Source organism: Pleurodeles waltl, chromosome 2_2 (assembly GCF_031143425.1).
Source record: "Pleurodeles waltl isolate 20211129_DDA chromosome 2_2, aPleWal1.hap1.20221129, whole genome shotgun sequence".
Taxonomy (NCBI): domain Eukaryota; kingdom Metazoa; phylum Chordata; class Amphibia; order Caudata; family Salamandridae; genus Pleurodeles; species Pleurodeles waltl.
Genome location: NC_090439.1, coordinates 745,642,308 through 745,930,665, shown reverse-complemented (window position 1 = coordinate 745,930,665; position 288,358 = coordinate 745,642,308). Strand labels below are relative to the sequence as shown.

At 44.4% G+C, this 288,358-nt stretch overlaps 2 protein-coding genes across 4 annotated transcripts; one reads left to right on the top strand and one right to left on the bottom strand.

Annotated features, from left to right (window-relative positions):
- Positions 1-111,987: 111,987 nt before the first annotated feature.
- RDH10 (retinol dehydrogenase 10) lies at positions 111,988-195,753 on the bottom strand. Its single transcript, XM_069220360.1, has 6 exons — positions 195,255-195,753; positions 186,933-187,189; positions 136,309-136,407; positions 124,234-124,379; positions 121,755-121,886; positions 111,988-113,310 (listed from the first exon to the last, which is right to left on the bottom strand). The coding sequence occupies exons 1-6, from the start codon at positions 195,538-195,540 to the stop codon at positions 113,187-113,189; spliced, it is 1,044 nt and encodes a 347-aa protein (XP_069076461.1). The 5' UTR covers positions 195,541-195,753; the 3' UTR covers positions 111,988-113,186.
- Positions 195,754-195,858: 105 nt separating this feature from the next.
- Positions 195,859-220,959, top strand: LOC138282593 (uncharacterized). 3 transcript variants are annotated; one of them, XM_069220358.1, is made up of 2 exons: positions 195,859-196,049; positions 216,164-220,959. In XM_069220358.1, exon 2 carries the CDS (start codon positions 219,741-219,743, stop codon positions 220,824-220,826), a length of 1,086 nt encoding a protein of 361 aa, XP_069076459.1. In that variant the 5' UTR covers positions 195,859-196,049; positions 216,164-219,740; the 3' UTR covers positions 220,827-220,959. The 3 variants fall into 2 exon arrangements, 2 of the variants coding, with proteins under 2 accessions (XP_069076459.1, XP_069076460.1); XR_011200974.1 differs by lacking the exon at positions 216,164-220,959 and adding an exon at positions 207,716-214,579.
- Positions 220,960-288,358: the final 67,399 nt, after the last annotated feature.

Genomic DNA, 288,358 nt, shown 5'->3' with positions numbered 1-288,358 from the left:
ATCTCCACGTTTAAGCAAGCAAGGCCCAACACCGACCAGGCCTCTAGTTTGGCTAAGTTAAGAACACAAAGCATCATAACATAAGTTTATATCATTAAATATAACATATTAATACATAATATTGAAACTTTCATATTATTTAGTACGGTTAACACAGATGGTGACCACTCCCCGTGGGCGCATTTTGCACATTACACGTTATTTTCAATTAGTAGCTTAAATTGTCATTATTTCTCATTAGTATGTACACGCAAATCATTAGAATATTCTCATATTAGCATATCAGCTGCAACAACAGCTAACTGTGACTGTGCTATAAAGAAGATGAAGCAAAATAGCATCCTGGGAAAAATAGGACTAGCTCCACACAGGTTCACTTCGTTTGTGTTATAGAAACATCTTGACAAAATGATAATGGATATTGTCCATTTTGCATAAAATAACAAAGATTCAGGGAAAGTGATTAAGGAAAAAACTCATATATTTTCTCAACTCTGCTTGTAGTGTGTCTGATTCAGGCTGTCAGGCAGGGGTGGCTTTAGCGCTGGTGGCACCTGATGCAATAATCTTTTACGGTGCCTCCAATGAACTCCTTCTCCGCAGATTCCCTCCCTGCCACCCTACAACAGTGCCCCTCATCTCTTTATAGTCCCTCTCTCACATAAATTTCATTTTTTATACTGCTGCTCATAGTTCACTCACACTCAGTTCTGTGAAATACATGGTTCATGCTTTTTGCAGCAGGCACATTAACCCTCTGCACTACTTTTTAAAATGGCAAAACTGCCCCCAGACAAAAATTTGATCGCTCTCTCTAGCAGGAACATTAATCACCAGAGTTATCTTGACCTTTCATTGTTGTCTGAAACCTACTAGACATGAAAGGAACTTTAAATCATGTGCTTTAAAACCGAGTTATTTTAAACACAGTGCCACCTTCCCAAGTCAGTGCCAGGTGCGGCTGCACTGGTCGCACCACCCTAAAGCAGGCCCTACTGTCAGGAGTTCGGTTTTCTGAGCACTGCGCTTATGGTAGCCACTTACTTTCCCCAGCCAGGTCTCTCTTTAAGGGCCTAGACATCCTAATATCTAGCTTGACCTTAACAGAAAACTTCATTATAAGCCTGTGCTCATGTTAGAGAGTGGTGATGATATATCTGAAGTGAGAGGAATTTCCCCAGGCATCAAACTAGATCTGGACTTTTTCATAGTAATTCCCACATGCACCAGTGAGTGGCATTGTGTGGATCCAAACCGGATCCGCCCTGCCCCAAATGTAACATCAAAGCCACAATGTCTGCAGCACCTTCCTGTGCTGATATCAGTTCCTTTTTTACATGACAGACGATGCAAATCTGGAGCTTCTCCAATTCTGTCACTTCTGACAGAGATTTTTCCTTAAATGTACTTTAGTGTGAAGATAATGTCATCCCTAGGACTACAGGGTTTAAACCATGCTGTGACTGTGACCAACACATTTCAGTGACAGACACCCACAACATCTGTCTATGCTGCCTTAGCTCCAAGCACGACTGCGCATGTCTGTGCTGTGCTAATATGAACAAGAAGGCGGACTGCAACCAGCAAGCAATAGACACCTCTAGATCATAGTAGTTTCCCCTTCGTTGAACTATTCCCAATGCTAGCTCCTCTTCGGCTTCACCCATAATGGACAGGGTCACCACAACAGCTCCACCAGCAAATGGTGGCCAGTGACTAAATTATTGGTGTCTTATCTTATACCTCTGAAGCGCTTTTGGGCCCCAATGATCCAAGGGGTCCTCCAGTTGGTTTACCATTGGCAATCTGTCCTTGACACTAATTGTGCACCTTAACCTTGGACAGAACAGGCTTTGGTGCTGCTGCTTCCAGCCCCATCATCACTTGCGATCCTTCCCTCGGTACCATGCTCAATGCTACCGCCAGCACCATGACTGACTGCATCAGCTCAAGTGTCCACATTGGTAACAATGTAATCGGTGCCAGAAACAGATCAGATAATTTTATCAAACTGAGTGACCCATTTGCCACCATCCAAAGCTCCACAGTATGCCCATTCATAAATGGAGTCCTATGACAATGGCAATCTCTTTGATGACCTACAATATGTCAATGGTCTGGGCACATCCCCAGACATTTGCTTTTCCTCAGCAAATCTAACTATGACCACTGAGGAGTCTGCCTCCTTTTCTACTATCACTCACAGAGTGGTAGAGATTCTTGACCTCATTTTACCCACCTAAGATGTCAAGACTAATGCTCTCACTGATATCCTTAACCCAGCACAGTCCAACCAGGAACGTCTCCTCCAGTTTAATGAGGCCCTGACAGATATTCTGGTGGGCACCTGAGTAAGGTCAGTTATCCAGTTAAAAAGCAGGTGGGAAGATGGCACAAGGCTGCTCCTAGAGATCCACACATCTTGCTCCACCACCCTACTCTGCAGAGCTTAGTGGTCCAAAGATCCGCTAGTTGCTTGAACCCCAATGCATACTCTACCACTCTCCCTAACAGGATGGAGACATTTTCTTAACAAGCGTTCTCCTCAGCTAGTCTTCCCTAGGATCTATGAATACAACATGCTTCCTGGGCAGATATTCACATGCACTATGACATCTTGTCAGCTACCTCAGAAGACGTTCATCAAACCGTACAGTGACTGAGTTTGTATGAACAAAATATAGCAAACTATTCAATAAAATCCAGTCTGGACACTACTGATTATCTGGGCAGGGCAGTCGGCACAAACATGGTGCTTAGGCGCCAGACCTGGATTTGCTCCACAGACTTCTCATCAGCCGTTCAACATGTCCACAAGGACATACCTTTTGATGGATCCAGAATGTTCGGAGCTAAAGCAGAATCGACCCTCAAATGATTTAAAAGGAGTAAGGCTAGTTTACGCTCTCTGGGCTTAGCTCCACTTGTTCAGTAGTTCCAGCAACGCAACAATGATACCCCTTTTGAGGCTTCATAAGTGGTTTTCAGCAGAAGCAAAGACCATATGTGCCTGAGCAACTTCATTCCTCCCACAACATTCGGGGTAGAGGCCTGGTAGCATACCGACAGAGTCCAAGCCCCCAGGGAAATGAACTACTCAAACCACAACCCTCCCCAGCAGCTGCCACAAACATCTGTAACTCACCCTCGTCAGGTTACAATCCCACGGTGGGAAGTCACATCACCTTTTACCTCCCTGATGGAGGAGTATCACATCGACCAACATGTGCTCCAGACCGTGCAACAACGATACTCCCTACCTTTCCTCTCTTACCCCCGTGACATACTTCCCACATCACAACAGCTTCCAGAAGACTATTCGTCCATTCTCCATGGAGACGTTCAGGCTCTCTTAGCTAAAGAAACCATAGATAGGGTGCTGGCAGCAGAGATCGGGACTGATTGTTGTTTCCACAATTTCTGGTGCCAAAAAAAAAAGGGGCCTTTGCCTCATCCTTTAACTGCACCCTCAGAGCTTCTTCTGAAGTTCAGACTGCACCCTGGCCCAAGTTCTGTCTGCTCTGGATTCAGGAGTCTGGATGGTAACATTGAAGTTGCAGGATGCATAGTCCCATCCTTGAAGTTCCACAGATGTTACTCGCGGTTTCAGGTAGGCCAAGACCACTTTCAGTTTTCTCTTCTCCCTTTGGCCTTATCAGTGCATCCCTGGAGTTCCCAAAGGTTATGGTAGTGGTCGCAGCCCATAACACTCTTTCCATACATCAACAACTGGCTGCAAAAGGTATGCTCACCTCAGACAATTGTAAGCCATTGCCAGATGACGGCTGACCTGTCAGCATGACTAGGATTTTCTATCAATGGGCCAGAATTACACCTGACCCCTTCACAACGTCCCCCTGCATTGAAGCCATCCTGTACATGGTTCTCTTCTGAGCTCTGCCTGTAGTGGCAGCTGCTTCACCACAATTGGACAGGCAGCAGACCCTTCTCTACCTCACCCAGAGCTGACATTTGTGATGGATGCATTGTTGCAGGGTTGGGAAGGCCATCTGAGAGAGATGGAGATCTGAGGACTCTGGTCTCCGGCAGAGGCTTGCCTCCATATCAAGTTGTTGGAGCTGTGAGTGATCTGCTTGGCACTGAAGGCATTCCTCCCAACCATCAAGGGAAAACGGGTACATGTTCACACAGATAGCAGGACTGCCATATGATACTGTAATAAACAGGGTGGCGTGGGGTCATGGGCCCTGTGCCAGGAGAATCTACATCTTTAGTATTGACTCAACACTCACAGCATCCCCCCGATCACCCAACACTTGGGTGGATCTTTAAACACCAGGGCCAATGTTGTCCAGTGGATCACAAATCGTGGTTACACTAAAAAGTGGCACAGGGCATCTTCCAACAACTGAGAGAATCCTGGCTCAATCTAGATGCCATCGCAGAGAATGTGCAACGTCAACATTTTTGCATGTTGGGGTTCCCAAAAGCATTTCTACTTCAGGGACACCTTTTAGGACTCCTATACACTGTTCCGTTCCTCCTGCCCACATTGCTGAAAAAAATTCAAGAGAGACTGAGCCCACTTCAAACTAGTGGCTCCAAAGTGGGCAAGGATAGAATGGTAATCAGAACTTCTGGCCATCAGCATGTATCCTCCAATAAGCCTGCCCCTTCAGAAGTACCTCCTGTGATATCAGCAGGCTCGAATCTTTCACCTTGAACAACCTGCACCTCTATGTTTCGAGACTGAACAGCAGCATTTGATAGCTTTTTATCTCCTCCCGCAAGTAATCAGTGTCATCCTAGTAGCCTGGTGTCCATCTATTAAGCCGATTTATGCAGGATGCTGGGAGACGTTTGTTGTCTGGTGTTCCTCCAGAGACATCCAACCACTGAATGCACAGTTAATGGGTGTTTTTCTGTTTTGTTTGTCCTTAGACAAACTCCAGCCAAGCAAAAGCAAACACTCAGCTTTCAGCAAGCAGGAGCTTTGAAAGTGCTCACGCTTGCTGAAAGCTGAGTTTTCATCTCTTTTCCTGCAAGCTAACATGCAGGCAGAGAAAGAGATGAAAACATTTCTCCCGGATGCAGGGAGCTGCTATTTGCAGCAGTTCCATGCGTGTGGGAGCAATGCCAGCACCTGCAGGACATAGGGGCCATCTTGGACCGTAGGGGCCTGGAGGCTTACCCCACAGTCTGTATCATTTTTTTAGGGTGCCTAGGGCACCCTGGAAAATATGGCCAGGGCCCTGGGGATAGGGGCTGCGGGGCTGAAATTGGCTTAGGGAGGGGGGCCACATGGCTGCCCTCCCTGTTTAAAAAAAAAGTATTTGGCCCCGGGGAGGTGGTGGTTTGTGGTCCCCGAGGCCCGGGGGGGGGGGCCTTGCAGCCCCACATATAAATATTGTTGAAGTAGCCCCAAGGAGGTGGTTGCCCTCAGGGGCCAGGGCACCCCCACTCCTTCCCTATTTTTTTTACTATGTAGCCCTGAGAAGTGGTGGTCCCTGGAGCCTGGAGGGGCCTGTGCGGCACCCTAAATATGTATATTTAATGTTGCCCCTTTTTAAGCTCCAAACCTCTTTGGCCGTGTGTGGCGCATGTTTTGGAGGTTAAAGAAGGTTGACCGCAGTGCCTAGATGAAGAAACCTGCAGCCAACCCCCGCCACACACAGCCGGAGGTTGTGCATGGCGTGGGGTTGTGTGGTTGTGTGGTTATAGGTGGTTGGCCACAGGCCAGGTCCTGCAGCCAACCCCGCTCTGCACAGCCGAAGGCTGTGCATGGCACAGGGTTTAGTGATTATAAGGACTGTCTGCAGGGTTTGGCCACAGGCCAGGTCTTTTCGCCAACCCTAGCCATACACGGCTAAAGGCCACGCGCAGTGGTGTTTGGATTAACGTATAGTATTTTAAATTTCAGATTTTGTATAGGTGTATATATGTATGGTTTTAATGTCAAATTTTTTTTTTTTTCTTATAATGTTTTTTCTTTTTCTCTGTAATAAATTATTGTTATTTATATTTATATGCTTGTAGCCCTGAAGAAGTCCTTTGGATCGAAATGCGTTGGCTATTGCGATTCTCACTGTACATGAAGTCACATATGGATGATCATAATTGAATCAATAAAAACTAATTATGTTAAAGGAGGACGTGGTCAATGGATCAATGCTTTGATATGATGCTGCATAAGGACATGAAGACATCTAAGGGAATTTTCCCTCTTCTATAATTTGATGCATATTTGTGCTGAGTCTTATTTCGTAATTATAGCACCGTGTGTTTCAGTAATTGAGGATTAAGGGGTTGGTCTTTTAGACTCGTGCACTTTTTTTTGGACTATAGCTATTAACATATCATTTTTATATAATTGCAGGAAGAGGTGCGGCAATTTTGCCTCGCCCCTGAGTTTTTGTATAGTATTTAAAATTACTTTACGTTAAAAAATAACATAGAAATTAACTGAAAAATACAAAGGTTACAGAGACGTTACAGTTAGGAATTAGAATTTAAAAAAACATAGAAATTCACTTAAAAAACCCAATTGTTATAGGGTCATTATATTTAGGCTCACTTTTTAAATGTACATAGAAATTCAGTTGTTATAATTAGTGGTATCTCAAGTAACTATAACTTGCGCCCTAAGGTAATTATAACTTGCGCCTTTGCCATGCACTGCTAATTACCCCAGATATTACAGCACTCATGACATCTTTTATAACATCATTGATAATCTCAATGTAATATTTGTGGCAAAGCTATTGAGGAGAAAAATGGCGGGGGCACGAGTTATAGCTACCTTAGGGCACGAGATATAGTTACTTGACATTACTCTAAATATAACTGCTGAATTTCTATGGTTTTCTACGTTTAAAATGTGAGCCTAACTATAACGTCCATCTAACCTTTGGTTTTTTTAAGTGAACTTCTATGTTTTTTAAATTCTATTTCCTAACTATAATGTCCCTGTAACCTCAGAATTTTTAGTGAAAAAATATATGTATATGTGTATATATATATATATATATATATATATAGCAAGTATCGGCACTTGGCCCGATCAGTCTTGCAGAACTTCCTAGTCTGGGCCATTTCACAGACCCATCACGGGGGAGGTGAGCTGCTTTGGTATTTATTCTAAAGGTAAGGAATCTGTTGTTAGAACTTAGAAGTCTGTATAAGAACAAATGACTTACCTTTGGTAACGTCCTTTCTGTTAGACACTCTGACTGCAAATTTCTCACTGATCCACCTGCCTCCCTGTTCTGTGGAACTGAATCAGACTCCTTTAATAAGGCGCAGATATAATGGCCCCATTGTAACATCCAAGGCAGGTCAGACCCAACACAGAGCCTCACAAGGAACTGGTACAAAAGTTACCATATCCAGTCTGATTGGGGAAATTCACAAGGTAAGGAAGCTGTGGTTTAGTAGAGTGCTTCCAGAAAGGCATTAACAAAGGAAAAAAAATTGTTCTCAGGGTCCTGAGTTGATATGAATGGAAGAAACGTTTAGGGTACTCAAGGATGACAAGAGCTTAGGATCGCCTCAACAGCTTTATGATACAGTCAGTCTGTGGTCAAACAGTACGAAGATATAAGGAGGTATCTCAAATGTACAGCACTGCAGGTCACAGGTGAATCCTGAAACCATTAATTCATGAGATATTCTAAATACCTTTCTAACCTGAAATCATGGACTCCTTTCCATCACCATCTGCATCTTCCACAGGACAGCGTGGGTATAGCAAGACTTCAGTCATAATTAATAGGAACCTTTAGGCTGCAGGAAAAAGAGAATGTTCTGCAATTCAGTGGTACCTCAGATTATTTATTTTGGTAATTTCTACAGTGCACATCTACCTATTACGGCATCATGCTGCTAAGGATAGGTGGAGTAGAGGAGGAATGAGAGAGTTCCATAGCAAATAATCGAGCCTTGAGGGATTTGCTAAAGGCCAGGTAATGATCAGTTAAGCAAATGGAGATTGCAAAGGAATTTAGGGTGCGATAAAGAGTTTGGTGGATGGGTTACCTTGTCTCAAACACAACAGATAGCCTGTCTTCAGTATTACAAGTGCCATGCGATATAACGCACTTGTAATATACAGCCAACGGGATATCCATCACATTTGTCACGGAGTATCCCATTCGACAAACTCTAAATCAGGTTCTTAATTTATCATATAATAGCAGTAAGATTTGGAAAAGATTTGACGCGCTTTGCAAATTCTGCAAACCTTCGGAACCATAAGGAGACATGATACAGATAAAGCAAATTACTCCCAAAGGAAACGAATTTAAACACATTTCATACTTAAAACATAATTAATGCAAACCTGGGCAAGAAAATATAAAAAGCTTACTTTATTCTTATATATACAAATAATATCTATGTATAACACATGGAAATCAAGAAGCTAACACACAAAAAGCCTCACTAACTACAATATGTTTAATAGATAGAACAAGTGTGATAAAAAGTATGTTCGATAGATAGTAGTACCCTACCCCAGCTAGATATAAATGTTCCTGTCAACTATGTATTGTTCAACGGTTTTCAATGCAATCATATAGAGTGTGAAATTATCACAATACATGTTGAACATGAGCCCGTCTAATATCTCTGAGGGGTCAACATGGAGAATTTCGTTTGAGGAGGGGACATCCAAGGCCATTTCAGCAAGGGGCTAGTTCCTGTTCCACTGCTCTATAGTAAGAACAAATCAAGATTAGTGTCAATTACAAAGTCGAGGATTTCCACTGCATATTTAGGCATCTACCAAACGTTAAATAATGTGAACTGGAGAGTGTGCTTACTGTTAGCTTCACTAGAGGTAGGACACAGGAGCCATCTTACTTAATACACAATTGAAGCTGAGTGCAGTCAGAAGGAGGCTGACTTTACACAGGTGGGAAGTGCACAGATACGCCAAGATACCTTCAGACAGACAGACACCCCTTTCATGATCCACACACTATTACTAGCTGCCTTGCACAGTGCACCATTTGCAGTGGATGTCATATTCCCACAAGGATAAACTTAATGATGAAACATGCTGTAATACGTAGGAGAGGTTTAGCACACGATTAAGACTGAATATCATACAGACACACAGTACAAGCTTTCACCGAGGGGAGATAGAAGGTGAGATCCTGGTAAGGTGTGTAATGTAGAAGATTTGCATTTTCAGTAGGTGAAGCCAATTTGTGAGAGGGGCTGTTTCTCTGGTTTCAGATTTTCACCTAAGACTAAGTAAGCAAGGCTGGGGAAGATGGTAGCTGCAATGGGGTAGGAAAAGGCTCCACCTGTGTGTGGGAAATGGGGGCCACTGATGCTTTTGTAATCACATCAATGGAGGTGGAGTCAGGTGAGAACCTACTCCATCCGACTGGGGCAAGAGTCCGCCCACAGGAAAACAGGACTTAATTCCCTCATCTCTGGAGTAATTAGGGTGGCAAATTTAACCCTGGACCCACACCCATGAAGGGACCTGACATCTTGGTGCAATGGGCCTCCAGTATCAAGTTGAGAAGGAGGGATTGGCTGGAACTTTCAGTGCCCCAGCGGCTTGAGGTCTCTATGCCCAGACGAAGAGCTGTGTTTCGTTCAACGCTGCCACATAATTCTCACAGCAGGGGGTTTTGATGTCAAAGGATCCTCAGTTTCCAGGTTCTTCAGACCCTTGCCCTGGACTGTGACAAGGGCATCTGGCTGCAACAAGTTGTTGGATACCAGGGTCTAGATGGAGCTTTTATCTTCTCCAGGGTTTTGAGCAGCATTTACCTGGAAAAGTAAAGGTGAACACAACAAGAGAGCTGATGGATATTTGTGGGATACTGTAAACCTTCACAGGCAGTAAGGGTACTTAGTACTATGCCCTGTGGCCGAGACCTCTTACTTACCACTTGATTCTTCTTCTTCATAACAAAATCCAGCTTCTCTTTTTGGAGCAATGTACATTTGCTATGCATCCATTCAACACCGATCAACAGGAACCTCATACCGAAGGTAGCATGCAGAGCACAAGCATGCACTTGATGACTATTCCCCAGGAATGACATGCACATTTTTGGTGGGTCACCTGCAGAAAATGGCAATGGAAGGACATACCTAGCTTAAAGCCAGAGGGCCGTGGCATAAGCAATATGATCTGACGGAAGAAGAAGGAAGGAGCAAAGTGCAGAAAAATAGACGCTAAAAAGGATCAAGAACAAGTACAAGGTCCTGCCTTGTAATTCACAGAGCAGCATATAAGCAGGCTCCATCCATATTAATGGGAAGAAAAAAACAGAAATGGTGAGTGCATGCATAGGTGCATGGGTGGAGCCATGTCACGCTTTGATCTAACTGAAAAGCAACATGCAGTACTTTACAAATACTATACATTTTAAAAAGTAAAAAGAAACACTTCATATGAGTAAAGGTTATACTGGATATCAGTAGTGAGGTATCAAGTGCAATAGATGGAAGGCTGCACTCCTTGTGCAATACCCTGCCTCCACTTCTTTTGACAGGAGCTGATATAATATTGTGGATATACTCCATATAAACATCTTTTCTTTTGTTGATCATGGAAACCTAATTAGTATTCAATCACTTCTAATATGGCTATGATATTGGTCTGTTTATGGAATTCTGATTTAGGAGTACCAAGTGCCCTTATCACAAATCTTTAAATATCTCACACAGTTCTTATTTACACAAACCTTAGAATCCTTATGTTGCTTATACAACACTTAATTTCATATTGACTATTGTGTTTTGTCTATCCAATAGCTGTAACCTTAAATCTCACCTTCTAAGCTGGACAATTGGTTTTACTTCTCATAACCATTTTCAAAAGGTATTAACATATGGCAATTATAACTTAATTGATATCAGACACATTGGTTAATAAGCATAGTATTGTATCTGCAGTGTTTTCATTGGTAGGTGACTGGCATGAATCGGAGATGTCCATACTACTCACTATCAAAACAAACAGCCTATATTTTCATCAGTGGTAACGTTATTTATTTATTTGTTTATTTATGTATTTATTTATTTGAGATTGTTCTATATCTCAACTAAACACATTGGTATTTGCATGCTTTATATCTAACAATCTGCCAGAGCCATAATCCAACAAATACTTGGGAAAGAGCACTTTAAAAGGTGTAGTATTGCAGACAGAAGGGGGAGTCCAATCCATCAGCCCCAGCCTCAAATGTATAATGTTTTTCCCTGTGGGCCACGTGGCCCAATGTCTCAATAAATAAGTGGGACCGCACGTAGGCAACTCCACGCCAGACCGCAACAAGTGTGCAGACTGCTTGTTTCAGCATTGCCCATATCCCAAGCACAGCATCCCGGGCCGGATTTGACACGCCCCTGGAAAACAACAACCAGCAAATAGGATGGTATTCCTCTGCCCTCGTACTGACAACCTGATGTGCGGGTCCTGCTGGCCCTCAATCTGCTCTCATTCTAGTTCTCAGGGGCCATCCGACGCCAGCAGTGTATGGCGCTGCCCCACCCATTGCTCCTGGCTCCCGACATTCGACACGGATGCGGCCTCCTCAGTTGCATGGCCTGCTGCTCCTATCACAAAGTTATCAGTGTTGGCCGAGCACAATTTCTGGAACCTCTGCCCAGGGGTTGCATGTCGTGCTACCCACCGGGCATCCAGGACCTCAAGGAAGATGCCTCCTCCTTCAGCCACGTATGTCTACTGACACCTTGAGAGATGAGGCATACGTTGGGACACAGGCACCTGTCCTCGCTGCCTCCACTTCCTGATCGATCAGTGCCGCAAGCGCCCACCGTTTTGGCTGTCAACTCTGGTCACCACGAGTCATCCTCCACATGTCTTCCCTTGTCCTCCATGGTGACCACAGCATGCACGATGTAGCTGAAACGAAGACAAAACAGCTGAAACTGCAAAAAGTACAGGTAAAAGGGCCACTCCAGGTGTTTCCTCAGGTACGAACAAAATCATAGCAATCCATCCCACCAGAGTATTGTCCACGTGCACCATTGAACCTTTTGTTGTCTCTTGAGCCCCTTCCTCTCAAGCCACAATGTGAGCAACCTCAATAGATCATTTTTAAATGTACTTTCCCACTGTAAGACTGGAAGTGGACAGACATCGGCCCATGCTCCTTCATCTGGGTGGCCACGAAATACACAAAGTTTCCAAAACGGTAGACAAAGCTAGCCCACTTTACACCTCTGCTACACCCAAGGCTGCCCTGATCTCCCCTTTCAAGCCTCTGGCCACCCCGGAAAATGAACAGTTCCTGCTTCACCAGGCCCACCAAATGCCAGATTAATCTGTGGACAATTTCTATGCCAGGCTCCAGGAATCTGTGACACTTGCTCCCTTCCGAATGAGCAGGATGAAATCCGGGCTCAGCTAATTTGAGGGTGTTCCTTGGTCAAGCTATGAGTGCACATCCTGCAAGTGCCCTGCATGAAGATGGTGGACACCCTCACCTTGGGCTGGTTGAAGGAGTTGTCAATGTCATAAGTGTCCGAAATGGAAACTACCCTGCAATGCGCCATCAAGATCAAACCAGTGAATGAGGTGGTGCGCACGACATCGCCTTGCAGTAAACGATATCACCCTAAGACGTCACCGCCCAACAGAGTATGCGGATGGTAAAGCAGTGCCACCACACATGCCAGACACTGCCCAGCAAAAGGGAGGAAATACTCCATGTGTGCGAAAATGAACCACTATGGCAAGGTGTACCACTCAGCACCGAGAAGAATGCAACTTACCACGTAGACAAAGAGTCGGTGCTCGCAGACGATGATGATATTGATGATGCAGTGGGGAGTGAAGGAAGGGACATAGATCAGTATATGTTGAAGATCAGTATATATTTAAAAAATGCTGCTCCCAGTATAGGGCATCCTAGAAAGAGCCTGTAGTGAAGGCCAGACAAAATTTAAAGCACTGGGGTAATGCCTTCCGATGATGTCTTAAGAAGCTTTCTACTCTATTAACCCAATAAAATAACCTACTGATTGTTACTGAGTTTATGACAAGACCAAATACTAGAATTCAACATGCTTTACTGCCACAGATGTTAAACCATCACAAAGAATAATTATCTCAAATATATGGTATCAATGGAATGTAGACTTTATTCCATAGCTGTTGCCCCCAGAGAATTTTCAAGGCAGGTAAGTACCACAATGGTTTGTATATTTAATGAGTTTTTACCTTCACCACACACCCTTTACCACATGATATTTTACTCTGCAGGTAGGTATACATTTTAATGTTCTTTACAACAAAAAGGTGAAGGTTCAGGGAGAGGTAAATGGAGGATAACGGTGATTTTAGGGTTTAGATGTGGGAAGAGGTACAGAGGTAAGACTGATTTTAATGTTAAGAGGTCAATGAATGATTGTAGGGTTTAGTGGTGTGTAGAGGTGAGGTCGGTTATTTTTTAGAGGTTTTGTAATTAAAATACCCTCACATATGAAAGATACAGGAGATTTTTTTTAAAAGATCCTTGACATCCCCTGGGTAGATGGGTACAGGCTTATAACAATATATGTAATAACATTGTACTCTAGTATCCAAGATGAGGGTGGTCTAACAGTGGAGGCATGTTTTCTTGGGACTAGAACCTTGAGGCTTTGGAAGCATATTGAAATGCTTCTTACTAGGATCAGAAGATGCCTTGAAAACAATAATTGTCTGTTCAACAATGAACTGTTCCACCACATTAGCAGGACTACAATGGGTACCTGTTTTGCCCCAGCTATGTCAATTTGCATATAGGCTGGTGGGAAGAGCAGGTGCTGCAGAATGAGTTACAATTACAAGGGTCACGATCTTTGTTTTTTGCTGTCAGTTAATTGACGACATATTTGGTAATCTGGTGAGGGACTACTGAGAGTGCAGGAAATTGCAGAGAGACCGTGCTTGTAAAATGTAGGTGCAGTCAAGTACAGTCAGTGAAACTGAAGTTAATTTTCAGGACCTACATTTTACAAGTACACTCAGTGAAACAGAAGTTAATTTTCTGGACCTAAAGGTATATGTTAAAAATGGAAAGTCAAGGTCCACATTTTTTAGGAAGCTGACATCTGTCAATATTCTGTTTCACACCACTAGTTTACATACACAGAACCTTGTGAAGAGCCTCCTGTGTGGAGAGAGTTTGAGGGCCAGAAGAAACTGCTGTGAAAAACAAGAGGAGGACAAACCTTTAGTAGAAATGACTCAGAGATTTCAGAAAGGGGGTACTCTCATACCAATATCGAAGAAGCTATACGGAGAGCAAAGACAAAAGACAGAAAACGATTGGTGAACAAGAGGAAGAGAAAGAACCTAAGACATCTATGAATTTTAGATTTATCACTACTTTTAACAAACAGGAAGGAGCTATACGTAAGATAGTTCAAAAGTATGAGCACCTAATACAAAATTATCCAGTAATTGGCAAGGAACACCTAGAAGGCCAGGTTTTACATTCAGGAGGGCTACGTCTATGAGTGACTGTTTTACAACAAGCAGTCCTGCTGATAGGCCTACACAACAGAAACTATGGATGAGTAAAATGGGGCAAGGAAGGCAAGCTAACAGGGCGCATAGCCATAATGAAGGGGTGAGAAAGGTGTGTGTATCAGCCCCAATCCTGTTCACCCTATTTGACTGCAGAGGGGACTGCCCGAGGTTGACGAATGAGCAAATTCCAGCTCGCCCATTCGCCAACCACACCATTTTAATCACTGAAACACCTCTGGTGTTGCAGAGTACTCTAGCTCAATTTTCAGATGCATGCTTCAGGTTTGGTCTGGAAATTAAAGTTTGCAAAACCAAGTTCATGGTTTTTGGCCGCACAAGACCTTTAGGGGGAAAGAAAGGCCAGGATCCACCAACCTGGAACAGGATAAGGAATTTGATTATCTAGGCATGAGACTGTCAAGGAATGTTTCCTGCCCGCCCCCCCCAAAAATACTGAACGATCAATTGTCCTTACAGCATGTTGAGTTTGCAACTAGGAGAAAACTTAACAAGTCTTATTTCCGTCCTCTATCCCCAGTTCTTGGAATCTATTGTGCCAAGGGATTGGGTGTGGCCCTGTATGGGGCTGAATTATGGGGTCATGATAAAACCAGGGACTTAGACCTAACATAGGAAAAATGTAAAAGAGCAGCATATCATCCCTGTGCCCTGCATGTTTGTCCTATATTGAAACTGTGGAACCTTTCTTGTTTTTCGTACCCATTTTGCAAAGCCTAGCAGCAAGTGGATAGCCCTGGTGTGTCGGTGTCTATCTCTGGTGCATTACACAGAGGTGATGCTCATATTACAATCTGAAGGCAGAGTTTGTGTTTTTTCAGTATCCAAGTATTTATTGCAGGCCTGGCGTATAAGGGGCAAATTCATAACTAATGTATAAATGGCTCCCGCATGCTACACGCAGATGCCATATGTGTATAAAATTGCTTACAGAGTAACTGAATTTTTTTAAAATCTATATTTCATAGTATGTGGTTTTGTTATGCACCGGTACTTTATGAAGGAGAGGTAAGGCACCTGAATGTAGTTACTGAATTTTTATGTATTTGTTTTGCATTTTTTCTTTTTAAGGTCGTGATTTGCCCTGTTATATTGTGATACAATATTTATTTTATATGATGCTTTTAAATGTGATGTTTTATGGTAAAACAAATTGGCTGAATAAACATATTTACAAGGCAGCATGCTGTAACGTAACTCAAAGTGAAATCAGCCAATGGCTGAAGTGTGCTAACCCACTTCCCCATGCTGCATGCTTCAGTGGCTGGACACAACTGTGAATGACAAGACAAGAGACTGATAAGTAAGTCTGGCCCAAACCCCCTATATGTAACAATGTAATATACACAGCTTTGGAAAGACCAAAAGGTCTTGGTTTGCACCAAACCTAAAAAAAAACAATTGGTTTGCTTCTTGCTGCCAGGCTCTTGCCTTTGCTAATGCTTTTTTGTAATATTTTTGTAAACAGAATTCTAGTAAACAGACAGAGATGCTTGCCAGACAAGAGTCAGAGATGCCTCCACAGACAGGGAGGTTTGCACAGGCAGGCAGGCAGTGTTGCACAGACAGACATCCTTGCACAGACATAGAGCCTTGCACAGCCAGAGAGACAGAAAGGCTTGAACAGACAGACAAAGAGGTTTGCACAGACAGACAGACTTGGACAGACAGACAAACAGGCTTGCACAGACAGAAAAAGCTTACACAGACAGACAGGCTTGCACAGACAAAGAGGCTTGTACAGACAGACAGACAGGTTTACATAGACAGACAGAGAGACAGACATTTAAAAAAAAAAAAATTGTGAGCAGATGCACATTTTAAAAATAATACAAAAAAATACAGCATATTCTTACATTACATCATCCCAAACTTCTATGATACTTAAGTCACTACAGACGATGCTTAAACTACTACTTTTCATAACACATCATATCCTAAATACATCCTCTTCCTCGAAAGTTGGTCCCCAAATATCCCTAAACTTGAGACCTGCACCTATTCTTGTGCATAAAGGTTTTCCCTTGCACGTACCACCTTCATTTTTGCCTTCCAAGCTCCAAATGTAGGGGGGACTGCTGATTTCCACGCTTGTAAAATCAGTGATTTTGCAATCAATGAGGCTACAAAGAACAGCTGCTTTCCTCGCAACCTTAGATCCGGATGTTCCGAAATACCAAAAAGAGCCCCCAAAGGGTCTGGGACAAGTACACACCGTAACGTTCTACTAATCCACTGAAAAACTTTATCCCAAAAATCCATAAGCTTGGGACAGGTAAAACACATATGCAGCCAGTCCCCTGATTTGTCCTTACAGCGCGGACAGTAACTTGAAACAGTCGGGAATATTTTTTTATATGGGCTGGAGTGAGATAACTCATCCTTTTTAAGTAAAAGGCCATTCTTTTAAAGATAGCCCCCCTAACTGCCTTGTGCGATATGTTATTAAAATATCTCCACATTTTCGACTCAATCTTACATCCAGTGGATTTTTCCATCTTCGTAAAACAACAGGAAAGTACTTGCGTTATTCCCTGGGAGTTAAGGATCCGATACCAGTTGCCTAGCCCCCTCTGGTTCCCATAGAATGAATGCCTGCGAGATAAGAGAGGGGGGTTGATCGACTAAGGAAGTATAAGGAAGCAAAAGATGGCAAATCTGGAGAATATTTTAACAAGTTAGGGATAGGTGCTTCGGCTTGACATTGATCCCAAGTTTTGATTTGATTTCCTATCAGGAAATCGGAAAAGCTGGTAAATCCGGAATTTAACCATTGGTTTAAATGTGCAGGGATCAGATTTAGGCCCGATATCCCTGCCTGGGTCAAAGACATTTTGTGAAAAAACCCAGGAATTTGATACTTTTCTCGAAAATGAGAAAGCCTGACGTAAATTATGGTAGGGAGTTTTCATCTAGTACATTTGGGTTGCCGCAGGAATTTGAGAAAGGGAGCTAACTGGCAACCATTCTCATTAGCATGATATTGAAATAGAAGCTAGAGTTAGGGAATATTGTTGCTTTAGAAACCCAATCCATAAATGCAGAGTCATAATATTTTCTAAAGTTGGGAAGGGCCAGTCCTCCATCTTCAACTGCAAGAGAAAGAGTCTCCAGCTGAGCCCTTGGTTTTTTATTGGCCCATACAAACTGGCGTAATAGTACATCAAGGGCCAGATGTAAGAAACAGTTTGCACGTCGACGTGCAAACTGCACTTTGCAATGCACAAAACCCATTTTGCGATTCGGTAACCTGGTTACCGAATCGCAAAACGGGTTTGCAAGTTGCAATTAGGAAGGGGAGTCCCCTTCCTAATTGCGAGTCGCAGTGCAATGCTAGATTGCTTTGTGACCGCGAACGCGGTCGCAAAGCAATCGCAGTTTGCACCCATTTGAAATGGGTGTCAACCCATTCGCAAAAGGGAATGGGTCCCCATGGGACCCCTTCCCCTTTGTGAATGGAACTGCAAACATTTTTTCAGAGCAGGCAGTGGTCCTATGGACCACTGCCTGCTCTGAAAAAATGAAATAAAAACGTTTCATTTTTCGTTTTTGTAATGCATCTCGTTTTCCTTTAGGGAAAACGGACTGCATTACAAAAAAAAAAAAACTGCTTTATTAAAAAGCAGTCACAGACATGGTGGTCTGCTGTCCTGTGAATGCCGCCACTCACAAGGGGGTCGCAAATTGCAACCCACCTCATTAATATTAATGAGGTGGGCCTTTGAGACCCCCTTGCGAGTCGCAGAGGGTGTCAGGGACACCATCCTACATTCCAATTTACAACTGGCAAATTGCAAGTCGCTCTGACTCCCAATTTGCAAGTCGCAATTGGAATCTACCTACATCTGGCCCCAAGTTCTTTAAATAATTTTTTATCGCTTTTGATGATCACGCTAGAAAAAACAAACAAAGGAAGAGATAATTTTTACCAGAGCTACACGTTAAATAATTGATAATGGAGAGGCTTGCCATTTTTGAAGTAAATGTTGCACTTTTTTAAACGGAGGGAGATAATTAAGACCAAAAAGTTCTGAAACATCGTGAGAGACATAGATACCCAGATATCTTATGGGACGATACCGGGCCCGCATCTCTAATGGAAGAACATTCTCAGTGGTGTTAAACAATAGGGCTTCTGACTTGGAGTGGTTAATTCTATACCCCCCCAGTTCTGTAAAGGCCATTATTTTGGCAAAAGCCCTAGCGATATTTGAGGATTCAGCTGCCAACTAGAGAATCATGTCATCGGCGAATAGTTTCAGTTTCAAGCCTGGGTCCTAGGAGAAAGAATAGAGGCGTCTTGACGTATAGCCGCAGCTAAGGGTTCGATGAACAGCACAAAAACCACTGGAGAAAGGGGGCATCCTTGGCGCGTACCCCGCTGGTAAAAGTAATCGCTTAACGCAGCCTGTGCCCTTCTCAGTCTTAACCACACCTCTGGGTTTCGGGAAGACAGAAGGGCGCTTTGCGCTTGATTGAGCTCTAGCTGGAGCTTGTTAATGTTTTGCTTATTAGATTTACCCAAGAAGCCTTGTAAGATATTGTTTCACCTCTTATATGTGCTATAAGTGCTTCCCAAAGAGAGAATGGAGATGCTGAATCTTTGTTAATCTAGAGAAAGTTAGTAATAGAAATTTTAAGAATCTGGACCCATCCTTCGTCTACCAACAATGATTTATCAAAGCTCCAACGTGGACTAACTCCCTGCCTGCCAGAAAGATTTAGATTGACCTGAGGTGTTGAATGGTCCGAAAATGGATTGGCATTTATATAAGAATTGCTTCGGGGAAGAAGAAATTAGGTTAGAATGAAGTCTATTCTAGAAGCCGTATTATATTTTTGTGAAAAATACGTATAGTTATGGTCCTGTGGATGGTCAGCCCTCCACGCATCAACCAATGCCAGGTCTGAGACAATTTTACCGGGCCACTGAAAGACCTTAGGTTTATTCTGCTTCTTGTTTTTGTGAAGAATTGATACGTAGATCTGGAATAACATTAAAGTCTCCTCCAAAAATAAAATGGCCTGGAAGTACCCTTAAGACCTTGTAAAGACTCTGGAAAGCAGTAGGATCGTCCTCTATTGGGCCATAACAGCTAACCAGATGAATGTGGTTATCTGAAATGAGAGTACTAATCACAACCCAATGATCCTGCGGGTCACGATAGACCTGATATACCTTCCTCGAAAACTCTTTAGACACTAAAATGGCTACCCCTCGAACGGCGGCGTTAGCCGAAGCATAGTAGGCTTGAGCAATGAAATTAGAGAGCTTTGGAAGCTTATTCTGGCATTTGAGATGCGTTTCCTACAACAACAAAATCTGTGATTGTGAAGTCCTAAGCCAGCTGAGTAATGCACCAAACTTGACTTGGTTATTAGCGCCATTAATATTGCAAGAGATGACTCTTAATTCATCTCCTGGCCCCCTTTTACCAAAAGTAGTCATCCTGTCTCACTATCTTAAAAATTTCCCCTGTGGGTTGTTTTATAGGGATAGTATTGTCGTCTACTTTGCCCTCTGCTCTTTTTCCTCACCCTAGTGCAGATCCCCCCTACCAGAGGGGGGATCTCCCCTCCCCCTCCCTGGCGGGTCCAACCTGTGATGACCCCACCAACCAGTGCATCACCCCCCACCCTCAATTCCTCACCAGCATACCCGACACTAGAATGCATTGACGTGGCACCCCTAGAGCCCTGATCTTCAAGAGAGCAGCAAGGTGGCCAAACCGAGATTGCAGCAAACGGGCAGAATCCAAGTGCAGTACCGATATCAACCAACCCCTATCAGCGAGCTACCCTAAACGGCATTATCACTTCCTCCTCCCATCACCTTCCCTCAGCTCCCCCGTGCATGTCACTTCCCCAGTACCTCTTGCCCAGGCTTATTATCCTTTAAGCCCTAAAGTTTCAAGCAGACAGGATATAAGAACCTGCAGGACAATAAAAACATAAATACACAAACATGCAATGTCAGCGCATCAATACATCGATAAATAATATTCAAAAAATGGAATAGTCCCTAAGAAGCAATCTGCTGTGCTGGACACATAGATTTCTCCTCATCTTGTTGGTCCTGCTTTTTTATTTTTTATTTTATTTCTTATTTTTTGTCCTCCTCGTTTTTCTCGTTCTCGTTCTTCACAAGCCACCTATTTGCTTTTTTAACAGCTCCAAAAAGTTCCTTGCTTCCTGAACGTTCTGGAAGATTTTTGCTTGCCCCTTATACAGTACTTTGGCTAGTTGTACGATACCAGCCGGAGCCCCCTATCTTTTGAAATCATCTATTAATCTGACAAACTCACAACGTCGGTGGGCTGCTGCCACTGACATGTCTGAAAACACACGGAAGCTAAAGTTATCGTCCAACTTAAATTCACTTACTTTCCTTGCTTGAGAGAGGATTTGCTCCTTAATTCTATAGTCACCAACATTAACCAAGATGGTACGAGTATCCTTTGGGTTGGCACGACAAATAAATGGTACCCTATGAGACCTCATGATTGATAAATCCCCTCCCGTTTCTGCCATATCGGAAGGATGGTTTTGCAGATGAGTTCAGAGACCACCTTAGTCATAGATGAGGCTGTTTCAGTCTCCTCAGGGACCCCTACAAATCTAAGATTTGAGCGCCCTGATCTGTTTTCCATCTCATCAAGTTTGATTTGAAGATCCTCTAGTTCAGATTGGATCGGAGATGTTGAAGTTTCTACTTGGTTTTCAAGATCCTCTAAGTCGGACAACCTCTGCTCCACCTGTGACACCCGAGTCGAGAGAAGGGTTAGATGAGTTTAATTGATTAAGCTGGTCCTTTGTCTCCCTGCGAGTCTCCTCCTGAGATACTTTTATAGCTCGAAGCTCTACTAAGATCTGTCCCATCAGCTCCTCTATTGTTGCTGAGCCATTTGTTGCACCCATTGTGCTGACCGGAATGAGGGGGTTATGCAAAGAGCTGGGGGTCGAAGGCATAGTATTAGTTTCCGAGCTAGCTGAGGTTGGGTCGAATATCCTTGAGCAAGACCCGACACCAAAACAGAGGCTGCAACTGGAGGCACTCCGATATTTGTTGCAGTTTCTTTGCCTGCAGGGGTTGTTTTCTCGAGCCCTCCCTCTTTTGATACATCCCCTTTGATCACTTCGAGTGATCCTTTAACATGAATACCTACATTTGAAAACAGCGGGTATGCAGGTTTTGCCATAAGTTTCCCCTTGTGTTGAGGGGATGTCGTAGAGCAGACAGGAGGGGGTTTCCTAGTACCTCTAGAGTGGGTGATAGAGAGGGAGACACAATTGGCGAACAGATTTGAAGACGTGGGTCAGCAGGCCACAGTGCTGGTTGCGCAGGGATTTCCACACTGCTAGGATCCAGCATGGCTGAGAGATCCAACAAAGCAGGTGAAGAATCCTGGATCCCAGCAGAATCTCTTAAAGAACCTGCTATGTCTTGTTGGTGAGAACTATGTCTATAACTGCCTGTAGCAGGGGTGGGGGTTTTAGATTTTGGTCCTTTCATGTTTTTGCCCACTGTTTCATTGTAAGCTGAAGTAAAGATTGGAACCCTGAGACAGAGATGAAAACCAAAAAAGAGGCAGAGAGGAGGCCAAGGAGACTGGAGGGGTGGCAGCCAGAACAATTAATGTGGATCTCCTAAATTCAGGGGACGGAGACCAAACACAAGGCAGGGGTACCAGAGGGCACCTACGGGCAACAAGCCACATCCACGTGAGTGTGCGAACCGCTTCTGTTGCACCCCTGGCCCATGCAGGGGAACTTAAAGGAGTGTTTAGCTGGATGCCAAATCCCAATAAATGGCCAAAGTTTTAGAGGCAGCAAAAAGTCTTGTGCACGGTACTTGCTTCTTCAGAGCAGGCTATGTGCACAGCAAAATTTTACCGCTTCACAGCTTTATCGGAGCAGTCCTGAGATCGAGAAACATTTAATAGCTAACTGTATATTGCCCCTCCCCTGCCATAGTTAGCACACATTGTCCCCCTCTCGCCTGCTGTCGTCCGCTTGCTTCTGCTTCATTCAGTTTTTAAGTCCTTAGATCAGTGCAGGGCAAAAGTTACCCCCCCCACCAAAACATCCCCCAGAGTAGTCCCCTTGCACTGGTCTCCAAAAAAAATCCCCAAACAGGGGGAAGTTCCTGCACTGCCACCCCCAGCCTCCCAGCACACGTTATCACATTCTCCAAATACTGTGCCTTTACTTATCTGTATGTGTCTGAAGTCCGTGCTTGTACGCGGCCGCTCTATGTCTCCCCTTCTCTCTTTTCCTCCTTCTCTCCTTGAATGCCCTCAAAGATAGTTAAACAAATGATGGAGGGGGGGCTGTCTTCCAGAAGAAAAATAGTCTATGTATGGAAGCACTCCAGTGTGCCCCGATGAACGCTGTGCTATGCTCCTCCTGCAGCTTTTGATACGTTGCGCCAAATGCATTCATGTGGGAGGACACCGACGTTTAAAATGCGTACATTTTGGGGATTTGAAGAAGAAATTACATTGGAGGTAATTCCCGACCTCCTGACAGCTCCTAGAACGGGGGGAGGAGGAATACTGCCATTGCAGCCGCTAGAGATCAATGCAGCGCGATCCCCAGCATGCCTTGTCTGTGGCCATTGCACTGCTTCGTGCGAGCTCTCATTCCCGGAGCATGACGGGAGCTCCCACAGGACCCCAGAGAGACAGACATGAATAGAGACTTAGGGGGTGATTCTAACCCTGACGGGCGGCGGAGGCCGCCCGCCAGAGTTCCCCCCTCCAGAACACCGCTCCGCGGTCATAAGACCGCTGCGGTGATTCTGGCTTTTGCACTGGGCTGGCGGGCGGCCGCCAAAAGGCCGCCCGCCAGCCCAGTGCAAAAGAGCCTTCCCACGAGGACGCCGGCTCAGAATTGAGCCGGCGGAGTGGGAAGGTGCGACGGGTGCAGTGGCACCCGTCGCGTATTTCAGTGTCTGCAATGCAGACACTGAAATACAATGTGGGGCCCTCTTACGGGGGCCCCTGCAGTGCCCATGCCATTGGCATGGGCACTGCAGGGGCCCCCAGGGGCCCCACAACAACCCATACCGCCATCCTGTTCCTGGCGGGAGAACCGCCAGGAACAGGATGGCGGTATGGGCTGTCAGAATCCCCCATGGCGGCGCAGCTTGGATTCCCAGGGCAGCGGAAAACCGACGGGAGACCGCCGGTTTTCCACTTCTGACCGCGGCAAAACCGCCGCAGTCAGAATGCCCTGCGGGGCACCGCCAGCCTGTTGGCGGTGCTCCCGCCGAACCTGGCCCCGGCGGTAAGGAACCGCCGGGGTCAGAATCAGGCCCTTAGTAGATTGACAGAGGCTTCCACAAAGAGACAGACAGACAGAGAGGCTTGCATAGGCAGGCAGACAGGCTTCCACAGACACACAGGCCTGCACAGACAGATATACAAACAGAGAAGCTTGAACAGACAGGCAGACAGACGGAGAGGCTTGAACAAACAGCCAGGCTTGCACAGACTGGCAAAGAGGCATTCGCAGATAGGCTTGACTAGACAGACAGGGGGCTGTAGACAGAAAGATTTGGAAAGACAGATAGACCAGTAGACAGACAGAGGCTTGCACAGACAAAGAGAAGCTTGCACAGCTAAACAGAGGCTTGAACAAACGGACAGAGAGGCTTGCGCAGATAGAGTGGCTTTCGCAAACAGACAAAGGCTTGCACAGACAGTCAGACAGAATTGCAAAGATAGAGTTGCAAAGATAGATAGACAGATAGAGTTGCAAATGTAGAAGAAACAAGAATCTGGAATATGTGGCAGAGTTAAAATTAGTAATATAATAGTTAAATGTCAATATAAGTAGGACATGCACAAGCACTGAAAGCACACTAGAAAGCCATAGAAGCAGGACATATATGAGACTAAATTAGTTGACAAATATACTGACCTACAACAGCTGTTAGAACTGTCAGCCTTAGGGTGGTCTTCCCCCAAACGTTGTGCCTGTTTCCCTCAATTTTTCTGCAGAACTTCCTCGTTGTTGGCCTTAGCACTCTGTGCACTTTACCAATGCATACCAGTGCTAAAGTGTTTGTGCTCACTCCCCTAAACATGGTTAAATTGGTTTACATGTGCTGTTTGTGTGCTGCATAAATACTTTACAAATTGCCTCTAACTTCTGTTATTGCTTTTTATGGCAAGCTATGCAGTGTTAAGCATAGGTTGATTTTGTGACTTGTTCATCTTGACAGGGATTGTGGCTGTTGCTTGAATAGGGGTCACACCCCCATTCAGCCAACAACCTAACTTCTCACAAGAGCCCTGAAAGCAAACTAGAAAGCCATATAAACACGATACACACACTAAATTGGTTTACAAATATACATGTAGCCCTCAAATAATATATATACCAGAATAACATACAAGAGTCTAGTTAAAAATACACATCATTTTGTGGATACTAAAAAAATAACTTCATGAGAACAGTTTCAAATAGAATTTGGTATGCTAAGAAAAAGAAACAGTCATAAAACAAAAAAACAAAGACCACTCCAAAACTAAAAGGGATTTACAATTCTATTAGCAGGCGATATGAACTAATAAAGCTGGAATGTGCCCAGTGCTCCACATGCAAGACCTGGTAGAAAGTGTCCTGCGATCATGTCAGACTCTAAACACAAAGAGAACACTAGAACAATAAAGTAAAAACACAAACACTGGCACTGAAGAGAACTATCTGGTTTGCGGATGTGTACCTTGTGAAAGAGAGAAATTCAGTCATTCAAAGTGAAGTTACCCACTGGCTGAGAAGTGGGTTGACAACCTGTTCCATGCTGTTTGTTGCAGTGGAAGGAAGCACAATGTGAATGACACAACAACAGATTAATAGATACAGACAGCTGGCTGAAAGCCCTTTTATATATGTATATTATAAGTATAATTTGTAAACAATAAAATCAATATGGCTTGGCTAATGCCAGCCCTACAAATGCTCTTCACTAAGACTAATTATAGCCATAACTGTATCTGAATCTAGTAACTGAGTGGTAATGTCTGTTTATGGCAAAAAACTCCAAGGCTTTTCACTTCGAAGAGGTTTGCTGCAGCTAGGCAGGAGCCCTGGGTGAACAGATGAATACCAAGGTGATGGTCTTGCAGGAGCAAAGAGGAACCTCAAATAAAGAACTATTGATTTACAACATATGTCTTCCCAATCTATTCAGAAAGATGAAGTCCCTGCTCTTACTTGGCCCAAGAGGATAGACCTTGGATGCGAGTAGAGAATTAATCAGAAGTTGCAACTCAACAATTTGTTATTATTATTTCAATTTCATTTTCATGGGAGTCAATGATGAGATTTTGGTGTGAGTTTCAAAACTTTATTAAATCTTTTAGTAATTATTTCTTTATTGAAAGTCAGCAATATTAGTCAATGAAAATATCAATACAACACAATACAGAACAAAGCATAATGCTTGTTCAATAAAATTTAGACCTATTCTAGGCTAAGAAGAATGGGAGAAATGTATCAGACAGAACCCATTAAGAACTCTAATTTGAAAAGGTGAAAGCTTAAAGGTCTTTGATCATAAGCAGAACTTCCCATGAGGAGAAGTTAAAGAAACTCAGTAGAGTTTTGGTGCAGCATGAATTTGGACAGGAGAAAATAAAAGGATCTCTAAGAATGAACTGAAGAGACTCTGGGAAGTCAGAGTTCAAGCAGATGGAATCTCTCTCTCCTAGGAACACACAATTTCATAATGTTTTGCAAAGTGCAATGAATTGTAGCAGAAGTTCAATGCCTAGTCCAATCAGACTGCGGTCCAGGACAGCTTCTGTCATCCAAGCAAACTAAAACAAAGACCTTCTCAAAGTAAGATTCAAATTGCCACAAATTATAAGCGACTATCAAGTCAGTTTATTTTCCCAGCGCTTCTTGCTATAAGACAAAAACAGCTCATGGTGAGAGCATTATTTTAAAAACGAAGTCATTCTTTTTCCCATACGCTTTTATCGATAAAACTTTACTCATAAAGAAACATTTTTTGGAAATTAAACTAAACACTTTAATACATTATTATATTTCACAAAAGCTATGTGGGTAAGAAAGTTGAAAAATAGAGGCGCTAACCCAGCGCCATATTTAGACTGTGCCGCTAGAGTAGTCTAGCGACAAATCTTCAAACTCAGCATAATTTTTTAGGCATTCCTCCTCACCTTGCGTTGTTTAACAACAATGATATGCCAGGTAGGTGTTCCCTCCTAAAGAATTACGCTAGCCCACTAGCGCCAAATCTACAAGCCAACGGAAAAATGACCCACACCTCGGATCGCGCTGAAAAAATGATGATAATTACGATGAACATCAAAATATTAATGCCTCGTCAGGCCAAGCGTTAAAATGAGGACCAGCCACAACTACATAAGGAAAACACACAGAAGGAACCCAGGTAAGCAATTGGTCCACATGGACCTGTTACTGCTACAGCTTGGCACCCGGAGAAGACGACACCGATGACGCCAAGTGCCACCAGCACCACCGCAGCAACCTCAACCACCACTACTGCAGCCACAAAGGCAGCAGAGAAAAAGGGAGAGAATATTCCACACACATGCATCCATCCTTGGATTCAGGGATGCAGAGGTCACCAGACTGCACTATCGCAAGCAAGAGCCCATAGTACAGCTGCTCCGCCACATTGCTCCTTACATCATAGCAAGAGTGGAAAGTCACACAACCATACCACCCGTGACCAGACTCCTGACCGTCCTCCACATGCTGGTCTCTGGATCATCTCAGACAAACTACAGCACAAGTAGGTGACATCTCACAACCATCCCTTTCTGCCTTCCTTCCTATGGTCCTAGACGCCTTTATCTACTCACACCCACCACATCCAGCTCCCCAACACCCAGCAACTGCAGCAGGAGACTAAACAAAGTTTCTATCAAATTGCTGAGTACCCACACATGCTGGGTGCAGTGAACTGCACACATGTCCAACTTGTCCCTCCTGCTGCAATGGAACACATCTTCTGGAACAGGAAACACACACACTCCATTAATGTGCCGGCCATTGTGGACCATTGTAGATTATTTAACAACATCCTTGCTAAATATCCAGGCAGTGTCCATGATGCCTACATCTTCAGACACTCTACAATTAATCAACGCTTTCAGGATGGACAATTTGGCAATGGCCTACTCTGAGGTAAGGCAGCATACACTTCATTACACAGACAACACAGTAAGCATGTAGGACAAACAATACATACACCTCACTAAAGACACATGGACAGGAAAACACAGATGTTTGAACAGCAACACATATGCCACATGCTTCACTACACCACATTCAATGGACATCCTCACATACGCCCATATGTACACGTTCTTAGCACCACCTGACTGACACTGTACATGATGGACTGCTGGAGCCATGTCCCCTTTGCATTCAGCTGGGGTCAAACCACTACATGTGTCCACATGTTCATCACAAAATACAGATCCTTCACACATAACACTTAGCATGGAATAGCTCAGCTATGTGTATTGCATTGACCATGTCACTGTCAAACAACTGACATATTGGCAGTGCCCCACATTTACCGTGCTGAAGGAACCTGAGGCAGCACCAACAATTTATGCCACCCTAGTGGTGGCATCACCATTTACATATATTCAAAATATACCTGATATACTCATTGTGTTAATCTTTTCCTCGTGTGGTGCATAGTGAGCACAGATTGAAATAGAACATTGCCATCATTGATAGATCATATGTAGGAATGGACACAGCACAGCACACCAACAATCATACATGTAAATCCCAGATCTCTCTACCAGGATACAAGGGTGGCAACAGTGTACTGTGACAGCTGAACTACTGCCAGTGCACTGGTAGAGCCCAGAAACCCTTATTATTAAGGAGACATGGGACTTTGCTGCACTGGACTGGTGATGCAGGGCAGTGCAGAAAAGCACCTCATGCCCTGTCCTGTCCCACAGGTGTCTGCAAACACGTTGCATACATCGCAAGCCATCCCATACAACTGTGCCACACTGTGCAGGAGAACCACATGCACATGCTAGCCAGCAATTGGCAATAACAACACTTTATGGAATGGAGGTAATACAAGGCCGAGGGGGTGGGATTCACATGAAACACACAGGGCGCAACATCTGTCTCATGGCACACAACACACATAATAGGTACTAAATTAGCAAAGATCACTCTTCTGCAGGTCTAAAGTTATGGGACTAAGGGACAAATATACACATCACACATCAACAATAGCCAGGTTCCTGAGGCACAACCCATGACTGGAAAGTGTATCACCAAACAGCAATACAACCATGCACTCAATCGGGAACATACACAACACATGATGCAAGTCTGAATCATCACTCTACTGAAAGCAAATATGTGCCATGGCACTTAGCAATTAACAAACATGCATGTCTGACTCATTTTCTCACATTCCATTTCAGCAGATCAAGGGTACGGCATCCACCCATGGGTCATGACCCCAAATGAAAATTCACTAAGTGTTGCTGAGCGGGCTTACAATGAAGCACACAAAAGGACCAGGAATGTGGTGGAGAGGACACCTGGCAATCTGAAATCCAGGGTTGGGTGCCTAGGCTTAACTGGAGGAAGCCTTTTATATGCACCACCCCTTGTGTGCAAAATAATATTTGTCTTTGCAGTTCTGCACATCTGTGTACGTAGCAGTGTCCCCTGGGACGAACAGGTAGATGTCCCCAGTGAGGAGGATGAGGATAATTATGCACAACAGGAGGATGGGAAACAGCCAAACACTGCTGCTGGAGCACGCAGAAGAGACCAAATTGTGTACAACTTTTTCACGTAGAGACAAAACACCAAGCAACTATATATAAACATTTGTAAGTAAATCACTTTCAATCTGATTTCTCATGGTGCACGTCTTTTCCCCATCACATATCTATTTAACTCACTCACATCTCAGAGAGCATGATTACACCACAAAGATGTTAATATGTTAGGAACATAATCAGGAACTAAAAACAATGCACTACCACATAAATGTGTTGGAGAAATGTTGGCATAGTCTCTAGCACCAACAAGTTACATTGTCACACACATATCACACAAGGGTGCAGCAATCCTTGAAATACATGTGCTGACCGCTGTAGCAATGTCTGGCCTAGTTAGGAAAAGAATAGCAATCACCTACAATAGCAAGTTTGTGTCTGCTATGTAACCAAGCTATGTCTGAATGTCACTATCAAAGGTGATAACTTATAACATACTCCACACTGGCACTCATTTGTTTGACCAAGAGAGAGTGACATACAGGGACCAAAACACCTACATTTCAAGTTCTGTCACACTCAATCCAGTTTGGAATGTGCATGTAAGTTATACAATATCTAAACAAGTCACAAACCCTTGCCAAATTGTACATGTGACGAAGGACACAGATAAATTGAATGTTGCATTTTCTCTACTCATACCTGTTATGAGTAATCACACACTCTAAATACACTCATAGTGAATGTGACAAAGGTTGTAGAATGCAGATGTGAGTGCCCATGTCAATACGTGGAAGGACAGCTGGAAGACTCCCTTACTTCACTTTGAGATCCAATATGTGGAGGTCACTCAGACACCTCACAAGTGCTGTGGCTGGTGCACTATAATGTGTGGGGGTCAGTCATGTGATCTTGCAAAGCCTGGAAATGTGAAGGCAAATATTGCTTAGTCTGTAGAAGAAGCTATGTCCATTTACAAAGTTAACAAGTGTGACTTAGTATGTTGCATATGACTGAAGGGACAATGCTGATGACGAAGATGGGGCTTAAGGATAATCTGTACAAATTATGCTTGCAATTTTGAACTAGAAACATACCTGACAAAATATGCCATCAATGTGTCTGAAGGAACACACATAGACTAATACTACTGCACTATCAATCAATCAATCAGAAATTTGTAGCACACAGCTAATCACCCACAGGGTCTCAAGGTGCTGTTTGTGGGCGTGCTGCTCAGTCGAAGAGCCAGGTCTTGAGGTCCTTCCTGAACTGCTTCAGTGATGTGGTCTGCCTGAGCTTGAGAGGTAGCGTGTTCCATGTCCGGGCTGTTAGGTAAGAGAAGGATCTTCCTCCTGCTGTACTTTTCTGGATCTTGGGGACGGCTGCAAGGGCTAGCTAGGAAGAAAGGAGATGCCTGTTGGGTTCGTAGAAGGCGAAGCAGTGGTTAAGGTATGCTGGACCTATGTTGTACAGTGCTTTGTAGGTGTGGATCAGTAGTTTGTATGTGATGCTACACTACACAACAATGTTTCCATGTAACACCAGACACATATTCACAGAGATTGTGTAGGTCTGTATATATTCCAGTCACATTGGCAACAACTACAAATATGTGCTTGGCCAGCACAAACAAGTGTGACAGAAGCAAGTGACAAATGACATAATCTGTACCCTGGGTCTGAAGATATGGCCCAGTTCCACAATCTATCAATGACTTAATCAAGCATCATAGGAATAATCACACCTATGTATGCAAAGTCATGTTCAAACATAGCAAATGATGAGACATGTCCAACACAAACAAGCTGTAAGTCCTTAGTAAACAATAGTGCAAGCCTGACATAAACAACCTAAAAGTCAACAAAACATAGTTGGCCATGGGACCACAAATGTGCAGGTGTATGTCTGCAGGTGACTGTGCATTCATTGCAGTGCTGATGATTGATCTTGAGGATGGCAAACCATCCTTACACCGCGCAACCCCCTCTCAGTCCCCAGAGGAGGCTACATTGACTGTTGACACAGTCAGGGGCCTGTTGCCTGTGCACAGGGAACTCTGCTGAGGTGACCAAAAGCAACCTATATCAATACATGCAACAATGTGCCTGTGTGGGCATACAAAGTCCCACTGGAGCACTGATGAAAAGGCTCCCATTACTGCCTGAGAACAGCCCTGCCAATCAGAAGGAATGCTAAAAGAGAAATATGGCTATAAAAACAAGGGGGAGTCACAGTACATTCCAAGTATATGTGCTTATCATATGATTCCTAATGTATTGCTCACATGTCCCACCTAGATGGACCAGGCTTGGTGCTGTCTATTTGCATATGGACAAAAGTGAACAATTTACATATGAACATTTGTATGTGTCAAATTTAAACTTACAAACTAATATTTGAACCCTCGGGTAGGTCGCTTCCCCGCCGCTGCAGCTCCACCTGCCCAGGCCCCTGCCACTTGTTTGAAGGTCCTAGGTTACCTTTGCGCTTTGCTTCTGAATTTCCTTTTCCTTCCTGTTGTACTTTGCTTCTGAATTTCCTGTCTCTCCTGTTGCGCTTTGCTTCTGAATTTCCTTTCTCTCCTGTTGTGCTTTGCTTCTGAATTTCCTTTTCCCTCCTGTTGTGCTTTGCTTCTGAATTTCCTTTTCCCTCCTGTTGTACTTTGCTTTTGAATTTCCTTTCTCTTCTGTTGTGCTTTGCTTCTGAATTTCCTGTCTCTCCTGTTGCGCTTTGCTTCTGAATTTCCTTTCTCTCCTGTTGTACTTTGCTTCTGTATTTCCTTTCTCTCCTGTTGTACTTTGCTTCTGAATTTCCTTTCTCTCCTGCGCTTTCCCGCTTCCCGCTCTCCTGCTCTCACGCCTCCCGCTCTCCTGCTCTCCCGCCTCCCGCTTTCCCGCCGCTGCCTCCCGTGCGGCCCGCCCCACCTGCTCCCATTCGTTGTCCTCCCTCCCGCCTCCTGCCTCCCAGCTGACCCCTCCTCCCCCCCTTCCCTCTTATGGCGGCCAAAGGCAAGCCCGCCTGCGCCCGTCCGTGCCTGGACCGCGCCAGGCGCCAGAACCCCTGGCCCCCACCGCACTCAAAACACCCGTCTAAGATACGACGCCGCCGCCCTCAACCCCGGAGAAACAGCCACCTGCTACCAAGCCAGCCCTAAACGCACTCACGGACCCTTCACCTGTCAAGCCTGCAAGTACACATTCCACCGAGCCTGCAGCCCTCCTACTGGCACTCGCACCAACAACCACCTCAAGTGCATCCTTCTCAACAGACGCTCCGTCCACAAGCACGCCATCGAACTATGGGACCTCCTGGACACAACAGCACCAGATGTCGCCTTCATCACAGAAACCTGGATGAACGCCTCCTCGGCCCCTGACATCGCCATTGCAATCCCCGACGGCTACAAGATCGCCCGGAAGGACCGCATCAACCAGACCGGTGGAGGAATCGCCATCATCTACAGGAACTCCATTAACATCACGACCACGACCGAAGACACCCCCCTCGCCGCTGAACACGTACACTTCCAGATCCACACCGACCCCAGAACCACCCTCAGAGGAACTCTCGTCTACAGGCCCCCGGGCCCACGCGCCCAATTCAGCGAAACCATCACAGATTTAATCAGCCCGCACGCCCTAGCCTCACCGGACTACATCCTCCTCGGGGACCTGAACTTCCACCTGGAGAAAAACAACGACAACAACACCGCCACCCTGCTCGACAACCTCGCCAACCTCGGACTCAGGCAACTGGTGAACACCCCCACCGACACCGCTGGCCACCCGCTCGACCCCATCTTCTCCGCCATTAACCACATATCCTTCAGCCACTCCTCTGAACTACACTGGACCGACCACAGATGCGTCCACTTCACCTTCAAACGGGAGACCCACCACCTTCGCACACAACAAGTCCCCCGCAGACAATGGAGCAAAATCTCCACAGAGCAGCTCCTCTCAACACTGAACCAAAACCCACCTGCCATCACCACTGATGCCAACAACGCAGCCCACAGCCTCACACAGTGGATCACCAACTGTGCCGAAAACCTTGTTCCACTTAAGAGCCACCCAAGCGGGATCAGCATCAGGAAACCACTGTGGTTCACGGACGCCCTCAAAGAATCCAAGAAATCCTGCCGTACCCTCGAAAAAACCTGGCACAGAAAACGCACCACAGAAAACATGTCAGCCCTCAAGATCGCCACCCGTGAACACCACCAGCTGATCCGCTCCACCAAAAAGACATCATTCAAAGAGCGACTAGACAACAACACCCACAACAGCAAAAAACTCTTCAACATCGTCAGAGAGCTCTCCAACCCCAGCGCCAGCTCCAACGTCATCACGCCCTCACAAGAACTCTGCAACTCCCTTGCTACGTTCTTCCACCGGAAGATCGCAGACCTACACGACAGCTTCGGACCACAGACCCCGCCGCCCACCACCGAACCAACAGCCCCCACCACTACACTCAACACCTGGACCCCCATCAGCTCTGAGGAGACCAGAATCACCATGAACACCATCTACTCCGGCTTCCCCTCGGACCCGTGCCCCCATCACATCTTCAACAAAGCCGACTCCACCATCGCCCCCTATTTCCGGAGCATCATCAACAGCTCGTTCTCATCTGCCACCTTCCCCGAGAGCTGGAAACACGCGGAAGTCAACGCCCTCCTGAAAAAACCCACGGCTGACCCCAACGACCTGAAGAACTTCCACCCCATCTCTCTTCTCCCCTTCCCGGCCAAGGTCATCGAGAAGACCGTCAACAAGCAGCTGGCCAACTTTCTTGAAGCTAACAACTTGCTCGACCCCTCCCAATCAGGATTTCGGGCCAACCACAGCACGGAAACCGCCCTCATCGCAGTCACCGATGACATCAGAACTCTGATGGACAACGGAGAAACAACCGCCCTCATCCTCCTGGACCTCTCGGCTGCCTTCGACACCGTGTGCCATCGCACCCTAATAACCCGCCTCCGCTCCACTGGAATCCTGGGACAGGCCCTTGACTGGATCATCTCGTTCCTCTCCGACAGAACCCAAAGAGTCTACCTCCCGCCCTTCGGCTCAGAACCCACCGGGATCATCTGGGGCGTACCCCAAGGCTCCTCGCTCAGCCCAACCCTCTTCAATATCTACATGAGCCCCCTCGCGGACATCGCTCACAAACACAACATCAACATCATCTCCTACGCCAACGACACCCAGCTGATACTCTCCCTCACCAAAGACCCAACCACCGCCAAAATCAACCTACAGGAAGGAATGAAAGACGTCGCGGAATGGATGAAGCTCAGCCGCCTAAAGCTGAACTCAGACAAAACGGAGGTCCTCATCCTCGGACAATCCCCCTCCGCCTGGGACGACTCCTGGTGGCCCTCGGCGCTAGGCACCGCACCAACCCCCTCAGACCACGCACGCAACCTCGGATTCATTCTGGACCCCCTCCTCACTATGACCAAGCAAGTCAACGCCGTCTCATCATCATGCTTCAACACCCTTCGCATGCTCCAAAAAATCTTCCGATGGATCCCCGCCGAAACCAGAAAGACAGTGACCCATGCCCTCATCACAAGCCGTCTGGACTACGGAAACACCCTATACGCAGGGACCACCGCAAAACTACAGAAACGTCTCCAGCGCATACAGAACGCCTCCGCACGCCTCATCCTCGACATCCCACGCCACAGCCACATATCCGCCCACCTAAAACACCTGCACTGGCTTCCCGTCAACAAGAGGATCACCTTCAGGCTCCTCACTCACGCACACAAAGCTCTCCACAACAGGGGCCCCGAATACCTCAACAGCCGCCTCTCGTTCTACATACCCACCCGTCAGCTTCGCTCTGCCAGCCTCGCCCTCGCCACCGTCCCACGCATCTGCAGAACCACCGCAGGAGGAAAATCCTTCACCTACCTGGCAGCCAAAACATGGAACTCCCTCCCCACTCACCTAAGAACTACCCAGGACCATCTCGCCTTCAGGAAACGCCTCAAAACTTGGCTTTTCGAGCAGCAGTAACCCAGCCCCCTCCCCTCCCCAGCACCTTGAGACCCTCTCGGGTGAGTAGCGCGCTCTATAAATGCATTGATTGATTGATTGATTGAATATGACCAGTACATATGTTTCTACATTGGGAAACATAGTAAACACAGGTATGAGTACAAAACTGTGATACAATGGTCTACACATATCCATGCTGGAATAGAGTATTGGTAGTTGTCATATCCCGAAACACATCACTGTAATATGCATTATTTACCATACATGAAAATATCTTTTCACACACAAACATGTCACATACATAACAACCATTAAATATGTTAGCACACCACCTTCAAGAAACCGCATGCATAGGTAACTTTACGTTACACTTGTTGCATTGCATCATGATGTCTGGCTCTTAGAACACACCAGAGTGTGACACACACTTGCACTTACATTGTCATGGGTTACTGGAACATAACTCAGCCTTATTCAACAGCATCCTTAGCTACACATTTGTCAAGGCTATCATATGCATGAACATGTCTTACACATGGCTCAGCTATTTTATGCTGTGTTGTGAAACAAACAGTGGGGATTCTGACATAACAATGTGTTAGACCTACAATATGAGTTCCGTCACATATGTACACTTCCAGTACACACATTGTACACACGTGGAAACATGTATGTGGAATAAGTCTTTATGCACTCATATTTGCATACAGTATCAGTCTGCCCATGCATCACACACACCTACAAACATATGGAAACACATTCCAATGCTACTGGTACACAGTGAAATACTTATGCATACATCTGTTGCCCTACCATACATACAATAAAGATAAGAAGCACATTTAACTAGGAATGTTAATCTGGGTGCCCTGTCAGCCTTCCCTCTAAAATCCATGCAAGGCTGTCATGCGTCCAAACATTAACGCATTTGGTAGTACTCCATCCATTGCAAATACCAAATATGACGCCTTGCACCTGTGCGTCTAAGCTAAATCGTCATGGCTTGTCAGCTTTCTTACAGAAATTCACCGATGGCCGTCATGCATCACCCAGGAAGTGATGTAACAGGACTTACTTGCTGTACACATGAATTTGTTTTCATTTTTACTTTACAGTCTTGTAGTCTGTGCCTGGGAGAGGGTGTGTGGCGTTTGTGCTGGTGTGAGGAGTGGTGAATTTGGAGTCTTTTGTGCTGTGTGCTGTCTTTGTCTTGTTCGACCAGTAATTTGTGTCATTGCATTTTAATATTTTCGTACTGTTCATGTGTCAGTATTGTCACGTGTTTGTCTTAGAGGTAGATAAGTTTGTTGGGGTAGTTTGGGTTAGTTGGGGAATAGTATTATTATTATTTTTTTCCAGGTATTTAGGTGGCAGTGGAGGGATACTGCAACATGTCAGGGAAGGGAAGGGTGCAGTGAATGACTGGGGATGTACTGGGAGGTTTCATCTGGTTGGTGTTCCACTACCTTCCCAACATGGTGGCCATGGGTGGCTGAGTGGTAATGGGCTACCGGAGAGAGGAACGGAAGCTGCGCTGGGGCAAGGTGCTGTACCAGCTCACACGAGTCTTCTCGGTCCAGCCCATTGACAACCAATTGAAGCACTGGTGGACAGACCTCATCGGCTGTGAAAGAGATCTACTGGATCACCTGGTTATTCCAGTTGGTTGAACTGTTGGTAAGTACCCCTTAAATGTAGCAACATCCTTTTTAGCATTTGCATGAAAGTAGGACATAAGGATTACTTCAGCATGTCATGACAAAGGTGAGGACACCAAGGCCCTCATAACGAGTCTGGCGGTCCTAGGACCGACAGACTCTTGGTGGCGGTTGGACTTAATCCACCAGGACACCGCTACAGCAGCGCTGCCCTGGGGATTACAACTCCTGTGTCCACCAGCTTTTGCATGGCGGCTGTACCGCCATGCAAAAACTGGTGGAGACGGGGTCCCGGGGGCCCCACTGCATGGACTCCATGACATTTTGGATATCCCCCAGCCTGTTGTCAATCATGCTGCTGAAACTTTTGAAAGGCAATGTCTGGGTCCTCAGAGTCCAGGTTTGAGGCTGTACTGGTCGGTGCTGTGTGTTGGTTGTGGGTGGTTCGTGTGGAGACCCTGCAATGCTGTGTGTCTTCCCTGTGACTGGAGATGGTGTCTAGAAGGAACCCAGGACATCCTGGAGAGTGCCAGTATTGATGATCGGCAGCTGGTCATCCAGATCATTAGAGAAATCCAGGACTGGCAGCTCCGCAGAAGGCAAGGCTTCATCCTCTGCACTGGGATAGTGAAATGTCATTCTTGGACTGTAGTGGTTGTTGTTATGTGTCATCATTTACTTGATACTGGTGGCTTAGTGACATGACACCGACCGACACATCAAGGTACACATTTATGGACCCCTAGTGGCACACTGTGCCACTTGAGCATCATTTCAATGGAATCACCATAGGCACAATCTGCCAGTCCACATTTCTCAGTGTGTTCCACCCACCTTGAATAATATATCATGTTCTTCTGCATATGTACCCCTTTCATTGATTTGACTGTGTTACATATGCACGCCATAGGCGTTGTTAGGGATTTGTGCACACACCACAAATGGTGATGTACAGAATAATTTGCATTTGGTTGTAAATATATTTGAGTATGTAACTGTCTCCTCTGCCACCCTATGTGTTGTTAGAGTGATGGAAGGGTGTGAGCTGTTCATATGCACCCTCCTACCCATTTTGAGCCATGTGTCCAGCATCCTGCGCCACCCATTGTGAGATTCAACCACCTCCTGTGTATGTGTGCAAACAGGAGTTTATCCCTTTCTGCAGTACAACACTTGTCCGTGCATCACAGGTTTGCTTGTTGCATAGCTGCAAGGATGCCTGCATTTCTGGACTGTGTGTTTTTTGCTGGAAGTAAGACCTTACTGTGTGCACACATACTCACGAGATGGTTCATCGTTACGATGTGTGGTGCAGGATGCTGAACACATGACTCAAAGTGGCTAGGAGGATGCATGCGGAAAGCCCACCCACTTCCATCACTCTGACAACACACATGGGGTGGCATGAGGACCTGGCACATTTTATGGCTTGTTGATGTGTGGATGCATCATTTTGGAACAGCACATCAGGGGTGGCACTGTATTCGTGGTAATAAGGAGTGACATTGTAGTTCTATTGTGGACTACTTTCAATGTGTGTTGCAATCATCATCAATCATTGTAAGTGACAGACAGCATTCTTGTTAGTTGAATTTGCAGGATCTTTACCTTCCTACACATGTGCATTTGGCCTGGCAAGAAGGGCACCCCTACACCATGCAGGTTGTGTGGCAAAGTTGAAATTGTCCATCATTTCTTTTGCCATAACCATGGTTAATAAAGTGATGCATGAACTATCTGTGACAACTATACATCCCTGCACATTTGAAATGGTGCTGCACAGCAAGCTGAGCTGTTGCACTGCATATTTCTTCATACATGGGCGAATATGTGCCACAATGCCCAGACACAAACATCATAGTGCTCTACCAATGCAGATTGTTTTCACTTTACACTCTAGTGGTGGATAGTAATAGCTTTTGATTACCATACCAAGGTTAGGCACCTTTCATACATTATCCTGGCCTAATTCTCATGTGCCCTTCTCACACCTGACACTGCACGTAGTTGGCATTCCATGTGTATATTTGGGATCTTTCCATGCAACACATGTGTGACCCACCCAGCTTCTGATGCCTTAAGAAATATGCACATCTGGATTTGGGTCAGTGTAGTCCAAGAACTCAAGGGTGGTGTGGGAGTGACAAGTGGGTGTGTGACAAGTTTGTACTTCCAAAGATTTTTGTTGTTCTTTGTGTGTTGCATTGTGCATCACACATAGGGCAAACTTTCTGTGTATTTGGTATATTGATCCCAAACTACCATTTTCCTCACATCCCCTTTGCCCCAGCCAATGACACCATGGAAGCACCTTATTTACATTACTGGTCACCATAGTGGACATTTCCACTGTAGCCTCATGAGTTTTGGCACTGTTGTGCTGCTTTACTGCATTGGCACCATAAATTATGGCACTAGTGCAGCAAAGCACAGGATAGTCCATTGTTTGCAATGCTTGCGTCACTTTCACATCTGCCTTTGGAAGGCCTCACAAATAAGGTTGACAGATAGCAAAGTGCAATCTTAATGGATTGTGTGCCCCATTTGTTCTTCCCTCCCTACGTAAGAAATATGTCCTTGCATACATCATATCTGGCACAGGCATGTTGTGGTGAAAGGATGTACAAAGTGAATCTATGCATGTATTGACTTTGTTAATGTGGCACCCGGGGAATGAGTAGCTTCAATTCACATTGGCATCAAGGATAGATATGATGCTAGTGTTGCAGCAAGGGCTTGTGAATATGAGCCCCTGGTGAGACAGTGAGACCACTTGTGGTTGATGTTATGCATGACTGTGTCCCTTTGTGCAACACACCAACCATTCTCACTACACAGGCAAACTTGCTACATGGTGACATGGAAGCTACTTGTACAGCAGCACAGATGATAATCACAGACATGGCCCATATGTTGTGTCTGATTACTTTTGTGCCCATTCCCAATGGTGCATGGAGGTGTCTCACAGTTCTTGTTGGCCCATCCTGTGCAACAAGCATAGTACATGCTGTCCAATGAGTGTTACACATGGGCAGGTGATTCAGCTTCAACAGTGAAGGGATCGTTGTGAGGAATGAGTAATGAATGGCCTGTGCCAATACGGAGGAAGGTGTTACCGCATTAGAAGGGTTTGGTCGTTATTGGGTCCCCATGCAACCCTTTTGCATGCATTCAGTATGTCCAATGTACCTCCCCTTCTGCCATTTGTTAGTTTCAAGATTGCTCCCTACTACAACTTACCCTGCATTTGTGGTAAGTCTTGGAAGTCTGCACTGCCCTGTCCTAGGACAACAGTGACCAGCTCCTCCAGGATGACCGCTGCCACCATCTCCTCCAGCTCATCCAGGTCCTCCTTGGGTGCCAGACTTCCACCTCCAGTCTGCAGTGTTGTCTTTCGGTTCCTGGCCAATTTTTCTTTAGTTCTGTGTTTGCAATCATGCCATTGCTTCTTACAATCGGTGACAGTCCTCTTTACCTCTGCCACACTGTTGACTTTGTTGGCAATTGACTGCCATATGTCCTCCTTCTCAACTATTGGCAATATAGAAGTGACAAAGAGCTGGTGTTGGTGGTCTGTCACCTCTGTGACCAAGATGGTATTCTTCTCCTCACTGAAGCAACACTTCCTCTTCCTTTTCCCCTTCTCCTGTGATGTTTCTCCATCCTGGCTTGTACTGGGCTGATTGGGATCTCTCTGGGGTCTCTCCTGCATTCTCCATCTTGGGTTCTTGAGGTTTTTTTGCTTTCTCGTGGGCTTTTTTTTAAACACTTTTGAGACAAAAGTGGTGCTAGCATGATTAGTGTCAAAAACATGTCACTGATCATGCTAACACCACTTTTGCAGCATTAGCACAATTTTTCTTTACGACGTGATGCAACGGTTAGAGACATTTTTTTTACACTAACCTTTCCTTAACTTCATGGTGCACCGTTTTATTCATAAATCAAATGGATGGTGCTAAGAAATGACGTTCAGCCACCTTAAAAATTTGACGCACAACTCCGCTAGCACAGTTGTGTGTCATTTTTTAGGGTCAAGCATGCAAGCACTCTGGCACCTGATGTAATCTCTGTGTTGGATTTTGACCATGCCCATGTCACACTCATCACTTTCGTTGGTTCGTGGGCTTACCTTTTAAAATTTGCTTGACTTCATTAGTGAAAGGCATGCATACGTCATTCCTTTTCCGGTGTTGAGTCCTCCTCAAGCGCACCGCCCAACTACTGAAAATATACGAGGCTCCATGTTTTCCGTGTGGTTTCTGGACTACTTTTTATTTTTATTTCGTACGAAGCGGGATCTTGCTGGGCAGTAATCGAGCACTTTTCATGACTACCATTTAAATTTTATTGTTTATCCTAGCGCTCCTTTGCAAATCCAAGGTTTTACACAGCGCGATATCGCTCATTTTAAAAAATATATATTTTTGTACTTCAGTGCATTCTTTTGTGGCCTTTTTGACCCTGTCTGTTATATTATTTTTATCTTGTGCTTGGTTTGTTAGGGTTTGCTGTACTGTTCTTTAACTAGTAGGTTATGATCCTGCCCTTCGCCAACCTTCACCTAACTCTCTCATCATGGGCATAGTACCGGTTGTATGATGCAGAAGTATAATTTCGTTCCTCTGCTGTTTGCTTCTTTTGGTTGTGGGACTGAGTTACCACCACCCTATACTCCTACAATCAGCACCCTCTTAACTACCCGTCACCTGAAGTTTACTTATGCTTGGCTCCAATCGCAGGCACTTGCTCTACTTGTCATCAACAGCAGGTACAAACCAGTCCTGGGAGACAGGCTGTCTTCTTTGTAGGTGACAGAATGCAAATGAGGAGTTTGCGAGACACAGTGTGTAAAATGTACGGCTCTCACCTTTATTTTTTCCTCAATACATCATTTCTGTGCTGTATTTCAAAAATAATTTTGTGGTATACTTTGGCTACGATATAACCTTTGAAAGATGCTCTGACGTCAGTTAGACATGAATATAATGGGATTTTAAAAATACAGAAACAAAACGGTGGCTCATATATAATTTAAATGGTAAAAGTATGTTGTAACTGCCCCAAGTCAGACATCTATTATTATTATTTTTTTTTTTTTATTGTTAATTGCGCACACTAGGGTACAAAGCAGATAAAGACAGCACATCAATTTCCATATTGTTAAAAAATATACTGCCGTCAGGAGGCTAAAGAAATGATCGCAATCCGAATTCCACATAAAACACCGTTCATAAGTGAGCCATCTATGTTTTACTTAGCCATTGAGTCAGTGGAGCCCACAATTTCATGCCCCTCTTCCTACGTTCATGACCCTTTAATGCATACAAGCCCAACTCAAGGTATTACATGGAAAGATTACGAGCCAGTCATTGGTTAAACGTTCGGGATTTAACCAGTCTGAAGCAATACAGCACCGTGTAACCACCATGGCGAAAAACAGAAAGGCTTGAGATTGTCCTGCACACACCTCTTCATCAATCCCCAATAGAACAAGTTGTGATGTTAGACCGTCCACCTGTTGATCTGTCTTCACCAAAAACTGACTGTCAGAAAAAAAGATTTGGGGGCATATTTATACTCTGTTTGCACCGAATTAGTGTCATTTTTTTTTACTCTAATTCGGTGCAAAACTAACTCCATATTTATACTTTGGTGCTAGACCCCTCTAGCACCAAATTTATGGAGTTAAAGTCATTTTTTGAAAGTGGAGTCCTACTTTGCCTTAATGAGATGCAAGGTAGGCGTTCCCGTGCAAAAAATTACTCTATGGCCTTAACGCCATATTTAGGGACATATTTATACTCTGCGGCATATTTATACTCTGTTTGCACCGAATTAGTGTCATTTTTTTTTTACTCTAATTCGGTGCAAAACTAACTCCATATTTATACTTTGGTGCTAGACCCATCTAGCACCAAGGCCCTGATTTAAACTTTTTTTGCACCGCATTAACGTCATTTTATGACGCAAAAGTGGCGCAAACTTACAAACTATTGGCCCTTATTTATACTTTTTGCTGCAAAACTGCACTAACTCAGTTTTGCACCAAAAAGTTTAGCACCGGCTTGCACCATTTCTGTGCACCAGCCGGGCACCATATTTATGGAATGGTGCAAGCCGGTGCAAAGGGTAGGCTACAGTTTAAAAAAATTACTTTAGTCGGGTGGGGCTGGCAATATAGGAGAAGGCTTTAGGCAGGTTAGAGTGAACAAAATGACTCTAACCAGATTAGCGTAATTTTATGGTGCTAAACCTACCATGCCACATGACTCCTGCCTTAGAAAAGGCAGGAGTCATGCCCACCACCCCAGTGGCCAGCACAGAGGACAGGGGTCCCCTGGGCATTGCCATTGCACCCGGTGCCATGTATGGGGGCCCATTTCAGGGCCCCCTATGGCACTTTCAAAAATAAAATGCACTTACCTGTACTTACCTGGGATGGGGTCCCCCATCCTCGCAGTCCCTCTAGTGTGGGTGGGGGTGCCCCAAGTCCTAGGAGGGCACCTCTGGGCTTATTCCATGGTGTTCCACATGGAAATAGGGCCACAGGTCCCCTAACACCTGCCCTGACCCAGGTCTTAAAAAATGGGGCAAAGCAAGGTTTGCCCCATTTTTTGACCCCTCCTCCCTCCCTTGCACCATTTTTACATGGGAGTATAAATATGGTGTTAAGGCCATAGAGTCATTTTTTTGCACGGGAACGCCTACCTTGCATCTCATTAAGGCAAGGTAGGTTTTCACTTCCAAAAAATGACTTTAACTCCATAAATTTGGTGCTAGATGGGTCTAACACCAAAGTATAAATATGGAGGTAGTTTTGCACTGAATTAGAGTTTTTAAAAAATGACGCTAATTCAGTGCAAACAGTGTATTAATATGCCCCTTAGCGTCAAAAAATTATGCTAATCTGGTCAGAATCATTTATTTTGACTCAAAACTGCCTAACGTCATTTTTTTTTAAGTTAGCCTACCCTTTGCACCGGCTTGCACCATTCCATAAATATGGTGCCCAGCTGGTGCTAAAAAATGGTGCAAGCCGGTGCAAAACTTTTTGGGGCAAAACTGCCTTAGTGCAGTTTTGCCCCAAAAAGTATAAATAAGGCCCTTGGAGCTTATTGCAACTAAAAAAAGCATATGAACTAACTCCCCTCCCGTGCTGTTGCACCAGGGACAGCAAATCACATTGGACTTCCCCATTTGGAGATTCTGGCAGGGGTATAATAATACATTAAATAGAGTTTTATAGTGTTGGGCTTGGGGTCCAGCCGAAAGTAATATCTGTTGAGCCAGTTCCAAAGAGGCTAAAAAAGAGATCTCATAAGCCCCTATCCACTGCCTCCATCTCTCTATATGTTTACCCAAATCATCTTGACTAAGATTTAATAAAAGCGGGTAAAGTTTCCATATACCACAGTATGCTATATTCCCAAGAGCCCGCCTCCAAATTTGCAAGCTTCTCCCTCAACAATCCTTCACTAGATGAAGACATCAAAAATATTTCTTAATTGCAAAAACTTAAAAAAGTCTCTACTCTCAAGAGCAAATACTTCCTTTACCTCACTAAAAGGTTTAATTTGCCTACCATTATAAAAGTTACCTATTTTTCGACCTGCGCCCATTTATTACACCATTTATCCCCAAATATCCCAGGAAGGATAGGGGTGTTCCAAACAGGAGTGTAGTAGCAGAGCCGCTCAATTCACATTCTATGCTTGATTTGAGACCATACCTTAAACGCAGACTGTATTGTTTTAAATTTAACTTTTTTAAAGTAGCTTGGCTCCACAATCTCAAAAAAGTGGCATTGGCTGTACTGCCCCAGATCATACTATATATAGTTGGGCAGGGCCATCCTGATGACTGACTAAGGTCATCAAGTATAACCAGGGGTTGATTATATTGCAGGACTGCAGCCCAATAATATATGCAACAGTTGGGAACTGCCCATCCACCTCGTGCTCTGGGGAGTATTAAATACTTAAACGCTCGACTAGGTCTTGAAAAGGACCATATAAAGCTGTTTGCTGATGCCTCCACATGGTTAAACCAGCCCTTATCAAATTCCAGTGGAATGGTCCTGAAAAAATATAGGACCTGAGGTAGAAAAAGCACATTGATAACATTACATCATCCTACTATTGAAAGATACAAGTTGTTTATACCTTGCAATTCCTTTTTAGTCTTGGCAAACATAGGGGCAAGATTATTATCAACAATATTATCCAACTTGGCTGTTAGTCTAACCCCTAAATAGTTACTTGCGCTGCTTTCCGCTCATCCTCTAGAGTTGCCCATTCATTAACCATTATCTGACATTTGGCCTTATTTCAAAGATAACCAGATACCTCTCCAAATTTTGACGTTTCCTTCTCTATTTCTATTAACAATGTCTCTGGGTCTGGTGATACTATAGCAATATCATTTGCATATGCTAATGTTTTAACATTCCCCTCAGTCATTTCCATTGGAACAATTAGCTTATTGTCTAGCAGCTTTCTTATGAGAGGGTATAATAAAGAGCAAAAAGCAGTGATGAGCAGTGGCACCCCTGCCTTCTGTCCCTTGTAATACATAAAGTTTCAGATCCTAGCCCGGACATTTGTACCCTTGCATTTGGGTTCTGAGACAACCCCTGAATGGCCCTAATAAAGGCAGGGTCAATGTTGTATTTAGAAAGAGTCACCCATAAATAAACCCAATTCACCCGATGAAAATACTTTTCTGTGTCTAACAAAATTAGCGACATCGGTGTCCTCATGGCTTGAGCATAGTCTAGCTTTGCTATGATCCACCTCACTTGATCACATGATCAGTGGTACCTCTGCCCGGAATAAAGCCATGCTGCCAAGAGGAAACCAGTTTATCAATCACTTGAGATAGCCTGGTGGCAAGGACCTTCACGTATAGTTTAGCATCCCCGTTAATTAAAGAAATAGGGCGATAAAAGCTCAGTAATAATGGGTTTTTCTCTTATAAAATTATTATTGAAATATTTGCTGAAACCCACGATGCCAGGGCGGGTGTTCCATCTTGGACCACCTTAAATAATATAAGAAGATCAGTGCTCAATTCCTGATAAAAACACTTAAATAATTCCAAGGGAATCATATCTGGGCCTGCCGCCTTTCCATTGGCCAATGACTTCAATGCAGCTGCTATCTCATTGGATGTAATAGATGTAGCAAGCTGACCCTTATCCTCATCGTACAATCGTCCCAGGGGGGTTTCATCAAGATATAGCTTAACCTTGCATTCTAGCGTATGGGGATCCTGGGCCTCCTGTTGATATAGTGTATGGTAAAACTCTCTAAACACAGACACTATCTGTCCGTCTATATCTCTGATTGCATTGATAACACTGCACTGATTTTTTTGTCTAGTTTTAAACGCTAAAAGCTTGCCAACCTTTTCACTAGACTCATAACATTCCTGTCGACGTGTGTGCGTCTTGGCAATTGGCAATGTCACACTCTAAATAAAACTGCATAATTCTAGCCCTCACTGCTGCAATTTGATTTAGAATCCCCTGCATGGGTATGTTGTTTTTTGTCACCTCTGCGATCTGGGCTTCTAATGTTACCAGTGCAAACTGGGCAGTATTTATACATTTTGAGCGTAGCTTTCCCTTTCTTAAACTATAACGTAAGGTCTCCCCTCAGATTCCTGCGTTTAAGGTGTCTCAAACCACCCCGCTAGGAGCAGAGCCTCGATTGGGTTCCAGGAAATCAGGTATCCACTTTTTCATATGTATAATTTGTGCTTGATCCAGCAGCAATCCCCTGTCAAATGACCATGTCTTAGGGTGTTGTGTCTTATTTAAAGCTGACAATTCTATTTCCAGAGGATTGTGATCAGACATTATTCCTGGGTGCTTATCAACCAATTACCCCTCAGATAATGAAGTGTATAATAAAAAATAATCTAGCCTAACAGATTTCTTATGGGGATAAGAAATAAAAGTAAAACCAGGGTCAGGAGCCTTACATTGCTGCCATGCATCAAACAACCCATGGCTCACAACCAACGTTTGCAAAGCCTGATATACTTTCGGTTTCCTCTCTATATATCGCCCCTGGTGCTGCATAGGCAGATTACTGTCGATATGAATATTCAGATCCCCACAAACAATAAGTGGTAAAGCCCATGCTGTTAGTTCGATATTAATTAAATCAATTATTTCCAGTTCATCAAGATTAGAATCAAAAATTTAGCAGAGGGAAAATCTAGACCTGCCTATTGAACATTCTAAAATCACCCATCGGCCAAGCTTGTCCGACGATCTCTTAACCACTTCTATCAACTTACTACATGACAACACTGCCACTCCCTTTGTTGTTGAGCCCTGAGCAGTATATGCCAATAATTGTTATCCTGTGAATTCCAGCAGGTGTTTTTTGGAGGCAGTAAGATGGTCTCCTGCATGCAGATAATATCTGCCTTCAATGTTTTTAAACCTTCAGCTACAAAGCGCCGTTTTCTATCGTCACTTAACCTACCAACATTTAGCGTAGCAATACGCAGATGATTGTAATGTCTCATTTAAATCTATGTTTGCGTGTCCCTGTGCTCCTACAGCGCCGACTACGAATACCCCAACTTCAAACCGTTCAGACCATTGACCTTTTGTACCTTTTGTGTGCCCCTCTCAAACCTACCCCCCAAACCCCTCCACCCTCCCTGCCACCCCTTGCCCCAAGCCCAACCCTTAAGCACCCTCCAAGCTACCCACCCCCAAGCCTACCAAACTGAAACTACCAGACTGTGGTCTGTAAGATGGATAGTTTGCCCGCTCCCGCCTTGATGGGATCACTAAATCTCGAGCTCTTAATGTCAAGTAGGCCCTTTCTTTTCTTCTCCTTTCCCCATTTTTTCTTTTTTTTTCTGTTTTTCCCCTTTTCCCTTTCCTTCCTTTTCCTTCTTCTTTTCCTTCTTTTTCCTACATTCCTACATTCCCTTTTCCTTTTTAAATTACCTTGCCCTTATTTTGTGTTTTTTCTCTTTCCTCCCCTTTTACCCTTCCCCCCAAAAAACAACATAGGGCCCGGGGCGGAAACCACAATAATCCGCCTAATAGTATGACTGTAACCAAAAATTTGTCTTATGCCATCCACAGTCTAAAATTTAAGACAGGATTTCCAGATCTTCTTTAGCCTTGATTCCTGAAGAGAATACCAGTTTAGTACCCTTGTGGAGAGTTTTTAAACAAGCAGGATTCAGTAGATATGCTTCTCCCCCTTTCTCCTGGAAGGGACTTATCATTTGTCTCAATCGTCAATGTCGTTCAACAGTAACATGACAGTAGTCAGGGCGAGAAAAACAGAGGCCCTTGCAATCAATTTTAAAGTCATGGCGGGCTTTCTCAAAAACTGCCTGTCACAGCAAGTAGTTACCAAAATACACAATTACAGACTAGGGTTGTGATAGATGATCCGTGGATTCTTCCTTTCATTTTTTCAAGTTTAACGGATACCGGTGAGCCCTCTGTATCTCCCGTTCCCAGTCCCAGCTTTCTAGTTCAGGGAAGGCGCCTCTAAATAATTTGGTGATATAAACCCTGGTGTCTTGGTCTTCCACCCCTTCTTTATTTCCAAGAATTTGTGAATTATTGCGTTGTTGTCGATTTTCAAAGTCTTCTATTTTCCATTGGAGATCCGTAAGCTGTGACTTGTGCCTTGCAGATTGTTGTATGACAGTACCAACATCAGATTCTAGCATACTGATACGAGTCTCCATTACAGTGATGTGTTTGTGAATCTCAGAGCAGGATTTTGCGATCTTTCTTACCGCCACTTGGAGCTGCTTATTCGCGATCCTGGCTTTCTTGCCGTCATTCTGTATCTGTTTATGGTATGACATCATTGTTTGATTAATAAGGTGCAGTGCAAAGAGGGAGGTTCAAGGGGCTCTATCAGGCCAGGGTGAGGGTCAGGGTCAAGATCTGTGGGTTAATTAGAGGGGCCAGCTAATGAAGTTGCTGAGTCGCTGAATAATCCCAAGACATTGCCCTTGCCCTTGACCTCCTTGTGGATATTTTCTTTTGCTTTCCAACAATGTTTATTCCTCTTACCCCAAAATCTGCTTTTTTGGAACCTTTTTCGGCTGCTGTCTCCCTTGACCCCGCATTAGAAGCGACGGAGTTACTGCTAGACTCCAATTCGGTGGATGAGCTATAGTCCTCCTCCTCCCAGATTGATCTGATAGTGAAAAAAAGTTTTCCGCAGCCTTACCCTGTTCAAGATCAAAACCCTTGGGTGGTCGGATGTCTGTGATGGCTGCACGACTGTCCCTACTTAGCCTTGGGTTTTCACCATCATGGTGATGGGCAGGAGTGACCTCACCAATGTTCCTCACATCCATTGCGTGCTGAGGCGACGGTATGCTTTCACAATAATTTTGCACCCCTTCAAAAGCCCCACACTCTCTGACTGATACTGATGCCCCCAAGTTAGATCTACCAGCTGCATTGTTTATGCCAATCACTGCGGAATCTTTGAATGTTACAATTAAATTGTCACTGACCTTGGGGGGATTAGCATTGAGGTCAAACTGCGCCACTGTAACATGAATGTCATTTGTTTTTAATCGCGCCTGTGATTGATCCCGCTGCGCTGAAGTTGTAGAACCAGAGGCCCCTTTCCCAGTTGGGGTTATTAACCTTCTTATTTGTTGTAGGGCTTTGAAAATATCCGAGATCACTGTGCCATCACCAATCTGTACATCAGGCCTGAATCCACTTTCTGCACTGGAGTCCTTGAGCTGTTTGGGCTTTTCCTGGAATGAGTCCTCTGGGACTTAGAAATCAGCCTCGGTCTGTCGTTGGAGGCACACCCCCGTGGAGAGAGGCTGCCTCCGGTCAACTGTACCTGCACCCGTCTCCCCAGAGTGCTGCAAAGGTTTTTTGGTGCCATACTTTGCAGGTGCAGGCATGGCTGCCGATGTCTAACTTCCAGGTGGCCACGCCCTCAAGCATGTTCACTCCTCCATGGGCTTTCTTTACCGCTGACGGCTCCCGATGCCTGCACACCAACCCCCTTGTTCCGCGCCCGCAGCAAGATCGGCACCACAGGACCACCACAGCAAGCAGCACCACCACTCTGGGACCTCGCCCGAGCATTCCCCGGAGAAGATAAGTAAAAAAAATATATATATTTAAAAAAGAGCCGCTCACACCATTGGGGAACAAGGAGGAGGCTCCCTGCCGCCCCTCAAACACATGTGGCCGCCATCTTCCAGACAATTATATTTATTAACGCTAATAACTTTCATTGGAATAGGGAATCAGGACAGATCTTTAGAGTTTCTTGTTGGCTAGTACATGTTTTTTTTTTTAACCACAGGAATATTTAGCCCTCAATATCTTAAAGTGAGTTCAGTACTCAGTATGATTTACTTTTAAACATTTAAGATTTACATGTTGTAAGATACTTGCCTCTTGGCTTTAACATGTTTGTCTTTTTAACTTATTTTCTCACTTATGAAAATTGCAGACGTCCTTAAAGGATTGTGCTGGGAATACAACAGTTTAATTGCCACCTGTTGGATTATGGTTGGCTACAGTAGTTTTCTAATAATATATTGCTGTTCGTTGCAATTACTCAGTAGGAAATATTTTTTTATATATACTTAAATTAAAATCTGCTCGTTCTAAGCCCAGTTGACTGAGCTGTCATTGCATCTTTTAGCCATCAATTGGCTACTTTGAGTCTGGAAGATACATCTAGGTGTTTTAGCTATCAATTGGCTACTTTGAGTCTGGAAGATGCATCTAAGTGTTTTAGCCATCAATTGGCTACTTTGTGTCTGGAAGATGCATCTAGATGCAGATGTCAGCTAATAACCTTAGCAAATCTATTTACCGTATATCGTGAATCAGGAGATTTCATTTAGTCTAAAACTCTCCGTTGCAAGTTTTGTTTGTAGAATAACGCTTTCACTCTTTGATAGCATAAGGCAAGTTATTACTTGGCCACTACTCAACCATGTACTCAACCATGTACGGAATCACGTAGTCTTACTGACAAACACACTGGTACAAACAGTAATATGAAACCATATTTTGGTTTAAATAGGTCAGTTGATTGCAGTTTTTTGTAGGAGTACATATTTTCTCTACAGACCACCATTGAAGTGCCCAGTTTTGAGGGACATGTTAGCTAAAAGATCAGAAGTATGTTGAATTTTCAATCAGGTTTTTGGTGTTACTAATCTCATATTTAGCGTTCTGATAATGTGCTGCCGTGTTGCTTTCTGGGAACAACATATTATGTTGACTGAAAATTTTAAACAAGGGCGGTTTTGTTATTAATCTGTTTTATGTAATAATTTTGCTTTGAATTCCATTTGAAGGAAAGATTTAGTTTTGAGGATTTTACTCCATTTCACTGTAGGCAACATCGCAACCATTAATGTGGATAACATTTGAGGGTAAATCATTTATTTTCATTTTTATTTGTTTGAGCTCCTACAACCAACGAAGAAAAACAATCATCAAAGACAAACACATTCACATCATTGCAGGCTACTGATTTTAAAAGCATGCTATGGAGCAGAACCACAGCGTATATAACCATTTCTAACATACCAGATGTATACCCCCAAAAATCATTCAGTACATACAATTTAATTAAATTTAAGCCCCTTAAGGTAATGTAATGATGCAGGACAGTTTTAGCCCATTCATACATCTGGCATGGTAGAACAGTTCTTACTTAATCAATCTAAGCAGCCAGATAAAACACAAATTTCGTATTTTGGAAAAAAAGCACTGACAAAATTGGGGAGATATGATGCAGAAGAAACAGCTGAAGGGGCCATTCTATGAAGTGCCTGTGACAGGTAAGTACACATGGATACGTAAGTACCCAAATTATGTTTACGGTTTTCTCTTTTTATTTGTCTTTTCCAATAAATGTCTCTTGTTTTATTTTTATTTTTTTCTATTTCTACTTGTATGTATGTCTGTAGGCTGTATTCTTCCTTTTGTTCTTCCCTGTTCCTTATTTTCTTTTTTTCTGTTTCAGGTTGGCGCCTCAGAGATCCAGAAGATCGTCCACCGTGAGAGGGAGAGAAAAATAAGAAGCCTTTTTTTAAAAGTACTTATGTCTTTAAGGTAAGTATTGCTCTTTCCTCTCTGGCTTTTCTTTCTCCCTTTCGGTCTTCTTTCTTGCGCTTTTCTGTGCCCCTTTTCTTTCCGTGATATATTTATAGTTTCTAGGTGAACCTCAACTATTTTCTTTGTCTGAGGCCCTATCACGCTAGCTGTCTGACTTCCTAAATGCCTTCTTTATAGTATCCTATCTTTCTCTTAAGTTAGTAGCCCACTTTCTTTTCACCCAGTGCCTTTTCTTATTTTGTCCTTTCGGTGGTCCATAAAGAGGGTAAAAGACCGCCCTAAGAGGTAGTATCAAAGTGATTTGATTGCCCATTTCATCACAAGGCATTCTTTCTCCTCTGTGGGATAATGTTTTTGTCTAGGTAGAAGCTTTCTACTGATATATACAACTGGATGTTATTGGCCGTCTTCCCCTTCCTGGGATAGCACTGCTCCTAATCCCTGGTCGGAAACATTGGTTTGTAATTGAAACGGTTTGTAAAAATCTGGGAAATGTAAGTTCGGCTCGGTGGTTAGTAAGGATTTTAGATGGAGGAACCGTTACTTTTCTAGTTCGGTCAAATGGGATATTTGATGTGGCCATCTCTTCTCCAATAGAGCCGTAAGAGGAGGGGCTATGTCAGAAAAGTGAGGAATGAATTGCCTTTAATAACCAACCATACCCAGGAAGGCCCTTATATATTTCTTGTTCTTTGGGACTGGTGTTTGTGTGATGGCTTCCATTTTCTGTTACGACTCGGTCGTCCCATTTCCAGGGGGCGCTGTAAGGGGACTGTCAGAAGCCTGGGAATCACCTTGAACACCTATCTAGAGTCCCTTGCTGACTCCTGTTTGTTTCTCTTTTCTCCATGGTACACTTGTGTAGGACTACATTTGCTTCTTGGGACTGCAAATCCCATAATGCACAGCTTGGTTGTCAGGAAAACCCGGATTCTGTTTCCCATTGTTTTCAATGGGAGAAGTCCAGTTGCTCCTTTTCACTGGATCCTCTCCTCCAGGACTTGCAAGTGTCCGAAATTACACACACCTGTGACCACTCCTGTGCAGCCCAGCTGGGAACTGCTTATAAGCAGCCATTTCCTCAAGCTCCCCGTCGTGCATCGGACTTCAATTCCTTTGTGTTACAGACCCCTTGTCGAATGGTGTTCCAGTTTTGTTCCTGTTCTGTTCCAGCCTGATCCTGTTTCCTGTTTCTCTGCCCTGCTCCTGATTGTTCCAGCCAGAGTCTGCTCCCTGCTTCTTAGCCTTGTACCTGTTTGTTTCTTCCAAAGCCTGCTCCCTGTTTCTCTGCCCTGCTCCTGCCTTGTTTCAGCCTGAACCTTCTCTCTGTTTCCCAGTCCTGTTTACTGCTCATTTCCTACTCCCTGTATTCCAGTCCTGTCCTTGCCTGTTCCAGCCAGAGCCTGTTCTCAGTTTCCCAGTCCTGTCTCTGTCTGTCCCAGCCAGAAGTTTGCGCCCTGTTTTCAAGTCCTAGACCCGCCTTTGCTTCAGCCTGAGCCTGTTCCTAGTTCTTGCCTCTGCCTCTTTGTTTGTTCCCTTCTGTTTCTGTTTCTTCTTGGTTCTTTGTGTCTGGTAAGTGTTCTATCAGTCTTCACCAGTGTATACGTGTCCTCCTGTGTACTGGGGTTGGCTCCTGGTTTCCAGGAGGCAATTCCAGCCCCCATCCTTGTCCAGTGTTATACGTTGTATTTCGTGCCTAACAGTGACAGTGTGCTATTGCTGTTTTCTCAGGAATCGCCACTGTGTTTCGAGCTGGACCCACAAGAGCGTGTCCTGTGTATGTAAGTACTATCCTTGTTTGTGCTCTAGGGTCCAGAGACAGAATCACTTCTGCTGCCTCCTTTCTATGGGGCTGGCAGGGTGACTATCTGTAAGAGCAAACTGCACAGAGGCATTGAGATTCCCTGTCACTGTGGGAGGTTCTGCGCCTTACTCTGTGTACAACCCCAGCGTGTTTGTCCACTGGTAATCTGTTTCCTGTTTGTTCGCACAAGGGTTGCTCTGCTTTTACTTTCCTGTTTCCTGTGCCTATCCATAGCTGTCCTTTCCGTGTATGCCTTTAGCTGCTCCTCTGCCCCAGTGTACTACCTCTTTAGGATATTCGGTGACCTCAAGGGGTGTCCCAACCAAAGTCCTGATCAGACCCGCCCGAAACCGTGACAGAATGCACGAACCAAAAATGTCAAGCTCCCCAGGCAGTAAAGGCACACACAAACCTAAAGGGCTTTCCTATCATGTTAAAACACCCCTTTCTAAACCTATACATTCTCTGAAATCCTCTAAAAAAGACCTTAGTTTAAAGGATAGACTTGTTAAAGAAAACCATAACTTGCAAGTTCAGTACTATACTGAGTGGCTTGCTAATCTTTCAATGATAGACTATTATGTTATTTGTGGCTATGACCCCCAGTCCCTGTCTGTAGAAGAATTACAAGGACGTAATGAGTTTTTGCAGTATCTATTAGCTGAAGCCAGTAAGAATGTTCATAACCGTGGAAGTGCTTTTGCTACCTCTGCACAAGACATTTACTCTCAAGAAAAGATGGTTAATTCCTCGCCTCATGCTAGTGCATCCCAAATTCACTTCCAGGACTCCGTCAAAACAAAGAACCCTGACACTGTTCAAGAAGCCACACTAGGGATTCCCTTGTTTTCTGTTGAGTGCTTCAGCCCATCTAGGCCAGTTTCTCAGAATTCAAAGTGCAGTGCTGACTCTTATAAAGACCTATCAGTCCCTCAGTGCTTTCAAGTCAGCAGGATAGAACCTGTATCAAATGGATCAGTAAAGACTGTGGGATTCCTTAGTTCCACTCATAAGGCTTGTGCTCTTCCCAAACTAGATGATAATACACCAGTCTCAATCCCTAAAAGCTCTGCTAAACCCTTTTCTATTCTGAGTGGGTTTGATAACAATATGGACATACACACACTAAAAGAGCAGTTTTGGCAGATTAAAAGGCAGATATCAGACTTCTATGATGAATATGTTGTAACATACACAAGAAATCTTGCACATGGGCTCTTTTCATCAATGCATATTTCACTGTTGGCAGAACCAGACATTCTGTTTATCTGTAAGGTAGAAGAAGTAACAGAGCAGCTGATGGAAACTACTGCAAGGCAATTTGAAAACCTGAAAAAAGAAAATGATCACCAGCTTTCGCTTAAAGCAGAGTATGCTACCTCATGTGCCTCTCCAAAGACTGCTATAAAGCAGATTTTCCCTGCTATGAATGAATGTCAAGAGACTGCTCCAGTTATAAATATATCAGCCTCTTCTTCAGACTCTCTCTCAGCCTGTAGTTTTCCAGAGAATATCCCTGTGCAGTTGACTGAATCTCTGACATCTCTGAGAGATTTGACACCTCTTGATTCAAAGGATAGATCAGAGTCTTCAGAAGGAAGTGTCTCAGCCCCTCTATCAGAACAAATAAAGCCAAAGGAAGAAGGGAGTTCTGATGCAGACTCCAATAGCTGCACCTTAAGAAACCAAGATATGACTTTACTGGAGATTTATGGCAAGTTGTGCAACAGTGTTGAAGAATCTGAATCTAGTGATGACAGTGGTTCCTGCCTTGCCGTGAACAAACCTGCAGATAGTGCTGTTCAAATGGCGCACACACCAGAATTTTCAGATTGTGGGGATACTCCTGCCCTTTCAAACAATATCATAGAATTTTCAGATAATGAAGAGACAGTTCCTATTTCAAGTGAACTAATGGATTTTTCTGACCTTGAAGAAATACCCACAATTACTAAGAATGTAATGGACTTCTCAGAAAGTTTAAAAATCTCTTCTGTGTCAAAGCAAACCGTGGAGTTTTCAGACAAGGAAGAAAGACAGCAATCTGAAACTAAACAGCCTGTCATAAGAAATGAGAGCCTTCTCCTAGAACTGGACACAGTTGCAGCCTCAACAACTGATCCTGACCTGCTGATCCCTGCCAATGTGTATCCTGTTTCCAGCTCCATGATTAGTGAAGAACAGATCTCTGATCTACCGGTATCTGATCTTGATGTAAAATCAGCCACACCAATGTCACCTGCTGTGTCCCTGAAACTAAAGACTCCTGAAAACCAGCAATCTGAAACTGAAGCTCAAGTACTGAAAGATGTAATACTTCCCACTAAAACTAAAGACTTGAATTTGAATCTTGTATTCGAAGATCTGATGATAAGTACTGTTCTTAGTGTTTTATTGCAAGAAACCATCATCAATTCAAAGGCTAAAGCTGAAGCTTTAGATAACAATGTAGAGGCGATTTCTGAAGAGACTCCAGTTCTATTTCAATTCAAAGAACAACCTTTCAGTGTTAACAGAGCTGAAGATCAACTACCTGTAGTAGAAACGCCTTGCAAAGAAACCATTTCTGATACCACGAATACACCACAGAGCACTTGCAATGAAGAAATCTCAGTCTTGTCAGAAGATCACCCTAAAGAATTAGTTTGTGGAACTTCTACATTTTCATATGTTAATCCAGTCTCTAAAGACATGAAAACCCCTGTTGCTCCTGAATTTGATACTCCAATGTCATCCAAGATGAAAGACAATTCTGACTTTTTCATGTTTACCTTGAGAACACCAGTTACCCATGTCTCCCAAGTCTCTATGCTTTGCAAGCCTCAGACCACAATCAATGTAAATACAGCTGCAGAAACAGACAAATCCTGCTTGTCAGAAGGTGTTACAGACCTGACAGTTACTAATACACCAATCAGCTCTTCCAAAGAGGAAAGTATTGAACAGGAAACTAATGTCATAAAGAATACTGTCCGTAATGCCATTCCAGATCTCCTTGCTCCTGAATCCACTTCACCAGAAACCAACTCCATGCACTCCTCCCGTATCACTCGAACAATAAAGAGGAAAGACATCGGAGCCCATATGGGTATTAATACATGCTTTGCTCATTGGAAGTTTCACCTATGGCAGGACTGTAAACTTATCCACCAAGGTTGGTGTTGGATTTTCTTGCTGTGGCTGTTCCTCTTCAACTTTTTTCAGCCAAAGGATCGCCTTCTCTTCTTGAGCAGACTGGTGGGAGGGGGTATACTGTTACGACTCGGTCGTCCCATTTCCAGGGGGCGCTGTAAGGGGACTGTCAGAAGCCTGGGAATCACCTTGAACACCTATCTAGAGTCCCTTGCTGACTCCTGATTGTTTCTCTTTTCTCCATGGTACACTTGTGTAGGACTACATTTGCTTCTTGGGACTGCAAATCCCATCATGCACAGCTTGGTTGTCAGGAAAACCCGGATTCTGTTTCCCATTGTTTTCAATGGGAGAAGTCCAGTTGCTCCTTTTCACTGGATCCTCTCCTCCAGGACTTGCAAGTGTCCGAAATTACACACACCTGTGACCACTCCTGTGCAGCCCAGCTGGGAACTGCTTATAAGCAGCCATTTCCTCAAGCTCCCCGTCGTGCATCGGACTTCAATTCCTTTGTGTTACAGACCCCTTGTCGAATGGTGTTCCAGTTTTGTTCCTGTTCTGTTCCAGCCTGATCCTGTTTCCTGTTTCTCTGCCCTGCTCCTGATTGTTCCAGCCAGAGTCTGCTCCCTGCTTCTTAGCCTTGTACCTGTTTGTTTCTTCCAAAGCCTGCTCCCTGTTTCTCTGCCCTGCTCCTGCCTTGTTTCAGCCTGAACCTTCTCTCTGTTTCCCAGTCCTGTTTACTGCTCATTTCCTACTCCCTGTATTCCAGTCCTGTCCTTGCCTGTTCCAGCCAGAGCCTGTTCTCAGTTTCCCAGTCCTGTCTCTGTCTGTCCCAGCCAGAAGTTTGCGCCCTGTTTTCAAGTCCTAGACTCGCCTTTGCTTCAGCCTGAGCCTGTTCCTAGTTCTTGCCTCTGCCTCTTTGTTTGTTCCCTTCTGTTTCTGTTTCTTCTTGGTTCTTTGTGTCTGGTAAGTGTTCTATCAGTCTTCACCAGTGTATACGTGTCCTCCTGTGTACTGGGGTTGGCTCCTGGTTTCCAGGAGGCAATTCCAGCCCCCATCCTTGTCCAGTGTTATACGTTGTATTTCGTGCCTAACAGTGACAGTGTGCTATTGCTGTTTTCTCAGGAATCGCCACTGTGTTTCGAGCTGGACCCACAAGAGCGTGTCCTGTGTATGTAAGTACTATCCTTGTTTGTGCTCTAGGGTCCAGAGACAGAATCACTTCTGCTGCCTCCTTTCTATGGGGCTGGCAGGGTGACTATCTGTAAGAGCAAACTGCACAGAGGCTTTGAGATTCCCTGTCACTGTGGGAGGTTCTGCGCCTTACTCTGTGTACAACCCCAGCGTGTTTGTCCACTGGTAATCTGTTTCCTGTTTGTTCGCACAAGGGTTGCTCTGCTTTTACTTTCCTGTTTCCTGTGCCTATCCATAGCTGTCCTTTCCGTGTATGCCTTTAGCTGCTCCTCTGCCCCAGTGTACTACCTCTTTAGGATATTCGGTGACCTCAAGGGGTGTCCCAACCAAAGTCCTGATCAGACCCGCCCGAAACCGTGACATTTTCTCTATCTGTGGTTTGATTGTTCCATTTTCTATAACATAACCCAAATAGTTGATTGTATTCTGAGCTATTTTGCATTTTTCCGGGTTAGCAGTTAATCCAGCCTGTTGGAGGGCTTTTAGTATGTCTGACAAGTGATTTAAATGTTACTCCCAGGTTTTACTATATATTACAATATCATCTAGATATGCTGCCACATAGTCTTGATAAGGCCGCAGCACAATATCGATGAATCTCTGAAAGGTTGCCGGTGCCCCAAACAACCAAAAAGGCAATACTGTGAACTGATGTAACCCAGGGGGGGTTGCATAGGCTGTTTTTTCCTTATCTGATGCTTATAGGGGAATCTGCCATTAGCCTTTCGTTAAATCCAACGTAGTAAGGTATTTTGTGTGTCCTAATCTTTCTATAAGATCATCTATGCGTGTCATGGGATAGGTGTCGAAGTGTGATAGGGGATTAAGTTGCCGGAAGTCTAGGCAGAACCGAATAGAACCATCAGGTTTGGGAACTAACACTACAGGGGAACACCACGGGATGGAAGATGGTTCAATAACACCTGTTTTTATCATTTCCATGACTTCTTTTTCTACAACTTGCTTTCTAGCTTCCGGTATGCGGTAGGGTCTTTGTCCAGAGACTCTTCCATCTATGGTACGTTTGCGGTGCTTTATGAGGTGGGTTCTACCAGGTTTGGTTGAAAATACCCTATTGTGGTTATAGACTATCTCTTCTAGTTGATGGCGTTGGGATGGTGTGAGGTTAGTACCAAAATGTGGCTTGGTTTCTTGTTCGGATTCAGGAGGGGTAGGGAATAATGGTATCTCTGACTCTGGACAGGTAGTAATATACAGATCTACATTATGGTCTTCCTTCTCATACCATGTCTTCAACAAGTTAATGTGATAAATTTGACTTTTATCTGATCCTACCGGTATTTTGACCCTAACTGTTACCGGTGTTACTTTTTGAAGGACGTATACGGTCCCTGCCAAGGAGGCAACAATTTATTTTCATTCGTAGGTAGGAGTATTAATACTTTTTGTCCTATAGTTAGGTCCCGGGCCTTACTTCTATTGTCATACTGAGCCTACTGTGTCGTCTGGGTCTCTTTTAGTGGGGTGTGTATGTCCTCCCAAACTGTATGTAAGCTTTCTTTGAACTCGCTAGTATAGGTGAGAATGTCTTTTATCTCCTCCTCCTCTGTTTCCTCCCACTGCTCAGCCATCACCTCTAATATCGTCCGAGATTGCCTTCCGAACAGAAGTTCAAACGGACTATATCCAGTGGAAGACTGCACATGTGTACATATGGCATACAATACCAAGGGTAGTTTTCCATAGGAGATTCTTGATGGTTTTATTATAACGTTCCAAAAGGCCATCTGTTTGCAGATGGTAAACCGAGGTCCGTATTTGTTGGACGCCCAGAGTCTGACATATTTCAGACATTAACCAGGACATGAAAAGTGTTCCCTGGTCGGATAGGAGTTCCTTAGGGAATCCGACTCGGGAAAATAATTCTATCATGGCTTGAGTCATGCTTTTCGTCGTCATACTTGACAAAGGTATGGCCTCAGGATATTTAGTTGCGTAGTCCACAAGAACCAAGATATATTGGTGACCTTTGGATGACGGTATCAATGGGCCCACCGAGTCCATACCCGCCCGTGTGAATCGGGTCTGTATAACAGGTAACAGAAGGAGGGGAACCTTGGGATCCATGGAGGGATTAATTAATTGATATTTGGGATATTGTTGGCAATGTCTTCTTATATCGCCATATACCCCCGGCCAATAAAACCTCCTTTTTATGTACTCTTCAGACTTCTCTCTCCCTATATGTCCTTCTCCCGTGTCCCCATGTGCTAAGTGAAGTACCTGGTCTCGGTAGTCTTTTGGAACTAGCAATTGGGGTTTCCTGTTCCCTTGTGGAGTGATAACTCGATACAGTAAATCATTTCTAATGTGGAAATAAGGACCTACGGTGGGATTGTTTTTTGTGAGAGCAGCATGCCAGGCTTGCTTTAGAGTAGGATCGTCTCGTTGAGACTGTCGAAACTGTCCTATGACCGAAAATATAGGCTTCCTTTAATTAGGTTTAGGTTAATTAATATCATTATCCTCCCTGTAGTAGATTTCCTTTTGCTTTCGTTTTTGTGTCTTAGTTTTTCCCTCAGTATAATTTTGTCTATTTCTGTTGTGGAAAAAGGGGCTTCAGCCCACCAGGACTCTGTCTGATTAGAATGTTTTAGGCTATCCAGGAGTTCGGGAAATCCTATATAATCAGTTCCTATAATGAGTTCTTCCACCAGGTCTGGGATGGCTCCTACAACAACGAGTTCTTCTTTTTCCCACCATTTCACCTGTATGATAGCGACTGGGTATGTTTTGCTATCCCCGTGGACACAAGTGATCAGTACCTGTTCTCCCTTTACCCACTGTTCTGGGCATACGTATTTGTGATTGATGACACTTTGACTACAACCGGAGTCTACTAGTGTTTTCCTTATTTCTTGATTCACAAGAAGGGAAGTGGAATATAGAGTAGTGGTATTACCTAACCACTATACTCTTCTTCTGGCCATCCCCATCTCCATTGGTTCCCCCTGAGTCCGTTTTTGAGGACAATATCAGGCAATATAGCTCCATTCCGCACAGTTATAACATTGTGGGTTCATCATGGGTTCTTTTAAGAGAGCTCAATAAGGGTAGGGCTTTTCCAGATTTGACCCGGTTAGTGACTTTATAGGGGAAGATTGGGGAGAGGGTTCAGGGAGCGGAGAATTTGTTCTGGTACTTGCCCCCCGAAAGTCTGGAGCCCTATGATAAGTGCAAGCTAGTTCAACCGCAGAGGAGTTGTCCAAGCGGGATGTTGTCGGATCCAATTCCTCGTGGACGTAGGTAGAGCGTCTAAGTATTGTTCTAATACTATGGCTAGAAACATTTCTTCTTTGGTAGTCTCTGTAGGGGACAACCATTTGCTAGCTTCAAGGTGAACTCTAGAATAAAGAGTACGTGAATTCTCGAGACTTATCCATTTAGTACTTCGGAAACATATTCAATATCTTTCTTGGTCTAACCCCACACGACCCAGGATAGCCTTTTTGATGTCTATATATGGGGTTATGCCACGCAGGTTCACTGCTTGATAGGCAGCCTGTAGTGGCCCGTCAGTAAAGGAGCAATATATTGACCCCAGTGCTCTGGAGGCTAGTTAGCCGAACTTGCTACTCTTTCAAAGTTTGTGAAAAATGCATTGGGTCATCATTTTCCTGATATTTCTGTAATACGATGCTAGGGATGTTCGGGTGTACTCTGGGTGTAGCTATTGTCTCGGTGAGCTTCCCTATTGCAGTTTTGTGTACTAGTTGATTACTGGCAATAATCGTAGCTTGGCTTTTCAAAGCGGTTTGTAAGGCCTCACGATCTTCCTTAGCCTCTTTAATCAGTTCCTCCCACACGGCTTGTAAATGTCTTTGGCCTTCTGCTAATTGTGCTATCATGTCTGCCAAGGTGGGCTTCTCCTCCATTTTACTTATCCTGTCTGTAGGAAGGTTTTATCCCACTTCTGACACCACTTGTGACAGGTAAGTACAAATGGATACGTAAGTACGCAAATTATGTTTACTGTTTTCTCTTTTTATTTGTCTTTTCCAATAAATGTCTCTTTTTTTTTTTTCTATTTCTACTTGTCTGTATGTCTGTGGGCTGTATTCTTTCTTTTGTTCTTCCCTGTTCCCGTTTTAAAAGGTATGTTTGTCTTTATGGTAGGTATTGCTCTTTCCTTTTCTTTCTCTTTTTCTGTCTTCTTTCTTGTGCTTTTCTATGCCCCTTTTCTTTCTGTGATTTTTTTTTTTAGTTTCTAGGTGAACCTCTACTATTTTCTTTGTCTGAGACCCTATCACTCTAGTTGTCTGACTTCTTAAATGCCTTCTTTATAGTATGCTATCTTTCTCTTAAGTAAGTAGCCCGCTTTCTTTTCACCCAGTGCCTTTTCTTATTTTGTCCTTTCAGTGTTTATAATAGATCTTTTAAATAAAAAGGAAAAATAGTGAACTTAAACAAATAGTACTCCTCACTTTTGTGACTTTTTGTTGTCTTTTCCCTTCCCCCCCCCCCAGCTCGTGGCACGTACATGGTGGGGCCGGCTCCTTCACGTGGTCTCCCTCTCATTCTTCTGGATGCGAGGTCCACATTGGTGTTTCCTGCTGTCCGTCCCCGATTTCCATCTTTTCCTCCGTTGTCATCTCGCTTCTGCTGTCTTCGTCCTCCTTGTTGGTTTCTCTGACTTACTTGTTCGTTCCTCCGACCTCCTTGTTCATTTCTCCGACCTCCTTGTTTGTTTCTCTGACCTTCTTGTTGTTTCTCCGCCGACGTTCTTTTTCTTCCTCTTGGCGTCTTCCTGGCTGTTGAGGCCCCGCCCCCTGCACAGTCGATCCGGCGAGACATAGAGGTTTGACCTCTACTCCGGCACCCTGAGCAGTGGCCCTGGGGTACGTCCAGTCCGGCGCTGATCCTTGCGCCCCTTTGCAGTGCCTATAGTATATCTTGATATCTTTCAAAGAGCATGAGCTTATAAACAGTTACATTAATGTGCACCAGACTTACGTGCACTAAAATACTAAGAAATACAGCTGGCATATGTTATCCTACCAATAGTGCAAAAGAAAAAAGTGCCATGTGCCTAACTGTGTGATAAAATACGAATTTCGTAATTTAGAAAAAAACAATTGAGGACAAAAAACAAAACTGGGGAGATATGAAGCGGTAAAAGCAGCTTGGGGAGCCCTGCTATAAAGTGCCAATTATATATCTCAATACCTTTCAAGTAACATCAGGTTGCCCTAAATTATAGTAAAGTTCAACAACCTTGAACTCACTAAAGTGCTAAAGGAAAATAGAGGTGGCATCCTCAATCTTAATTAAAGTGCAATAGAACAAAGAGCAATGTGCAGCTGGATCCCCCCTGTTGCATGGAAACATACTAGCCAACTTCCTAATGGGGCTAACCCACAGCCACACTAATACTAGGAAATATTCTAGTGAACTATACAGGATGAGAAGTAGAGCCAGGAACTTTTACATAAAAAAATACATAGGAGGAATTCACAGTGGGCCAACCAGCCCTGCAATACATTGCACAGGCTTGAAATGGTACCAGATAGCGGCAAACCTATTATATCCCCCCAAACGCTTTGCATAACCTCCTTCAAATTGTTTTGGCCTTGACATTTTCTCCCACCATTTCTGCAACGTAAGGACCTGATTAGTCTGCCAATTTTGAAGGATCAGGGACCGGGCTGCAGTTAATGGAATTTAAATAAAAAACTGTTGTGCCTTACTAATTCTTGAGCTCTCCTTTGACCCCCCAAAAAGTACTAGACTAGCACCTGGAACTATAATGGTTTTTGCCCCTTATTACGGAGAATAGCCCCTCCCAAAAATAGCGTAGTTTTGGGCATATATAGAATATATAGAGCCAATTCCGCAGGCAGTGAAAACATTGATGAGGGAGATCCGGAAATATTCTATGGAAGAAATTAGGAGTGTAATATGCCAAACATCGCCAGAGAAAGGACGTTCTCCTAAAATTTGCCGGTCTCAGTTGACATATCCCCAAACTCCGAAACAACCTGCCAATCATCCTCAGTAGGTCAACATTGAGTTTTTTTTATAAATTCTTAAAAGAAATCCAGGTATAACATGCTGGCTAGAATACTATGGAGCAGCCTATACCAGTTGCCTGGACCCATAAGCCTGCTCTTAACCAATGCACACAAGACCTGATGTGCTTCCTGGCTGAGATCATATGAATTAGAAACTAAATGGGTTAGCTGTAGAAAGCTCCACCTAAAGGGGTTACCTTGGCCCCAACACCTCCCGATTACCCTGTCCCAGGTTATTCATTTTCCCCTTATCACAAAAACCATGCACCTCTTAAAACCATGAGATGGCCAAAAAGACAGATCAGCCCTTGATAATCACGGGCCAAAATAGTTATTGACTTGACCAACTCAGATTTTGAAATAAATATATCAGTCTCCTTCACTACAAACTCGGCAAAGAACATAAAACATCAGTCTTACACGTCTTGGTAGCCAGGGGTGACCTTTTGGATCCCTCTCACTCTTCCTTCTTGGGCCTTTATGCGGATTTCACTGGGGTGAACGGAGGTGAGGCACTTTGAAGTCGTAGAATTGGCTGTGGTTGTGGTTTAGCCCATGTGACGGCACATTGTGGGTTCAGCTGATGGTGCTGCAAATATGGCCTCATCCAAAACACGTAAGAAGCCTCTTTGAAAGAAATGCTCACCAGCCGATCCTCAACCTCAGGAGGCGACTTGAGGAGCAGTAAAGGAAACCTGGAACCTGAACACCTTGTAAGGGGTTCCAGTATGGAGGACTCTCCATGTCCTAGCTTTCTATATGCAGAGATCTCCGTATACTTACGTGTGCAAAGAAATGGGGCAAGTAATTCACATTTCAATAGCACAGAAAATTAATTAGCCTATGGAATGCTACCTCTTCCAACTAAGGGCACCCATATGCAAACAATGATGAAGGGAATAAAGGCTTTCCTAAGCGGTGCAAGCCGAACTCTCAAAGGAATATTCAACCCACCCTCCAAACACCAATCTGCCAAGGGATGTAATGGGGCGGCCAGGAGCGGGAGCCCCATTTTGGGGGGGTGCTTTTCCCTACTCCACTTACACTGCTGGTGCGTAGAACAATCAGTTGTTCAGCTTATAGCTATTTAATTAATATGGCCCCCCTCGGCAACATCGCACGAACACACCACATCAACATAGTCTCCTACGCCGACGACACTCAGCTCATCATCTCCCTCACTAAAGATCCCACCACTGCAAAGGACAACCTCCACAACGGACTCCACGCCATAGCCAGCTGGATGGAATCAAGCCACCTCAGGCTAAACACAGACAAGACAGAATGACTTATCTTCGGCACCAACCCCTCACCCTGGAACGACTCCTGGTGGCCCACCTCCCTAGGATCCGCACCCTCACCCACCACCCACGCACGGAACTTGGGCTTCATCTTGGATTCCACACTCAGCATGACTCAGCAGGTCAATGCCATCTCCTCTTCCTGCTACAACACCCTCCGCCTGCTCTGCAGAATCTTGAAATGGATTCCCATCGAAACCAGGAAAACAGTCACCCACACCTTGGTCAGTAGCCGATTGGATTACGGAAACGCCCTATATGCCGGAATAACAAACAAACTCCAAACAAAACTGCAAAGAATCCAGAACGCATCCGCCCGCCTCATTCTGGACATCCCACGCTGCGACCACATCTCACCCCATCTCAGAGACCTACACTGGCTTCCAGTATCAAAGAGGATCACCTTCAAAATCCTCATCCACGCACACAAGGCCCGCTACAACACAGGTCCCACCTACCTCAACGATAGACTCACCTTTCACACCCCCACCCGCAACCTTCGCTCCGCCAACCACGCCCTCGCCTACGTTCCTCGCATCCGCCGCACGACCGCAGGAGGAAGATCATTCTGCCACCTTGTCGCAAAGACCTGGAACTCCCTACCACTCCACCTCCGCCTGACCGATGACCTTCTATCTTTCAAGAAACACCTCAAGACTTGGCTTTTTGACCAGTAGCTCCCCCCCAATCCATCTCCCCCGCTCCCCCCCCCCCCCCAGCGCCTTGAGACTTACCGGGTGAGTAGTGCGCTCTACAAATCCCTGATTGATTGATTGATGAAAGAACCAATGGAGATTTCAAGTTATGCTGAAAATAATAGCTGCTTTTATTGAAAACAAACAATTTCAAAGGAATGCCAGTAATACCATTAATTAAGGTTCAGATTGTGGTTTTGTGCTTACAAGGCCCTGATAGCGTCGGCTTTGCTAGCCCTCTTGGCAACTGTTGCCCACAGAGTATTCGTCCCTCCTCTCACTGAGCAATACACATCGTGTTCACACATCACATAGTCGCGCGTTTACTCATAAGTAACAAATCCCGAGGAGTAAACGAATAACACATTTGTAGCAGGTAACGGAATTTCCTCTCCCGCTACGTAACCTCTTCCAGAAAGCTATTATCACTTGTGCAAACAATCGCATTTTCTGTATTTTGCAACATGCGCTTGCGTTTATTATAGAGAGGACCAGAGACACCCCACCCTCCTGACGTACCCCTTTCAAATATTATTCATTTTTTTTCATGTTTTGCATGGTGCGACCGGCTTCTCTCACGTTAAATCATTAGCGGCCGTCAGTATCATATTTCGAAAGGTTTACAGTGTTCTTTCGTATTGGGTGGGGACCACAGACCACTTAATGAAGTTTGCATTAAAAGATTCCATAAATTGCGAAGGAGCACATTCCAAGGGCGTGACAGATCTCCCAAGAGGCGCCGGGACAAAGAACATCTGCCTGTCTGCAACGCCATGTTTATATGGCAGTGATGTACAGTGGAGGGGCCAGAGTAACAAGGGCGAGGGGAGGAGCTGGAGGTGAGGAATACGAGGAATGCGTGGGAGAGGGAAGCCAGCATAAGTGCCGCGCAGCTGTGGATATGCAGTTTTTTTTTAATCTAGATATAGGAAAAGGGACATATTGGAATGCCATTCACTCGAGTCAGTAAAGAAAAACTGTTTCCATGGGGCGGTTGAATGCCATTAACTGATCAATAAAGCTACTAATAGCCCATAAAGGGCGGTCATTAACAGGTGCACATTAGATGCTGTGAAAGGCACTGTGAGTCACTACCCACCAATGAGTCTAAAATATCAACGCACTGCAAGGTGTCGTCGAAGCCATTATTGTAGAACAATAATCTCAGAGAAACCAGAAACTAGAAAAAATATATCTGCTGCTAAAAGAAGGCGACCTGTATTCACGTAGAAGCTAGCTTGGTAAAGGAGACATTGGGCCCGATTACGAACACTAGGTGATGTGATCAATTGTAAAATGTCCCTCTAAAACGGGGTGCATTTCGCTTTGGGCTGCACCATTCTCTAGGAAGATAATGTGGATTTTATCATATTTGTAATAATTTCTTTTGTCAATTGATAAATCTGGAGTAAAGCATTTTAAGACTGACCACAAGCCTAGGAAAACACCTAATCAAGTTAGGGAATAACAAAAGGTTCTCAAATTAGTATAACAATTGTCAGGGTGGAATGCTCACAGTTACACCACTGTGGTTGGTTTATCATTTACTTTAGGAGTGACCATGCAGTGCTTAATTTGAGCCAGTGGTTGCCGGTGGGGTACACCGGCACTTATTTTTGGGGGTCAACACGTAGGCCCTCATTACAACCCTGACGGTCGGTGATAAAGCGGCGGTAATACCGCCAACAGGCCGGCGGTAAAAAAAAATGGGATCACGACCACGGCATTCTATGTGGAAATATGACCTTCTGCTCACCGTTCTCCTCCATAGGCTACAACCGCTGAGGCAGATGATGAGACGGCGGCATCCTCCGGTGTACAGACACCTGGTGGACCTGTCGACAATGAAGGACAGACACATTATCATCACATACAGACTTGATGGTGCCACAATTCAAGAACTGTGTGCCCAATTGGAGCCAGACCTGATGTCAGCTATCAGCCAGCCCACAGGAATACCCCCTCTAGTGCAGGTTCTGTCAGTGCTGCATTTCCTGGCAAGTGGTTCATTTCAAACTACAGTGGCCATGGCATCAGGAATGTCTCAGCCAATGTTCTCCAATGTGTTGTCCAGAGTGTTGTCTGCGTACGAACCATAAGCAAGATCACCTTTTATTCTACAATGTTGTTTAGCGATGTCATGATGCCTCACCAGCTTGAAATAGACTAGGCATCCAGCAGCATATTCTATAGGCATGTTTTGTGTTAAATATATATATATATATATACATACATACACATACACACACACACACACACTTAAAGAACCAAAGGTTACAGGGACATTATAGTTATGTCACATTTTCAATGTACAAAACTATAGAAATTCAGCTATTATAGTTTGAGTTATTTCAAGTAACTATAACTCATGCCCGAAGGTAACTATAACTCAGGCCCCCACCATGCACAGTTATCTCATCAGTAATTTTACTGCAAAGGTAACAGTAACATTATCAATGATCTTCTAAAAGATGTTGTGAGTGCTGCAATATCTGGGGCAATTAGCAGTGCACGGAGAGGGTGCGATTTATAGTTACCTTAGGGCACGAGTTATGGTTACTTGAAATAACTCAAAATATATTAGCTGAATTGCAAACAATGATGAAGGGAATAAAGGCTTTCCTAAGCGGTGCAAGCAGAACTCTCAAAGGAATATTCAACCCACCCTCCAAACACCAATCTGCCAAGGGATGTAATGGGGTGGCCAGGAGCGGGAGCCCCATTTTGGGGGGGTGCTTTTCCCTACTCCTCTTACACTGCTGGTGCGTAGAACAATCAGTTGTTCAGCTTATAGCTATTTAATGAATATGGCCCCCCTCGGCAACATCGCACAAACACACCACATCAACATAGTCTCCTACGCCGATGACACTCAGCTCATCATCTCCCTCACTAAAGATCCCACCACTGCAAAGGACAACCTCCACAACGGACTCCACGCCATAGCCAGCTGGATGGAATCAAGCCACCTCAGGTTAAACACAGACAAGACAGAATGACTTATCTTCGGCACCAACCTCTCACCCTGGAACGACTCCTGGTGGCCCACCTCCCTAGGATCCGCACCCTCACCCACCACCCACGCACGCAACTTGGGCTTCATCTTGGATTCCACACTCAGCATGACTCAGCAGGTCAATGCCATCTCCTCTTCCTGCTACAACACCCTCCGCCTGCTCCGCAGAATCTTGAAATGGATTCCCATCGAAACCAGGAAAACAGTCACCCACACCTTGGTCAGTAGCCGATTGGATTACGGAAACACCCTATATGCAGGAATAACAAACAAACTCCAAACAAAACTGCAAAGAATCCAGAACGCATCCGCCCGCCTCATTCCGGACATCCCACGCTGTGACCACATCTCACCCCATCTCAGAGACCTACACTTGAGGTACTGGGTTTTTCAGAACCGGTACTGATCCGGTAACCCAGTGGTGCCAGGGTACACCCAAAGACCTCGGGTACTTTCCTGATTCAGACCACAGAAACTCAGAGTCTTCTAGGTGAAGTCAAAGATCGAATTTATTGGCTGCAACCAAGTAACAAGCGTCCTAGAAGTACAACAGCATGGTTTGTATGTTCTCAGGAGACTGTGTGTCAATGCAAAGTCAGGTTTCCTTATATACAGTTTTTTAAGCTTCAGGCAAACATTCTTGACATTTTGGTTGGTCATTCACATGTTTTCACTACAAAGGAAAAAACAGTGTCATGATGAAACCTCATATTTCATGTCATCCAACCCATAATAAATTACCCGGCAAGGCCTAGTATTTTACATCAGATAAGTGTGGACCCCTAAAAAACGGGCACCTCCCCCTCGTAAAGTAAGAAGAAGAAAAGAGCAGGTGCAGGTGTGAGCAAGATTAGGCAGGGTGTGTGAGCGATAATAAGGGTTTTATGGCATGGTGTGCCTTGATGCTATCTGATTCGGCCACTGGGAGAGGGACTGACCAAACAGGTTTGGCCTGAGGCAATGGTTCCAGCTTGCCCAGGTCAGAGAAAAGTCAATCAAGGTGTACGTGTCCTTGGAATCAAATCTGACTGTATTATAAGCCTATGTGAGGGCAACTTTTAAAAATGGCTGCCGTGTATAAAATGGGAGCCACGAGTGCAGGACAAAAATGGCGATTTCGAGGTGAAAACGCTGCTGGAATTGAGTGAAAATGCTCATGCTTAGTGTACTAGTCATTATCGGTCTTTTGATACTTAAATCGTACTGCTGTGGCAAAGTAAATTACATGGGTCCAGAATTTTTAGAACCACAAACCCTCCTTTTGCCCTTACATAGGCAATAAACCTATTCTCATGCTAATCTGAGTCCAGGTCTATGTTTCTAAAGTCGTTGAGATGTTGCTGTAACATCATCCTAGTATTTAGCTCGTCTCTTGGTGCAGGTTTCCTTATGCATGATGTAACACAGAGGCCACATATCGCAGGAGCACACTGCACGCATAGACAGAACAGGAAAAGAATGGCCAAGATCATCCCAATGACCATCAGTATCTTCCATCCCCATGCTGATATCAGTTCCCAGAACCATCCCATTAATGACCAATCTCCTCTATCTAAATGAATAGATTCGGAAATTCTATGCAGTTTGGAGATGGCCTGGTAATACTGTTGGAGCGTTATCTGGGACAAAAACACAGCAACTCGATTGGATCAATGTACATACTCCACCCCGGTCTGCAAGTATGACATCTAATGCGACCCTGTTCTGAAGGGTCATAAGACGATCCGACTGGAGCTCAGCAGTCAAGTTACCAAGGGCACCAGCGGTTTCAGCCACGGTGGATTCAACCACTCTTATCAATTGCCTTATGCTCCTGCTGTTACCTATTTGTCCCCAGAACGGCAGAAAACCCTTTACGAAGTCCCCAAATTCTTGTCCTGCAGTGTCTTCTTCACTGAAGACGCCTCTAACTATCCTTGTCTTGTGGTAATCTGCCGCTGCTGTGCAGGTAGGGGGCAACAGGAACGAAACGAAGCATGTGCCCGAAAAGTCAGGGGGCAACCATGTAAAGGCTCTATCATGGCAGATGAAATAGGTACCCTTAGCTGCCAAGAGGGGAGGTCTGAGATGCGAAGACATATGTCTCAGTGCAGACGCTTTCCCCTAGCTGAGCTTTGGGATTCTTGCCAGTACCTTGCAGACACAGGTGACCCTGATGGGGTACAACCCAAATCAGGGAAGATATCTTAGCTTGCTGTTTCTCACTCATTGTGGCTTCATATCCGGTCATGTTCCATCCTATATATGCTATTGTCTCATCTCTGGGGATAGTCTCGTAGAAGATATTGTCCTTCATCATGTCTATGATACCTCTAACTAAAGCATTTTTCTTAGGGTTGTCTTCCGCAAAACGTAGGGGGTAGTGTGCATAGATGAATATCGTTCTGAATGCCCACACGGGACCATTGTGGCTGAAAGGCAGGATCAGATAAGGGATACCTTTATCTGCTGTGTGAGGCATAAGGCCACATACCCAACAGTTAGTTGTATTTATCACTAGTTGGTGTTGGTGAAAAAGCTGGATGAAGGAGTTATTAATGAACTCTAGTCTCCTAGCAGATTCATGTTTAGGGAGGAGTTGAAAAGAATGTGGGGAAACAGTGGAAGGAGGAGGTGTAGACGAGGTAGTGGGTGCCAATATCACGTTAAAACAGAATAAAACATATCCTATAAAACACATAAGTATACTAAATAACATAAAAATGCACAGCAGCAAAAACCGTTTCCTGGTTATCGTTTCACATATTCTCTTCTTGAAACTCAGTCTTTCAACATGTTCTCCATTTTGGAAAGATTCCATCCTCTAACCGTTGCCGTTCGTGGCGGTTGGTTTACTTCACTTAGCAGTGTTCTGAATGTTCCAGGCCGCCCTAGAACAAACCAGACCTGTAGACCTTGTGTCCACAGGCTACCCCCCTAAGTCTTTTCAGCCACAATCCTACAGCTGAACCCGGATGGAGGTTCGAAAAACACAAAAAAAACAAAAAGTAATTCAAAAATAATTTTCCATATTGGAGAACTTTGCTAAAGGGAAGAAAAGTAAACTGTTTTATTTGTCCTTTATTCTTGGTCGTAGATTATAACGGTTAGTCCCAGGTATCGTGTGGTCCTGAAAAAGGAGTTCAGGTTCTGTAGTGTCCAATCGAACTGACGGTGATACTGCTGATTGTAAAATGTCATCACTTTCTTTCTCAGTGAGTGTTCCTTTTATTCGTGCATCGTTGAAAGGCAGAAAACGTGGCACGGTTTCAGTCTCTGAGTCGGCGACACCTTCCTGGACCCACCGGTCATATGGCAGAGGTAGGGGTACCCTTTTGCAATGGGTCCCATGGATCCAGTGTTTCTTCCCTTCTACTCGAACAGCTGATCTTGTGGAGAGAAGAACGAGGTGCGGTCCGGTCCACCTGGGCTGCTCGTTTTTGGTTCGCTGAAAGTTCTTTATTAAAACCCAGGATCCAGGCTCAATGGGATGACCTGGAGATTCAGAGACCGGAGGCAGGGTGTCGTGGACCTGTTGATGTAAAACACGCAATTTAGCTGTCAATTCATACAGATAGTCAAGCAAAACAGGATGCTCTATCTCGCTAAACTTCTTGGGCCTGGGCACTCCCCATATATTGGCCGGGCGGCCAAAGACTGTTTCATAAGGACTAAGTTTCACTCGTGAATGCACAGTCATTCTGGTTGATAGGAGTGCTAAGGGTAGAGCGTCAGGCCATTTAAGACCAGAGCTCGCTTGTATCTTGGCCAATTTTAGCTTTAGAGTACCATTATAGCACTCCACTAATCCAGCTGATTGGGGGTGATTTGCAGCGTGAATCTTTTGGTTTATGCCTAGCCCTTCGCATACTTTCTTCATCACTTGACCCACAAATTCACTTCCATTGTCACTCCAGATCATTCTCGGCATTCCAAATCTAGGGAAGAACTCTTTCACAAGGGCTTTGGCTGTGGATAGCGCAGTATTGTCTTTTAGGGGATAGGCTTCCACCCATCTTGAAAAGGCACAAACAACAATGAGTACGTATTTTAAGTTGTTGCACCTCTCCATGTGGATGAAATCTAGCTGCAAAACCTCAAATGGATACGTAGGAGGTGCAAAATGACCAGCTGGAGTTGGGGTTCCTCTACCAGGGTTGTGTTTCAGGCATACCATGCAATTTTTAACCACATTTTCTGCGCACTTGGGAATTCCTGCATTTTGCCATACTGGGGCCAACAACTTACAAATCCCTTTCACACTGTTGTGAGCCATTCCATGAGCCATTGTAACTACTGCAAGCACATATGCATCGGGTAGCAACCATCTTTGATGTTCTGACAACTCGACCCAACAACCATTCGCATCCAATTTACCCGTACTTTCTCTCCACACACTCAATTCTCTCTCTGTGGCTTCAGCTTGAATCAATTTCACGCTTTCTATTGTGTCTTCACACATTCCAACATCACCAATCCATCTTGCAGGGCCCGCGACATACATTCGGCTCATCACATTCCTTGCCGTTTCTTTTGCGACCTCGTCAGCAAATGCATTCCCACGACCAACATCATCAGTCACCTTTTTATGTGCGCTACACTTCACAATCGCAACTTGCAACGGTAAAGTAAGTGAATCAAGGAGCTCATTTACCAACTGACCATGCTGTATTTTAGTTCCATGCGAGGTCAGGAACACACGTTCCTTCCACAAACGCCCAAAACTATGGGCCACACCAAACGCATATTGGCTATCGGTATAGATAGTCACTTTCATTCCTTTTGATACTGTACATGCTCTTGTTAGGGCTATTAACTCAGCTGCTTGGGCTGAATTGTGTGGGATATGTGCAGCTTCAACAATCGTACACAAAGTTGTCACAGCATACGCCGCAGTCGTGTCACCATTCGTGAGCTTAAAGCATGAACCATCCACCCACAAAGTACCATCACTCTTTGCAAGGGGAGTGTCCAGAAGGTCTATTCTCCCTTTCGTTTCTTCTTCTGTTCTATGGAGACAATCATGTTGTTCAGAAGTATCTAACTCCGTCACAATTGGCAATAACGTAGCTGGGTTAAGTGTAGTGCATCTTTTTATATGTACATGGCTTGCTAACAATGTCAACTCGTAACCTGACAATCGAGCACTAGTTAAATGCTGTGTCTTGGTTCTGTTTAACAACGTGTCCACTGCATGTGGAACCATTACGATTAATGTGTTATTCATCACTAAACCAGCAGACTGTCGGATAGAAACAGCAGTTGCCGCTGCCGCTCTTAAGCAGCTTGGTAGTGCCTTAGCTACTGGGTCTAAGGTTGAAGAGAAATAGGCGCATGGACGCTCCCTGTCTCCAAACTGTTGTGTCAAAACTGCTAACGCACAACCTTCTTTCTCATGGACATACAATGTAAAAGGCTTGCTGTAGTTGGGGGTACCCAACACAGGAGCTGAACATAATGCATCACGTAATTCGACAAAACTTTTCTGACAATCTTCAGACCATGGGACGGGATTTGGTGTATCTTTACAAGTTAATGCCACCAAGGGTTTGGCTATTAACCAAAAATTAGGTATCCATTGTCTGCAATATGATGTAATACCCAAGAAAGCACGCACTTCTCTCTGTGTTCTTGGCACACTCATTGCTGCAACAGCCCTGATTCTCTCTGGGGTCAGTTACCTTCCCTCCTTCGAAAAGAGATGACCTAAATAGGTCACTTCTTTTTGACAATACTGTAACTTTGAAAGGGACACTTTGTGGTGTAAATCAGACAAATGACGCAATAATGACAATGTTGCTTCTTTGCAGATCTCCTTAGTATCTGCAGCAACTAGCAAATCATCGACATATTGAATGAGAGTGGCGCCATCAGGTAACATAAGAGTGTCAAGTTGTGCTTTCAAAGCCTGACTATAGATAGATGGACTTTCACAATAGCCTTGAGGAGCTCTCTGAAATCTGAAGCTTCGTCCTCCCAAATTGAAGCCAAAAATGTCCCTGCTCTCTTCTGCAATAGGGATGCTGAAGAAAGCATTTTTCAGGTCTATCACTGAAAACCAAGTGGCTGAAGCTGGAATCATTGTCAACAATGCAGTGATATCGGGGACGACTGGAAACTGTGGCACAACTATTTTGTTCACCTCTCTAAGATCAATTACAAACCTATAAACATGTGGCTGAGTAGGGTCAGTATGCTTCAAGACAGGCAAAACAGGACTATTGCAAACGTTGCCTTTTGTCTCTTCAATTACATCCTTCTCAATCAGATCACAAATAATTGCTAACAACGCTTTTTCCCCTTCACTAGAGATCTTGTATTGGGGAATACGTGGCATTTTAACATTGGCTTTTAATGTTATCACATATGGCTGAATTTCCAAAAGACCTACATCATTAGGTCCAGTAGCCCAAAGAGTATTAGGAAGAGACGAAAATTCTGGTGGAAATCTGTCCTTTGACAAATACATTGGTGAAACCACTTTCTTACCCAATGTGAGTTGCACTCCAGAAGGAGAACAATACAATGTCGCATACAATCTCTTTAACAGATCTAATGCTAACAAGTTCTCGCCACAACCTGTCGTCAAAATAAGGGGTGTTTCAAATTTACAAGGTCCAACAGAAAGAGATATAGGTTTAGAAATCGGATTTCTAACTGGGGCGCCGGAAAACCCTACTGATACATTTGTTTCGCCAGACAAAGGTGCGCCAGGGAGTTTTGAGTGCATAATAGAACTCTTGGTAGCACCAGTATCCAACAGAAAAGGTTCTGACACACCTGATGTAATCACCTTAACATAAGGCCCACTCTGATCTACTGGAACTGAAACAACTCCCTCTCTTTGTCTATGGCTGTCCTAGCAATCATTACTGTCCAAATGTTCATCCTCTGTATAGTAATCATCAGTATAGTACTGAGCCGTCCTACCAGATGCATTAACCTGTTGATCAAATCTGTTCATTGAGTTTTGAGGGAGGAATGGGCGCGTGCTCTGGGGAACATATCCACGTCCTCTTCCTCTAGGTGCTTGTGGAACACCTCGACCTCTTAAACCAGAAGTACCATTTGCGCGCTGTAGCAAAGCAGGGCAACTATACTTGAAATGACCCTCTTCCTTGCAATATGAACACTGATTGGGACCTACTGGGATACGTGGTTGAGCATACTCAGCTCTTTGCGAGTTTCTCTGAAACGGTTGGGGCTGATAGTTATTCTGATAGTTACTCTGTGCACCACTATTTTGACCACCACGTGGCGGGTACGCTTGTTGTAACAGAACCTTCGTTTTCAATTCTTTAGTTTTCTTCTCTACTCTATCTCTCTCATCTTTATCTCTATTTTTGTAGTACTGTGCAGTAGCCAATATCTGCGCTGAAGAGGAAACTGCCCAAGAACTTTCTGAATCTTTTAACTTTTTACACAACTCAGGAAGCAGATTATGCACAAATTTATCGACGAACAAACGTTGACCACCTTCCGTGCTCATATCTTGACCACTGTGGTCCACAAACGTTTCTTCAAACCTGGTGAAGAAATCTGATACCGTTTCTTCTTTCTTTTGCTTACATGCAGACAATTTATCCCAGTTTACACGCATCGCAGGCATTGTAGTTTTCATGTAATCAATAATCCTAACAGGAAGCTCTGTCACTAAAGGCTCAGGTTTAGCACCACCAATTTGTCAGGCATCTGTAGCAGCAATATTAGCCCATGTGTCACCTAACTCTTGAGCATGGTCTGTATGGCGAATCTTTCCCCATAAAGGCTGTGGAACAACATTCCCAAACAACATGTCTATGTCAGCTAAATTCATAATGCAAGACCCCGCAGTCTGTAACAATTCCTTGTAATACCCTAGAGGATTCTTACGGGGATCAGGCAATGTCTGCTTAAGGGCTAAAACTTCAGCTCGCTTCCATGGAACATGTACCCATACACGCTGGAAATGAGGCACGACAGGTGGATTAGCATTTGGGTCCCCTTCCCTCCATTGTGGGGGAACTTCTCTCATGGGGTACTGTTTCCCTTTCTTTTTAGCAGAAGAATCATATTTAAACAATAACCTGGAAACACCTTCAGTCCTAAACGACAATAACATCGCAACTGCTTTCTCGACATCTGAACCCACAATCAAACCTGTCGCAAAATCGAACCGTACACGACACAACTTAGGCGGATTGGGCTCCAAACCATTTTCCTCTAAATCCTCAGAAAGAAAAGTACACATTTTCTCAAAAACGTATCTCTGTTTCGGTTCTTCCCACTGATGGAAGACATCCATAACAGACTCTAGTTCATATCTCGCTGGTTCAGTAACCCATTTATGCGCCAAATAATTCAGTTTCTCTTTCTCCCTACCATCAGGCAATTGGCTACGCAATTGTTTACGCTCTGAAACTTGGGTCGTAGCTAATGACCCAAAGAGAGGGGATAAAAGACTAGTCACAGTGTTTGTCATTCTCTGACGGATGGAGGGAGAGGTTGACAAATGAACAGGAGGAAAAACAGAATGAGACAAGGCAGAGACAGAAGCAGTGTCAGAAACAATACCAGGAGTGGTAGTCGCTATAGTAGTCAAAGTTGTAGGAAGTAAAGGCAGAGCAGATGTCAAAGCCGGTGGCCCTTGAGGAGGCTGCACCGGAGGAATAGGAACCAACTGAAGAATAGCTGGTGGGTGCTGTGGAGGAGCAGGAGGCAATGCAACCACTGGTTGTGCAACTAGAGGTTGCGGAGGTGCCGTGGCATTCTGCGCATAGGGTGGTGGCGAACTTAGCAAATGCGACATTAGGGGATCTTTTTCAGGGTCTTTTGCTGCATCTTGCTGAAGAGGCGGCAAAACTGGATAGCATTTATCTACTGTCATTTTATGTCGCCTATGCAACTGCTCATTCAACTGTTCTACTTCGTTATCTTTAAACTGTATAGCAGCTTGCATAATCGAAATACCTTTTTCTCTCTTATTTTTCTTAGCTAATTTAATTTCCTTTTGCTTGGCTTCCTTACGCCATAAGCGGAAAGAATCAAACATTGCCGGCCGGGCTTTCTTCTTAAAAAGTCTAACTTCGAGGTTATCTAAGATATCTGTGTCAAAGCTACCATTTTGGGGCCATTTTAAAACACCATCTTTTCTGGTGTAACGGATCCATACTTCATTATATGTGATGGGGCCTACTCCGTGCTTCACATATAGTTCATAGGTTGGAGTTCCAATCGGAGGAACCGGACATGAGTCCTCCAACCGGGAGTCCCTTTTACAACCAAGACAAAACAAATTTCCAAGTCTGCTAAGACCAGGCATCTTCGCTCACTAGTCTAGCTTCAAACTTCAAAGGATTATCGTTTACGATAGTCTCGTGAATACACGAGTCCTTCGGCTTTGGTACTTGCAAGTTCCAAATCAAAGTGATCCCGAAGGGATACCAAACCAAATGTCCAACTAAGGACCAAGCCAAGTGTCCAACTAAGGACTGGGAGACGCTCCACTTATACTTAACTGAAAATATCGATGACGTCACCAGAAGACTCGTCTTATCGTTTCGCTCTACCAAACATCAAGGGTCCAAATCAGGGCGATAGCCAGGGCAGCAGTCCTTCGTAGCCGTCGGGAAGCGGGGAACCTCGCAGCAAAGACTTTCGGACCACGTCGACATGCAGGGGTCTATGAAGTGGCGGCCTTCCTCCAGAATTTTCACAAGAAGCTCCTCACGGACCTCAGGCTTGGACCGGTACCGCTGGTATCGCCCCATGTTGGGCGCCAACTGAGGTACTGGGTTTTTCAGAACCGGTACTGATCCGGTAACCCAGTGGTGCCAGGGTACACCCAAAGACCTCCGGTACTTTCCTGATTCAGACCACAGAAACTCAGAGTCTTCTAGGTGAAGTCAAAGATCGAATTTATTGGCTGCAACCAAGTAACAAGCGTCCTAGAAGTACAACAGCACGGTTTGTATGTTCTCAGGAGTCTGTGTGTCAATGCAAAGTCAGGTTTCCTTATATACAGTTTTTTAAGCTTCAGGCAAACATTCTTGACATTTTGGTTGGTCATTCACATGTTTTCACTACAAAGGAAAAAACAGTGTCATGATGAAACCTCATATTTCATGTCATCCAACCCATAATAAATTACCCGGCAAGGCCTAGTATTTTACATCAGATAAGTGTGGACCCCCAAAAAACGGGCACCTCCCCCTCGTAAAGTAAGAAGAAGACAAGAGCAGGTGCAGGTGTGAGCAAGATTAGGCAGGGTGTGTGAGCGATAATAAGGGTTTTATGGCATGGTGTGCCTTGATGCTATCTGATTCGGCCACTGGGAGAGGGACTGACCAAACAGGTTTGGCCTGAGGCAATGGTTCCAGCTTGCCCAGGTCAGAGAAAAGTCAATCAAGGTGTACGTGTCCTTGGAATCAAATCTGACTGTATTATAAGCCTATGTGAGGGCAACTTTTAAAAATGGCTGCCGTGTATAAAATGGGAGCCACGAGTGCAGGACGAAAATGGCGATTTCGAGGTGAAAACGCTGCTGGAATTGAGTGAAAATGCTCATGCTTAGTGTACTAGTCATTATCGGTCTTTTGATACTAAAATCGTACTGCTGTGGCAACGTAAATTACATGGGTCCAGAATTTTTAGAACCACTCACTGGCTTCCAGTATCAAAGAGGATCACCTTCAAAATCCTCATCCACGCACACAAGGCCCGCCACAACACAGGTCCCACCTACCTCAACGACAGACTCACCTTTCACACCCCCACCCGCAACCTTCGCTCCGCCAACCACGCCCTCGCCTACGTTCCTCGCATCCGCCGCACGACCGCAGGAGGAAGATCATTCTCCCACCTTGCCGCAAAGACCTGGAACTCCCTACCACTCCACCTCCGCCTGACCGATGACCTTCTATCTTTCAAGAAACACCTCAAGACTTGGCTTTTCGACCAGTAGCTCCCCCCAATCCATCTCCCCCCCCCCCAGCGCCTTGAGACTTACCGGGTGAGTAGTGCGCTCTACAAATCCCTGATTGATTGATTGATGAAAGAACCAATGGAGATTTCAAGCCATTATTGTAGAACAATAATCTCAGAGAAACCAGAAACTAGAAAAAATATATCTGCTGCTAAAAGAAGGCGACCTGTATTCACGTAGAAGCTAGCTTGGTAAAGGAGACATTGGGCCCGATTACGAACACTAGGTGATGTGATCAATTGTAAAATGTCCCTCTAAAACGGGGTGCATTTCGCTTTGGGCTGCACCATTCTCTAGGAAGATAATGTGGATTTTATCATATTTGTAATAATTTCTTTTGTCAATTGATAAATCTGGAGTAAAGCATTTTAAGACTGACCACAAGCCTAGGAAAACACCTAATCAAGTTAGGGAATAACAAAAGGTTCTCAAATTAGTATAACAATTGTCAGGGTGGAATGCTCACAGTTACACCACTGTGGTTGGTTTATCATTTACTCTAGGAGTGGCCATGCAGTGCTTAATTTGAGCCAGTGGTTGCCGGTGGGGTACACCGGCACTTGTTTTTGGGGGTCAACACATAGGCCCTCATTACAACCCTGGCGGTCGGTGATAAAGCGGCAGTAATACCGGCAACAGGCCGGCGGTAAAAAAAAAAGGGATCACGACCACGGCATTCTATGTGGAAATATGACCTTCTGCTCACCGTTCTCCTCCATAGGCTACAACCGCTGAGGCAGATGATGAGACGGCGGCATCCTCCGGTGTACAGACACCTGGTGGACCTGTCGACAATGGAGGACAGACACATTATCATCACATACAGACTTGATGGTGCCACAATTCAAGAACTGTGTGCCCAATTGGAGCCAGACCTGATGTCAGCTATCAGCCAGCCCACAGGAATACCCCCTCTAGTGCAGGTTCTGTCAGTGCTGCATTTCCTGGCAAGTGGTTCCTTTCAAACTACAGTGGCCATGGCATCAGGAATGTCTCAGCCAATGTTCTCCAATGTGTTGTCCAGAGTGTTGTCTGCCCTGCTGAAACACATGCGCAGCTACATTGTGTTCCCCCAGGTGGATGATTTGGCCACAGTGAAAGCGGACTTCTATGCCCTGGGACATAACCCCAACATCATTGGTGCCATTGATGGTACACATGTAGCATTTCTTCCCCCCCGGAGAAATGAACAGGTTTACAGGAATAGAAAAAGCTATCACTCGATGAATGGGCAGATGGTGTGTTTGGCGGACCAGTACATCTCCCATGTGAATGCCAAATACCCTGGCTCTGTGCATGACGCCTATATCTTGAGGAATAGCAGCATCCCTTATGTGATGGGTCAACTCCAGAGGCACGGGGTGTGGCTAATAGGTGAGCCCAAGGTCCCCACCCAGTATAAGTAGGTGCCTGGGTATGGGGTTGTCCCTAAGGGTTAGTGTGTGTCTAACAGTTGTCCCTTGATATTTACAGGTGACTCTGGTTACCCCCACCTCTCATCGCTACTGACCCCAGTGAGGAATGCCAGGACAAGGGCAGAGGAACGTTACAATGAGGCACATGGGCGTACAAGGAGGATTATTGAAAGGACCTTCGGCCTCCTGAAGGCCAGGTTCCAGTGCCTCCATCTGACAGGTGGATCCCTGTACTACTCACCCAAGAAGGTCTGCCAGATCATCGTGACATGCTGTATGTTGCACAACCTGGCCTTGAGACGTCAGGTGCCTTTTCTGCAGGAGAATGAGCCTGGAGATGGTCTTGTGGCAACGGTGGAGCCTGTGGACAGTGAGGAAGGGGAGGCAGATGAAGAAGATGTGGACAACAGAACAAACATTATACAGCAGTACTTACAGTGACACACAGGTAAGAGACTGTAACTCAACTTTTATTTTCAGTAATCTTTTGGACATTGTACAAGGCAGCCTCTTACCCTCTGTCTATGGACACTGACTGTAGCCTTTGGATTCCCTATTTTTCAGATCTGTGTGCCCCATTCTGGCTCCTGCTATATGTACTGCTGCCCACCAAAGGTCATCTTGTAGTATATTTCACTGAACATATACGTTGCAATGCTTTGATAATGTTGTACTAATACATTTTTTGAATCATTACACTGACTCCAGTATGGTATTTGTTTCAAAGGTGTTTATTTTTGTGCCAATAAGTATGGGGGTATGTTCAAGGGACTGGGGTGATGGTGGAGGATTGTCCAGTTAGAGTCCAGTCTCTTGGTATCACAGGTGCATTGCCCAATGGGGCATAGGAAGGGGAGTAATGGCAGTTCAAGGTGGACAGGGTGCCAGAGTGGGACAGAAAGGTGACAATCAGGAGAGTCTTATTTCCTGGCGGGGGTCTTGGCAATGTTCTCTGTCTTCTGCCTTGATCGCAAGGACCGTTTGCAGGGTGGTTCTCCTTCTGCAGGGGGTAGGGTGCTGCTGGCCTGTGGGTGTTGTTGCGGGGCCTCATGTCCACTAGTGCTGGCGGAGGTGGAAGGCTGTTCCTCTGTGTGGCTAGTGTCAGAGGCCGGGTGGTGCACCACTGCCTCCCTCATGGTCTTGCCCATGTCAGCCATCACCCCTTCAATGGTGACCAGGATGGTGTAAATTTTTGTTAGGTCCTCCCTGATCCCCAGGTACTGTCCCTCCTGCAGCCGCTGGGTCTCCTGCAACTTGGCCAGTACCTGGCCCATGGTCTTCTGGGAATGATGGTATGCTCCCAGAGTGCCTAGTGGAGTGTCTGTTTCCTTGGCCTGTCCTCTCCCTATTGCACAGCAGTCCTCCCAGCTTCCCTGTTGTCCTGTGCCTCTGTCCTCTGAACCGTGTGCCCACTGCCACTGACCCTGATCATCCTGTGTTTGTGGGGTTGCCTGGGGTCCCTGTAGTGGTGGACACACTGCTGATTGACGTGTCCTGGGGACAGTGGTATGGGTGCTGTGCTGGTGTTTCCTGAGGGGGGAGGCTCTGTGGTGGTTTGGGACTGTGGCAGGGGAACCGACTGTCCAGAGGTCCCTGATGGGCCAGGTTGGTCATCCAGATTCAGGCGTGCAGAGCTGCTGCCATCACTGTGGGCCTCTTCGGGGGGGAGCTGGATGTAGCTGGCACCTCCTCTCCGGTGATGTTGGGTAGGGGTCCTGTTGGGATGCAAGTGCATTGTTAATGTATCTGCGTGTGCCATCTTGTGCATGGGTGTTTTTCCCTCTATGATTGTGCTTTCCCTGTCGGCTTGGCCTTGTGTGAGTGGTGATTGTGTGGGCTGGGTGATTCTCTCTATTGGGCATGCTGGAGTGATGGGTGCCCATTCAGGTCTGTGATGGGTGTTGATGCATTGTTGTTGCATGCTGGGCTTGGTATTGGGATGGGTGGGTTGTGACAGTGGGGTATATCTGAGGTAGTTGAGTGATGGGGGTGAAGGTTGGGGTAGGAGTTTGTGATGGCATGCAGGTAGGGTGGGGTATATAATAGTAAAGATTTGACTTACCTGAGTCCAGTCCTCCTGCTACTCCTGCGAGGCCCTCAGGATGCATGATCGCCAAGACTTGCTTCTCCCATGTTGTTAGTTGTGGGGGAGGAGGTGGGAGGTCCGAAGCCAGTCCTCTGAACAGCAATCTGGTGTCTTGAAACCACGGAACGCACCTTCCCCCATAGGTCGTTCCACCTCTTCCTGATGTCATCCATGGTCCTTGGGTGCTGTCCCACGGCGTTGACCCTGTCCACAATTCTCCGCCATAGATCCATCTTCCTTGCAATGGAGGTCTGCTGCACCTGTGATCTGAATAGCTGTGGCTCTACCCGGATGATTTCCTATACCATGACCCTTCCTTCGCTCCTCCTCAGAAAACCTGGGTTGTCTTTGGGGTGCCATGGATGTGGTGTGAGTGATATGTGGGAGGATGTGTAGGGTGATGTGTGGGGTGATGTGGTGTATGCTGTGATGTGCGTGAATCTTGTATGGGTGATGGTGTTCTGTGCCTCTGATTCAGTGGGTGCTCCTGGCTTGTCTCTCTCTCTCAGTTGTCTATCTTTTTTCCATTGTAAGGGGTTGTGGGTAATGTGGGTGTGTGTTTTATAGTGGTGTGAGTATGTTGGTGTGGTGTGTGTATGTGTGTCAGGTGTGTGTGTGTGTGTGTGTGTGTATTTTGAATTGTCCAATGTGGTGTAGTTTTGTTTGAGTGTGTGTATTTTGAGCGCAGCGGTGTGTACCGCCAATGGTTTACCGCAGTTGAAAGACCGCTGAGTTGATTCTTGGGTCGTGATACTGTGGGCATATTCCTGTTGGCGTAACGGTGTGGGTTTTGCTATCGCCAGTTTATCACTGACCTTTGGTCTGGTGGGCTTGTGTGGGTGTCTGTATTGTGGTGGTATTCTGTGTGTGGGTCATAATACCCGTGGTGGATTACCACCGCGCTCATGGTATGTTTGGCGGCCGTCAGCACAGTAGTAGGCTGCATTTACCGCCAGGGTTGTAATGAGGGACTTTTTCTTTTGCAACAGGGATTTACTGCGAGCGAAAAACACTAATGAAAAATATGGACAAAGAGAAAGGCGGAAAAGCGTCACAAAGGGAGAAAGCATAGAGAGAGCTGACGAGGCAGGGAGTGAATGTAAATTGATTAAGGAGGCCCAAGATTGCTTTCTGCAGCGGCGGCTGCCGTATAACTCGAGAGGAGGGGCAGGAAGGGGGTGGGGGGCGGAACAGAGATGAGGTAATAATAAAAATAAATTAAAATAAGTACTTACATTGCCTCCGTCCTTGCCGCCTCCTGCCGCCTCTTGCTCCTTTTCTTCTGGTGTCCCAGCATTCATTGCTGGGACACCAGCACAGGCTCCCCAGCAATCCTGGCACTGCTTTCATGCCAAACTTAGCATGAAAGCAGCACCAGGATTTGTCTGAGTGGCAGTGACTGCCGATCAGACTCAGCCCCGGGATCTGTGCAGTTTTCCAGCCCGGTTTTTAAGCACAGCCGGGCTGGAGAAACCTAAGTGTGCATGTGTGTTTGGCCGGCCTCAGACGGCAGACCAAGCACACATGTGCACTTAGGTGCACTCTCTCCTCCTCCCCCACTTCCACCTCTTGTGGTCCCACCCCTCCCTACACTGCTGGCTGTGCCAGAAGCAGAAAAATAAAACAATAGTAAACTATTGTTTTTTTTTTCTGCTTCTGGCTCAGACAGTGGGGTGATGCTCCTTCACCATAGTGAAGAAGCCGCTCCTGACGTACGGCCCTCAAAACCATCTGCCCCTGCTTTCAACAACTACACAGAGGAGTAATAGGGGAGCAATATACCTCATTGTCACTCTTCTGTGTCCAAAATGTAAAACAAAATAAGAAAACAAATCTGGTCTCCTGCTATTCACCTCCAGGACCTGTGGTCCCTGGTTTCCAGATTTGCTCGGACATAGTCTTAGAGAAAGCTGCCAGAGCAGCCTGGAATTTCTTTATGAGTACGAATCATAAGCAAGATCACCTTTTATTCTACAATGTTGTTTAGCGATGTCATGATGCCTCACCAGCTTGAAATAGACTAGGCATCCAGCAGCATATTCTATAGGCATGTTTTGTGTTATATATATATATATATATATATATACATACATACACATACACACACACACACACACTTAAAGAACCAAAGGTTACAGGGACATTATAGTTATGTCACATTTTAAATGTACAAAACTATAGAAATTCAGCTATTATAGTTTGTGTTATTTCAAGTAACTATAACTCATATCCGAAGGTAACTATAACTCAGGCCCCCACCATGCACAGTTATCTCATCAGTAATTTTACTGCAAAGGTAACAGTAACATTATCAATGATCTTCTAAAAGATGTTGTGAGTGCTGCAATATCTGGGGCAATTAGCAGTGCACGGAGAGGGTGCGATTTATAGTTACCTTAGGGCACGAGTTATGGTTACTTGAAATAACTCAAAATATATTAGCTGAATTGCTATCATTTTGTAAGTTTAAAATGCGAGCCTGACTAGAACGTCTCTGTAACCTTTGGCATTTTAAGTGAATTTCAATGGTTAACACAAAGTAATTTTAATTACTAAATGTTAATCCAACCACATCCCATACCCATCCTAAACCTAAAACACCTTAACACCCAAAAACCCATACCCATCCTAAAACCTAAAAGCACCTTAAAACCCAAAACCCCATATCCATGCGAAACCCTAAAAATCCCCTTGCCACCCAAAAACCCATACCCATCCTAAACCCTAAAAATATCCTTTCCACCCAAAAACCCATACCAAACCTAAACCTAAAAATTCCCTTGCCATTCACAAACTCCTACCCAACCCCAAACCCTAAAATTGCCCTTGCTTCCTAAAAACCTATACCCACCCTAACCCCTAAAAATCCCCTTGCCCACTAAAAACCCATACCCACCTTTCACCCTAAAATCACCCTGAGTGCCGTAATTTGTGGGGTAATTAGCAGTGCATGGTGAGAGCGCAAGTTATAGTTACCTTAGAGCATGAGTTATAGTTACTTGAGATAACTATCACAGGTGAATTTCTATGGTTTCGTACCTTTCACATGTGAGCACCTAACTATAACGCACCTGTGACCTTTGTTTTGTAAGTGAATTTCTATGGGTTTTTAAATTCTATTTCCTAACTACAACAGTTTTTTTCAGTTAATTTCTATGGATTCTTTAACATAAAGTAATTTTCATTACTATCACTTAATCCAACCACCGCCACCCACACCCTTTAGCAGTGTGCAGCGGGGGCAGGCTGCAGGGCCTGTAGACAATCCCTCTAGCCCCCCAACCCTAAGAGAGAGACAGAGAAAGTGAGAGATTAAGAGAGAGCGATTTAGGTTTTGCTGAATGATGCTCGTAGAATTAGATATTTCCGGACAAATTAAAAGGAAAAATGTTTTTGACAATTAAAAAGAGTGAGATCTTCTTTCAGTATGTAATACAAATATTTATAGTTGAAAAGAAACTAAAGCAGGAAATGACCACAGACTCACCTAGATTGGAACCCTTAATCTTCGATGTGCATGTCTGTGCCCTAAACCACTACGCCAGAGGTGACTCCTTACTGTGCAGTGTCCAGACTTAGCTATGACATTCAACCCACAGATTTTGAGGGGAAAAATACTTCAATGTTCCATCACTAGGAATGTTTAACAGTCACAACACTAGAAAATAAACAGACACACTGGCATGAGATACTACAATTTGAACCTTCAACCTACTGACAGTGCAAGAGTTTTACCATTAGGCCAGAAATGACCCTTGTCTGCTGTCCATCAAAACGTATGTATCACATTTGACGCTTTGAAGTCATTGCATGGAGTGACCATTGCAATAACAATTTCTCTTTGTCTTCCATCCCATTATGGCATGGAAGAGAGAGAGAGAGAGAGAGGGACAGGACCACAGAGCCTTAAGGCCCCGATGTCCTAGCCGGCTCCCCTCATCCTGTGGGAGCCGGCATTGCTCCCACAAGCAGGGAGCTGCTTTAAAGCAGCTCTCTGCTTGCTAAATCAATGTTTTCATCTGTTTTCCAACACGCATATTTGTGTGCAGGGAAACAGCTGAAAACGCTGCTTTCTGCAAGTGAGAGCTGTTTGACAGATCTCACTTGGCGAAAGTGAAGTGTTTGCTCTGACATGGTGGGAGCTCCCACCATGACAGAGCAAACAGCTATGTCCTGGGTGTGGGCACCCGGGAAATGGCAGGAGCTGGCCCTGGGGAAGTGGCGGCCCCCAGAGCCATCTATGACTCCTTGAGGGGGACTGCGCAGCCCCCCCTTTAATGTAAGATAGCCCCAGGGAGGTGGTGGTCTCCTGGGCTGAAGGGTCTGAAATGAACTCCCTTTATTATTCTAGTTCAGCCCTAATGAGATGGTGGACCATGGGAGAGCTGCATGGCTATCCGCACTGTATTTGATTAAAGCCCCGGGGAGGTGGAGGTCCCCAGGGCTGCAAAATGGCCACACCGCCCCTCTGTATTCATTTTAAATAAAGCCCCGGGTAGGTGGCAGTCCCCAGGCATCAAAATGTCCTAGGAGGGGTACCCTTTATTTCAAAATGCCCCGGGACCTGGCCTACTCAGTGCTTCATTAAAACATGCACGAAAGCCAGCGCGTTTTTTTTCAATTTTTGCTGTGAATTCGTGACACCAAGAATTGTTTTGTTTAAAAGTGCTTTTTTGCCCTGCTGGGGTCCCTCTGGGACCCCAGCACCAGAGCTAAGGAGTCAGGGTGTCCCTACCCTGACCCCTTTTGTTTTCTTTTCCACTTCGCTGAAGCCGAGTCCCAAGATGGCTACAAACACTTCCTGGTTGGAAGTGTTGGCAGCCAATCAGAGGACTGCCGCTCCGTGCACAAGCTCTTATTATTTGCGAAGTAGTTGGGGAGAATCCGCAGCCCTAGATATACATATTTATTTTCCCTTTAATATCTCAAAAACTACCGGATGTATTTACACCAAATAACCAAAAGGACAATCTAGTTTTCTAACACAAAAGGAGGGACTGGGAGTGTTGCTGGTCCAGTGTACAATCTCCCTATAATAGTAACTGTATACAGGTTATATTATATATTATATGGTCGACATGTTTCGCGTCTATTGGTCTATACAGATCCACTGACGCTTCATCAGGACCTACGTAACTAAGAAAACAGACCTCTTTGGAAATACATGGAAAACCGGTCACTTAAGTTGACTAGTAGTACAGGTACCCTGAAAAACAAAGAAAAACGCCATTATGAGCATAATCCTCAACCTAACTTTCATTTGTTTTTAACCTTGGTCTTCATCCTTGTTACATTTGACTAATTAAATGATGAAGTTTGTGGATGAATAACCAATTTTAAATTTCTTTCTTGCCTCTTTTTTTCTTTGACGGTGACTTATAGCACCCTTGTTTTGCACTATTGAATTTTTTAGTCACCATCTCAGAATTCGGCTGAGAGCCCCCATTCCGGGGTGCCCACTAGGTATTGCAGCGCCGGCCTAGTGAGGAGCGATTCCCGATGAAGATACTAGTCATCCAGAGTGATGCTTGAGGGCTCTTGCTCCTGAGATTATAGGTCTTCCCTGTTTTCAATTTGTTCTTTTTCTATTTTTGGAACAGTGTACCTGTATATAGTTACAATCTAGGTTTCTGCCTAATTTGGTGTAATTCCATCCAACAGTTCGGCCTGTAGTCATGTTCAAAACTCCTATGGGAATTGACATTGGAAATGCACATTTTTTCACTCCACCTTTTTCTCGGCCCCCGCTTGACGATCACAATGAAACTGTTAGAGCATTAAAGTTAAGAATGCTTTTAGTGACCTGATGTCAGGATTTGGTGATATTTATATTCATATTTTAAAATGCCTAATGTAGAAAAAAGCTGAACTGACACGTATTCTAGAAGTGGTCATGTTTTATTTTGTGGTGGGCACTATTGTGCCTACCAGAATGGACAATGTGCTAACAAGATTAAAATTATGTAAAAGTATATTTTATACATTTTAATAACTGTTAGTAGTGAAACAAATTAGATTTATGTTTATTGTGATTTATTAGTATAATGTTACATGCTCAGAAAGATAAATGCACTTCTCTCATATCTAATGTGATGCTTTAATAGATTACAATCATTAGTGAAATGTTTTTACATTTTCTGCTAATATATTGTTATTGCTGAATTTATAGGTTTGCATATTATTTGTGTTTTATTAATAAAGATGAATTTATTATGTTTCTTGTAATAGCACAACTAGGCCTGAAGACCTCATATATGCAGTCATGTAAAAGTGATGAATCATTCTTCTTTCCCTAAAATAAATAGGTTGTTTCTTATGAAGAGTAAGGGATCCTATTGTTTAAATCTCAGTTGTTTCTAGGTGACCTTGATTCTTTAACATTTAGGCCAGTGGACTAAACGTGACATAAAATTGTTTCTTTAAACATGAACATTCACATGGGAGAAGATGGATCCATTGTGTACCCTGGGAAGAATTTCTCTTGTTGCAAAGTGCTAGAAAAATGTCATAGACTATTGGATTCACACGGAAGGAGGAGATGACTTAAGACCAAATCTGAGAAAGCTTAGCCATGTTGCAAATTTGATTTGTGCCAAGACAATGATTAGATATTGCCCCTTTTGTGTGATGTGGAACCACTGAACTGTTGAATCAGAGACATTTGTGAACTTTACTATAGGGCTAGAATTTGTAAGTTTCAGTTAGTTGCACTCCAGTTTCAGTTAGTTCTTGCCCTGTTGTTGTCTTTGATTGTTTCCCGGTGCACCTTGTGTTCTGCACTTATCCTGATGGTGCTTCTAACTGGCGAAACTGAATAGGATACTGACCCTAAGAGAGGTATATTCTATTGCAATTTTATTTTCCCCTGTCCTGTGTTTCTTTCATAGAAGTAAACATACAGACATCTGTCTATTTTCTTTCTCTATCTAGTCATACTTAGCCCGAGCTAGATGATAAAAAAATTTAAAAAATCTCACTCTCTTTGATTTTTGCCCACGTGTTAACCCATTCGCACACATGCTTGCCCTAATTTGGTTAGCAGTAAGGATAACATATGTCCAAATCCTGATTTCTAGATTTTGTAATTTGTTTTGACTAAAGTCTTTACAGTTTGATTTAAAGTTTGTTTCTGTTTCACACTTATTTCATTATTAATATGTATTAATCTTATTGAATATTTAATGGTATTGATGTTGGGGTGATTCAACTTGTTTCATCAATTTGGCAACCCCTGGTGTTCAATTATCTTTATAATCTGATTCTGCACACAATTTATGTGACTTTGGCTTTGTGGTTGTAAAATAAAGCTTTGAAACATTTACTGATTGGAGTTTTCCTTCAGTCGCCACATTCGTCATGGTATTTAAATTTATTGTTGGGTTTGAAATGATTGTGTACCATTAACCACATTCCTCACCGGGTCAAAAGTTCCCTTGAACTCAGTGAAATATTTTCAAATCCTGTGAAGATGAGAAAAACGTGTTACCAAATCTTCCCATGCACAACAAGAATCACCGGCACACTTTTGTTTGGAAGATTTAACAAATTGTGGCAAAGATATAAGCAAGTCAAAAAATGCTTTTTCTATGGAAACGTGGTCCTAACTATAACATCTAAAGGCGACCAACACTAGGTTATTTATATTTATATATAAAAATATGTATTATACTCTTGCCTCCAAAATCCATAGAAAGGAAAACGGCACTCCGAGAATACTGTATGGTAGTTTATTGACGCACAACGGGACGCATTTCAGCGTTTACCGCCTTTGTCAACCAATATTCTAGAGCATCCAGATAATATTAATATTTTTAACATGTATCACGCAATTACCAATATTTATCAATTTTTAACAATTTGTTTGTGCGCAGATGAGCACTCCCACAAATATTATATGAAATACTCCACAAACCAACATAACAATTACAATCGGTTAGGCAATAAAATTAAAGGGAACCAAATAAAAATAGCAAATAAAAATAGCATAACATGGTCGCGTTCATTTTTCTTACAATCAGTAATCATGTCCTAAATCTGTAGAGGAACAATATAACCACTTAAATAAGTGTAAGCAAAAATAAAATAAACAAATGATAAAATAACCTAATATCGCTATGATGGCACTTGTGACTCCTGCGCTCACTAACGCCTGCAAGATTCATACTGTTTGGACTTGTAACAGTTGTACAAACATTTCAACTGCGATGGCAAAGGCATTGCAGTCACTAAATCTAAAGTAGATTGATCGATGATTTTATACCATTATTAGTACCTATATGGGCAAATGAATTTGATCTCCTGAAATGTCCTTTTAAGTCCAATCAAATAACCATGTGATCATTTTAGTGGTGCAGAGATTACTGTTCTGGTTAATGCTAAGACTGGTGTGCCTCGTACAGGTGGCAATGATGGCCAACAGAAGCCAATCTGTATATGACAGACGCAAACATTGAGCCAAATCAATTTTTTCAAAACCTATGCAAACTATAAACAGCCAACATGAGCATCCAGAATCAAATAAGGATCAAGACATTCACCAAATATTTAAAGAACTTGAGAAATTAATAAAGCACAAACTAAATAAATGGTGGGAGTGGAAGTCTCACAAGATATTTGGATGCTGAAAGGGTTCCTAGAGGACTAAGAATAATGATTTTTCCAACATATGATAATCCTGATCCGGAGTCATTGCAAGAATGGGCATCCCAGAACGTTAAAAGTTCAATGGAAATGATGAACATTTTATTGAAGTATGCCCAAAAAGATAGGGATACAGCATTACAACAAAGTGAGTTATTAAGTCACAAAATTGATACATTACCAGATAAAAGAATGGTGGAAACCCTAAACCAATCTATGGCGGAAAGATTACGCACTATGGAAGAAGACATTATTCGTAAGAAATCACGAAAATTCATGAGAGATAAGATTGTCTATGAAACAGGACACATTTACACATTTGCCAAGGAATTTGAATATTGGAGAAGACAAAGATCTAGTACAATGCAAACATATACTAAAGTAGCAGAGAGTAATATTATAATGAGTGAAAGCTCTGGAACAGATGTGGATGAAACAATTAGAGCGAAATTGCATATTACTTTGCAAGAAGAATTTGATTTTTTAAGGCGCGATTGCAGAACCAATCACAGACCATGGAGAGGCAGAGGCAGGGCAAAAATAAGAGACAGAGGAAAAAGAGATGAGGAGGTAAAAGAAGGACCTACCGAAGGACAAGAGAAAATGTCACGGAGCAATAAACATTATTAACAGACAGCAAAACAGTAATTAATCTGTCAACAGTGAAATTAGACACAGAGGATGAAAAAAACTTGTCATTAGGTCTATCATTTTGTGATGCTAGTGAATTTGATTATGTGCAAGCTAGAATTGACTTGTTTCTTTTTATAAGGAAATTGAAATTGATGAAATTACACAAATTAAGAGGTGACAAATCTAACTCTACATTTTCATCCAATGAATTGGATAAACAATCAAACTTGTTGATAGAGGATATTGCTTTAATGAAGGAACTTTGGGAATTAGAAGAAAATGCCCTGGTCTCTATTGATGAAACTTGAATGATACATAGATTAGAGTGTGAGGGGGTGAGGGTTGATCAAGAAGGTGGTTCACGTTTAAAACCCAAATCCAAGACTAATCCGGCATACACTGGAGATCTCATAGACCAATTTGCAGAAACTATGTTTCAAGAATTTAAGTGTTTAAAAAATAAAACAATTGATAAATTTAAACACACTACATCGAGTTATACTCAGACTCTGCAAAAATTGAAAAATAATCCAAATATTGCAGCCAGACGTTCGGATAACGGCGGTAATGTTGTACTTTGGGCAACTGAGGATTATATGGATGAGGCATACAAACAACTGAACGATACAGTTGTTTACAAACAAGTCGATATTAACTGCTTCTATGCCTTGGACGAGGTGATCTCGTCCAAGGAACCGGAGAACCGCTGCCTTGGACGAGATCACCTCGTTCTGCACCCAACCCGCAGGGGGAGCGCTAGCACTCCCCCCGTGGGCCCTCCACCCACACCCCCCGGTCGTGGATGGAAGGGGAATCCCTTCCCCTTCCACCCCCGACCCCTCCCTCGGCAATCTGATGACGTCAGCGCGCCGACGTCATCAAGTATTGCCGAGGACGCGCTGGAAGCCATTTGCTTCCAGCGCGTCGAGGGAAGAGGACTCAGAACAGGTGAATCCTTCCCTTTTTGGGGGTCTGGGGGGAAAACAGACATGGGGGGAAAGGAAAGGGTTTTTCCTTTCCCCCTGTGCCTGTTTTCAGTGGATTCTTGCTCCACGATCGCTGGCGGGGTCCGCGATCGTGGAGCAGGAATCCCCACTAGGCACCAGGGATTTGTTTTTATGTTTAGTTTTGGGAGCGACCCCCTTGGGCAAGGGTCGCTCCCATTGGGGGCTATTTTTTTCCTATTTCGGCCCCCGCTGGGAGCAGATCGGCCGATTTCTCGGCCGATCTGACCCCAGGGGGGGGCTGAAAACCACTAGACACCAGGGAAATTATTTTGGTCATGTTTTTTGGGAGCGACTCCTTGGGCAAGGGTCGCTCCCATTGGGGGCTATTTATTTTTCCTATTTCGGCTCCGATTTTTCGGCAGATCTGCCCCCAGGGGGGGTCCGAAAACCACTAGACACCAGGGAATTTATTTTCTTTTTTTTTGGGCAGCGACCCCTTAGGCAAGGGTCACTGCCCCGGGGGCAATAATTTTTTATATGTTTCGCCCCCCTGGGGCTAGATCGGTCATGTTTTGGGCCGATCTGGACCCCGGGGGGTCGAAACCCAGTAGGCGCCAGGGATTGTGTGGTGTGTGTGTGTTTGGGGGCACCCCTTGGGCAAGGGTCGCACCCCAAAGGGGGGAAATTTTGTATTGGCCATCTGTGCCCCCCTTGGGGGCAGATGGGCCTATTTTTGTAGGCCTATCTTTTTTGTTCCCCTTTTTTTGTTTAGTGCTGGGGGTGCCCCCTTTTGCCCCCTTTGGCAAGGGTCGCCCCCTAAAGGGGGCACAGAGCTGTTGGCCATTTCTGGCCCCCTTGGGGGCAGATCAGCCAATTTTTTTTATGCCCATCTGCCCCCAAAGGGGGCAGAATCCACTTAGGCACCAGGGATCCTGTGTGTATGTGGGTGTTTTGTGTGAGGGGGACAGCACCTTTGGCAAGGGTCGCCCCCCCCAAGGGGGCACGTTAGTGATGGCTATTTATGCCCACCTTGGAGGCAGATCAGCCTATTTTTTTTAGGCCCATCTGCCCCCAAGGGGGGGCAGAAAGCACCAAGATGTCATAGATTTTTTTTTTTTGGTTCCCTTAGTTTTTTTTGTGCTGGGGGCACCCCCATTCGCCCCCTTTGGCAAGGGCCACCCTCCCCCCCCAAACAGGGTACAGAGCTGCTGGCCATTTCTGCCCCACTTGGGGGCAGATCAGCCTATTTTTTTTAGGCCCATCTGCCTCCTAGTGGGGCAGAAGCCACTTAGGACCCAGGGACAAGTTCTTGGTGGCGGGGTGTTTGTCAACTGGCGAAGTATTTGTGATTATAACAGTTTATTTCTTCTTTTTGTTCTAGTTCAAAGCTTTTGCTTCCTTTGCTGTGGATCCTTGCGGTTTTGGCAGTAGTTGTCCTGCGGTTTGCATAGTTGCATGTTTTAGGTAAGTGAAAGCAATTTACTCCAAAGGAGTATTGTTGACATGCATGAATGACATGTTTGTAGGTGGTGTACTAAATGCAGTATTGTGTGTTAAATTGTCCTTAGATTTGAGCACAATGATATTTGTGTTGTCATATGTCTAATTTTCATTTTCTTTTTTCTTTTTAGTGAGATATCATTGGTGATTGCTGTGTCTGTACAGAGTAGTTGCTGGTGAGTAGCTTTTTCAGGCAAGTGAGTGGTATCGTTTTTTAGTACATAACTCTTTGTGATCAAGCTACACTTTGTTTATTACTTATTTTAGTGCTAGTTGTTGTTGGCAATCCATTTGTTGTTAGTGAGGATCATGGCTAGCCGCAGAGTGACCGCTCAGCAGGTTGTTGGCATGCTCTTTGAGTCGTCGTCAAAGCATGATTACGAGACTGACTCTGCATCTGAGTCAGAGGAGGAAGTGAGAGATTCTGGCAGTGAGTTTTCTGTCCGAGAGTATTCTTCTGATGAGGAAGCTACTCTCAGTGCAGATGTAGGGCCTGTTTTAGAGGAGGACATTGATGTGCCAAGAGTGCAGCAGCCTGGGGCTGAAGGGTTTCCCATTAGAAGACCTGACACCTGGATTGCCCCAAACATGGAGCAGCCACAGTTCCCTGCATTTACTGGTCTCCCATGGTGTAGAGTCAATACGGAAAACCTTTTGCCTGTCCATTTCTTTCACTTGTTTATGGACGATGTATTTTTGGAAGAGATTGTGGAGCAGACTAATTTGTATGCAGAGCAATATTTGAGGGACAACGCTGCCAGACTTAGGCCTCAGTCTAGAGCTACTCAGTGGGTTCCCACATATCTAGAAGAGATGAAAAAGTTTTTAGGTTTGACTTTTTTGATGGGGTTGATCAGGAAGCCGTCACTGGCTTCTTATTGGTCTACTAGTCCCTTGATGGTAACGGCTATATTTCCTGCAACTATGACATGTAATCGCTATTTGCTTCTTCTTCATATGCTGCATTTTGTAGACAATGCTTTAGCCTTGCCACGAGATCACCCTGATTATGACCGTCTTATTAAGATTAGGCCTGTCTTTGATCATTTTGTAGATCCGTTTTCAGAGGTCTATGTTCCAGGCAAAGAGATAAGTGTGGACGAGTCTTTGGTCCTTTTCAAGGGGTGTTTAGTTTTTAAGCAGTACATTCCTAGTAAGAGGGCACGGTATGGGATTAAATTGTATATGCTGTCAGAAAGCAGTACAGGATATGTGTATAATTTCCGGGTCTACACTGGTAGGGATTCCAGTATTGACCCTCCTGGTTGTCCGGCCACTTTTGGAGTTGGCGAAAAAATGGTGTGGGAACTTGGTAGACGACTGTTTAACAAAGGTCACCATTTGTACGTAGATAATGTCTACACTGGAGTGCAGTTGTTCAAGGAGTTGTTTAGAGTGGACACTGTTGCTTGTGGCACAATCCGTTCTATCCGGAAAGGCTATCCAAGGGAGCTTGTCTGTAAAAAGCTTGAAAGGGGACAGTGCAGTGCCTTGCGGAGTAATGAGCTGCTAGCTCAGAAATTTTCAGACAGGAGGGATGTGTACATGCTATCTACCATCCATGATGAGAGTACTTCCCCTGTGACTGTTTGGGGTCAAGTTGCGGAAGTGCGCAAACCTGCGTGCATTTTGGACTACAATAGGCACATGGGGGGTGTTGATAGAGTAGATCAGAGGTTGGAACCTTACACTGCTCTTCATAAGTCTTACGTGTGGTATAAAAAGTTGGCCCTACATTTATTTCATTTGGCAACTTTTAATGCTTTTATTGTGTTCAAGGATTGTTCACCTGAGTCAAGGATGACATTTGTTAAATTTCAGGAGTTAGTGATAGAAAGCCTTATTGTGGTGGAACAGGCAAGAGTTCCTAGAGTAGAAGTGGTGGAGGATGTGGCTAGATTGAAAGATCAGCACTTTCCAGATCACATTCCTCCCACTCCCAAAAAAGACTCACCCACAAAGAAATGTAGAGTATGTGCCCGGAGAGCAATCTGGAGGGCGAGCCGGCTGTACTGCCCTGATTGCCCTTCAAAGCCTGGGCTGTGTGTGCCCGGCTGTTCTAGAAGTTACCACACCAGGAAAAACTTTTGGGAAATACTGTCAGCGTAAACTGCCTATTTTATATTTTCATATGTTCAGTTTCACGGTTGACATTACTGTCATGTATTTAGTTAGAGCTTTTGTGTTTTGTACTTATTTTATAATTAGTTAGTGGTTTCTTTGTTGTTTATAAACAAAAAAAAAGTGATGGCGGTGTGCGTGGGGTGGCGCTTGGTGGCGGTGTGCGTGGGGTGGCGCTTGGCTGGCGGTGTGCTTGGGGTGGCGCTTGGCTGGCAGTGTGCATGGGGTGGTGCTTGGCTGGCGGTGTGTGTGGGGTGGCGCTTGGCTGGCGGAATGGGTGGGGTGGCGCTTGGCTAGCAGTGCCAGCCAAACGCCAGTCCACACACTCATCAGCTGGTGTGATTGCTGTATCAGGCATGTAGGCATATGAAAGTGATGGGCCCTTGACTGGCGCTGTCTGTCGATGCAAGTGTTGTAATGTGCTGGGCCAGTGGCTGGCAGCGTGAATGGTCTTGTGCATGTCATGTATGAAAGGTGTGTGAATGGACTGTAAAGCGGTTGGTACCTTGCCGTGGTTTTACAGCTCACGAGCTGTGAGTCATTGGTTCTGTTTTTTGGCCTTTCAGTTATTAACAGTGCATTTCACTTTTGTGAAATCTCTTGTTAATAAAATTTGACCTACTGAACCATCACTCACCCTCGTGCCAAATCCAACCATTATGTGTGGTAAAAATAAAAAAAACAGCTCTGCTGTAATCAGGCGTCGCAGCACACTTGTGACATGCTAGGTGTCTCAGGTGGGACCCCGATGATGAAGCATGCCACCAACTTGGTTGGTGGGTGGGTGAGGGGTCTTTTTCACATTACCTAAGTGCGTTTCTTTTCACAATTTTAGTGTTTGGCACATCACAGACGTATGTGGACACATCAAAATAATATATTACAAAACTACCTGTGTTTGGGGGGGGGAGGGGGCACCTATGTTTTTGGTCCTGGGTGCGGCCTTCATCTAGGGAAACCTACCAACCCCAGACATTTTTTTTAAACTAGACACCCCAAGGAGTCCAGGGAGGTGTGGCTTGCGTGGATCCCCCAACATTTTCTTACCCAGACTCCTCTGCAAACCTCAAAATTTGTTTAAAAAAGCATATTTTCCTGACTTTTTTTGTACGATCACCGCTCCAGCACAAAATTCCTACCCCCCAGCGTTCCCCTCAGTCTCCCAAGTAAAATGAAACCTCACTTGTGTAGGTCCCCAAAGCAGAGTCAGCCTAAAGATGTAAAAAAGAAGAATATGTGCTTATCAACTCGCTGTGCTATCCCCATAATCTCTACAAGTTTGTGGCCTTTTTCTGTTGCAGGCACCTGGCCCACCCACACAAGTCATTTTTATCGGGAGTCTTGGGGGAACGCTGGGTGGAAGGAAATTTGTGGCTCCTCTCAGATTCCGGAACTTTCTGTCACCGAAATGTGAGGAAAACGTGTTTTTTTAGCCACATTTTGAGGTTTGCAAAGGATTCTGGGTAACCTGGTGAGAACCCCACAAGTCACCCCATCTTGGATTTCCCTAGGTCTCTAGTTTTCAAAAATGCACAGGTTTGGTAGTTTTCCCTAGGTGCCGGCTGAGCTAGAGGCCAAAATCTACAGGTAGGCACTTTGCAAAAAAACACCTCTGTTTTCTGTAGAAAAATGTGATGTGTCCACGTTGTGTTTTGGAGCATTTCCTGTCGCTGGCGCTTGGCCTACCCACACAAGTCAGGTATCATTGTTATCGGGAGACTTGGGGGAACGCTGGGTGGAAGGAAATTTGTGGCTCCTCTCCGATTCCAGAACTTTCTGTCACCGAAATGTGAGGAAAACGTGTTTTTTTAGCCAAATGTTGAGGTATGCAAAGGATTCTGGGTAACAGAACCTGGTGAGAGCCCAACAAGTCACCCCATCTTGGATTCCCCTAGGTCTCCAGTTTTCAAAAATGCACAGGTTTGGTAGGTTTCCCTAGGTGCCGGCTGAGCTAGAGGCCAAAATCTACAAGTAGGCACTTTGCAAAAAACACCTCTGTTTTCTGTAGAAAAATGTGATGTGTCCACGTTGTGTTTTGGGGCATTTCCTGTCACTGGCGCTAGGCCTACCCACACAAGTGAGGTATCATTTTTATCGGGAGACTTGGGGGAATACTGGGTGGAAGGAAATTTGTGGCTCCTTTCAGATTCCAGAACTTTCTGTCACCGAAATGTGAGGAAAACATGTTTTTTAGACAAATTTTGAGGTTTGCAAAGGATTCTGGGTAACAGAACCTGGTGAGAGCCCCACAAGTCACCCTATCTTGGATTTCCCTAGGTCTCTAGTTTTAAAAAATGCACAGGTTTGGTAGGTTTCCCTAGGTGCCGGCTGAGCTAGAGGCAGTGGCGGCCGGCAGCCTTAAGAGGGAGTGAGGGGGGCGGGCGGGGCACACACACACACACCCACACTCATTCTTTCACACAAAGACATGCACGCACACACATCCATTAACGACACTCAGACCATTCAAACATGCACGCACGCACCAAACATTCATTTTAAAACATCACACACACTCATTCTTTCACACACACATGCACGCACGCACATCCATTAACAACATTCATACCATTCAAACATGCACGCACGCACCAAATATTCAATTTGAAACATCACACACATACACACACACTTACCTTCGGCCTCCAGGTCCCAGGAGGGTTGGGACTGCTGCCTTCCCTCATTGGCTGACCTTAGGTAAGCCAATGAGGGAAGGCAGCAGTCCCAGCCTCTTCACAGAGTGGGATGGGATCAGTGAGACTGCTGACCGCACCCCACTCTGTGACGAAGTGTCACTGATTGACACTCACCCTGGGCACTTCAGGGCTTAAACTGAAGCGCCCAGGGAGAGTGTCAATTGGTGACGCTTTCCTCGTCACCCAGGGGAGGGCCTCGAGGCACCTTTGCTGGGCTGAGGAGGTCACGCCCATAGGAGCGGTGATCTTCTCAGCCCAGCAAAGTTCAGCTCAGGCAGCCAGGAGTCTGCGCTAATCGCGCATGTCTGCTCCTGGTTGCCTGACCTGAACATGAAGAGTGTTTGTCAGGCTGACCTTTGTTCAGCCTGACAGACTCTCTTCATGGGAGGCAAAAGGTGGGGGGGATGTACCCTCCGCCCTATAGGACGGGCCGCCACTGGCTAGAGGCCAAAATCTACAGGTAGGCACTTTGCAAAAAACACCTCTGTTTTCTGTAGAAAAATTTGATGTGTCCACGTTGTGTTTTGGGGCATATCCTGTCACAGGCACGAGGCCTACCCACACAAGTAAGGTACCATTTTCATCGGGAAACTAGGGGGAACATAGAATAGCAAAACAAGTGAAATTGCCCCTTGTCTTTCTCTACATTTTTTCCTTTCAAATATAAGAGAGTGTGTAAAAAAGACGTCTATTTGAGAAATGCCCTGTAATTCACATGCTAGTATGCACACCCCGGAATTCAGAGATGTGCAAATAACCACTGCTCCTCAACACCTTATCTTGTGCCCATTTTGGAAATACAAAGGTTTTCTTGATAGCTATTTTTCACTCTTTATATTTCAGCAAATGAATTGCTGTATACCCGGTATAGACTGAAAACCCACTGCAGGGTGCAGCTCATTTATTGGCTCTGGCTACCTAAGGTTCTTGATGAACCTACAAGCCCCATATATCCCCGCAACCAGAAGAGTCCAGCAGACATAACGGTATATTGCTTCAAAAAATCTGACATTGCAGGAAAAAGTTACAGAGTAAAAGGTAGAGAACAATTTCTGTTTTTTTTCACCTCAATTTCAATATTTTTTTTATTTCAGTTGTTATTTTCTGTAGGAAACCCTTGTAGGATCTACACAAATTACCCCTTGCTGAATTCAGAATTTTGTCTACTTTTCAGAAATGTTTAGGTTTCTGGGATCAAGCATTGGTTTCACGCCCATTTCGGTCACTGACTGGAAGGAGGCTAAAAGCACAAAAAATCATAAAAATGGGGTATGTCCCAGTAAAATGCCAAAATTGTGTTGAAAAATGGGGTTTTCTGAATCAAGTCTGCCTTTTCCTAAAAGCTGGGTAGCTGGTGATTTTCGCACGCAAACCGTTTGTTGATGCCATTTTCAGGGAAAAAACCACAAGCCTTCTTCTGCAGCCCCTTTTTCCAATTTTTTTGAAAAAAAAAAATAATAATTCACTGTATTTTGGCTAATTTCTTGGCCTCCTTCAGGGGAACGCACAAAGTCTGGGTACCTCTAGAATCCCTAGGATGTTGGAAAAAAAGGACGCAAATTTGGCGTGGGTAGTTTATGTGGACAAAAAGTTATGAGGGCCTAAGCGAGAACTGTTCCAAATAGGCAAAAAAAGGCCTGGCACAGGACGGGGGAAAAAGGCCTGGCAGCGAAAGGGTTAATTATGTCAATAATGTTAAAGAAGATTTTGATACAAAATTGTGGAAATGGAAGGAACAGAGATTAATTAATATTGAGGAATATAATTTCTAAAAGGTGGACTATACCAGACTCCCTGTTTTCTATTTAATTCCTAAGATTCATACAAATGATCAAAAGCCGCCTGGTAGACCTATTGTAGCTATACAAGGGGGTCTTTTTGAGTTTGTATCTCAATATATTGAAGTGTTTTTTCAACCTTTGGTGGTAAGTTTGCCTTCATTCTTAAAAGACACTACAGAATTTTTACAAAGGGTATTTGATATGAGATGGGAACCGAACATGCTCCTTATGGCACTAGATGTCACTGCCCTCTACACCAGCATTCCACATTGTGAGGGGATCCGAGCAGTGGAACATTTTTTAAGAGCAAGACCGGTCAAGTTTTATAAACATAGTAAAATGTTGATCGAAGTGATTAATTGGTGTTTGAAAGATAATATATTTTGCTTTAATAATGAGATTTTTTAACAACAATGTGGGATGGCGATGGGAAGTTGCTTCGCTCCCAGCTATGCGAATCTCTATATGGGATGGTGGGAGGAACACGTACTAAATAATCCTCCCTTAGATCTATGGAATGAACACATTGTTATGTGGTTGAGATATATAGACGATATTTTTGTGATATGGCAAGGCAATGAGGAAAGTGCAAGATCTTTTATTCAACAGATTAATCTGAATGTCTTGAATTTAAAATTTGTTGGTAATGTACATACACGAGAAATTGAATTTCTAGATGTCAAGATTATTATCAAGGAAGATAAGCTACAAACCACAATGTCTAGAAAACCAACTGCAGGTAATAGCATATTACATGCAACAAGTTCACATCCCCTTCCTTTAAAGGAAAGTATTCCATTTGGAGAACTTTTGAGAGCAAAAAGAATCTGTAGTACTCAAGAGAATTCTGAGAAAGTACAAAGTGAAATAAGTGCAAGATTAAAAATGAGAGGGTATACAGATAAAACCCTTCAAGGGGCTAAAAGGAAAGTTAATGTTTGTACAAGAAATTCGCTTCTCTTCAGTTCTAAAGACAATATGACAAAAAAGAAAGATACAGGATCAAGTACTGTCAGATTCATCACCACATATAATACTGTGTATTTAAAAATTATAAATATATTGTGTAGACATTGGAATATAGTAAAGTGTGATCCGGTTATAGGAAAGGTAATATCCAATAAGCCTCTAATAACTTACAGGAGGAGTAAGTCTATGCGAAACATATTGGTAAAAAGTGACATCAGGATTGATGATACGAAAGAGAGATGGTTGATACAACAAGATGGTTTTTTCAAGTGTTCAAAATGTAAAGCATGTCAAAATTGTGAAAACATCAAATCTCTAACGTTGGGACAGAGAATTTTACATCGAGTTCAGGGCCATTACACTTGCAAAAGCCTTTAATAAAAAACTTTAAATTATCTTTAAATATTTGAGACTCTTCCTCCTCGGACATAATGGCTAACAATAATTAATTTAATTTACACTGAGAACTACAGTAAAAACCTAAGTTATCAAGTTAAAATTAGTCCATTTATAAATGAAACTAAAGCTAGCAAGTAAAGGGTTACTTTCTCTTAAGAAAATGAGGGACAGTGGTTAAATGGAGGAGGGCGTGGAATTGGAGTTGATACTCAGACCGCTTATGAGGAACAAGGGCGGGGAGAAAGGGAAAACCATGCCGGGGCAGGGTCAAAGGAAAGGACTCTTCATCGGAGACCCCGACCGGAGCAGGGAAGCTTCAAAAGCAAAAGGCAGCTAAGGCAGTCTGGGTGAGAGTGAAAAGGAAGTGCACAGGAAGAACAGCTGTTTCGGGTGTCTTGTAATGGCAGAATGATGACCATTAAGAGGCGCAAAGTGAAAAAAGAAAACAGTGGAATGCTCAACACACAGTGCTCGAAGGTAGCAAACAATACCTTATCTATAAAAACATTTAACGCAATTATAGAATAGCCATAAATATGTACTTAGTATAAAATGTGTGGAAGAGAAATGAAAAATACTTATGTTGACAGCAAGCAGCAAGAAAAGAGGACTTGCTGTTCAAAGTCATCATAATTATTGTGATATTCGATTCCCTATTGGCTGTTTCCATTGTGATATCATCTTATAGTTCTGATGTTTGTTTTTTCTGGGCAACGTAGTTCTTGCCTAGGTGCTGTAAAAATAAAGCAAGAAAAGACTGCAATAATAGGAGCCTCCGATCTTATAATAAAATTTAAACCCAGATGCATGGCTTTTTTTGAGTGCAGAATGCTTCAGTCACACGCTTATAAATCTACCCTTGAATGTAAACAAAACAGTTTTCTGTATTATTTTAACTGACCCTTACACCTGGTCTAATGACAAACAGAAAATGAATTTTAGATCATTCTGATATTTTTCTCTTGGATCATTCTCTTGGCTGAAGAAAAGGGAATAGTGTGCCTGCAGCATCACATGACCTTGGTCCTTACTCCTTCACAAGACAAACTTATCTCAACTGGCATTCACCAGGCTTGAAAGGGCTTGGAGGAGACCAACGCTAGACGGTTACCATCAAAGGGCCTATTCACAACAGCATTTTTGAGCAGGTAAAGTAAATTCTCCTGTAGTACTCATTTCTGTAATCTCACATGCCTTTATGAATTAGCATATAAACTGGGAACACTTAGGGAATATTCATATACACTTAATACAAATAGAAATTACTGTGCTCTCGTTGCACACTTACTAAGAAGAAGTTGGATGAATTGGGGTGAGAGCCACAAAGGCATATAGGAATATGTAAATGAGTACTTTTGTAGTACTTCCCGTACAAATAAATTGTGAACCGGCCCCAATGAGTACATGGTGAACGTACACATTAAATAGCTTTCTGAAATTCATGTAAAATGTAGAAATGTGTATCCTAGGTTGCAAATATTGCACCACGACTGCAGCTATAAATCTGGAAGTGAAGTGAAAAACAATGGGGTTTCCAAATGGAGAGTGGTGGAAATGGCCCTTTTTGCAGGATTACCTATGAACTTTTTGCCATCTTCCTCCTAATTTTTCTGACCTGTTTTTGCTGGCTTTAGGACTCTGGGCTGACCAGTGCTAAAGTGCAAGTGCTCTCGGTCTAAATTGTATTGGTGATTGGTTTATCCATGATTGGCAGGTTTTATTTACTAGTAAGTCCTTAGTAAAGTGCACTACAGGTGCCCAGGGCCTGTAAATCAAATGCTACTAGTGGACCTGCAGCACTGATTGTGCCACCCATAGGAATAGCCCTGTAAAGATCTCAGACATGCCACTGCAGTGTCTGTGTGTGCATTTATAAACTGCTAATTCGACCTGGCAAGTGCACCCACTTACCAGGCCCAATCCTTCCCTTTTGCTACTTGTAAGTCACCCCTAAAGTAGGCCCAAGACAGCCCCATGGGCATGGTGCAGTGTATTTAAAAGGTGGGGCATGTACTGGTGTGCTTCACAAGTCCTGTTAGTGAATAACTGCTAATTTTGATTTTCACTATTGCAAGGCCGAAATGGAGTTTGGTGGTCTCACCACAATTTAAAAATACATCATTTGGTAAAGTTGGTTTTTAAATTGTTGTTTGAAAATGCCACTTTCAGAAAGTGGGCATTTTCTTGCTTAACCATTCTGTGCTTCTGCCTGTCTGTGGAATACACATATGGGTCAGGATGACAGTTGGGCTGTTTGTAAATTGACTCTAGACGGTCACACAAACACAGTTGGTGTGCCCTGGATATCCTGATTGGTCTTCTTGAGCTACAGTGGAAGGGATAGCTGACACTTGCAGCTGAGTAGGCCTGTGCCTGCCTTTACACAAAGCAGTCTCCAACTCCCTTGGGTGTGACTGGGGTCAAGGCGGAGAAAGGCAAGGTCTTGTGCACTACAAATACTTCTCTTTATAGTTTGCATACTTCAAAGACAGAAATGAGTAGAAGTACCTCTGAGACCACAAAGTTAGAACACTTCTGGAATGAGGACATTCTACCAGGAAGAAGAGTTGGATGCTGTAGGAGGGACTGACACTCTGCCTTTTGCTTTGTTGTGCTGGCCTGCTGCTTGCTGCTTGCTGCTTCTGTCCTGGGAGTAGATGGACTGGGCTTTGCTTTCTACATTCTGCTATCCAGAGTTCTCCAAGGGCTAGGATCGAACTTGTCTCCTGTTAAGAAGTCTCAGGGACATCAAAGCCTTCATCTGCCAGCACCTGGGCTTCTCTGCTGAGAGCGCTGCCCTGCCAAGTGGTGCCAAATCCAGCCTGGGCCCTTCCAGAAGGTTTTTGTGCTATAAAGAGAAAATCCACGCATCGACTCACTTGATCATTTCGAACTGGCGCATCGCTGGAAGGATTTGACACATCACTGCTACCTGCAATGGTTTGTGGTCCCTGCTAGACTCAACAACACTGGTTTTCAAAGCAGGCCTCAGCTTTCCATCACAGCGTGTCAGAAGAATCACCGCTGCGTGAGTTCAAGCACTGCATCACTGAAGTCTGTGATGCACCACCCAGACTCTAACGCAGTGCCTGCTTCATCACTGTGAGATCGATGCATCGTGGGTTGACCCATCACCAAGACATCATCCCTGGGCTCCATTCTCTTCAACTTTGCACTGAAGTAAGAAACCAAAGCTTCGTGCCACGAACAACGCATCGCCTCCCCTGTGGCAGTAAAGAACCAACATGACCTCACCTGCCAAGCAGTAAGTAACCAACGCATCACCTCCCCTGAAACAGTAAAGAACCGATGCATCTCTGGTTCTTTCAATGCATCACCTTCCCTGCGACTGCATTGTCTTTGTTTCTGATGCATCTCAATACTTTGCCACAGTCAAGCGCTTCATTGATTTCAAGGAACTACAATTGCATTTATTCTTTTAAAAGTGATATCTTTGCTTCTGTATGTTGGATTTGTTGTCGTTATGGTCTTGTTTTACTCAAAAAAGTATTGGCTATTTTTCTAAACTGGTGTGGAGTACGTTTGTGGTGTTTTCACTGTGTTGCTGGGTGTGTGTACCAATACTTCACACATTGCCAATGAGATAAGCCTGACTGCTAGTGCCAAGCTAACAAGGGAGTGAGAAGGGTTTTTCTTAGCTGTGTGTCTCCCTTACCCTGATTAGAGTGAGGGTCCCTACTTGAGCAGGGGGCAAACAACTGCCAACTAGAGACCTCATTTCTAACAGTGAGTCACCAATAGGGAGAATGATCACATAAAAAGAGGAGTCAAAGAAGTGGTAAGGTGAAATTATTGTAAGCAGAGGAACACATCAACAAAATGAGCAAAAGGATGGTGGTAACAGCAAGCACAGATCACATATGAGTTCAATTTGCACTCCGCTCCTAATCCACACTTGTTTAAATAATGACCACAAATACAGTTTCTGCTCATATTTGTAGTGGTGCCACAGTCAAAATTAACCTCGTGTTCTTATGACTAGATGTGCTATAGATCTGTTCTCAGTTCAAGAAAACACGCCGATACTCCACAGACCATGGCATATGCCGGCTTCTTGCCACTCTGGTCTAGATGACGTGGAGTCCTATCTAACAAAGCACAATTGTCATTGAGATTTAAACTGGTAGTAGCTACGCTAGGTACTACTACTCTAATGCATACATTTCCTTTACTGGCCCGCTTTGGTAAATAGTTCAGTCATCATCCCATTCAGCTGTTTAGTAAGCTTTGGCTTCCAACATTTCCCCTACTAAACTTGTAATATTTTCCCTTCCATTAAAGGCAGATATTGCAGAAATTCTCTGAATCCTCTCCAACTCTAGTTTTAATTCCAGTGACCCTATTCCAAAGTCTCCTAGCTGAAGCATCATCAGCGTTTAATTGATTCTGATCTGTGCATCACCACTTGAAGCCTAGATCTCCAATTTCTGCACATTTTGAGTGACTTCGGATAAGCCCCAGAGAAATATAGGCAATCATGAATTAGGAATCTCCATCTGAGTAATAAACCAGCCTGATTAGTGTAAGGATGTGGTGTGCATCTTGTACTTTTGGGCTGCTTGATGACGCAGCCAGATCACCATCAGCTTTGCCTTTCACTAACCACTCACACAATATTTTCCGAAGACAACCCGAAGCCTACCTGCATCTCCCTTTACCACAAACAGATGATGGCAGTGTTAGGGCCATCTGCTGCTGCCTTCTCCCTTGGAACAGGTGGAAGTGTGAAAAGTTCATGTTGTGGATGTTAGAGACGAGGAGGTGCCTGAGCTTAAGCAGCAATGCTTATGCTCTTAGGGCACAAAAACTGTATGAGAGACATAAGGAGGACAATTCTTTTTGTGTACATAATTCCCTTTTGTCCCTCACATTATTAAATCTGATTTTAATCCTACCTATTATACAGTCTCTCACTCCTGAAAGGACTTTGTCTTGAGTCATTAATCCATTCTTTATCAGTGTACTCCTACTGTGCAATCTTTCACAACCTATATGTATTCTATAATGAATTTGTATTATCCCATTCTAGTCACCCCAATATACTCAATTTTACACTATACTCATTTGTATTAGTCCCTTTCTCACTCCATCTTGTGAGTGTGTGTTACGAGTCAATGGCTGGGTACATCATTGATCTGAAATGGTGGATGCATGTTTATGGTTCAACATGAAACATCCCAAACTGCGTACACCTGCATGCTTCAGCACACAGTAACATGACTTGAAACCAATTCCCTAGGTGCAAGAAGTTTTTTTTATTCAAACAGTGACTGGTACGGACCTTGACTGCTGGTGCGACTACTAGGAGCCAAGTGGAAATGAGGTATAGAAGTGTGTGTAGAGTGTGGAGACGTTTGAAGTAGCAAGGCGGTGTCATCAGTGATATGTGCTCATTTAATGGGTGGTTGCCTGCCACACCACATTGTACAATGTCATGAGGCCATACCACACGAGTGGGATGGAGAGAAACATCCTTGTGCCCAAATAACTACAAGGTTGGGGGCTATAATTGGGCCAATTACAGGTGTAGGAGACTCAGTGAATGGGGTGGTATGTCCTCTTATGCTATTCTGCTGTACAGCTCTAGCACCACCATGGTGTCACAGCTCAGCTTCTGAACGTCTGCTGGCCTGCTGAAAGTGGTCCTTGCAAGCAGAGTGAAAATTAAGTGTTACTTGTGAGCTTGTTGACATTGCCCCTTAGCGTAGGGTGTAGGTAAAGATCAAAAGCTACATTATAAAAAGAGGCACATCTAGAAGGTCTTTGTGGGCACCAGAAACACCATGCCCTAAGGTGCATCTTGAGACATTACCACAACACAGCGTGCCTTGTGGATATGGCAAAGCAATACCATGAACCTGCTTTGAGGACATAGTGCATCACAAACTGAATCCCCAACACCAAAGAGAACCACTTCAATAAGTCACATAGAGTGAGCAACCTAAAATATTTTACCAAGAACACATCGCCTTCTCCAAAGAGGGAGAATTTAGCAATCATATTGTTGTGTAGGAGACCAAAGCTAAACAAATATAAAAAGGTTAAGTGGGAGAAGTCTTGAGTGTCCAGACTGAGAATGTCTTACATATAACCCAAATTACTCACTGTGTTTTCATTTAAGAACTGAACACTTTAAAGTTGTCATTTTTCCAGTGGTGTGCAAAGTGTGTGTAATTTTCTTGCGCAATTAAGTGACATTTACAGAAAATTAAGTGAAATTACACATTCTGTTCGATCACTTTGTATCTGTACTCCCGCAGTAGGATTTTCCCTGAAAGGACAGAAAATGATGCAACTAGATGTAATGGCATAATTTTGTGCATTTTGAATAACTAGCACAAAGCAAAATGCCAGATGTTACACAATATTATTCCGGTGTAACAAAAATTTATCCCAGGCATACATTATCTCTCTCTTCTCATTGCCCTTTTACTCACACTTGCAGGACTGGGTAAAAACACAGCACCCGATCACGACAGGTTGGGTAACCACATTGACAAGTAGTCTGCGTGCCAGCAAAACCAAACCTTTACGAATAGTTACGGATCTAGGACACATGACCTCATCTCTATAAATGGCTTTCAGTGCTTCATGGGCAAAGAACCTGCATTTATAAAGTCATATGACAGATCCCTCAGACACTTGAGCCCGTCCAGCTTGGCAATACTCCTTGCCAGAGAACCTAAGAGTGAGATGTATTTTTCCATGCCAGTTCTGGGACGAAGTCGTACACAATGGTCAATTTCTCAGTAGCAACAAGAACCTATAGCTCCTAATTCCTAGCTGGCTATTGCTTTAGCTTTGTAGAAGTAATGTATGTGCGGCTCCTGAAAGTTGAATGTGTTTTTGACGCAATGCGTCTATATTTCACTTGTAGACCTGGAGCCATCCTGTCCTCTTTGAGGGGTGATGTAGCTGCCTACTCCGTCCCACCAGATAACCAAGAAAACCCCAAAGTTTAGAATCCAACGCTGTTTAAAGGTGAATTGCAATGCTTTTCACGTAGACTGATAGTCACAAAGTGTGTGGGCAGTAAGCTAATGGACTTAAAGCGGGGGATACAACGAGGTGATCAGGTTTGATTTGCTACATGTCCCACAGTTTCATGTTGGATCTGGGGATGCCTTGGCCTACTGCATAATCTAACTATCAACTCAAAAACTAAGATGATATGGCTAGAATCTCCCTTTGACACAGAGTCTTGATGTGGCTTCCATGTCAATCCAGTAGAGGCAAAGAAAAAGGAAGAAGTATCACTACTTCAGCCATAGAACTGAAGCTTCCACTCACCCCAAAAACAGAATACAGGAAAATTAATAAAGAAACTTTGATCATGCAAGTGATAGCATTCTTCTGCGCATGATCACATATATCTAATTGAACAGTAATCTCCATAAGAAATTGAGGCTACCCATAGTTAAATAAAGTGTAAATTAATAAGACGTCTGCAGGACAATGATGTTGTTCATTCATGCAACAGTAGAAACAAGTCGGTACAACATTGTTGCACTTGGTCTATTTTTGAACCGGAACTGTTGTAACAACAGTAAGGGAATGAATTAACCTCTTAAGATAGCAGTATGATTCGTAAGTACAACAGCAATAATGAGATACCACCAAGTTACATATCTTGAGCTGGAAGACTGATGGCAATGTGTTGGATTGCTGATATTATTGGATTCTTCTGCAGCCTTCAACACTACTGATCACTGATCAGGCTACTGGGGAGCTTTCAGGCATCTGCAATTTGTGGGAAAACTTTGGACTGAGTTTGGTATATAAGTGATTGAATAGAAGTAGTCATTCAGTCAAGCTTTCCCCTGTCGAGTTAGGTGGTCTTGTCTGTCTCCTTTTTTCAAATGCTTATCTCCATAGTGTTTTAAGGTGAATGCAGTTGTTTTAAATTCATAGTGTCAACTATATGGATGACACACAATTACTTAACAAACGATCCTCTACTGCTGCTCAGAAAGCCATCTTGTCTGAATGTCTGTCATCAATTGCAAACTGGGATGACAGTCATTAACTACAAATTAATCATTTCGGTGCAGCGACCCTTAAGGAATCATTGAGACAGAGAACCCGACATGTTTCTTTCTGGACTGAAGTAATGGGTGTTTTCTGAGCCAGAAATTAAGCATGTAAGTACCCTAGATGTAATTATGGACATTGATATCTCAAGTGAATTCACTGCGAGAACAACAGCATTTCATTTTCCTTACCAGTAACATGAATACAGTGCATTTTCCATAGGTTGATGGGTTTTTACTTTAAAAAATGGCTCTACACCATGTGGGATTAAACCGCTTGCAATTTCCAGGAAATCATGCATGTTTTAGTAAGAAAAAAATGGCTTCAGTGGCCTGGTCCTAGTGTATTGTGAACCAACGTATTACAGGTCAGGACAATCCCAGAATATTTGATGGTCATCTGTCGTCCAAACACACCATCCACAGTGACTTTACACTTATACCCCTAGTAAGAAGTAGTTATTTTCTGTAAGAAATTAACAAACCTGTGTTAATGCAAACCTATGTTTTTCAATTCAGTTACTAAACAAAGTTCAGTATATTAACTCTAGGCATTGGCCAGTATTTAGTAAAACACGTTTGAAAAGGTAATCACATAATAGTTTATATTAATGTACAAGGGGATGGTATACATTAAGGTAGGAGGTAGAAAATTTACTTTTACGTTTTCTAATTATAAAGTTACCAAATTCAAGGCACAAAATAGTTGTCTTTACAAAAGCAAAATACTGTAAAAATGTTATTTACTGTTCTACAACTCTGAATATATCTTAAAAGAATGTTTACACCATTACATTTTTCACTGTATCAAAGGGGGTAAGCATCTCCTAATGAATAATCGGTTTCTGAACTTAGCTGAGACAAAATGGTATATTTGTAAGAAAAAAAAGTAGCGGTTGACCAAGAAGGAATGGAGGTAACATCTTTTTATCCGGAGACTTTATATGACAAAAAATGCACTTCATTTAGAGTCTTTATGGAGGGATGGGAAATTCTGGAAAATAAAACACGCGATCCGCGCCACATATTTAGGATGTAGTGAAGTAAACAGTCAGCGAAGGTGTGGGGTGGGGGGGGAGGGGGGGGTGGGGTCTGACAGGACATGGGGAAAGAGAGCGCATAACAAAATGTCGCTCCTGCACACTGGGTGAACTGAAACGTTCCAAAAGCCCGGCTTCGTTCTTGGTCCGATGGAGGTCTGCACATTCCTTGCAAGCACTGATTACCGGGAACACGAAGCCTCTGTATCGTACAATTACAGCAGTTCAGACATCTGTCCTTTGCAGTCAGCGGCTACACAAACACCATTCATAATTAGTCCTTCAATTATGCTAAGAGGGTCACCGATACAAGTCCAGTCCAAAAAAGATTTTTTTAAAGCCTGGAAGTGAAAGGACAAAAATATCTTTTGGAACACGGCCATCTACTGAATGTAGAAAGCTTTCTGTGACGATCACAAGATGAATACCACAGTATATATCCCTAGAAAACGAAGCCTATACACCTAGCGTGGAGAGAGTGGCTAACTGGTGGTACCCTTGTGTCCCCCATCTGCTCCTGGCCCATTCCTCTCCCCTTTCATGACACTGCTCGGTCCTCACACCGCTCTCAGGCGCTCGATGGCCAGACCCAGGACAATGCCGCAGTGGTGAAGACCAACACATGCACCTAACAGATGCTCAAGTGCACTTCATAATTCAGTCATGAAAATGTTTTTGATCACATCCAGCTACAAAAACACCAGTCTACGGAAAACAAAAAAACGAGGGGAGCTGGGTTAAATTCCATTCTTGGCTTCATTGTTGTTTGTAGCCTGTTTCCGCTGTGCGATGAAAGGGTACATGCACTTGTCGGCCCCCAGGAAACGGTACATGCACACCACCGCTTCGAAAGGCAGAATGCTAGAAGGGGAAGGAAAAGAAGAACGTCAGTGCCTTCAGGTCAACAGCTAAATATCTGTACAGATAAAGAAGGCAAACAGATAGCTTCGAAAACAGTGTTACTACTGTTACATGAACGTATGTCGGTGAATTTCACAGAACTAACCTAGCTACAGAGGAATACAATAGTGCACAGAACAGGAGTGTAAAACTGGGACGCAGGCAGGGTGAGGTGTTTGCTTGAAGGGATGAGTTCCCCACTCTGTTTAGAAGAGGAGAAGGGACGGGACCGCAGATATGAACTAGAACAAGGTTAAGATGAGCACGGCAGGAGAAGGCTTGGTGACTCACCTTCTCCATCATGCACAGATCCGATACATCCTGGTTAATATTCTGATCGCTGGGAGTTTACATTTTATGGAATATGGAAGAAATATACTATTAATTTGTTGGTTGTTATTAGAAGTAGGATTGGCTGGAAGTAGCGAGGAAGTGATAAATACTGCTCAAATATGCTCATAGTCTGTAGCTTTGATCAAGTGAGACTACATTTATTACTTTATTTTACAATTATTTTATTTTGAATCATGTCATTAACAACCAGAACATTACAGATTGGTCTTATTCAGCTGGTCATGCAATTACAACATCAAACACTGAGCGGCCCTGGTTGACTTTGGACAGTGAACAGTACTTCAGATATCTACCGTATTAGAGAGGCTAACGTGGTAAAGGCACAATGCATCATGCTGGATTTCAATGGCTTTTCTTCGGACTTTTGTTCTATGTCACCAGCAGAAGCACCCCCCTCAGCAATAAGTAGTTTCTCAGGGGATTCCAAATGTTCCTGTAGCAAGACTGATGCGGGGGAAGTATGCTGTTGGTCTCCAACTCGGTATTAAACCACACCACATTGTTCACCAGGTCCTCACCCAATAGTGGTCTGCCTCTACCCCAGCACAAAGACACAATTCTTTTAGCCGTCAGCAACATCAGCACCGCAAACCTACTATGTGTCCTAGAAACATCTTGAACATAGCCTAACAGCCCCAGTAGTGGCACTGACTCTGATTGGATACCAGTCATGTCTGCAAGCATTTCAAAAACAGCAAACCAATAACTCACTCCCAGACAATCCCATGTGATAAAAACCCGCCTCGATGGCAGCACAATGCTGACAGCACGCCTAAGACAGTGTTTATACATGCTCCGAAAAGGGGTGTGGTAGGAGCCTAGACCTACTGTTTGAGGAGACCTGCAGTATTTGTGTACAGCAATATTTCATCTCTTATGCCCTGGCCTACTTCCAATGCTCAGCTGGCTCTCACCTTGCTTTGGATCTCTGTTCTTGGCATGTCCTGTAGGGTCGTGGAGTATATAGTCAAAATCAGTCTAGAGGGCACGACTTTCAAAGTCTTGGTTTATCTGGATAAGTCAGGGACCATTCCCTAACCATGCGTATCAGTGGATAATATAAGAAGTTGTCTGGTGCACTATAAAGGCACAGTTCCTTATATTCCTATGGTCTTATTTCTGACAGCACTATACATATCGCCCAGAGATTGAAGTTGTCTATCATATTGCCTTTTTCTAGCTGTGGGTTCAAAAGTCACTTCCAGTCTTAGGTTATTCAAAAATGACATTAATGGGGAATACATCAGATCCATCCCAAGAATAGTGGCCAAACTTCACCATGTCTATACAGTACAATCAATAGTATTTATTTCTCTTTTGGGTCCGTTAGGGGTTGTCATGAGAACTATGCTTAAAAGGGTCCGTCTGGCCCCATACCAGATCGTAAGGTGGGAATTGTCTAATTTTATGGAACCAGTGGTGTGCATACTGCGCTTGTGCTACAAATAGTAAATTTCCAAATTTGGGGCCGCAAACTCCCACAGCTCATACAGCAGTTACATAGTTTTCAAGTTTAATCTAGCACAGTTTTTCTTAACCTTGTGACTGCTGTGAACCCCCACTTTATCTTTACTGGAACCTGGGGAACCCCAATGAATCATTATTGGAATCTGGGGTCTCCCACTGAGTCATTACTGGAAGCCATGGAACCCGGCCTAAACACTGTTGATGATTTGAACTACAAAACATTACACACAAAAATACAGAAACAAGTATTCATCAAACACATACAGAAATGATATCACATTTTATTTAATTTGCAAACATATATAAAACAAATATTAAAACTTTAAATTTTAATAGGAAGCTGGAGCTTTTCTAAATTCAATTGAAACCACACATCATCCATACTATATACTTTTTGATGCACCTGCACTGCTTTCAGGAATAAATATGAGGATACTAATTTAACTTTCAGCCTCCAATTTCAAATTCCTTGACATTTACAGTAAGTTTTAAAATTCTCAATTGTACATTTAGCCACTTTATTTATGTATACTTTACTGTTTAATTTTCCAAGCAGTGGCAGACCTCTTGAGGAGTCTTTACGAACCCCCAGGAGTCCTCAGACCACAGAGTGAGAAACACTATTCTAGCGGTTCTAACCGCCCAAGGGAGGTTCACTATTAACAAACTGAGCTGTGCAAAGACGCTATAGTTTAGCGGGAGTGGGAGACTCTAATAGATAAAGTAGATGATGGGGGACTATAATTTTCAGGACACCAATTCGCCCAGCCAATTATATTAGCAGTCAATTCAATTGGTCAATATTAACAGATATTTTGTCCATGCACATCCCATGGTTTTAACAATACAAAGTATCTATATCCCAGTAGTACTGTACCCCCAAGTATCCAACCAGGGCCACACTCAACTGTAAGGAGTATTCCAATGGAATTGGCACTAGTTCCCACAGTCAAAGGAAACATAATTGATTTAATCCAGTTTAAAATAAGAGAAGACCCTTCACCATATGCTATTTATCTAATGATGAAACTGAGTGTGACGAAAAGCATAATGTCATCTGCGTAAAGGGATTAGAGAATTCTACTTCTACTAAACTGGATACCCATCTCACTGTGGAATTCCCAAAGCTAGCTGGCCAAGGGCTCCATTACCAATGCAAACAATATCTGCAACAGTGGGCAACCTTGCTGTAGGCTCCATTAAATGGTTATTATTTCAGACAACATCTCCTTTACTCTCACCCGTGCAAAAGATTATGATGATGATGAGGATGATCAATTAGACTTATATTGCACACAGCTACTTAACAGAGTGTCCTGTGCCTAGCCTAATGTCAGAAGTTAAATAACCATTGTTCAATCCTAATTAAAAAGCCAAGTTTTCTGCTGTTTTTTTCCAAAGGCTGTGGGATTGGAGATAGCGCGCGATTCCAACAGCAGCTTATTCCATACAGTGGCACCCAAAAGAGCCAAAGACCTACCCCCGGTTCTGGTCTTCCGCGTTCTAGGTATTAATGACAATCATTTATTGGCAGACCTCAGATTTCATGCTGGAGCATAGAAGCTAATCCTAGCTTTAAGGTGCATCACCCCGGATTGATGTAAGGCCCAAGGTGTTATCACCAGAGCCTTGAACAAAATTATTTTCCTGATCAGAATCCAGTGCAAAGCTCACAAATGAGGGGATATGTGCACTCTCAAAGGCAGTTTCAAGAGGAGGCGGAGTGCTGCATCCTGGATCACCTTCAATCTATCCAGGAGGTAAACCCAGGTTAAACGCATTGCCATAATCTAGCCTTGATGTAACGCGAGCCTGAATGGCTGTTTTATTTGCTGTGAAAGACAGTAAGTGTAAAAACGTTTTCAGGGAACTCAGAACCCCGAAACATGTATCCACCACGAATTTAATTTGTGGCTTATATGACAGATGATCATCAAATTTAACCCTCAAGTTCCTTACAATGTCGTCCTGAGGACCTGTAGGAGAGGCATTTTCGGGCCTGAATGTCTGCCAGCTGTTTAGTGAGATGTTTGCCACAAAAGAGAATCTCTTTCTTCTCCGTATTACATTTAAGATGGTGTACTGCCATTCAGGGAAAAACTGCAGTTAGGTTTTAATCAGGTTCCCAGGGAGCTCTTCAGCCTTGCCACAGGAGAACAGTAACTCTGTGTCATCAGCATAGGATATATCATTGGCACCCAGGGATTCCGCTCACTGTAACTGAGCAAGGGGGTGAGATATAGATCAATTAATGTAGGGCTCAGAGCAGAACCCGGGGGCACTCGGAATACCAGCTCCTGAGGCTCAGATGGAAATGGAGGAATCCAGACTTGCTGACTACGCCCCTCCAAAATCAGGAGAGACAGTTCAGGGCCTGACTCACTATTCCATTAGATTAGAGAATTCTATGTCTACCAAACTAGATACCTATCTCACTATGGAATTCCTGCAGCAAGCTTGCCAGGGACTCCACCATCAAAGCAAATAATATCTGCGACAGTGGGCAGCCCTGATGTATGCTCCAGTAAATGGTTATTTGTTCTGTCAACATCTCATTCACCCTCACCTGAGCAACAGATTATGTAGTATATGAACCCATTTTACCCGGTCACAATCCAGTCACAATTATCCTCAAACACAGCGAAGAGGAATGGTCATGTAATAAAATAAAAAGCCTTGGCAACATCTAAAAATATTCCACAGCTTTAATGTCCGGATCTATTTGGTGTGTAGTGGCAAATAGCATCCATAAGTTATCAGCAGTGTATGTACCAGCAATAAACCCAGATTAGTCCAAAAGCACAAGAATGTGCAGTAGGGGGGATCAGTCAGGCTGCGATTGGCAAGAATATTATAATCTATATTAGTAAGTGAAAGGGGTCGGTATGACCCACAACTACTAGGGGGTTTATCAGGTTTCAGGAGCGTGATCTCGACTGCCCTTTGCATCAACAGCAACAAATAACCCTTATCCAGTGGGTCTTCATAAGTCTTTGGCAACACAGGTGCACGTTCCTCAATATATTCCTCGTAGAATTCACTTATGAAGCAACTCTGCCACGTGTTTGTGTGCTTTATTGGTTTTCAAGTCCTTTACAGTCCTCAAAACCTTTGCTAGTGTAATTGAGAAGCATAGTATTTTCCAAATACTGCTTTATATCTGCAGTGCTATGGGCAGCTGTAGTTCCTAGTATTTGTAACACTGTTTTTATTTTATCCTGCATTTGTCACTCCCTGATGTACTGTGTAGGAGGTAATGTCTCCCCAATACAGTTTCTAGGTATTTAGTCAGTGACCACTCATTCATTACATATTGAACCTGGACTATACCCCAACTCCAACACAGAACCTCAACTCTTCAGTGGATTGTCCATTAGCACAACAAACAAATCTCAGGTTACAAAATTTTACCTGGAAAATCTTCATGACTATGCATAACAAACAGCCTAGGCATGTGGAAGGCAGACAGAAAAAAATCATGTATCATTAAAGCCCAGCTACGAGTTGTAACAAAGTAGAAGTTCACCCCCCACCCCACATTTAAAGTGCCTGTGTGCGTGCCTATCAGCAGATGTGCATATTTTGCACCCTATATTTTCTATGTGAGGACTGCACTCAACAAACACTAGCATCCAGATATTTTAGGTGCTTCACTACAACTGATCAATTCAATGACGTCCAGGCCACAGCTTTACCACCTCCAATTCATTTGTGTCAGCTCAGCGCCACCTTCATATAGTTTGCATCTCTTAGGCCACCAAAAGCACCCTGGTCACTGCCTTTGCATCATATCAGTTTACTCTTGAAAATTGTTGTCTTTGGCATTCCAATATATCATTCCTCACTGAGTTTATTGTATGGGAGTTTCAGAGGCCCAGAGTTTGTTCCCTTTTTTTCCTGGACTGACATATCCAGGAATTCCGCCACTGCCAGAGGGTCCATGAACATGTAGACTTTCCTCGCACATGTGAATCGCAGCTGTGCAGGATAGATCATTGGAGTACTGGATATCCTGTTTTTTAAGCCTCTTCTTAACCTGCAGTAACATGTGATGTGCTTCCCCCACCACTAACGCAAAGTCAAGGAAAATCGAAAATGTAAAGCCAGCGTGAGTTAGTTCTTTCCGTTCTTTAACTAATTGATGTATCTTATTCCAGTTGCGATAAAACAGCAGTTTGGCGATAACAAGGCATGGCAGATCGCCTGGTATTGGTCGCCACGTAAGGGAACTATGTGCCCCATCAACCATACGCATGTAGTATGGGTTCTCAAGTCCAAAGAGTGTAGCTAGCATATTTTCAATATACTCCTCCATTTTTCTCACATTAGTCGTCTCTGGAAGGCCAAGTATGCAAAGTTTAGTTCTACGTGATCGAGACTCCAAAATGTTATTGGGCAGGTTTAGGCATTCTATGACACTCGACATCTCTTTTTGCGTCTTAGCCACTTTAAAGATATCATCCTCCATGTTAGATATGAGTTGTTCTGCGGTATCAGTATGGGCAGTGTGCTTATCTAGCCATTCCTTCATTGCATCCAGCAGGTGAGTGAAGGCATCGACTTTGTGATTGAATGACATCAGACCATTGCGCATCTTCAACAGAAGAGACCGCATATCTTGGTCAACATTTTCCCCAGTTGACAGAATTCTAGTGCAGCTGCTTTCTCAAAAACAGCATACTTGATGCTGACTCGCTGACTCCAACCACCTTACATTTAATCATTGCTCCTCACCGTTGCAGATCCAAGATTTAAAAAGTCAAGTCTGACGTGTGCACCTAAAAACAAAGATATGATAAACACTCCCTCATCACATGGTATTTCCCTGTGCCACCTTGCCTTGGTTTGTCTCTAATTCCTTTAACTATGCATACTCTGTCTCCTGGATTAATAATCCTCATGTCCGAGTGCTCTCAGTCCTTTGTTTGTGATTCCCTCTATTCTCTATCTAACTCTATCTCTATAAGTGCTGCTCCACAGTCTTCTTTTAGCAACGCCTTTGGACTATTGTGTCATGTCCACTCACATGAGCCTTAAATTCCTTTTTCCAAGTTCATTCAGTTTCAAGACACTCTGGCATAATTGCTATCCACTGTCCAGTCTTGAATACCTTTACATGTACCACCACTGGATAAAAACCCGAGGTTGTCTTTAATTCTTCCCTATTTTACTCTAGTCACATTTTCTGTGTCTAAGGTTTGCTGATAACGAACATCAGTAAAATCCACACATTGCTCGCTTTTCCAGCCAGAAAATCCCCAACATTAAATCTTTTAATCTGATGTGTTAATAATTCCTTCTTCTCGGTTGCCCAGTAGACCAATGTTTAATATTGCAGTCGGTCTTCTCTTTAAATTGTTTAATCTACTCAGTCTCGGACCCTCTGTAAACTAATGCACATTTCATGCCCATCTCTAATTTTCTCTTGTGCACTGCTTTCAGCTGCACTTATGGTCTTGTGCAAAAACATGGATGGTCTTGCACAAACTGGCCTCCACTAGCCCAGTATTTTATTCCTGCACAAGATCTATGATCCCCTTCACAATTCTGTGTGGTCCTGCCATTAGACCATAGTGCTCAATCTCGCTTTTGGTCTTTCAATCCAGCATGTGCTGGAAATGGCCACCTATGTCTGTCCATATTACCGCCACTCCATGCTCTTTCTATGCTCTACTAAAGAACTGTATCCCTTCTGTTGGAATGCCTTATTCTCGCTTCAACATGACCATTTCTCAAAAGTGTGTAACCTGCTTTCATTTGTAATGTTTTTATTTATTAACTTTTTTTTTAGTAAGATAAAGACCTTTGGTGCACGATATGCATAAAAGGATAACAAAGATACATTTCCTGGTGAGTCCTTTCCAGGTTTTTTGGCTACAAGGTAGAAGAAATATCATGCTCTTCAGAGTGCTGTCTAAACTTGGAAGACCACAGGGAGAGGGAGAAGGAAAGAGAGAAGGTGCTGTACACATTGTGTCACTTCAGATAGTTCTAAACATCCTTCTCAAGTAGAATTTTGTGGAGTACTCCTGAAAATCACACATCTGTATGCCCATTACCTTACACACATTCCAGAAAGCAGGTTTCGCATGTATGAGGTTAAAGAACCATTGAATAACAAGCATTGGTAAAGCAAATACATTTAAAGCTGATAAGTTTGAAGCAGTCCAGCAATAAAATGCAATTAGAAACATGCGGCTTGCAGTGCAAAATAAATTTTTAAAAATGATTGCTTTGTGTATACAAAAAAAAATCCATGAGATAAAGAATTAAGTATGTGGTGAAAGAGTGTACTATTTAGATATAAAATTGTCTAAATAGCCAACAGAAATAAGGCAAAACTAAAATACTCTTGTGGCTAATCTAAAATGTGATCGACAATGTCTTAAATCAATGGTTGAAGGCTCTTGAGCCAAAGAAGCTAATAGCTGAAGACGACTAAACAAAAGCCCATTACAAGTTATATAAAATTCAGTATCGCTGCACTGAATCATGCAAGCACCCTTGCACATCAATTCTAAACACGAAAGTGGCAGATTTGCACCTAAAGAAACTAGTGTAGTGTGGAAAAGAATAAATGATACCTTTTCATGCAGGTCACCATGTACATCAGCCGAGGAGTGCATATCATGGGCTGGTCAGTAAGAATTGCTCTTATGGCCTGCTTCACACAGTAATCTGGTTTCAACGGTGGGAGGAAGGGCTCAATTTCTTTCCTGAAAGAAAATATTTTAATTATAAAATGCAGCCTGATCAGTGAACGGATGCAAACCGCTTTAATGTTCATCAATGCCAGCGTAATGCTCTACACATGTAAGGAAACTTGGCCTGCCAAGTGCTTGCTTTTCTTTGAAGACTTTCTCTAAAACCAATTTTTTCCAGGGTAAAATGAAACTGTGAACCTAACCATTGCTTCACTAAAAATAAATATTGGCGCACTAGGGAAATAAACATGAGGATACTGGGGTTGTTCTGCAGAAGTGTTCTCATGCTTTGTTGCTTTTTAGGAGCAGAAGATGCATATTTCTTGTGAGAGGTCACACACTGACACACCACTTCCCTGTAGCTCTTCTTTTTTATTTTTTTCACACTAAAATGAAGTTACACCATCAAGGACTCTACAATTGTTACAGATATTTGATTTATCAGTTAGTTATTCATAAGGAAATTCAGAGTTAGAAGGAATTCACAATGGAACTTAAAGGGTGAAGGTAACTTTCACAAGGTTCTCTTACAACAGACCAGTTCGCAGGCTGGCATGGGTAACTACAGAGAATATTATTTCAGTCTCGCACATTTCGGGGGGAAATTGCAAACTTTCAAACTAAGTGAATCATAAACCACAACTAGCTAGCACAGTTAATTTACAAATAAGAGAAAACACAAGTTGTGCATCCATTTTTACAAAGATGAAATAATGTGATGAGATTAAGTGTTGGAATGTTAATGCAAATACAAGATCATACTTTCTTTGGTTTAAAGACTCAGGCCTCAATTTACGTGTGTTCTTAATTTGTGTGCTAAGAGCTTACACTCTAATACCTGCTGGTACAATATACTCAAAGTGGAAAACACATAAGAAAGGAATCCACTTTCTTTGCTTCCTTTCAACAACATGAGTAAACAAGCATTGTCAACGCCAATAGGTCTGATGTTAGATGCATCCTTTTGGCTTTGTCTATGCACGTTTTGTAACGGGTTTTTTGAAACTCTAAAGCTGAGGGAGGTGCTGGATGCTCCCCAAAGAAAAAAGGAAAAATATATTTGCTAAACGCAAAACATTTTTGGTCTTAGGCTCACACATTACTATGGTATTCCCTGGTATTGAAGGAAACGACTTTGTGTATAGCTGTGTTTCTTGTGAAAAAGCAGAATACAGTTACTCGCAGTGAAGTTATATAATGGCTGAAGTGGGCTAACCCATTGCACCGTGCTGTCTTGAGGTTGGAAGAAAAATGTGATTGACACCGCAGACTAACAGATGAAGAGCCTGGCTGAAAGCCTCCATAAATCAGTAATATACATATCCATGGAGTAAAAATCAAAACTCCATTGTTGTGAAATGGTGAGAGAGGATAATTATGTACTATCCTTTAACATCAGCAACACCGTGAGCACTCACATACAGTGTGAGTGTTGAGGCAAGGAAATTCTAAGATCACACAAAGTTCCAGGGTTTAAGGAATGTTGTGGCTTTCTGAGAGTAACTTTTGACCTGTTTTTGGTGGAAAAAGGGACTCACGATTTAATTCTGGTGATAACTACGCCCACAAGGCTTCAGGTAACCCTAATAAAAATGAAATAGTGGGATTTTTTAACCACCAAATAATAACGATACTCTCACACTTCAGTTGAAAAGAAACCCAAATAAAATAATTTGTCCTCTGCAAATGGGGCCCGAAGCCTCAACAGCCACATTCTGGCAGATTAGGATTAATGTTGTGATTTGTGTTCATGCAACAAGTCAATTCAGTTTAAAAAAAATCAACTGCCAATGATGGTGGTGTCAGAGCACAGTGGGTTTTCAACTCGTTCGGACCATAAGCACCAACTGTATTACTCCCTTCTACAAAGCATTTTATTATATGAATATCTGATTTCAATAATGTCCAGCTATGGGTCAGAAATACCATAAGTCACAGCTCAATAGACACACTCAAAGAGCTCATAATTTTGACATCCTGCTACTGCAAGCTTTAGTTAAGCTGTGTGGCTGATCCTGTGGTTGACCCAGTAAGGATGGTTACTTGACGGTGTACATTTTTCCATTCCAATTTTTCTCACTGCATTTTAACCTGCATTCAACTTGCAATATGGTTACCTCGAGGTCAATCATTTCGAGGGGCACCTGACAGGCAGTGCAAGCGTTGACTACATATCACAAAACTAACTGAACAGTTGTCAAGCAAAGGGTGGGTGGGGATAATACATTTCTTTTGAGAGGTTCGAGACAGGTATAACTTGGTACCCACAACTTGACTGTGTTGATGCAGCTAGGTGGGTATGATGGAGGGGAGAGGAGGGTTGGGAAAGGAGGGGTGGGAGGGGGGAGTAAAAACACACCTTATCCTGCATCCACGGAACATATCTGTGTCCACCAAGTAAGGGCACACAAGAGTAGTTTTAACACCATCTTTGTCAGCAGCCTTTATTTCATGGCTCAGTGATTCGTGAAAGCCCACAGCACCAAATTTACTGGCACAATAATCCTGCAGAGGAGACAAAAGATGCATTGTAATTAGCCAATGAAAACAAAATATGCATTGAACATAGCCAATGAAAGGCGGCTCTGAGTGGACAAGCTGCATTCAGAGTGTTGCTTCAAGCCCGGGATTACCTGCAACTAGTAAACTCACAGAAAGGAGAAAACAAAAAGCTATTCACAGTAAGACTGGTAACTCTGTCCTTGCCTTAGGCCGAGTAAAGCACTCTGCTACCTTTTGGCTAAATTTACACTTTACAAATAACACACTCAAGTATACATGCAAGACTATTGGATGTGGTTCAGTGCTGAAGCAATCTATAAAGTAAAAGTCAAGAGATGCATGCTGAAGATTAAAAAGATTTAAAAAATGCTGCATTGCTATTTTGAACTGCTAGAGATAAGGCAAACTAAGTATATATTGTGACCACCATGACCACACCTCGAAATATACAATGAAGAACAAGAAAAATCTCTTCATCAGTTGAGATTCACGATTGCACGGAAACGTCTATAATTTCCATATACTTCACTATTCATAACATTTGGCCCATTTTTCACAGTTGAACACCTTCAAAAGCAGATATAAACAGTATCAAAACTTCAACCAAATTAGAATTTTCGTTACTGCCAAGAACAATCAAGAAACTGTACAAACCTGGTAAACTAAAACCACCCACTTTGATGGCTTCCAATCCCAACTTTCAATGAATGACAAGTACCTTTGGTACCCTAAATACCAACCTCACCCTCAAGGAACACATTGAAAAGAAAAAAAAAAAACAGACTGACTCCTACAGCTTTACCTTCGGGAGACAATGAAACTGTTTTTTTCAAGAAAGAAACCTCAGAAATATTCTTTAAGCTCTCATACTCTCACATCTGGATGGTGGTTATGCCCTGCCCCACGGCCTCCCAGACTCCACATTGACACCCCTTATGGGCATCCTACAACCTGCAGCTCGTCTAACCCAGGGCCTGAAGAAATTTTATCAAATCACCCCACCACCCAATCTGGAGAGAACTCCACTGGCTCTCCACTTGCCAGCCCTGCAATATCAGTTACAAAGCCATCATGACTAGCACCCCACGGATACTGAAGACAAGCTCACCACCTCTGGAGGTTCTCTGCAGACTATGAAGTGTAAAAAAGAAAAAAGGCACAGGTATTTTCCATATATGCACACAGGATCCGGAATAACCTGTCCATATTCATCAAGCCCGCCGCAACGCTGCTTTAATGTAGAAAAGAGTTGAAGAAGAACCACTTTAAAGAGCACTACATCATGATGCATTAACCATGCACAAACCAGCCTCCTGTTCTATCAGTCCTTGACTTTAAGCTTTCCTTTGTTCCTTTACAGCGCTCCACTGCCTTTGGCTAAGTTAGCTACACAACTACCACATAAATACACAGCAGGACTCTCTCACTAAGCATGAGAGCGTCAGAAATCACAACAAGGGATGTGTGAAATTTCTCTCGCAAGCAATACAATTACTTCCCACAGTTCATAAACTTTTGGCAAGTTGGTTTCCACATTAAAATTGTGACTTTCTCCAATTAAGTACCTCAAGCAACAAGGAAAAACCTCAAATGATTTAATTTAAAAAGAATACATAACACAATTAGCTCGTTAAACTAAAAAAACCCTCTAAAGTTAAAGATGCATGTTTAAAAGATTTCTTGACAAAGAACTTCTTCCAGGAGGCAGGGTTCACTATTACTGTTACTTTTGAAGTGTTTTGCCTACTGAATTCTAAATCCGCTATTTCTTAGTTTAAACCCTGACGTAGTCAAGCAATAACCTTGCTCTAAGTTCATGTGGCGACTTTCAAGCAATGGTTACAGCGCATTCCAGCAATCATTTTGCAGTGATCACCATTTTTTATCCACAAAAAGATGCCCCAATTCACAAATGTTTTGCTGTGACTTACTCTTCTAGAACTAGTAAATTTCAGGAGATCAAGACATGCTCACTCACAGCAAAACCTTTGTGAACCAGACGTGCAGTGTTTTACTCTTTTGGGGATTTGGGAGAGGTTCAGTTCTAGTACTATAATTAGAGCGAGAAAGAGGATTATTTCCACTATTGCACATCCTCATTAACATTCATCAATCACATACACAATGCAATAATGTGTCAGATAAACCAGATATAGAGGGAAAAAACAGGGGCCTTCGCAAAACACCATTATATAGTGCTGAAAGCCTTACCCATACTTTTGTGGTATGCCTCATCATAGCATCACTCGTCCCAACCCGGAGTAGGCTGTACTATAGCCTTAGAACCCGCCGTAGCGGGCTCTACCGGCTATTAAAGGCCCGCTCCCCGCGTTAAATGCCGAAGGCGAGGGCATTTAACAAGGGAGAGGGACTTTAATAGCCGGTAGAGCCCGCTACGGCGGGTTCTAAGGCTATTAGAACATTCTGCCACCAAAATGTTCACGGAGCCCGAGGGGATTAAAATCCCCTCGGGCTCCGTGAGGCTTTGTTCACAGCTGCTGCTGTGAACAAAGCGAACATTGGAATGTTGGCGCTGCGGGCTTTTACCGGCAAGTAAAAGCCCGCAGCACTCCATTGTTTTCAATGGAGCCCCCAGCATTCCAATGTTCTAATATTAGTTTATCCTCAGCATGAGGGAGGTCAAAGTAAATGTTATTGGAAAAATTAGGGATCCAGAATAGTGTTCAATTTTCCTCCCTGTATACGCAAAGGAATTCCCTTAATTAAAGGGTAACGGAGCAAGATAAAAAAAAATAGAAAAGGGAGGAATAAAATAAGAGTTTGCCTCAATCATCCCATCAAATGCCAACATGTTTCAACCCATGCAACACCCCATAACCAGTGTCAGGCTCTCATCTGAGTAGATGAGAGTTCCATGTGTACTCTTCATGTGCATATGTAGAGAGGCTACAATAAGGCTTACATTGCAAATCAATTTTTTATGTTTCATCACCTGCACAGATAATAATTATATGATTTCACCAGTGAATCTACTTTATTACGGTTTCCACTGAAGAATATAATATAGGCATAATACAGTCACCTAATGTTTCTTAACAAATTTGTAAAACTTGTGATTAGACAGCAACACATCGCAAATGTAAAGACCACATGGATACACTTACAGTGTGTAACTATTTACCCTATCTGAGGGTTGATATGACCACCTGCCCTCTACGGAGGAGGACATCTTCTGTAGTCACACACTTGGAGAAACAAAGGTTAACATGGGTGATCCAAAAATCCTAATATCTTAACTTAGGTGCAATGAGTGGATAGTGAGCTAAAAGTTAGAGAATACTCAGGGGTGCAAAGGGGGTGTCTTCTTAAGATGCATCCTAAAAACACACTTTGTCAATACTTTTTGTTGCTGCATCATCATATGTGAAATGGTTATCCACTTTTTTCAAGAGTATATGAAGACATTTAAAATTCACATGTTCTGAGATTGTCATTTATGCTCGTAGAAGTCCACTTGAAGCTATCAGTGCATCGGAGGAGGTGGCATCCTCTTCACGCATAACCTGAATATTCATTCGGGCACTATCACACTTACTTATCTGGGAATATGTGAATAAATACATGTTATTGAATCACATGCCAATGGGGGGGTAATAATTATTCTGTGTTCACATATATCCACACATGCTGTTAAAAAAACACATTCCAAAAAGCACTGATTAAATGGGTAACACCAAAAATACATAATAACGGAAGCCCGAGTGTCCCTTCATCTTTTTGTTGGCACCACCTAAGTGGGAGACCTGTGGGAGTCTGCAGCGTGTATAGGAAGTTTGCACTGTGTTTGAACAAGCCTGTGTGGGGCTGTGTGGGTAAGAGAAAAGCACACTGCTGCTGCCCGTTCTATTCACCTTCATTCTGTGAGAGATGCTTGCACTGACAAAGCCTTTGTAGTGGCCATATTGTGTGAAGAAAGCATGCATTCCTGGCTGGTGTATGTGCTTTAAGTGCATGTGTGCGCACGTACATTTGTGCGAGGGAAGCTGTAGGAGGGTTATCCTGGTTTCTACAAAAAATAATTCTCCAAAGGAACAGCTCTTCACATACTGGTGATGGATCAAGCTGGTTCTTAATTTCTCAGATCCACGACAGCCATCATTGTCTGTTCAGGTCAAGAGTGAGCTTCCAACTCAGTGGCCTCACACACTCTAGAACCTGACAGGCACTGATGTAATACAATTCTAAACACTTTTCAAAGGTAAATAAAGAAGTAAAGAAAGACATAAAAGCACAACACAAAAATGTATTACAGAGTAAAGATGAATACATGAGGATACACAATATAATATATAACTATATATTACACCACATTTTACATCAGCTTCATTATTGTAGCCTGTGCGGTGCCTTTTACTGTGTAAGAAAAGCTTGCACCGCTGTTAACCCTGTGTTGCCTGTACTGGTTCACAGAAACGTGCACGGATACTTGTTTACTGCAGAAAAAAGCCAACGCCACTCTATTTAACACAATCTGCACGGGATCTTAGACAGTTAGACTACTGCAGTCAGAGTTCATTTCTAGACTTAAAACGTTTCTGAACATCTTAATCAGCAAAATGTAATTTCTGTGAGATCATGAACGATTGCATGCCGCTTCAGCCCTCCGTCCATTAGTTCGTCCCTCCACTTGCATAAGCGTCGAAAGATAATGCTTTCCATGTCAATCATTAATACGGGTGGACGAAATTTGTGTAATCTGCTGTAGCGCAATTAAGCGAAATTAAGCGAAATTGAGCAAAATTAGGCACAGGGAGCACAACCCACCATTTAGCGCTATATTCTTAGCGCAAAAGAACCAGTTTTCCATATTGGGACCCAGGATGCATTTTGTGCTAAGAAGATTGCGCTGAATGTAAAAGAACACAAACAATAGCAACTACTGATGCTCGCTAGGTTTGTTGTTCCTCTGGTTCTGCAGCAGAATGTTTGGGCCAAATTACTCATAATTATGCAAACGGGTATAACCGTGCTATTTTTGGTAATTTTGAGTCAAAAGAGTAACGCAAAATTAAGGAAATTTGTCACTTTACTCCAGTGTAATTCAAATTTCGCCCCGGTCGAATCATTGTCGTGCTGTAGGTCTGTAGCACAGCAGTACCAGGGCAGAGAACTCGAGCTCTGTGCCAAACACTGCTGTTGGGGCCCCCTCATGGCACAAAGTTCTTCTTCAGAGGCTATTATACAGGTTTATTATTACAAACGTATGCAAAGTTTTCACACAAGCAGAAGCCACTGCCCTCCTTACAGAGCTAAAAACATAAATCTAAACCTGCAGAGGAGCTCGATCGGAACTGGGTTACCCTTTCGGCTGCTGCAGGGGGCTCCGAACCAGCGGAGGACAGGTTGGCGTGCTCCCCCGATGAGGTTTTAGAGTAGCTGTCTTCAGAGGCAAGAGATTAAACGGATACTGGCAAGAAACACACTGGCGCGAGCCAAGGAAAGAAGAGGAGTCAAGGGTCGTTTGGCAATTCGCCTCTGCCACGGTTTCTGCAGATAAAGAAACGTTTTAATGGAATTTTTAAATGCGCGTGAGATTTATCACAACTCACGAAGACTTAAATGGGTAGGCAATAATGTGGACGATAAGGAGCCAATAAGCGTGCGACTGGATCGCTCCATTTCTTATCACCCCGCAGACAGCTTCCTTGAGATGGGCTTAATGTACCCTTTCAGGGGGTGACAAAGTGGATACCAAGTCCCCGAAGGTCTGCTGTACTTGCCTCTGCGTGGCAGAAATACGGATATTGGTGCCGGGGCCTACATCGCAGGAATGGCTACTTTCAGGGCTCCCTTTCGTGTACATATGGAGAGTACTGTATAGAAATTATTATTTATAGGCCTGAACTATGCAATGCTTGCAGGCAGTGACGTATGCCCATCTCCCGTGGCTGACTGGTGCTGTAGGCGAGACAAGATTAGGTTGACTGTTACATTTAACAAGTTCAGGGGCATGAGGTAGGCCGCCAGACCCTTGCGTTGTACTGTATGAGAGTGTTGCATGTGTATAGTGCTTTCATACCCACTGCAATACAACAAACCACTTTCCAAGTCATTAAATAGCTTGCTACAACTTTGTCCATACATGGTAGGAAAGCGGATGGTTGAGGTGTCATTTAAGAGTAATAGCTTAATGAAGTATTCGGATTGTTTATACATGGAAGACAAAAAATTAATATGATACTGATGTGCCCAGCGCTCCTACACAACCTTTCAAGTGGGCAGTCTCTCCAACTATACAAGCGTTAGTTCTAACATGCTTTAGATCCACAGTTCCAGGAGACATCCCCTCTCACTCACAGCTGCATAGCTGGGTCGATCGGATGATATCACAAGTAGGCTAGGAAGTGTTGCGGGCGAATCAAGGGGGTATTGTGCTTGAGACTGGGTGGTGCTGAGCACGAGGCTAGGAAGTGTGCTTGTAGATGAGTTTTAAAAGTGAGGGGGGATGCAAAGAACATGAAGGATTTATTCAGAAAATGCATATACAAACCCCTATTGCAATATAGCCCCCCCCCCCCTTTGAGAGCATGCTCAGCCCACTGCATTTGAACATCTGCGAGGCATTCAGATCAAGTGAAATGTTTTTAGGCCCCTCGCCAAATGTACTGGGATGAGCTATTATTTTGTGTTATATCACAAAGTGAGTCTGCTTATTACTAGTGGTCTCATGAACTGGACCACAGTTTACGAAACTGTTTGGTGCACGATCATGCTTGCCGATTATGAAGCAGTTAATATATCTGTACATTACCATAATATCCAAGTACACAGATCAATTATTCTACTGCGTTCTCCCAGACACCTGACCCTGCTGTGTCTGAAGTGGTGCAGGAGGAAGGAGGGATGCTCCCAATACCACCAGGAGCACACACATAAGGTTGCTTTCCAATAAGATGCTCTCTTTATGACACAGCGGGATCACCACTGTACACCTTGTAGTCCGGACTTGAACTGAACATAGCATCATTGGAGGGTAACACAAGCACAGCACAGAACATAAACACTATGACATCTCTACTGCCAAGTGTCCACAACCATGCAAACAGGTTCTATGTGAAACAATACAATAAATCAACACAGAATACCGCACTTTTTAATGAAAAGGTCTGAAATTGTTAGATTATGCTCTCAAAAAACTTTTGGGAAAGTCTATTCTGGTCAGACACCTAACAGAAAGAATTGTGTTACAATAATTTCCGTCATTTGAGAACCAAAGGACACTTCAGCGTCTCACCAGCTTTACTGAGAGGGTCCAAAGCCCCATTTTGAAGACCAAAAGGTGGGCCCCAGGGTTTGCATTAGCCACTGACAATAATGCCCTTATTTCGGTCAGTGTTCATCTGCTGCCAATTGCAACCTATTAGGTCAATGGAAATGTGTCAACGTGAATGCCTTTAAAACAAATACTCCAGAACTAAAACATATACATAATTCAATCGTGTGCATGTGCAGCTGCATGGGGATGCCACAGCACTGCAGGATGTTAGCCGTAAAGACCAAGGCCCATGACTTTGACCCATTCTGGGAACTAAAAGTAGCTGTTGAGACCAATCTTTAGAGTTTGTAAACAGAGTTATAAGGATTTCTGTTTTAAGTCTGCATTAGTCATAATCTTAGATGGAGGAGGGGTACTGCCAAACTATACATTGACTCGGCAGAGAGGGGAAAGGGTGCCAAGTACAATGAAAGGGATGCAACAGAAAGGGATAAAATCAGGAAGCAGGGGACACAGTCTCACTGGCAGGAGTGTACAGGATACAGGCAAGAGGGCAGGGAAAGTGGATTAAACAAACAACCACTGGCCTACATAAACATTTGTTGCCCATGTAACAGTTGGAAAAGTATAGGAAGATGAAGAACAAGTACTGCAAAGCCAATATGTCGGGCGTTTTAAGTGAAAGTAATTTTTCTTCAATTGACAATTTTGCTATGCCTGGTTGTGTGGAATTGCAAGTGTAGGAATTTGAGAATGAGTGAAACGGTGGATGAATGGAGTGACTGATTGTATGCATGGATGAAAAAGTGTAGTAAATACATTCATGGACATGGTGAATGCATAGTTGGATGAATGGGTGAGTAATTACAAGAACATTCCTGGATGAACGCATGGATGTGTGTTCATGGATGGAGAAAGTGTAATGTATGAGTGAGAGCATGGACAGCTAAGGCCATAATGCTGGAAGTTGTGTTGGTTCCACAATCACTGCCAACTTTTCAGTTTCCCTATGTGTAACATTTTAATGTCTTATGAGTGAAACTCTGAGACACTTTATGGCAAGAAGAACAATAGGACTTATGTCCATGTAATTATAAAAATTATAAGAAATTATCCTCTTTTGTGCAATGTAATGTTCTAGTAATGGCTTTAAGATAACCCAGCGCAAAAAATGATTCTCGCAAAAAAAAAAATCAGGGCTGGCCAAAGGTGCCAGTCACACAAAATATGTGGCTACTTGGCAGCTGTGCATTGAAGGTTGCAATGATGGACGCATTACTGTATCAAGAGTGTCTAGGTTTGTCATTGAGGCCAGAGGCTGAGAGAACCCGAATGATTTGGTGGTTCTGCTCTCGGTCAGACTTATTTTCCAATTTATGTAATTGGAAACTTTGACACCCTTTGTACGCCCTTCAATCCTGGCTGTTGCTTCTAAATTCCACATTTGATTGGACTCCAAGGTAGTTCAAGTAGAGCGCTCTATGCGAAATGGAAGGCTTTGCGGAAGATGGCGCTATAAAGCAGGGCCAGCAGAACCCTACTTTTCTGGATTGCCCAGATTTCTTGAATGACGCTATACTGCAGCTGAGCAGCATGCAGTTTCTCCCACCTCTTCATAATTCACAACACATTCTGCTGTTAAAATGTGGGAGCATCAGACACAGAAATGATTGTTTTTAAGACAATACATTAATAGTCACAATATTTTTCGGAGCCTCGTCATAATGGTGCTGCAGTCTCCGAGAGAATCACCCCACCAAAGGCTGGGATCGACCTACTCAAGGGAAAAACTCTCATAACACCTTTGGTGTGTCGCTAATGAAAACCCTCTTCCACCATGACAGCAGGTGTGCCACGTTTGCTAAAAGTGACACAGCTCCGGGAGGGTAAGTGCACTCTGTTTCAATTTACCAGTGAATGTGTCTGCAGGAATAGACCAAGTCTAAAATCGTTAACGGATTAGCACACAATGCTGAAATCATATGCTTACTAGCATATTTTAATATCAAAAAAACATAAGTAGATGCATAAAAAAGGAACTCAATGTTTTCTTTAAACTGCTGTGTTTTCTTAGAGTAATACTTTTTACTTGACGGGAATGGAGGAAAAAAGTCGCATGTAAAGTCTCAGCACAGACCTCTGTGTAAACATGCATAGTGCAGTCCAAGAACACAGGGAGTAATTCATAACATGTCTTTTTTAACTTGCCTTTAGGCTTTTGTTACGAAATCTTGTCTCTCTTATTAGCAATTCTGTTTCGAAAGAAAACCGGAGCTGTGCTTTAAGTTATTGGCACGCACTCCTGATTAGTGCTTCAGAATATTCGTGTGTGCAAAGCTGCAGTCTTGAGCGTAGAAGACACAGATATTATCTAACATGCAGTGGAAAGGAATTCTGCAAACATAAGATTTAGCTGATTTTGTAACCTGTAAAATTATTCAAGACATAAACGAGCAATACTGCTCTTGGGAGATGGAGTATTGTGGATGTATGTGGACCAAGCAGGTGTCCTTGTGGAGGGAATGGTTTGCCTCTCAGCAGTCATCCCACTTATGTGGGCAACGTAAGAGGCAACATTCTATCAGTCATGATAACTGGCACTGGACAAGAATGCATGGCCAGACCCCAGACAGTCCCCTAAAGAGGGCATGACAGGCAGAATGGGCGAATAAGGGTTGCACTGTTGGCAAGTGCATGCTGAACAGAGTGATGGCCGCAACTGCGCCTTATTGTTGCTGGCGATGGCCGGCAGGATGTCTTATTTTTGATGACGTGTGGAGAGGGGCCAGGGTGGAGGCGCACTCGTACTGCAGCCTGAGCCAGCTATGGCTTGTAATATAGAGCCTCACAACCTCATGGCTCTCCGCTCACTATGGCACTTCGAATATCAAACAGCTGTCCTCTGGGCTCATCCAGATGTGATTGGCACTTCCAAGAAAGCAATGGCTATAGAGGCTGACGAACTGCCCAACTCTGTGTATGCTCTTCTGTGGGCTGATCCTAAAAGTGAATGACTTCTAGCACTAAGGTGCCTGTGAGTGAACATGGACTGTAGAAATAAACAAGCAAATATTTTAGATTGATATAAGGGCACAAATATTTGTTATAAGTCTTGTAATCTTATAGTATAGCCCTTGATAGGAAAACACTTTTTATGCCATAGGTCAATGATTGTACTTTAGATACATAGGATGAAAAATTATGTTAAAAAAATAAAAATAAAAAAATCAACCACCATTTTTTCGGCTCTCAAATGAGCTAAGGTTACCACAAACCATTGCATTATACTAAGAACTTAACGAAAAAACATTTTGTAATTAACAAAAGATCAAAAGAGTTGCATCAAACTGGCTGAATTCTGCAAAAACATTCCAATGTCCAACAAGCCGCTGATGCACATAAATGACCAACTCAAGACAGTCGAAATCCAGCATAAATTGAAGGGCAGGCATTATAAATCTAAACCCACTGACAGCCCATCTCTTTCCATGGCGGTTTCAAATACCAAATCTCTTTATTCACAGCCCATCCCCAACCATCACAAAAAGCTTTCTAGGCTGAACACAATCTGGGTTGCCATCATAAACGTATCCCTTCAGCAGGGAACAGTACTAAACTCCTTAAAAACCAGACATATTACAATGCTCCTGAAGAAAAAGGGTAGTGACCTGCAGATCCCATCAATTACTGAGCAATCACCAATCGTCCGTTCCTAGCCAAACTACTGCAAAACTGCATGGTCAACAAAATGAAAAACTAGGTTTCAGATACTAACCTGATTGGCGGTCACCTATCAGGTTTGAGGCCAGGCCATGGTACAGAAACTGTGACACTTCAGAGACTGATGATGCCCCAACCTTTGAAGACTGTGGCAAGTCCTGTCTCATTGGTCCTCTTTTTGGCTTTGGACATCATTGACTATAGCACTCTACTTGACACCCTGAAAAGAAGACTAGGTCTTGAGGGCTTGGCGTTAGCATGATTAATGTAGTTTCTCTCAAAAGACAAACATGAAAATCTATATGGATAATCACTATTACTGCCCCTATTGCACACAAAACAGCATTCCACAGGGGCCCATTATTACTCATTGATGTTCAGTGAATATATGGAACCACTGGAAGACCTCGGGTTTCAACAGGGTGCATTACAGATATGTACTTGTAATTGGCCACTCCAGGTCAAGAATGGTTCCACTTAAAGTGGTCTTCCATGCTACTGTACGTTTGGTGACTAGAACCCGCAATGAGGCCATATCATCCCAGCATTAAATAACCTCCAGTAACAAACATGGGAATCAAAATGGCAACAATCTTAAAAGCATACCGTATAAATAAGTCCTTTTAAACATGCCTAGATACTTAGCATGGAAAAACCTGATCTCTAGAGGTACCCATACCTCAGGTAGCAAGGGAGGACACAGCCTTAAAAACCCAAATATATCAAAAACAGAGGACCCTTACGCAAGCTGCCTCAAAACAAAAGCGCAAAAAGGCGCAAACAAAAAATCCTCAAGACCGTTTAAAGATGAATAATCAAGTTTGTCTTCTTTATACTACCAAAAAGCACCAGCAGAGTAAACGAAAAATATTTTAGAGCATTATTTCATTTGTAAACATTAAAAAAATGACAGTTTTTTTAACAGACTTATGATTGCAGGTAGCATTATCTGATTAAAAACAGGATGAAACAAACCTCTACTCCAGCTGTGCTGAAAAGTCCCAGGGAACTTGCGACTGTCACAATGTGTCCGTGGTTCATATCCAGCATCTTTGGGAGGAAGGCTTTTGTGGTCTACAATAGGAAGAGAAACAACTTTGCATTAATACAGCTAAACTAGGAAACACACTTTGCATGAAATGACACCTAGGCTCAGTGAACAAATGACATTGCTTTTTCACCCCCCTGATAGCTGTGAGACTGACAGGAAATGTGTATGATATTAAGGTCAATTTTATATTAGAAAATACATGCATTTATACCAGTAAGCGGGGGGGTGGGGAAGAGCTGGACAACTTACTTTTCGTTATCTAAAAACCGTCCCTCTCCCACTCTCATCAGCATTAAAACTCGTAAAATTATATTTTTACACATCATTTCCTATCCCACCACCCACGGTTCCAGACTCCACGATTTCTCCTCACCTCTCTCTCGAAATATCACACAATCCATACTCCCCCCCTTCAAACCCCAAACCCCAAGCCCTCACCCATCACCCCAACTCCTTCTTTTCCTCTCCTGGACTTCCACAGAGTAACACACTCACATAGTTGACTCGGCTAGTGGTGCCACGTGCCCCATCAGGCCTCCCCAAACCCCAGTCCCTGAAACCATTCCTGGCCCTCCCTGGTGTGTGGCATCTAGCCTTCTTGCTCCAGACTCAAAGTAGTTATTCCCAAACAAAGAGCTCCAAGCACACACCTCCAGTTTTAATTGACACACCAGTTACATCCTCGCCTCCAATATATCCAGATCACAAGGAAAAAGGTTAAATCATCCCACTAAGCCCCCCACCCTCCTAAACTAGTCCTAACGACTGGAAGTTCATTAACACTAATCATTAAAGCCATATCTCCTCGATCTTCCTCCAGCTCAACCATACAGTAACTTTGGTCGAGCTGGAGCTTTTTATTCAGCAACCATGGACCACAACATCTTCCTGCCCTCAATAAATTACAGAGTCTCAGACTCCTCTTGTTCTCTCCCTGCATTTACAACATCCTGATTGGAATGGTTCGAGCTGATGTGATTTCTTATCATTAGGGCTCCCTGTGCGGCCTTAGTGTTTTTGTCATTTCTGTCTATATTTATCCACATTTAGTTTCAGACGATTTTTTCCATATTTGTCTAGGGTTCTGTGTATTAAAAATGAACAATAAACTAGTATAGTTCCACATTTTTTACAGATAAATGTATAATTATGCCTTGATGCCCGATTGGTTTCAATGATATAAATATCCGTAGATGATACATCAGTATACTCTTAAGAAATGCGTGTGTCAGTATCAAACCTGTGCATGTCTATGGCTGTTTAATCCTCATTAAGAAACTGTCTCTTTAAGTCCCTTGCCCTCTCAATCTGTACAGCTTTGACCTGGCAGTCATGATTGCCTGCATTTAGAGTCACTTACAAAACAGAACTCGATTTCTAATTTAGCCATTTTTAAAAAATATACACACAGGAAAATCTGAGCTTTTCTGTATTTATCTGTGAACAAAATAGCAAAAATAATGAAAAACTGTTAACCTTATTTACAGTGTGCTCTGTAGCCAAAGGCCTCCTGATGCTAAGAATCAAAACTCAGAGTATAAAAGAAAGAAGATTACGAAGAAAGGAAGTTTTGATTACTTTCTTGAAAGTGAGATTTTTAGGAATGTGTCTTAACGCTAAATGTAACCCGTGGTACAACATTGCTCCCAAAAAACCGGAGAAGCAGCGTGCCAGAAGAGATCTTTGTATTGCTGGGATCTGTAGAAGTAGACCCCCGGAGCGAAATCCGAAGGGTTGAATAAGACTAGTCAGACAAGAGCTGTCTGGGTGGCAATATGCACCTTAAAAAAAGTTAAGTTCTTGTGAAATTAATAAAATGAATTCTTTGCTACGCAGGTAACCAATCAGCAACTGTATGAGGTTCAGATACATTATATTTGATATTTACAGATCGAACAGACTGCTGCACCTTGGGCTATTTGAGGTTTAAATAAGCCTGCTTCAAGCCAAGATAAAGGCACATACAGCACTCCAGTTTTGATTAAAAGTAGGACAAAGTAGTTCAGTGCATCTGGTCTGGAAGATGGAGAAGCATTTGGTTTAACATCTAGAATGTGGAAGCTAGCACAGCACAATGTATTAAAATAAGGTTGAATTGGGGGATTGGCATCCACAGCGATGCTCAAGGACTTCACATTTGCTTCAGGGGATGGCAATGTCCTCTTACTAATAGGTCAGAAGAAATTCACTAAGTGTTCTTTACTCTTTCCTAGCAAGATGGGCTCTGTTTTGTTTGCAGTCAACTTCAGAAACCTGAAAGCTATCCACAAATCTGCTTCTTTCAAACATCAGAGGTGCTGTCATGTATGGTATTGCTGCTCAAGATGAATAAGGATCTATTTATCTTCTGCGCATTGATGGGGTGTTGCATCCTTGAGACTGAATTAGATTGATCAGATAACTAATGTATCCAGTGAGGGGCAAAGGGAATAAAGGAGATCTCTAGGGTACACCTGCCGTTATCAGAATGCCTTTCGAGTGGTAATGATCCGCTTCCACCTTTTGTGTCCTCCAATTGAAAAAATGAACAAAACATTTTGAGGACTAGCTATTTTAATATTCTGATCAGAGTATCATAATCCAATGTCAAAGGCAGTGGAGAGATCCTAGAGGATAATTGCTGCTGAGTGGCCCCAGTCAAGAGTATCTTTTAATTGCTCAAGAGTTATGAGCAGGTTTGACTCTTGGCTTCTATATGGTCAAAAACCAAACTGCCAGCAGTCTTGGCGGTGCCCCAAAATCTATTAACCTGCTTGCCGCCACTTGTCATTCCAAGGCTTCTTTCTATTTCATCCAACTTATTATATCTTAACACGAACAGATGCATTGTGTCATTCAAGTGACAGCCAACTCTTCATCTCATCCCCTTACCTCCAGGGGGCTTCGCCATTAGATACTAGAAGACACTTTGCTGCCAGATGCCTAAGCCAGCCAAAGCAGGACTTTTCATATTCATACATCCACAGCACTAAAACAGCTCTAATTGTACAGATAAATCACATATACTGTTTGGTCTGCACCCTATTCTGAAAACAAGATGGGGGGATCTCTTTTAACTCAGATGACCACTGCAGCTCACTTACTCTTCATTTGCAAGATCTATCCCTTAATTCAAACCATCTGGTTGAAAACCCTGATTTTTTCTGCCATCCCATGGTCTACCAACTTTCCATGGTCCACTCCTACACCTAGCTATCAACACCTTCCATATTGGGTCTCAATCCAAAACAGAAGCCTCTTCAAATGCATCTGCTTCTTCTTCAAATCCCTCCATGGGTTTTTACCAGCATCCACTTTACCCAGGCAGTTCCTCGCAGCACGATCATCAACCAACATGAGCACCCTCAAGTTAATTTGATCTCCTGGCACCACTTTACTGGAATTATATAACCCTTGGCCCAAAAATCACCAAATTCATTTCAACTTCAAAGCTGTCCCCAACTACTACTGTCTCCAAAAGGGAGCCAATGCAGCTACCCCCACTTTTCCTGCAGTACGGGTCTCAAACAGACTTAGCAGTTATCCCACAATTTCTGGATTTGTTATAATACACTACTGTATTTGTGTTAGTGTGCCACTCGTCACACTTCTACTGTGCCTGTTGTTATTTTATTCAGGATCGACCCCAATATGAGTTGCTTGTAATCTTCGATGAGCATGGATACAGATTTTAAAGAAAATTAAGCAGTGTGTGGCCTGCAGGTGAGTATGATGTCAACTCATATTTAAGCTCCATTCAGTTCCTAATGCATTGCCCTCGATGATAGTAAGGGACAGGTAACTCACTGGTACGCTGGCTTCCCCAAGGCATCCCCATGAAACACGGAATAGACTAATACATTTGATAGAGCGCCTCCCCAAATGGGGGAGGTGGAGTGGTGCTTAGGACCCAGGGCCACTGTGGCCCGAGCCCTGTGCGCTGGTCCTACGTTTTCAGGCCTGGCGCTTTCGCCCTCTCGCCTCGTGAGGCGAGAGTGCAGAAGAGCAAAAATTGGGGGCGTGTCACTTCCGGCCACCTCCTGCCCCACCGCATCCATTGGGGAATATTTAAGTGGCCCCCAGATCAGCCCCAGTCTTTTCGTGAATGCGGTGTGGGCGGCGCAGACCGGTGACCAACGTTACCCACCCTCCCATCCCTTAGACATGAGATTGAGGATATTGTGTGAGATGGAATACTAGGCGTGAGATGAGATAATAGATTCACCCTAAGCAACAGAGGGATACCCAAGGCAGGGTCCCCTAGATAACACCGTAAGGAAGGATCCTGCAGTCCTGAGTAAACCGGCGGATGTACACACCAGCTTGGGGGTTAGGGTGCCCAGATCGCAGGGGTGGGCACACGGCTCCCGCTCCTGGCCACCCTGTTGCACCCCCAAAGCAGCTTGGTGTTGGGGTGCAGAACCCAGAGCACAAGGACAAACGACGGTGAGGTGTTATGAACTGTTCCCCCAAGGATACAGTTACGGTTCACCTGTGTGGTCCAACTGTGTTCAGGAGGCGGGAGGATCCCGGGTTGTGTCAATATCATGATTTATGACAAGACTTAATTTTGACTTACATGATATGTTTTTTATGAATTACGAGTTTAATTAATTGACATTTGTAAATAAAATTCTTCCAATGCCAAAGACATTCAGACTTTGTCGGTTTACATTTGGCGGGTGTTGGGGCGGGAGCCTAGTGGAGGCATCCAGGTTTTATGTAACTGAGAAACAACAGGCTTACTGGGGATGAATAGGCGAGAGAGCATCATTACCTGGCAGGACTCCTAATGAGCTGACCTATACCTGGAATGAACTTCACTTTCTTTATAGGGGTAATACAGTGACTGAGCTCTACAATTGCTCCCGCTGATTGGTATGAATATCCTGGGGGTAATGCAGAAGACCGGCTCAGTTATGCTAATAAGACTACAAGCCCCATGGGAGTGACAAGCGAAGTACTGAGCAAACAATGCACTGTGATCTGAAAACTAGAGAAACCAGTTCACTGAGTGAGGGAAGGGCACGGACTATATGGAATGTGTACAACGTGCCCAAATGCACAGACAAGTGAAGTTGAGGTAGACGAAATGTCTGATTTTACAAGGGCAATGAAAGCCCCTCCTGCTAATCCTACCCTTGAGGGTCACTGGTAGGAGTGTTTCAAGAAGAAGTAGGGCAGGTTCATGCATGCTCAAATGCAGAGCCAATCAAGAACCAGTAGCATACAGAGGTTGTAATTCTTCCAGAGGATGGAGGAGCCAAGGAGGTGAGGACAGAGAAGTGGGTGGAAGGTCTGTAACAGTTGTGAAAGAAATATGCAGAGCTAGGATGGCCAACCTGGAGCTGGTACTATATGCAAAGGAAATTGGCATTTAAAACGGAAAGGAAACACACAGATAATCTTAGCCAAGATGCACTCTGCTGTAGGTGCTGAACCTATACCGAGGGGCACAGGAGTTTCACAAGGAAAAAACACCTGTAACTGGAAGAGACAACAGCAACATAAGGGGCAAGAAAAACTTGCCAGGACTGTTCAACTCCCAAGTGAGATACTTGACCAAGATCCATAACAACTTGAATCATCTGTCTAAATTCAAAGAGAGTCTATCACAGGCACAAATATCTCCAGCTGTGCTGTTCTAAATGAAGGGCATTCTGGATGAACAAATTGGGGATGGAGAGAGCTTTAGCGATGGTGACGCCCAGTGCCACAATCTTTGTTGGCGCTTCCTACCCTTAAATTTTTTTAACACTACTCATCCCAGAGTAGGGTTTCAGAACACTTTACATCACACACACATTATACAGATCCAGTAACTCATAAGTGGGCAAATCAGTCCATAGAAAAACGTACATAAGAAAATGAGAATTATAAGGTGTAGAAGTCACGTGGTAAAGGCTCCCCCAACTCAGGGGACCCACGCATATGGCAGTGAGAAAGGGCTGGAGCTGGGAGTTGTGGCGTGATGCGTCGCGGCCTTTCAGGAATGTTGGCTGCGATTGGCTGAGCCATGTGCGCAGCCCTTGAGGCACTTGTGTGGCCGGGGGTTCAGCCCCAGAGGCACTCTCCCTCGGGGCACAGCAAAAAATGGGGCAACAAGGCTGCAAGCGGATCTCTGTTTCCTACTCGCCACCTCAGATCTACACGGACACCGCTCCCCTGGGCCCCGCACAGTTGTCCTTCAAGCCGTGTTTTGTTTTTGTTTCTTTCTCCTTTGTTTTCTGCAGGTCATTGGAGCAGTCTCCTTCCATCTGCACACTCCGCTCGTCAGGTGACTCTGCATTTAACAGCACAGCCATCTCCTGCTGGGGGCCACATGGGCTAGAGAGCTTGTTCTCATCTGAACTTGGTGCTTTGGTACTCTGTGGCGGCTCCTGTGGGGTCCGTTGATGCTGTAGGTGAGAGAGGTACAAAAAGGGCATTTACTGTTGAGACAAGCCTTTTGAGCCATGGCTTAAAATTTGGGCTTGTGGCATTTTGCTGATCAGTAGGTTTTATTGCCTCGGATCTACACGGGCTCGGGCGATCTGGGATTGATTTTTCAACAGGGAGAGGCAAGGGGGAAGTGTGCAATTTTGAATCACAGGTGCAGTGCGGTTGGCACAATTGTGTATTGTGTCAATGGGTTTAAAGTTGGCAGGCACAGTGGGGTTGGTACAACTGCGTTTTGTTCCTGTCTTAAGGACACAGTGTTTTCAGCCAAAGGATTGGTGTGTTTTTAGTATTTTTGCTAGACTTTAAAGTGCATATAACTATTGGCCTGGTATTTGCCTGCCAATGGGTGCGAGTGCTTTTCGGAACTCCAAAATGTTGCCATCTTTCTTGAGGCACTACGTGGACTCAAGATCCTTTCACCCCCGCTTGGTTGGTTGTGAAGCAGCAGGGTGCTACGCCCTATTTTTATTGGTTCTAGGAACCCCCTGTTTCTGTCATAGGCCTGGTAGTGTAAGGAGAGGGTCCCACGGACTGAGGTAGATTTTGAGACATTAATGCATAGAATGGAAGCAATGGATGAGAATTTAACATTGTTGTGGCCGCAGGCGACTGTGGGGCAACACAGTGAACCTGTAGCATTGAAAGAGAGGCCTAGGAGACCAGGGGTGTCTCCTAGGATGGTATTTCCCCCGCTTCAGAAGCAGGGCAAGGGACTGGGAATCCAGAAGGGGTTGTCAGCAGTTCCTGGAGGTGACCTGCAGACACTATTTGCAGGTAATGCAGGGCAAGTGGTGTCTCAGGGTAGTGTCTCAGCTGTATTGGTGCCTGCTGTGAGTGGTAGTATTGTCCAGAGCTGTAACAGTTGCATGGCATTGCCAGTCAGACTTGGTGGCTAATTTACCCAGTGTGTTGCCTGGGCTTTCGAAGGTGGAAATGTTGTCCACTCGCCTTTTGGGGTGTGTGCTTGCCGGTGTGTCTGACAGTGATAATGAGGCGAGGACCAGGAGGTTAATGGCCCACCTTGATGGTATGGTTAGTCATGATACTTAAGGGGGTAGTGCACCAGTACAGAAGGTCAGTGGGGTGCCTCCACTTAACTCAGTGGTGCAAGGGGCTGCAGCTCCTTCAGGGAGTCAAGATGGACAGGTGGTGGGGGGGGTAGGGTCGCTCCTGGGGTAAGAGTTAATGGCTTCCCAAAGCCAGTGGTGCAGGGAACTTCAGCCCCAATCACTCTGCTGGCCGGCAGCTCACCAGCAGCAGGCACAGAGGCGGCGGCTTCCCAGCCCAGAAATCGGCAATAACAGGTACGGGGACATAATTGCTGGGCGACGTGCAGTCTGAGCATGATCAGTTGGACAGGCATGTCGCATTGGAAGAAAAGTAGAAAATTTGGAAGGGGAATTATGTAGACTTGTTTGAGTTGATTGTGGATAGGCCCGAAAAGGATGAGGCTAAGCGGTGCAAAGAATGCTCTCATTTGAGGTACTGTGGCCATTGGTCCTACGAAATGAAGGTGAAGGACATGCTGGTGAGCTGGGTGAAAGGTTTCCCAACTTTTCAGGCTATTAGTGCTGACCGCTTTACTAATTTATGTTCTTGCGTTTTATCAGAATAGAATTGTGTGCATGCATGATGAGTATGGGGGCACAGCTTGGAAGGATTATGACGGGGAATTCAGGAGGATTAAGGCTATTAGGCCCACACTAACTTGGGATCAGATTGATGTAATCACTTGGCTGCATTTTATGAAGCCTCAACGCCTTGATGCTACCCCCAGTCAGACCATTTGTGCTGGCTCAGGGTTGAATGGCAGCCCAGGAGAGGAGAGGTAGGTAGAAAGAAAGGTTCCTATTGGGACTGTAACAAGGGTTCCTGTACCCGGCCCCCAGGGACTTGTAAATTCAAGCATTGTTGCTCATTCTGTAGTTAGTCATTCCACACAGAGTCCAAGTACTTCAGAAAGTCCAAGAACAAAGGTGGCTAGAAACAGGACTGATCACCCCCTAGTTGGCAAGGCCTGCTGCCGGGGTAATTGGTTGGCAATGTTCTAATAGCTCAATGTGTACAATAATCCCAAGATAGCTCAGGCACTGGATAAAGGCTTAAAGGAAGGTGCCAGAATCCCAGTGGAGAGGTGTGTGGGCGTCCCCTTGTCAACACCAGGACAGTGTGCGCTCTACGGGCATCTAGAATGCAAAAACCCAACACTCGCAAGATAATGTAATTTATGCATTGTGATGATATGTTATTGTTTAACCTTTTGCATTGCAGAATTCCATCCAAAAGATTCATTTTAAGGTGCTTATAAATACTGTACATTTGCAATGTATTGCTGCAGACATTCAGAGTGTGTTAGTGTGTGGTCCCTTTCCAGGGCCTTCTAGAGACTTTCCCTGCAACATGCCTGGGCGTGGTTCTAGGCTGGGCCAAGACTCTATAAAAGAGAGTCAGCCCAACTTCCAGTGCTCACTATTCAGAGGTCCCGGTGCAGAGCAGCAGCTTCTTCCTGAGCTCCTGTCCCGGCGGCCTATTTGGATTTTCCAGTCTTCTGCACTCATCTCTCATTGGTGATCACTGTTTCCAGGCGGTAAGACGGTGTTTGGACATTTTCCCAACACCGTAATTGAGAATTTTCATATTCTTGAATTTAATTCTTAAATGAATAACAGATCACTTGTGCGCTGCCATTTTTTGACATTTGTATGGTGGTTTGCAAATAGGGAGGACGCGCAATTTATTCCATAAAGATTTGACTTCGTTATAACATTGTTGTTCATTGCGCGCTGATATTTCTTGACATTTACATGATGTTTTACGAGTTGGCAAGACGTGCAACTCGTTTCATGAGCATTTAATTTTGTTGTTCATTGCGCGCTACCGTTTCTTGACATTTACATGGCGGCATTCAAATTGGCGAAACACGCGATTCCCTTCTAGTGTGTAATTCATGCTGTTCATTGTGCGCTACCATTTTCTGGCATTTACATGGTGGCATTCGAATCGGCAACACGCGCGATTCTTTCCTTGAGTGTTTTTTCATGTTATTCATTGTGCGCTACCATTTCTTGGCATTTGCATGGTGGCATTTGAATCGACAAGACGCACAATTTTTTCCCTGAGTGCTTTTCATGTTGTTCATTGTGCGCTACCATTTCTTGGCATTTGTATGGTGGCATTTGAATCGGCAAGACGCGCAATTCTTTCCTCGTGTATAAATAATGTAAATTACTGTGCGCTACCATTCTAAGACATTTTCTTGGTAGCATTTCAAGTTGACACGTCGCGTGATTTATTCCTTGAATCTACGTTGTGTGATTTCATGGTGCACAATCCTTTATGGTGTTTAACACTCATATACAAATCTGCAATGTGCGCAATTCACTTTCCAATGTTTTTTCTGAGATGAACACAACAATACCAGAGTTCTAGATGTAATGCTGTGTGTTCCTTATATGTATTCTTAAAAGGAGATTTATATGGTTGTTTCGAAATTGCTCAGAGTGTTTCCTGATTCTCATGCTAAAGAAAGTACTTGAATCTGAAAGTCCTATTTAACTTTTCCTGTTTCCTCCTCAGGTATTTGGTCATCTAAAGCCTAGTCAGTTTTAGGACTATTCTAGGGTTGTTCATGTTTTGTTTTCGAAAAAGACGAAGCTTAGAGTTGTAGCATGTTACTGATTTCATGAGATGTAATTTTGATGTTGTGTTTTAACCTTTCCTTCCTACAGGTCTCCTTCCCAGCTGTTCCCGTCCTAATCCCCTTTTCCCCACTTGGACTCTCTTAGACTCTGTGATAAATCTAATCAGAGTATTGGAGCTGTCTTGTGGTGGAAGTGTTGGGAACGTGCACAGACCCCGATGATCTGGTGACTCTGACACCCCTATTGCAGGAATCAGCAGACACTCCGGTCCAATCACTGAATGGTTAGGGCTAAGATCCTTAGGGAGGTGAGTCTGGGGAGGGTGGCAGGTCCCTTTGATTCAGTCCCTCTCAAGGGCTTTGTCTGCTCCTCCCTGGGGTAGTTCCCAAAAAACAGCCTAAGGAGTACAGATTAATGCACAACATATCAGCACCCAGGGGTCAGTCAGTGAATGAAGCCATTGATGGGGCCTCGTGCTAGGTCAAATACGCTTCCCTGGACCAATCGATTCAGATACTGCAGGAACTCTTAGCAAAGTCGGCCATTAGGGTCAGCTTTCCTCTTGCTCCTTGTACATCCGCAGGATAACCATATGCTGGATTTTCAATTTGAGGGATCATTTTATTTTGATAAATGCATGCTGATGGGCCTCTCAGTCTCATGCTCCTATTCTGAGAAGTTCAGCACTTTTCTTGAATGGTCTTTTGGCCAAGGTCGGGCATCAGTGGATGTTGCACTACCTGGATGACTCTCTTTCTGGGTCCCTCTGGAACAGAGGAATGTGCTGAGGCCTTGCAGTCTTTCCAGGAAATTATGGGAATTTTTGGGGTACCATTGGTTCAGAGTAACACTGTTGGGCCTGCGACTTCCATTGAATTCCTGGGGACAGAGATGGACTCTGCTGCTGGAGTCTCGCAGCTCCACTTGGAAAAAGTTAACACCTTTTCTTACACCTTGTGAGCATGTCTGGGAGCTAGGAAGGTCACCTTGCATCAGTTCCAAGTGGTGGTGAGACAGCTGAATTTCACCTTGAGCATCATCCTCTTGGATCACCCCTTTTCATGATCAATTGTCCACACCATGTATGGCCTGAAGGAGAAACACCATCATAACTGGTTGTCAAGTGAGGTCCAACAGGATATGAAGATCTGGGAAGTATTCTTGTGGGATTTTAATTAGATGGTGGTGTGGTCCAGCACAACCAGGACCAACTTAAAGATAGGCCTGTTCACTGATGCAGCGGGTAGTGAAGGTTTTGGTGCTATTCTAGGTCCACCATGGTGTGCTCAGCGGTGGCCCAGGGATTGTGTATACAGCAGTGGCCCAGGGATTAGGTGTAGTCTGGTTGTGTGGCAAACATTGGGTTTCTGGAGCTTTTTCCCCATTCTGGTTTGGGTGTTCCATCAGGCCAGAGCAGTTCTGCAAAAAGTCAGTGGTATTCCAGTCCGATACCATGCAGTGGTAGACTGCATCTATCAGCAGGCAGCGAAATGCAAAATGATCCTTAGGCTGTTGAAAGAGATTGTGTTGCTATGTCTGAAGTTTAATGTACTGTTTAAAGCCAAACATGTCCCGGGTGTACTGAACAATGCAGCTGATGCTTTATCTCATTTCAAGATGCAGGCTTTCAGGTACCATCATCCAGGAGCAGCAGAGTTCCCTGTACCTTTACTGGACCAACAGTGGAGGTTTGGTGCCCAAGCTTACCAGACCTTGTGGCAGCCAGGTTAGTGCCCAGGACAAGGCTTGCCTATCAGGGGGCATTTAGCACATATTGCAAATTCGAAGGTCTCTAAGGGATGAGGGGCAGTCAGTTGCTTGCGCCAGACACCACAAGGCTGTGATATCCTTTTTTGTAATGATGCTAGGGCACGCAGATGGGACAAAAACGTTCTTAGTACAGAGAAGGTTGAGGGGTTGGCGGCGTTTTGAGTGGCCAAGCCTGACACAGCACCCCATCGACATGGGTAAACTGGACAATCATGTCTACGCTTGGGAGCATTTGCGTGTCACTGGATGAGGTCCGCCTCTTTAGGGCGGCATTTGCCCTTGCTTTCTATGGGCCTGTCCCCTAATTAACCTCGCAACTTTTCTAGCACATCGATCCCAAACTAACTTGAAGAAGTGTAGCTTCAATCAAAAGCCATCTGAGTATGTCATGGTGAGATGTGTTCCAATCACTTGTTCCAGACAATACTCGAGCTGCAGCACTTATAGCTGAACAGCGCACATTTTTAAAGGGTTCGAGGGGTTGGAAACTAGTGATCAAATTAAAAAGTAGATAATATCTTTTTCTGGGAGAACTAGATTACCAAATCAGTCGTTTAAAAATAAAGTATTTGTTTACATTAATACACTTCCGTTGGCTAGTCGTATAGCCGATAAATTCAAAATCAGCATCTATAGTCGGGTGTTCCAGCTAATCCCCAAAAAAGACTTCAGGCTACGGAGCAACTTCGTGAAATTAGGCGTCCAGGTACATTAGTTATCTCTATGCTCTAATAAGTACATAATTCTTTAGGTGCCTAATGTAACCCATTCATTCAGGAATCTAGATTAAGGGTTTAACGGTAAGAATGTCATTATTGGTTAAGGGCTTCAAAAGTCACATGCGTACGCCTGAATGCTCTATAGATGGGATCCTAAACAAAGATTGCTTTTTGGGGGCAGCACCGGAAGACCTCCCATAAAGAGGGCTAAAATTTAAGGTGTTGGTGCAACTGGTGAAAAAAAGCAAGAGAAGTTTTTCTGCAGGCATTTTAAAATGTTGTGAAATAAAACACTTAGAAATCAGCACATTCTACCAAGAATGCACAAAGCGGACACACAAATGAAAATAAACAGTCTGTTTGAATCTTAAACTGGGCACTCGCTCCTTTGATGCCCATGTTCTAGACTAATGGGATTACGTCTCGTCCTGTCGCCCAGCGGCGTTACTCACCTCCACGGGTAACAACTGTTCAGAAGAGAGAATTATCGTAATCCAATCAGTAATCTACTGAGAACTGGTTGTATAACTTGTTTTGCTCCAAGGGAGGCGCCCGATCAGCCTCTCAAACAGCACAAACGCTTGCATGATTAATTAAAAGTGCGTCATTAGCACATCACAGCGCTCACTGAGCGGCATCTGGACCCATCAGACCCCGGCGCAGGTTGTTTTTTTACACTCGGCACCTAGGCCGTAGGAGAGACCTGCACCATAGAATTTGCAGCTGGACGTTTTAATCCAGACCTCAGTCAAACGGCATTGGCGGGAAGCGCGTACCAGGTATATGTGGAAAAAATTCGGGTGAATTTAGTTCACCCATTACGTTTTTTTTGGGTGGTGTAATTTTAATTGGGAGCAGGACAAAATAACACGTTTTTACCTTTTTAAATATGAGAGTCTTCAACCTAAATCGAGTATTCAAATGTATTGTTGTTTTATGTTAGCACGTTGTGTGGCCTGCTTCTTGTCCATAGTAATTTGAGCAGGCCAAAAACACATAAACACTCTTAGTTTCTATTAATCATCAAACAGGGTTCCCACCCTTCCCAAAGAAAAACAGTGGCCATCTGTTCGCAAAGGCATGAATCCGGTTCTTAAATAAAACTTTATGTGAAATTGTCTGCATTCGTATTTAACATGCTCTATCTGTCTCTGTTTACTTTTATCGACCGGATCCATTAGTGTAGCTGCAGAACACATTCTAAAATGTTTTCTTCTTGCATTTACTGTTTATGGTATGTACTGAGAAGTGGATTTAAGTATTTTTTCTATTTTTTTACCGGAGGTTATCGGTCATTCCGGTGTAAAAAAAAAAAAAAAAAAAGAGCCAGGTGACAACCCTATCAACAGAGTGTGCTTGAGTTACATTCAATATATCAATTAATTTGGCCTGACTGTTCACATCACCAAATACTGCCAGACTCATGTCCACTTGCAACATCCCGGTTATGCAACTGTCACGCAGCATGCAGGTATATCCTCTGTTTGGGATACTAACCTCCCACACAACAAACCCATTAAGAACACCAATACATGTAACTGGATATAAACGCTTGGACAAGATACAAGAAAATACAGATTATTTTAACGAGAACACTTAGGGGGTTATTCTAACTTTGGAGGAGTGTTAATCCGTCCCAAAAGTGACGGTAAAGTGACGGATATACCACCAGCCGTATTACGAGTTCCATAGGATATAATGGAGTCGTAATACGGCTGGTGGTAAATCCGTCACTTTTCCGTCACTTTTGGGACGGATTAACACCTCCTCCAAAGTTAGAATAACCCCCTTAACACCTAGCAGCACTTGGATGGAAGCACGGAACAAATATTAGGTTAGGAGATGGGTGGGTGATGGGCAGTGGGTGCTTGTGGCATCCTTCTAAGGTATTGCTGGTTACCAGTGGGGCAATATAGGTTAGGTCTTTGGACCACTGCGCTTCAATGGGCACATCAACGAGAAACTGTTAGTCCAATGGATTGCACGAGTGGAAAAACAAGGTAGGATTCCAACAAACTGAAAACCTGGAGTAGCAGGTGGCAACTTTAATGACAAAGTGTAGAATTTTATTTCTGGCACAATCAGAAGAGTAATAAAACATATGGCAGGAGTTTATAGGGTAACTCAAGATGAGGGTAACTGTGGTTACTTTAGACGTCCTAGAAAAAGATAAACAAAGTGTCTAGGCCCTGAGCAGAGCCAGAGCAATGCTGGGGTTCGAGTAGAGCATACAAACAGGAGTATGGTATTTACACAACTACAGTCAAATCACTTCTCTAGCTTTATGACTATTTATACATTTTTGTTTTTTTTATAGAGCAGATTGCATACTGCATTCCCTGAAACAAAGAGGAACTTGAGATGGGGTTGACACCTGGTAAAAAGGATCTTCTAGGTTATATACACACCAAGCAGCACTGACAGTAGGTGTATGATCCTCAATTTAGCTATTATCCAGCAGTGAGGAGCCTTGATGACATCGCCCAGGAGCGCAGTTATTATTAGTGCAATGGTGGAATAAAACAGGAGCACCAGGTGTTTGTAAAAGACTGCTATAAATGGGATGCAGTGTGTCCTAACTACCCTACCTCGAAGCAGCGGAGCCCATTTTCTTTGCTTGCAGTGAGCTCATAGATTATGCATGAAAAAAATCTTGGTGCAGGCTTAGTTGCAGGAGCCCGATATGGTATGGGTGGGGAACAACACTGGGTTTTGAGGGCCTCCCTGAAGCGCATCAGAGAAGAGGGCATTGCAGAATGGTAGGGGGACCTTGTTCAACAGCATGGTGACAGTTAAGCACCTGTCCCCTTGCCATTTTCATTTACTTTGAGGGAGGTTGGCGAGAACGGTATGTGGGATTTGGCTGTAGTGATTATTAAAATGCTGGATGTACTTGGATGCTGTGCTGGATGTACTTGGATGCTGTGCTTTTTAGACATGTGTGTGTCAGGCATTGGACTTTAAATTGTATTTTGGAGTTGACCAGAAACCAGTGGAGTGAGGTGCGTGGAAACAGGCTGTCTTTTTCATTAAAGGCAAAAAATGAACCTGAAAGACGTATTTTGTAACTTTTGTAGCCTAAGCATTTAGGCGGTCATTATGAACATGGTGGTAAAGACCGCCGACTGCCGTGGCGGCAGTGAACAGAATCCCGCCGGCGGCGGCGAATGGAAACCCGCCATATAATGAACAAAAAACCCAACACCGCCAAACATTCCCATACCACCACTCCCTGCCAGGACCCTGTCGGCGGGAATCACGGCCCACCCCACCCCGCCACCGCCAAGCACACCCACATCCCGCCCTCCAAATAAAGATGCACAAATCACCTCGGCGGACAGTGGAGGCCGGACGACCACTGGTGCCTGCAACCGCCACTGGCGGCAAGTAGGCCCAACAGCAACCACTGGACACATTGGCTAGGCTTAGCACCCATACACCTGACACACATCCAGAACACCATAAAACACCCCAAGACACACCCCACAATCCCTTGCAACAAAACCAGGACCAGAAGACGGAGAGCACCAGAGCCAGACAGAGAACGCCAACAGACAGGATATGCACATCAACCCACACAGGAGCACCCAAACACCGTCCCCAGTCCCAGCGCTATCCACCACCCTCACCATGTCCCCCCCAAAAAATCCACTCTTCACCGAAAGGGAGCGAAGGACCATGATGGACAAGATCCTAACAGTGGAGCCACAAATATTCGGCTCCGAGGTGCAGCAATCACCCATCGCCCGGAAAATGGAGCTGTGGCAGACCATTGTCAACAGGGTGAATGCAGTGGGACACCATCCACGCACCAGGGACGACATCCGCAAGAGATGGAACGACCTGCGGGGGAAGGTCCGGGCCATGGCATCCAGGCACCACATCGCAGTGCAGAAGACTGGGGGAGGACCGCCACCAACACCACCGACTGGGAGGAGAAGTTACTCGCCATCCTGCACCCAGAGGAACTCACTGGGCTCACTAGAGGAACGGACTCGGGTAAGTCGTCTACATTTACCCCATATACACCATACCTGTAATGCATGCACCACCCCACTCCACCCACACCCACCTAGACCCTCACCCCTCCCAGCCATACCCATCACATCCTCCACCCTGCATCACCCACAACTCACTACCAGGCCCACATCACTCCCGCTGTGCACAGCCACCCACCCCTGCACATTCCCACAATGGAATAACACCCCCCACCACAATGTAACTCCACCACTGCCACTAGATGTTATGTCCACCTCACAAAGGCACCCCTGAAGGCCACTGAAAGGCACACCAGCACTAAATTGTGCAGTACTGCCCACCTCAGACCCTCCTGCATATGTAACAAACAATTCTATGTCCCCCAACAGGCACCACCACCCATGCAACCCTAATGGAGGGGACAAGGAGTGCCACAGTATTCCAGGGAGACAGAGGCACATCACAGGACACTGGTGAAGGATCATTGGACACTGATGAGCAGGCAGGCCCTTCACACAGCCCTGGATGCTCACCATGCAGCAGCCCCACCCAGGAAAACACTGTCACCCCTAACACCCAGTCAAGACCAGCAGGCCAGGGGAGGCGTGCCCACACCAGTGGACCCAGGGCACAAACAGGTGGAACACAGCAACAGAGGCCACAGTCTCCCACCCCCAACATGCAGGAAGACGAGGGCCGCAGTACTAGTGGCACATCCAGACCTGCGCAGGGGATACAGGCACAGGGGGCCAGGGCAAGGTCAAGTGCCCCAGTGGGTCAGGGGGTAGGGCACCGGATAGATGCAGCAGCCCAGGACGTCAATGCAGAGGTATTGGGGGCATACCAACATACCCAAGACAGGTTATGACAGATTGTAACCACCCTGGAGCAAAGTCAGAGGATGTAGCTGGAACACCACCAGCAGGCCATGGAGCAGTGGAAAGAACACAATGCCACAATGGCCACTATTGCTGGAGCACTGCTGCAGTTGGTCAACAAACCCTCAGACACCCACACCGGACAAGAGGCCCCCACAACAGCCCTGGACAACCAGCAACAGTTGTCCCAAGCAGCTGAAATTGCAAAGGAAAAACCCTCCCAGGAATCACAAGGGCCGACCAGGTCACCCCAAGTAGCTCCACAGCAGGCGCCCAAACGTAGCCTCAGGCCAAGATATGGCACTAGAAACCCAGCCAAGAACAAGCCCCCTACCAACAATTGACACTGCTGTAACTGCCATGCAACCAACACACCCATTCAAAAACTGCACTTAGCTGAGGGCTAAATGATGAACAGAACTACAAATAGGACCCACCTATGAAATCAAACAGGCCTGCCACCAAGTCGGTTTTGAGGACAACCAAACATAACGACTTCCATCACTGTACATAGCACATTTCACTGGATTCCAACAATAAACAACATATCTCACCTGTAACACTGTCCCCTGTCTTCAATGTTGAACAAAGTGGAGGAATGATGCAACAGGCAGGGATAAACTTTATTGTCAAATTGTGCATGCTGCTGGTACAGTGTGTTTCTAAAAAGTCAAGAAGGGAATGCTTATGTTGTCTGTCTGTACCACGCTGAAGAGGTCGATGACTCGCATATCATGACCAATTCCCCCTAGTTGACATGGCACACTTACAGTATCAGTCACTAACCACATATACAAGCTGAAGTCCCAGACAGTTATTGGAAGTAGAGTTGTATCAGTTGGTTTCTGGAATTCACATCTTCCCTTTCCTCATCCTCACCATCACCATCACTCTCCTCACTTCTCTGAGGTAACAGATCAGGACCTATAGCACCCTCCACCTCCAAAAGGGGGATTGGATGTCTCACTGCCACGTTGTGCAGCATGCAGCAGGCCACCACTATCCTACACACCTTATCAGGCCCACAGGCCATGGAACCCCCAGAGATATGTAGTCACCGAAATCTAGCCTTCAGGAGACCTAAATTACGCTCTATCACCCTCCTAGTACGTCAATGGGCCTCATTGTATTTCCTCTCTGCATCTGTCCTGGGATTCCTCACTGGTGTCAGGAGCCAACGCAAGTTTGGATAGCCAGAATCACCTACAGAAATGGTCAATACAGAGTCGTCATTGGAATGTCCTTAGTCTGACAGGCTGTTTTTCATCAATGTGACAGTTAGTGACAGGCACACTTACCTATGATCCACCCTCTGTCCTCTTGGAGTTGTTCCATCTTTTGTGGCACACTGCTGTTCCTCAAAACAAATGAATCATGAACTGAACCAGGAAACATGGCATGAACATGGGATATGTACTGGTCTGCTGTACATACCAATTGGATGTTCATGGAGTGAAAGTTCTTCCTGTACACCTGTTCACTCACTCTTGGGGGGATGATGGGTATGTGGGTTCCATCGATGGAACCAATAACATGAGCAATGTTTGCAAAGGCATAGAAGTCTGACTTGATGGCAGAGAGCTCAGCACTTTGGGGGAATCGCACATAGGATTGCAGATGTTGTACAAATGCATTTAGAAATCTTGTAAGTACCTGGCTGAACATTGGCTGTGAGAAACCAGCACCCTTGCCCACTGTCACTTGAAAGGACCCTGTGCCCAGGAAATGGAGTGCGGAGAGCACCTGCACCTCAGTTGGAATGGCATGTTGATTACGATTTCCAGGAGTCAGTGCAGGATCCAGTAATGCACATAGGTCCTGAATAGTTGCACGTGTGAGTCTGTAAGTGATAATGATCTGACGCTCCACCATGGTCCCCATATCCACAAGTGGTCTGTACACAGAAGGTGCCCTTCCTCGCCACAAGGGTCTGTACCTGTGAGGGGTAAGAACAAGGAGTCATGTGCACACATACACAGGGATATTTGCTAAACACATTCACTGCATTCTTCATAGTAGTGTCTGTACAATAACTGCAAACTGACAGATGTACATTGTCACCACTGAGAGGGAACGGAGTAAATCATGTGTGATAATATACTCTATGGATAGAGACATATGTGAATCATATGGCTAGTAGGCCCAGCATTGTGACTAAATTGAATTTCAAGATGCGTAGGTAATGGCAAAATGTCTGCCCACTGTAGTTCTGCCCCTTCGTTGTGGAAGTGACCTAAGACCGCTATTGGTTGACGTCACAGCGTTCGGTGGTGTTTACCGCTGTTCGCACCCTCAATGGATAACATGGATGCCAATGGGGAATCTTGGCGTATCATGATCGCCGGCGGCGGTGACGGTGACAGTGCATTCCGCCACGGAACGTACGCGCGTTCGTCATCATGTGCTCACTTGACTCCCTGATCCTGTGCGGAGAAGTACTCCACTGTACTGCTGTGGCCTGCCTCTGGCTATGGATGTTCCACATGGTGCAGGGGAAAGGGCCCCGGCCTTCACCCAGGAAGAAACTGGAGAAACTGGTGAAAGGGGCCCTGCCCCTGTACGGCAAACTCTACGGCCGGCCAAAGGTACAGGTGAGTCTGGGTTTGGGGGGCACTGTGTGTGTAATGTATGGAGTGGATTGCTCTGATGTGCGTTCCTGTGAGCCAGGATGGGGCTTGGTGCATGGAATGCTGCGTGCCACTGTCCTGCATGTCTGGGAGTACTGTCTGTCCTATGTCTAACAATCAGCCAGCTATTGCCATTGTGCAGGTGCCTGACCTCTGTGTTTCTTCTGTGTCTCCCCACTAGGTCAGCGCCTACCGGAAGAGGGCACATTGGCATGCCATCGCCAAGGAGGTATGGACCCTGGGGGTCTACAACCGGCGAAGCACCCACTGTCAGAAGAGGTGGGAGGACCTGCGGCGCTGGGCGTGGAAGAACAGTGAGGCCCAGCTGGGGAAGTCCTCCCAACTTGGTAGGGGTGCCCGTCGGGCACTGAACCCCCTAATGCGAAGGATCCTGGTGGTGGCATACCCAGACTTGGATGGGAGCTTGAAGGCTGCACAGCAGTCACAAGGGAGTGAGTACTCACAGCCCATACTTCAGCCTGGAAGGATGAGTGTGTGTGATAGGGTCATGGGGCTTAGAGCAGAGTTTTGACTGGTGTCCAGCTACTGTCTGCTCCCCAAAGGGTGTAGGGGTGTCCCTGTCAAGTTTCACCTACCTCAGCTTCAATGCAATGACAGGATATGGGTGTAGGTCACTATACTGCTCAGTAGTCAGGGCCATGGTCATGGGCCTAGTGCACGGTGCAGCCTGTTGGGTGTGTCTGCTGGGTAGGTGTATGTATGGCCATTGTGTGTCAGCATTCAGCTACTTACAAGTGTCTCTCCTGTTTTGTCTCCCCATCCCTGTTCTCTTTTGTGTGTCTAGTACAGCATCAACATCAGGTGAGGGAGCTGAGGCACCGGCTAGTGGGGAGACAGCGGCCCACGGTTCCTCGGAGGCAGAGACAACGGACGCCCAGGGGACCAGTGGGTGGGAAGGCGAGCTGACCACCATGGGGGAGGCTACTACCACTGGTGGTAGTGACTCTGAAACCTCCTTCGATGGGGGTCCTCCGGCAGTGGCGGACACTAGTGGACAAATCACGACCGTGACATCTTCTGCCACCACCCATACCATCAGTGCCCTCCCTTCCGCTCCCCACCAAGTTGGCCGTTCCCGCACACCCAGAAAGGTTGCCGTCTCCTTCACCCCAGGCACCACCTCCCCTGCCCCAGTCAGCCCTGCTGCCCTCACAGAGGAGGCTATTGACCTCCTGAGAACCATCTCTGTAGGGCAGACAACCATCGTCAATGCCATCCAGGGGCTAGCATCAGAGGTGCAGCAGACTAATGCCTATCTGGATGGGATTCACGGTGCCGTGTCTGCCCTACAGAGATCTTTTCAGGCTCTGGCCTCCTCTTGGACGGCAGCCAGTTTCCCTGGCCATTCCGTTCCCCCCTCCAACCTCCTCTACCCCTTCCAGCACCCCACTCCCTTCACCAGTCCAAGGCACACATTCAGACACGCAGTCAAGCACTTCAACACACAAAAAAACGCACTTCCAAACACAAGCACCACACCTCCCACCACAAGCATTCACACAGCCAACATACACCTGCACACACAACGTCCACTTCCCCCAGTGTGCCCGCCTCTTCCGCCTCCCTATCTGTCCCCTCTACATGCACACCCTCATGCACTGCACTGTCACTCACTGTTACTGCTCCTCTTCCTGCACTCCCCACAATAGCAGACAGTCATACATGCACCCCATACACTACACCTGCACTCACCACCTCCACTGTAGTTGACACATGCAGCACACTCACCCGACTTGCAGACACACACCCAACATACATCCACACTAGCTGTCTGTCTTCCTTCTCCCACTGTGTCCACCTCCCAAAGCGCTCAAACACAGCTAGACACCCACCCATCAGACATCCACCACACCAAAGCATACTGAGCAGTCACTGGCACCCACTACAGGCACACCTACACCCCATACATCAACTCCCTCTGCCTCCACTCCCACGCCCTTATCCACGCCCACCTCACTTGCTCCCAAGAAACTTTTCCTCTCCCGTGTAGACCTGTTCGAACCCACTGGCCCACCCCATCTTGTCCCAAAACGTGCCCACCTCCTTGCCCTTTCCGCACCTTCCACATCGCAGCCCACCCCGGTCCAGCCTTCCCATTCCCGTGCCCCTTCTCCAATGAAGAAGGCCCGCTCAGGTCCTAAGGCATCCAGCTCCACCGAGCCAAAAAGTCTCCACCCCCTTCAAAGGAGAAGCCCACCCCCTCCAACCTCCTCCCGCAAGTCTAAGTCCCACCCTGTCGTAAATCACCACCCGCACCCCGCCACCCCCATTCCGTGAGGTGCCTGGGTCCCCCTATGGTGCCCCGTTTTGTGGAGTACCCAGCACTTGTGGGAGTCAGGTGTGGCCAGTTGTGGCCAGGGACAATTGAATCTTTCTGGACTGGCCATTGGCCCGGTTTGCTTCATCTAGCTCACTGAGCGAGTTAATAAAGTTTCTGTGTGGCCTGTGTTTGGGCTGCACGCAGTTCCACCCGGGTGTTTGTTTAAATGATTTATGTGTATGAGGCTACTGTATGTCCTATGGCCACGTTGCAGTGGCCTCCAGTCGGGTACGTCTCTCTTGGTGTGGAGTGTCTGACTAGTGCTGCTGGGAATGGGTGGGGGGCTTTGCGGGGTGGGTGTAGTAGGTGGGTATGTAAGTTTGCCCTTTCCTCCCTTGTGTCGTAGGTTGCGGTACTTACCATCGTCGTCTTTGTCGGCGGTCTCGGTCGTGAAGATATATGGCAAGGAGCAAGGCTGACATGATCTGCAGCTCTCTGTCCATGGCTGCCGCTGCACGTTTTGTGGTACTCCGGTGAGTGTTTCCTTCTATTTGTTTAATTTCCACCTGGCTTTGTGTGGCGGCGGAATGGTGTTCATAATTTGATGGGCAGGTTGGGCCTTTCTGACGGCCTGTGGGCGGACTCTGCCGTCGTCAGCGGGACTACTTTCCTGGCGGTGGGTGGTGCGCGGGATGCAAGAGTTTCGTTTGGTTCATTATTTGGCGGTCCGGACCGCTCCTCTGTTGGCGGTTTCTGCCGCCACCGCTGGCGGTGCGGAACGGACCGCAATGTTCATAATGAGGGCCTTAGTACTTAGGAAGGTCAGCCTAGAGTTCATTGCCTGTGTCCAGGTGGGAGTTTGGCTGACAATGTGGGAAGTATCAATGGCAGGGATGAATGGAAGGGTTTGCTTTGTAAGTCTGAGCTAGTTATAAGTTCACATGATTAAAAGAGGGGATTTGTTTTTTTTTTACAGTGGAAAGGCGGCTCTCGATCCAGAGTACTGTAGTAATAATATACTTCTAGTCCACTGAAAGGGTAGTAAAGCCAAATATAAAAGTTTTACAAAGGTCTGAGACTGATTAAGAAGTCTAATGATAAAAGTAAACAACTCCCTTTGCACTGGAGCTCCTACTACATCTCCCTCAAGGATAACCAAGGAAATGGTCAGAAAAAAAACATGTCATGCTTATTATCCTAGGACCGCCCACCCCCTCTCCCTTCATATTCTATCAAGATATACAGCAGCAGCAAGCTTTTGATTAATTATTTTGCCAAATGCTCATTCGAGGACTGTTAAGGAACTTACTCATGACAATCATTGTGGAAGTGTAAACTATGCCTGCTCCTGCTGATTCTCTGTACATAGCCAGTCAGAGGAAGACACTGGTAGACAGGAACTGGAAATGCTTTTTGTTATGTTTACAAATCGTGCACTCTTTCAAGTCTATTTTTCTACTAGTGAGAACATTTGTGGATGAGACAGGGTGCGTGGTGTTAACACTAGACCTGCACAATCGCAACATATTCAGAAGCCCAGTGAGAGTAGCCAACAGAGGCACACATAGCCTTAGTAGCCACATAAATATTTTCTCCCTCCAACGCCAATTTCTTAGTGCACTGGACAAGGTTCAGAGCACGATAACAAGCAGCTGTAAGATACTTCAATGATGCAAAGAAAGCAGAGGATCACCAGACATTATTAACGTGTTACACACTCCCCTATCATCAAATTACTAAAAAAAAAAAACTAATTTCATTAGCTATGCACAGAATATTGGTAATATGTGCAAACACAAGCACTAACTTGGTATGTAGAAGGAAAACAATGGAATTTGTTCACACACACAATGGGTATTGCAAACTATGGGGCTCATTACGAGTTTGGAGGAGGGATTACTCCATCACAAACATGACTGATATCCAGTCCGCCGTATTACAAGTTCCATTATATCCTATGGAACTTGTAATACCGCAGACAGAATATCTGTCACGTTTGTGATGAAGTAATACCCTCCACCAAACTTCCAATGGGGCCCTTTGTGTCCATTAAGCATGCAGTACAGAATGTTTTCTACGGAATTACCCATAGTGCTATATACATGACGTGTATATTATTATGCACTCCATTTACATGATTTACCATCTAAAAGCAACCTTTAGTCCAATCTATGCCAACCTGCTGCGTGTAAAAATAAAAACACCTACACAGCTTCTTCCCAATGATTACAAAATACACCCTGCATGCTGTCAATGTTTACGACGCACACGAATTGAACTGAACACAAATACCATATGCTACATAACTACCAAAATATAACAGAAATGCACGCTGACTGAAAACCAACACGTTTTGGCAATGCCAACTGGTCCCTCCTTTGTGACTTATTGGCTTTACTAATGCCTTCTAGCGATGCTGTACAGCATGGGCAAAATAAAAATAAAAGGGATGATGCTGTGGCCATAGCAGCCATGTAATTTTGTAGGCTCATGCATGTGTGATGATGTGTGGACATGCATGCATCACTACGCATGAGTGCCTACAAAATAGTGCTGTTGCATTTTTCTTTTTACGGATCTGCGATGGATCAGAGAAAAAAAGAAAAGAAAACACTTGTGCCAATTAATATTTTCTGTAAGTCGGAGGGGCCAGCAGCAATTCACTTGCTGCTCGTTTCTCCCCTCCCAAATAAAAAAATAAATATTGAAAAAAAGAGAAGACTCTAGATGTGAGAGTTTATGGAGGACCAGGACCAACTTAGGGGAAGCAACTGGGAGTATTCGGGTACAGGATAAGTAGCAGACAAGGGGGAGCAAGGTGAAGGCGGGAAGAAGCACGTGTGTGATAGGAACAAGGAGCACAGGAGAGGAAAGAAGTTTGGTGGCAGAGAAGCACACAAGAGAGCCTGAATACAAGACAAACATTCAGAGGGTAGAGAGCAGGTATCTGACGGGGCAAACATGCGAGACAGAGAGCTGAAAAACGAATGCATTCTCATGGTGTGCTTAAGCAAAACAGAAAAAAAAAATCAGTTCCCTAAAAGTGAACAGTGGAGGGAAAGTAGCCAGACAATCAGAAAGACAGTAAAGGAGGCCGTGCTCCAGGGGAAGAGAAAACACAGGATGGATAAAATGGGACAAGAAAAGCCAGTGAATGAGAGCAGCAATAAAGCCAATCAATGGTAAGCAATTACTTTACATGTAAGCCCATAATAGGTCCTTTGCAACCAGAAAGCTTGTGCTGTCTGGTAAGCTGATCCTAATAAGGACTCATACCTGTGCCACACTAATGCAGCTCACACTATACATTAAACACCCACATAACATTTAAGCACAACCACACCAAACCAATAAATAAAAAAAAACACAGACTCTTAGAGAAAGAGTTACAATTACTATTTGCACTCCATCTAATTTCTCTATCAATACATTTTATATATTAGGCCCTCATAATCTTGCCTTTCACCATATTTTACAGCCATGGTCAAACTATATCAACCCTGGAATTTGATTTCTTCAGACAGTGGGGGAAAAATATTTCTGCACTCAGAAAAAAAGCCAAAACCACTGGCTTTTTCAATACATGTTTTCACTCAGCCGTTGGCTAAGGTGACTTATTAGCACTTCGGATAATTGCAAGACTTGTATTCCCCATGTAAGGTGTATAACCAGATAAGTCGTTTGCGCTTTATTAGAGTGTAGAGAACAAGCCCTACACGCTGTAAACAGTGCCAGACAGCAACGGTCCCTTTGCACCACAAACTACACAGAAACATCGTTCATAAAATGAATATTCTCTGGACAATGATGCAGTGCCAGGGTTTCTATATTTCCTGTCAGAAGATCCTTTCAAAACGAGACCTACAGCTGCTCCTGGCAGGGCCCTCCCTGCCCTATGCTAAAATAGCCTCCTTGAGCGGTCCACATGTTCTCACCATTATACACTAAGCTATGGCTGACTGGCTACAGCGACGCTTCCTATTGCATTTCCTGTGTGTACACAGCGCCCTAATGACTTATTGGACAAATGTGTGAACCTAAACAAGCCCCCGCACGACACCTGATCGCTTCGGTAATTGGTTCTCAACATCTGAGTTCATGGCAAATTAACTTCTCACAGCCTCGCGCACCCTCCTTCCCCTTTCTCGCAAATTCTTTCGTGTCATTCTTGGTGCTTCTAATGAAGCTGAACTCGCAAAACTGTTTTCCTTACAAAATAGCACCGCAGCTACACTGCCCGGACAAATTAGCCCCGGGCACATCAAGCATTCACATGTAGAATTGAACCGTTTGCAAAGCCTGGAAAATGAGCAGTTATCGTGCGCAGGAATAGCTGTGAAAAGCAACCCCAACAAACAGCGTTCACAAAAAGTACAGTTTTATATATCCTCTACAGGATATGGCATAACGAAAAGAGTTCCAAGAAATGCCTGTGTGTCACGGAGTAGAACCAATCCTGAAGAGTCACGTATGTGGTTTGGGTAGTGGTTTGAATGTCAGTGTTTCTACATGAAGATCAGGTTCTCTGAGTGAGAGCATGCACAGCAGCTCACACAACCACGTGTAGCAACTCACTTCAACTGTAACAATCCAGAGCAAGGTAAAATAGCAATATGGGTACTCCAGGCTGCAAGGGCAGCACATAAAGGGGAAGCCTAGGCAGCACTTCGAGCATGCACTTTAAGGGACGGGTGCAACAAAGGGAGAAAGATTCAGAGACGAAAGCATTCAACCCCACCGATTACACTTAGTGAGCTAGATATAAACCAACCATATATAGAAGGTCCCACATTCCTAAACGTCTCCCTCATTCCTAGGGACCCACATCTTGGTCTACCCTAGTCACTTAGGGTGCACATAGCAAAACCAAAATAAAATGATGGACGGAGTATTGACATTTTTCAAACACTCACCCCCAGTCACAGATCCGGGTTTAATTCATCTTTATTTTCATCTTTATTTTGCACCACATCACCCCAGTTTGGACCCAGCCATATTCAAATCAGTATTGACCCTGCTCCCCATGGGAACAGTCCAGCCCGAATTGCCAAGACTTTTCGAATAGGCAGAGATATGCTTGATGCACAGTTGATAAAAGACATGGACAGTGTGTACGAAAGCACGCTAGGAAGTAGAGAGCCTGCACTCTGGTATTTGGACGTATAGAATGTTACACATCAAACTAGAAGTATTAGTGCAAAGATAAAACAGGAGTGGCTAAACTACTCATGAACACAGGGCCAGCTGAGGTATCGAGGAAAACAAATAAAGCAAGCACCACTTAGGGCTGCAGGACGGGCAGAGCCCAATTGCACCAGAGGTTTGACTAAGGGGCACATAGGCTCATGGGATAGTCAGGATACTTGTCAGTCAGTCAGTCAGTGCCCACAGGGTCTAAATGACTCAATGGCAGGTTTATCTCAGAGCTGCATAGGCTACAGTATACGCTAAGCTCTGGAGTATACAATACTCACAGGACTGGGTCCCAAGCATGTATTGCTCTTTGCTTGTCCAGCCTGTCTCCTTCAGCTGCAAACTTCTGTCCTGCTTAGGAGTTGGCAGCAATCTCTACACTGAAAGTCCAATCATTACAGCGGCAGCTGCGGCGACAGACAGCAGAAGCAACAGTGATAGAGTAAACCAAAGTGTAATATGCTTTTACAACTGTTAATTGTGGTGAGGGCCATGACTTAAGTGATGCTGAACAATGCATATGTGGTTAATGCTACGGTCTTTCAGTGAAACCACAATGAAGGGGTTACGTTTGTGCAGTATGGTAAAATCACATTGAAGAAACTTGTGACTATTAGAAGGGTTGTTTTCCTGTGTAACATGCAATCTAAGGTGAAGAGGTAAAATGTGTTCCTTGTGTCAATTTTGCCGTACATTGGTAATAAACTCTAATTTGACCTTTACACTGTAGTAATAAATGCTTGAACCTGCCTTTTTTAAATAACAGGTTATTGGGCTCCATATTTTCACTGCTAAAACATAAATCAAATTACTTAAAGTTCACTTTACTTTAAATAAACTCTCAGTTGGGAATCATATACTTGCTTCTCACCATTGCCACCTGATCTTAGTGTTATAAGTAAGCCATAATTGTTGTTTATGTGGATATTTTTTTATCCTATTAACATCTTTGTTTCCATCACACTTCAGAATGACAAAAAAAAATTTCTTCCTTTTTGCTTTCTTAACTGCTGAATGTACATGTCACATTTTACAGGCATTTACATTTTGTTGTGGGCTACAAAAATAGCCACACTACAACCTTTCCTTTCACTCTCACTGTACCCCAGCAAGACTGTCATGTAGTGCACTTTACTTTTCTTTCTCTGACTGAATAGTGAGAGGAGTTTGTAAACACCATCCCCATCAGTCCATCCCCATGTTAGAAAATAAGCAGCAATTGGTCAAGAGACATAGGGGGTCATTACAAGCTTGGCGGGCGGCGGCACCCCCGCGGTCCCCATTACAACATCCCCGCTGGGCCGGCAGGCGCAAACCTAGTTTACGCCCGCTGGCCCAGCAGGGATGCAGCCGCAACATAGGAGCCGGCTCCTAATGGAGCTGGCGGTGTTGCGGCCGTGCGACGGGTGCAGTAGCTCCCGTCGCGCTTTTCACTGTCTGCTATGCAGACAGTGAAAAGCTGACAGGGCCCTGTTAGGGGGCCCCCTGCACTGCCCATGCCCCGGACTCCCCTTACCGCCATACTCTTCCTGGCGGTGCAAACCGCCAGAAACAGGCTGGCGGTAGGGGAGTCATAATCCCCAGGGCAGCGCTGCTTGCAGCGCTGCCCTGGGGGATTATCACCGCCAGAGCTAAAACGGCGGGAAACCGCCGACCCCGGCGGTGCGACCGCGGCGCCACCGCCGTGGTCGAAATATGGGTCTCCGTACCGCCAGCCTGTTGGCGGTACGGATGCCACTTTAGCCCTGGCGGTCTCCGACCGCCAGGGTTGAAATGACCCCTATAGTCTGGCTTGCTGTTTAAATCGCAGCAAATGGGGCAAAATAAATACATAATTTGAAGGCTTCTTCATTTATTGGTTGGGCTTTTGCAATCAAAAATAATTTTTTTTAAAACAGCTGGTGACCCACCAGCGGGGTGCAACCCACAGTTTAGAAAGCTCTGATACACTGATCTAGGTATATTCTTTTGTGGGTCAGTGGACCAAATCCCTTTCTATAATTATTATCCTATAGCTATGGACGATCCTCCAGGCACAAGCTTCCTCTGTCTGGAGGAAATGACTCAGTTATGGGCATTAAATACTATAACTACAACTCCCACTACACGTGATGTCACTCCCTTTGGGACACGAAGCGTTGGTGCCACCCGTCCAAGGTCTCATGTCTGATTTATTAAAAACCATTAACCTTTAACAATATTAATCACAAACTGATAGATATAGGGAAATAAAACAAAGAAAAGGCTAGTAAATTTTGTAAAGATCACAGGTGCGATCTTTTATTTGGGGTTCATGCTGTAGCTTTCAAAAGATAGCAATCTGAACATCTCGCTCACCTGTTATGAGTTTTGACATTTTCCCGTCCTCATTGCAACCTCAACTGCTCGCTTCCCACAAGACCTATTCATGGTAATGCTGCTGATTAGACATAAAGTCCCTCCGGTATTTAAAAGATGATGGATAATGCTGTCTAACTGAAAGGTTTAGCATGAATTAAATGGTTAACATTACATACTTCATTTTTTTGGGGGGACTGACACTACCACGTCAAGTGTACAAGTGATTAACTAAAGGGTATCTAGGAGTTCTTCCGAGTTTGCTCCACTTGGAGTTACGTTGACTGTACTGCAAGTCACTTGAACATTTAGGGACACAATTTAAAATGTTCCTCAGAGCTTCCTGCCACTCTGTCATTACAGAAGAGACTGCATATGCTTGCATAACCCCTTCTGCAACCCAAGACTGGCTGGAGCATACGTAGTGTGGGCATGGTCTCGGTCTCCTCATTTGCAGGGAGCCATGGTCCCATACAAATAATGAAACACTTTGCCACTGCACCCCCGAAGGCACACCTTGGAAGAGGGGAAAGACGGCCCAAAGAACAACCCCCAGACAAATTTGTATTTTGGACTACTAAACAAAATAGAGACAAGTAAGGCCACACAAAAACGCAGTACCTAGCCCTGGAAATAAAATGAATACAAAGTCTGCAGAGGTATCCAATACCTTCGAAATTCAACTTCTTTTTTACACCTATAGGTAATGGCTCTGCGGGCAGGAAAGAACCAATAGAATTAGAAAGACCTAAAAAAAGCTTTGCATCCCTTCTTGATGCAAAAGACTGTTGCACTAGTCCATTTAACTTCAGGGAGGTGCTGTTACTCACTGCACCTGCAGGATGGGGATCACCCCCTAACCCCAACTTTTAAATTCAATTCCTTCAGTATCTGAATTCGTGTAGCACCACCAGGTGCTGCACAGTTACAACAGCACATACACAGCTGGCATCAAGGACATAATTCGCAAATCAAAATGAAAATCATTTTAACCATGGTTTTGAAAATGTAAAACGTATATCTATAGCTGGGCAGAGAGGAGACAGTTAAGCTGACAACCCTAATAAAAACATTGGTAAGAATGCATGGCTCCATATGTGCAAAACGACAGCCATAAGTGGTGTACTTGGCACAGGACTTTACAACAACACAAACCAATGACTTAGGAAAAACGCTCTGGCAAATTCAACAGATCTGGTATTTCTGTAGAACATTCACTATAACACATACATCCATTAACATGCAGATAGATGCACAAAGAATATTCATGCATATATGCACAGACAATACACAGATATACAAGTGCACAGATGGATTACTGGTTGAATTGATGGTTGTACGGGTGTAACCAATTACATGGACAGCTATGTATAGAGCATACACAGATATTAGATGAATAGTTTAGCTGATGCATTGCTGTGCATGCTTATTCAAATAAATGGTCCCTGGATTAAGTGGTGTATTTGTGCGGGTAGATGGAAGTGTGTATCAGTGGATGGATAGATGCATTGGTCAGATTATGTAGTTGGATGTCTGGGGTAGATGGTGGAGAAGAAAAATCAAGGCTGAAGGTGGAATACAAGTTTGGGGAGACACATGTTATAATCTATAGGTGTGGATGGAGGAAGGGATGAGTTTGAATGGTAAAGGATGGTGGATGAGGATGTAAGTGGATCAACAAGTGAACAGGGAAACTAAGCATAAGGAAATAAGCAGATTGCAATATGTCCAGGTATCCCCTCCCCATACTACAAACATAACATATATTCCTGCTATAGTCGTTTTATGATCTATTAGTCTCTCCCTGCCCACTGATCCATGTGGAAGGGGTCAAAAGTGCTGGGGTGGACTTTGGATTGGAGAATTGAGTGTGGAGAGCCTACCAGGATCAGACAGTGGGGCTGATGGAATTCTGATTAGGGCACCAGAGGGTGGTATGAGTTATGAGGAGGAAAAGTGCTACTCTTTCAGAGGCAGTGCATTAACTCCCAGTGTCCCACATCATCACCAGTCTCTCTCAGGCGCCACATTTAGGTCCTCTTCATACCAAAAACGTACAGCAGGATTACAGCCAGCCCACCGCTTATAAATAATTTGGTTTTCTTGTGATTTTTATTTGCTTGCTTTTTATTCAGTGGTTTTCTCGCTTCTTTTGTATGTCCCTACCCTGGAGCATATCTGATTTGCCATTGTTTGATTGGATTACTAGTATCCTTGGACTACTCAGATTCATGATTTCACATTTTTTGTTTAAGCAGTCTGTAACAGGGCATGCACCTCTTTTTGCTCTTTCCTTCGTGTGTTGCTTCCCCCGTTCAAACAGTCACTCCCCTCCCACATGCTCTGTGTTACTCTCTCCCCCCCCCCACAACCCCATGTTCAAACACAGTTAACTCCACCTGTACTTTTTCTTTTTCCAACCTCCCCACTTCAAGTTACTCAGTTTCTCCCCGCTCACTTAACCTTGCATCCAGTGTTGACTTCTTACCCCACCGGTTCCATCTACTCGTTCACCCACCTCTCTGGATGCAATTGTTTTTTGTTAAATTCTTTACGGAGCGCAACAGCTGCCATTTGCTACTGGGCTAGTCCAGTTTTCCAAAAAAGCACTATTGCACAAGTAAAAATTATTTTAATTTACTGCTCCAGATGAGTTGTCGCAGTGGAATTGTAACTAACGGAATGAAGGAAATGGCCCCCATGTCATTCTGTATGACTGCACATACATCACACAAACACGCATACGGAATGACGTGTCTACTAACAGCATCACAAAGCATACAGGCACACGCCTGTCATTGAGCCTTTTTTCTTTTCTTGCACAGCATCAGCAAAAATATTTAGCAAAGCCAATATGTCAAACTGGCACGACTCACTGGCAACACTTGTGCTTCCTATAGCAAACAACAATACTAGTTCTAATCCCTAAACTGTCCACTGTGAGGATACCAACTTTGACATCATACATCATCGACATGAAGAGATGGCATATGCTAACGATGCAAAGTCCAATATCGCCTTGTAAAACTGTGTCCTGCAGATCAGACAATCACTAACACTGCACACCACAACCGAACGTCAAAGCCCTTCTTCTCAATAGAGTATTAGATGCATGTCGACTAAAGGCAGGCTCACAAAAAAACGTCAGATTAATTTCTCTACGAGACTGTCCTATACAGATGCCTGCATGCTCTTCTGTCATTCCTCTCTTACAGTTTCTGCTTCGAGTTCATAGGTTTCACTTGCAGAAAACACGTTTTTTGCTCATCTGTATAATAATTTGCAATGCAATGTTTAAAAGGGCTGACGCACCCAAACGATTCTTGCCAAATCGCAAAATGAGAAGTACTGTTCTTGATTTGTTAACAGTGGCGAAATGCAATCCGCTGCTGAAGAAACAGATGCAAAGCTGTAACAGGAGGCTTAGTGTATTACTGTACATGCAACCGCGCTCTGACGAATAAGGGCCACAGTTACAGAGAATAAGGTTAATTTGCTGTGATTCATTACATTAAATCCCAAACGTAAAACTAACTCATGATACACCAATAATGGATTCCTTCTTTCAAGCACCTTCTTGCTGTAAATAATCTACCGCAATAACGCTAATCATTAACCAACCCAGACAAATTTGTATTTGGCACCAGGACACTGAACAGACTCGAGTAGGGCGACTCGCTGCACATAGTAACTACTACTCTAAATAAAAATCAAGGCTTTCGAAATCCATCGTCTTTTTATTTTTGTGGGTGGTGGCTTTGGTGTAGGGGAGAACCAATAAAACTATCTAAACCCAATTAACTTTGCACCCGAAGCCCATTAAGAAGGGATGCAAACGATTGTTAAACCTGTCCATTTAACTTTCCTATATCATTGCATTTAAAGGTGTCTCTTAACTGAGATAGTCAAATAATTTTAACTGAGGTGACACACATGCCGGTAACGCAACATGTGGATTGTAGTTGAAGAGTAACTGGCGCATCTAAACAGTCCAGTCAAAACATTTCATTCGGGATCTAAAAATCCATCTCGCCCTACATGGTCCTGGTCGCTGCTGTGCTGCCTTGTAACCATGCAGAAGAGCAAAGGCAGACAGAGTAAGTAGACATGTCTGGAGACCAAGCAGCGGCCAAAGGGGCGCCAGACTGATGGTGGGGTCAATGATTTCTGGAGAGGGGAGGCACATTCAAAAGAGAATGCTTGAATGTCTGCCAGACTGAAAGCTCCAAAATAAATTGCAACATTTAAAGGTCAAGATGATTTTGGTCTGGTGCCCAGGAAACTTCAATGGTTTCCACGTTCATAATTAATAGACAGTTCAGGCATTCTATGTTTCAAGAAAAAGATCCCCCTGCACCCAATTACATTTGTATCAATGACTAATGATGTAGAGTACCTAGCATTGCACATTGGCTTGTGAAGCAAATGAACCCACCTAAACTAGCAGTTATGCATTAGTAGGCGTAGAACAGCACAGCATCTTAAACCACAAAGGACCCATCACAATAGTCGCACAAATCTGCCACAGTGGCCAGAGATCACTTTATAACCCAGATGAATCTTCATGAGCAGAATGAAGACGTCATGCTCATCATCGGGACCGCCCAAGCATGCAGTTTGTCGAGGAGGAACATATCGCAGGGGACACTGCAGGGCTAAAGGTCTGGTCAACCAACAAATTCGGAAAGGGTTTCAAAATTTAGAGGATGTTTAATCCACTCAGTCCTAATGATTTACACCTTTCACAAGCACAAATATATCCCTGCTCAAAAGGTCCACATCTGACCCTGCCGTATGATAATACTGTGTCAGTATCAAGGTTTTTTTTTTTCTTTAAAAAAAATGTTCAGCGTCTCTTCTAGTTCATTGTCCTGTCTCCGCTGTCACAAACACTTGCACACTAAACAATATCCTCTATTTGTTCTACTTGAACTTTCCTTCACCTGTGAATAGCCAGATAATTTAATGCTTCCTCCTAGGTTATAGCTGCACTCTTCGATGCCTCTCAATCTATATGCTACACAAGTATACTCACTCCTGGCATGGTTAAAACCCTTCTTCAGTTGTCACCAAAACCATCAAGGTACTGTAAATACAGAGCGAAAGTTGTTGAACTGATGAGAACTGGAGACCTTGTGAATGACTACTCTCTAATAACAGGTATATCAAATGTGTCCCCTAATAATTGACAGAAAGGAACAATTACAGTGATCACTTTGGACGCACAAAAACTGATACAGAGAGAAAACAAAACCGTTTTTTGCTGTTGCAGGAGAAAAGCCAAGACAAAAGTTTTTAGGATGCACAGTACGCAAGATAACAACTGAATAAAGTTCCATCCAATTCTGGTCACTCCATACCATACTAGCTGACAAATGAGTCTTATCACATACAGTTGGCTACTGCAGCCTGAAGGATGGGAAAGTGTACATAGAACATACATTTAAATTTAGTATTGCTACACCTTGTTTACATTCAGACTAGCAGAGCACTATATATACTAGCAACCTTAGGTGGTCCGTATTTCCTGTGGCTACAGCAATTCTCTGCCTTAGTTGTTGCCCCAGGAATCAAACGTACTTAAATTCAGAAAGGCTTTAGAGGCCAGGCTTTTTCCAGAGCCTCATTAGATTCCTAGATCTTTTTGGTTTCTTGTAGTGGCATACAACTTGATAGAATGTCGGATTTCCCAAAGCCAAAATACTCTCCAAGGAGAACCATGCACTTTGTAAATATCCACCCTAAGCTAATATTTTTGGATACGCAATAAGTCAAAGCGAACAAGAAGATGGTGGTAGGTTTTCTAAAATAATTTTTGTAACAACACAGGTTTAAGCTTAAGGGCACAAAGATAATTTTATGTTTAGAAAAGGCTTTTACATTAAAACTTCAGCCTTCCGCCCAAAAACTTGTTATGAGAGCAAGTGCATTACTAACGGTCTGACTATTTCCAATCGTGCTGCTAAAACTGTACTTTTAGAAATTGTTTAACTAAGCAATCTTAGAATACATTTAATACCTCTAGGGCAATCCTATGAACGCAATTTAAGACACTAAAGAGGGGGCATTGATCACCTGGATTGCTTTTATTGTCACTTGCATAAAGGAAATAGTAGCTTTGACTTCTCATTAAGATGTATGTTTATTTCATAGTCTTATTTCCAGCCTCCTCCTGCCATTCTTCTAAGACCAAACCCTATGGGAACACCTCCCCTCTGTGGAGACCACTTACAAAATTAAAGATGCTAATAAGAAACAACTACCATCTGTTTAAGCACAAACCGCAATTCCTGTCGCCGTTTTCCAATTCCTTCCTTGTTGCAACAACAAAAAACCATACTTGATCCCAAGCATTACCCTAACTCGGATGATAAGCATCTAACGAAGGTTTCATGATGTGAGCACCACATGCTTCAGATACCTGGAAGCGTGGAGAAGGTGCTTGTCTGACAAACCCTCTCTTGTTTTGTGCGGCACGTTGTTCAGAGAACCCTCAGCTACAATGGTGTAACTAAAGCCAAATTGCAGTTACACGGGCTAACCAGGCTTTTCGGTGATCAACTTAAGTGACTGCGCTGCCTTTAAAGTCCATAATGTTTACCTTTCCACAATTAAGCTACTCACAACTCCACCCCGACTTGAACACATAATTATAAGTTGGGAACAATAATAACATGGCTTAACAAAATGGTGCAACCCCAAATGGCTGTCCTCCTCACTGTGCAACTTCAATGCATTAAGTAGGTAGTTCTCAAAGAAAGATTTGATGGTGGCTGCATGACAGACACTACATTCTTGCATGGTCTCTTTCCGCAGTGAAAACTTGTTTACAAATGTGTCTCCAACCCTGCTTCAAAGATCCCAATCATCCGATGATGCTCTGTTCTTCTATAGGTTCAGGCACAGCACACAAGTGTGCCTCCCTGCAACAGTTTCCAGTCCCAGCCATGCTGGATGATTAAGAATATTTCTTCAGGCCGTGGTAAAAAAAACATACTTCAATGGAAGGATCTTGTCACTACTTTTAAATATACACTTTAGTCGAAATGGCATACGTCCAATTGGCAGCTGGACGCAGGCAAGCCATCTAGATTGCTAACAAAGGTTTCACTCTTAAAATAACCAAGACAGAAGGAGTTGTCAACACATCGAAATACTACGATAAAACGATTTCAAGCAATCTTTCAGCAACGCAGCAGCACAGCATGGGACAATTGGAAGCTGCGAAGTATCTGCAGTTTTTCTTGAATTATTATAAACGTACATAATATCAAATGAAAATTACATCAGTTTATATTATATAGACAAATCAAAGCTATTCGTATTCTGTAAAAACAGAACATGTAGGACGCAAGAGTAGGAGGCCACAGCCTTGACCAGAGAGACATCTGGTGAGCAGGTTACAAAGACACCTGGTCAAAGTAAGCACCTGCTCCTAAGCCTGCTTCCAGGGGCAGGCTTCCCAGTCAGACAGGGCTGCCCAAGTTGTTCTCACAAAGATTTCAGAAATATTGAAAAGTTTCTGTAAGTGTTCCTTGCTCAGGATGAGTCGAAAGCGATTTATCGGGCAATAAAATGTGCTTCTGGTGCATCAAGGCAATGATAGTGCAGAACAAAACAAAGGCCCTTAGAAACATTCTAGCACTTTCACCACTGATGGGCAGCCAATGCCTGCCTTGATACAGAAGTTTTACATTTTCAGTTTTACTGCTAGAGTCTGCATATTTTCCATCGCTTCTTCAGATGTACCAACCTCCAGTGTGCATGAAGTGAGTATAACAGGTACTGAACCTTCACCACTGTGTCGGTTTTAAATAGTTCCTTTTGCACAGCTGCATCAGGTACAAATTTCTCCACTTCCCTAACTTCAGATTCTCCTGAATGTTCATTATTTTAATACTGAATTCCATCATACTGGAGAGGCCTTTCCTTTTAAATGATAACTGAAGTAAAGATGAGTAGTTCATATACATATCTGAAATAACTTTGATAATAGGAGCGGAATGGGTGTGAAGATCCTTCGGTTACTGGTGAATAAGCAGGATGTGGCTGTGACGAAGACCACTGCTGTTCTTCATGGCTTCCTTTGCTGGAATAATGAAAATTGTGAAGAAGACTTCCAATGCCATAAGGAAACACGGCCATATGACCAGAAAAGTACTCTGAAGCAGTGAAAGATTTGATAACTTCACTGGAGGAGCTAAAACCGACAAAAATTCAAAAAGGCTCAGCGGGATTGAAACGAGTAATAAGTGGTCAAGGGACCAAGCCGCCAGGTCACAGGTACCGGAGACAGGTGCGGGCCAGATCAGACTGGTCTGGGTCGGTGGCCGACAGTGGCCACCTTTTGAATTTCCCTCTCTCCCACAGTGAGCAACCACTGATTGCTCCCATCAGGGGTGGGGTCGGACGGGTGGTCGTCAGGGGCGGCAGGGCATGATAAGTAGCGGGCAAGGTTGCCCGGATTACACATCGCTGCCTGGGTCCCCCCTGACGATCGCTGATGCCGCCCTTTTGGCCTGCTTGAGCCTGGAGTGCTTCCTTTTTCTTTCCTCAACTGCTCTTGGGTTTTCGGAGGGCTGCCTCCTGGGGGCTTCAGATGTGGCAATAGGGGAAGGACCTTTTGCCTCCTTTCTGCTTGGAGGTGCTACCCGTCGCCATGCTGGGGCCCTCGTGGGGGCAGGCGGCCGGTGCTGGGGCATGTGTGAGGTGAGTTGGGTATGTGCTGGTGTGGGCAACGGTAGAGAGGGCGGCTTCCTTGGGGGTGGGAGGGTGGCACGATGTTGCTTGTCGGGTATTCATTTTTGCTTTTGGATTGTCTATTTGGTCGGCTTTGCGCGGTGCAGTAGCTTGTAGAGGGCATAATACATGGAGATGAGCGAACATGCGGCGGCTTGACTGGGAGAAGAGTTTTTTTTAATTTGCAGAGTGCGCACACATGAGATGCTTCGCCACTCTACAGAGGTTACTTCAGGGCTTGCGGTTAAGCTGTGGGTCTTGCTCGTTCTTTCAGAAGCAGATGTGGAGATTTTTTTTTTTTTTTTTCCAGCCTTCTCTGTCGTGTTTGGCTGTGATTTGACTATTGTTTCAATTATCGGCTTTTTCCTTAGCATCGATACTGGGGAATAAGCGCTTTGTAAAGGTTTGCCAGAAAAATCCTTTATTAGAACAGAGACTTGCACAGAGTAAAAAAGTGTGGTCTGATGTTAACGCATGTTCAGTGATGGAAGGAAAGAGATCACTCTTGTATCTACATGGCCAGTTACCACCAGATCCTACTGAGTGGTAAATGTTCAAGGAAAAAAATGTGTACTAGTTATAATAATAAACACTCAGTAGACACAAATACCATTTGTGGATGTTTGTCTCCATTTTTTCAGCTAAACAGTTGTGATCCGACTCTTGCCTGATCCTACAAATCTCCTGTGCAGAAAATCTTTAGGATTGCCATTTGATTTTGAAATGACAATGCATTTTTAGATGAAATTGTACGCCTTCATAGTAAAACAGATAACAGTCCAGTAAATAATAGAAAAGCCTAATACTCTCTGTAGCCACATTTAGAAATAATATTTCTTGTTATTACTTTGTGTGGTGGTGAGTAAAGCTAGTAGGACAACCTGGTCGCTAGATTGGTTGAGGAGCCTCCCCACCTGTGTTCTGGGGTGACCACTAATCAGCGCTCCTCCATCCCTAGCCATTGACCTGGCATGGAGCAGCATGCGATGGTGCAAGGAGCAGGATGTTCTGGACTGTTGCACGTACCCCAGCTGTTTCCTTGATCGTCGTTCCCATATTTGCATTAACCTTCACAATAAACTTGCTGCTTTTAGCTCCCAGTTCATGCACTTTATCGTTTTCTGGAAAGAGCAGGTCTAATATGTTTTTGAAGGGTATGGCTTTATATAAGCCTTGTACTCGTGATATGCTGTTGTAGGATGGACCTTTGACGTGAACAATACTTTGACTTTAGCATAGTGTTTTTTCCCATGCCTTTTTCGCAAGATTTGCTTGCAGTGCCCCAGATCCTTTAACATTAAAAGTAATAAACTCTTACAGAAAAGTTCTCGGTGGTTGGAATTATCTCCAACTATGTCTGCGACTTGGGCTGTATCTTGTCAGTACTTAATGTGGTCCTCTTTCTGCCACTGGGCTGTGCTGTTCATTGATTCACACGCGGTGCTGATTGGTCCTAGGAGTTAACCTGTGTGTTGTGTGTATTCAGCGTGGATCACTGGCTGCCACTGGGGGGGTGCTGAGTATTGATTCACACGTCGTGCCGAGAGGTCTTGGGTGCTAACCGGGTCATGGTGGGCTATGCTTGCACTCACTGGTTATCTACCTTTGTTCATGCATGTGGGTTTGTTACTCGTGTTGTTTCCCCTTCGGGTGGAACATGCCCTCGCCTTGAGTGGGCTTGTTTGTGTTTAATTTATATTTTATGACATCTCTTCTCTTGTAGAACAACGAGCAGGCACATTCTCCTGTTGTCTTTCAGTAGGGACTCCACTCACCCTGAGAACGCCTCTGTGGAAGACAAGTCTGTTTGACTTCCTTTCAAGATCTGAGCCACGCACACACTCCAGAAACCCCTGAAGTAATCCATGGCTGCGATACAGTCCATGTTTATATTACATTTTAATTTTGTCTTGCATGCTCCAAAAGTATTCTTTTTCGCATGTGTTTTGTCTCTATCCTTTTGACGTGCAGCATATAACTCTTTTCAGGTCGCTTCTGGACGTCTGGGTGAGCTAGCTAGTACCATGTATCCTTGTACTGTTCAACCACTGTTCAAACCGCAGTGCAAACTGTAGGTCAGTTAAGGCCAAAGTGTGGATCCAACTTTCGGGGGGTTGTGTTAGGGGGCACCTTATTATGTAGTCGTACATCCCATTGCAGTTTTCTGGTCTGGAAGGTTGCAACTAAAACGTGGGGAAGTTCATTAACTATTTCCGGAGAATAGAGCTGTCAATACTAGAACCTCTATAACTGCTGAAAAGGGGGTGGGGCCTTGAGTGGGGATGTCAACAGCCTTCAAGGACCCCAGTACTCTGTAGTAGGAGCCTCTGTTCTTAAGATTATACGCTCCTGCATACTTCAACAAGGACCTACGTCATTTTCAAGGAACAGCCTTAATGCAATTTAATGCACAAATGTTGATAAGACGGAATCCTTATAACATGGATCCGTTTTTCAGTCCCACCAACTCACTGTGGTAGGCGGAGGATCCAGCATTTAAATTCCCATCTAGTGTATTTATTATGATGACTTTATTAGGATGACCGTCCTGACTCACTGACTCAGATTGATCAAGTGCATGGTCACTTCAGGTTAGAGTACTCAACGGGCACACAAAAGTCTCAGTTACGTAAATTACATGCATATATAGGGGATAGCAGGACTCTGGGGAGGAAGGGGTTCAGTTGGTGAAACATCACACCACTTCTCAAACTTCACTGTGTCACAGCAGAGCCCTTGCTTAACGGCAGGTCCTGTTGGAAGCTTTTCGAAACACTTGTACTAAAAGCTACTTATGTTTCTGACAATCATCTCGAGCTGTGAATTTTTTGTAGGAATCTTAGCATTGACCACATGAGGTCAAGTGCACATGAGTTGTTTAAGCTTAAGCTAGTTTTGGTAGCCTGGCCAACACACAGGAGAGCTATTTATGGGTGGCTCGAGGGCTGCTGGTTCCTCACAAGACACTCCTTAGAGACACCTGGTCTACAACCTTTGTTAACATTCACTAAGTTCACCCCCTGTTAGGAGGGGGAAAGGGTCATCCCCTCATTCCAGGGAGAACGGAATGTCATCCTTAAGGCCTGAGGCAAAAAGGGCCTTATGCTACCTAAAATGATGTAACTACAATTTGACTTGCATTGTTTTATAGGTCTAATGATATTTATTTTATCTCCTGTCAAATCTAATCTTTAGGTCACATGGCTACAGCCAGTGCATGGATCCTTAGTCACGCTGCCAGGTGACATTCGAAGTCAACTTCTGCCCAGAACCGGGCTAATGGTCAGGGAGCAAATCCGGCCTTCTCTTCTACTAGGATGTGAAGGGAGGTCTTTGTTGGAATGGGCTATGCCGGCTTGCCCAGGAGGTCACACCCAAGGAGCTATAGCTTCCGGAAGTCATCACCCTCCACACAGGGAGCAATTGTTTCTAGTAACTGTTATAAGACCTTCCTGGCATGTAAACTATGGAGTGTACTAGCTCCACCAGTTCATGGTCTCCGGTTGTCCCAGGGAGTCGTTTCTAGGTGGGGCCTGTCGTCGGCAGGCAAACAAATATGATGGCCAGGCCATTTTGAAGGCGGAACAGTTGTTCTTGCACAGGGATACGGTTCATTGATCTGCCTGGGGGCAACAAGTCTGGTATGGAGACCGTGATTGCATCAGCTGCAGTTCTCGCAGAGCTAGATAACAGAATCTGGGGAGGCCTGGTTGGTCAGGAAACCTCCCACGCCTGTTGCGGAAGAGGAGTCATGTTGGCCATTAAAAACAGGTAGACAACCTTGGCATCAAGAATATGTGTAGGCGAATTCAGGATGGACTTGGATTGTTTAAACATTTAGCTCAATCCCGGGACAGGAGTACTGCGGTCACTAATGGAAGGCTGGGGTACTCCATTACACGGCCCTGGGGATACGGGGGGTGGGCTGGTATAGGGACCAAGGTATGGCCCGGTTGGCCAAGGCCCACCTCCCAATGGGTGCCAGGGGGAATCCCTGTATTGGGTAGCTCTGGCATGTTTGTTTGGGGGTACAGCTGTTATGCTGGCCCAAGCTCCCTCTGTCTTGAGGGGGCAAGTCAGTTCGCCTTGTAGAAGACAACTTATGGAGAGACCAGCAGGGTGTTGTCCTGGGTCCAAGTCAATAAGTCAATTGAATCAGTCCGCACCACAAGGGCCTGAGGGGTGGTCAATCATGACTCCTTAATTTGATATGAAATCTAACGTATTCAGGTATTAGCTATGGAGTGTATTTGATAGGAGATTTTATGTACTAGATATGCCCATGCGAACACTATGCTGTACTATACGTATTGTGATATTTATGTGAAAAACAAAACATTTGTTGTGTTTATGAATTGTAATAAATATGGACAGAGAATGTGATATTCTCCAGCGCAAGAAACTGGCTTGCATTGGGTCCTTCTTGTATAATTTGCTATTTGAAAGGTGAGTAATTGTATGTCTGGTTGAGATAACACCGGGCTCGCTACGGTCCCTCACCTGTAAAAAAGAGTTTGTGAGCCTCACTGATTGCCAGGTGAACACCCATGTTCCATTATGATCCAAGTAAAGCGAAGCAATATTTTTCTATTTGGGTTTCATATGAGTATTGCTAATCTAACTTCACGTGGTTTCTACTAAAGATGGACATGTTCCGATGTCCAAATTTTATATCTTCCAAGACTTCAAGGTCACAAAACACAAGAAGTAAGAAAAACTCAAAACTAGAATGAACTGAAGGGTTTACATCCTATTTGTGCAAAGCATGATGACTCAGGCTCAAGATTTTTTAACTTTAAAAGAAAGGACAGTGACAAGAAATGTGTTGTGGCACATTGGACACTGCTGATTCACAGAAGATAACCCACAGTGAAGGTGGGGTGGGATCCATACTTGCACTTTGTAAGAAGCACACATGCAGAGCCGCATATTTATTGAAATGAGGGGACTAATGAAAGGATTTCCCTCTATCGTAATACAATTCAGTGAAAACATAAGACTCATTGCAAGACTCAGATCCGCGCACTCTACGTATATATTAATTTCTTTAATGTAAACTTTGGCTCATAGAACCGTGTGAAATGATAATGCTGAAGAGATTCTGAAAACCTGAAGGCATGAAGTTTATGGATTGCCTACATCCTCTTACATCATCCTCCACACTTTTTGGTGTGTTCATCACGGCTGCAGGGTGAACTTGGATGGCTGTTTTAGAACTACGGGTAAATGAGACTCAAAACCTTTTTGGATGCTGTAAAGAGCAAGATGTTGCGGCTTAGACCTTCAGCTAGTGATCATCATGACTTCCCTAGCAAGATAGATGGGCTTAAAACTGACATGACAGCATCGGAACTTTAAAATAAACTGCAGAGAAGGGTTATGTGGTGTCTTGGGCCACCTGCTTTTCCATCCTTTGTATGAAGCCAAGTAGAACCTTCGAACTCGAACCTTAGAATTTAACTTCCAGGAGGGTTATAAGTTCTTCTGAGCCAAGGAAGATCCTGATCAAAAAAGATAGGAAAGGGGCTTATAAACCCTGGCTGATTTGTGTTAAGGCCCAAATGCCTTGAATGATCAAGCACCGATAGTTGCAATTTTATGGAATATGCGCATCCTAGAAGCATATGATGCTCCTACATGACAATGGATGAAGGGAGTGAGTGACTATCTAACTCCAGGACTCGAGACTCGCTGGAGTGGAGTGCTCCTTTCCATGAACACCAGAAAAGCATCTGCAAGGTAGTCTTTGAAAGCATGAAATACCTGTAGCGATACATGTCTGACAAGTGCACAGGTTGCAAAAGGCAAGATGCAGACTCAAAAATCACCACTGGACCTCATCAATGACAGTAAAGCTCACTGTACTGTTTAAATGTTTCATCTGTATTCACAAACATCAGGTAATCACTGAACGGAGGATCACCAACATGTTCTTGAACCTCATGCAGAGCAGATGGTGTCAGAAAAGCACACTCCGTGATGACTGGGTAAAATATCTCTGTCAGACATATCTGCTTTATATACACAATAAGCTACACATGCCCTAGAGATATCCATCTGGCCTCCTTAAATGGGTATCAAGAATTCTTCCATGATTATTACAAGAATATAAAAACAGAGACATCCTAAACACTGGTAGAGGCTATACTTTGAGGAAAGCAGCACAAAAAGACTTTCTTGGCAGAGCCACAAGGCTTCTACTTTCTATGCTCCTGTCAGATGCAGTGAAGGTGCTAGCATCCATCGCTACATGGCCATGACCAAAGGACCTCTTCCCTTCCACTAGGGGCCTGATTACAAGTTGTGTAGATTTAGGTGTGGAGATTCCAGGTGGCCGGATTTAACTATTTTGCCCTGTGTGTCTTTGCCTAAACACACCAATTCAGAGTAATCCCACACAATGGAAAGTACCATACTGTACCAATTTTTTCCTATATGAAATGCAGCAAGATATTCCCTTTTCCATGAGATCGACACTCTGTTCTGAACAGGTGATTAGTGGGAGCCGGGGTGTGGATGCAAGTCAGGGAGTGGAGGCAGGCATGTGGCCTGGCAGCAAGGAGAACTACATGCTCCCCTGTGCCAAAGGAGGTAGTCTAGGCTGGAGCCAGGCTGCAGCCTAAGCCTAAAGTGATTTTACAGGCCAAACTATCTCACTAGTAAAACCAGGTATGGTGTTCCTGCACTTGGAAATTCTACCATTTATAATTGAGAGACCTAGTAGCCACACCCAGGATACTGCTTTGTTCAACATGTAATCAGAACCTAAAAAGTAGAGGTGATTAAGCAGGGCACTTGAAGAGGAATGAGTGGAAATGCAAGCCACTTTATCCACAATGGTTAACATTGAAGGATCCGAATAGGTTATACCGATTAAATGGGCAAAATCTCAGCCACGAGTGAAGTTCACAAAGTTACCAGATGGCCATTGATAGTAAGACAAGAATGCACTCATGATCAGCACTTGAAAAGGGGAGGTACTACTGAGTACTCAGTATCTACACTTCTTTAACGTGGAAGGGATAGTGCTGGCACTTCTCAGCACTGCCCCTGTGCTTTTAATTGGAGACTACCAGTACTTCTCAGCAGCAAATATGTACAGTGAAACAACGGTTACCGTGTATTTCTCTATTTCCACTGCAAACTCTGCCTGTGATAGAAAACACTTGAGAAAAGTAGTTATGATGGAGATTTTGCAACATCTGACACACTTTTAAACAGGATCCTAGTACCCACAAGGAGGTGCTTTTTCTTTATTTAGTTTTTGTTGTGGTCTTGCATATTGCACAACACGTCAGAAGGACATTATAGGGCTTTACAGAACAACTTGGATACCATAACAGAAAAATGAAACAACAGCAGACCGGTAAACCCTTCAGATGGCTTGACAGAGAATCACATGAAAGGGAAAGAGGTAAGACATTCATAACCTCAGTCATAGTTTCTTTGGAATAGGGAGACTATTAGCTTTTTTTTTTTTAAATGGCAATATGGGAGGAGAGAGGGCGGTTCTACGAAAAATAAGTGGGAGGGACTTCTAAATCCTTGAAATGCTCCCTGTTTCATACAGCGTTCTTTTTTAACTATGGGAGACCCAATGAGAAGGGCTTCAGAGTTCCTTGACCCCCACTTCATGCCAGAGATCTTCAGTAAATCAGCTAGATAGGAGTGTGGACAAGTTTATGAAAGGCTTTGTGAGTGATGTTGGCAGTCTTAGTACTACTGCTTCAGTGGGGTGCAACTGAAGAGTTAGCAGGACGAGTGATGTGATAGAATTTCTTCTGCCTAGTAACAAATTGAGCTGCCGTGTATAGCACTGCGCTAAGGGGCTCCAGATGAACGTTAGGGGGCCCGTTAGCCCCTGTAGTCAAGTCTTGAGAGCACTAGTGACAGGACTGCAGTCTTTAAGTCCTGCTCTGGAATGGACTGCCTGATGCCTACAGCAGTCTGAGTTGAAGGCTTGCATTTTTGGCTGTAGCAGAGATTTTTCTCTTGAGGCTCAGCTGGTTGCAGAGGATAAAATCCTGGGATTTGGCATGCTTCACAATAGCTGGTTTGCAATCTTGTGGGGAAAGGCTTCCATTCACTCCTGTGCAGGCAGGTTAGAATTATTTAGTGAGATTAGTAGGAAGTCTGTTTGTTAGGTTAACCAACTTAGATTACTCTAGAGGCCCCCAAGATCCTGTATGGATGGAGACCTGTAATAACCTGCCTTATTTTTCTTTTATATTCTGATGGTGTCAACTGTTTTGTCCCAAAGTTCAGTCTCGATATCCACTTTTTCAGTAAACGTGGATACAGTAGTATACATATTATTAAAAACATGCTAAACAAGTTATCCGTTTAAGTCTAGTTCAGTTCTGCCTCTTCAGTGATGAAACATTCACATTTCAGTTTTATTTGACATGGGACCTAAAGAACTAGCATCATACGTCATTACTGGCAAATAACTGTGAAGATTCTTGAGACAGGATGAAAACAGTACAGAAAGTATTCCCCTACATGGCGCTTAAATGAAATAAACAGTTTTTTTAAATAATTAAAAACGGTTGTTCAGTTTTCTAATTAAAGACGAGTTAGAAAGAGAAACAATTAAGGAATCTGACATTCCTCCACACGAGCAGTGATGTAATACTTGAAGAAATGCTTGGAAACACTCCCTGCCCTGTCCTAGCAGCCCAGATTCAGCTTATCTGCCAGTCTCCTAGGAAAGGGGTACCTCAGAAATGGGAAACGGACTGAGAAGCAGGCGTGTGAAACTGAATACACTGCGAAGGGCAGAGCAGCCAAGCGCTGCAGCGCGAGCCCACGCACCCTGCAACATTGTACGAGGCTCTGTCAGGGGAGTAAACTCGGCTCCCGCAGGCAGGCCTATCACTGGAAGCAACAGAGAGACTTTAATGGAAAGTAAGGCCCTTTACCCAACAACCCTGGAGGGTAATTAAATAATTAAAGAAAAAACGTGGAAGACAAAGCAGCACCTTGGAGAAAATAAAAGGTCCCATAGAAGCTCTTTCTAAAAATCCGTGTGCGGTATAACCACCACAACATACGCCGTTTTTAGACTGGTATGTTACAAAAAACCTAGGTCTACTCTGGTCGAGGAGGACTAGGCTATGTTGCTTCCCACACAGGCCGCACTCACAACCCAAAACCTTGCAACCAGACAAGAACATAAAGCTAAAGCGTTATATCCATCACCTGGGCCCTCTTCTATGTCACTGCCCCTCAAGTGCAGTAACGTTAGAAAAGATAAGTGCAAAAAACCCAGTACCGAAACATTCACCACTAAGGGCAAACTACAAAGTCCTTCTAACCAAGAGTAAAAGGCGCTAATATAGCAGTCATTGACAGATGTCAGCCAGCCTTAGCTGAAATCAGTCAGGCGTGCACCTCACACGATGGGAAACGTAGCATAAAAGTGGCCGAATGGAACACATACTTTGTTTCCTGCAGATGGTGTCACAGGTCCAACAATTATTTGGACCATGTTTAATGAACATCATTGATAGGGGTGGTGGGGGTTGGATGCAAGAGGTTCCAGTGAAGATAACATTCATCCCTCACTCCCGCCGAACATCCACGCCACTCACTTGGAATTGTGTAACTCAAACAAGATTAAAGAGAAATGTAAATTTAGCATGTACTCAAAGCATACTTTAATGTGTGTATTTCACAGGCGAGGTTCAGTTTGGTGAAAAAAAAAAAAAGATATTGAAGAAAAAAAAACAACACAATAAGTACTGAGGTGGATATATTAATACTAGTTCACTTTAAATGTATACAAAAAAACAGCATTTTAACTGGATGAAAATGAAATACAAATAGATACCTGGGATTTAGGAACGCTAGATCAGATATACTGGTGGGAAAATAAGGTGTGTTATGGTAGGCACAAACTAGACATGTAGGTTTTCCATCACCTGGTAAGTGTACCTCTCAAATGGGTGTGTGGCATAGTTTTCGCTGCACAAATAAACCCTTTTGAAGATCACATTTTGACTAAATGATTTAAAGATCAATGGCATATATCTGCATACAGTACTGAGAGCAAGAGTTCAGGTTAGTGGCACAGGATTTCCAAAATGGAGGTGGGGAACGGTTGAGGCTTTGCAACCTGAATATCAGACAATCTATGCATCTTCACTTATGTGCCATGTGGACTCCACTATAGAATATGAACAATAAAATAAAACAAGATTGTCAAGATTAGCAAAGTGGATCTTTTTATCCAGCTTGGAAGAATGAAAGGCTGAGTTGGCCTCGTGAAAGTGGGACCTGTGACATTCACACACACAGGCATTTAGAGTGTGTGAGCAAGATACTAAGAAATGCTTCTGGCAAAACAAAATAATCCAAAAATCCACTGATCTTAAAAGAACAATATTTAAATCCGTACTTTTTTAAAATAGGGAGATTTAGAAAATCTCAAATCTGTGTCTATTGAAAGGCCTTCCAATTAAAGAGGATTTTCCATAATGAGCTGCTGTAGCATGAAGAACACATTGTGCTATGTGAAGCTTACTGTCACACGCATTACAAAGATTAGCAGTTATGCTGCTACTGGCAAAGGAGCTCTCCCGATGAAGGGGGGTATATTCTCCCACTCCTCCCAGTGCTTCTGCTCCCAATTAATAGTTGGCCCAAGCGACCATGTGTGTATCAAACAGCCCAATTTAAAACGTTTGGCTTTAGCGGTGTGCAGGTGTATACACTACTGTTTGTGCAGCTCTGCTGAACGTGATGGGGGGTATAAAAGCATGATAGACTGAAAGCAGGGAAACATCGTCCCCGGTTTGACACTTCAATGTGAAATTGCTTAGGGGCACAAATAGCAATTATTGCAACCAGACTGTAACAATGCCGCATTCTCCTTCAGAAATGTTTTTTTTTCTTCTTTTATCTACATTCTCCAGCCAGCAATATATCCACCAGCCTGACAACATTTGTAGCACAGGCAAAATACCAACAAAAGGATACACAGTAAGACAGACAAGAACATATCCATAGCATTGCCGAAAGGCACTAAATGACAACAAAGGGTTGGACACTTCAGAATACAAAAACGAAAAAAAAGGAGAAAAAAAACAAATGCACCGCGCCTGGAACTTTACTGGCTTTTGGATAAAAGAAGTAGGGGGGTCAACAAAAACTTGCATCTAGTGACTGAGGTTCAAGGGGTAAAATGCAAGTAACTAACCATACTTAACAGTCAGATCAGTCAAATAACAGGTCTATGTGTTATTATATGTAAACACAGGTGGTTAGACATAGTTATAGTAAAGTCACTGGAATTATGTGAGTCAGTGGCTTCGGTGTTTTCTCCATAATTATAGATTTGCCACTCGACCCATCATGTACTGCAAAATTTCATAATTTTACCCCCAAAAAATTGTTTCTAGCTCAAACGGATCAACCGTTACTAAAAACATAACACATTTTGCTGCACAGTAGAAGGCCCTGAGCAAATGTTTACCAGTCACATTTCAGTTGTGTATTGCTGTATTTTGGAGTTAAACTAGTAAAGATGAGATGGAACCTTTCTTAAGACAGTGTTGACGTGTCGAATTGTATAAATAATGAAGTAACACTATCACAAAATGTGCCACATTACGTCACATAATATTCCTGTTCTTGCTGCATGATTTAGTCAACACTGCCATATAATTTAGTCCACCACGGCAGACATTTTTAATTTTTCTGTTCTGCCAAATGCATTTGCAAAAAAAAAAATATAATGAAAAAAAAAAGTTCCATGGCCCTCCCTTTTTTGTCTAGTGTGACACTTTATGCAATAGAAATTGGTCACTGATGGATTTGTGTATTGCAACACAAGATTAGTGTTACACTTTGTGTGATCATTAACTATAGTGCAAGACTGGATACATAGCAATCAAGCATGTGGGTGCCTTAAGTAGGAGTTCACCAACAAGATACATCAGTATTTTCCTTGGGGATTCCTTACCCAGAAGTGCGCATGACAGTTGACCATCATAGTCCTCTCAATGAGCTCGTCCGGGCACTCCAGCAGGTGGTGGCCAGACACTACACCTGCGTTGTTCAGCAGTAGAAAGACATCTCCCACCTCTCTTCGGACCTGCTCAGCACATTCGTACACACTCTCACGCCGGCCCACATCACATGTGTAGGTGTAGACCTCCAGGTTGTGGCAGGGAGTAACCTCTTCCTCCACCACAGCACCCCTGATGGCAGCCTCAGATGCTGTAAAGGGGAAATTTGTGTAGTCACTAAGAGAAATAACATGCTTCGTAGTCGTGAGTTAATCAACTCCACTAGATAATGCATTGATACATGTTACAAGGGAAACAAACATGAGCATGAAGGAAATCCACAAACAAATATAACATTTAAAGTGCGAAAAGAACAGTAGCACTGCACATAAAACATGATCATACACTGGGTCCGTCTTACAGTTCTTTCACACATTGACCAAACATATATATTACTTCTACATGCTCTTGGCGTGTTCTTAATGAAAAGCCATAGGGTCCAAATGTACAACGGAGGTGGGCTTCTGTCATTGTATAGTTTTTTTTTAGCTTATGTCAGAAAAAATGTTGCATGAAAGCAGTTCACAATTTATATAAGAAAAATGCCAGAGACCAAAGTTTTTCTCAGAAGCCAGTGTTGTCAATATTGAGGTTGTGCATATCAAAACTTCCCTAGTGTTTTTTCACCTCATGCCTCTTTCAACCACCACCATACACTTCGTGCCCATTTATCTCACTCTTGCATGTTCTTTCTTCCCTGTTCTCTCTTTGTCGTTGTTTTCTCGTATTTCTCTTCTCCCTTTTGTGCCTCTCTCACTCTCAAAGAGATCAAAGTCTGAGCATCAAAAATAAGTCCCAGAGCCGAAAAATAGTGCCAGGCCAAAAATAGTGCCCACCCAAATTAAGCACTGCATAACAGTAAACAAACACAAGACAACAATGAAAAGCAAAGGGGCACCAGGAGCAAGAAAGCAGACAAGTAGTGAGCAAGAGATCCTAACTCCAGTAGGGGCACAGTGCAAACACCAAGCTCAACTACAAAGGCACAGAGACAGCCAGTTGCCACTAGGAAGGTATTAAGAGAGAAAAGGCACCACTACACATGAATTGAGAAAGCCAGGCAAACTCTTCGTGGAGAACAGCAACACCACCAGGCTCCACTAACGATACAGAGAGAAAGCCTGGTTTTCCCACTGTTGGTGGGCACCTTGCACATCATTTAAAAGAGACAGTACCCTGCGTTGAAAATTGCTGGAGAAAAGCAACATTCAAAGTGATTTTTCGATCTAAAAATGAAGGGCAAAGACTTCTGAACTATTTAGCAGTAAAGAAATCAAATTTTCAACACGTTCTGCGTGATGTTATCACATGTCCTCACACTCTCCTCAGAAAACCTCACAAACGTTCCATAATCATTAGGCTAGTTCTCCAGAACCTGCTGCAAAACGTGCTATTCATTTAGGGACTATTCAGGATCAATAATGCACTCAAGACGTTTGGCAACATAGCATTACAGCCAACAATGAAGGATCTTTTAGTTACTGGCAGGAGAGGACTACTGTGTAAAATAGCATTTCTCTCCATCCCAAATGTCCTTTCACTGGGGCAGTTGAACATTTGCAACATTGCCAGATTACGTGCATCAGAAACAAAGAGAGCCACTGTGAAGAATGGGGAGATATTGGACACTGAAGCTCGCAAGCTTCTATTTCTCGATGACAACATTTGAAACCACTACGGTGCGGAGCCAAAGAAAGCCGCATAGAGCATTTGAGATTCAAACTTGCTGTCCCTAATGCTAGTCACAAATATTTGTACTGGAGACAGCTGGAATATCTTCGAGGTGATCATAGACAACTGTGATTTATCACGGTTTATAATATACAAGATGGAACCACAGCACTCAATTAAGTTTCAAAATAATACAATCAACAATAAAAGTGTCACAAATGTTCCAGTCTGTTCCAGCCTCTTTAATCGATGAATGCCATATTCTTTGTATACATTGGATTGGTATTGTCAGTTTCAATCAAGGGCGAACAATCCTTCATATAACAACTCACGTTCATAGAGATCATTGACTATGAGTCCAAAGAAGCTTGTCGTTTAAAGCACCCAAGATTTTAAATAGAAGTACTTGGGCTATTACCAGAGACCATGATAAGTCTGTCTAACACCAGATCAGCGTGCAATGTGACCGTGTCACAGGAGTCCTTTCTTTGGACTCATAACAAAGGGTCTCTATAAACTTTACTGCATATGAACAGCTACGTAATATGTGGATGTTGCTACTTTGCTTTCTGCCATAGTCTATTTTTTGCTACTTGCTGCCTTGAAAAAGTCACGTCATGACGAAACACATGTTGGCTGTTGATGAGTTGTTTTATCAAGGATTGTTTGTCCTTGATTGAAACTGACAATACCATTCAAACGTATAAGAAGAATATGGCATTCATCGATTAAAGAGACTGGAACATTTGTGACACTTTTATTGTAGATTGTATTATACTGAAACGTATTTGAGCGCTTTGGTTCCATCTTGTATATTGCTTTGTATGTACAGGATCAGTACATGGTCATGCCTTGGGGTAGTAAGGCATTGATAACCATTCAGTACCTTTCCTAAAACGGTTTTGGATCAACATTATTATATACCAGGTATGTACTGCTTGACACTATATAGGATGTGCAGTTGATATACTGCTACTACCCTTCTTGTTTTTGTATTGCAGTTATCAAGGTTTGCTCAAGTGAATCTGGAAGTTGGTCAATTAGCATTTATGTTAATAAGGTATAAAGAGAATGGCATAAGTCTAAGATGCCCTCAATAGATCTCAAGAGTAGTAACCGAGTCACTCTTTTTGGAAAATGCACATTTCAAAGTTGGCAGTCAGGAGAGGTGTGGACATCAGCAATCACAGACTTCCAAGGTAGCAAACTTTAACTGTGCCAAAGGGGCAAAGCTGATTGAAAACATGGTGTATTTAATAAGGGACTGTCAAGGTTATCACAAGTAGCATGTTTTAGACATGGATAATCTTGTTCAAACAGAACTTAATAAACCTCCCAAAAAATAGCGAGGTTGTTTCACAGAAACATCAACACTGTCGAGATCTGCCCTCTAGGACGAGTTATTACGACTACCCAATGCCTACACTGGACAGTGGGATGTGTGTAAACTTCCTAAAGCTCACACAGTAGACAAGCTTACACAGAGGTGTTTATGCTAGCCCAAGCACACACTTTATTTGTAACAGCATTAGTGATTAAATCAGAAATGTTTTACAACAGAAGGGATGATCGGTACATCGAACAAGAGTTGGTGGGGTGGTTAACATTAATCCAACAAGTACATTCGAGAATGGGTTCAATACACCACGAATAGGTGTTATGACTATCTAAAACCCAACAATGTGCAATGGGTGTGAAGACTACGCTAAATCCACTGAATGTGTCGTTCTGTGATTCGTTGTTTTTTTCTTTTCATATGCTATGGGCCTTTCATAGTATCAGTATTTCATTGCCTCTCTCTTCATAAAGTCTCAGTCAAATTTAGCATATGCTTTAGCTACCTACTGCTTCTCTCTCTATCCACTGAGGGTTTTTGGCAAAGAAACAGAGAGACATATTCTGCTAGTAGTTTGTAAGTCTATCCAAAGCCCATGTTGGACAACTATCCAAAGCCCAGAGTATACAAGGAGATTGATAGACCACCCAAAGTGTGTGCATGAAGTTTGTACGTCCGCCCAGAGTTTGCAAGTTGGTTGGATGACCACCAAATGCCCCGGGTGTGCACAGAGGTTGGACAACCGCCCAAAGCCCATAGTGTGCAGGGAGGTTCAACAACTGCCCACAATGTGCGCACAGGATGGACAAGTGCTCAAAGCCCACAGTCAGTGTGTGCAGAGGTTGGGAGACCCCCCTCCCCCGAAAGAGAACACAGTGTATGCAGAGGTTGGACAACCCACACAAAGCTCAGAGTGTGAGTGGAGGTTGGACAACCGCCCAAAGCCCTCAGTGTGGGCTGAGGTTGGGCAACCTCCCAAGGTCTACGGTGTGGGTGGAGGTTGGATGACCAACTAAAGCATGTCTGCGGATGTTGAATGACTGCCCGTTGTGAGAGGACATTGGGCGACCATCCAAAGCCCACAATGTGCAAGGAGGTTGGACAACCACTCAAAGCCAGCAGTGTGCAAGGTGGCTGGACAACCACCGAAAACCCTCATGTTGTGGTGTTTGAAGGCTGCTCAATGCCCTTGGTCTGCAAGGAAAGTGTGGAATATTGCCCAAAGGACACAATTTGTTTGGAAAGTAGAACTGTCTAAAGCCAGTATTGTGAAAAAAGGTTGGAAAACTCCTTGTAGTATACAGTGAGAAAGAACGTTGGAAGACTCCTCATGGAATACAGTGAGCAAGGAAGGTGGAATGCTGCCTAAATATTAAAGTGTGTACAGAAGGTTAAGAATGCCTAAAGCGTAAAGTGTGCACAGAAAGGGAAGCCTTCTTAAAGTCAACAGTGCATTGAGCAACCGCCCAAAGCCCACAATGTGTGGGGAGGTTTTAATAGTGCCCTAATCCCACATTTGAAGACTCCTTAAAGCCAACAGTGCGCAAGTTGGTTGGATGGCCAGCCAAAAACCCCAGTCTGTGATTTGGCTGACTGACCCCCAAAGCCCTCATGGTCTGAGGTCTGAAGAATGCCTAAAGCTTGCAGTCTGCAAGGACAATAAAAGACTGGCCACAGGAACAATGTTTGAAGAAAGAGTAACTACCTCGGAGTGCCCTCATTCTGTAAGGAATGTGGAATACTGCCCTAAGGGCACAATGCATGAAGAAAGAGGAATTGAGTAAAGCCAACAGTGTGCAAGAACTTTGGAAGACCCCTCTAGGCACAGAGTAAGCAAGGAAGGTGGAACACTGCCAAAAGCCCACACTGAGTGAGGATTGTGAAAAACTGCCCAAAATCCAAAGCGTGCAAGTATGGTGAAAGGCTGCCTGAAGCGTTCAGTTTGCAAGAAAAGTTGAAGATTGCCCAAAGGCCACAATGTGAAACAAAGTTGGAAGACTGCCCGACTTGTACAGTGTGCAAGGAGGGTGGAGGATTACTCAAAGTCTCCAGTAAGCGAGAAAAGTGGAAAACTGCTCAAAAAATTACTACGAGCAAGGAAATTAGAAAACTGCCCAAATACCTACACTGAGCGAAAAAGATACAAGACTGCCCAAAACCCTAAAGTGAGCTGTGAAGCTAGAAGACTGTTCAAAATCCACAGTATGCAAGACTGACTTGAGTCTGCCCAAAGCCCAGGGTGTACAGAGGGTGAAAGGATGCCCACAGTGTGCAAGGATGTGTGTGATGTGCAAGGGGGATTTAAGACTACCCAGAGCCAGAGTGCAAGGAGGTTGGAAGACTGACCAAAGCCTACACTGGACAAGGAAGGTGAAAGACTGTCTAAACCCTGCTGTGTAAGACTCTAGTGTCTAAAGAAAGGTCCAAAACAAACACTTCATAAAACTCAGGAAAACATTTCTGCAAAAACACTGTTGAGCAGTGGTTCCCAACCTTTTGATTTCTGTGGACCCCCACTTTATCATTACTGGAACCCAGGGACCCCCACTGAATCATTATTGGAAGCAGTGACACCCCCAATGCGTCATTACTGAAAGCTGGGGACCAAATCTGTTAATATTATGTAATTTTCTAAGCAGTCGCGGACCCCCTGAGGAGGCTTCATAGACCCCCAGGATCCCAGGACCACAGGTTGGGAACCACTGCTGTAGAGAAAACCTCATTTTGTGTAGACCTCCTAAGACCCAAAATGCATCTCTTGCGCTTGGCAGTGTCATCTATTTGAGGGCTTTCCACGCTGATCTTCAGGTTTTTCAAGGACAGTCGTAATGATATCTACCTCTGGGGAATTTGTGATCAGAGTCAGGAAGATGATCAACTCATGAGTTCAAAGACATGAGTGAGCTGTGTAAAATAGATGACCCTTCGAAGCAAGAAGAGTCCCTTTTCCAATGGCAAAACTGAGATAAATCTCTATGGTATGTATATGATGTCCGTTTATGCAATGGGCTGCACTGCGTTGTGCCAACTGTGTTATGGGCAGGGAATTGGTGGCACAGTGCAGACTTGTGGGTGGTGGTATAAAGTTCTCTTTGCGGCAATGTGGTTTGTGGGCAGCAAAGTACAGCAAGGCCAACAACTATGCCGTGAGGATGTGTAAGGTAAAGCAGTTACAATTGGCACCACACGAGTGCGGCTCAATGATGGGAAACAAGGCATCATAGCTGGTGGAAGACAGTGGGGAGCAAAGGTGTTTATGTGCCAGTTCAAGGCAATGTAACTAGATTATGTCAGTGCCGAGTTCATTTCTGTGCCTTTTGCCTAGCAGATGCAAGCGGCAGTACATTGTGTGTCTAAACAGGACACGCTGCCTTGTGGATCGAAGAGCAATCTACAATCGAGCTGTGGATTTAGTCAGAGCAGCAAAAGAAACTCCTGCTTACTAAACACGATGTAAGTGTTTCTAGCACGTCATAAATATAATTTCACAAGTTGTGCAAATATTCACGTGTTTACCACAGCATGTTACCACGGCAGTGACATGGTGTGCCTTCGGTGATCTTCTAACCTAGGTCATTTCATGGAGGTGGGAGTTCTTGTAACATACTAAGTGGCTGAATACATGATTCCGGACAGGTCCGTTCTCCGAGCAGCAGTCACGGTAGAACCAAACAAGGCGCTTGGTGGCACTACCGAACAAATCTCACTATGCCGCAGGCGGTGGTTTCATATCACCCTGATAATATTCTCTCCGATACTTCCAGTACGAAGTATAAAAGGGCGCTTTGTGCAGTTTAACGTATTGTGAGTCGGCGCATGGGCATTGTGGCTAGTGGATGCAGCCTGTGGTGACTGAGATTGTTACTTGGGTGTATGTACAATATGTACTGCCTGGTTCAGTGTGGTACGTGGATCTTGCGCGACATCTGATTTGGACAAGAGGATGGCTGCGCCGAATCGTGGTGATGACCATGAGTGAACGACCAAGATGCTACTAAATGAAGCCCATACATTTTGTTCCCGGACGCTCTGTTCTAGATGGATTACTCTAAAATACAAGTGGTCGGTCTGAACCAAATGTCAATCAATGTGACTTGTTATAAGCGTGCCCAATGTGTGGTAGAGCGAGTTGTGGTAGATACCGCACACTAACCCTGGCACATTGCGCTGTGGGCGCAGACTCACTGCCCTCTAACAGTTAGCGCGTCCTGAACGTTCTCCGGCTTCCACTGTGATATCTTGCATTTTGTGCGCCGGTGCTAGACAAAGCGCCCGGTCAGTGAAGGGTACCCCGGGGATGTTAACAGACCGAAGGGTTTTTGTCGTCACATAACTAGCAAGTGGTTTGTGTGCCATGCGCCGGCATTGTGTAATGCAGCATGCAGTCTGCTGTTGCGGGCCAGTGTTCTTTCAGTAGAGTGCGATCGGCCAGACATGCCTCATGGGTGCAGTGTTATATAACACTACCCTTGGTCCCTAATTATCCCTGGGCTTCCCTTGTGTTTTACAACTCATGGGTGCACTGTGGCGTGACGGCATCGATGCCTTTGAGTGTCGTTGAAGTTTCCAGTAGATGCAGTAACTCGTGTGGCCCCTGCCAGGAGCCGTGGCTTGTGGTAGGCTGTGCGTCTGCCCATAGATAGGAATATCATATGTACCTACTAAGGCTGGCACAATGAACTGCATACCTACAGTGAAAATCATACCTAAGCACAGCAGGCAGCATTGTTGCGGCAGGTGTTGTGTTAGTATGCAGGAAAAATGTTGTATAAGTGAAGGTTGGCTTGCACGTGTCAATGTGCCCTGTGGCAATAATAGTGTTTTTCGGCTTGTGCAAGGCAGAATGAATGTCCTGGTTAGAGCGGCGCGGCCTGTGTACAATGCGGTGTGGTTTGTGCATGCATTTGGTTAGAGGGAGTGCAGTGTGACACGAGTGGCAGAATTACTCGTCTCCTGTGCCAGGCAGCGTGGTCTGTGGCACGCTTTGTATGTCAGTGCATGGCGGAGAGTGCCAGAGGTGAAGAGTCCCACGAGTCACGCAGTGTTACTTGTGTGCCCTGCGTTAGGTGGCGTGGCTTGGGACACTTGCTATGTGCCAGTGCATGGCAATGTGAATGGGGGCAGAGTCCTATGTGACTGGCAGTTACTAGCGTGCCCTTTCGTAAGACGTGCGGTTTGTGGCATGCACAAGGCAGCACACGGCCCTTACCTTGCAGCTGAGCGTCGCTGGCCTGGATGTCCCGGTACACGGCCCGCACCAGCTCGGCCGTCTCCTCGTTACTCTGGCTGTTGATGTCCCACAGCACCAGCACTGCCCTGCGCCGGGCCAGCTCCAGGGCGAAGAGGCGACCCAGGCTGCCGCCAGCGCCCGTCACCAGGCACAGCTTGCCCGCCACGCTCTTCTCCTTGGGCCGCACCAGCCAGCGACCCGCAGCCTGCACGAAGGCCCAGAGCACCTTCAGGGAGACCAGCAGCAGCTCCAGCAGGATGTTCATCCCGACAGGCGGAGAGGGAAGATCGCCTCCAAGTACAGCAAACACTGTGCCTGAGCACTGCCCCGGGGTGCCCTAGAGTTAACCTGACCAGCCCGACCTCCTGAATCCACCGGGAGATTCCCGGACCTTGGACTGGTCCCCTTCTCCTGACTGAGCTTCTTAAAATCAGTCAGCCTCCGCCTCTGCTAGCACTCTTAACTACTTCAAGAACTGGAAACAGAGAGGGCCGATGGGGAAAGCTGGTTTATACTGACTGACAGACCATGGGCGATGCTGGGAGGTGCTGCTGCCTGTGCCGCCCCTTAGCGGAGCCATTGGGCGGAAGAGGAAGGATCCGCCCAGAAGAGACGGCCCAGGGCCACGCAGAGTCTGCCGGGCGAGCAGGCTTGTGGGCGCGCAGGTCGTTCAGGGCTGCGCTCTGCTACTCAGCGCATGGAGAAGGGGGCGTCCCAACAAACTACCCCGAACGACGTAGTCTGTGGAGGAAGCCGAGCTTTTCTGGAAAGCAGGTAGAGGAGGAGAAGCCACCCCTCAGAGCAGGACAGTGGGAGCTGCTGGTGCAGAAGGGGACGTGGTAGACCAGTGAGTCAGAGGAGGGACGTAGTATGAATAGTGCAACAGGCGCAGCCGCACCGGAGCCCAGGGATGTAGGCTGACTACTGTACGGTAGGCAGTGTCTGGGGAGAGGGTGGCGAGCATGGCAGTTTTCACGGGCCTGCATTATAGCCCCTGATATCTCTTTCTAAATCGGTGAGTTTGCCAGCCTCTCACTGTCGGGGTCCTGACGACCGGAGTAGGAGCAGTGATGAGGCGTGGGCAAGTTTGGGGCCACTTACACAGTCTCCCCAACCCAGACATGAAGGTGTTTGTTGACTAATCGGATCAGAGTAGAAGGGCAGGGTTGGGGAGCCCTCTGGCAGGGACACCTTGGTGTTGAGGTGGTCTGAGAGCGCCGGTCGCTTTGTGACACGCATCCCGCTGGGTGCGACTAGAGTAGGGAAAGTAAAAATGCCGAAAGTATTCGAGTGAGACACCTGTGTTTCAGACAACACATCAATGAGGTGCATTGATAAGAAGAAATAGCGCACCTTATTATGTCTGTCGTCTCGGCCGCGGCCTGGCAGTTGTCTCTCAAGTCTGATGTTTGATCCTGTTATATGCACCGTTCAGACTTGTGCCATGCGGTACTGTACATCTCCCGCTGTTAAGGGAGGGGGAAGTAATATGCCCAGTACAAAAGCGCCACTTCGAAAATGCTGAAAAGCCAGGCATTTTACGAACGCATTTCCCGAGCCAAAGTATGAACGTATTCTGAGAACAGGTTAAAAGTAAACGGCGATTCTTGTGCAACAAAGATTGTACAGTCTCCCATACTACGTGTCAGAAAGACTCGATTCTATAAAAGACACGTAGATTATAACTAACATCTCTATGAGTAAGCTCTAGGGCCGGGCTAGTCTGTAGGGCAATCTGTCAATTCCCAAAGGAGGGCCGAATTTAGGGTAGTGCGACACGTGCACCCGCACTGGGCGCTGGCCTGGAGGGGGGCACTGACCTCAGGAAGGGATGGGGCGCTGTGTTTAGCAATAACTTAACATTTATAAGCACCTACTGCAGAGTTAATTAGCTTAAGCTTCCTGGCAGTAATAACAATGTCAGGATAACCTTTGTGATGAAGGTTCCTGCTAGAGAGGGGTATCAGAGTTTTGTCTAGTGGTAGTTTTGACTCTGGTGAAGTATCTTAGAGGGTTAATGTGCCTGCCGCAAAGAACAGATCTGTATTCTATGTGAAGAGAATGAGGTGGTTTAGTAAAGCCAGCCCTTACAAGCGCTTTAAAATAGATTAAATGCATGTGAGAGGAGTTATGAAGAGATAAGGGGCACTTTTGCTGGGTGGTAGTGAGGAAATCCGAGGCTGAGGTCATGGAGGGACACCAGAAAAGCTTGTCGCACTGGGTGCCACCAGCGCGAGACCCGGTGTTGTAAAGAAGATATTTCTCTCATGATATAAATCTTCCAGTCTCTTATTAACACCACCTTCCAGTCAGCTGAGTGGCACAAGGTGACAGTTGGAATATTCAGGTGACAGGGATTGGAAAGGGCAAAGGGGAAGAAAGCAGGATGGGGAAAAACATTTAAGATAATTAGGATACAATAGCCGGTGGTGGCTCAAAGGGCTGTTTTGAAGGGTCAGTTTGTGGGCCTGCTTCTTGGTTGTGTGTAGGCCTGTTTTATTGTCTTGTATGCTGGTTTTTACTGTTCATTTCCATGATTTTACCACAAACATTGCCAGAAGCAAGCACAAATGCATGCTTCCCACTCCATACCATACAAAACACCTACGTAGCAGGCCTTTACAAGTTCAAAACGGTTCCAAATTGTAAATGTGGGCCATTTTAGGCTATCTGATTTGCTAATGGAGGGTATTATTATTTTGGTGCCCTGTCCAACTTTCTGTCCTGGTGTGAGAAAGTAGCCTCTTTCTAGCCTTGTTACCCCCACTTTAGGCCTGTTTGTGAGTGTATGTCAGGGTGTTTTCACTGTCTCACTGGGATCCTGCCAGCCAGGGCCCAGTGCTCATAGTGAAAACCCTATGTTTTCAGTATGTTTGTTATGTGTCACTGGGACCCTGATAGCCAGGACCCCAGTGCTCATAAGTTTGTGGCCTATATGTATGTGTTCCCTGTGTGATGCCTAACTGTCTCACTGAGGCTCTGCTAACCAGAACCTCAGTGGTTATGCTCTCTCTGTACAAATTGTCACTAACAGGCTAGTGACCAATTTTACCAATTTACATTGGCTTACTGGAACACCCTTATAATTCCCTAGTATATGGTACTGAGGTACCCAGGGTATTGGGGTTCCAGGAGTTCCCTATGGGCTGCAGCATTTCTTTTGCCACCCATAGGGAGCTCTGATAATTCTTACACAGGCCGGCCACTGCAGCCTGAGTGAAATAACGTCCACATTATTTCACAGCCATTTTACACTGCACTTAAGTAACTTATAAGTCACCTATATGTCTAACCTTTACCTGGTAAAGGTTAGGTGCAAAGTTACTTAGTGTGAGGGCACCCTGGCACTAGCCAAGGTGCCCCCACATTGTTCAGGGCCAATTCCCCGGACTTTGTGAGTGCGGGGACACCATTACACGCGTGCACTACATATAGGTCACTACCTATATGTAGCTTCACAATGGTAACTCCGAATATGGCCATGTAACATGTCTATGATCATGGAATTGCCCCCTCTATGCCATCCTGGCATAGTTGGCACAATCCCATGATCCCAGTGGTCTGTAGCACAGACCCTGGTACTGCCAAACTGCCTTTCCTGGGGTTTCACTGCAGCTGCTGCTGCTGCCAACCCCTCAGACAGGTTTCTGCCCCCCCTGGGGTCAAGCCAGGCTTGTCCCAGGATGGCAGAACAAAGGACTTCCTCTGAGAGAGGGTGTTACACCCTCTCCCTTTGGAAAATGGTGTGAAGGCAGGGGAGGAGTAGCCTCCCCCAGCCTCTGGAAATGCTTTCATGGGCACTTTTGGTGCCCATTTCTGCATAAGCCAGTCTACACCGGTTCAGGGACCCCTTAGCCATGCTCTGGCGCGAAACTGGACAAAGGAAAGGGGAGTGACCACTCCCCTGACCTGCACCTCCCCTGGGAGGTGTCCAGAGCTCCTCCAGTGTGCTCCAGACCTCTGCCATCTTGGAAACAGAGGTGCTGCTGGCACACTGGACTGCTCTGAGTGGCCAGTGCCACCAGGTGACGTCAGAGACTCCTTCTGATAGGCTCCTTCAGGTGTTGCTAGCCTATCCTCTCTCCTAGGTAGCCAAACCCTCTTTTCTGGCTATTTAGGGTCTCTGTCTCTGGGGAAACTTTAGATAACGAATGCAAGAGCTCATCCGAGTTCCTCTGCATCTCTCTCTTCACCTTCTGCCAAGGAATCGACTGCTGACCGCGCTGGAAGCCTGCAAAACTGCAACATAGTAGCAAAGACGACTACTGCAACTCTGTAACGCTGATCCTGCCGCCTTCTCGACTGTTTTCCTGGTGGTGCATGCTGTGGGGGTAGTCTGCCTCCTCTCTGCACTAGAAGCTCCGAAGAAATCTCCCGTGGGTCGACGGAATCTTCCCCCTGCAACCGCAGGCACCAAAAAGCTGCATTACCGGTCCCTTGGGTCTCCTCTCAGCACGACGAGCGAGGTCCCTCGAATCCAGCAACTCTGTCCAAGTGACCCCCACAGTCCAGTGACTCTTCAGTCCAAGTTTGGTGGAGGTAAGTCCTTGCCTCACCTCGCTAGACTGCATTGCTGGGAACCGCGACTTTTGCAGCTACTCCGGCCTCCGTGCACTTCCGGCGGAAATCCTTTGTGCACAGTCCAGCCTGGGTCCACGGCACTCTAACCTGCATTGCACGACCTCCTAAGTTGTTCTCCGGCGACGTGGGACTTCTTTGTGCGACTTCGGGTGAGCACTGTTTCACGCATCCTCGTAGTGCCTGTTTCTGGCACTTCTCCGGGTGCTACCTGCTGCTAAGAGAGCTCCTTGTCTTGCTCGACGTCCCCTCTACCTCCTGGTCCAATTTGCGACCTCCTGGTCCCTCCTGGGCCACAGCAGCATCCAAAAACGCTAACCGCACAATTTGCAGCTAGCAAGGCTTGTTGGCGTTCTTTCGGCGGGAAAACACTTCTGCACGACTCTACAAGGCGAGAGGGATCCGTCCTCCAAAGGGGAAGTCTCTAGCCCTTTGCGTTCCTGCAGAAACCGCAGCTTCTCCTGTCCAGTAGAAGCTTCTTTGCACCCGCAGCTGGCATTTCCTGGGCATCTGCCCATCTCCGACTTGCTTGTGACTTTTGGACTTGGTCCCCTTGTTCCACAGGTACCCTAGATTGGAAATCCACAGTTGTTGCATTGTTGGTTTGTGTCTTTCCTGCATTATTCCTCTAACACGACTTCTTTGTCCTTAGGGGAACTTTAGTGCACTTTGCACTCACTTTTCAGGGTCTTGGGGAGGGTTATTTTTCTAACTCTCACTATTTTCTAATAGTCCCAGCGACCCTCTACAAGGTCACATAGGTTTGGGGTCCATTCGTGGTTCGCATTCCACTTTTGGAGTATATGGTTTGTGTTGCCCCTATCCCTATGTTTCCCCATTGCATCCTATTGTAACTATACATTGTTTGCACTGTTTTCTAAGACTATACTGCATATTTTTGCTATTGTGTATATATATCTTGTGTATATTTTCTATCCTCTCACTGAGGGTACACTCTAAGATACTTTGGCATATTGTCATAAAAATAAAGTACCTTTATTTTTAGTATAACTGTGTATTGTCTTTTCTTATGATATTGTGCATATGACACTAAGTGGTACTGTAGTAGCTTCACACGTCTCCTAGTTCAGCCTAAGCTGCTCTGCTAAGCTACCATTATCTATCAGCCTAAGCTGCTAGACACCCTATACACTAATAAGGGATAACTGGGCCTGGTGCAAGGTGCAAGTACCCCTTGGTACTCACTACAAGCCAGTCCAGCCTCCTACATTGGTTGTGCAGTGGTGGGATAAGTGCTTTGAGACTACTTACCACTCTTGTCATTGTACTTTTCATGAGAGAAAAGTATACACAACAAGGTCAGTGTATATACACATAGCCAAAAAGTTTTGCATTTCCTCTTTTCACTCTTTTCTAGGTGCTGAAAAGTACTTCTAAACTTTCTAAAAAGTTTAAAAAGTTTTTTTCTCTGTCTTTCTAAAAGCTCTGACAAACTTTTTTTTCTCTTTTGCTATCACTTTAACACTCTCTAAAAAATGTCTGGCACAGGCCAAAATGTTGATCTGTCCAAACTTGCATATGATCACCTTAGCTGGAAAGGAGCAAGGAGTCTCTGCATAGAGAGAGGTTTGAGTGTAGGGAAGAATCCTTCCTTGGAACTGTTACTTAACATGCTTAGAGAACAAGATAAGGCTAAAAGTGCCCCATCTGTTGAAAAAGTAGCTAATGGTTCTCAATCTGATCCAGGGACTCCCCCAGGTAAAGGTTCAGGAAAGAAACTTCTTAGCCTTCCCATTACAAGACAGTCTAGCATAGTTGGTAATGATGAAGAGCCACACCATACAAATAGTGTTGTCTCACATCATAGCAAAAGCATTTACTCACACCACAGTGGTACTGATGTTTCTGTTAGCCAAGCTGTTAGGGTGCCCTCTGTAAGGGACAGGTCTCCTTCTGTTCATTCCCATCATACCTCTGTATCTAGAAATGTCCCTCCCACCAACCCTGATGACAGATTGTTAGAAAGGGAACTCAATAAGTTGAGGGTGGAACAAACCAGACTGAAGCTTAAAAAGCAACAGCTGGATTTGGATAGACAGTCTTTAGAATTAGAGAAGGAAAGACAGAAGTTGGGTTTAGAAACCCATGGTTGCAGCAGCAGTATTCCCCATAGTCATCCTGCAAAAGAGCATGATTCCAGGAATCTGCATAAGATAGTTCCCCCTTATAAGGAGGGGGATGACATTAACAAGTGGTTTGCTGCACTTGAGAGGGCCTGTGTTGTACAGGATGTCCCTCAAAGGCAGTGGGCTGCTATCCTATGGCTATCATTTAGTGGAAAAGGTAGGGATAGGCTCCTTACTGTGAAAGAAAGTGATGCCAATAATTTTACAGTTCTTAAGAATGCACTCCTGGATGGTTATGGCTTAACCACTGAACAATACAGGATAAAGTTCAGAGAAACCAAAAAGGAGTCTTCACAAGACTGGGTTGATTTAATTGACCATTCAGTGAAGGCCTTGGAGGGGTGGTTACATGGCAGTAAAGTTACTGATTATGACAGCCTGTATAACTTGATCCTGAGAGAGCATATTCTTAATAATTGTGTGTCTGATTTGTTGCACCAGTACTTGGTGGACTCTGATCTGACCTCTCCCCAAGAATTGGGAAAGAAGGCAGACAAATGGGTCAGAACAAGGGTGAACAGAAGAGTTCATACAGGGGGTGACAAAGAGAACACTAAGAAGAAAGATGGTGAAAAATCTCAAGATAAGCATGGGGATAAGGGTAAAACCAAAGATCCCACTTCAAATCTTAAACACTCTTCAGGGGGTGGGAATAAAACAAATTCTTCCTCTTCTTCTCAACCTACACAATTTAAAAAGCCTTGGTGCTTTGTGTGTAAAAACAGAGGCCATAGGCCAGGGGATAAGTCCTGTCCAGGTAAACCCCCTGAGCCTACCACCACCAATACATCAAGCTCTAGTGCCCCTAGCAGTAGTGGTACTAGTGGTGGGACTGCTAGCAACAGTCAAGTTAAGGGTGTAGTTGGGTTCACTTATGGGTCCATAGTAGAAACTGGGGTAGTCAGTCCCAAGACAGTTTCTGTCACACCTAGTGGCATTGGCCTTGCCACACTGGCTGCTTGTCCCCTTACAATGGATAAGTACAGGCAGACAGTTTCAATAAATGGTGTTGAGGCCTTGGCCTACAGGGACACAGGTGCCAGTATCACTTTGGTGACTGAAAACCTATTGCACCCTGATCAACACATCATTGGACAACAGTATAAGATTATTGATGTCCATAACTCCACTTAGTTTCTTCCCTTAGCTATAATTCAGTTTAGTTGGGGTGGAGTTACTGGCTCTAAGCAGGTGGTGGTATCACCTAGCTTACCTGTAGACTGTCTCTTAGGTAATGACCTAGAGGCCTCGGGTTGGGCTGATGTAGAGTTTTATGCCCATGCAGCCATGCTGGCCATCCCCGAGGAATTGTTCCCTCTCATTTCTACTGAAATGAAAAAGCAAAGGAGAGAAGGCCTGAAAACTCAGGATCCCTCTCCATCAACAGGTAAAAAGGGTATCACAGTATCCCCTAACCACCCTGCCATTCAGGATACCATCCCTGTGGTGGGAGAAACCTCTCCTGGGGTGGTACCTGTTCCAAGGGAAGCATCAGCTGGCAAAGCTGTACTCCCTGAGGTAGAAGTACCTCTCTATGGGATAACTAACATTGGTGACAAAAAGAGCACCATTTTAGTTAACATGGAGCATCCCTCCAACCCTCCCAGAGACACTTTAGTGCAGAAACTCTGCACTGCCTCACAACACTTAGGACAGCATCCCTGCCCTAGTGTGGAGCTCATAGGACAGCATCCCTGCCCTGCTCCAACCCAAGAGAAACAGCATCCCTGTTCTCTCTTCCAGGCATATGGACAAAGTTTTTGCCCAGCTATGGCTTTTCTGAGACAGCATCCCTGTCTGGCATTTCCATCACTACAAATAGGTTCAGTGGACAATTCCCACTGCTCTAAACTAAAACTTACTGATAGAAACTCTGAAAATACAACTTCACATTGTTGCTTAGCTAAAAAACTTCAAACAGGGTGGTTTACATCCCCACAGGGAAGTAACCATATAGTGGATGATAAAGGGAGTAACCAATCTATTGCAGAGCTACTCTCTACTTATCACCACTTAGACAATAAAGTCTCAACTGGTCAAGGTTAGCCTTATTGTCCTTCGTTTGGGGGGGGGGGTTGTGTGAGAAAGTAGCCTCTTTCTAGCCTTGTTACCCCCACTTTAGGCCTGTTTGTGAGTGTATGTCAGGGTGTTTTCACTGTCTCACTGGGATCCTGCCAGCCATGGCCCAGTGCTCATAGTGAAAACCCTATGTTTTCAGTATGTTTGTTATGTGTCACTGGGACCCTGATAGCCAGGACCCCAGTGCTCATAAGTTTGTGGCCTATATGTATGTGTTCCCTGTGTGATGCCTAACTGTCTCACTGAGGCTCTGCTAACCAGAACCTCAGTGGTTATGCTCTCTCTGTACAAATTGTCACTAACAGGCTAGTGACCAATTTTACCAATTTACATTGGCTTACTGGAACACCCTTATAATTCCCTAGTATATGGTACTGAGGTACCCAGGGTATTGGGGTTCCAGGAGTTCCCTATGGGCTGCAGCATTTCTTTTGCCACCCATAGGGAGCTCTGACAATTCTTACACAGGCCGGCCACTGCAGCCTGAGTGAAATAACGTCCACATTATTTCACAGCCATTTTACACTGCACTTAAGTAACTTATAAGTCACCTATATGTCTAACCTTTACCTGGTAAAGGTTAGGTGCAAAGTTACTTAGTGTGAGGGCACCCTGGCACTAGCCAAGGTGCCCCCACATTGTTCAGGGCCAATTCCCCGGACTTTGTGAGTGCGGGGACACCATTACACGCGTGCACTACATATAGGTCACTACCTATATGTAGCTTCACAATGGTAACTCCGAATATGGCCATGTAACATGTCTATGATCATGGAATTGCCCCCTCTATGCCATCCTGGCATAGTTGGCACAATCCCATGATCCCAGTGGTCTGTAGCACAGACCCTGGTACTGCCAAACTGCCTTTCCTGGGGTTTCACTGCAGCTGCTGCTGCTGCCAACCCCTCAGACAGGTTTCTGCCCCCCTGGGGTCAAGCCAGGCTTGTCCCAGGATGGCAGAACAAAGGACTTCCTCTGAGAGAGGGTGTTACACCCTCTCCCTTTGGAAAATGGTGTGAAGGCAGGGGAGGAGTAGCCTCCCCCAGCCTCTGGAAATGCTTTCATGGGCACTTTTGGTGCCCATTTCTGCATAAGCCAGTCTACACCGGTTCAGGGACCCCTTAGCCATGCTCTGGCGCGAAACTGGACAAAGGAAAGGGGAGTGACCACTCCCCTGACCTGCACCTCCCCTGGGAGGTGTCCAGAGCTCCTCCAGTGTGCTCCAGACCTCTGCCATCTTGGAAACAGAGGTGCTGCTGGCACACTGGACTGCTCTGAGTGGCCAGTGCACCAGGTGACGTCAGAGACTCCTTCTGATAGGCTCCTTCAGGTGTTGCTAGCCTATCCTCTCTCCTAGGTAGCCAAACCCTCTTTTCTGGCTATTTAGGGTCTCTGTCTCTGGGGAAACTTTAGATAACGAATGCAAGAGCTCATCCGAGTTCCTCTGCATCTCTCTCTTCACCTTCTGCCAAGGAATCGACTGCTGACCGCGCTGGAAGCCTGCAAAACTGCAACATAGTAGCAAAGACGACTACTGCAACTCTGTAACGCTGATCCTGCCGCCTTCTCGACTGTTTTCCTGGTGGTGCATGCTGTGGGGGTAGTCTGCCTCCTCTCTGCACTAGAAGCTCCGAAGAAATCTCCCGTGGGTCGACGGAATCTTCCCCCTGCAACCGCAGGCACCAAAAGCTGCATTACCGGTCCCTTGGGTCTCCTCTCAGCACGACGAGCGAGGTCCCTCGAATCCAGCAACTCTGTCCAAGTGACCCCCACACTCCAGTGACTCTTCAGTCCAAGTTTGGTGGAGGTAAGTCCTTGCCTCACCTCGCTAGACTGCATTGCTGGGAACCGCGACTTTTGCAGCTACTCCGGCCTCCGTGCACTTCCGGCGGAAATCCTTTGTGCACAGTCCAGCCTGGGTCCACGGCACTCTAACCTGCATTGCACGACCTCCTAAGTTGTTCTCCGGCGACGTGGGACTTCTTTGTGCGACTTCGTGTGAGCACTGTTTCACGCATCCTCGTAGTGCCTGTTTATGGCACTTCTCCGGGTGCTACCTGCTGCTAAGAGGGCTCCTTGTCTTGCTCGACGTCCCCTCTACCTCCTGGTCCAATTTGCGACCTCCTGGTCCCTCCTGGGCCACAGCAGCATCCAAAAACGCTAACCGCACAATTTGCAGCTAGCAAGGCTTGTTGGCGTTCTTTCGGCGGGAAAACACTTCTGCACGACTCTACAAGGCGAGAGGGATCCGTCCTCCAAAGGGGAAGTCTCTAGCCCTTTGCGTTCCTGCAGAAACCGCAGCTTCTCCTGTCCAGTAGAAGCTTCTTTGCACCCGCAGCTGGCATTTCCTGGGCATCTGCCCATCTCCGACTTGCTTGTGACTTTTGGACTTGGTCCCCTTGTTCCACAGGTACCATAGATTGGAAATCCACAGTTGTTGCATTGTTGGTTTGTGTCTTTCCTGCATTATTCCTCTAACACGACTTCTTTGTCCTTAGGGGAACTTTAGTGCACTTTGCACTCACTTTTCAGGGTCTTGGGGAGGGTTATTTTTCTAACTCTCACTATTTTCTAATAGTCCCAGTGATCCTCTACAAGGTCACATAGGTTTGGGGTCCATTCGTGGTTCGCATTCCACTTTTGGAGTATATGGTTTGTGTTGCCCCTATCCCTATGTTTCCCCATTGCATCCTATTGTAACTATACGTTGTTTGCACTGTTTTCTAAGACTATACTGCATATTTTTGCTATTGTGTATATATATCTTGTGTATATTTTCTATCCTCTCACTGAGGGTACACTCTAAGATATTTTGGCATATTGTCATAAAAATAAAGTACCTTTATTTTTAGTATAACTGTGTATTGTGTTTTCTTATGATATTGTGCATATGACACTAAGTGGTACTGTAGTAGCTTCACACGTCTCCTAGTTCAGCCTAAGCTGCTCTGCTAAGCTACCATTATCTATCAGCCTAAGCTGCTAGACACCCTATACACTAATAAGGGATAACTGGGCCTGGTGCAAGGTGTAAGTACCCCTTGGTACTCACTACAAGCCAGTCCAGCCTCCTACACCTGGTCTGACCCTCTCAGCACCAGAGTTAACAAAGCAATACATACAAAAAAACAAAGCATATAATAAATAAACATGGCATCTTGCATGTCCAAACGTTAACAAGCTTAACCTACTATGCATTCCGTGCCACAGTATACAATAGAGGGTCAGTGACATCATTGCTCCTGTATAAATAGTCCTGATTGAGAGAACGCTTCCTCTTTTTTTGTCTGCACCTCCATTCAATGTAAGATATCACAGACCTAGAGAGCAACTAACAAAATGATTAAAATAATATGTTATCAAAGTTGACTCTTGAGACCAATCTGCAGTTTTCATGGTGTGCTGGCCTCCTTAGGAAACATAAGCCAAATTGATGTTATTTGACCACTGTAAGAAAAAATCCAAAATTATTTTAACATCCCATAAAAAGGAATACCTAGGTTTAAGAGTAACCTTAATAGGGAGAGATCACAACATCCTACTTACCAAAAATGTTTCCCCACGGACTTTGAAGTAAACCATAACTCGCTGAAATGGCTGATTGATATGTTAATGTTCCTATATGTTTTTCCTCAGAAAAAAGGCCTTCAAGAACATTCTCCACCTGAACTGGAGGCGCTGAAAAAGGATCATTCTGCTATTCCAAACTCCAGGCAACACAGACTGACCATGGATGGTTATAACTTATTTTAGTGGCCAGAGCCCAAGGTTTTTTTATATTAGACAGTGCTTTTTGCAAACGTAGGACCTTCCAACATTTTCTGAAATCTTCCATGCCATCAGCTAAAAATAACACTGTAAAATCAACTTGTAGGTTTTCCAAGTGGCTGCACAGGATGTGTGGAAAACAGAGAAGAACCCTAGGAAAGCCTACAGAGTGGTCAAGAAGTTGAAGTTACCAAAGTTGTGATTCCAGAATAGCGTGACTAGGACCAGAGTAGCTTTGTCCCTCCTGACCTGAACTGATATATTAAGGGTAATTGCAAAAGGAAGAAACACATAACCTTTTAGAAGTGACTAGGTCTGAAGGAAAATTATTCACTTCTTCAGCTTCTTGGTCCACCTCAAACTGAAGAACCAAGGAAGTTTGGAGTTCAACAAAGAGGTAAACAGATCCACCTGTATGGTACCCCGTAGATGGCTGAGATGTAGAAATACAGACCTGTGGAGTAAGCAGTTGCTTCTGTTCTGAGGAAATTGAGACCTCCCAATCAGCTACCGAATTCACTAGCCCCGGAAGATACACTGCACAAACTGTTATTTTCCTGTCCAGAAAAAAATGCCAAAATTCGTCTTGGGCTAGATTTTCCAGACCCTTTGATAACCTATTTTATTGCATTTTCACAGCAAAGAAACCACATAGTTGGTACAATAAGGCATAATCCACAAGGACACCATGTAACCAGAAAACTGGATATTTTGTTACAAGGCACAGGGGTGTGGAAGTGTTTGGGGTCAAAGATAGCAAGTTTTCATGTTCATTTTGTCCTTGGGACAAGTGGATCCAAACTATTTGGCTGCCAGTTTACAGGACCCCATTATGGATCAGGGAAGGGAATTTTCTGCAGTTTAAGTAATATTTGTACCCATATGTTAATGCTGTTCAAACTTGTATTTATGGTTCATTAACACAAAGCATTTGTTATTAAGGTGAGTGCACTAAGGCAATGTTGTAAGTTCGGACTGCACTACTGAGAGAGGCTCCAGCTTAAAAATGTGTATGCACATTTGCAAAGTTTACCAATACGAGCCTGAGTATAATGCTCCCAGAATGCTGTTTGATAAGATGCAAATATTTGCAGTAGCTTGAAAGCAAGATTGATGATTCTTCTGTTTCAAAATAAAATGTTCACAAAAAATGCACCTAGGAAAAAAAAAATCTTGCTAAACCAACTCCTGTTAAATGTTAGTATACCATTTCTAGCAAAACGTTTTGATGCACGTTAGTATTTCTGAAAATATTCATAATGGAAAATCAGTGTATCCAGTTTAAACAAGATTATGGGAAACATGAAAATATGCATTGGTTAAGCCAATAGGTCTAATATTGATGGTAAAACATTTGGTTTTGTCAATGCGGGTCTTTGTTTTGACATCATTTTTGTTAAAGTTTATTGTTGTAGGAGCTGTTGAGCCCTCACCATTATAATACACATTGGCAAAAGAAAAAATATTTTTTGGTCTGAAAAAGCACACATTGCCACAGTAGTCCCAGGAACTGAACAAAACCACTTTTAGTGCGTGTACTAATATGCTCCTTGTGAAAGAGCAAAATGCTGCCACTCACAGTAAAGCCACTTGACACATAGAAACAGATGATAATAAAAATAAAAGATCTTGGTGAACCCCAGACCTAATTAGGGACCTAGGGCCATATGTACAAACACATTTTCCCATTGACACAGAATGGGAAAAACCCTTTGCTACATCTGGCCCCTAATTCATAAAAAAGGCACAAAAGTGCACCTGTGGTATATGTCTCTGCATTAATGCTGATTTACTGCATTAATGGATGGACAAGAATTTACAGAAGGCCAGGAAATCGTACTCCTTGAAAATATTTGTGAACTGCATTTTAGCACCACGAAAATGCTTGTGTAGGTTTGCTTATGTGAAAATCACTTGAGATTTTACAAGTTCATTTTCCCTCAAACCAATTTATTCCCTCAAACCTGGAAGAAGATGTTCTTCCACCCTTTTCAGTAGTAAGTGTTCTACCTTTCTAGGTATGTGAAAAGATTAGAGAAGAACCGTTGACAACCCCTAAAACATGCAAGTAAGTAGGTTTGCACAGACTCAAAAGGGCGTTCCAACCCTGGAATTATTGCTTGCCACTACTTCAGCCCCAGTATGTAGCTCTGCAGAAAGGTGGCAAAATAAGGGGTATATTTATAAAAGAGTTGTGTCGCCCCTGCGCCACGCAACAAGTTAAGATACACAACTCTTAAGCTAGATTTATCAAGCCAGGCAGCCTGGCTTGATAAATCTAGAGTAATGCAACGCATTGATTGTGCTCACTCCTTTAAAATTGGTTATCTTTGTACTCTTTACACCCCACAATTGGCATACTGGTGTACCCCTGTAAGTCCCTAGTTTATGGTACTTAGGTACCTAGGGCATTGGTATACCAGGGGTCCCACATGGGTTGTAGCGTGTATTACGCTACCCATAGGAGCCCATGCAAACTGTGTCTGCAGGCCTGCCATTTGCAGCCATTCACTGCTGGTCACTACACCAGGTCACTGTAAGTTACCCCTACGGTAGGCCCTTCCAGCCCTAAGGGCAGGGTGCAGGTCCCTGTGTGTGTGGGCACCCCTGCAAGAGCAGAGGTGCCCCTACAAACTCCAGTTCCAATTCCCTGGACTTTGTAAATGTGGGGAAGCCATTTTTACTATGTGCTGGCAATAGGTCATTACCTATGGTCCAGCTACGTAATGATAACTGAGAACCTAGGTATGTTTGGTATCAAACATGTCTGAATCATACCCTAATACTAATGCCAGCATTGGGGGCATGTTTACATGCACTCTGGGCTCACACCAGTCTAACAGGGTCTGCAAGCAGCACATGCAGCTGCAGTCCCTCAGACAGGATTCCGCCCTCCTCTTACTTGACCAGCTCAAGCAATGGAAGGCAGAACAAAGGATTTCCTGTGGGAGAGGGGTGCAACCTCCTCTCCCTTGGAATTAGGTGTTACAAGGCTGGGGAGGGATAGCCTCCCCACACCAGTAGCTTGCTTTGAAGGGCACATTTGGTACCCTCCTTGCAAAATCCGGTTTGCATCTGACCAGGGGCTCTCGGTCCCTGCTCTGGTGTGAAACTGCACAAAGGAAAGGGGAGTGACCACTACCCTGTCCATCACCACCCCAATAGTGGTGCTCGGAGCCCCTCCAGGGGGCCACTTGATTCTGCCATCTTGAAATCAAGATGGGCAGAGGCCCTTGGGAGCATGTGACTGGTCAGGTTAGGCAGATGACGTTAATGAACCCCTCTGATAGGTGGTCACTTTGCAAAGTGACCAAGCACATTTTTAGGCTATTTAGGGACTCCCTTGCAGGTGGGTCCCCAGTTTTGGTGTGCAAGACTCCACTGCAAAAACCTCTTCTGCTCCTGGTCACCGGAACCTCTGCTGGACTCCACAGGAACCAAACAAGACTGCAGCGCCAAGAAGACCTCTCCTTGCAACATTGTTTCCGCAGCTTCTGTCAGAAGTCTGCAACATTTCCATGGATATGCATCCTGTAGGGTCGGCAAGACTTCAGCTGCACCAAGGAAGCAAGAAGGAATCTTCCTTGGAGTGAAGGAGTCGCTCCCCTGAATCTGCAGGTCCCTAAGGCAATGACATCTGTCTGCTGGGATCTGCTGTCCTCTGGACCTGCGAAGATTCTCCAACACAGGTGATGATTCTGAGGGGTCTTCTGGGTCCTCTCTGCCTTCCGTCCAACTTGGGAGACGGTGAGCCCTTGCCTCTTCCTCCAAGACACAACTCCTGTGCACCGCGACTGTTGCAACAGCCAAGGCTTATTGACTCCTGCTCCAAGGGATCTTCAGGCTCCAGGTAGCCCTGGCCCCTAGCACTCTACCTCTGCAAGGACAGTCCCGCTGTGCTGCTCCAGAAACGTGGGACTCCTCTTCAGGTGTGCTGCCTGGGCCTCACTGCGACTTACTGTGCCTTCTGCCCGTGGGTTGCTTGTGGGGGTTCCAACTGCTTCTGCCGACTCTCCTGTCTTCTTTTGGTTGGTGTTGAGTTCCCAGGACCTCGCTGGTCCTCTTCAGCTCAGAAAATCTCCAATGCTCCAGTTGCATTTGCTTGTGTTTGTTGGTGGTCCTCCTGCCTACTGACCCATCTGCAATCCGGCATCAGTCAAGGGGCAGCTTCTAGGTGTCTTTATGGACTTGGACTCCACAGCTGGACTTCATCCACCACCGTCGATCCTTATCTTCACCCACAGAAGGGTGAACCCCCATCTGGACACTCCTGTGTGGACCAGACTCTGTCCCCTTCTTAGGAAGGTCCTCTTCATCCAGAATCTTCTGTTGAATTCCATTGGCCTGGTCCTGTTCTTGCAATAATCCATTTATGAGTCCCCATGTTAGCCTATGGGATGACCAGTTAACTTACCTCTGCTCTCCTTGTGGCTGGGGGTCTTATAGATGCTTACCTCTTGGGGTTCCACTCTCTCTCTTAGCCTTTGGCTAACTACTCCATATCCTCTGGAGGAGGACCCAATTGGGCATACCTCTGCTCTCCTGGTGGCTAGGGGTCTTCTAGATGCTTACCTCTTGGGGTTCCACTCTCTCTCTCAGCCTTTGGCTAACTACTCCATATCCTCTGGAGGAGGACCCAATTGCGCATTCCACTTTTTTTAGTATAAAGTTTGCCCCCCTATAGGGCCTGTACTATTGGGGGTCTGACCATAGTAATCTAGTTTGCTGTTCCTGTAATAAAGTACCTTTATTTTTGCAACAGTGTGTGGTTCCTTTCATGTGTGATAAGCTACTGTGTGACTACCTTGGTATTGCAAGTACTTCACACTTCTCCTAGATAAGTCTTTGCTGCCCACTACAGCTACCACTAGAGAGTCCTGGCTTCCTAGACACTGTAACACTATCTAATAAGGGTTTCCTGGACCCAGTATAAGGTGTAACACCATAGGTGTCCACCACACACTGGGCCAGCTTCCTACACTACTCGTTACTTACTCTTTCTACGTGTGCTGCATTCTACAGCATACATAGAAAGAAGAAAATGCCTCTCAGGATTGTTTTTGTGCAGGAAGGAGCTCCTTCCTGCACAAAAACAATCCTACTTACAGGCACCCTTGCAGCATGGTTCAAAGGTGTCTGCATTGGCGCTAGACAGCACATCGTGCACCAGTGCAGGAAAAAGACAAGAATGTGTTGTACAATTTTCAATACAGCCTATTTCTGCCATTTCCCTATCATGCAGCACAGAAAACATGCAGTGCAGCACAGTAACTTGCTGTGCTGCGCAGCTTTTTTTCTTAACAAATATTCTCTTAAGGGAATTGCTAGTATTGAAACCCTACTTTATTATGAGCCCTGCCATAATGGAAGGGCTAATATAAGAACTCACATAATTATATAGTTGCCATAATTTGTCGCTGCACTACATAGCATCGACGAGACAAGTAGATTTTTTTTACAGGACAAGCAGATTTGTAAAACAACCTGTCCAACAGACAAGTAGATATTTTAATAAATTCCACACGGCTGAAGGCAGTGACTGGGGGAGCCAGGTAGCACACATAAAAAATGTTGGTTCACCCCAGATGACCCAACCACTTTCCCCATACCCGCTCATGTTTCAGTGGGCAGCCTCTTGCCTCAAACACAAGTTTTTCTTGTTGCACACACCAGTCTACTCCCTTCTGCCACTGCATTGTCCCCAGGAGAGCCAGGTTTTTCTATTGTGGTGATAAAGAACACTTTATCAGCCCTAGAGCCACGCACCCGCCAGGACCACAAGCAGTAAACTCGGAGGGGAAGTTCTACCTCCCAGCCCAGTACCTCCGAAAGCTCCCCCAATATGGCCATCCAGTAACATCGAATCATGTGACATGACCACACCATATGATAAAAATCTGCGGGCGTAGCAGAGCAGCAGGGGCAGGCGGGTCTAGGAAGGAGACCTGCACAATGTAGTCTGGCTGGGGTGAGATAGGCATAATGTAAGTTTCAATCAGCTGTAGTCTAGCTGAAATGGTTATAGTACGGGGGTGCCATCAGGGCATCTCGCCAATCGTCATCCTCTAGGGCACCCAGCCAACCCTCCCGGTGAGCGTGATAGAAGTTTAGTCTCCAACATTCGTAGAAAATACACATCCTTACGTAGGGACATTTTCTCCGAACATCAGCTGTTATTATATAAACACTTCCTTGTCCCTTACACGTTAGAGGGAGATACCAGCCAGGGAACCACAACTGTATGCTGATTGCTGAATGCTTAGCTACAGATGTTAACGCAGACCACAGGCCTTTGCTCAGGTATGGGGGTTGATGTCTTCCCAGGGGAACCTGAAAGGCAGAATTAGAGCTTACCATGCTGTGCTGAATTACCACCTAGTTAGGAAATAGTCCATTGATCATAGTGACAATATGATAGCGTTGTTTTTATGCTTCACTCTTCTCGTCACAATTTTAATACTGTCATGTTGTGTCATCCTGGTTATTGCAGCTCACGCTTAGCTATCTAAGATACAGTAGTTTTATTAAACCCATTATTGAAACATATACTGCCTCTGTTTGTCATTTTATATATGAGACTGAATAGTCGATGAGAGAACCGGATGCGACCTGAGTGACCACGACTTCCCTGAGAAACCTAGTATGTCATACGCTTGGCTGCCCAGTCATCACTATCTTTTGGTAGAGATGAGGCACTGCTAGTTAGCCGGAGCAAAACCTAGATTGGACCGTCAGGTGTCACCCGTAGTGGGTTGGACTCAGTCTCCCACACCGCAGGCGATTCTGCCGCTCAAAATCCAGTAGTCTTCTTAGAATAATGAGAGCCTACGTGACATGGTGCGCCACGTTTGGTCAGGCTCTAATTTTCGGGTCCTCCGGAGTATCTCTGTCTCATTATATATAATGACACCTCAATACCATATGCGGAGACGTCCGGGGTACTAAGGATTTCCACCCCAGCTGCATAGGCTATCCTATTTGCAGCTGGAGGTTGTTCAAGCTTGAAATTGAAAAGGAAAGCCCTATTTGGTGTGCCTTCTATGAAATTATAGTGTCACTACAATGGGGAATCCACAGCAGGTACATATAGCGGTTAATATGAGGCAACCTCTAACTGCACATTTATTAGCGAATGGCCCAGGGGGTCCAGTCAAATTTGTGGTGGATGCCCATGCAGCTTATAAAACAGAACTTTTCTATTCTTGGGTCACATTTCCAGCAGTTGATGGGAATACAAATACATTTCACCAATATACACCTGCAAATGCGCCTGGACAATACAGAGCATACGTATATTTAGAAATACCTTTATCTTATCAAGAACATAATAATTAGCTTGATGGCGCCCTACCCCACACAATTTTACCAGTAAGGTTAGGTCCTCTAAGTAATGATGGTCCTACCTGGCCTCTATTAGCCACCTATACACTACATCCTGCAGTTGTAAATTTAGTGGTAGCTGAGGTTCGTCGTTTATATACTGAATTACCAGCAATATATAGATGATTAGTACAATTTGTAATCCAAACACTTAATACAAACCCAGCACGTGCTGCTCCAGCACATCCACATGCAGCAACGGCAGGTATAAACCCTGCAACTGTACATTCGATCATGGGTAAAGTACCTGCCAAACGGGAGGTAACTCCGTTTTGGTTAGCACAAAAAATTAATGCGCTGGAGGCAGTATTTCCCCATATGGGACCTCAGGATAAACATAGAATATTAACAATGTGCTTGCCCTTTGGGATGGTCCCTACAGTAGATAACTGTAATACCAGGGGCACGGAATTTGCCGCGCTCTATACAACCGCACATGGTACACCGACACTTGCCAATTTACCGGAGGTGTTGAAACAAATTCAAGATGATTATGGGCTGCCCCGGCCCTAGATTTGGGGATGCAATTGATGGGAAATTTTGCCACAGTATCCTCAATCATATTAAGTAATCTTAAAGGGGAAGCGGTATCGCTTGCAGTGCGCATGCGGCTCCGCGACGTTCCTCAACAGGATTAGGAACGAAAGCTGACCAAAATCATAGCAGGGCCCTATTCTAGTATCGGTCGAGATAGTATAGGGGCCAGACCATCTAAACCACAATTTCAGGGTAAACATAGTAAAGATCCCCCCAAGCAAGCACCTGAGGGTAATCAGAAACGCTGGGAAAAAAAGCAACTAACTCCTAAAAAAGAGAGGGGAGAATCTCCGCGTATGGAGACCCCCGCAGAATAGATATAATCCCAGAAATAGAGATAATATAAAAACGCCTTATAGATGTCAATATACTGATACACGCCAATCTTGTTCCTTTCAGGACTCATCGGAAAAACGAAATGAGAGAGGTGGGCGATCAGAGCGAAGGACAGTGTACGTGAAACCGAGACAGGAATCACAATGGTCTTCGGAGGTTTCTGTTAAAAAGGAAGAGAAACCCACCCAACAAAAAACACAATTCATAAAGAAAAAGGTGGCAGCAGTCGCAGTCCGACATGCCACTCAGGAAGAGGGTCCTCTTGAAGGACAAGAAATGGGATCTAGCACTGCTAGACAGCGCGGCAGAGGTCACAATAATTCACTGGAATCTTCTAGAGCATCTGGAGGTGAAAGCAACTGATGACTTTATACAAGTAGAAATTGTGGACATGCGTGTCTCCACTCCTGATAGGGTGTATAAAGTAACGCTACAGTCAGGAGACACTGACCGCATAATAGACGCAATCTTTTGGGATCGCGTGGTGAACATATATGATGTTTTGTTGGCCGAACAAGATTGGCTACCTGAATTTGTCCTTACCTGCCCATATGGAGAAGATGTCGGTAAGCCTTCCTTTTCGCCCCTTATTCCAGAGGAACTCGCTGAATCCTATTCCAGTGAATGGTCTTTGGCACAAGCACCTGCATTATATCGAAATCACATAGGATGGGATAAAGAATCCCCCTACCATGTAATTCCAATTCAAAGTGAACCTCAACCGCAACCGCAGTATCCTATAAAACATTAAGCAAAAGCTCCGGTGAGAGAAATACTCACGCAATGAGAGTTCCAGTGTGTAATTGAACCCTGTGTCTCCCAAATAAATAATCCATTATTCCCAGTGCCTAAACCAGACCGTTCATATAGAATAGTCTTAGACTACAGACATTTAAACAGTCATACACGCACTTATGTTATACAAAATTCACATAGCACAGAACTAATGAACAATATAGTGCGATACAAAATACAAAACAACCAGCGCCTGAGAGTAGAGACTTAACAAGTTTCAGTGCACTAGGCTCCCAGAAAAAAATCTGTTGTTTACCTCAGGGGTATAAGAACAGCCCAGGACTGTTTGCAGCTTGTGTTACTGAAATTTTGTAGAGATTGACCCTGAAGCATTGTCCTATGTAGGTGATATTTATCTTACGGATGATGAATTGCTACACCATTTAACACAGGTAGCCCGCATTATTGTCAGATTTGCTGAATTTGGTTACAAATTCAACTTAAAAAAAACAAGAATTGCCTTCCTCAGGGTCCTGTTCCTGGGATATTAGCTGTCAAGTGACGAAAAGAGCCTAGCGCCACAATTTTTAGAGAAATGCGCACAGTTACAACCACCAAATACGATAAAAAAACTCCAATCTCTATTGGGTTTCCTAAATTTTGGCAGAATTTACATTCCAGATTATGCTATATGCATAAAACCTTTATATGATCTAATACGTCCCGATTTTTCAAGTAAATTCTGGACAATTGAACAGACACACATTCTTCGAGAGTTGCAAACAGACATGCTTGCAGCACAACACTTACATACGAGGGACAGCAAAACACACTTGGTCATCAGAGTAATAGCTGGGGCCATCGGTTTCACCTATGTGATATTCAATGAAGGTGAGACAGTCCCAACTGCATACAAATCACATTTATATTCAGCGGCAGAACAACGCTTTGCTCCCACTGGAGAAAATTCTCACTACTGTGCAGATGGCTGTCATTAAAGAAAGACCTCTGGCCCAAGGGAAACGCATTATTGTTGTTTCTCCGATCCCAGCCCTAGGAGCTGTTACAAAACCAGCGTTCCAAACGCGAAAGCATTACATCCACGTTGAATACAATGTGCTACGTCTCTGACATCCACTGATGTAGACTACATTTTTGACCCAAAGTTACAAACTCAAGAATTTTTACAATATGAAATAGACTACCCAGTTCCAGCAAATACATTGCCCATTGAACAATATCATAGAGTCGTGTACACCGATGGCTCAGCACAACCTTCAATTGGTACTAAACACCAATATTCTGCTGCTTGCGCAGTCGTAAGTGGCTACATGGAGGGTGATAAATGTTGTCCTCTACATACCTTTACGCAAACTCTAGGGGATTGCACAGCACTGTTGGCAGAACTAAAAGCTCTGCTGATGGCATTGGAACACTCAGATCCTGCACAGCTTACGCTGATTGTTTGTGATTCATATTATTGTATCCAGTCCTTTAATGAATACCTGCATTATTGGCGCCAGAATGGGTTCAGAGATTCCAAAGGTAACACCATCAAACACAGACTTCTGTGGGGGAAAGTAGAAGATCTGAAAGAGACGCTACCAAATGTCCACGTTGTACATACACTTGGACACCAGCGCGTTGGGGTACACGTTGCTGGAAATACATTGGCTGATGAAGCTGCAAAGTCTACAGTGGCAGTGGCCACTGTAGCTGCAATGACTCGTTTGAGTTCCAAACCGGATGCAGACATTTGGGCTGCCATGACAGCTACGGCTGATGGTACGCCCTATCCTAAAGGATTTCCTAACAAGTGTCACTACCAAATGGGGGGTATGCTGAACACTGAGGTGAAGATACCAGGCGTAGGTGTACGAGACGTTCCAAATAGAGACATAAGATCGCAATTGATTAAAGCAGCGCATGAGAAGGTGGCATCTGCCCATGCTGGTGTGGCAGCTACAATTTCGATCCTGCAGGCCCGTTATTGGTGGCCAGGTCTTTACAAAGAGACCAAGCAGTATGTCCTTTGTTGTGATATCTGTCAACAAATTAAAGTTTCCACTGCCAAGCGCCCGCCGCAGACACCCCTCTTAATTTCAAACAAACCATTACAATGTGTGTACTTGGACCACTGTGGTCCCCTAATACCAGTTAGTGCATACAAGTATATTTTATTCGCTGTTAATTCATGCTCCAGATTTGTATGGGTATGGCCTCAACGGGGCTGACGCTCGGGCTGTTATTAAAGACTTGTGAGTCTTTATCAATACATATGCGGTTGCGGCTTTCCATTCGGACCAGGGCTCTGCTTTCGCTTCAAGGGCATTCAGGGACGCCATGGCTTCGTTGGGGGTCCAACTCTAGTACTCGTCTCCATTTAATCCAGAGGCAAATAGTGTTGTGGAGTGATTAAATCGTGATTTAAAGCAATCCTTAACAGCCAGAGTCTTAGGTACAGGTCATAGTTGGCTTAACCACCTATTTGGAGTCCAGAGAGCACTAAATAATCTGCCTAGAAGGTCCCTGGGGTGTCGTACTTCATATGAGTGCCTATTCGGAACTTGAATGTATGTTCCGGATCTTGATGGTCCTGGCGTGGAGGCAGCAGAAACACCCTTTGACATAAATGAATGTGTCACTGTCGTACAGGAATTGCAACAGTTCCGTGTTGATAATTCTTCTATCAGTGCCGCCTCTACAGGAATCAAGGATGTGCCTGTAACATCTACCGGCTGGATTCCCAAAGTTGGGGATCTTGTACGTGAGAAAGTCGCTGAGAAAAAGGAATTTGACCCTTCCTATCGAGCTCCAGTCCCAGTACTAGGGATACACGATACCAGAACTGTAATTCTACCACCATTGGCAGGTGCCAAAGAAAATCGTTTTGTCTCCATCGACAATGTCAAACTACACAATGTGGCAGATCCTACACAGCCGAACAAGGGGAACATCCAGTAGCTCCCGAATCACTCACACTACTGGCGAAGAAGTTCCTCTACAAGTCGTTTATACCAACACCGACACCTCTCCGAGCCTGGGGAGGGTGGAAGATGATCTTGCATTGGTTCCTCTAACATCAAACAATTTAGAAATATTTAACCAAGTCGACTCCACTCCAACACTGACGGATGGTGCTATCTATAGTGTGCCACCACAGGAAACACCAACTCCACCACTGACAACGGCTCCACCATTTGCACGAACTGCGTCTGGATATTTTGCCGACTTCAACGATGACTTCTCAGACTCATTCGCCTCTTTGACAGCTGACTTGTCAAGTGCCCGTAAGCTAAAAAGTTGGTTTAAAGAAACTTATTTTATTTTTCCATGGAACTATCTATGGCTCTCTTTGACTCTCCTAGCCCTTTTTCTTTGGATTGGTTTTGTCATTACCTTTTTCTTTCTAATAAATGGTCACTTTCTTCCTGAAAAATCAACAGTTGAACTGGTGGAGGAGGTTTTGAAGCCACACTTTTCATCCCATCAGGTCCACAGAGACTTGTCATTTGTGAACATTTCCGCAGAACCAATTCTTGATGGGATTGTTTGGGGCAGAGTAATGTTTGATATATATGGTCCCACAGAAGTTATTAAAAAACTGTATGTGTTCAAACTATCAATGGATGATATAGTAATACCAAGCATTGTTTCTGATGATTGCGATGTGAAAACAGTCGATTCCATGATGACTGAATTGCAATATCATACTGTCTTTGAAAACGAAGATGTTTACCAATTTAAAGAAAATTATGGTGATATGGTGTCCATAATAATTATAGCAAAACATTTCATACATAGAGCGAGCAGTCCCAAAACTGTTTTTAATTATGCACAATGGGAACATTGTCCAACTCCACCGCAGGGGGGTTCCAAAACATACTTTGAAAGGTTTGCATATTTTTCTGGGCACAATGTGAAAAATGCTGAGTTATATTATTTTAAAGTACCACATACTAAGGATATACAGGGAGTGCAGAATTATTAGGCAAGTTGTATTTTTGAGGATTAATTTTATTATTGAACAACAACCATGTTCTCAATGAACCCAAAAAACTCATTAATATCAAAGCTGAATATTTTTGGAAGTAGTTTTTAGTTTGTTTTTAGTTTTAGCTATGTTAGGGGGATATCTGTGTGTGCAGGTGACTATCACTGTGCATAATTATTAGGCAACTTAACAAAAAAAAATATATACCCATTTCAATTATTTATTATTACCAGTGAAACCAATATAACATCTCAACATTCACAAATATACATTTCTGACATTCAAAAACAAAACAAAAACAAATCAGTGACCAATATAGCCACCTTTCTTTGCAAGGACACTCAAAAGCCTGCCATCCATGGATTCTGTCAGTGTTTTGATCTGTTCACCATCAACATTGCGTGCAGCAGCAACCACAGCCTCCCAGACACTGTTCAGAGAGGTGTACTGTTTTCCCTCCTTGTAAATCTCACATTTGATGATGGACCACAGGTTCTCAATGGGGTTCAGATCAGGTGAACAAGGAGGCCATGTCATTAGATTTCCTTCTTTTATACCCTTTCTTGCCAGCCACGCTGTGGAGTACTTGGACGCTTGTGATGGAGCATTGTCCTGCATGAAAATCATGTTTTTCTTGAAGGATGCAGACCTCTTCCTGTACCACTGCTTGAAGAAGGTGTCTTCCAGGAACTGGCAGTAGGACTGGGAGTTGAGCTTGACTCCATCCTCAACCCGAAAAGGCCCCACAAGCTCATCTTTGATGATACCAGCCCAAACCAGTACTCCACCTCCACCTTGCTGGCGTCAGAGTCGGACTGGAGCTCTCTGCCCTTTACCAATCCAGCCACGGGCCCATCCATCTGGCCCATCAAGACTCACTCTCATTTCATCAGTCCATAAAACCTTAGAAAAATCAGTCTTGAGATATTTATTGGCCCAGTCTTGACGTTTCAGCTTGTGTGTCTTGTTCAGTGGTGGTCGTCTTTCAGCCTTTCTTACCTTGGCCATGTCTCTGAGTATTGCACACCTTGTGCTTTTGGGCACTCCAGTGATGTTGCAGCTCTGAAATATGGCCAAACTGGTGGCAAGTGGCATCGTGGCAGCTGCACGCTTGACTTTTCTCAGTTCATGGGCAGTTATTTTGCGCCTTGGTTTTTCCACACGCTTCTTGCGACCCTGTTGACTATTTTGAATGAAACGCTTGATTGTTCGATGATCACGCTTCAGAAGCTTTGCAATTTTAAGAGTCCTGCATCCCTCTGCAAGATATCTCACTATTTTTGACTTTTCTGAGCCTGTCAAGTCCTTCTTTTGACCCATTTTGCCAAAGGAAAGGAAGTTGCCTAATAATTATGCACACCTGATATAGGGTGTTGATGTCATTAGACCACACCCCTTCTCATTACAGAGATGCACATCACCTAATATGCTTAATTGGTAGTAGGCTTTCGAGCCTATACAGCTTGGAGTAAGACAACATGCATAAAGAGGATGATGTGGTCAAAATACTCATTTGCCTAATAATTCTGCACTCCCTGTACATATATTGACTAATACAAAATGTATATATTCAGAATCCTTTGTTTCCCGGTTGCCTATAGAAGGCTATGAATATTGTCTGAAAACAATTGATTTGAAGTGTGTGGGGAACAAGAAATTGGCAAGTTAAGGGAAAGGAAGCGTTGTTTAGAGCATGCTTTATTCCTGTGCAAATGATCTTTTTAAACGAAACAGTACAACACACAAGTTGTGTAGGCTTAGCTAAAATTAAGGAATTAAACATGCCCAGTATACCTGCCCCCGCAAAGTTTTATAAATGGCAAAAATATACAAATGCAACTGAAAATCAGCTCGATGAATGGGTCCAGAATGGTATGTTTAATGCTTCACTGACACGTCCTGTCAGATGGTTATTGTGGCCAATAGATACCAATGGGTGTCATCAATGTTTTAATAACTCCTCGGGGGGATTTGGAACTAGTAGGCCAGACCCTCGCTATATATCATCCGAACATGCGGGTATAGTCACAACATATAGTGTAGGAAAATTGTGCCAGCAATGATTAAAATCATCCTCATTAGATGCGGTTAGAGAACACCTCGGTCTCTTGTCCAACAACACTGATTTACAGGGCTTCCTGTTGGGCCCCAGAAAACACCATAGGAAGCGTTTCTTATATGCAGTATATAATGAGATTTGGAAGCTTTCTCAACAAGAAGCAGCTGCCCGGTTAAGGCAAATAGACCAGGAAAATCTGAAAAAAGCATTAGCTGTTGTGGATAATGGGATTAATACCTTGTCCGACCGGATATATACTTTAAATAATATCGTCTCTTCTGCTATAGACATTATACAATCAGATATGTCTTCTTTACACCATGGACAGACTCAGATCAGGTCCATTATGCATTTGGGTTGGACACTTCAAACATTGAAGGCGGGTTGTGTTCCCTGGCAGCATGTCAGTGGAAGGGACATTTTTTCTTCCTTTAATTTAACGCGACAACAACAACTGATGGCTAAGAAGGAAGCAACTTATGTCATGCTTAACATCGAGAAATTAGCAAAGTTGCCTTTTATTGTGGCCGAAATGCCATCTGCTGAGTGGTTGATACACAAGGTTATAAATCTGACCATTTCAACACTTCGATTCACCTCCTGTTTAAAACACATTCCGGTAGGCAGATATGAGAAGCTGGAAGATAGTTACATCCATGATGTGTGGGAGCTTCCCTTCTCGTACAAATGCTTCAGTGGCATGAAAGAAGTCTTTCTTAGTGGTAGTGAATGCGAGACTTCAGTCAGCCACTTGATGGTTTGTAAACAGCTGTCCCTGCATGGGGCGTGTAAGGGCATGTAACACCTCTGCTGCGAACCTAGCTTGTTATCTGAAGGGAGTTCCAGTCCCCTTGATTAGACCTATGTTCCAGGTGCTTTAAAACGGCAGCTACATCCTCCTCAATGGTGAAGACTGTTGTGGCATGCGGGCCGGAATAGTTTACGTTGTTTCAGTCTCTTAGGTCGTTACATGCTGCGGGAACGTACTCCCCCCCCACACTAAAATTAAGGATGTAGCGGATATTTGGCCTCACATTGCTACTTCAAACGTGAATTTTGGAAGGTTGAGCAGACTCAAGGCTTTACTGTTTCAAAAGCATGTGGCCCTTACATCTGCACACGAGACCTACGCACTTCAAGTGGCAAGGTCATCGGCAGAAATACAGTCCCTGTTAAATACAAACTTTCCGAGACACTTTGGTGAATTCGTGGGACGAATATTTAATGCGTCCAGTACAACTGGAATCGCACATTTTTTCAAAGCTGTTGGTTCCGGTTTCATTCACACCTTCTCCGTATTCGGTTTAATACCATCAGCTATCCACTCAATTTTCTCTAGTATTTTCGGGGGATTTCCGATAACTTTGGCTTTATTAGCTGTCATCCTGCTGTTGCTGTTTTTTCTGCACAATGGCTGTCCTGCCGCAACGAGGAGAAATGACGGCGCTCCCAACAGCGTAGCCGTGTCGTGAACGTATGATGCAGTATTTTGGAGCAACACTCCTGGAGCAATTGGAGTGTGGCTGGTCTTTGTCATTCAGACCAGTTTTGCATTGTGTGCAGCCTGTGTTTCAGTGCCTCTGGTGCTCGTTCGAATATGCACTGTAAATCTGCCTTTCGAAGCAGCGCTTGCCTACAGTGGACGCTGATCTGTTGATTTCCTCGCTGAGGGTTCATTACTGGGCATGTGCGTGGAGGTTGCGTTTGCTACGTGAAGCTACTTATGAGTTGCCCTTCTTGGAGGAAGTCATTCACGACTCATCACAGGACACACCACGGGATGCCGCCTTGGTTGAGACTGAGGCTACGGAACACATCTGCTCCATGATCCTTCATGGCGAGGACTTCCCAATTTTAACATCGGCCGAAATGGAAGATCTCCTATTCTCCATGACTCGTAACTAGATTGGAACTTTTCAAATTGACTTGCCTTTTGAATTCAGTTTCATGCCACATGCTCATTTTTTAAATTGTCATGTAGGATGCCTTTGTGTCCCTTTGACTTGTCCAAAATAACTTTGCTTTTATATATATCTTAGGTTAAGCTTTTAGCAATAACATTTTAGCTTTGGCTTTGAACCACTTTCAACCGACAAGGGGAAGGTGTTGTGTAGCCATTTTAGTTATAGCTCCATGCACGTTATTTTAACACACTAGGCCGCTGTGCACTTTAACCTAGATATATTTTATTTAGCTTCTCTTTATTATTATTACAATAACCATTTTTACGGTCTTGTTTTATTTTCATCTATCTAACTGTTTTTCCATAAGCCAGCACTCTGTTCTCAAACATGACATTCTTGTTCACTCGGTGCTTCATTTAAGGCTGCAGCTTGGTACATTGCTGGTGAACGTAGCAGAAGTTTAGTCTCCAACATTCGTAGAAAATACACATCCTTACGTAGGGACATTTTCTCCGAACATCAGCTGTGTTATTATATAAACACTTCCTTGTCCCTTACACGTTAGAGGGAGATTCCAGCCAGGGGATCACAACTGTATGCTGATAGCTGAATGCTTCGCTACAGATGCTAACGCAGACCACAGGCCTTTGCTCAGGTATGGGGGTTGATGTCTTCCCAGGTGAACCTGAAAGGCAGAATTAGAGCTTAACATGCTGTGCTCAATTACCACCTAGTTAGGAAATAGTCCATTGATCATAGTGACAATATGATTGCGTTCTTTTTATGCTTTACTCTTCTCATCACAATTTTAATACTGTCATGTTGTGTTGTCCTGGTTAGTGCAGCTCAAGCTTTGCTATCTAAGATGCAGTCATTTTATTAAACTCATTATTGAAACATATACTGCCTCTGTTTGTCATTTATATATGAGACTGAATAATAGATGAGAGAACCGGATGTGACCTGAGTGACCACGACTTCCCTGAGAAGCCTAGTATGTCATGCGCTCAGCTGCCCAGTCATCACTATCTTTTGGTAGAGATGAGGCACTGGCAAAACCCGGTTTGGAGCGACAGGTTTCACCCGTAGTGGGTTGGACTCAGTCTCCCACACCGCAGGCGATTCTGCCACTCAAAATCTAGTAGTCTCATTAGAATAATTAGAGCCTTTGTGACCCAGAGGTGGTCTAGTGTACTGGGGTGTTGATGACCAGGGTAGGGTAGACTTGTGAATTGCCTCCTCTGCCCAGCGTTCCCATATGGAATTTAGCTTCTAGAGGGCTGAATTATGAGAAGGAGGTCTCCCGAGGCACATTGGCGTAAAGGGCATGTCTCAGTTGTAAGTATTTGTAAAATTGGGAATAGGTGAATGCATAGGTGTCCTGAAGCTCCTGAAAGGAGCGCATGTGTGCTTCTGACCATATATCACCGATTTGGGGTATACCAATAAGGTCTCATCTCCCGAAGCCCTCCAACGCGACCACCTCCTGCAGCCATGTGTCATGCCAGAAGGGGGTTTGGAGTGTAAGCTTGGCGTCCCAGGGGGTGTGTAGGAGGGCCGCCCTCCAGGAAAGGATAACTATGCGGGCCACCATGGGAATACTGGTGCGGACCGGGGCTCCAAATAGCATGGACATGACCTGAGGAAATCCCAACAACGCTTGTTCTAGCTGAAACGCCAGGTCCACCCACCCTCCGTCCATCCAGTTATTGATTACCAGGAGTTGGGAGGCAAGATAGTAGAGGTAGAGGTTGGTCATCACCAGTCTCCGATGCTGAAGGGTGAATCATGGTCTAGAACTGTGCCAGATGAATGACGTCATTATTCTCTCCATTTCACAGAACCAGTGCGGGGGTAGAGCTATGGGGAGGTTTTGAAAAACATAAAGGAATCATGGTAATACGATCATTTTATAGAGGGCTGTTCTGCCCATCACGTTGAACAGGAGGGACTGCCATTTGTTCAGATCGATCTATGTCTTCCATATAGGGGACTTAGATTAAGTGACCAGATACGCTGAGGATGGAGTGTTACCCAAATGCCAAGGTAGTGAAAACGGAAGTGGCACACAGGAATGTTGTTCTGCCATGCCACACAGTCTCTAGTCCGGGCCAAGGGCACCAGGACAGACTTGGCCAGGTTGACACATAGGCCGAAAGCCTCTCCAAAGAGTCGAAGGATCCAGAGTCAACGTGAGCCAGACACCACAGGGCCCACTAGAAGTAGGACATCATTCAATTAAAGCACAAGATGGTCCTCGTGGCCACTATCCCACTGCCATCGCAGGGAATGAGGCATGCAAGTGGCTCGATCGCCAAGGCAAAAAGTAGGGGGGGGGGGCAGAAGTCAGCCCTGCCACGTCCCTAGTCTTTTGGAGAAGGGATCCGAGAGCACTCTGTTGATCAAGACCCTTGCAGGAGGGTCAGAGTATAGCAAACGGACGAGGCCCTGAAAGCGGGGACCAACCCTAACTTGCATCAACTCGTGTTCTAAGTAAGTTCAATCCACTGTATTGAAGGCCTTCTCAAAATCGATAAGGAGCAAGGCCAAGCTGGGTGGAAGTGAATGACGATGGGCCATCCTGACATGAAGGCAGCGAAGGCAGTGCTATGTGCTTCTGTTTGGCAAAATGCCACACTGGTCTGGGTGGATCAGAACTTCGGAGCACCTTTTTAAGTCGAGTAGCCAGTATTGTGGTGTAAATCTTGACCGCGCTGTTAAGGAGGAACATCGGACGGTAATCAGCATAGGAGGTCGACTGGGGCTGGGTTTTCTGAATGACCACAATTGTGGCTGTCTCAGGTGGGAAGACACCAGTCTTTGCCACCTCTTCCCACCAGACCTTTTGAGTGAGCCCCTCCTAGTTTATATGATGTAGAGGGCCATTAAACTTTTTTTTTTTTTAGTGTTTATTTACCCTGAATCCTAAGCAAAGCTCAAATTTAGCTAGAAAAAATACAAATTTTCCCACATTTCCATGTGGGATCACTGCACTGGCACAATTTTCCTACCACTCAACGTTCCCCTCAGTCTCCTGATAAAAATGATACCTCACTTGCATAGGTAGGCCTAGTGCCTGTGACGGGGAAGAGCCAAAAACAGGTTGAAATTGAGTGGGAACCTAAGCGGCTCCAAAAGGGCAGTTTGGAAAAAAACGTTTTAGGTTGACAAGTGGGGCAGAATTTTTATCAGTATAGATGTGACAATGGTGGGTGGTAGGAATTTTGTGGATTCCTGCAGATTCCGGAAGGTTCCATCACAAAAATGTGGTGAAGGTTTGCAGGACATTGTGGGTAAGAAAATGGCGTGGGGTGCATGTGAAGCACACCACCCTGGACTCACCCAGATGTTTAGTTTTCAGATGTGTCCAGGTCTTGTAGATTTTTCTACATGGCAGCGTCCCAAAGCGCAAAAGGTGCAGCCCTCTCCATTCCAAATGGGACGATTTTAAGAGTTAGACAAGCTCTCATGGCCCAAATGTAAAACCAAAACCCAAAATAATCAAATGTCCTCTTGCTTGCTGTTGGTAAGATGTTTTAGTGTGCGGGGGGGATAGCTGAAAGACTGTTACCCATTCAGTTGGGAAGGGGGCATGACAGAGCCCATACTGGTTGATAGCTACCACCCCACTATTTTTTTATTTTTAAAAAATTCCCTGGCATCTAGAAGGCTTTCTGTCCACCCCACCCCCTGGGGAGTGGATCGGGGGTAATTGCCCCATCTGCCCACCGTTGAGCAGAACAACTTTGTCCCCATTTGGGGTGGGGGTATGGCCATATCCCCACCCTCTTTTTTTGAAGAAAAAAAAAAAAAATCCCTGGATTCTGGTGGACCTTGGGGGCAGATGGGCCTTATAAAAATAGGCTGATCTGCCCCCAGGGGGGCAGAAATGGCCAACAGTAATGTGCCCCCATGGGGAGCAACCGTTGCCCAAGGGGCTGCCTCCCCCCAAACAAAACACCCCATGGGGGGCAGAAATGGACTAAAATAAATTTGCCCCCCCAGGGGAGCGACCCTTGCCTTAGGGATCGCTCCCCATCCGTAAAAAATAAAAAATAAAAAAAAATCCCTAGTGCCTAGTTGTTTCTGCCCTCAAGAGGGGCTGAGATGGCCTAAGAAAAAATTACCCCCCAGGGATGCGACCCTTGCTCAAGGGGTCACTCCCCTTCATTGTTTACATTAAAAACAAATTTGTGGCGTCTAGTGGGTTCTGCCCCCCCGGGGGCCGATCGGCCTAATTAAAATAGGCCAATCTGCCCCCATGGGGGGCAGAAAAGGCATAATATATTGCCCCTCTGGGGAGCGACCCTTGCCAAAGGGACCGCTCCACTTATGCATAAATAAAAAATAAAAAACACAAACACAAAATCCCTGTGTCTAGTGGGCATTTCTGCAGCCTGATCGCTTCACAATCGGGCTGCAGAAATGCTCACAAGGAAAGGCCTTTCCTTTCCTTTCATGTCACTGTGCTGCCACCAGCCCCAGGATCGGAAGAGAAATGAAAGCATTTCTCTTCCGTCAGCGCGATGGGGCGGCCTCTGATAAGGTCAGCGCGCAGTTGTGCACTGATGTCCTCAGATGTCACTTGGAGATCCGGGGTGGAAGGGGAAGCGATTCCCCTTCCATCCCTGCCCATGGGAGGGTGGTGGGAGGCTCATAGGGGGAGCGCTCCCCCCATCAGCTAGTCCATGGATGTAACGGTTACATCCTTGGCGCCTCAGCGACGCAGCCAAGGACGTCACCATTATGTCCATGGGGGGAAGGGGTTAAAAAGAGCCATTAATGGGTGAGACAAAAAAGTGCTCTTAGCCCAGTCCTTGATCTCTAGCAATTTAGGCTTTCCAGAATGGTCTGTTCGGTAATGGAGTATTAAGATTGTTTTGCAGATTTAGTGTTTAGATTACTCTGGTTTTCTCTTCCTCGTCCAAGGCCACAGATGGTATGAGACCCCACCTCCTTGCAGACACTCTTAAAGTCCCACACACGTCATTACGATAAACACAAAAGAGGCACATACACATCGCCGTAATAATCTATATTAGGGTGCGGAGTCCCTCCCTCATCTTAGTATAACTGCTCAAGGTTAAGGCCAAAGCTGCGCACCCAAGACAGGGAGGGAGGAAGCTGTGGGACGAGTGCAAGAACATTGGAATAATGGGATTTCCAGTAAGTAATCTGACTGTTACCTCCTCTTTTCAATTCCATGTTTCAATTCTTACATTTCAGGACATAACCAGGCTAAGAAGCAGCTTTGGAAATAAAACACAAAGGAGAATTGAACAAAATGCAACACCTTTGTGAATCTTTAGTAAAACCTCATCCCAGTCAGAATACCACTGCCAAAAGAAGAAGAATTATGAACATGAATATCAAGTCTGTATTGAGATTCAAACACAGAAGGCACGTGTGTTCAGGTAAAACTTTACTTGAAAGTTCATAAGGACCTGAAATGTTTGAGTGAATCCAGTTCCTACTGTGGAAAATGAGGGAGCAATAACCTTCCCAAGAACCACAACCCACAAACTGCTTACTACACTGATGCTAAGAACATCCCCTGTCCAAATAAATGGACCCAGCTTTAAAAAGATTGAACCATGTAAGGCTATATCATTCAAAGAGGATAGACTTGGATAGAAGAATAATCTCATTCTGTTTAAGAAATTAGGACTGAATTTTGAGAACATCTCCTGGGCCCAGAAGAAGAATCATTGAGCATGAAAGACACAAAGGTAGGGAACCTAATAGAGTAAGGATCCCAAATCTCCCAGGCTTCTGGCCACAGTGATCACAACGTGACAATAGGTCTTAAAGGAAAAGAACGTCAAGGAAACTTTGTCCAAAGATTCCTATGAAGACCAAAAGGAACTTGAGGAACGTCCTACCCTTTACCTGACAGCTTGGCCAGTGTAAACTTTAAAGGAGGCAGCAAGCAAAGACGTGTATTAAATGTAAATAACCCCCAAAACTCTCCAAAGTCTCTAAAGGCTGCCCATTGAGTTTTCAAAGTAGAAGGCCCTTAGAAGAGCTGAAGAAGTATGTATATATCACATTCCTATTAGACCAGGGCTTGTTTTGTGCACCATTTCTGAAAGGAGGCACAATGGTGGTTATAAGGTTTCTGAGTGGACAACCTTCTGGACACCTAAACAGTAGTAGTAGTGATCTCAGAAAACCCCATGTTATGAAGGCCTAATCGTTTAACCTCCATACTGAGAAGCTCATTCTCAGAAGAGAGAGTTGCACAAGGGAAAAAGGCAGAGAGGGGATGGTCAAATGAAACAAATCAACTCCTGAGCAGAGGGCAGCTGATGGAGGATCAGGAACCAAGATTTCTGAGGCCAAAAGGGACAATGAGGACGATCCTCTGACGGTCCCTCAAGAGACAGGCTAGTAAAATAAATATGACCCAGGATTGGAAGAAATGCATTAAGAAGGCCCAGGAACCCCCCTTCAGGACCCTGTAACAATACACAAGGAGAAGGGTATTGATAATTGGTGGCAAACAGATCTGCTGCAGTCTAGCCAGAACTCCTACATTTCCTGAAAACACTGCAGAAGACGGACAACTGGCTTGATATGAGGGGATCCCCAATACATAGTCTCTGCCCCTTAATGTCAGTCTCTTCTGATGATGTGTTCAATTGGCAAGGCTAAAAGATTTTCTTCTGCCCACTTAAGAGTCTGGACTGCAATCTCTGCAGCGAGTACCCCAATGATGTTTCACATAAGCCTTGGTCATTGTGTTAAGTGTTTGCAAGATCACAACTTTGTCGTGAATGAAGTTCACAAACGTCTTAATAGTTTGAAGGACTGATGACAGCTGCTTCCAGTTGATGGGTTGTTCCATGTCTTCATTCCTCTATAGATCCTTAGCCTGAAAGAGAGTTCAGAGTTGATCCCCAATCTAGACCCGAGGCATCCTTGGGCACAAAGATTAGTTACTACCAACAGAGTTCCCGGGCAGTTTCCTTTATTACTGGTATCATGAGATTGTAAAAGCGAGAGGCTGAATTCCACCTAGTGAGAATGTGTCTCGTCACTGCACCCAAGTCGAGATGTGCCCATGGAATGACAAAGATTGTTGGTGCCTAAAGGGTAGCATATAACAAGATAAACAAAAGTTAAAGGGCCAGGATTTCCAGAAGGAAGGAACCAAACTGTACCTTCTGAGGAAGGGAGAGTACTTGCCACCTTCCTTTGAATCCACATCAAACTCTGACCAGGAGCTGATTGGAGAGCCATGAAGGATGTCACATGAGAACAGAGTTGACAGGGTATTGTCATGGAGCAAGGATAGTATCCCCCCACATCTGTATTATCTGCTGGCTATATTCATTTTAGCAACTTACACTATTACCCTTGAATCATGACACTTGCAATGCTATCACAGAACTGGCCTTTTGTCCAAGAGATCCTGAATCTCTGCTATTAGAGATTGCTGTTTTTATTTTCTGTTGAGCATCCCCATGCTTTACCGTTGGTCAGAAATCTGCAGGCATCATAGAAAACTACAGTCTGTATACTTCTAGAACAATGCTTAAGGCCCAGGTATTTGTTATTTTGACTTTCCCAAATATAATCTGAACCTCTCCTCCACCTAAAGACTGTGCTTGTCAGGTGCATTGATGTTGGGCTAAAAAATCCACAGATTTTATAAGAGGCTCCCCAGTTTTTACACCCCCAATGTGACTGACACCACCTCTAGGTTGACTTTGAACAGATTTGGTGGATGACTTGGAGTCAAAGCCCTTATTTCTCATAGTAATGAGTAAGGCGTGCTTCCTGTTTTAAATGATTTGTGAAAAAGATCATCCAACTGATTGCAAACAGGGAGTGAGTGACCACGAAAAGGAAGATGAAAAATGGCAGATATCTGACGGCCTGCTATACTAGCAAGGATCCAGGTGGCGTCAAGCAGCAATGGCCACTCCAGAAGGAACAGATTGTCTAAGGAAGCATTTACCAAAATCGGTATGATCTGCACAGTTCCTACACTCCATGATACGCGGAAGCTCTTCTACACAGATTGAAACTCGAATAGATCTTATGTTAGGACTCATTCACATTACTGTCCACTGCATCAGGAGGAGAAGAGTCCTGTCAGTTGACCTTCTCTAGTTTGGAATCATTGGATCCACATGCGCCGAAAGAGGAAGATCTGGATCATTCACTGAATACATTCTGGTTGGAATCAGGAAGGCATATTTAGAGCTTATCATGAACTTATAAAATGGACAGTAAATATAATACTTTTGCTTTCACACTTTAAAAATTCCATTGTGCCCTGATGAAAAGGCATGAAACGCATATCGTATGTGAGTATATGATAATGATATTGAATTATAAAATATAGTATCAACTTCAATGATATATGAAGACAATGCCTTTGAATCTTCATTAATTATGCAAGTACCTTGTTGCTCGCTAGAGACCTGAGTGCATTATCCACGGTGCAGCAAGTGAGCGCTGGAACCTATATTCCTTCAGGTCCCAAGCAATTGATATGGCTTGGAAAACCTTAGATTAAGATTGGACACTGGCAACTGTGTTAGTCTTATTTTTTAGATCTTTCTTTGGCTTTTGAAATGGAAGATCAGAGTATCTTAATCTACTGTTTGTCATTGGTTGGCCATCATGAATTGAGTTTGTCCCGGTTTTAATCTTTTCTTTCTGGTAGGAACCAGGATGTTACCACTTTTTTGTTATTCACATCACCCAAGGTTCCTTTAAATGTGTTTAATATCTATATTCAGTGCTAATGGAGTCTGCTTAATTTCTAACCTGGTTTAGAAGTTCCCGTCACCAAATTGTGCCAAGTGTTAGATCTTTAGCCTTTCTGGTTGAGAATGATCTTTCCTTGAGGAAAACATGTGGAGAAAATGTCTACATCAGTCAATCAGTTAATGGTCCTACTTCATATTGATAAGATAAAGCCCTTCTATCTGACCTTCAAAATCCCTGCATCAATCTAGTCTGTACTTTTTTCAGACACTTTATTGTTTTTCATAGGAAAAAGCCATGATAATAAATCCACATTAAACTTATGTTACAATACACAGTATAGTGGGAATACTTATAGAGACCACAATTACATACAGCCTTAAGTGATCACACAATCAAAAGCTACGATCAGATTTAACTTGTTAGTTTAAACAAATACTGTGGTAAAGCGTCAGCGTAAATACCTAAAAGGCAGAGAAGCTAAAGATCTCAGTGGCTTCGAGGTAACCAGTGACATATAACAGAATCAGACAATGGTATCCATAAATCATATCATGGGAAAAGTAGAAATAAAAAGAGAGAAAAGGAGCCTGAAGGAGAGCAGGGGAAGAAGATAGGAGAAAGACAGAAAAGAAGAAGCTATAATATAGCAATCTAATAGAACCACCAGCAACCATATTTGATGACATTGGGAGGAGCATTAGATTTCAGTAATCAACAAATGCACCCTGTGGTGGTTTGCTTTTCTGTAGATATTTATCAAAGGAGTTCCAAAGGCGCCTGGATGCAGAGGTATTATGCAATTTTGCATATAGGTTGTTATCAGCACTTCGGACGGAGCACAGCAAATTCCACCATTTTTAAAAGGAGCTCACTGACAATAGTTTCCAGTCTGAAAGTATCCTCTTAGCGCCCAAAACAATATAAGGTCAATCAACATTGAGGTCTTTCCAGTGTAATCCGCTGAATGAGGGTTTGCGTGTAAGCCCAGGGCCACGGTCGGGAAATCAATCTTGAGGGTTTCTCCTGTCATGTCGTTTATCAGTTACTGTATCTTAGTTCAAAGCGATCAGGCCACCTTACATGTGAAAAACATATGCTTTAAGTCCCTCGCCATCTCTCTACATCTCCAGCAAGCACCTGATGTACTTAAGCCAATCTTATGTGTCCACCATGTTTTATGAATGGGTCAGAATTTGGATTGCACTAGTGATGGTGTGATTTTTCCAGTCAAGGGGGATTGCCAGATTTTTTTCCATGCAGTGTCTGGGATGCTTGTTTCTCAGGGAGTGTGCCTAAGTTTCTCATGTCCAGGTAAATGTTCTCAGCAAATAGTTTTGGGTGTTTCTAGAAGGTTATATGTGTGATGCAGTGTAAATTACCTAGCAAACAGGGTAGGTCAGGTGGGTATGGATGATTCAGTTTACTACCTGCGCTTTTCAGTCTCAGGAATTTATCAAAGTTGATGTCAACTCGAATGTAAGGTGTAGGCCTGAGAACGGGATAGGTTGTGAACGGGTGCTTAAATCTCCTATAGAGTTTATAGAGCACTGTCTTCACGTCCAATTTAATCTACGATTGTCCCATAAAGAGGCCGTAGATAAGCCAGATATTTGGTGGTCTAGCCGTTTATCAAGCAGTAGTAGTGCTGAAATTGTATCCATTATTATAGATCTTCAGTGATCCAAAGGGAGTAAGGTTAAGTTGTGTAAAGAGAAGGTGGTGCTGAGAGGCAAGGGGCATATTAACTGCACCTCTATTTAAAGCCTGGGAGGGGGACAAGTCTTGTACACCCGAAACCACCAAGAACCCTGAAATGCCAAGAATACTTCTTGGTTGTGGATAGTCAGTTAGGTTTATACCTTCAGAGGTTTTACTCATTTTCAATATGATAATGGAAATTTTTGCTTTTTTGCCCTTCCACAAACATTCGGATATATAATTATTCACCAATTTGAAAAATGAGAGGAAGGGGGGATACCAGAAACATACTTGTAATAAGTGCCACCATCATTTTAACGGTATCCACCCGACCCCCAGTAGGTGAAATTGTTCATTAATGGAGACTAAGGGGGTTATTACAACTTTGGAGGAGGTATTAATCCATCCCAAAAGTGACGGTAAAGTGACGGATATACCACCAGCCGTATTACGAGTTCCATAGGATATAATGGACTCGTAATATGACTGGTGGTATATCCGTCATTTTACCGTCACTTTTGGGATGGATTAACCCCTCCTCCAAAGTTGTAATAACCCCCAGAGTGTTTAAGATCTTTACCAAGCCGAATACCAATGTTTTCAATAGCATAATAGATTGAAATCTCCCGCTGGTATCACCCAAGGTTGTCAGGTAGTTCTGTTATTTGTTATCTAGATCCTTCCAAAAATCCACAGGGTTGTAACTGGGAGCATAGGCATTAACAACATAAAATTCTAGGTGTCTGTTACTAGCCCTGCAAATGAGCCATCCACCATGTTGGTCTTGTGTGTGAGATAGCATAGCGATGTTAGACTTTCTTAATATTAAGGTGAGAACCCCATTCCTATTCTGTGGTGCTGGGGAGATGCCAATCATCGCAATCTATATGCTGTAAAGTTTGGGATCTTGGATGGATTTTTAAAGTATCTCCTGTAGCAGAATACTATCTCCCTTCAGCTTGTTGCAATATTATGCAGTTGTTCTGCATTTAACCAGATGGTTAAGACCTTTGGATTCAAGGAGAGTATTTTAAGGGGTAAAGACATTATGTTGCTGTGGATTGTAGTGGTGGGATGGAACGGACGTCTAGGGTAGATGTGGGTAAGGACAGTCCATACAAGTGGTTTTGTGCAGTCTTATGCGTGAGATTAGGTGTATCGAGATCAGTATAAAGGGCCTACATGCAGTGTTGTTACATAGTTTCTGCTGAATGACGAGTTGTGTTGCGGTGGACCTGCCCAGTAGCATGGGAGAGGAGTAGGAGAAGAGAATAATAGGGACAAAGATGAAGAGCCAACTCAATAAAAAACAAACAATCTCAAAAAAGTGTTCTGGTGATTAAAACCGACTACAGGACAAGCGTACAACGTCATTCATTGGTGCTAGGGCTAAAAGAAAAGACACTGCAGGAGTTGATTATCCTTGCTGAGGTGTGAAACTTGTAGTAGTTTGGTTTGGTTTTGTATGTTCCTTTATTAGCACACATGTTGGTCAGAAGAATTACTAATAGGTCCTGAAAAATGCCAATACACCAATTTTGAGCTGATACAAGGCAGAAACATGTTGACCTACTCCAAGTTACACACCTAAGCAGGGTGAATCAACTCCTTCAGTGTCTTTTCTTTTAACCTTGACCAGGCATGTCAGGTTTAATCACTGTATCACTTGTTTAAACACTCTGCATCCCTCACCACTCCATAGTTCACCACTCGGTCTGTACTACTCTCTGAAAGCATGCAAAGAGCTCCTCGTTCTCAGTGAGGGAGTTGTAGCCCGCACCAGTCACGGTGCGAGGAAATTCCCAATGACGGAGATTGCGACCTCTGGTGGATGAGGGAATTCGTCTTTTCTTTTAAAAAGGAATATCCCCATTCAAACTAGGTTACATTATTTCTTAACCTTTTGAGAGCCGGGTGTCTTTTTTGTGTAACAGTAATTTTTATTTTACAACTTTTTGCACATCATTACATTTGTTGATGTTCATGTCATTTACTGTGAAGATGGGATGTTGTTTGATTTTCTGTCTCTGTTTCATTCTACATCTGTTGCAGTGAGTTGAATAAAGTTAACATCTATCTCCAAAGTAAAATTTTGGTTTAGTCTGCATCACGGTGATTCATTTTGGTCAAAAATAATCGTGGGTGATTTCATTTCTCCTAGCACGCTCTTCCTGGGCATTTGGAGCATCCAGCACAAGTGTGTCTAATGATGAGGTGTAAGGTGCAACTTGTACAGGTCAAGTGAGATGCATTGTGGCCGTCCTGTTCTGGTTTGCACTCTTTTGTATCTAAGTTGGCCTCAACTTTTACCAATTTCCACCCCAATTTTACACCTTTTGTTCAGTTTTTATTTTTTGCGCACAGCAGTAGTATTTCACAACAGCGTGTTTTCAGTTGGTAATATCTTTACTAACAGACTTGCAGCCCAAGCACATACAAGCGTTGCCCGGTTGCCTTTTATTGTGCAATTGAGGTGTGCAAATTCACTTTGCCCCATTACAAAGCCATGTGCAACTTTCAGAGAATTTTCAAGGCCTTTGAGAAATCAGGTCGCTCATCCCTGAGGGAGTCATCGTGTCTCATCAAGGATCTTCATCAGATTTCTTTCACGTTTAACAGAAATGGATGAGATGATAGAACAGTGTTTTAATCAATTGTAATTTGCAATGAGATGTTATTAGCACCATTTTACATACCGATTTGCTGTGCAAGCAAAACTGCAGCAAAAATCAATGATTATATTTTGTCAGTAACTGACCATTCAGTATTGTATGTACCACTTAATATCACTTGGGTGCAAATAAGCACACAACAATGAAACTGAATCTCATTGACAGTTAATATAATCCAGTCCTTCCAAATTTGAGTGATACACTTGTATTTTCATACTCTGTGTGACTGCAGATATTACAGCTCAGTCAAGCAATCATGCATTATTGATTTAGTAATTTACACGCACTTGCTCCTACACTTGCCCAAAACTGCCTCTTTGAGCCTCTCCTTTAACTAAGGCATACTTTAAAAAAAACTTGTTTCAGGCCAAGTTAAGTCCTCACCAACATCCAGGCCTCAATGCCTATTCCTGGCGATTTAGGAGTTTTGATACTGGTGGCCGTCTGCCTTATAAATTTCCTTCAATACTTATACTCAGTTCCACAAGGTGGTAGTACATTTTTGGATTCTGGTCCTGGTTGGTGCCACGTTATTCCCTTTCCCTATCACTCTATATCGGGTTAACCCCGAAGGTCCTGCTCTGTACCCCCACTGCTGTGCGTGAACAAAAATGCAGGGAGGATTAAGATATCACCTGGGGGAGGGGGAGGGAGGTTGAGCACACTGTCCCCTTACAAAGGTGTATTGTTATCTTTAAAGTACCTGCCTGTGACCCAGACTGAGTTGCAAGGGTTGGCTTGAGCTGGTCGAACCTACAACCACTTCTACGCCTCTTGCCCAACCTCAATGACATGCTAAAAATCAGGCAGGTAATGTTTTAGCAATGTGGGCAGGAATTCTGCCTTTTGTTTGGTAAGGTCCCTGCCACACTCTTTAAATTTGGGCACAGTAGTTTGGTTACATCCTCCTTCCTATATTTTAATGAGTGATTATTGAATGTACTGAAATTGAGTAGGACCCCGTTGTACACACTCAGCTATTTCCCAAGAGGTACAAAGTTAAATTTAATTGCAACCTACTGGGGAACAGCTACTGAGGTCTCCTTTGCTATCATAACTTCTGACACCAGTGTAAAGTGCCATGATCAAACAACCCTCAAATATACAGGGGAATCAGTAAAAAGAGGAAAGTATGGGTGTCCTCTCAACCTGTTATATTGGTGTGATTAGGAGTCTGACATGCCTACACCCACACTCACTGATTTTTCTCACAACATCAACCAATTTTTATAGTAAAGTACATAGATCTTGTAGGACAGACACAAACTATTTTTTGTACATATAACTCCTCAGTATTTTTGGAGATAAATATATGATGGCCAAGCGCTGTATGTACTGCTAGCAATCTGCAGGGTGGAGGTGGGACTGGAGGGCGATGGTGGTTGTTCTGCCTCTCAGAAATTTGCCTTTGCTAATATGTATAGCTCTCCCCTAGTTAATTGGCCACACTGCATACAATTTATTTATCATGCCACAGGTTTGAAAATAATGTCACCTCAATACAGGCATATTTAGTTCTTTCATGCAGTTTGGCTCAGTGCTCTTGTGCTTAGCTTTGTTTTGGTTGTTTCAGAGTGCCATCAGCAATATAGAGGACACTCCTCTGTGGCACGCCAACAAAGTCCTAACCACACGAGCAGTGGTAGTGCATCTTTTTTGTATATAAACTTTGCAGGAACTGATGTTTAAAGGGTTGCTCCTCAATCGTGAGGAATCCATTGCAATGCAGATAAAGTGCCTGGAACTGTTGAAGGACTGATTCTCCTGTGACTGTAACTATTCTTGGGGACCTTGCTGGCTTGCTTGACAAGCTTCCTGCCAGATTTGGCCACCCCAAGTACTTTTAACCAACTCCATTGACACTTAACTAAGTTGCCTTGAAAAAGTTTAGTCCAATTTGTTGACTTTGCCAAAGCTTCTTTACGGTTGAGTGAAATTGCAGTCATTTATTATTGCTTGTAAAATTTACATCTCTGGAATTCAGTGAACCTTTTTTGTTCTAGTGTCTGAAATCTTATAAAAATGCAGTATATACTTATAAATTTGTATCAGATTTCTTGAGTGGGGTGTCGTCTGCGTAAACAGTGCCACAGCTACCAAGGGTTGAGCTGAGGATTTTACAGAAGAAACATACTCGACCTAAGGGGGTTGATAAGTATACACAGTGAGGTTGCACAACCACACCATATAATACACACCCATTTCCTCACAGAAAGTTACTGACTCAACACAGGCATTACCAATAAGATGTGTATGACACGTGTCAATACGCAAGAACCACCAACCAAACTGTTCCTCAACCTAAGGAACCTTACTCTTAATTGGAAATGTTGCATTTCGGAACAGACGCACATAGAATAATATGAACTCCATGAATACTGTGAGAAATTGGGTTGGTGGTGACTGGGGTGTGAGCCCTGGTCAGGCAGCACCTGCAGATCTTGTCAGGGCAAGGCACAAGCAAACCCCAAATTAACCACTGCTCGCCCTCTGCTAGCTTGCACCAAGCAGGTAGGTTTAACTTGAAGGCAATGTGTAAAGTGTTGGTGCAACACTTCAAATAGTAAAACAGTAAAAACACCACACAAAAAGGATCCTGCACCAATTTAGAACAATATAATTCAATGTATTAAATAAAACAAGACCAAAACTACATAAGTAGAACTTGAATTATGAATTTTTAAAGAATAAACTCTAAAATAGTGCTTAGAAGCAAGAAGCAGCAACTGAGGTATCTGGTAACACTGGACCGGGACAAAGTCAAGAGTTCAGGCTGACCCCGATGGAGTGTGGGCAGGCTACAGGGACCCAGTTAGGCACTCTGATCCAAAATACCTTAAATCCTGGTTGTGGAGTGTTGCGTGAATCCAAAACAAAAATGCATTGTGCAGCCGAGGCAATCCATAGGTTCAGAGGGGTAGCAAGGCTGCAGTGCAAGGTTCCCTTGCATCATTGTCCCATCCGCGGGGCATGCAATGCAAAGGCTGGTGTCAGGGATGCGTTGCGCATCTGACGTGATGCTTCGGTTCCAATGAGCGCTGAGGCTGTCATGCCAACCTATAGCGTGGCCATTGCTACCGCTGATGAGGGATACAAGGACCTGCTACAGGTAAGCGCTGTGCAGCTGTGGTTCTGGAGTGGATGTGTCGGTCCCAAGATGCGGGCTGCAGCGGCAGTGCGAGTCTATTGCATCAGTGCCAACCCACACAGTAGCAGTGATGCATCAGCTCTGCTTCACGCAGCAGTGGCGATATGTTGGTTTTGCTCCCACAGTAGAGGATGCGTCAGTTCAGCTGGAGCAAATACATTAGGACTACTTCTAAGGGTTCAGGACTGGAGTTGCACCACTTGTCAGGGCAGACTCACAGATGGCAGAGTTTAACTGCAGGAGCAGGGTGGTTGAAGTATTTTATATCCCTGATGTCCTTTTATGTCAGATCAGGGGGCCAGCCAACTGCACTCTGACTCTAGGTCTTGGGTTTAGAGAGATGAAGGTTGAGTCCCTCTCACTCCCAGGCAAGAGAACAGCCGGTCAGCACAGCAAACCAGAAGTCCAGCAGGGTGGCATTCCTTCAGCAGCACAGCAGTCCTTTTCCTTGCAGAGTATCCACAGGTCCAGAAGTGTACTAAAGAGGTGGTGTCGGATCCAGTATTCATACCCAGTTGGGCCTTTGAAGTGGGGGAGACTTCAAAGACATGCCTTTCCAGCCCTGGATGGCTAAAGGGGGTTTATGCCGCCCTTTGCGTGTGGACAGGACACAGCCAATTCAGTAAGTGAGGATGTGACCATCTCTCTACTCCCATCCTACCCAGGATAGCCCATCAGGTCACACCTAAGCTCCCATTGTGTGTGGCTGTCTAGGAGGAATACACAAAGCGCATCTGTCGCCCCACCCTAGATAGGTGAACAGAAACAGGCAACAGGCACCAGGTGGCTAAAGTAAGAAAATGCCAGCTTTCTAAAGGTGCCATTTTCAGAATTTCAAAATCCAACTTCACCATAAGTTGTGATTTTAAATTGTAATTCCAGAGACACCAACCTTGGGAAATCTATCTCTTCCCAATTGGAAGTTATATTTACAAAAGGTTAAAAGGCAAATCCCATGGTATCCTATGGGAGAGATAGACCTTCCAGTAGTGAAAAATGATTTTAAGAGTTTTTCATTACCAGGACATGTAAAACTTAAAATTACATGTCCACCTTTCTAAATACACTGTACCATGCCCTTATGGCTGTTTAGAGCCTACCTTAGGAGTGTCTTGTATGCATTAAAAGGGAAGGTAAGGGCTTGACAAAAGGTTTACTTTTCCAGGTCACCATGACAGTTTAAAACCGTATACACAGGCCCTGCAGTGGCAGGCCTGAGACATCTTTAAAGGGCTACTTGAATGGGTGGCATAATCAGTCTTGGAGGCCCAATGGTAGCATTTAATTTACAGGCCATGGGCACTTTAGTAGGAACCTATAAGTAAATGAAATATGAGAAATAGATAGATGCCAATGTTACCATGTGTTAGAGAAAGAGAACTAGCACTTTAGCACTGTTTAGCAATGGTAAAGTGTGCAGAATCCTAAGGCCAGCAAAAACGATATCAGCAAAAATAGGAGGTCTGAAGGCAAAAGGTTGTGGGAAACTATGCCAAGGATGCCAGCCAGATCTAACAAATACCAAATAACCCCACTGATTAGATGAATATCATATTGTAACGTGGTTCCGATGCTCAATGCCCTTGAAACTAGCTCTACTTCTCTTTCTAGATTAACCAGGAGGTTGTGGGTAGTTTTTCTTTGTTTTCACCGTACCCGTTCCAATCAAACATCAACTTACTTCTTTCCTTCAAGTTGGCAAAGTAGCCAGAGTCTTCTCCCCAACACCTAGGTACAGAATTCAAGACAGCGGTGAATCTATCTCACAAGCAAGTTGCACTGCTATTCCCTGAATACCACACCCTCCTCCAGCGCCGTATAACTCACACTGAAGAAGAACCTCCACATTTACCTGGTGCATCACACTGTCACAAATTTTTTAGCCAACTCCTTAACCACATAGCTAAAAGGGCCAGGCCATATCCTCTGTTCACTCTGCGCTGGGCACCATAAAATATGCAGAACACCAACAGCACCCTCTAAAGCCATGGGCTAGCCTTCACCTCAGTCATTTAAATTTAGAAATCATACTGTGTACTCACCAACATTGTTCTTTATGTCAGTTTAGTAAATTACTGCCTGATCATTTCAGAATTTGACTTACTGTGAAGGTGATGTCCTTCCTCTCACTACTGTCTCCACCTAACTGTCTCCATTGTCCTGTCTTCACACTGCTGTCCTTATATCACTGTCTGTACAGCATTGTCCCTAAGGTTGGGGCTATTCACTAGGACAAATCTCCTCAGTTTTTAACTACCCACAGCTGGCTTGTTCTTGTCAGGCCTCGCCCACCTTCCTAACTAGGCTCCTCCTGCCCTCCAGTTGACACCACTTGCCAGTAAATTTGAGTATGGGCATCACCAAACTAGTCCTCTATGATCACAGGGCCATCTTCTTTCTCACAGCCTCTTGCTTCTTTCTCACAACAGGGTTTCCCCCTTCCAGTAATGGCTCCCAACCACCACCAGAGTATTTCTGCATTTTCATGTAGGTCCGTAATAACTTGTTGCCAAAATGTTGTAGTTAGGAGGCAGGGTAATTTCTTTATTTCATGTAAGGTCTTTAACTTACAATAAAGCAGGTAGATCACGTCAGGGCTTGATCCTCCCCATAACTGTCCTTATCTTCTATCTTTCACTCCACACCAACATTCTATTACATTATAGACTCTCAGCTTTCCAGGCACCAGCTCAGACATACCACACTGACCATGTCATGCTCCTGCCATGTGGCCAAAATGAAAACCCAGCATGTTTCCAACAACTGAGTTCTCTGATGTGGTGCATGACCACCCCTGTCTCATAAATTTGTGTCTAAAGGATCTTGAACAGTGAGTGACGCAGCTCAGTGTGCCTCAGAGAAGTGCAGGAGATGTAATAGGTCAATTGGACATTGTCCTCTGCCCATATACACCGGCCCTTTACATATACCCTTTGGTATCTCCTCTGGATACTAGTCCCTCTCTTTTATGTGAAGTTTTGATGTTTCAGTGTGACTCATGCCTTGGTTTGATGGCATCTAGGATATTTAGCCACAGAAGCATGCTCAGTTATCAAATCACCTCTTGTAACTGCCCACAGCTACCCCCTGCAGTGGGAGGTAATAATTGCAAATTCATCTATCATGAAAGTAACATACCATAGTTTAACATTACCCAATCCAATCACATGATGGTGGAGAGGCCTTTTAGATCATAACAGGAAGAACATCTTGAAGACCATTATAAGATGAGTAACCTAGTCTCTGTATCTCCCAGCACCCACTGCGCTTTATTCCCTTGTTCCTCTCTGGGAGCTTGTCCTTTTGAGTAGTGTTGTGATAATGTTACTTGAATTCGCGTTTGTTACTTTTTTGTACTATTATTTTTTCACACTTGGATAGATTTTTTTTCTGATATTACAATCTTCCTCTGCTTCACTTCATCCTCTTCTTAGGTACCATACTTTTACTATCCGGAAGATGATTTATTTTTTTAGGCCCCTGACTCTGAGTCTCACCCTTTTTACTCATTTCTGGTTATAGGGCGGTGAAAGGGTGGCAACTGGAGAACATCCCTTCTATCTTCTTACGGAGTTAACAAGATCCAAGTGAAGGAAAAACCTGCTTAAAAGGTTCATTTATTTATTTGACCTGTGATGATGCTTAGGGCCCATATTATTTTTCTTTTCTTCCGACAGACCTTTCTACAAGTCCCAAATGCTAAGGGAAAGTAAAAATCAACACTTAAATTACACTGTAAATTTAATTTAATGTAACAAATTTAGTCACACATTAAATCCGGGATGCAGAAGGTAAAGCTCCAAAGGTTTATTACAAATTAAGAGCCAAACTAATATAAATGTATCTCAAGAACATGTTGTATAATTACAGAATCACCAAAGGTGAAGTAAACCATCAAATTAAATTAAATTGGATAAGCATAATGCATACAAGAATTTCAGTTGAAGCAATACAAAATGTAAGAAATAAAATCTGATGATCTGAATCCTAGTTAGGTTTTGGGAAATATAAGATTTTATGGAAATATAGAAAAGTGTCAGCATAGCAGAAACCTCAGAAGAAGTTGTGATAAAGACGTTATGTATAGCATAAGGCCACGCAAAGGAATAAGACTAGAGAGGTCTGTACTCATCCGAGTCTCCAGGAAATCTGCCCTCGTCAAAGGCTAAAGAGAATCTGCCCTTGTCTAACTAGGTAAATACCTATTTTATCCTCCAGAACCTCTCTGGGCAGCGTCAGGATTGGCCGCAGGGCAGGCTGTGAGCCTGCGCCTTCAGTGCAGCAGAGAGCATCAGTGCGGCAGTCAAGTGGTTAAAGTACATTTTTAAAACCTATTTTTTACTTTTGTTTTGATTACCCAATCCCCCCCACCCCACCCTCCACTTTGGCCAGTCGCCAGCATCAACTGAGAAAAATCAAGAACTTTTTTTGTGTAGTCTGGGACTTACTTGCTGAATTGTTTTCATAGAATAGTACCTTGTAATGCAGTACGAGTGGATGGAGTTTACTTTAACTTACACTGTTTTGTTTTAATACTATCAAATGGCAAAGGCAATTGTTCGTTAGGGTCGAGCGTGCAAGCGCTCTGGCCCCTGTTGTAATCTCTCTGTGGGCTTTTAACTACGCCCATGTTACGCCTATTGGTTTCGTTGGTTTGTGGGTTGCCTTTTAAAATTAGCTTGATTTCATTTGTGAAAGGCATGCATACGTCATGCCTTTTCCGGTGTTTAGCCCTCCTCCACAGCACCAGTAAACTACTCAAAACACACAAGGTTCCATGTTTTCCACACGGCTTCTGGACTACTTTATATTTTTATTTCCTACGCAGCGCAATCTCGCTGGGCAGTGGTCGAGTGCTTTGCATGACATCAACCCTGTTACATAGATAATTACATAACTGACAACACATTTGACTGTGAGCGAACGTCTGTTTCCTTTTGTGTGTTCCTTCATGCTCATGCTCATGGCGTGCACTTTAAATCAGCTGTAATTTTTAATTTATGTGGGAAGAAAAGTCATGTTAGGACTTTACAACGCTAATAGCTCTATGTCAAACAAATGCAAGACCCATTACATTGCAAATGCTTGTTTTTTATTGCCATGATATATTTGTGGTAAAAAATAAATTGAGTTAATTCCGTGCACCTAGATTCCATAGATTACTCAGTCCATGCCTTCAGGTCCAGAAAAGCGTGGATGCCAATAACGCATACACACCATAGCACAGTGGTCAACTGGGCAGCAAGAAGCACTATATTAAAGTAATATATCTAAAATACACCAACATTGATAATGTTAAACCTTTATTGCATAATTAATAAAAATCGTTGCAATCACCAATTTACATAAATGATAAAATTAGTAGACCGGAAACAACCAACGGTATTTCAGGATCACATAGTGTAAAACAACGGACACTAGCCAAGGGGTAGAAGTCCACTTAAAAGGATGGCTGTTTCATCAGGGGTGATGATTACTCAAAAACTGCCTCTCGCATTCCGTGCTGACCGTAATGTTCTGCATCTAGGCTGAGTGAGAGAGTACAACGAAGGAGGTTGTTTAATCATGAGATGAATGTCTCCCTCAGTTTCCAGAGTTTGTTAACGTATACTTTAAAAGGAGTTCTGCTTTTAATATAAATTTTGTGACACATGCCATGTGCTGAGGTGTCAATCCTTTGAGACAAAATAAGATGGCTTGTCTGCATGATCAAATGTTATTTGCGTAAAGCATGTTTTTGAGGAACTGTTTGCGCCAGCCTGACAGTGCAGGGCATATGCATAGAAGATGTAGAAAGTCTTCCTGATGATATGCACATTGCCTGCATTTCCTGTTTTGTGAGGGATTGCACCATTTTGGGACCATGTCTCGTGAGGGGAGAAGACCTAACCTGTCGTGCAGCACCTTTATTTTTGAGGAATTTGTTTAGGGTTTCTCCCAGGTATGCCTGTGCTGTCGGTGACTTGAACGTGTTTATAGTTATCCATGAATGGGACTGTGACCTGAACTTGTCTTTGTCCTTGATCCACAATAGCTGTGTGATTTGCTTATTTATTATTAGCTTCTTAAATGTTTTATGTGGTAAGGACTTTTGCCACAGCTCTTCTTTCGTGAAATTGAGTCCCCAGGCAAGTTCAGGCCTGATTCCTCCCGGATTAGTTCTTTTAGTGTGTTTGAGGGAGCTTGCTTTAATAGAGAGGCATATTTGAGGATAGCTCTGTTCTGTACCATGGCTTGGTCTTGTAGCCCGAATTCCAGTCTGATTTGTGCTGGTGAGGAGCAATGTGGTAGGCTCAAGAGAAGTTGGAAAACTTTACTCTGAGCGATGTTCAAGAAAGCATTAAACTTGCTGGGATAACATTCTAAGCTGTATGTCAGGGAGGGCAGGATCTTTGCTCTGATCACCATGAGGAGCGGCCTCCAGGTTAGGCTTTGCAGTTTCGTCAATAGTTTTTGAAGTGCTGCAAGTTGCGATGCCCCTCTGGCTTTCAGGGTGTTTAAATGCAGGCAGTGAGACAACTTGTCTTGCAACCAGACTCCCAAGTATTTGTAGCTATTGTTTCTGCCCACAAGCTGGTTTCCACCGAGCCACTGCTTTTTCTTTATTATGCGCTTGCCAAAGATAACTACCTTGGTTTTCTCCAAGTTCATCATTCACTTGTTGGATTTGCAGTATTGATCCAGGATGTTTAGCAATTTTTGCAGCCCGGTGCCTGATAGGTTCAAGAGGACGATGTTGTCTGCATAAAGAAGTGTGGTTAGAAGTTGGTTGCCTAATTTGGGGGGGGTGGGAACTGGCAGAATTCCGCTGTGCACACAGGTCTGCAAGATATAGATTGAATAACATCGGGGCTAGGACTCAGCCTTGCTTAACTGCTCTTCCTATCAGAATTTTTGCCGAGACTCTTCCAATGCAGCCGACTTTTACCCTGGCTTAGTTGTCAGAATATAAGAGCTGAATTCCTTTTAGCAAATTTGATGGTGTATTGAGTTCCACTATTTTTTTCCACAATCTGTGCCGTTCCACAGTGTCGAAGGCTTTAGAAAGGTCCACAAAGCAGGTGTACAAGGCCATTTTCTTTTCTGTGTATTTCTGCGCCAGCACTGCTAGTGCTACCAGGTTGTCAGTTGTGCATGATGAGGGATGGTAACCTGTTTGGTTCAGTGGGATTAGGCTCTGTTTTGTAGCCCAGTCTTTTATCTCAACTAGAAGCACTCTGCGAATATTTTTGCATCAGTGTCGATGAGGGCAATCAAGTGATAGCTGTGAGGGTTCCCATACTGTCCCTTCTTTTAAATTGGATGGAGAATTGCCCCTCTCCAGGAGTCAGGGATTTTTGTTTCTTTGACGCAAGAGTTGAATAGATTACTAAATTGGTTGGGCCAAAATTTCAAATCGTGTTTTAAGACACCAATCAGGAGGCCGTTTGGGTCAGAGGCCCTATTGGTTCTGCAGTGCCTAAAGTGTTCTTTGAAGGTTAAGTGATTTGGGTCCTGGTTTATGCACATGTTGCATTCCCCCGCTTCCTGACAATCATAGAGTTCGCAGATGTACTCAATCCATTTTGCTCGAGGCACAGTGTTGCTTAAGGTCCCTACCGCCCCACGTTCCAGTTGGTTGATGATGGACCAAAGTGGGCGGCTGTTCTTTTGTTTCCATGCCTCCACAACTTTGATCCATTCCTGGTCTTGTGCGCCTGCTTTGCTTTCCAGACTGCTTTCTTGTATTTCTTTCTTAAAGCTTGGAAGGAACCAAGTTGTCCATGTGTTGTTTCTTTAGAGCTCTGGCAGCTTTGTTGAGCTGTTACCTTTGTTGTTTTACAGGTTGTGTGAACCATTGGTTTTTGTTCTAAGGGGGTCCGAGCCAATGCAATTGTAAGTGAGCTTGCTTCCCATCTGATGATTATATCCAGCTGGGTCCCTGGGTTGGATGATGAGTTTGATTTCCAAACCTCATATTTTCCCATACACAGGTTTGACCACCTTATTCAGTGGAGGTGGCTACCTGGATTCTGTGCCCTTATGTTGTGCATTTGTGCCATATAGTGATTGTTGTTCATGATTTCCATGACTTGCGGGTGGTGATCACTTTCGCATCTTACTTCAATGCTAAATACTTGAATGTGATTGAAGAAAGTTGCGGATGTAAATGTGTAATCAAGGGTGCTAGCTGATTTATTTGATATGTGAGTTAGATTCATTGTGCTGTCTGTTAGGGAAATGACCGTTCAAGGCCCTCAATCCTAAAGCCTCCAATGCTCTCACAAGTGGGTGATTGCATTTGTCCATGTCGCTGTAGCGTGATACTTGCTGTGGAATGCCCATGCGTTGATCTAAGGCTCCTTTTCTGGTACTCCTGTACCTTTGGTTGCCCATATTTATGTTGAAATCGCCTGTGATTAGCCAGAATGCCCTTCCGTGCGAGGTATTTAGAAATTGCAGTTTGTTTTCCATAGTGTCTAATAACTGTTGTTTGTGGGTTGCATTGGGGTTGATATAGATGTTTAATATTATGACTGAGGTTGATTCCTGGTCTAAGAGCCATTTTTCAATGAATACGGCTAACGTGGGCAGGAAGCTGGTTGATTTTCTTTGCCCTTAATGATATACTTGTGGCTATACGGGTGGAAAGGCCTCCCTTGGGGTGTCCCTTGCTTTTTTCTTTAGTTCCTGGGCTGAACAATTCTTGGAATCCTGCTAAAGGGTTTTCCTCCACTCACCAGGTTTCTTGTAGGCAGATGATATCGGAATTTCTCAAGAAGGAATCCAGGTTTCGGTCATGATTGATTTTGGTTGACCCCGCTATGTTCCAGGATATTATTTTTGTGTTGCCCAGGGCAGGTTTGTGCCGTGATCGAGGGTTTGTGATATTTTTGGGTGATCCTGGGTTCCCCCACCTGTCTTGGGGAACAGGGGTGTGTCGGGGTCGAGAGAATAATTTGTACAAATTGTTTCCTCTTTTTGCAGATCCATTACCAGGTCTTGACTTTTTGCTTGGTGTTCCTGTGTGATGGAGATCATGAATTCTCTGGTTCTCAAGGGGAAGGTGGAGGAAGCTCCCTTGGCGTGTTGTCAGAATGATCTCCGAGCGTCGTCCCTGTGATTCGCTGTCTGTGTTCTGTCGCTTTTCCCCCTGATATCATGCAGGATGAGGAAACTTGAGTACTTCGCCTTGTTCATTTCTTTAAGTTCTATGCCCCATAGTTTAAAAGCCTTTTGATTTTGATAGCATTAGCTTCAGTTTTTCTGCGCTGCTAAGGCAGACTTCCGTGCATTCGTTTGTGCCGGTCTTCCTTGGTGCTAGAAAGGCTATATACTCAAGGTATTTGCTGTTTAGTTGTTCCAACCCTGGAATGGCATTACAGATTCTCAAGAGGTTGCCTCTATTTAAGATGTCCCAAGGGCCCTGAGATTTGTACGGTGGATGAAAGATTAGGGCATGAGTGCCCTTATCCTTTGAGTTCTGAAGAGGGTTGGGCGCAGTTGTGTGGTGCTTTGCAAAAAGCAGTGCTGATGTAATTTCAACATCGGTGATTATCATTCGCTCCGCATCGGTGGTTGCTTGCTCTATGCAGTTTGAGTTAGGTGAGCAGACTATGGTCTTGGTGATGGGCCCGAGGGTCTCAGTATCCAGGATGAAGCGTCCGTTGTGGAAGGAACGTTCAACTGATCCCTTGTCTTCTCACGGACTGCAACCGGGTGGGTGGGCTGGCTGGAAATTGCATATTTGTCAGATTGGGCGTGATTCATGTGAAGCTCTGTCTGATTAGTTAATTTGGGGTGAGCTCCTTGGGAGGTGGTGGGGCCTGGGTTCGCCTCTGATTCAACCCAGGGTGTGAAGGGATGAGCCAGAGGGCGCCGACTGCAGGAGGGTGTATGACTGGGGAAGTTTGATTGGGGTTTGCTGGGCCTTTCCGGTGCTACAGCGTTGCCGGGAAGTCCTTGGTTCATGCTTTCGGCAGAGACGGTTTCTTCCTCTATCTGCTGCCTTTGGGGATAATTGCCACCCTGTGGTCTAGGGGACAGAGCTTTGTTTTCTGACTATTGGGAGGGAGGCGGGCATTTTATAATTTCCTCTTTGATGCTTGACTCTCTTCCCGAGTTTCCTCCCAATGGGTTATTGCACCAGTTTCTGTGTGCAGGGTGGGCTTTGGTTTCTTGGCCCATTGATGGTTTGTTGTGCATTTTCTTGGTTGCTGGTCCTCTTTGTGGGTGTGATTTGGTCATCCCCCTTTTCTACATCAATGTTGAAGACCTCCTCCAGTGTTCAAGAGGCCTCACCGGGGTGGTTGGTCAAATGTAACCCCTTGGGGTTGATAATTTTGAGGCCAGATTGTCCCAGCTGCCTTTTTGAATTTCCCCAATACAATGCCCTTTGATGGGAAGGTCGTCAGTAACTATGGTTCTGTTAGTTACCACTATGGTGGGTGATAGCGCGATTGGCTGCTTTAATGGCTAGAGAGTATGCCCAGTTTTGTTGTGTGAGGGATCCAAGCGGGGCGGGGATCTTGGTTGTGAAAGATTTGGCATTGATTCTTGAGCATTGTTGCTTGGAGGTAAGTCTGCCCAGGAGCTTTCCAGGGTGATTGCGCTGTCACTGAAAGATCTCCATCCCAGATGGCATCTTGGGGTTGAATCTCCAGTGATGGTTTTGTAGCTAGTGTTTTTCTCCAGTGGCGTAAAGTACTAAGGGATCCCTATGGGTCCACTCTTCATCCTCTGCGTTCCCCTTTGTGTCTTCTCCTGGGGTCTAAGGGAACCCCTCTTTGGAGCTGTAGAGGCTGTTGCGCCCTTTGGTGACATCTGTGGTGTGAGTTGGGGCTTTGTGGCATGCTTTGTTTTTCCTCCTTTGGCCTGCCTCCCCTGTTTGTTGGGGGCGGCCTTTTCTCTCCTCATTAAATTTTGTATTCTGTCATGTGCCATTAAGAGGAGGGAGCTGCGGGTCCTCACACTCTCACCACACTTTCTTTTGGTCCCCCTTTTGGATTTCGAGGTCTGAGGGCACTCCTTCTTCTCCTCTTTTAATCGTGGAGTGAGTGTGAGAGTGTGACAGGAGATGGGAGGCTGGAGTCCCCGTGGAGTTCACTTGACTTGCGATCCCCAGCAGCGAGCGGAGCTGCGGTCAAGCGAGCCGGTCTCACCGGTGCCTGCAAGTCGCACCCATGCCTGGCTGGGCCGCTTCCGGGGTGCGGACTCGGCGAGAGACGCCTACGACTGCTGCGCTTTTACTATGCAGAGCCCTTGCTATGCTTGGTCTGGGATCCACGTCTGCGCTTGCTATCTGTTCCTGCTGCTGCTGGTACCTGCTGTAGCTGTAGCTGCGTAGCTGTAGCAGTGGCAAGGTTCCTGCTCCCTGTGGGTGTGATTGTGGGCCTCCCCTGTTGCGGCCAGGTACCCCCTGGGACTACCTGTGCTCAGTGCTGTGTTCTTGCTGTCCTGGAAGCTGCCAGACTGCCTTGTGCCTGCTTGAGGCAGCTTGAGTTGGCTTGAGTAAAGTCAGCACCTTGCGCAGGGGCCTTGCACTGGCCTTCCGCTGGCTTTATGCTGGTCTTCCACTGGGCTTGTACTGGCCTTATGTCTGGGCCCGATGAGTTGCTGCAGCTTCTAATAGAGAATGGAAGGTCGGTCCGAAACTCTACCCATGGGAACCCCCGTGCTGTACTGCTGGAGTCAGGCTGGGTGGTTGGCTGCAAGGTTAGGTGGACAGCTCGTGCCGCTGGTCGTGGTCTCCCTTGAACACTTCTAGGACCAATCAAAGGGAAGAGCGAGATTTCGGTGTGAGTCTGAAGTCTGTTGAACGTTGCATTAGCCGTTGAGGCTGCGTTGGATCCACCAGAGTGTTTTCAGCTACCAGACTGCGTTCACCTGCTTTCACCTCCTCTGGCCTGAGAGGTCCTGAGGTGTCCTAAGATGAGATGCCCAAGAGATGAGCAGATTTTTGGTCCCCTTGTGTGAGAGCCTCTAGGGCCTCTGAGAGTGTTGCTGCTTGTTGCTGGGGGCCGGTGGCGACGAGGTCTCACCAGTGCTCCCACAAGCCGCACTCAAACCTAGCTAGGCCGCTTCTGTGGAGGACCGGGGCACGCACTTAGCAGCAGCCTACTACGGCTGCCGCGCTCACGCTGTCCAGGTGCCAAATGGTGTGCCTGTGAGCCACTGGGCCCTTTGGGCCGGACTCCTGCTTCCCCTCTTCCTTCTTCGCCTGTCTCCTTTCTGCCCTTCTAGACACGGGAAACTGGAGGCTGCTGCTGGTGGAATGCCTGGGGCTCCTCGGGCCTGCCTCTCTCTTTCCACTCCTCCTCCCACACCAGCCTCCTCGCCTTCTCACCTCATCACTGCCCTGCGGGAAACGTAGGATTGGAGAGCGGGGGGATGACGGGATCATGGCTGTCTGGCGGCCCGCCGCAAGCTTGGAGTGAGGAGGATCGCATCCTCCCAGGCAGCTGCCAGCTGGCGGTGAGCACTTCCAGGTCTTTTTCCGGGATGGGCATCGGCATAAGGCACTGGGTCACCACCGAGGAGTGTCTCTCACTGACGTTTTAGAAATTACATATAAGAGTAGAAGTTACAACCACCCAGGGAGTGCACGCGGCTGGATAGATTTTAAAGAGCTACACACAAGAAACATACAAGCCAGTACTACAGGCTGGAGAGTCGCTTCCTTTGATTTTACATATGGTGACAATGTGTGGAAACAGTGGGTGGGATTGAAATATTGATGGTGGTTCACGGGTGCATGACGGGCTAGAAGGTGGATGAAGCTGGATCCAGATGTAAGAGTTCGGAGGGAGGAAAGACAGTAATTGTGGACACTGGGAGAGCCCAGTTGCATCCCTTTCAAGGTATATCATCTATAATGCAATCAGCTTATACAGACCAGGCTGGTAGGGCAAGAAATTCCATCCACCCACTCACTGTACAGCCATCAGGAGCCAAGCCACCTTGGGATTGTTCACTTCGGGGAGAAAAAGGAAGAATGGCAAAAATAACGTGTTTATTTTGTAAACAATGGCCCGTTGTGCGCATCTTGTAAAATTAGAACAGCCACTTATGGTAGAAAAGATTGAGTGAAATATGCTTGTACAGCAGAATTCAGCAGTGGTGTAAAATCATAGGCTGAGACCAGAAAAATAACAAATTCGTTGCAGATGAAAAGCGTGGACATTGATATAATAAAAAGGTGACACAAGCTTAAGTGTTGTTTATTGCTTCACCTGTCGAGCCTACAATTTGATTGGCAGTGGCTGGTGGTTAGTTAATATGTATCTTTATTGCTTCAGAAATACGTACAGTTCTCCTGTCAAGAGACAAAACCCAGTAATAAAGTGAATTGGTGATGGTTTGGACTGGCAACTGATAAGAAATAATGATTCGTTCTTCCTATTTTATTGCACCTTGAAGACCAGTGCCTCTGGCGCGTAGTGAGATCATTGCTTAGGCAGCTTTATTTGTTCCACTTCTTACCTAAACTTTGTTTTACACTTGCAACAGTCTAAGTAAATAATACAATATTAATTGAATAATGTTAACAAGCTTGGCTGTTATCAGGAATATCATGAATTCCATGAATTGCAAACACAAAAGTATTTAGTAAAAATTAAACAAGAACAATCTGGTTTTTCCATGTAAATTTTGTGAGCATGCAAAATGGCTGTGTTAATGCACAGCAGAGCCGCCATCATCATGTTTTTCACACCTTAACTAGGCTAGGCACCGTTTGGTGTTGGACTGATGTTTAATTGTTTAATTTTTTTTATTTTATCTATAGCAACTTGTCTACTGTGAATGACTGGAAATTCCTAACAATCTGTGACATTTTGTATGCTAGGATTCCAACAATTACGCTACTTCCTCTCGCTTCTGAGTAAAAACAAGTTGATGTTTGCCTAGTTGTTGCCCCACCTGTGTTTAATTTCATGTGGGCATTGCTATGCTGAGGTGCTAAAGTAAATGTTACCAGTTCTACTATCTTCGAAAACAAAGGCTGTGTGTTGAAACAGTCCTGTATTTTATCAGTCTTCTAACCATAATCAGTTCGTAGTGTTTTTGGTAAATTCTTAACACGCATTATCTGATTCTGCTGAAATCATGAAAAATATTTTCTAGCTATCATTCCAGATTAATTGTGGAAATCTAGACAGGAGGGCTTTAATTTGTTCTGAGGTAAATTGTTACAAGTTTCAAAAATCACGAATGCCATGATCTAAGGATGTTATCTGATAATACAGGTATAGAAGATATTATTAATTTAGTAGAATTTGTAAGAAAGTAATTATTTTCATTTAGAAGTTTATTTAGTTGTGGTGAACCGAGAAAAAAAATTCTGGATACCGGTTTTGTCAGTATGCTGATGCAGTTATCCTTCAGAGTTTGTTTTTATTTTCCAGTGTGGGCTCCAGTAGGGCAAGCGCTAGGTCTGGACCGTGTGGGCAGCAGCCCAGGGCCCGGCACTCAGCCCACTAACTTGGGGCCCGCACCAGTGCGACACAGCCAGGCTACGGGACAAAAGGTGCCTCCTTGCAATTGTACCTACGGGAGGGGGCCCCCTCCCCTGGCCTCGCTGTTATATTATGCATGCGCAACACCCCAAAACAGAACCACCACAGGATGACTCTTGTCCTGCTATTTAGCACCTTGGCAGTATTAAATCTCTCTTGTGATAAGCAACTCTCACACTTTCAGCCCTTTATAAGCTGCTAACAGGTGCTTGTAGGTGGCTGAGGGAGGGGGGCTGCTGCCCAGGTGCGGTCTGCACAGGCAGCTTCAGGAGAAGAGGCATCTATTGAGATGCAAACAGCTCTGAATGTGTATGCAAATTAGAGGGGCCTTACAAATTCCATTTCTTCCCCGGGCCCCAAGAATCCTTGAACTGGCCCAGGGTTCCTGTGTTTATGTTTATGTATTTGTAAAATCACACACATTTGACAATGTTAAATACTGCTGAGAGCAATTCTTTTATCTGTTTTTGCAGTTGTGTACAAACTCCATCTTGTAAACCACGGGGTTCAAGTAGGACATCAGTGGTTAGATCCTTGCAAGGATGTCCTTCAGACAGTCTGCCAAATCCAGACTATACCTTCAATAATCCCTCTACTATATTCAAGCTAATGACTGTTGATGTTCTCATCAGCCCAGGAGGACTGTAGGGGGCTCCATGTGGAGGTTGAGGTCTGCTGCAGATAGATTCTCATGCAACATAATTGGTTGTACAGCTATGCTTGGACCTGGAAAAGTTCATCTTAAAAGGGTCAACCACCGAGACAGTGCTGTTGAAACCTATTCTTAACCAGTGTTGCACAAGGTTCTTGATAGATTAAGCAAGATGTAATTTGTGATTCTCTGCGTGTCTCTGGTGTAAATGGCCCTTTTTGCAGGGGTATTTCCAAACTTTTTGCCTATGACCTCCTATTTATGACTTTATGCTGCATTTCGTTTTTGCTGACTTTAGGACTTTGGGCACTTCACCACTGCTGACCAGTGCTAAAGTGCAAGGGCTCTCTGTCTAAAATCTGTTGGTAATTGATTTGGCCATGATTGGCATATTTGATTTACAAGTACATCCCTAATATAGTGCACCTAGTTTACCCAGGTCCTGTAAGTAACATGCTACTAGTTGGCCTGCAGCACTGATTGTGCCACCCACATGCGTAGCCCTGCAAACATGTGTCAGGTCTGCCATTGCAGTGTCTGTGTGTGCAGTGTGAAACTGCCATTTCAACCTGACAAGTGCACCCACTTGCCAGACCCAAACCTTCCCTTTTACTGCATGTAAGTCACCCCTAAGATAGGACCAAGGCAGCTTCAGAGCAGGGTGTAGTGTATTTAAAAGTTGGGGCATCTATTGGTGTGTTTTTGTGTGTCCTAATAGTGAAATACTGCTAAATACATTTTTCACTATTGCATGGAATATCTTTCACCATAGGATAACATAGGGATTACCTTGAAATATCTTTTAGGTATAATTCCCCATTGGGAGCAGATAGAGATATTGAGTTTTGGGTCTCCAAACTCACAACTTAAAAATACATCTTTTGGTGAAGCTGGTTTTTCATTTGTAAGTTTGGAAATGCCACTTTTAGAAAATTGGTATTTTGTTGCTTAACCAATCTGGGCCTCTGCCTGTCTGTGGAATACGCGTCTCGGTCAGGATGACAGTTGGGCTGTTTGTGTAGTCTCTCTACAAAGTCACACAAAGGGAGCTGAGGTGTGCCCTGCATATCCTGGTTAACCGTCACCAGGCTGATGGGTCTTCCTCTGTTAAAGTGGTGGGAGGAGCTGACATTTGCACCTGAATAGGGCTGTGCTTGTCCTCACACAAAACAGACTCCAAACCCCTGGAGTGTATCTGGGGCTAGGGCAGGGAAAGGCAGGGTCCTGTAAACTACAAAGACTTCATTTTGAAGTTTGCCTACTTCAAAGCCAGAAATGGGTATAAGTACTGGACCTGTGACACCACCAAGTTAGAATACTTCTGGACTGAGGACATTCTGCCAGGAATAATAGCTGGATGCTGTAGGTTGAACTGCCACTCTGCCTGTTGCTTTGTTGTGCTGGCCTGCTGCTTGCTGCTTCTGTCCTGTGAGTGAAAGGACTGGACTTTGTTTTCTACATCCAAAGGTTCTCCAAGGGCTTTGACTGAACTTGCCTCCTGTTAAAAAGTCTCAGGGACATCAAAGACTTCCTCTGCCAGCACCTGGGTTTCCTTGCCAAGAGTCCTGACTTGCAAAGTGGTACCAAGTACAGTTCCCGGGCCCTTGGGAGTGACTTCTGGTGTAACCAAGAAGAAACAAGCACATCGACTCCAGAGCGACTTCGGAACTGGCGCTGCTGTCCGACTCCACGCCGCCGCCTGTACCGGAGGCATGGTTTTATACATTTTTTCTGCTTTATACGTTAAAAACATATAAAGCTGCGTGTTTTGAGGATAAATCTGTTTATTTGTCGTCAAGAATCAAAGATGTGTCGAACTCCCCAAGAGAATTATTCAAGGTAGTCCGATCCTTGACCATGCCCCCTCCCTCCACTGACGCAGTTAATTCTCAGGAAATCTGCAATCAAATTGCTTCTTTCTTTGAAACTAAAATTTTACTAATCTATTCGGATTTCCCTCATTCTGTTGTGATGCCTGCTTCCCCTTCTGTCCAGGACCCCATCTCTGACCTTGACATTCCTTTGCTTACGAACTTCCCTCCTTTACTGCCAGATAGGATTAAAGAATTGTTAATGGGGATAAAGTCGAGCTCGCCATCTGACCCCTGCCCGCCTTATATCCTTCAGATGGTTCCTGAACTTGTCGTACCGGCATTGGTGACGATTTTTCAGGAAGTATTATCTTCTGGAGTTTCCCCCCTTCCCCCTCTTGGAGGGAGGCTACCGTCATTCCCCTGAAAAAGAAGCCGGACCAAGCCACTTTTGAGTTGAGCAATCTACGTCCTATCTCGTTACTACCCACATTGGTAAAAAAAATTGAAAAACATATTAATCATGAACTTTCCACCTTCTTTCATCGTGCTGGTTGTCTTGATCAGTCGCAACATGGTTTCCAGATGGCCCACACTACCGAATCAGCGCTTCTTAAGATTTCTGATTCCATCCTCAGATTATTGGATGAGGGACAGGGTGCTGCCTTAGTCCTATTGGATCTCTCTGCTGCATTTGATACCATCTCCCCGCAAATTCTGGTATTGTGTCTTCACCAAGCTGGGATAAGAGACTCCGCTCTTAAGATCTTGGAGTCCTGTTTAGGCAACAGATCCATTACAGTGAGCTTGGCCGACTTCAAGGCACCGGCCTTCTGTCTGTCTTGTGGGGTTCCGTAGGGCTCAGTTCTCAGCCCTACTTTGTTCAATCTTTATTTTGCCCCGCTGGCTAAACTGATTCGCTCATATGGTTTTATTCCAACCTCTTATGCGGATGACACTCAACTTATCATCCCGGTGTCCAGGAACAACTGGGAGGAAGTGGCCGATCGGTTCAGCAACTGTATGCGCGAGGTTAACTACCGGATGGGCCAGAACTGGCTAAAGCTTAACACTGACAAGACAGAGATTGTTCTGTTTGGTTTCAGTAATGATGTGTGTAACCCTCGATGGTGGCCTTCAGAGTGTGGGAAGCTCCCCTCCCCCAGTGTTGCCACCAGAAACTTGGGAGTGATCTTTGACAACTCTTTGAGTTTTAGGCCGCAAGTTAATGCCATAGCGAAATCCAGCTATTGGATTTTAAAGACCTTGAAGAAAATTTTGCCATACTTGAAGCAGGAGGAGAGAGTTACGGTCATTCTGGCTTTGGTCATGTCCAGGTTGGACCATTGCAACTCCTTGTTGCTGGATCTAGACATAATGTCCTTCAGTAAACTTCAGTTGATCGAAAATAATGCGGCCCGTCTGATATTGGATCTCCCTGCTTGGCTTCGGCCAGCCACAGTCTTAAACATCTTCACTGGCTCCCGGTGGGGAAGCGGATTATCTTTAAAACTCTTTGTTTAACGTTTAAGGCTGTACTTAAATCCGTCTGATATTGGATCTCCCTGCTTGGCTTCGGCCAGCCACAGTCTTAAACATCTTCACTGGCTCCCGGTGGGGAAGCGGATTATCTTTAAAACTCTTTGTTTAACGTTTAAGGCTGTACATGGAGGGGGAGCAGACTTCCTTGCAGCTAGACTTCGGTGGTATTGCCCAGGGCGCGAACTCAGATCTAAAATGCTCATTTGATCCATGTTTGTCAAACACACAGAGCTAAATGGGAGACAAAACCTTCACTGTGGCAGCTGCTAGGTATTGGAACTCTTTTCCTTTGGATGTCAGGAAGGAACAAAACTTCCTGACTTTCAGGAAGCGGGTGAAGACTTGGCTGTTTCCACGCTAACTATCTGGTTAGTCTGCTGCACTTCTCCCTTTTAGGCCATCTAGCGCTTCGATGCCAAGGCCGGAACGCGCTTTAGAAATACCTATATACATACATACATACATACATACATGGTTCCCCCAGAGCGCAGCAACTGCGACTGATGCCGCAGGCCTAATGCTGCCGCAGCACCTCCAGAGTCCCACCACAGCATGAGTCCTGAGTGCTGTGTCACCGATGTCTTTGACACCCAAATCTGACATCGCTGCAGCATCTGTGGCCCAGTGGTGTGATCGTGACACTGCAAAGTCAACACCTTGCATCTTGACCTGCTGGATTAATCAACCCCACCTTGTTGTAAGAAACCAACGCCTCGCCACTGACGCCACTTCTCCTCGCCTGCAACCATAAGGAACCAACACCTCATCTCCCCTGCCTAGCAGTAAGGAACTGACGCCTCACCTACTAGGTAGCAGTATGGAACTGACACCGCATTGGCTCCAGCGACACCTCACCTCCCCAACTCTGTGCAATGTCTGTTTGCTCATTGTTACTGTACCTGGAGTCTGTGTGACTCCGTGACCGGGCAGGACTCCCTCAAGAGTGATGCTGTACTGTTGGGAACACCTCCGTCAACTCCTCATGATAACCCCAGTTGGAGCTATTGTGTTTCTAATCGCTATACTAAGATTTAATCTTTGGAAATTCGTATCTTTAGTTGTGTATGTTGTTTTTTTGTTTGGTCTTGTTTTACTCACATAAATATTGGCTGTGTTTCTAATCTGCCCGAGACCCTTTGCTTTCGAATCATAGAAGCTGGGAATATGATCAGTAAGAAATTTAACAGCATCCTTACCCATGGGAAGTATCTCAAAAAGAGTTTTGTCTCACCTCCAAATTCAATGGTTTCTATACAGTTTTCTCTCATAGAGCGTACAGGAACTGCAAAGTCGGCATAGTTGACCACTGCTCCAACAAATAACAATTTTACGTTATAAAACTTCACATACAAAAGAACCATTGCATGTAAAAAAAATAGCTCTAAAAATACACAAATTAGCTTCAAGTATAGCAGCACTATAGAGAGAGAGGTAGCTACCGTGGGTTTTGGGCTTGAACACCTTCGGCACCTAAGTGCATAACATAAAGAGACAACGACAAGATTGGGTAGGCATGACTATAAATACCAACTTACTAGACAACATGCAGAGGGCGATCGCTCAGGTATGTTGTAGCGTACCTACTCGAGGAAACTTAGCAGAAATCACCAGTTGGCGTGATCCGACGAGACGATGGTTCATTGGCCACGTCGCAGGCAGATATTAACAATGAGTTTTGTGACTACTACTGCACGCTTTGTTACTCCCTCCAACCCTGATTTATTACAGAGATTTTTATCTGACATAACACTACCTTGTTTGTCCCTACTACACAAAGAGATACTGGAAGAACTGCTTCAGCTATCAGAAATCAGGTTAATTATAACCCAGATGACCAGAAACAAAACCCTTGGTACAGATGGGTTGCCCATTGAATACTACGCTGCTTTTACAACACATTTGGCTCAGCCCCTCTTAGAAATGCCAAATGAAGCCCATTCTTGTGGCTGGCTGCCGGACTCACAGCGTGAGACATTGATAGTGGTTTTACCAAAACCTGGACGTGATCCTTTGGACATACGGTCCTATCGCCAACTGTCCTTACTAAACCTTGACAGCAAGATATCGAGATTGGGAAATCCCGGAGCTTGATATTGACCACATTACATCATTGTTCGCAGACGATGCACTGGTTCAGCTACGTGATATTTTGACTTCACTGCGTAACTAATATGCCTACTAGATGAATTCGGGGCTGTGTCTGGTCTTAAGGTCAGCTGGCCCAAATCTTGCCTCTTCCCTCTCACACCCACTCCAGAACCTTACAGAGAAGCCTCCCCAGAACATCACTTACAGTAGTGTTATGATACATTGAGATATCTACATGTCCAGATTTAGCACACTTACCGAGCATTAGAGGAGGGTAATGTGCGGAAGGCAGTGAGATTGATACGTGGCTTCTTTCCTGGTGCTCCCCGATGGGACAAGTGGCAATTGCCAAAATGTTCGTTCTCCCCCGCCATTGTATTTTTTTGCTGCCTTGACAATAATACTTCCTAAAAATATTTTTCCGGGAGCTGAAAGACCTTCTTACGCATTTAATATGGGGTACATGACACCGACAAGTGGCCGTAGCAATAACTCAACGCCCACTCCTTGGAGGGGGAATGGGTGCACCTAATATCGAATTATATTGTGCGGCGGCCCAGTTATAGTGGCCTGAGCATTGGCTGGATGACCAGCCTGCAGGTGAGCATGCTGCTGTCATCTTGCATCTTGGCGCAGTGAGTGTTTACACTTGGCTACCTGACCGCATCTGCCTGCCCCGAAGGGGATCGAGCTTGATGATGACGGCACGGGCATGTTGGAGACAGTTCATCCATGGCCAAACAACCACCATTCTCTATTCGCCATCGATCCTACTGACACATCTATCAGGTACACAGGGCATAGCTGGTCAACATGATCTAATGCTGTGGAGGACTGCAGTAATTGACTCAGTGGGCAATTTTTCCCAGGATGTCATTTTAATGTCATTTGAGGATATAATGAACACATACCATATGACAGTGGGACATTTCTTATCTGTATCAAGCTATCAAGCATATAACAAGAACTAGGTGCAGCAGTGGCGCGACAGAGCCACCCCACTCATTACCCCTTCAAATTCGGCTCACATACAGTGGTGAGTGTCAGGCCATCTCAATTATACATGGGGCCCTGCTGTCCAATAATTTGACTGACATAAGCAAAACACAGACTTGATTGGATGACGTACTTTCTCAACTGCTGTCTGACATGGCCTGGACGCGGGCATTCTAAAGCATCAAAGAACTCTCTTGTATTTCTCGATTCCATTATTCACAACTTAATTATATACATCAAACATATCTTTCTCCCCAACGCAGTAAGAAAATATATACCTCTTCCATGCTGGAATGCCTGAGATGTAAGCTGGCAGAGGCTGGGTTTTACCATATGATATGCAACTCTTCCCCTGTACACCGCACGTCGGTTGAAGTCATGACCATAGTAGCAGAGACATCAGAACACGCCTTGGATCCTACCCCTGAGTCCTGCCTCGAGGCAAGGGTGATACGCACTTACACCACTACATCCATCTGGCATTTTTCCTTTTCAAATGACTGATTGTAATGCAATGTAAGGCCCCTATAGTTCCGGATATTAACAAATGGTTGAATACATTACTGCAGTAGGCCAGAGTGGAATCAAGTGTGCGTGCCACAGGAAGGGCTAGGGCAGGAGGCGAAATCTGGGATATATGCATTATACAACTCGAAGCCAAGTACAATATCTGTCCACCTTGGAAAGGACAGCTCAGTACTGTTGATATCTGTCCTGACACAGATTGGTGTGCATGGCTTTGACCACCTTACCACTTAACATTGCTTACACATGAAGGAGGCACTAGTGGTTCATATTTACACTCATGCCTCTAGATCTTGGTGTCCACTGCCACCCACTGATGACTGAACACCACTTGCACATTACTTGTCGTCCCCCTACCACCACATGGAATTGGGTTTTTGAGACCACAAAACTCTTTATTTCTTTTTCCATCATGAAGCAATTTATTGTACCAAATACTTTGGTGACGATGAATATGTTTATGTATGGAACCTCTCCTATAACATGCAATGTATCATATTTCTAACTTTTTTTGTGGTTATTAATCTACACTAATAAAAATAGATTAAAAAATAAAATAAAAAAGTAGAGAACCACTTGAAAGTCTGAGTTTATACAATACAACTTTAAATCTTGATGTATTATCGTCCTTAAACATGCATGCTATTCTGTGTACTTCTATATCTATATATTTATTACTTTACTCCTACTGTAGAAGAGAAAAAACTTTGGCTTTCTCCAATGCACTACTCTGTCTCACATTATACTTCTCTCAATATACTCTACCTCCACTCTCTGACTCAACCCAAGCCTCAATCTGCTACTAAGATCTCCGAAATAACCCTTTCTAGACTCTTTCCTCCTCTATGCCTTCTTGGCTCACCCCAAACCTCATTTTACTACTAAGGTCTCCAAAACAACCTTTTCTAAGTTCTCCCCTCATGTAGCTCTCCTTTGACTCATCCCAGGTCTCAGTTTACTACTATGACCTCCTTAATTCATTTCTAGAGACTCTTTCCTCCTCTATCTCTCCTTTTACTCATCCCAAACCTCATCTTACTACTCTGATCTCCCAAATAACACTTTCTACACTGTTCCCTCTTCTATCCCCCCATTATCCTATTCAATCCAACTAACAGACTTGCATGTTCACCTCTCAGATTATCTCATAGTTACCTGTACTAACCCACCACTAATCCTTTTTGGGTTCTGGAGGAGCGCGCTACTTGCCAAAAAGCGCTTCAACACCTCGTCAGGAGTAGTAAGTGCTAGATAAATACGATTCCAATTACAATTCACTCTGGGTATTTCTGGGCTGTGGAATGTGCAGGACTCCCTTGCCCCTTCCTCTAGCTATAGAAACTTTAAAACAGCCTTAAGTAATGGCCTCATTAAACATTCTCTTTCTCCTCCCTCCCTTCAACCCTCGTGCGACTTCCCTCTTCCCTTTGTCTAAAACTTTGAGATTGTATTGAAAACATTATAGCAGAAAGAAGCCCCGGAAGCCCTGTGCCCCCAGTACGTACTGGACGCCAATGAGCAGAGAGTACATCGGAGACTTCACACGGCTTGAGTCACTTTCCTTTTTTGTAACCTTTGGAGTGTCATGGTTACTCACTGAAGAAGTTTGTTTTACAGCCATCACCTGGTGAGCCGTTGCTCTTGATTCCCATGTTACAGTCTATAGAGATGGCTTACCAGCTAGAGAATGAGAACTTATTTATCTGACTATTGTAGCTAGAGGGCAGGATCTATATACAAGAAACTGGAGCCATCCAAGTAGGAGGGTAGTTTTTTCATGTTAGGATCTTAGCTTATAGCAATAGTAGTAGATTTTGTCACTGCTTCATCCTCCCTATCTCCTAGCTTCAACTCCACACTACGCACCAACATTATATTACATCATTCACTCTTAAGTATTCAAGACACCAGCTCAGGTCTTCGAGGAATATGGACACACAGAATGGGATAATGACCTTATCGTGATCTGCCACGTGGTGCAGTACACAGCCTCCCATTTTTTGAACAATTTGGATCTCAGCATACTACATACCTTCTTTTCTTACAAACAACAATAAAGCAAACAGTCATTCTGTTGTGTATAAGGTACAGAGACAAGCATTCACAATCACTCAATCTCAACATGACTCTCAACTTGTCAAGCCTGCACATTTACCTAACAACCAGTTCAATCTCCGATACTCATGAAGAAACACACAGAACACCAATAGCTTTCACAGAAACTCTGTGACTAGTCAGGACATGATGTTCCCACACCTCATGTCATACAAAGAAACAAGAATCTAACTAGGTAATGACTGCAATTACACAATGGTACATGATGTTGGACATGAGGCACCACTCAGTCTGCATACTCACAATGACATTATACAGCATTTATGCACACTAAAAATGTAGTTACAGGTGCTCAGTCATGTGACACGAAGTACAGAACTCACTGGATTTCTTCGAGAAAGGGTTTTCTCGTTGTCACTAGATATAGAAGTTCGGTCACAAACAAAACAAAAATATAAGGTTTAGCCATTCATCACCTTAACTCCAAACTCCCTTGTACTGGCTCCAGCAAAAAGCTTGTCTTTACAACGGCACTCACATTCAAAGTCTTCAGATATCCTCATCACACTACTTAACTACACAGTGACACAACAAACCCTCAGACGTTCTCCGTCTTCCACAAGCAATAGATTCAACCCCAGATGGACAACATAGTCCACCACACACTCTCACACAGAAGTGCAACACTCAAACACGTCCCACACCCAGACACAGTAGCTGCCAAATGAACATGACTAAGTACCAGGCCAAAGAAAGAAAGAGCTTAATCTGCAGCCGTACACTGTGGAAACTGCACCAGGAAAGTTGGGATGTCTTCCGACCACAATGATGAGAGCGTCTAGTAGAAGCATATTGAAAAAACACAACAACCAAACACTAGAGCAGCCTAGCAATACAAATATTTAAACCAGATCACGTCAGTAGGTAAAGACGTACCTATCTACAACCCTCTAGAGCAACACCAAACACTACCATTCAAGCACAACACTGACTGACTCCATTATATTCTGTTGTTTAAAATGCACCACAAGTCAATCACAAATGTGCCTGTACCAGGCTCCTAACTAATATTCCCGTTTGGACAGAAAGATGACTGGTCCCCCACCACACCCATGTGAAACTTGTGGCTATTACTACAACATCAGAGAGTACTACACTTCCCCACCTTTTCATTCCTCATACAGAGTGCTGCTCTTCTCCAACTTAGCACTCCATGGTGTACTGCCTGGTGCAACTTCTCATAACAGGATACCACACTTTCCCACCTTAACATACCACAAGGTACTTCCTAGGCAGCTTTTCACAACAGGGTACTACACCACCTCACTTAACACTCAACAACAATCTCTAGCAACGGCTTATTGCTCTTTATCTGGTTCCACCAGCACGCACAGGTGTACTACTCTTGTATATAGTGTGACAGGGTACTGTTTTTCCCCACATCTGCAACACTTGGGCAAGCTCATCAGCACATATCTATGCAATAACAGGCAGATTGGTACTTTCCCAAGCTGCTGACTAGTCTCCACGTAGAGTCAAAAGTAATTGCTCATACTTCCAAAACAACCTACAGGTGGATAGTTTGAACTTCCCAACCTGTTTTGCAGTACTAACCAATCAACACACCACAATTAGCAATAAAAACTGACATTTTCAAATACGGGGGTCACTACAAAGAAAACTGTAAGGAAATTCCTCTTTTGTATGATCTCCCTCAAGTTTTCAACTAATACTGCTGGTTTTTCAACTCTGAGAGTGCACTGAGGCCTCCTAACCAGACCTCAGTGCCAGTGCCCTGACCCTGAAGTATATGTCGAATTGGCTAAACCCAAATGGAAACGGCTAACTGTAAGTCCTTAGTGAATGGTACCCTGGAATCCAAGGCATGTAAGTTAGAGGAGTACTCCAGGTCTTGCAGCACTGTTTTCTTTTTTTGTTCTGTTTTTTTTTAAACAGATTTTATTGAACTTTTGTGGTAGCCATGATACATCATTGTATTCACTCATCAATACTGGGAAATATCCTTTGTAGCAGTCTCTGGTATGCATGAACCACCTCGAACCAATGCTCTTCTTGATATTATACCACCCTCCTGCTGTTACATTGCGCCCCACATCACAATTTGTTCAAGATCATGAGAGGTTTCTCAAGACAGTCACTGCTGCTGCTCCATGAAGTTGGCAGAAGACCTACTTTCTGCTTTTGTCAATTAGACATGGGGGGATCCCTGATTCATGTGGCTTGCAGCACTGGTTGTGCCACCCTGGAGGTCCCCCATGTAAAACAAGTCCCCCAGTCTACGACTGGCGGACTGGTAGAGCAGTCGTGCACTGCTAGCCAGACTTTGCCATTGAAACCAATGGCAAAGCCATCACGTCCACTGGTCATGTGTGTAAATCACCTTTCTTGCAGACCTACTGAGCCCTAAAGGCAAGGTGTGACATATGTTAGAGACAGAATATATACTTTACATGTCTTGATAGAAAAACACATGAAACAACTGTTTTTACTGTGGAAGGTCTTGGTCACCCAATTCCTGGGTACAGGGTTACATGCTGGCCTTTAAGCTCTGCTAACTCCTGGACGTTGTCACCAAAGTGGGCACTTAGGTATCAAACAACTTGCTTCATAAAGCCCGACTTGTATCTCAAATCAAAATTAATGTTGCTGTGTACAGCTTTAGTAAAGTTGCCACTGTGTTGCCTTTAAAACACCTATGCCTTCTCAGACACACATGGATCCTGCTCCACTAGACAGCTTTCTGCCCTCTTGGAGAGACATGCTGACAACTCTCAGGAAGGAAAACAATGAGAGATTGCAGGACGGAGAGGTGGTACCTCCCTCTTGCAGGAAGCCACTTGGGTGTTAGCCCCAAAAGGCAAGCTTCAAAGGTGAAGCCACCTTTGAAGGGCAGATGCCTAGCACCACGGGGTAAGGCTGCCCCGTTGTTGAGGTAGACAGGTTGGCACAGGAGGCAAAGAGGGGTAACCAGCTGCCAAACCAGTTTCCTCAGTGGCATGTAGCCCTGAGGTGGCCACACCCTGGGGGAGGGCTAGTAAGGTCTGTGGACCAAAAAGGGATTTTTCCATGTTGGGAGTGGGCACAATTCTCCATCCTCCTGGGATAGCCAGATGTCACACTCCATAGAAAGTGGTTACCAGGTGCAAGGGAACCTGGTAGCACTGGTTACCAACCGTCCCCCTCAGGGCACTTTCCGAACATAAACAGGACACCCCTGTCACTGAGATCTCAACTGACTTGGAAGAAAGACTGAAGAAGGACTTCCCTGCTGCATCGAGGGATCAGAAAAAAGAGGTTTTACCAACAAGAACTGCCCCTGCTGCACCTGGTGGCTAGCGAAGGGAGGGGCTGTGCCTGTCATCTCATGCCAATGGAGAAGCTGTCCACAGAGCCCAGCCAAGCCAAAAAACCTCCAAAGGACAGCTGACTGGCCTCCTGTTCGCAGGACAGAGACACACCTGTTGAAGAAGCGTGCTCAGGCAAGTTGGTCGACATAGTCTACAATCCGCTACCACTGCCTCCATGCAATAGCAAAGACCAAGACCCGACGCACAGAGTTTCACCGAGTTTGCTGAGCCCAGGAGTGCTGTCGGAGGGTTGCTGGGACCCTCAGAAGGAAAGTAATCAGCCCAGGAAGGATTGGACTGTGACCGCAACAGCGGGTGACTGGTGGTCCAGTGGCGACTGCACTTCAGCCAGACTGGAGAGTACTTCATGGGCCACTGACCTTTCAATCAGGATCCCCTCACCAATGTCATGGACCGAGGAATCCCTGCAGGAAAAGCCCTGCTGACCACGTCACACCCACAGCATCCTTAGAGCATCTTTAGTATTCTTCATCCCTTGCAGCAGGACCATTCCTTAGGAATCTATTGCAATGCAGATAAAGTGCCTGGAACTGTTGAAAAGCTGCTTCTCCTGTGAAGATAACTGTTCTTGGGCACCTTGCTGGTCCCCTTTACTAGCTTCCTGACAGATTTGGTTACCCCAAGTACTTCTAACCAACTCCTTTGACACTTAACTAAGTTTCCTTGAAAACGTTTGTGTCCAATTTGTTGACTTTGCCAAAGCTTCTTTACAGTTGAGTGAAATTGTAGTCATTTATTATTGCTTGTAAAATTTACATCTCTGGAATTCAGTGAACCTTTTTCGTTCTCTTGTCTAAAATCTTATAAAAATGCAGTCTATTTTTGTAAATTTGTATCAGATTTCTTGAGTGGCGTGTCTGTTTTTAATTCAGTTGTTTGGTGCTTTTTAAATGCTTAACACTTTTTCGTCTGTGTGAGCAGTGCCAGAGCTACCCAAGGTTGAGCTGAGGATTTTACAGAAGAAACCTACTGGACCTAAAGGGGTTGATAAGTGTATTACACAGTGAGGTTGCACAACCACACAATATAATACACACCCATTTCCTCCCAGAAACTTACTAACCCAACCCAGGCGTTGCCAATAAGATGTGTATGCCACATGCTGATACGCAAGAATCACCAACCTAATGAGCCTTACACTTAGTTGGAAATGTTGCAGTTCTGAACAGAAGCACATAGAATAATATGAACTCCATGAATGCTGTGAGAAATTTGGTTGGTGGCTGAAATTGGGTTGGGTTGGTGTAAAGTATTTGTGCAACACTTCAAACAGTAAAACAGTATAAATACCACGCAAAAAGGATCCTGCACCTGGTTAGAACAATAGAATTCAATTTATTGAATAAAACAGTACCAAAATGTAAAAAATCTAATAAGTAGAAATTGAGTTATGAGTTTTTAAAGAATAAACTGTAAAATAGTGCTTAGAAGCAAGAAGCGACATTTGGGGGATCTGGTAGCACTGGACCGGGGCAAAGGAAAGAGTTCAGACTGACCCGATGGAATGTGGGCCAGCTACAGGAACCTAGTTAGGCCTGCTGAACCAAAATACCTTAAATCCTTTTTGGCGAAGTGTTGCATTGATCTGAAACAAAAATGCATCATACAGCCGAGGCAATGCATAGGTTTAGAGAGGTAGCAAGGCTGCAGCGCAAGGTCCCATTGCTCCATTGTCCCGTCGGCGAGGCCTGCGATGCAAAGGCCGGTGTCAGGGATGCGTTCCGCAGATGAGGTGATGTTTTGGTTCGAATGAGCGCTGAGGCTGTCATGCGAAACTGTAGTGTGGTCTTGTTGAGGCTACCACCGATGAGGGGTACAAGGACCTGCTCCAGGTAAGTGTTATGCAGCGGTGGTTCTGAAGTTGATGCGCAGGTCCCAAGATGCAGGCTGCAGCGGGGATGCGAGCCTATTGCATCGGTGCCAACCCACACAGTAGCAGTAATGCATCGGTTCTCCTTCACTTAGCAGTGGCGATTTGTTTGTTCTGCTCCCACATTAGAGGGTGCGTCAGTTCCTCTGGACCAAACATGTTAGGACCACTTCCAAGAGTCCAGGACTGGAGTTCCACCACTTCGCAGGGCAGACTTACAGATAGCAGAGTCCAGCTGCAGGAGCACGGTGGTTGAAGTCTTTTATTTCCCTGATGTCCTTTTATGTCAGATAAGGGGGCCAGCCAACTGCCCTCGGACTCACTTTAGGTCCTGGGTTTAGAGAAATGAAGGTCCAGTCCTGCTCACTCCCAGCCAAGGGAATAGCAGGTCAGCACAGCAAAGCAGAAGTCCAGCAAAGTGGCATTCCTTCAGCAGCACAGCAGCCCTTCTTCCTGGCAGAGTATCCACAGGTCCAGAAGTGTACTGAATTGGTGGTGTCAGATCCAGTATTTATACCCAGTTGGGCCTTTGAAGTGGAGGAGACTTCAAAGACATGCCTTTTTAAGTGCACAGAGCCCCTGCCCTTCCAACCCTGGATGGCTAGAGGGGGTTACGCCGCCCTTTGCATGTGGACAGGACACAGCCAATTCAGTAAGTGAGGATGTGACCATCTCTCTCCTCCCATCATACCCAGGATAGCCCATCAGGTCACACCTAAGCTCCCATTGTGTGTGGCTGTCTAGGAGGAATACACAAAGCTCTCCTGTCACCCCACCGTAGACATGTGAGCAGAGACAGGCAACGGGCACCAAGTGGCTAAAGTAAGAAAATGCCAACTTTCTAAAAGTGCCATTTTGCATTTCAATATCCAACAGCACTATAAGTTGTGATTTTAGATTGTAATTCCAAAGACACCAACCTTGGGAAATCTATCTTTTCCCAATTGGAAGTTATACTTATGAAAGGTTATAAGGCAACTCCAATGTTATCCTATGGGAGAGATAGACCTTACAGTAGTGAAAAACAATTTTGAGTGTTTCACTACCCGGTCATGTAAAACTTAAAATTACATATCCACTTTTTGAAATACACTGCACCCTGCCCTTGGGGCTGTTTGAGGCCTACCTTAGGAGTGTCTCATATGCATTAAAAAGGAAGATTTAATGGCAGGCCTGAGACATCTTTAAAGGGCTACTTCAGTGGGTAGCAAAATCATTCCTTCAGGCCCACTGGTAGCATTTAATTTACAGGCCATGGGCACTTAACTAGGAACCTATAAGTAAATGAAATATGATGTGTTAGGGAAACAGAACTAGCAGAATCCTAAGTCCAGCAAAAACGATGTCAGCAAAACTACCATGTCTGAAGGTAAAAAGTTAGGAGAAACCACACCAAGGATGCCACATCTAACAAATACCAAATAACCCCACTGATTAACTGAATATCATATTTTAACATGTTTCCAATGCTCAATGCCCTTAAAGATAGCCCTACTCCTCTATCTAAATTAACCAGGAGGATGTGGGTAGGTTTTCTTTGTGTTCTCCATACCTGTTATAATCAAACATCAGCTTACTTCTTTCCTTCATGTTGGCAAAGTCTAAGTAGCCAGTGTCTTCTCCCCAACACCTATGTACAGAATTCAAGACACTGGTGAGTCTGTCTCACAAGCAAGTTGCACTGCTATACCCCTGAATACCACACCCTCCTCCAGAGCCTACTAACTCGCACTGAAGAACGTCCACATTTACTTGGCGCAGTACATTGTCACAAGATCTTTATCAAACTCCTTAACCCCATCTCCTCTGTTCATTCTGCGCTGGGCACCATAAAACATGCAGAACACCCACAGCACCCTCCAAAGGCATAGACTAGGCTACACCACAGTCATTTAAATTTAGAAATCATATTGTGCACTCACCAACATTGTTCCTTATGTCAGTTGAGTGAATTACTGCCTGATCATTTCAGAGACTTGCTTACTGTGACGGTAATGTCCTCCTCTTACCACTGCCTCCACCTTACTATCTCCATAGTACTGTCTTCACACTGCGGTCCTTATAGCACTGTCTCCACAACATTGTCCCTAAGCTCAGGACTATTTACTAGGACACATCTCCTCAGTTTATAGCTACCCACAGCTGGCTTGTTCTCGTCAGGCCTCGCCCACCCTCCTAACTAGCCTCCTCCTGCCCTGCAATCTACACCACTTGCCAGTAAATCTGAGGATGGGTAGCACCAAACTAGTCCTCTATGATCACAGGGCCATCTTCTTTGTCACAACTTCTTGCTTTTTTCTCACAACATGCCTTCCCCCTGCCAGAAATGGCTCCCAACCACCACCAGAGTATTACTGCACTTTCATATAGGTCCATAATAAGTTGTTGCCAAAATGTTGTAGTTAGGAGGCAGGGTAATTCCTTATTTCATGTTAGGGCATTAACTTACAACAAAGCAGATAGATCATGTCAGGGCTTGATCCTCCCTATAACTGTCCTTATCTTCTATCTTCCACTCCTCGACAACATTCCATTACGTTATAGACTCCCAGCATTCCAGGCACCAGCGCAAACATACTGCACTGACCGTGTCATGCTTCTGCCATGTGGCCGAGATAAAAGCCAAGCATATTTCTAACAACTGAGTTCTCTGATGTGGTGTGTGACCATCCTTGTTTCATAAATTTGTATCTAAAGGATCTTGAACAGTGAGTGGCGCAGGTCTCTTGGACTGTGTCTTCTGCCCATATACACCTGCCCTTTACAAATACCCTTCAGTATCTCCTCTGGATACTGGTCTCCCTCTTTTGTGAAGATTTGATGTTTCAGTGTGACTCATACCTTGGTTCGATGGCATCTAGGATTTTTAGCCATGGAAGCATGCTCTGTTATCAGGAAAGTCAATGTAGTACAAATCGCCTCTTGCGGCTGCCCACAGCTACCCCAGCAGTGGGAGGTAATAATTGCAAATTAACCTATCATGAAAGTAACATATCATAGTTTAACATTACCCAATCTAATCACATGATGGAGGAGAGGCATTTTAGATCATAACAGGAAGAACATCTAGAAGACCACTATAAGTTGAGTAGCCTAATCTCCGTCTCTCGCAGCATCCATTGTACTTCATACCCTTGTTCATCTCTGGTAGCTTGTCCTTTTGAGTGGTGTTGTGATTGTGTTACTTTGTTGTACTATTATTTTATTTTTTTACTTGGATAGATTTTTTTTCTGACATTACAATCTTCCTCTCCTTCGCTTCATCCTCTCCTTAGGTACCATACTTTTACTGTCTGGAAGATGACCTTATTTTTTGAGCCTCCTGATTCTGGGTCTCACCCTTTTACTCATTTCTGGTTATAGGGAGGTGAAAGGGAGGCAACTGAAGAACATCCCTTCTATCTTCTTAAGGAGTTGACAGGATCCAATTATTGAACCTTAAAGAGCAGTGCCACTGGCGCATAGTGAGATCATTGCTTAGGAAGCTTTATTTGTTCCACTTCTTACCTAAACTTTGTTTTACAATTGCAACAGGCTAAGTAAAGAATACCATATTAATTGAAAAATGTTAACAAGCTTCGCTGTTATCAGGGATTCCATGAATTTCAAACACAAAAGTATTTAGTAAAATAAAATAAGAACAAAATGCTCTATCATTTTGTGGGTATGCAAAATGGTTGTGTTAAAGCACAGCAGGGTCGCCATCATCATGTTTTACACACCTTAGCTAGGCATCTTTTGTTGTTGGACTGATGTCAAGTTTTATAGACTTTGTAGTTTTATCTATAACAACTGATCTGCTGTGAATGACTGTGGAAATTCCTAACAATCTGTGACATTTTGTATGCTGGGATTCCAACAATTATGCTTCTTCCTCCTCTCGCTTCTGAGTAAAAACAAGTTTATGTTTGTCTACTTGTTGCCCCACCTGTGTCTGCAATTAGAAAGTTTTTGTACAGTATTAAGAAGAATTTCATGTGGGCATTGCTTTGCTGAGGTGCTAAAGTAAATGTTACCAGTTCTACTAGTTTTGAAAACAAAGGCAATGTGTTGAAACAGTCCTATATTTAATCAGTCTCCTGACCATAATCAGTTCTTAGTGTTTTTGGTAAATTCTTACCACACATTATCTGATTCAGCCGAAACCATGAAAAATATTTTCTAGCGTCATCCCAGATTGATTGTGGAAATCTAGACAGAAGGGCTTTAATTTGTTCTGAGGTGAATTGTTGCTAGTATCAACAAACATTTCCAATGCTGTGGGTCTCGCGTTTGTTCGAGTTAGAGCTATTAGCGTTTTAAACACCTAACCTCACTTTTCTTGCCACATAAACTGAAAAGTAGTACAGTTTCACGTAAGCGAGCCGACGGCTGCCATGAGCGCGAAGCAGACACAGAAAAAATAAACAGACGTTCGCTTTCAGTGAAACCTATCGGCAAAAGTGCAATTATCCATGTAACCGACAAAACTGCAATTATCCATGTAACAGGGTCGATGTCATGCAAAGCGCTCAATTACTGTCCAGTGAGGTCGCGCTGCCTATGAAATAAAAAAAAAAGTAGTCCAGAAACCATACGGAAAACACCGAGCCTCGTACGTTTTCAGTAGTTGGCCGGTGCGCTTGAGGAGGGCTAAACACCGGAAAAGGCATGACGTGTGCATGACTTTCACTAATTACATCAAGTGAATTTTAAAAGGCAAGCCCACGAACCAGCCAAACTGATGGGCTAGTCATGGGCGTAGTTAAAAGCCCATAGAGAGATTACACCAAGGACAGAGCGCTTTGCACACTCGACCCTAAAAATTACAAATGCAATGAGGTAAAGATGTTATCTTATAATACAGGCATAGAAGATATTATTAATTTAGTAGAATTTGTAATAAAGTAATTAGCTTCATTTAACAGTTTATTTGGTTGTGGTGAACCAAGAAAATTATTTCTGGATGCCGGTTTTGTCAGTATGCTGATGCAGGTATCCTTCAGAGTTCATTTTTATTTTCCAGTGTGGTTCCTGCAGGGCAAGTGCTAGGCCTCGATAGTGTGGATAGCGGCCCAGGGCCCGCCACCCAGACCACTAACTTGGGGCCCCGCACCAGTGCAACACAGCCAGGCCACAGGACAAAAGGTGCCTCCTTGCAATTGGACCTACGGGAGGGGGCCCACTCCCCTGGCCTAATTGTTAAATCAGGCATGCGCAACACCCCAAAGCAGAAGCACCACAGAATGGCTCTTGTCCTGCTGTTCAGCTCCCTGGTAGTATTAACCATCTCTTGTGATAAGCAACTCGCTCATAAACCCTTTGAGCTGTTAACAGGTGCTTGTAGGTGGCTGAGGGAGAGGGGCTGCAGCCCAGGTGGGGTCTGCACAGAGCAGCTTCTGGAGAAGAGGCATCTTTGAGATGTGGACAGCTCTGAATGTGTATGCAAATTAGAGGGGCCTTGCACATTCCATTTCTTCCTGGGGCCCCAAAAATCCTTGGACTGGCCCTGGGTTCCAATATTTGTTTATGTCTTTTGTAGAATCACACGGATTTGACAATGTTAAATACTGCTGAGAGGAATACTTTTATCTGTTTTTGCTGTTGTGCATGAACTCCATTGTGTAAATGATGGGGTTCAAGTAGGACATCAGTGGTTAGATCGTTACAAGGACGTCCTTCAGACAGTCTGTCAAGTCCAGATGAGACCCTTAATGATCCCTCTATACTAAATGCAAGCTGTTGAATGTTAATGTTCTCATCAGCCCAGGAGGACTGTGAGGGCTGCTGCAGATAGACTCTGATGCAGCATAATTGGTTGTACAGCTATGCTTGGACCTGGAAAAGCTCATTTCAAAAAGGTCAACCGCTGTGAGATAATGCTGTTGAAACCTATTCTTAACCAGTGTAGCACAAGGTTCTTAACATATTGAGCAAGATGTTATTTGTGATTCTGTGTGTGTGTCTCTGTTGGAAATGGCCCTTTTTGCAGGGTTATTCCCAAACATTTTGCCTCTGACCTCCTATTTATGACTGTGTGCTGCATTTCGTTTTTGCTGACTTTAGGACTTTGGGCACTTCACCACTGCTGACCAGTGCTAAAGTGCAAGGGCTCTCTGTCTAAAATGTATTGGTAATTGGTTTATCCATGATTGGCATATTTGATTTACAAGTACATCCCTAGTATAGTGGACCTAGTTTGCCCAGGTCCTGTGAATCAAATGCTGCTAGTGGGCCTGCAGCACTGATTGTGCAACTCACATGCGTAGCCCTGAAAACATACCTAAGGTGTGCCATTGCAGTGTCTATGTGTGCAGTTTTAAACTGCCATTTCGACCTGGCAAATGCACCTACTTGCCAGGCCAAAACCTTCCCTTTTACTACATGTAGTCACCCTAAGATAGGCCCAAGGCAGCCCCATGGGCAGGGTGTAGTGTATTTAAAAGGTTGGACATGTACTGGTGGGTTTTACGTGTCCTAATAGTGAAATACTGCTAAATTAGTTTTTCACTATTGCATGGACTATCTCTCCCATAGGATAACATGGAGATTACCTTGAAATATCTTTTAAGTGTAATTCCCCATTGGGATAGAGATATTGAGTTTTGGGTCTCCAAACTCACAATTTAAAAATGCATCTTTTGATGAAGTTGGTTTTTTTATTGTAATTTTAAAAGTACCACTTTTAGAAAATGGGCATTTTCTTGCTTAACCAATCTGTGCCTCTGCCTGTCTGGGGAATACACGTCTCAGTCAGGATGACAGTTGGGCTATTTGTGTATTCACTCTAGACAGTCACACAAAGGGAGCTGAGTTGTGCCTTGCATGTCCTAATTGCCCATCACCAGGCTGATGGGTCTTCCTGAACTAAAATGGTGGGAGGAGCTGACACTTGCACCTGAATAGGGCTTTGCCTGTCCTCAAACAAAACAGTCTCCAACCCCCTGGAGTGTGTCTGGGGCCAGGGCAGGGAATGGCAGGGTCTTGTGCACTACAAAGACTTCTCTTTGAAGTTTGCCTTCTTCAAACCCAGAAATGGGTATAAGTACTGGACCCCTGATACCACAAAGTTAGAATCCTTCTGGACTGAGGACATTCTGCCAGAAATAAGAGCTGAATGCTGTAGGAGGAACTGCCACTCTGCCTGTCGCTTTGCTGTGCTGGCCTGCTGCTTGCTGCTTCTGTCCTGTGAGTGAAAGGACTGGACTTTGCTTTCTACGTCCTGCTTCCAAAGGTTCTCCAAGGGCTTGGACTGAGCTTGCCTCCTGTTAAGAAGTCTCAGGGACATCAAAGACTTCATCTGCCAGCACCTGTGTTCTCTTGCTGAGAGTCCTGACTTGCCACGTTGTGCCAAATCCAGTTCCTGGGCCCTTGGGAGTGACTACTGGTGTAACCGAGAAGAAACAAGCACATCGACTTCAGAACTGGTGCCGCTCTCTGACTCCTTGCTGCTGCCTGAACCGGAGCTGTGGTCCCCCTTGAGTGTAACAACTGTGACTGATGCTGCAGGCCTAATGCCACTGCAGTGCGTCTGAAGTCCCGCCACACCATGAGTCCGGAGTGCTGTGTCACTGACGCCCGTGACACCCAACTCCAACTCCGCTGCAGCACCTGTGGCCCAGCGGTGTGATCGTGACACTCCAAAGTCAACACCTCAAGTGTTGACCTGCTGGATTCATTGACCCCGCCTTGTCATAAGGAACCGATGCCTCAACACCGACGCCGCTTCACCTCTCCTGCAACCATAAGGAACCAACGACTCACCTCCCCTGCCTAGCTGTAAGGAACCAATGCCTCACCTCCTTGGTAGCAGTTAGGAACTGACGCCGCATCGGCTCCAGTGACACTTCACCTCCCCAACTGTGTGCAGCGTCTTTGTTTCCTCAGCATTTTCCAAGGTACTGTAACTAGGGTCCGTGTGTCTCTGTGACTGGCCCATACTCCCTCGTGAGTGGCGTCAGACTGTTGGGAACAACCCATCAAGACCTCATGATAGCCCCAGTTGGAGCTAATGTGTTTCTAAGCGCTGTACTAAGATTTATAAAATGTTAATCTTTACCTAGGCAGACATTGCTGGCACTATTATTGAACTAACAGCAGTCTGACATATGTACCATTGAAAGTGCTTGGCCTCTTTAAACACTTAGGGCCTGATTACAACTTTGGAGGAGGTGTTAATCCGTCCCAAAAGTGACGGTAAAGGGACGGATATACCACCAGCCGTATTATGAGTCCATTATATCCTATGGAACTCGTAATACGGCTGGTGGTATATCCGTCACATTTGGGACGGATTAACACCTCCTCCAAAGTTGTAATGTTATTGATAGGCCATAGAACTATCACCATGCATTGAAAGCTTGTTCCCTCCCAAGACTGCAATACTGGTGTGCTGCACTGCTAAAATGGGGTAAAGCTGAAACAGTGACACTGAAACTTGAAGAAGCATGGGGGCTACATAGAATCCCCATCACAGCTGGTTGGGAAATGTACATACAAGAACTACAGTCATATAAGGAAGAACTCCCAAATTAACTACCCTTCCTCTTCTCCCGATTCTCCAGCACAAGTGCATTCATGACTACCAGTGCCCCACTAGCGCTTTCTAAAGAGGACTTATTCCCCAAGAACAGCCCACCAGCCAGGCCTGTTCGTACTTACCATCCATAAACATACCCGGGGCATAACCTATGGGAAAAAGAAGACATAAGAGTGTGGGTGAATGTAAGAAGCATACCCTCTAGAGTGCCAATGAACACATTATGCTTTTATCATATCTATGTAGACTTCCAAGTTCTATTCTTAAAACTTAAACAGGCCGAAGACTCCCTCCTTATATATTTGAAATCTATTTGCATATAATCCAATTGTTTGGAGCATGTTGACTACATAATCTACAAATCCACGCACACTGTATGCCAAATTATAAGTAAGATAGACTTAATAAAAAATTGGTTTAAAAATAAATAAAATAAAGAACAACCTCTATCGGGTGTAATAGAATAGCTCACTCCAAATGTTTGTTTTTTGTTTTGTTTCCTTTTCTCACCCCAACTCTTAACTCACACCTGGCAATTTCTGAACAATAGCTCTATTCTTTGCAGAGTACATCTTTATACCAATAAATATCAGATACCCGAACTAGTGTGTTTAATCTTGTAAGTTCCAGCCAACTCATCATGATCCCCGTTTTCTAAGAAACTGGTGATTCGAGGCATTAAAGTCCCTGTCATTTTGAACCACGGTCATCTCTTCATATCCTTAATGTAGTTTCATCTTAATCGCCTCTATTAATAAAAAAAATGTTTTGACTTCGACTAAGGAATTTTCACCCAAAGTAAGACTGACCTGCACGACTCTAATCCAGTATCAATCTCTGTTAATTGTGCTCATCACACCGGGTGCTGGGAGAACCCAGAAGGGGATCCTTGGAATGGCCTAGAAAACAAAATTGCAATTTTCAAAATCAATCATTAAATATATTTTTCAGGAGTCAATGAGAGTTTTAGTTGTAGTTTAACATTTTTATTTTATCACAAGTTCTTAAAACTCTTCTTTATTAATCAAATAAGGTTTACAGAATATTTCATAAAGCGTGTCCCGCAATCTTAACCTAGTTCTGGTATTCTAAATAAGTAATAGCAAAACATTTTAGTCAGAAATAACTAAAGAAACAGGATTTCAAAAGGCGGTCTAGCCAGTGATGCTCTAATGGATTCACCGTGCTGCTGAACTACCAGCCAAGTAAGTAGATCGAATCAACAGGATTGCTGCAATTTTTAGCTGGCACAGACTCATTTATCTGACTTCATTATATTTTGTTTACTTTCTTCCCAAAACTAGAACATTTAACCTGATTAAATCAGGGCTGCAGATCCTTAACTTTAACATAGGACCACGCCGACAAGTTTTAAAAAGGACTTTAAACACTTAGCTCATTTTCATGGAATGATCCAAGACCTTCCTGAAGCCATTAGGTAACTATAAAGCCATTTTCAGGCTGAGTTTCGAACCCTATACAGTAGCCTCGACCTTGGAAACAACAATAAGACAATTAATTAATTTTTTATATATGTATAATTTTTCTCTAGATGGCAAAGTAAAAAAGTGGTATTACTAACAACACACCAGGGCTACATAAGATGGAAGGCGAATTGGTATAGTTTTATTGTTAACACGACTAGGATGTTTCTGAGTACAATTAAATACGGGTTAGTACGTCTTCAAATTGGTTTATTTTCTAAATTTTGTTTATATATCTTAAGAGGTCAACTAACTATCACATAATGAAGTAGTGACCTGTTAAATATGCATTTGATAATATAACCATACAACATGTTGTACTGTTGAATTAATAGATGCTGACCAGATGGAGGGCAAAGTACAGATACATGCTTTCTGTATTGTATTCTAGGTGCTTCCTATTTCAATATTCTGTCCTGATGATGACCCACCTGAATTAATTTATTTGATTGGGGTCAAAACATCGACATTGTATTAGAAATTGTGGATTGACTTTGAAAAATTCAGCAGGCTCACAGTACCTATGGTTATAGGTGCTTGTTTGAGACCTGATGCTTTTAACCACAGTTTGGTTTTCGTTTTCATGTAAATAGCAGTGAAACACTTATACTAGCACATAATTCACTCACACTGCGCCGTTATACAGGAGCACCTCGATTACTTTACTTTAAATTGTTGAATTTAAGTTTCCAATAAATGTGATTCAAATTGTACTGTTGATTGGTTTATCCATGATTGGCATATTTGATTTACTGGTAAGTCCCTAGGAAAGTGCACTAGCGGTGCCCAGGGCCTGTAAATCAAATGCTACTAGTGGGCCTGCTGCACTTGTTGTGCCACCCACATTGGTAGCCCGGTAAACATGGCTCGGACCTGCCACTGCAGTGTCTGTGTGTGCAGTTTTAAACTGCCAATTCGACTTGGAAAGTGTACCCACTTGCCAGGCCTAAACCTTCCCTTTTACTACATGTCAGGTGCCCGTAACATAGGCCCTAGGTAGCCCCAGGGGCAGGGTGCAGTGTAGCCCGGTAAACATGGCTCGGACCTGCCACTGCAGTGTCTGTGTGTGCAGTTTTAAACTGCCAATTCGACTTGGAAAGTGTACCCACTTGCCAGGCCTAAACCTTCCCATTTACTACATGTCAGGCGCCCGTAACATAGGCCCTAGGTAGCCCCAGGGGAAGGGTGCAGTGTATGTTTAAGGTAGAACATATACTAGTGTGTTTTATATGTCCTAACATTGAAATACTGCCAAATTCGGTTTTCACTGTGCAAGGCCTATCTCTCTCATAGGTTAACATGGGGGCTGCTTTTAAATATCCTTAAAGCGCAGATTCCCTTTGACAGGTCAACATGGGGGCTGCTTTTAAATATACTTAAAGCGCAGATTCCCTTTGAGAGCAGATAAAATATGGAGTTTAGGGTCTCTGAACTCACAATTTAAAAATACATCTTTTAGTTAAGTTGGTTTTTAAATTGTCTGTTTGAAAATGGCACTTTTAGAAAGTAGGCATTTTCTTGCTTCAACCCTTCTGTGCCTCTGCCTGTTTGTGGATTGTCTGTATGGGTCAGTTTGACAGTTGGGCTGTTTTGCACCTCTCTAGTCTGCATATCCTGATGAGCCATCTGAGCTAGAGGGGGCGGGAGGAGTGGTCGTTCACACCTGAAAGGACTGTGCCTGCCCTCACATAATGCAGTCTCCGAACCCCTGGTGTGCATCTGGGGCCTGGCCTGGACAAGGAAGGATCTTGCGAACACTTTAGATTTTGCTTTGAAGTTTGCCAACTTCAAAGGCAGAACAGGGTATAAGAAGACGACCTAAAACCCCAGACTGTTAGAATCTTTCTGGAGTCAAGAGGAACCTCTGCCAAGGAGAAGAGCTGGAGGAGGAGTACTGTCCCTTTGCTGTGTTGCTTTGCTGAACTGGCCTGCAGTTGCTGCTTCTGCCTTAAAATAGTGCAAAGGGTGAACTTTGCTGTGTGTCCTGCTTGAGCAAGTTTTCCAAGGTCTTGGAGTAGAGCTTGCCTCCTGTTGGAAGTCTCAGGGACACCAAAGACATTAGTTTCCTCGTCCTACAGCACTGGGAACTGTGTGCTCTGTGCTGTACAAGAAGAAAAACCACTGCGACGCCGCCAACGAAGCCTCTGGCCTGCACTGTGACCTTCCCACGCCGCATGGAGTCGCATTGCCCCACTTCACACCTCGACCGTGTTCTCACCAACGCCGTCATCAGACGACTTCACTGAGCCACTGCTCGCACCGCCACCTGTGGGCCCCACACTCTGGCATTGCCTGCTCACACCGTAGCCTGGGCCTCCCTGACGACGCCACTCCTGTTGACACCGGCACCGCTGCCTGCACCGTGGCCTGTGGACACTGCTTGTGAGGAGCACAAAGCACCGTCCCATCCTGCACCGCAGCCCCAGTCCACCAACGCCAGCACCATCGACTCCAGTGTCGTCACCAGGCATCCCTGCCTGCACCGCGGGCTGTGGACACTGCTCGGGATGGTCACAAAGCACCATCCCGTCCCGCACCGCTGGCTTGGGCCTACCGATGACAGCGCTTCCGCAATGACGACGCTTCTGCCTGCACCGCGACCTGTAGACACTGCACGTTGCACCGCCCCGCTTCACACCGCAGCCCTGGTCTCAATGACGCCGCTGGATGCCGTCACCGAGGCACTGCCTCCACCGTGACCTGTGGGCACCACACATTGCATCGTCCCTCTTCACACCGCAGTCCCGACGCCATAAACGCCGGTGCACCTGACTTCATCAGCCCGGAGTTCGATCCGCAAGGCGTGTGACTTCAAGGGTCCGACGACACCTGACCTGACTGGAACCGACACCACGACGCCAGCGACTCCGCTCTCTGGAGCTCACCGATAGGATCACAACACCCTACAAATCCAAGGTACTGTTTGCAGGTCTTCCCGACACCGTAGCTGGCCCGCGATGCTGCAGCTGGCCTGAACTGTTGGTTTTGTTGCTCACGACGCCGTGATAGCCCCAGGTGGAGCTATCGACTTCAAGGAACTGTACTTTTAAGATAAATCTTACAAAATTCATATCTTTTACTGTATGTTGGATTTTTATCGTTTTGGTCTTGTTTTACACAGATAAATATTGGCTGTTTTTCTAAACCTGGTGTGGTGTCATTTTGTAGTGTTTTCACTTATTACTGTGTGTTATGTGCAAATGCTTTACACATTGCTTCTGAGATAAGCCTGACTGCTTGTGCCAAGCTACCAAGGGGGTGAGGAGGGGTTATCTGAGCGGGTATCTCCCTTATCCTGACTAGAGTGAGGGTCCCTAATTGGACAGGGTGCAAAGCAACTGCCAACTAGGGACCCCATTTCTAACATCTCTGAAGACCTACCATTCTAATTTATGAGTTCCAGACTAGACAAACAACTTGCCACCTGTGGGTCATGACCCTCCTTAATAACGTTATCCCACTACAGTACTAAGCGGGAGGGTGGATATCACTGAAATCTTGAACAACAGGTTTGAAACTGTCCCTAAGGTTATGAAGATGCCATTGCTCTTTCATCTTTGAGCTGCCAAAAGCCTGGAACCCTGCCGGTAGCTGCTCCACCCACATCAAGTAAATAATCCCAACATTACTGTGGTGCTGCATGCACAGAGATGACCAAGCAGACATCTTCTGTCAGCTGTGCCCATCCAGAGGTCTGAATCCTCTTGAGAGGTTAGGACATGGGTTGGTGGAAAGAGGAATCCTCACAGAGAAATGAATTGCTCCCTTTTTCACAGAGGCCAGAGACTGGAGAATTCAGTGAAATGGTCTTGAATTCATTGCATACTTTACAGGAAAACCTAAGACTGGGCGTGCAGGTTATTCTCCTAAGTGGACCAGCAGAATGTAGAGATGAACCGGAAGATCTGTACTGCACTGCGAGGACCTCTCATTCAAGGCCTATGGTAGCAGTGTGCCATCTTAAAAACGAAATAACTACGTATTGTGCATTGATTTCCTGTCAGTGCTTACCGACCGGTAAGGACTGAAAATGTCCGTATAGTCTCTGATCACTTTAGCCAACCCACCCATATTTATCCAGAAAGAATCGAAACACTACAGAATATGTATGGTTACTGCAGGGAAGAGCGTTTGGGAACCACGACTGAGTCTGCCAGAATCTTAACAACCACCTCCGGTTCCAACTATTTGTTCAACTAACCTGTATTTGCAGCCACAGTAATCTGTGTTTTACTCTTGGTGATTCTTTCTCACAGGACCATGACTAGTTAAGTAGAGAAAGACGCAAAGCAAGTTTATTTGTGCAGTGCAAACAGTGCCGGTGTACACACGATTTAAGGCGCATAACAAAACTTTAAAAGGGTATACTTTAACAAATGATACACAAAACAACCACTACTGACCAATAATGACGCAATAGAAACAAAGTGCAGCATTTTCAAAACGTCTGCTGGGATGAGAGCGGGCGAAGAGTTCACGTTCCTGTTTTCATGTTAAAGGTATTGAAATGTTCAAGTAACTCAGGTGCCAGTTGAGTATCCTGAATACAACATTTCCTGGTCTTCATTACACGCTGCCTGTTGACAATGAATATCAATTTGAGTTCCCAATTTTTGAATCTATTTTCAACAAAAGAGTCCAGAAATCCCAAACACAAAAGTCAGGAATTGCATATTCGAAAGCTCCATCGACCAGCTGTTTGTGGATGGCGCGATTTAGTGTAGACAATAATAACTAAAATAGTTTTAGAAGTATATGTGGCCGTTAAAGGGCCCAAGCAACATGAACGTCAATTCACCAACGGGCCAGAGATAGCGGGAGTGACATCACATGACATTTGACCTTTACATTCATTCACACACGTGTACACATACAATCACAGATACACACTTTTTCTCACATAAACACACACATCTGCACGCATGCACACAACAAACATTTAAAATAATGTTTAATTACCTCAGTTGCAGGGAGGGTCGCATTCCAGCTAATAGTACTCGATTTTGAATTAGAATAATAGTGAATACTATATTATTCACTATTAGTGTAATAAAAAACTATCAATAACCAGGAAATTGGAGCCTCAACCTCTGTTCAAAAGTACGGGTTGCTCCTGTGTTGCTGCCACTGATTTGGCCACCTCTGATGTGAGGGGGTCCCAAATGCAGTGACGGGTCGCAGCTGCCACCCCTAAATGACGTCCATGCCCAGCAAGTCGGGGACCTTAGCAGAAGCCTGGTACTGTTTCCCAAAGTTATCTAGGAGTACGACTCTGATATTATACGGATATCTTTCAGGCTTTGGTGCATTTCAGAGCCTGTGGTGACATAAAAGCATTTATGTTCTTATTTTTCTTGACATCAGAGATGGAAGGAGGTGCTCAGAGCCCGAGCTGGCGTCCTTCTTGGGCGAGCATTAGTACAGAGTGCTAAGGCAGGTTCTGCAGCTCTTGCCTATGGTTGCAAACAACTAGGCGCTTCTTACAGTATATGAATAAAGTGCACTGGCAGCGTCTTTCTTGGCTTGAGGAAGGTTTAGTAGTCCAAGGCTTGCGCTCCTTGCTCCCAAAGCACAGAGTCCAGGGTAAAACGTAGAAACGCTTTCAGGTTCTTTGCTTGTGGGAAGTATAATCCAGGTCAGGAATAGTCGCTATCAAAGGAGTCTTGGATAACACACACAACGGCTTCCAGGCGCTTGGTGCAGTCCCAAGAAAAAAACTGTCCTAAACGCAGCTCGGCTATCCCTTGGGTCCCTAAATACTTGTAACAGCTAAACAACATAGGCTGATGCATGTGCCTTTGTGCCGTCCAAGCACCGGGCTCCCTAGCAGTGCAGTGTTAGGAATTGTCCTGTTTACCCTGGTAGACCTCCTCTCTCTAGTCAAAGCCTTGTCTGCCCCCTGAGAATCTAAATACCCCATTATATATAATACCTTGTTATGATGGGTGAGGGTTCTTAGTAAGCAGGTGTCAGACAGCTTCTGTAGGAAGTTAGATGGTAACTATGGTATATGGATTGCTACGTAACATGACCTGGATCAGCATCCTGTCTACTAAGCCCATCTGTTCGCTCTTAACACAAAGACTCCCCTACACTATATGGCCCTAGAGCTTGGCTGGGGAGAGCAGGAAGGCAGGACTAAGACAGCAGGACAGAATAGAAATTCCGCTATACATTTAGGTTTACAGTGGGCTTCTGAGTGGGGTTGGAAAGGGTCTGGAGGGCGTTCTGTAGGAGGAGTGTCGTCACTTTGTTTGAGCTACAGGCGGGAGCTTCAAAATAAAGAAAACATTTCCCCTAAGTTTAGAAAAACGATATGGCACACTTTAGAGAAGCTTTGCAATTAGTTTAACACAGAGACGTTTTAAGGCATGGGCAATATGGCTCTAGCCCAGGGCCCCAGCCTTTGGAGGGGGGGGGGGGGTCGGGGGAGGTGCCTGACAGACCCAGTCCTCTTCCAAGAGAGCCTTGCCCCTATGACCTAAAATAATTGTTAAACAGATCCTATAATATATTTCAATGTGAGTGATGTGTGAGAGTCTATTACAGACATTTCGCAAAGGAATGTCCTGTTTATGTTTGATGCAACATCATAAAACTAGTTTCTTTTAGATCAAAACAGGACCTCACATATGAAAAATGGGAGAGTGCCACAGAGATGATTTGCAGTTATATTAGTGAGCTGCTGCTGTGTTACAATACTGAAAAACACACTACTGCCCCTGAATAGTAAATGTAAATACGTTTAAAATGTGGACAAGTGTACCTGTGCACTAACAGTGACCCGGCCAAAGAGGGCATAAAACAGCGTAAACTGGATCATCAATTCAAAGCTGTTCTGTATAGTGGGGGCCAAAAATACGTTTGGCCCAAGGCCCCCAAAATCCTAGCTTAGCAAAAGGTTTCGCAGCCACCGGTTGCCATTTTGTGGCACAGGTTGAATCACTTTATTTTTCAAACAACTCAGAATAGACAGAAACACACAGCAGTCTGAGCGTCTCAGCACTTCTGTACCTTTGTCAAAGGCAAACATACTATTCAAATTAACATATAAACCACCTAGGCCGGGCATATCTTTCAAAATGCATTCGGCCTGGAAGTGTTATATTTGTATTGCCGCTAGGTGGCAGAATAAGCCAACCTTAAAGCTCAAGAACCGTAGCATGATTTTTTTCCCCCTTCAAAGTAATTAATGCAGCCCCACAGAACAACATTACAGACACGCGTTTACAAATTATCAGCATGAAGCAAGAGATTTACCACGAGGAACTTGCTGAAAAAAGGAACAGCAGTCAAGCGGCCAGAGAACTGGAAGGTTACATTACAGAAGGTAAAAGACGGTATTCGTGATGGCGCATGGTTATAGTGATTATATTAAACCACTCTGTATGTAATAAATATGTAAAGTCATCTGTCATAGGTGTGGTGCTCCTGCAATGTGGGGTCTGGAAAGTGACCACTGCTTTTCCATCGAAAGATCACCAAGGTGCTGAGTAGAAATGCTCGGTGAGTGAAAAGAGAGCGCTTGGCATAGTGGCATGACGAAACTTGAGGGGCCACCCCTGCAATGAACACGGAGTCCCCCCTCCTCCGAACTCAACTCAGGTGCTCTCAGGCCAGGGTACTGGCCTGGCGGGCCCCCTGGATCTTGGGGATCCCCCGCAGGGAAGGGGCTGTTTGGACCTTTATTACGCCACTGTCTTGACAGCGTTGTAACCGCCCAGAAAGTTTTGGCTAATGTTTTTTGGGCAGTGGAAGCTACTTTTTTTTGTTCATACTAGTCATAAGCAATTGTGGAAAGGTTTATGAGAAGAAAGGGTTGGGCAGCATCTCCAGCAGGATGTGCCTGCGGGGTGACCGATCTGCAGAAGCACACCTTGGCACTAATGTAAACGTGGC

Excerpts from the sequence above, each read along its gene's own strand:
- RDH10 (XM_069220360.1), bottom strand. The coding sequence starts at position 195,540 with ATGAACATCCTGCTGGAGCTGCTGCTGGTCTCCCTGAAGGTGCTCTGG. Across the intron at positions 187,190-195,254 it reads CAGCGACGCTCAGCTGCAAG|CATCTGAGGCTGCCATCAGG; the intron begins GTAAGGGCCGTG and ends TCCCCTTTACAG. Across the intron at positions 124,380-136,308 it reads TCAGCACAGCTGGAGTAGAG|GATTATTGTGCCAGTAAATT; the intron begins GTTTGTTTCATC and ends TCTCCTCTGCAG.
- LOC138282593 (XM_069220358.1), top strand. The coding sequence starts at position 219,741 with ATGTCAAACTACACAATGTGGCAGATCCTACACAGCCGAACAAGGGGA.